The sequence below is a fragment of the Electrophorus electricus genome, chromosome 12 (genome assembly GCF_041902795.1).
Source record: "Electrophorus electricus isolate QZ-2024a chromosome 12, ASM4190279v1, whole genome shotgun sequence".
Lineage (NCBI taxonomy): Eukaryota > Metazoa > Chordata > Actinopteri > Gymnotiformes > Gymnotidae > Electrophorus > Electrophorus electricus.
The window spans coordinates 14,427,175-14,715,532 of record NC_137508.1 but is presented as its reverse complement, the minus strand read 5'-3'; the positions used below and the strand labels follow the sequence as shown (position 1 = coordinate 14,715,532).

General features: G+C 38.4%; 17 protein-coding genes across 23 annotated transcripts in view; 7 read left to right on the top strand and 10 right to left on the bottom strand.

The window, feature by feature from the left end:
• Nucleotides 1–1,541, bottom strand: part of dnaaf10 (dynein axonemal assembly factor 10) — a 3,821-nt gene extending 2,280 nt beyond the window's left edge. The window contains exons 1-4 of the mRNA XM_027023393.3: nt 1,241–1,541; nt 404–504; nt 172–302; nt 1–87 (exon numbers count right to left, since the gene is read on the bottom strand). The exon at nt 1–87 is cut by the window's left edge and continues 15 nt beyond it. Of these exons, the coding sequence (XP_026879194.1) occupies nt 1–87; nt 172–302; nt 404–504; nt 1,241–1,426 (505 nt within the window). The 5' untranslated portion in view covers nt 1,427–1,541. The remainder of the gene's footprint in view (nt 88–171; nt 303–403; nt 505–1,240) is intronic.
• Nucleotides 1,542–1,739: 198 nt separating this feature from the next.
• Nucleotides 1,740–3,889, top strand: pno1 (partner of NOB1 homolog). Its single transcript, XM_027023191.3, has 7 exons — nt 1,740–2,030; nt 2,507–2,656; nt 2,770–2,853; nt 2,976–3,036; nt 3,120–3,237; nt 3,412–3,482; nt 3,580–3,889. The coding sequence occupies exons 1-7, from the start codon at nt 1,833–1,835 to the stop codon at nt 3,645–3,647; spliced, it is 750 nt and encodes a 249-aa protein (XP_026878992.1). The 5' UTR covers nt 1,740–1,832; the 3' UTR covers nt 3,648–3,889.
• A 19-nt stretch (nt 3,890–3,908) lies between these two features.
• Nucleotides 3,909–19,381, bottom strand: ppp3r1a (protein phosphatase 3, regulatory subunit B, alpha a). The gene is made up of 6 exons (XM_027023200.3): nt 19,112–19,381; nt 11,440–11,479; nt 6,269–6,445; nt 5,852–5,911; nt 5,558–5,742; nt 3,909–5,480 (listed from the first exon to the last, which is right to left on the bottom strand). Exons 1-6 carry the CDS (start codon nt 19,112–19,114, stop codon nt 5,433–5,435), a joined length of 513 nt encoding a protein of 170 aa, XP_026879001.1. The 5' UTR covers nt 19,115–19,381; the 3' UTR covers nt 3,909–5,432.
• Nucleotides 19,382–21,367: 1,986 nt separating this feature from the next.
• cnrip1b (cannabinoid receptor interacting protein 1b) lies at nt 21,368–22,498 on the bottom strand. Its single transcript, XM_035531621.1, is given in 6 exon segments — nt 21,368–21,532; nt 21,607–21,750; nt 21,752–21,767; nt 21,902–21,967; nt 21,969–22,069; nt 22,493–22,498. Coding segments are annotated over 6 exon segments (498 nt in total).
• On the top strand, nt 22,385–26,519 carry plek (pleckstrin). The gene is made up of 9 exons (XM_027023848.3): nt 22,385–22,538; nt 23,355–23,510; nt 23,613–23,794; nt 24,698–24,789; nt 25,131–25,315; nt 25,469–25,573; nt 25,796–25,879; nt 25,980–26,052; nt 26,246–26,519. The coding sequence occupies exons 1-9, from the start codon at nt 22,497–22,499 to the stop codon at nt 26,383–26,385; spliced, it is 1,059 nt and encodes a 352-aa protein (XP_026879649.2). The 5' UTR covers nt 22,385–22,496; the 3' UTR covers nt 26,386–26,519.
• Nucleotides 26,520–80,612: 54,093 nt separating this feature from the next.
• prokr1b (prokineticin receptor 1b) lies at nt 80,613–83,604 on the bottom strand. Its single transcript, XM_027023860.3, has 2 exons — nt 82,967–83,604; nt 80,613–81,681 (listed from the first exon to the last, which is right to left on the bottom strand). Exons 1-2 carry the CDS (start codon nt 83,425–83,427, stop codon nt 80,985–80,987), a joined length of 1,158 nt encoding a protein of 385 aa, XP_026879661.2. The 5' UTR covers nt 83,428–83,604; the 3' UTR covers nt 80,613–80,984.
• An 11,977-nt stretch (nt 83,605–95,581) lies between these two features.
• Nucleotides 95,582–101,389, top strand: bfsp1 (beaded filament structural protein 1). Its single transcript, XM_035531620.2, is given in 12 exon segments — nt 95,582–95,891; nt 96,144–96,197; nt 96,605–96,702; nt 97,377–97,469; nt 98,105–98,220; nt 98,717–98,899; nt 99,478–99,572; nt 100,209–100,441; nt 100,443–100,509; nt 100,512–100,603; nt 100,605–100,716; nt 100,839–101,389. Coding segments are annotated over 12 exon segments (1,758 nt in total). The 3' UTR covers nt 101,144–101,389.
• Nucleotides 101,390–102,332: 943 nt separating this feature from the next.
• On the bottom strand, nt 102,333–139,585 carry pcsk2 (proprotein convertase subtilisin/kexin type 2). Of its 2 annotated transcripts, XM_027023742.3 has the most exons (12): nt 139,151–139,581; nt 137,075–137,179; nt 131,037–131,150; nt 130,663–130,771; nt 130,459–130,496; nt 119,908–119,984; nt 117,580–117,668; nt 114,514–114,689; nt 112,807–113,022; nt 110,336–110,436; nt 108,587–108,814; nt 102,333–103,409 (listed from the first exon to the last, which is right to left on the bottom strand). In XM_027023742.3, the coding sequence occupies exons 1-12, from the start codon at nt 139,331–139,333 to the stop codon at nt 102,920–102,922; spliced, it is 1,926 nt and encodes a 641-aa protein (XP_026879543.2). In that variant the 5' UTR covers nt 139,334–139,581; the 3' UTR covers nt 102,333–102,919. The 2 variants fall into 2 exon arrangements, with proteins under 2 accessions (XP_026879543.2, XP_081580966.1); XM_081724840.1 differs by lacking the exon at nt 108,587–108,814 and having other exon boundaries at nt 139,151–139,585.
• A 15,474-nt stretch (nt 139,586–155,059) lies between these two features.
• LOC113585554 (otoraplin) lies at nt 155,060–156,322 on the bottom strand. Its single transcript, XM_027023114.3, has 4 exons — nt 156,199–156,322; nt 155,918–156,057; nt 155,416–155,526; nt 155,060–155,302 (listed from the first exon to the last, which is right to left on the bottom strand). The coding sequence occupies exons 1-4, from the start codon at nt 156,320–156,322 to the stop codon at nt 155,279–155,281; spliced, it is 399 nt and encodes a 132-aa protein (XP_026878915.2). The 3' UTR covers nt 155,060–155,278.
• Nucleotides 156,323–158,880: 2,558 nt separating this feature from the next.
• gtpbp2a (GTP binding protein 2a) lies at nt 158,881–169,623 on the top strand. Of its 3 annotated transcripts, none has more exons than XM_035531784.2 (12): nt 158,881–159,289; nt 160,403–160,429; nt 161,067–161,251; nt 161,379–161,487; nt 161,628–161,825; nt 162,415–162,589; nt 165,310–165,529; nt 165,801–165,936; nt 166,299–166,357; nt 166,447–166,618; nt 166,708–166,872; nt 166,977–169,623. In XM_035531784.2, the coding sequence occupies exons 1-12, from the start codon at nt 159,095–159,097 to the stop codon at nt 167,004–167,006; spliced, it is 1,671 nt and encodes a 556-aa protein (XP_035387677.2). In that variant the 5' UTR covers nt 158,881–159,094; the 3' UTR covers nt 167,007–169,623. The 3 variants fall into 3 exon arrangements, with proteins under 3 accessions (XP_035387677.2, XP_035387676.2, XP_035387678.2); XM_035531783.2 differs by having other exon boundaries at nt 166,973–169,621; XM_035531785.2 differs by lacking the exon at nt 158,881–159,289 and adding an exon at nt 159,304–159,610 and having other exon boundaries at nt 166,973–169,621.
• A 1,576-nt stretch (nt 169,624–171,199) lies between these two features.
• polh (polymerase (DNA directed), eta) lies at nt 171,200–175,572 on the bottom strand. Its single transcript, XM_027022728.3, has 10 exons — nt 175,023–175,572; nt 174,794–174,928; nt 174,462–174,694; nt 174,157–174,335; nt 173,935–174,038; nt 173,734–173,853; nt 173,281–173,404; nt 173,108–173,173; nt 172,842–173,014; nt 171,200–172,563 (listed from the first exon to the last, which is right to left on the bottom strand). The coding sequence occupies exons 1-10, from the start codon at nt 175,157–175,159 to the stop codon at nt 171,699–171,701; spliced, it is 2,136 nt and encodes a 711-aa protein (XP_026878529.3). The 5' UTR covers nt 175,160–175,572; the 3' UTR covers nt 171,200–171,698.
• A 1,522-nt stretch (nt 175,573–177,094) lies between these two features.
• gsta.1 (glutathione S-transferase, alpha tandem duplicate 1) lies at nt 177,095–180,235 on the top strand. Its single transcript, XM_027023589.3, has 6 exons — nt 177,095–177,283; nt 177,372–177,423; nt 177,576–177,708; nt 177,892–178,033; nt 178,175–178,300; nt 179,478–180,235. The coding sequence occupies exons 1-6, from the start codon at nt 177,197–177,199 to the stop codon at nt 179,607–179,609; spliced, it is 672 nt and encodes a 223-aa protein (XP_026879390.2). The 5' UTR covers nt 177,095–177,196; the 3' UTR covers nt 179,610–180,235.
• On the bottom strand, nt 179,888–181,715 carry tmem14a (transmembrane protein 14A). Its single transcript, XM_027023600.3, has 5 exons — nt 181,529–181,715; nt 181,289–181,370; nt 181,067–181,168; nt 180,848–180,935; nt 179,888–180,516 (listed from the first exon to the last, which is right to left on the bottom strand). The coding sequence occupies exons 2-5, from the start codon at nt 181,362–181,364 to the stop codon at nt 180,483–180,485; spliced, it is 300 nt and encodes a 99-aa protein (XP_026879401.1). The 5' UTR covers nt 181,365–181,370; nt 181,529–181,715; the 3' UTR covers nt 179,888–180,482.
• Nucleotides 181,716–184,936: 3,221 nt separating this feature from the next.
• Nucleotides 184,937–195,645, bottom strand: agpat5 (1-acylglycerol-3-phosphate O-acyltransferase 5 (lysophosphatidic acid acyltransferase, epsilon)). The gene is made up of 8 exons (XM_027023499.3): nt 194,681–195,645; nt 193,062–193,131; nt 192,818–192,933; nt 192,632–192,721; nt 192,016–192,106; nt 190,181–190,342; nt 188,539–188,662; nt 184,937–188,305 (listed from the first exon to the last, which is right to left on the bottom strand). The coding sequence occupies exons 1-8, from the start codon at nt 194,897–194,899 to the stop codon at nt 188,080–188,082; spliced, it is 1,098 nt and encodes a 365-aa protein (XP_026879300.2). The 5' UTR covers nt 194,900–195,645; the 3' UTR covers nt 184,937–188,079.
• A 466-nt stretch (nt 195,646–196,111) lies between these two features.
• mcph1 (microcephalin 1) lies at nt 196,112–228,713 on the bottom strand. Of its 3 annotated transcripts, XM_081725228.1 has the most exons (15): nt 228,560–228,693; nt 227,778–227,854; nt 227,436–227,527; nt 227,233–227,351; nt 226,277–226,364; nt 225,397–225,499; nt 225,178–225,309; nt 224,932–225,018; nt 223,841–224,827; nt 223,286–223,380; nt 219,530–219,567; nt 219,164–219,326; nt 218,443–218,520; nt 200,417–200,654; nt 196,112–196,335 (listed from the first exon to the last, which is right to left on the bottom strand). In XM_081725228.1, the coding sequence occupies exons 2-15, from the start codon at nt 227,812–227,814 to the stop codon at nt 196,283–196,285; spliced, it is 2,310 nt and encodes a 769-aa protein (XP_081581354.1). In that variant the 5' UTR covers nt 227,815–227,854; nt 228,560–228,693; the 3' UTR covers nt 196,112–196,282. The 3 variants fall into 3 exon arrangements, with proteins under 3 accessions (XP_081581354.1, XP_026879682.2, XP_026879675.2); XM_027023881.3 differs by having other exon boundaries at nt 225,178–225,499; nt 228,688–228,713; XM_027023874.3 differs by having other exon boundaries at nt 225,178–225,499.
• angpt2a (angiopoietin 2a) lies at nt 205,527–217,493 on the top strand. The gene is made up of 9 exons (XM_027023892.3): nt 205,527–206,136; nt 209,642–209,797; nt 210,788–210,909; nt 211,214–211,446; nt 211,781–211,908; nt 212,305–212,406; nt 212,609–212,775; nt 213,734–213,864; nt 214,514–217,493. The coding sequence occupies exons 1-9, from the start codon at nt 205,882–205,884 to the stop codon at nt 214,672–214,674; spliced, it is 1,455 nt and encodes a 484-aa protein (XP_026879693.2). The 5' UTR covers nt 205,527–205,881; the 3' UTR covers nt 214,675–217,493.
• A 50,669-nt stretch (nt 228,714–279,382) lies between the features above and the next one.
• The window catches only part of csmd1b (CUB and Sushi multiple domains 1b), a 265,284-nt gene continuing 256,308 nt past the window's right edge, over nt 279,383–288,358 (top strand). For both annotated transcript variants that reach the window (XM_027023454.3, XM_081724720.1), the window contains exon 1: nt 279,383–279,639. In XM_027023454.3, the coding sequence (XP_026879255.2) occupies nt 279,573–279,639 (67 nt within the window). In that variant the 5' untranslated portion in view covers nt 279,383–279,572. The remainder of the gene's footprint in view (nt 279,640–288,358) is intronic.

Sequence of the window (288,358 nt, the reverse complement as noted above, 5' to 3'; positions counted from 1 at the left end):
AGCAGTCTCTCTTTGTTTCCCCTTCAACTGGCTCCATGTTGGCCACAGGCATGTCTTTTTGCCTTGGGTCCCACACTTTAACTGTACCTACAGAGGCAGAACCAAACAAGATAAATAGGTCCTCATATGATAACAAGCATAACCATTTGTAGTGCAGGTCAGCGAACTTACCATCTCGACTTCCAGTGACGATTTCTGGAGCACCATCTCCAATGCCTAACCCTCCAACTCCATCGATGCTATTTACTATTTCCTTGTGGGCTTTCACTGAGTATACTGGAACCTCTGGTGTTTCTAGATTCCTAGACAATTCACACATTGATCTACATGTTACACCAAACCTTGCTGCAAGGCTACATAAGGTATATTAAGTATTAATGCGGTGGGTAGTTTTCATTCGTACCACACATGAAGGTTGCCATCAAAGTCACCTGTCGCCAAATGCCTCTGTTGCAGAGATGTAGCTCCAAATGTTCCACATTTTATTGGCTTGGGTTTCTCTATCTGAAATTTAGGAATTGGTACGCATAAAAATACAGTCATGTCTGTTTACAATGTTACACAAAGGTTTGCAAACATATGTATGTAAACAAAAAAGTGACTGCTGCTTTTCAGAGGTCTGCACAGGGTAAAATAAGGAAATAAGATCCTTTCCTTACATTATGATCAGCACAGCTAGATACACCCATCACTCACATTATTAAAACATTTTTATTAGAAAAAAACATGAAAGTATAGAGAACTCATCTAATGCCATAAGTGGCTTGTGTTAGCCATCCTCCTACATTAACAGTGGTCAGTTTCTGGCCACATAACTACTGCCTTCTGTTTTTTGGGTGACAGGACATTCTCAACCTAGCAGTAACAACTGTAAAAGCTTCAGTAACACCACTGTCCGTTACATTTGTGTGAGTGCATCACGCCACCATCATGTCAGTCACTGCTATGTTGTGATTGGTCCCTTATACAAAAGTGTTAGTGTAAATTACGGCATGTTAGAATTAGAATGTTAGACTCTTATTCATAGAGCGTGAATAATTATTTTAGAATGTAGAACTTGAATAAACTTTTTTTTCTTCAGCAATATAGTCGTTGTTACTGTTTACTGTTGCTATGACAACGATGTATCAAGAGTTTTCTAGAAATCAGCTAGCTAGCTATGACAGCTAGAAGCAATATTAGTTGCCTAGCTAAATGCAACCAGAAGAAATGTTATTTAATGACAAAGTTAGCTAGTTACCTCTTTCACGAGCTGAACATCTCCATGCTGGACTTCATATATCTGCATAACACCAGTTCCTCTTGCAAAGTTGCCCAGACAAACAAACTTTGCACTGCAAGGAATCCATTTGCTGTCAAAAACGGTGTAGTTCAAACTTCTCTGGATATGAGCGATAATCTGTGGTTTTTCAAGAGGTGTTGACATGTCAACAAAAACAGCAGATTATCAAGACAAACGAAAGAAAATTCTAACAAGTTCTGAATACCAAATTTTCAGACAACCTCACTTCATATGGATTCAGTTGATTAATTCAGGATGGTGGTTTGAGGACCCTCTATGCGTGTATGGCTGTTCAAAATATCGCCTGATCACTCGTCCACATTCGGGCTTTATTAACGACACGTTAGCTTAATTAAGACTGTGTTTTTGATCAATATAAGTACATTTTCAAATACATTACGATAGTAATAGTTGGATGTTTTGAATAGATGCAGCAGTTTCTGGCAGTAGTTAGACAAAGCTGAGGTCCTTTTTATATAGTCGAGGACACCGCGTGTTTAAGATAAACAGACGGATGAATTTTGTACATTTTTGTTAGTTTAACATCACAATGGAAGCTTCCAGTAACGTAACCCCTGAGGTCATTACAATTGTGGACAGTGAAGTCAGCACGGATACTTTCGAAAAAGTGAAATCAAAGAAAACTCAGAAACGTAAACATGACATGGGTGAAGTGGAAATGGAATCTGAAGACACGGTGGCACCGAAGAGACCACAATTTCCACCAGTATCTGGTGACAGACTAAAGGTAGCTAAATAAAAATCAAATAAATCACAAAATCATATCGTGAACATTTCTATTTAAATCCTGCATAAAATATCGAGCTAAATAAACGATAGCATAAGATAACTTGCATTACTTTCTACGCATGTTCTTTTCAACTGATATAAAAAGCATATTCCTGTCCGAGCGTGGTGTCCTTTAGGGCATTATTGTGAAGATTTGGCTACACGTACTTTGTATTGCAGTATTATATATTGCAGTATGAGCTCAACAAGCTCTAGTCAGACTGCAAAAAATGCAGTCCTTCCTATGCATGATAACACAGCCTAATTCCCCCAGAAGATGTAATGTGCTGTATGTGTAATTAATTTCCTCATATTGACGACTACATCATACCACTCTGCTATGAAGTATTTTTAGTTTTATAAGGAAGGTTTCTGTAAGCCAATACAGAATATGTTCAATATGTCAATATGGAACTTTGTTGGCTTGTTTTTAAGGGGGGTGCTGATGAAATGAGAAAAATACCAGTTCCTTCACACCGATACACACCCTTGAAAGAAAACTGGCTCAGAATTTTCACCCCCATTGTTGAGAACCTGCAACTTCAAGTCAGATTTAATCTCAAAACAAGAAATGTGGAGATTAAAGTAAGAATGAAGCTTTATTTTCAAAATGAATCTTAAATATGTAAAGCTTTTTACATGAGATATCCCTTTATGAATAAACATGTGTATGTTCTAAAAAACTTTCTCTTTTACAGACATGTAAGGAAACACAAGATATTGGTGCCCTCACAAAAGCAGCAGATTTTGTAAAGGCCTTTGTTTTAGGATTTCAAGTTGAGGTGGGTGTGGCTATTACATTTTTTAGTTACATTTAATTAAGCTATAAAGCTGTGCATTGTGCAGGAAACTGTTGATGTGATTATTCTTTATATATGCACTAAATGCATAAAACAATCCATAGGATGCACTTGCACTAATCAGATTGGATGAACTGTTTCTGGAAACCTTTGATATCACAGACGGTAAGTTTAAAGCCAGTATTTCAGAAGTGATAACTACAGTTTATTGGTAAGCATCTCATGTCTTATGCATTTTTTTGGAACAGTTAAACCTCTTAAGGGAGATCACCTGTCTAGAGCTATTGGTAGAATAGCAGGCAAAGGAGGAAAAACTAAATTTACCATTGAAAATGTCACAAAAACCAGGATTGTCCTTGCAGACACGTGAGTCCAAACAAAAGTTCAAATTTCAACTCATAAGGTGCTTTTTGTTAAGAATGCAACTTAGCAGTGTAACCGTAGCTTATCACTGCAGTTGTAAATATAAATACCAATAGTAAACTTTGATATAATTGCATACAGTAAGGTTATAATTTGTCTCAAATTTCTGTTTTGTAGGAAAGTACACATATTGGGATCCTTTCAAAATATCAAAATGGCACGGACTGCTATATGCAACCTCATCTTAGGTAAGCAAATTGCAGGGCAAGCTCCTAGTCGGGGGTGTCTGTGCATGGGCAAATGATTGGCAGGGACTAGGATTGATGTTTCCTTTCACCTCCACAGGGAGTCCGCCATCAAAGGTCTATGGGAACATTCGGGCAGTTGCCAGCCGAGCAGCTGAGAGATTCTAAAATGGAGATTCGAATGGGATCTATGGACACACTGATCTTTGACCTGATAGAAGATTATTGCAGACCCAGAAATATGATAAATCAGACTCACAAGAGCAATAACCTTTAATGTTGAAGAAAGATCTTTACTTTGCTGTGTGGAGCTGCCTAGCGATCAGAAGACTCTTCATTTGACAGATCACCAATTGCTATAAATATCGCAAATAAATAAACATATAATAAAAACCTGTCCCACCAAAAAAGAGGCAAACTCTATAAGAATTATTATATTTTAATGATTTATTTATGTTTATACAGTATCAAGTCCATGTATTCCCACAGTAGGTAATATGATGCAACATGCAGAGTTGACCTCCCCTAACCTAAAATGAAAGTTTGGAGATAGAGATATATATCTAAGATGAATTGAAATTAATTTGACCTAAAGGATAAGCCATTTCTTTAAATGAAAACAAACAAAAACAAATATTTTAATTGCCTGATTAAGCTGTAAGTCTGGTCACTGTGACTCCACTATTCTAATAAAATTATATATAAATTTTCTAAAATATCTTTTCTAAAATTTGGTGACATCCATGGTGTGCAGATATTTCATATATCACAACCTAACTAAACAGTAGGAGTTCTGAAAATTGTTAAGCATGCAGATACGATGTGCATGCAAGCACTGAAGAAGCTTCTAGGGTTCCAAGACACGAGTGTTGCAGCCTAAGAAAAGGTATAGGTGCATAGGATGGGTAAAGAGGCAAACCCCATTTCCAGCCAAACCTTACTCTTTTAATGACAAAACCATAATAGTGACATTAATAAGCACTCTATTTGGGTGTGAGGTTTAAACTACAGTACATGGTATATCCAGATGGCATGCTGAGATCAAATTTTAGTGTGTGGTGTTTGATGATGTAATCCTGAGATCGCATAATACATATAGATTCTTTTTAAAATGACAATAATGCTGCTTGTATTTAAACATCAAATTTGATTCAGTAGATCCTTTCAGTGCTTCATAATATGCCCACTGCCCATAGAGAAACTGAAACGTATTTAAAAGAAAATGTTGATTTTCATAGGGAATTTCCTTGCAGAAGCAGATACATTTAAGTAAACCTATAAATACAATTATTTTCTTGGCATCTATTTCTAGTGAGTTACCCTCCAATAATATAAACATATATAAATAAACATTTTTTTTCACAGTTAATACAAAAATGGTATTATGAAACATGATTAAATGCAAGAATGATAGAAGAATCTTGTATCACAAAATGGAAAAAAAAGAAAAAAATATGTCTGCTTGAAAATAAAACCGTACACAATCCAACCAAATAAATATGCTAGGCAGTATTTCTGATTTCTCAGTTCTAATGTTCTGCTTGGCACATCATATCCTACTTCAGTACTGTATTGAGATTTTAAATATTTCCCACCTTTGAATCCTCATTCTCAGAAAACCATATACATACTCATTTAAACAAAATAACAATAAATATTTGTTAAAATAATCGCTACAAAACAAACATATGAACAAGCCAACCCATTCCACTTCTCTGGATACAGATGCTCTTAGCTGTTCTTCAGTCAGTAAAGTGCTACACCAGGTTATTGACAGGATCAGAGTTCAATAACACATACGTTCAATTCATCAGGCTCGTGTTAGCAAAAAAGTAGCTTCACAGAGTAAATACTTCTGTTGAAATATTGAGAGCATTTGCTGGATATCTTGAGGAGATCATCAGAGATGGAAAGGAAAGCATGTGTTGTATGTGGTGGGGGCTGGCTAGATACTCACACATCCACCACCATCTTTTTGTGTATGTCAAGCCCACCAACAACCTGAAGAGAAAGATTTGAACTTAAAGCCTTGCCAACCAATAGTTTGTTGGAAATCTTAAACCTGGCAGCATACTTACAGCACAGAACTCTTCAAAAGATATTCTTCCATCACCATCCTTGTCAGCATTGATGATTGTCTTGTCTACAATCTGTTGCAGCTGTGTGTCTTTCAAGTTGTTCCCCACCATCATCTTTAACACTTGGAACAGCTCCCCATTGGAAATGTAGCCGTCCTTGTCCATATCATAGATCCTAAATGCGACTAGATATATTTAGAAACATGTTTAGCTTCAACCAGTGGATTACAGTACACTTTGATGCAAGTTGATTCAGATAGTGCTAGTCACAAGACAGCCTGTTATTAGACTCACATCGGAGCTTCTGTTCCTTATCTCCCTTTACACTGAACTGTGAGACACCCTCTATAAACTCTAAAAACAAAACATGGTTAGATCTTCAGATATGGAATCAACAATAGACATTCCTAGGGGTAGAATTTGGTTTAGCATTGTTTGCAAAGAGTGTACCTTTACCCATAAATTAACTTTTTAGAATTACATAAAACTGCTAAATTGATGGCAAACATCTGCAAAATAAGTTACTTATAAACTACACACACACACACACACACACACACACACACACACACACTACTGCAGAGATGGCTTTGTTCAAAGCATTGTTTGAAAAGCATTAATGGAATATTTATATGCATTATTCTTCAGTGCAATAATTTATTTTGTACATTATCAAAATTACTTAATTAACATGTAGGGGATAATCCTCACCTTTAAAATCCACCTCTCCGTTGCCATCTGTGTCAAATATATCGATAACTCTCTGCACCAGTGGATTCTGCTGCAGCTCAGGCAAAGACATAAACTCCTCAACGCTCAGGGATCCAGAGTTATCTAGGTCGAGTTTCTTAAATCTCTTACCAAGCCTCTTAATTTCATCCGCATCGACTAGAGAAGAATGTGCATAGAAAGAAAAAATAGGAAAAGGGAACAGTAAGCAAACAATGCAACAATCTAACCACCTCCCAACTATATGCACCTAACTCCTGGAGTGATCTCAAATGGCCAGAGCTGTTGCAGGTAAACACCTTAATGGAGTCCTCTGGAGAGACTCTGCAATCCAATGAAGCTCTGATGGTAAATGGTAGCAACAAGTAGCAACTTACATCCTGTAGTCTGGTCCTTTCCTTGAAATGGCAATGTGTTTGCTGATCCAGATAGAGCCTTACTCTTTACAGTACACTTCCAAGCCATACTGATCCTGACCTGAGACCCTGTGCTATTTCACAATATTGCCGCTAAGATACTGCTAACACAACGCATTGCTAACTATAAGCTCATCCACACATAATCCTTTGAAAGATATATCCATTAAGCTGAAGAGATGGTAACTGCAGCATATGTGGGTATAGCAAAATAGGTGAAAGGTGGGGGAAGAGTTGCTGGTTAAAAAATGATAGCAAAGTAGCCAAGTAAGTGTACTGAGACCCCATGAGCAGGTCTTGTTCCGCTTCAAGCAAACTCTGGTCAGTTTATTTGAACTATAAACACTGTATAAACAAAGGTACCAAACAGGTTGTGATGGAGAGGAATTCCTACCATGGTTTTTGACTCCTTTCTATTTTACCAGCTCTTTGTGAGTTTTCAACTGGTATAAATGCTACCAGATATACACAATCACATGTCTATTAGTTAAATCCACCTGGATTTAACAAAGCAAATAGGTAAGCGCTTCCCATTGGATAATTACTGCATGGGTGATTATGTTTCAGCTGGCAACAAGTTATTTAACCCTAACTGATGCAGTGAGTAACTTCTCATTTGTTAACCATATCGAAAGACACATCCTGTAGTCATGGAAAAGATGTTAATCTTTTTCAGAAGGGTCAAATTATTGGCATGCATTAAGCAGAGAAAACATTTAAGGAGATTGCTGAAACTACTAAAATCGGGTTAAGAACTGTCCAACACATTATTAAAAAGTGGCAGGACAGTGGGGATACATCATCTTCGAGGAAGGAATGTGGTTGGAAAAAAAAATCTGGAATGATCGTGATTGGCGATCACTTAAACGTGTGGTGAAATCAAATCAACAAAACAACAGTAGAACTCAGGGATATGTTTAATAGTGAAAGTAAGAGCATTTCCACATGCACAATGCGAAGGGAACTCAAGGGATTGGGACTAAACAGCTGTGTAGCCTTAAGAAAACCATTTTTCAGTGAAGCTACCTGGCAAAAATGGCTTCAATTTGCTAGGGAGCATAAAGATTGGACTCTGGAGTAATGTAAGAAGAAGGTGGTGGTCTGAGTCCAGATTTACCCTGTTCCAGAGTAATGGGTGCATCAGGGTAAGAGGAGAGGTGGCTGAAGTGATGCACCCATCAGGCCTAGTGCCTACCGTACAAGCCTGTGGGGGCAGTGCTATGATCTGGGGTTGCTGCAGTTGGTCAGGTCTAAGTTCAGCAATGTTATGTGCCCAAAGAATGAGGTCAGCTAACTACCTGAATATACTGAACGACCAGGTTATTCCATCAATGGATTGTTTCTTCCCTGATGGCATGGGCATATTTCAAGATGACAATGCCAGGATTCATCAAGCTCAAACTGTGAAAGAGTGGTTCAGGGAGCATGAGACATCATTTTCACACATGGATTGGCCACCACAGAGTCCAGAGCTGAACCCCATTGAGAACCTTTGAGACGTGCTGGAGAAGATTTTGCGCAGTGGTCCAAGTCTCCCATCATCAATACAAGATCTTGGGGAAACATTAATGTAGCTCTGGACAGAAATAAATGCTGTGACATTGCAGAAGCTTGTGGAAACAATGCCACAGCGAATGCGTGCCATAATCAAAGCTAAAGGCGGTCCAATGAAATATTAGAGTATGTGACCTTTTTTTTGGCCAGGCAGTGTATATACACATCATAACATCTGTCCATTCAAGATCCTATTCACATGACGTTTGTTAACAACTTGTCAGTGTGAGTGAACCAGGACTACATGCAACAATGGATCAAAATAACCAAACTACAATTCTCAACACATGTTTAGATAATATTGATCTATTGGTTGCGTGTGTGTGTGTGTGCACAATTTTGAAGCCGTATATTGTTGGGGTGATAACTGAACTGTTTTGGGTATGACATAGCCCCACCTAGAGAGAGCAGGGGAAGAATATAAAAACAAAACACTAGCCACAACTGACACACACTATTACTGCCCTAGCAAGACATTACTCCACAGGCAGACTCTGCAGCTGCCTCTGAAGAAAAAGCACAAATCCATGGAAAGGTGAAAGCTTCGTGATACCATTTTGAAAGTGGTTGACAGGCTTAATAGTTTCTTCCTGTTATGAGTGCACTACATATCTTTTCACCTAAGATAATAACACCAAATTTGTACAGTCTACACAAGTATTCCATTTATTGCAACATACACACTTTTGTATGTAGAATGGATTCACACCCTTGTCCATTAGGCAGAAATATAAATAGCTGCAAGTTTTATCATGGTGTTCAGTGCATTACTGGATTGTACATTAGAACTTTCCCTTGGGTATATCATGCATTAAATTTGTCAGTTCAGTACTCCTGTAAAAAGCAAATTGCAGGTTATAGATCAATGATAATTACAGTCTATAACACCAATTATAGCACCAAGAAAAATCACTCTTAGTATATCCATTTTATTAGTTTAATGCTGTGTATTAAGATAGAGCATATAGTGCATGATAATGCTTAATGCTAGTGATACCCACAAATCCTAAATGGGAGAGAAATTGAAACTATTGGTTCTCAAAAATGGCTTGTAATGGCAGAAGATTAAAAAAAAGTCAAGAGATCTCTTGACAAGTCAAGAGATCCGAAATGTTTCAGTCTGGATTTCATGCCTCTGCGCAACATAAGCATATTCCAGAGGGAGCAACTTACCCTTGCCACTAGTTATTGAACAAAATTAAAGCCATTACTAAAATGATCTTGCCTGAAGATCTGGTGCCAGTGTCATGACTCTGATGTGTGATGTGTAGCAGCTTGAGCAACTGTATTTTTAACTTAGGTGGTCATGAGAAAGCCCCTTCCTTGTTGCCCTGACCCATCGCCTGCAGGGAAACCCTTAGCAACAAGGGACTCCAGCAAGCAGGTTATTTTGAGCCACCAAAGCCAGTCTGGTTTCAGGTGCTCCTCTGTGTGTATAGGTCAACTTATGCAGTTTATAACGCATAGGCATATGGGTTTCTGTTAGAGATCCATAATACATATTTTTAATGTATTAAATAATATATTACAGAAACAGGGATTGTCACTTTTCAGTGAAGCATTTACAATTAAATATAAGTGTAAAACCACAATTAGCAACATGATTGGAGACACTATGTCATCTAGTAATGCTGTATATCTTCAACATATTTTCTGGCTACTCATTTACATCTAGAGTGCAGCTGACTTTGCACATAGCAGCAGTGCATTTTAGCTAAGGAGTTGCGAGTTGCAAATGCCAAAGTAGTATATGCTGCATCTTGCTGCTACAAAATTTCAACAAAGACATTCTAGGAAATCAGTACATTTCTAAAAGTGCTCAACATGTATAGTCTTCATAGCTCATATACACGAGTGGAGTTTATTCTAGTGACCCATGTATGGGGTATGCTGGACGTCTAGGTCAAGACACATGCAAAATAATTTTTTCCTGGGATTAAAGTCGTGTGCTGGAAAACTTTCAGATAGACAGGTCTGTGCTTTGTGTGCACATGTGTGCTCACATTTGTATGTGTGTCACTGAGTGGTTGTCTGCTGTTGATGGGCTGAACAGCTGAACTGAGGAAATGTGTATGTGTGAGACAGACAGACAGAGAGAGAGAGAGAGACAGAAACAGAGACAGAGAGAGAATGTAGATATATCTCACAAGCTACCAAATTACCATGCCTGCTGCAAGTCAGGGTTATACACCTGTGTGACTCTGGTGTTTCCAGAGCCATTACCATACTTTACAGAACACTTTAACCTCCCACAGAGACAGCTGTATCTGATTATACATGGGACATGTTGTTTCAGTTTCATTTCAGGAAAGAGGTAAACTAAAAAAAAATTATGTAGAAAATGTGTCGTGAAAGCTGAGGCAGGCCCCTTAAGTAACACAGCCTCATGGATCATTAAGGACTGCACTGGAGGCCCTAACAACATTGCAGGCTCACAGCACTTAAAAACCTTCGTGTAGAACCCCCCCACACGTCTCACCCCATCCTTACTCATTTTTTTTTGTTTTCTGTCTTTCAGCTCTTCATTCTAATCTGCTTGTCTTGCACATGTCTATGAAGGCTAGGACACAGAGGGTCGACAAGCCAATTAAAATGGCATATCAAGACTAAAAATAAAGTGGCTCCATCTGCAGTGCTAGGAATGACCTTCACATTAAAGGAAGGAATATTTAGCCATGACACTGTGTGGAACCCCTCTTGGTTTCTCCCACTATCTCTGTGTCTGTTCAAACTCCATAACTCAACACTTCAAACTATCCTCATCATGAGGGATAAAGACACAGCTAAATAAGTATTAATGAATGTACTATAAATAAGTCTTGGACAATGTTAACAGATTATTTACAACTAATTTATAAATGATTTGAATGAAATACATATGGCTACATGTAAGAGGCAATGTGGTAAACATCTGAAAAAGATCAACAATTCAAATCTACACATACTCAACACCACACAAATTATGTAAGAATTAGGCTTACACCATCAAAAGTGCTGCATCAGAACACATAATACTGTTGCATCATTAAATATTCACTGTAAAGTCTACATTGCCAGTTTTGTGATTTTGAATATAATTTTTTAAATGGAGAAAATAGCCTGTGGCAAAGAGCCTAACAAAACTTAATCATATTCATGAGCCCAGTGTAGAAAAAGCTGAGTGGCATTGTAGCTAATACTTACAGTGTGAGCACATCTCCAGGGGATAACTTGCTTCATTTCCCTACAGAAGAGAAAAATATGAGTTACATAACACAAGGACAGTCAAAATTAGACAACTGTAACCAATTACATATTACATTTCTTCCATTAGGCTAAAGGCCTGACAGTCTGGAGTCAGGAAAGTGAGCTAAATGATAGTGTCCCACATTGCATGCATCAAAAAATATTATGATAAATGCTGAATATTTCACAATATTGGGAAAAAAAACAAACATATTTTTGTGCACAAAATTAACACTAATGAAATGTAATCAGGTATAAATAGGGATTCTTAAGTACTGGTCTAATTAGTCACGTGATAACTTTATAGCAAAAATCTCCCACTGGAGCCACTTGGAAGTTGATGTGCCTGTATTAGTGTGCCATAACTATCTTTGCAACTTGGCCCACAAGCTTTGGTAACGATGATGTGGCTATGTACCCTGTGGGCAGATCTGTGATGTTCAACTGACAGCTTCTTTACATATCACAGAGAAATAAAAGGCATAGATTAAAATGATGACTCATGGAGGGTGCATTAGCTCATGTATAACTCATTTATATCAATGCAGCAAGTTAATTAGAAGATGCTGAAGTTCTCGCATCAGAACAAGGCTTTAATGAGCTAAAATCTACCATTGACATCTGAGATGGACAAGTCACAAAATGCACAAAACATACTCTAGTAAAGTCAGTACAATCATAAGTCAGGGACAAAATACATACAAAATGGAGAAACACATTTGTAAGATCTGCAGAAAAAAAAAAAAGCTGAAGCACCTTAAATTCCCCTTTAGATTTAAGACTTGAGAAATGCCTTCCTTAGTGTGAAACACAGACTTTTCCTCTCACTAATAAACCTGTCACCATGAAAATTCCTTAGATTATGTACCTCACATTACATGGTGATCCAAAATTCTTCCCCTTCATAGCACATAAAATAAAATGTTGTGGTGCACAACAAAAACCACACCACCTCTCTGCTTTATGATTTACAGTGTTCAGTTCAGTTCAGGGGCTCAAAGCTTCATGCTCAACATGGTACCAAAAATAAACACTGATCTAATCTGTTACAGAGTCTTTTCCCCTAACACAATACCTCATGCTAAAAATTTTAATCAAATTAAACACAACAAATAAAACAAATAATTGCATATATACAAAAAAGGGGTTAAGGGTAATGGTTTAAGGTAATGGCTTTTTGATGTCAAACATTTTAGGGTGTGGCTTGGGCCATACTTTTGAGACAGTGAATATATAATTGCATTCTACATCTTAGCTCTGCTGGATCTGTGTGGAGTGGGTTCAAAGGAACATACCATCCTCTCTGTAATGTGGGGGAGGAGCAGCTGCTGATTGCAGAGTAGCATACCCTGATCACCTGTACTGTTCTTTTATCTAATGCTGCAGTCACCACTGCCCACTCTGGAGCCAGAGTTGGAGCTCTCTCAGCCTGGGAAATTTACCCTGATCGACGCCTACTGTCTAAAGGCCGCACCTGCAAGGAACATGCAGCCCACTGATCTGCTTACAGAGCAACATTTCTCATCAGTATATGGAAAAGCATTATATGTCTGTATGGATTTAAAAAAAAATCTTCAGATACTGCAACTTAGCAGTACAGCATCAATAGATTGCACAATATAACACTAGTAATCTTCCAGAGCCTGGTTTTCATCTGCTGTCTGAGCAGCTATACCAGGAAATACGAATACGAAATGCATTCAGATCCATGATTGGACATGAATTCATCCAGTCCCTTAAAGTCCCATTGAAAATATATTTGCCCCTTCTCCTAAACTGTAACTGAGTTTTTGACCAGTGTTGCGACACTGACAAGGAATCTGTTGCTGTTCTACCCTTCCAAGTAAATTATAAACACTCTGAAACAAAACAGGGCTTAATATCTCTTTCCTGTGTATAGGTGATGAGCCTGTATATGCTCAAATAGAACGTATAAAGAAGCACAAACATGCTTGTATAAGCCAAATATGAAGATGTTATGTTAGGAATATATGAACAATGCTGCCTTTTTCTCATTATAGTAAGAAACAATAGCATCACAAAAGCAATTCCACCAGATAGTCAGGCATTTGCTTGCACTGGTGGTCACTTTCATAGGATCTGTCTGAGTTTACGATGCATGCAGTTCAGCAAAGTGTACTAAGTAGATGGATGGGGTGACCAAGGATACAAAGCTTACTTCATAGGTCTGGTGCACCAAGCAGCTCCAGCAGCCAAAACCTTTTACACATTCCTTTTGTCCTTTATGACATCTAAAAGCTGAACAAGCATAAAATGTTATTTCTAATTACATTTTCTATATATGTATTGCTGTGTTGTGTGCTGGCATGTAATTGCCCATTTATATCTTCTTTGAATGCACTTTCAGCCATACCCTGGATTTACTTTTTGGCTTTAAGGTCTGTGGAGAAACCAAAGGCGGTTTTCACTGGCATGGAATGTAAAGTAAATCGATTCTAAACATTGCATTTTTGATGCAATATAATCTGCAGGTATAATCTGCAGTCTCATCCAGACACAAACATAATTTTGACAAGTGTCAAGAATGTATTTTTATATCTTTGTACTACATTATGAATAAAACAGTATTCAGCTGGAATCTGCAAAAGTAATTTATAAGAGTTTAAGGGAAGAACACGCAAGAGACAGGGAAAAGATTTAACCACCCATTGGATGTGTGAGACAGGAATCTTTTGAAGAAGACAGGAATCTTTTGAGGAAGATTCCAGAGTTACTGTAGGGCACGGTAGGTAAAGATCACTTAATCTTTTTGCTTTTTAAAGAGACCCTTATCTTAGGAGCATAGGTGTTTAATGGCATTGCACAACATATAAAAATTTGCTCTATACAGGTTAATAAAGTAATACCCATATGAAAGCTAAAATGGAAAAACTTGAATAGAATATCAGAATATAATACCCAAATGAAAGTGTTGGAATGAAGCATCAGTGAACTATTCTTGGATGTATACTAAGTACTGGATTCTTCATTCAGTCAAATAGACTTAACAAAATATGCTTGGAACAATAAATACTTTAGCAAAATGATCAGTGATATTGAATAAAAAAAAACAAACAAAAAAACTAAATATATGTCTGGAAAAAAATTATAAGGTGTAACAGATATTCCAGAGCTGGATTATTATCCTACTATTAGCCTGTCTAGGATGTTGTGTTGAACATTCCCTTCACAGTGGTGTCTCCTGCATTCTATATATTTTTTTTTATTATGCCAAGTGGTATGCTTTAAAATTTAAAAATGGTACAATTCCAAACACTTAATACATTAATACCCTAAATGTAGCAAGCTCAGAAGGAAAGAGGAGAAGCCTCCTGTGCTCTGGTCTTCACCTCTTCTGCACTACTTCTCCCTTTGACTTTCTCCATTTCATTTTCACCTCATACTATGATGAATATAGGGTAGCCTATTATTCAGAAGTGATAACAAAAGTTGTTCAATTATGTACAATGAATACAAAAAAGACTGAAGCACCTGTTGTAAATACAGTGAAAATACATAAAATAGGCATTGGGCAAGTGTGCCAAATAGAACACCAGAACTACCCCAGTATCAATCTTACAGTATGTTTATCCTGTTTGGTGTAAGATTAACATAAGGTGATAAGCTGTGGGTTAGAGCACTAAATGTCAGCTAATAAGACTAATGTGTATGTGACTTCCCCATCAGCTCTGTTTCATGTGTGTGCAAAGATTGTCACAACATTTTATGTGCAGCCCTACAATATATTGTTTTCAAGAATACACAAAATGCTTTTATGTAATTTCCTGATTTGTGCAGATTGCATGGTGCGCTGAAGCAAACAGCTGGGAGGTACATGTAAATGAGGCAGTTCAAAGTGAGGTGTTGCTAATTTCATGAATACTTAGCCTAAGACTTAATAGGTGAGAAACACATCTATTTTCAGTACAAACCCAGAGGAATATGATATTTTCATGATGCCATAAGACACAGATGTAAGTGAAAAAATAAGACAAGGATGAATTGTTTCTTTTACTGCACACTCAGTTTTTATTACTAATTTCTGGTGTACAGTTTGTATTCAGATATTATTCAGACAGTATATTATTAGTATTGTGGTTCCATATATTTGCGTATATGCTTTTACCTTTGGGACAAATGCATCTGTTTTTTGTGTTCAGCTTTTATATTTCGGGTTTACCTACTGTGCTTAGTGAAGCATGTTCAAAGATCTGAGACAAGTAATATGATTAGTTGAGGGGATAGTAAACACTATGCCCACTTATTTATATTCAACTTCACCCAGTCTTTCTATGCACAGAACTTCCGAATGTACCTGCAGGAAAATAGTGAATGTCTTTTGGACATGGAATTATGTCTTATGTATATATAGTAGTGCATTTATGTATATATAGTAGTGCAATTATGTATATATAGTAGTGCAAATTAAGTGGCATGACCTCATGATCTGTATATAAAAGGACCACAGTAACATAGTAACTTTGACCATGCATTACCATTTCCTCCTGTATGCTCATACTGCTTGATATGGCAATATTTATACAACAGCAATAATATGCCTTATTACTTTAAAGTATGACAAAACACAAATCTGGCAGGTCAACAGCACATGGTGCAGACATAGATTATTGGTGGCTTTTCTTAAATAAAGCTGTGAAAATAATTTCATATTTTCTCATTCACTACACACCTCCCCAATACAGCTGTTTGTTTTTTTTGTTGCAAAATTCACAACACTTCCATTGTCCAGAAAAAGACACGAGTTGCCTGCTTGTGCACACAGAACAGTTTTATTATAAACTCCTGAAACCTCGAAGTGACCCATTAGAGTACAGACCTAGTTCATGCTCTGGTAGTAAATGGTCCTGTAATGAGTATGGCGTTTTAGGTGTAATTTCATGTGCTCATTGGTTACCATACCACAAAGTAGGTTTTAAAGGTTTAAATGAAAAGGCTTAACACTACAATCAGTACATTGTGAGTAGGGTTGTTATGGTGTATGATTTTGCATCCAGCGACTTGGCAAATATGTACGTTGGAGCTTGTAACCCTCTGTCTCTGGATGCCCCTAATGTCAATTATGCCATTGTCTTTGCTGGCACACAAAATTCATCAACCACAGCAAAATTGGGCCTAACATTTTGTAGAATTTTGTCAATTTTGTAGAATTTTCTCTGAATTATGCGCGGCCGATATGACACCCCTGTAGTATGAACGGTTCGCAATGTGATTTTTTTATTTGTGCTAGCTGTCACAAACCCAACGATACTTTCAAATACACTTGAAATTTCTGGAAAAGGATCTGGTCACATCTCGTAGTGTGAGTACCTCTGCAACAAGTAGCCTAATAAGAACAGCAATGACAGAGAAACCTCTTGCAGAACGAATTGTGCCAATGGTTCTGTATACAGAAATTCAGATTATATGCTTCTTATACTTATTACAAACTGCCTAAAGGAATAGCCAGAAATTAAAGTTTTAAAACTGTGAATCTTATTTCTGTAAATACAATTTGGGAAAACGTTTGTGAAAGAAAAAAAATCATTTTTGGACTTTTGGGGCATTACAACCTTTTTGCCTCAGCATATGAGGTTCCCTTGGTTTCACTTTCAACATTAATTACCAACAGTTCATTGATGTGAATAAATAGGCTTAGCTTGGTAGAAAAGATTAGCTTTAGAACAGAATAGTGTTATACACCTCTATAAAAACTCTCAATAATTTTATGAACATGCCTGTTCTCTGCACATAGGTTTTTGTCCATGAGTGAGAATGAATGTATTTAGCTTTAAACCAAGCTTTCTGCTCTCACAAAATGTATAAGTATTCCTGTTATCGTTAGCCTGTGTCAAGTGAAACATGGGTTTCAAAACTTCTAATCAGATCGGAGCAATTGATTTGGTTTGCTTGCACTTTTCAAACGTTGTATTGTGTTTTGTTGCACTGTTTATCTCCAACTCTATTTGGAAGGACAGACAGGTCCTGTCAGGTCCTTCCTCCACAATTTCCTTTTATTATTCTTTTTTCTTGTTTCTGTTCAAACTAGACCCTAAACATCCCCTATAGCCAGTTTTCAGGCTCCATCTTCACAGTTCTCATTTGTATTTTTGTGAAAAAGTGGCATTTGTGGAGTTCGTCAGTGATCTTCTCAGTTAAAAGATCGTGTAGTGCATGAGCCTCATTTGCTTGCGCAGTGTTCATGTCAATAAAACGTCATGTAATGTGTAAAACCCATCATGTAAAACCATTTAGCTGAGTTATCCAATCCATAACACCCGACTGTGGCGTTATTCTAAGACTCGTAGGTTGCATGAGCAATTTTACAATGGTCATTATTCACTTATGACTTCTATTATTTCTTTTACTTTAATTGCAGTCTTATTGTAAATGTAACCTTGATCAACTTGCATGTAATTTGGCAAATGTATCCATACACACTAGTTAGTGTTTTAATGTGCCATCTACTAATGCTGTACCACTAAGTGCAACATAGAGTGATTACGAGAAATAACATCTTTCAGTTCTGTACCAGCACAGACTGTTAAAACTGGCCCATATACTGAGATGCTAAGGGGAATATTGTCTGCCAAAATGGAGTACAGTAATTTTGCAGGTTATATGTTCCTTAGAAGATTAGATTTATATGTGTAGACATGCTATTGAGTGCTTACATGCTGAAATTTTCATTTTCTTAAATTTAGACTTTGACAATAATTTATGTTCGCTTAAAGTCGTCTACTGTTGTTATTGTTTTTCTTTTGTTGGATTATTTGGTTTTCCTGACTGAAAACCCATTTTCTCTTGTTTATCATGTCACCATCTTTGAGCCAGTATCAAATGACACAACTTCTGGGCCTTAGACCTAACTTGAACTTTAAACGAAACGGGGGGGGGGGAAAAAATCATAGTTTTTCTGACTCCTCCCACAGGCACGTTCAGATGCTGCCTTTCCTGTATGCAAAATGCTTGACTGAAGGGTAAACTAGAATTAACTTACTTAGAATTAACAATTATGTCGTTTTTTTTAAACAATATACATAAAGAAACACGATTTTATGTATACTATTAATCTCAAATACCTCAATCATAGACAGAAATGTGCGATTTATAAATGTACTGTACAATGTAGGCCTACATATCTCCGTTAATAACCCAACTGCTACGAATCTTAATACATTCGCCTGATACACAGCTACTGTACACTGTTGCAAATTAAAATTTGTTTACTTCCTGCGGTCGTTGACAAAAAGCTATACAAAAGTAACATCGTCAGTGTAGTATTTCACATTCCACATTCCCTGTTTCGACTTTTATATCTCACATAATTTATCGGAGTCTAAGAACTAGTTTTAAAGCGATCCATGACTTTGCCAAAAATAGCCAGGTTGTTATCTGGGCCACATATTGTAGACTGGCAACGCTAAAAAAAAATTAGCAAGGAAACAAAACCCCAGTTTAACCAGTAAGGCTACAATTTGGTTTCTGGTTTGTTAATCAGTGCTTCTTGGTTACACAGGATACAGCCACATTCGATATCAAGCACACTCGATAATTGTTTTAAATTAAAGTTTTAAATTAAAATTTTAAATTTGCCATCTTTAGAAGCTAGAAACAAAAACCACATTCTTACCATTTTGTTGCCTGTGCGACAGAATTCCGCTTCAAAACTGGCAGAAATCAATGACTGCAAAAATAAATGTTAACCTTTTCTTCTTCAAGCAAAGAAGGATAGTTAAATACTATATTTCTGTTTGAATAAGATACTACGGAAAAACCTATTTGCTGCTTGTTTCTTTGGGTTTTACTGCAGCAAGGGTACACCCGCAAGGAGGGGTTAGCGAAGCAAAGAAGACCCACTAGTGCAAGAAAGACTACGGCGTGAGGGAGGGCCTCCATTACAGTACATCCGGGCACCTGTGTGAGAAGGACTCAACCCATACTTGTGGAATATTTCATTAAACCTGGAGGATATTATATTTAACGGTCTCTGTTTTGTAGTCACAAATGCATAGAGTAAAAGAAATAAGTATTTTGTATCTTGCTACATACAATAAATTCATGTAAAGACAACGAATTGCCAGCCATGACGCATTTATAATTTAATGACTTAAATTGTTCATAATTATTCATGTAATTCATAATTACATTTTATATGCTTTATTTTATACCCCATCGCTGATTTTCACCCTTTCGAGGCTTCATAATCTCTGATGCTTTAGCGCCACCTGAAGGAGAACACAGTTTATATTAAACCAGAAGGCGGACTTAATACAAAATAATTAATGAAGGCCTAAAAAGGTCACTTTCTGAAAGAGTTTAATAACAGATTAGTTAGTTCTGGACTATGGTGTTCTCAATTAAGTTAAAACATATTACATTGAATTTATGGTGGGCTATAATTGAGTTATGGTGGGCTATGGTTGATAAAATGGATCCAGAAGTTCAAGGCTCTGGGACTGAATATGCAAATACAGACAAAACTGGCTGAGTACAGGCAGTGATGGAAATACTTCACTGAGCATGAGAATATAGTGTTAAAGAAAATAGTTTGGTTATCTCTTCAACATCAGATGCAGAATCAAAGAAGAATAATCCCTGGATATCAACATGTAATTAACTCAATGCAAATGAACACACATCTAAAAGAATTAGACATTATATGTTATGCTTCATGCAGGTATTATAGAAGAACAACAAAAAAACAACAACTGTGCAGCAACTTGGCAGGAGAAGAAGGAGAACATACAAGCACATCTGCATAGGGTATATGAGTATACATATCACTTTGGTTTCATGTTTCTCTTATTTTTCTTTTAAATGTAAATTTATGTCCCATCATTTGTGTCTGTGACCATGAATGTGACTTTTTCCAATTATGCAAAAATATATTCTTCTTCGTTAGCTTTTTGCAAGTGGAAAGTAATCTGGACAAACGAGATAAGTTGCAAAGTACTTTGCCTTCTATGGCCACAGAAACATTGATGACCATTTTTGCACTTTTAGCCATCAGAAAGAAGCTCACACTCCATGAAAGCCTGGCCAGTGAATTTCATAACCATAAGCTGAAATGTCAAACAGAGGGCCATAAAATGAAAATGAAGATCAAATCATACAAGAATATTAAGGAGAGGCATATTAGACTAAGTATAGGGCTCTTTTAATCCATAACTCAAAAATTGAGTTAGAGTTAGTCTGCATTAAAGAAACAAATAAGTCTATGACTATGCTTAATTTCTGTCCAGGGAACTGCCCCTATATGTCATAGAATTATACCACTCTAGTAATGGCAATGATCAAATATAAATAAGACGCATGAATAAGTTGTTGTATCACAATATACACAATGTTTATTAGGTTGACTTTACAAAATTACACAATTTACACACAAAAAAGTCTGAACGTAATCAGCAGGAAAACACTAACTATAACCAGTAAAATGTATCAATACTATTTTACTGTTATAGCGTTTGCGCTATAAAAAACTGTGTATACACAAATTTTAAAGTACACATTGTTACAATGTTCATCAGGAAAATGTGACTAATGTGTTTAAAATGACCACCACAGTAACTCTCACCTGGAGATCAAGACAGTACAAGTACAAATGGACAAACATGAAATTAAAAAATTATAAATTACCTCGACTAACATGAATTTCTGTTTTGTTTTTTGGATTAATTATCACACCAACAAGAACCTCAGTCAGTCAAACCATATCATCTCTCAAGAATGGGCAATGCTACATTTTTTTTAACTGACAAGTCCTAATATACATATGTACACTTTGCTATGGATATTTCCTGTGTCCAGATAATGTGCTCTCTAACAGAGTTACAGGTATCTAATTTCTAATTCCACATTTCATCATATGACTGTAGGTTGCTTCTCACAAAAACAGTTCTTTATTGATGGACATCAAACTACAAGTTTCATTGGGTTTACACTCATACTCAATGCTGCAGAAGCTGTTTCCTCACTGGCAGTGGTCTCTCTTGTTGCAATTGTAGAATTTTACCTGCCACACATTCTCAAATAGGCCAGCCTGATTGAACTGTTAAGGGGGGTGAAAGCCATGTCCAGTGGGATTCTTAGTTTGGTTACCATGTAAATCCCTTTATATGAAACACTACACCTGCTTATCTGTATGCTGACTTGGACAGGTTGCCTCTCCTCTCTTTTGGTGTGAGCTACTCCTTCAGTCTCATATGCTCCTGAATATATTACTGATGTGGGGTCTTTGGACTGCTGGTCCAAGGGAAAAGTTATCCCCACCAACAGTCATGGATCTAAAGGTATTTATATGAATTCCTTAACAATAACAACCATCAAAATATGCACTATTGCTAAAACCATAGCTGTAACCATGACCATGATGAAAACAAGAGGAAAGTGGGGAAGGACAAGCTTTCCATTTAAATACATAGCCTCAGTGGCGCCAGGTTTAATGACCACGTCAATTCTATACTTAATTTCGGTCAATAATTCTTCTGCTCTGGTCAAATGTCGTTCCATCCGTTTAGAACAATACGGATCAATTGTGTGTAGTTGTTTTCAAGGAAATTCCAATTTTAATCAGTTGCGGGACGTTCTGTGCATTTGGTGGAGTAGGGAAGGGCTATTAGACTTCATTCCAGTTGTGCAATAAGTTTAACTGTAAAAAGTGACTTGACATGTCTAATCTCTGAGACTGTTTTAACCACAGACTGAAATTTGTCCACTACACACTGAATTTGAATGCATGCAGAGAGTCATATCTCAGTGAAACTAGGTTCTATATTATTTAGCAATGCTTAATTTTCATGACTGATATGTTTGAAGACTTTCCATTATGAATGTGCCACATTTGTTATCTGATAATTGACCATGGAAATGTGTGAATCATAATTGTAGAGTAACTTCCCTTTTGTACAAGGGTTATCATGCAAGCAGTGAACACAAAAGCTACTGCCTGTGGCTGTGGTCCTCACACTCTCTAGACAGCGCAGTGAATAAACAGCTAAGAACTGCTGACACCCATGGAGCCCAAGACCATTAGAGAGGGGTACCTAGTCAAAAAGGTAAGATTCTGTAAAATACTAAAAATTTAAATTGAAATGTGAAATGAGATCTGATATGTGCTGTGTGGTATTACATGGGTTATAGTAATCTCTCTTTATTTTGACCCCATGTTGAATGACGAGGATGATGGAACAATGCGAGACTCTAAACTGAGACATGTATTATTTCAAATCGAACATACTGGATTTTCACATTTTTTTATCTTCCTGATTTCTTTGTCTAGTTGGATAGGAGCCCAGTGAAAATGTAACTTTTTCTTTTGAGAGATGCCTACATTTAGGCAGCATGAGTGTTTGGTTAGAACAATGCTTCCCCCTTGCCTCTGTTGCTCATAATTTGTGTGGTAACTTCCTTCACAACCACAGCTAAGATAAAAATATTTCTGGTGGTGTAAGTATTTGTGCTGGTGTATGAGTAGTGTCTCAGCAGTCAGATGAGCAACATGGTGCACAAAGGTCTTGAAGGACTAATATTTCACTGTTAGAATGAATCTTTTTCATGGCATTTGTGACAAGTTGTTATTTTAGAAAAAATAAAAAAATACAACACATTTATTTGAAAAAGGGCTATTATTGTTGTAACTTTCATTCAGATTATTCTAGATATGTTTAAGTGAAAATTTAAATAAACAAGACATCAGAGAGTAAAGACATTTTTCCTCATAATTACCTAGATAAATATTTAAGCTATATTCAGTTATTTTTCTATACCAGCATCATATACTTTGTGTATAGTACATATGATTTATAATGCTTTATATCATGACAATACTTGTATGTTTTATTTTAAACTAGAGGCTTTATTGTTTTCTTCAGGGTACTGTACTAAATTCATGGAAGGTGGTATGGGTGGTATTAGCAGATGATGGAATAGAGTTTTACAAGAAGAAGACAGACAGCAGTCCAAAGGGGATGATTCCATTAAAAGGAGCCATACTGACCAACCCCTGCCAGGACTTCAGCAAAAGAATGGTGATGTGTGCGACAAACGTTCTCCTCTAGTATAAAGCTTTTTCTTTTTTTCTTATTATTTTTCTTACTTTTCTCCAATTGTGCTCTTGATTTTTTAATCAGTTTGTGTTCAAGCTGAGCATAGCAAAGAATCAGGACCATTTCTTCCAAGCCACTCACCTGGAGGAAAGAGAACTCTGGATAAAAGACATCAAAAGAGCCATAAAGTGTTTGCAGGGAGGCAAGAAGTTTGCAAGGAAATCTACCCGGAGGTCTATTCGATTGCCTGAAACCATTAACCTAAGGTATAATCTTATGACTGCAAAAATATAAGGAAATGAGACTGCATTTAAACAGTGCCCTCCAATATATTTGGGTCAGTAAAATTGCTTCATACTCAATGTGTTTTAGTTAAGATAACAAGAGTTTATATTCTATTTTATATTGTACTATTTTATAATAGTACAAGTTCCTACAATTTAATCCTGGATATATGTTCATATTTTAAAGTAAAATAACATTTTGTGTCACCATTTATCACATCCTCTTCCCATGTATGGCCCTAGTTTGTATGTTTATTTTCTTTGTCTTTTCTATATTACTGTTTTGCTTGCCTGACCATTTGACTATTTTCAGTTCCTTTTTGTCTTTGCATTTTGGATTTGTTTGCTGGTGATATAGCAGTCGTGGTTTAGAAGCTTTACACTTGCATCGCTTTGTGTGCTTCAGCCTCTCACCGAGGTCAAACAACAGAATTATAAAAGTTACAAAGTGTAAAACTGTGAACAGCAGCATGAAGTTCACAAGCCTAAGCTAGACTAAAAAGTTACTACAAAGCTACAAAAATTAATGGCTCAGAAACCAAGGTTTTTTTGAGCAGATTTCAATAAAGGTCTACATCCTGATTACTGGTGAATGTAAAAAAAAAGACTGCTAAAAAGGGACTGGGGTCAAAAACCCAAGAAAATGAAGAAATTAAAGTGGCTTTGAAAAAAAATCAAAATCATTGTTGCTGAATGCAAGGCACCCTAAATGCTTTTTAAACTATTACTAAACTCCTAAAATTTAACAGGTTTAACAAAAACAAGGATAACTAAATGGTCACACATTAAAGTAACACCTAAAAAGTAACATGTTTACCTTTTCATAAATGACCATTATTCATGCCGAATTATTGGACACCTGCAATGCTATGTGTTCTTTTTAAGTGAGCTGTACTTTCTGATGAAAGACCAAGATGCAGGAATTAAAGAGATGAAGCTGGAAAAGGATAAGAAGGTCTTCAACCACTGCTTCACTGGTATGATATGTTAGATAAAATCATCAGGGAAGATCCAAGGTGTGGTCTGTACATTCTTTCTAATGTGTGTGCTATTCTTAGTAAAGGAAAGACTTTACTGACACTAATACTTAAGCAACTTCCAGTGCACTCCACTGGACATCAGTGGAGAAATCATCAAAGTCAAATTTACACCATGCTTCTTTTATACTGTTCTGTCAGCATGACTTGATTCACATACTGACTGCTTGTATCAGCACACTTCTAAATTGTATTTATGATTTGATACACTGCTACAGATTTTGCACTGCTTTTTTGCCATGCCTGTGAATGACCCCTGCTGTGTGCCGGTGTCTGGACAGGGAACAATGTGATCGACTGGCTGGTGTCTCAGGGGAAGGTGAGGAATCGGACAGAGGGCCTGATGGTGGCCGCAGGACTCCTGAATGAGGGATTCCTGCAGCCAGCCGGGGAGCTGTCGCAAGCTGGCGCAGAGAACAGCTCAGACCTGACACTCCTGGACCAGCCTGATGCATTTTACTACTTTGTGAGTGGACTGACCTGGAACCAGAGTGCATACAGAGCTGTTGACCGCTGTAAACATTTGGAGTTTATGGAACTCTTTTGTATGAGTTGTTGTAAAGGAGGCTAAGAAGTGGGCTTTGAGAGCTTGTATAGAGACTGTGTGTCCCCTCTGCAGGCTGATAGTGGCTTCTACTGTGAAGGCTACTCCAGTGATGATGATGTCATTGTGAAGGAAGAGTTCAGAGGGGCCAAAGTCAAACAAGGCTGCCTCCTTAAACAGGTCTTGGTTTGACTTTTACTTTTACTCTGCCAGAAATGCAAGGGGTAGTAAAAGTTGTAGTTATTCACATTTATGCAAAATCGATATGCATACACTGGAGGTTTTTGATCAAGGAGGAAGTGTGACTATTTCCTGGTTGAAATTACTCCCTCTTGGGACTGGTGAAGTGTGACTAAACAGATATTGATGGCTAATTTGTTTAACTAAAAAAAAAAAAAATAGGGTCACCTTCGAAAAAACTGGAAGGTGAGAAATTTTATCCTAAGGGATGATCCTGCATACCTCCACTACTACGACCCCACAAAGGTGAGAAAGGTTCTTAAATCAAAGAGCAGGCTTAAGAATTATTCTATTCCTTGTATGCCTCCCTCACTCCTTCACTCACACTCTCTCTGTCTGTCTTAAGGGTGAGGAGGACCCTCTTGGTTCAATTCACTTGCATGGATCAGTAGTGACTGCAGTGGATTATGTGCCAGATGGTAAGATACCATTTTTCTTTAGTCATTAATCAGTGGTAAAACACATAGGTTTTTAATTATTTAAAAGTTCCATAATGTAATGCTAACAACTATGTCATTGATTCAAAGCAGCCATGCAAATTTAGAAGCTTCCATGAATCACCAAAAGCAATTAATTTATTTTTTTTTAAAATTATGTTATCAACTACCACAGCTAAACGACATGACGTGGAAGGAAATCTTTTTGAGATCATCACTTCAGATGAGATACACTACTACCTGCAGGCCGCTACAGCTGAAGAATGCAATGAATGGATCAAAGCGATCCAAGCAGTAGCAAAGTCTGGGAAATAAGTGTAAAAACCTCTGAATGTGGCATGAACTATCCTAACAAAGAAAATAATAATTGTTTTGAGGACTCATGTAACACAGAATCAGATTTTAATAATATACACATAAAAACATAATATTAAATACAGTTAAATGGAGTGAAAGAGGAGCAGTGTATAAGATATTTGTGTCTCTTAACCACAGTAACATTTATGACACATTGTTAAAACATACAATAGGCCTCTTAAGCCTCTAAGAGTGGAAAAACGTTGAAATCTTCTCAGTCCTGCAATTTCCTCTTTCTGTTGTTACACACATCACTTCCTGTCAGTCTTCCTGCCACTCTGTGGTTATGCATTAATCTGTTGCCAGAATATGTCTCTTTGGTCAGTGCCTGATGATAAGACTGCTAGATATGTATATCATTTTTTGCCTTACCTTATCAAATTCCAAAAAATGGGACTATTATATGAAATTCTAAAACGGTAGTGGACAAACCAAAGAACAAGTGTTCACTTTTTTATTTGAATTGATAAGCATTTGACTATTCAGTTTCTATTTTTCACGGTTTATCATCACTTCTCCCTTTGTGACTAAATACATACTGACAGTATTGATGTATACACTATATCAAAATCTGAAGCCATATTATCACTTGCTGGAAAAGCTGCTTAAATTAGTTACATGAAAATTGGTTCAAAGACATATTTCAGATAAAAAAACATCTTGGTGGAAATGAACAGGAGATGTATGTTTGCCTACTTTAACTAGGCATGTTTATTTATTTAGCACTTTTTAAGCACAGTGGCCATTCAGGATACTTAAAGAGCCTCAAGTTATAATAAGTTAACTAATTAGATAAGAATACATATTGGAAAGCCAACAACACTGAAAGAGGACTAATTGAGGGATTTTTACCTAAGAATTTTGTTTAAAAGAAAAGTTCTTAATGAAAATCCTAACTCATTTGTAGGGTACAAACCTTGAGCATTTAGCAGATAGGAAATTATTACCTCACTGTGTTACACAACTATTAATGTGGACTTAAAAGACTATCATCACAATGTCAATTTCCTTTTAAAATTGGCTTTTCTACCAGAACAAGCATAATCAATTCTATTAAAATAGTAGCCTTGTTTGTATGTAAACCTATTAGGCTAAACCAAGTATTTGGCACAAAATCACTAAAATGATTTAAAATTACACCAAAAAAGTATTTTTTTAAATAGTTTTTTATTACTTTTATTATGCATCAGCAGCCCATCCTCTGTTTCAGTGTAATATGTGTTTTCATGCTTACATCCTCAAAATTGTTAGTGTATATTTCCTCATGGTCTACATTAGTCCTAAAGAAGGTAGATTCTCTGGGATTCATTTTTCTTTCACCATGCCTTCAGATGTCTTCCGTCTGATTTTATCTTTTGAGTCAATATAATGGTTGCTAGGCCCTGAGAAAGACTCACCTTGACTCACCTCACCTGAGACTCACCTTGGGTTGAGTCATTTTCTCATTTAACTTTTGCATCATTACTCACATGCTCTCACTTTTTCTGGTAAAGAACCGGAACAGGATGCACCGAGGGGCACTTTTGTATTAATAACTGATGCACTTTCTCCTGGTCCTTTCTTTCAGGTAGTTCAAATTTCTTCATAACTATGACTGGCCAAATGTGATTGTTATATGTGTGGTAATGTTATTAGTGCTCATTCACTATCACATTAGTTCCTCCTTCACATACTTTTTTTTTTTTTATCTGAACAGTGTCATGAAATTATTGTGAATTTACATGACTAATACCATGGTGTCATTATAAGGAAGTCACTTTACTACTGCAATGTTCCCAACACAAGGGGGCAATATTTGTCAGATTTTGCATTTGTGCAGCACAATGAACTGGGGGGATGGAAGGTTTAGTTAATGCTCCCAGCAAATATGCTTGGCTAGTCATGTTTTGAGTACTGTAATATGATTAACCTGTTTTTAATATCGCAATGTTTTGATAAACTCTACAAAAGATCATGCTGTAGTAGATCATTAGAGCATCTTAAAATCATTTGCAAATAATTGTTTTACTCTCATTAGTTATTATAGAATTATTATAGTTATTATAGAAAATTAATTATGGTGTAGTAACTGGATGTTAAAACAACTTTGAAGCATACAGTGTTGTCAGTGCTGTAGAAACTAAGAAATCTAATTTTAAGCTAGTTTCATTTCACAATTAATTTTGTACAGTTCATGAGTTAGGATCATCCCTGCTAACATCAGTAGATATGAAATATATTGCATGGTAAGAAATTTCATATATTGGTGAGCACTTTATTTTGGTTCATAAGGTAAATCTGGTTTGTAACTCAGTAAAATAGCATGGCAGAATTAAGGGGGGATGTTATTGAGTGAGACATGATCAAATGTCTTTGAATCATGAACTTAAACCAGCCTCATGTAGAACAATTTTGAAGTTCATCAGCCTTTAGTGGGACTTCTCCCACTGGTAAAGAGCCATGAACAGCTTTACTTGGCACTTAATCCAAACTTAATGTCGAATATATTATTTCGGTTTGTCATGGCATATTCATTACTACAATTTTCCCCCAATATTCCATTACAAATTTTTTTGTCCAGTTGATCCTACCCACAGAGAGTTGTAACATCTAGAAATTAAACTTTAGAGGCAAGCAGAATTTACAAGAACAGTGCAATGGCCAAGTATACCTGCTGACAACTATACCTGACTTTACCTGCTATGAATATCCTGTTGACTTCCCAAAATATTTCTTAACTGCTAACAATACATTTTGAAATTCATGCACTGACTTTAGTAAACACTCCATGCAGACCATAATATACAACTGTCTGATTCTACTTTTTGTGTCATTAGAAATATTTCCGCTTGTGAGCTTTTGTTACAATGTCCAGGAAACAGGTTATTTGACTCTTTTACTAAAATTAAGGTTGCCATTTCTGGCTGTGCAATTTCACTGAATAATGACTCCATTATTGTACAGCATTTTACCCAGTGATGCATTTTGTTCAAAGGTACTTCAGCAGCAAAATAAAGAAAAAAAAGTCTGCCCAGGAGGGGAGGACATCTTGTTAATTTAAAAAGACCTCCCTGCAGTTTTCCAGTTCTTGCATCCAGCAAATAATCATCTCATCATCTCTTTCTAGTTTAATCAAGGTTCCAGTGATTATGCCATTTTAAAATGGATAAGCTTGAAATTGCACAGTCACAGTAATGCACTATTTTATCAGGCTCTGATGCAAAAAGCACCCAGGTCACAGTGGCTTCATGGGTTTTGAACTTATCGAGTTTTGTCAATTAATTTTTCAAGTCTGACTCTTGCCTCAGCCTATGTTCTAATGAGGTGATGAAACATGTCCACTGGTTTTCCAGATTCAGTGTTCATTTTGCTTGTACAGCTAGTAGAAGCAGCACTTAATTTTCATGTTCAGATGACTGCACAATTTGAGTCTGATTAATGCAAAGCATATAAATGTATGCTGATGTTTAGCCTCTTATAGTGCAAATGAACAAAGCTGGGCTTTACTGCAAAGTGCATAGTCTAACAGTACATTAACAGTACATTACCTTTCCTGTTTCACCTGGAGTTGATAAACAATGTAATGACACCACTGGCAAAGGTTTAAACATGGCTTAGAATAAATCATTTTAAATTTTAAACACAGTATTTCTCATTCAATGAAAACAATATTTTGATCGCCATAATGGAAAGAGGTAGCAAGACAGCTTATTGTTTCACAGACATTCAAAATCCTATCCTAACTGCATTAAAGAAGTGAAAGGGACGCTTGATATATCATCATTTTTCATCTTCATCTGACAGGGGGATCAAATCAAAAACCTTTTAATGATGTCATAGTTCCCCCTTGTAGCGTCACAAACCCCAATAAAATGTCTGCCATGTGCTGCTGTTTTTGTTCAGTTTGGGCCTTGTCGTGTATATTGGTTTTCCTTGCCCTCGATTTAGCCCAGCTGTGTCTTGTCTCTGGTTATTGTTGATGTTAATGTGTAATTGTGTGTGTGTGTGTGTGTGTGTTTGTGTGTATCACGACCTGTTTGTGTTATTGCCTTCGCATTTAACCTCATGTTGGTTTGTTTCACTCATGTGCTGTTAATTAATGTACTCTGGATATGTCTCATTAATTTCTGACATGTCAACATCAGGCCATTTCATGGATTATGATAAAAGACTGGCCCGTAATAAACGTCGCTCATTTCACTGTGTCCTGCCTATCGTTCAGTGTTCAAAATGACTGGGAACAAATACAGTTTTGATAAACTTGAAGGTAGGCAGATTTCAGCTGTCTTTTTGTGAAGTGATGGCAATCATATCATTCTGAACTCATGCACTGTTGTTGAACATAATTTTAAGCATTTTTCTCTTCCAGATGTGCATGGTCAATAAATTCCACCTGAAAATACAATTAAATACAATTGAAAACCAAAACTGAAAATTAAAAAAAATATCAGTATGATAGCATTTATCCAGTTTCATGTCAATTTAAAGGGGAATATGAAATTACAAACTAATCCGCCTACCAAGAGCCCCCAAAAAGATACCTTCAAAAGTGAAATCATTTCCTTGGTGTAGGATATAATTATTACCTCACTATAAAGAATTAGGACATTATCATTCGCACAGAACCAATATGTACAATTTTCAAAATGATCTAAATGTATTGAAAATAATACAAGATATGAAAGTATGTCCAAGACCAACACAGAGTTCCAGCACAAATACTACAAGTTTGTAATTATGTACTGAAAAAGCAATTAAAAAACTAATTTCTTTTTCACTGAGAATTTCATATATGGTGGGAAAATTATTCAGAGAAATTGTTGTATACCATGTCTTGCAATAAATAAAATAAATATAAATACATAAATTAATTAAATTAAATGATCATTTCTGTAAGATCACAAAAACACAACATCGATATTCTTTTTCCTTCATAGTATCTAGATGTGAAACACAATACAAACGTATAAATATACTATAAATTATGGTTCAGTCAAATTACTGTACAGTTCCAAAACAGAAAACTGCACAAAAACTGATTAATAGTGTTAGTTACTAGTCAGAGCCTATCTAAAGTATGAATACTGCTTCTTTGAGATTCTGCATCATATATACTGTCATTTCTTTTTCATGTTCTCTGATCATTTCAGTAGCTACAAATATTTTTCTTTCTCCTGTGGTATAACTTTAAAGTAAAACAAAACTTTTCAGCCCCTAACATTTGAACCGAGGATCTCTAAGAATCATCTTGGTATTCCTTTTTGTATATTTGTGTGCAAGTGCATGTTGAATGAGTAACATAAACTCGCACCATCACATAACGAACACATACTGCAGCTGTTGTATCTGGAGAATACAGATGCAAGCCTTTATGACCTTGAGGCTTCAAATGTTCATGTACTGCTAGTTCAGTTGTGCAGTGAAATCTAGCACTCATTTCTGCAATATGAGCACCAGTACTGTAATTATGGCCTCAGATCTGCATTTAAAAAAAGCAAATAGTCAAACGTCAGTCTGGAGAAGAAAACACATCTAGCCATAATTGAAATTTATTAGGGAAAACAAAATGTTCCCAAATTCTGCCACACCTATACATTCACTGTTTATGGTCTGGAATATATAGAAATCAGATTTTGTGGCAGTGATGAGACGGTTTATGTAGTTGTTCCAAACACGAGCTACTGGGAATTTTTGAAGTCTCCTACATCTCTATCAGTATGATGTAAGGATTGCAATGACTTGAGATCAGATCATTGCAATAGTGAGGAATTACATTATCTTACCATTGTCTTAACTGGCTGAGTATGAGACTAGGCAATAGGCCCCTAGTACATAAGCATTAGTCCAGTGGAGTTACAGTTTGAACTTGAATTTAATAACTTTAATTACGTCTGTCATGCATCTAAGCATAGTGAGGCATGTAGTTACTGTTTTTTCCCCCCCAGATTGATAATAGGGTGGTCCTATAAAAGCTGACAACTGAACATATGTGAAAAGCACAGGAAAAATACCTATCAAATGTAACTTGAACATTTTCCTTTCTGGCAACTCTCAAAATGCTTTTTCTACAAGGTTTTAGACATTTGGCTCTTCAGACTTCGAGCCAGTCAACATATTCTAAAGGTCATATTCAAAATGTCTCTGCACAAGTTTGATGGACCACTGGCTTTAACTAGGTCTTTTATTCCCATTGGAAAACTTCTATTTACTATCCTCATTTTATCTCAGAATATACAGCATACAGAGCATTGGGACTGGTGTAGAATTCCCAACTGGTTACCGAGTACTACAGAGAAGGAAAGGTTAAAATATGCCAGCAGAGAGGGAAGCACAAAGCTCATTTTAGGCTTGTTATCAAACAGGCAACATGCACTTATGCCAGCTGTGAGAAAGACTGCACATGTGAGCCAAAGATCAAACACTGAAGATGCAGGAATTGAGCCCTCTTATCTCATGGATGTGTTCCCATTTTACAATACGGGTAAGTCAGGTTTGAACTATGGACTGAGAGGAAATGCAAATTAACAAAACAGAGAGACTCATAGGTTCCAAAACATGCTAAATGCAATTGTAATTCTGCAAGATGTGCCAGACATGTATGGATCAGCCAAATAGCGTTTTTATTGGCTGAGGGACAATCCAAGAATGTAATCAAAAACTAGGCCAAGACAAAGAACACCATAAGATTACTAGAGCAAAGAAACATCCAAAGAGAAGCCAAAACAGTCCAAAAACAAAGCCAGAAAGAGCAGTCTAGAAGGCTACCAAATACAAAAGGGAAATAATAATAAAAAAACCAGTCAGGTAATCACAAAACTGGTAAATACACACACAAACAAAAAACCACAGTAACACTGCTCAAACAGCTAAAACACAGGCCTTAAATAGAGATGAGAAGGAGAAAACAGGTGTTCCAATTCAGTATTCCAGGGATGATGACCTCCCCTGGGAATTCTGGAGAATGTAGTGAGGAACCCTTGTGTTAGCTTCATTGGCTAGGAATACTGAGACAGGGGGCTGTGTAACCATTTTCATTCATTTATTTTTTTTTTCAATCAAATGTTTTGTGGAACTTTCACACACAACAACTTTCAGTCAAATATGATGATTAACATTATGTAATGAAAGTATGTTATTAGCTGCCTGTTGGTAAAGCATTTATCAGAATGTTAGATCAATTCACAAAATAGCTACACATCGACAGGATAGCTTCACCTAATGTTATTTTTAATTCTCACATATCAGCTAATTTATTTATTTATGTCAGGTGTAGGCCTTCCTGTCAATGCCCCATTTTCTTTTTTTTTTTTTTTTTGATCCCTTCTGTCAGCTGTCTGTTTGAAAAGAGTAGCAGTATCAGTGCTAATTATGATAAGGGTGCTTCTGAACTTGAGTTAGCTACCTAATTTTATTTAGCCTTCATCCGGTTATTTTAAAAATAAACATGATATACCTATAATGATCTTACTAGTAGTTATTGAATATAGATAATAGTGTCTTTTATCCCTGTGGTGCTCTAAAATCTGTGCATGGCATGTGAAAAATGATGGGCCAGTGTCTAGGAATGCTTTGCATGGGACCTGTTTGTTGTAGCAGGGAAGATGGAGGCTGCACAACTCACCCAGGTAGCCCATGGTGAGGGTTGTTTCTGGTAAAGGAACAGTGTTTGCAGGGAGCCATTTTCTGCTCATATCAATACCGTGTTGAAGTTCTTTTCATGGCTCTTGGTTGTGATGTGTTCTTTTTTTCATACACCACCAGCATGTAAGTGTTGTGAGCAGGCATCCTTTCCCCAGTGCTCGTCTCACGTTGTCTCCTCGGTCCCATGGCTCGATATGGGCACCTTGTAAACTGAGGCCGTTCTGCATGCAGCGTTATCATTCCTATTCAGTCAGCGCCTACGCAGTGTGGTTCAAGCTGTAGTGCGGACTTGTTGCTGTAGTCTGTCTTGCGTGGAAGCACAAATAGAAGCTTCTAGCACTAAATCTTTGGAATTACTAGGGTGGGCAATACAATAAAAGGTCAGAAGAATAGGTGGCAAGTCAGAAATAGCAAGTAAAGATTCCCTACGAACTATAGAAAAGAACAATTAACCTGATATTCGAGAGCAACATATGTAGTTTATTCCATTCCAAAGTTTAAATAGCATACAATGCAAATGAAACTGAATAAACCTAAACAATCTGAATTTAATCCTGAATAACATTTTAGTCAGTCAATTCACACAAAACTAACAAACAACCAGCCGTTGTGAGTACAACTTGGATTTTTTTTTTTTAAGAGTGATATCATAAACAAACAAACGTTAGTAAGAAATCTGCTTGAAATGCACGTTACTTTAAGTTAACTAGCCGTAGTAGTGTTTGGCCTTCGTAGGTAAGATAGGTTAGGCATTAGCCAGCCAGCCAGCTAGCTAGCTGACTGCAGGTTCAATTAACTTATCCATATTTGTAAATGATGTAGAAGATCAGGCCTTAATAATTTAGGTTTAATGCCAATGTTTATGTAATATATAAACGCACGCAATGAGAAATATACGACATCGTTCACCAATAAGCAGTCCGATCTTACAGTAGCTAATGTTGCTTAATTTCCACGTAGCATTAGCTAACGTATTTAGCTAGCATTATCTAGCTTCCCTGCTCAGGTGTGAGTTCAGGTTAGCCTTAACATTGTAATTGTTAGCGTGAGCCGAGAATAATTTTATGTTTAGGTGTGGTACTACAAAAATAAGAAGTTTAAAAATGACAAATCATGTAAAACCTTCTCAGGGACTAATTGACACCTGCCTCCTAATAGGCTGCCGCACAAGCCCCAAAGCCCTCTTCACTGGCAAGAGGAACGCCGCATTCCACGGATATGAGCACGTTTTGTTTCTATGGTATTTAAGTATACTGCAATCTTAGTAATTTTATAGATATTTGACTGACGAAAATATAGAATTTATATTGCATGGTTTAGTAATTGTTATGCAAATGTAGCTTGGATACATAGCTGCTGAAATTTACAGGTTAATATATATTTTATACACAACACACTTTATTTAAGGGTTTCGTGGAGGAGAACAGTTTCAAAAGGGAAAGTCACCCCAGGCTGGGTAAAGAAGAAATGGGGGAAAAATCTAAAGCAAAAATACGGAAAAAAAAGGTAAGATTGAATTGTACTGGCCCTGTTAATCTACCGCACTGGAGGGTTTAGTTCCAAGCCTAATCTACCATACAAGAACCTTCACAGTGTATCTCTCTCTCCCACATACACACTTCCTCAGCTCAGCTGTTCAGCCTATCAACAGCAGACAATCATTTAGTGACATACACATGTGAACATGTGTGCACACAAAGCACAGACCTGTCTATCAGAAAGTTAGACTCAAACATGCAGATGGATGAGTTGCATATGCACAGTAATGACTGTGTGACCCTTCCCTCTTTTGCACTCTCTCTCTCTCTCTCTCTCTCTCTCTCTCTCTCTCTCTCTCTCTCTCTCTCTCTCTCTCTCTCTCACACACTTCACATTAAATCAAAGATTTGTGTGTGAAAATGTGAGTCTAGTTGCAGTGTTACAGAAGGAGATGTATATATTTTTCCAGATGCAAGCTGTGTGATTGGCAAATGTTTCAACAAATAGAAGATGTGTAGATGAAAATGTAGACACCTCACTTGCCTTATGTTACCCACTTAGTCATCTACAGCCATGCGTACAGCAAAAGATCTCTTGTGTGTTATAATCCTATAAAGTGTAGCACATGCAGGTGATGCTGTTTGGTGAAACTTGTAGTAAAAGATATTGTATTTAGTGAGTAATTTAATTGTCAATACTTTTGGATGTCATGGAAAGGAAGAGGTTTATATTAGCTGAGATTTATGTGGAGTTGTGGATTCAGTGATATCTTCACTCAAGACCAAAGATATGAACTCCATCATGTTTTCATTTAAGGCATTTAGCTGACACTTTTATTCAAAGCAGTTTACAGTTATGACTGAGAACAACTTGAGCAATTGAGGGCTAAGTGCCTGGCTTAGGGGCCCAACAGTGACAACTTGGAGGTGGTGGGGCTTGGTTTGAACCAACAATCTTCCAATTACAAGTGAAGTACCTTAACCATTGAGCTACCACTGCCCAACTTTCAGATGAAATTGTCAGGTTATGGAGAATGTATGTAACAGAGTGATCAGTACATTAAGACAAGTCCAGAGTGTCCCTTATGAAAGTCACCATAGTACCAAGACATGAGCTGTCAGCAGCTGCTGTTGCTGTCCATACAAATGACAGAGTAAAAAGGGAGTTGGAACTAGAAAACAGCCAGGAATTCTTTTGGACAGTCTCAAGGGTTGTCCTAGGATATGTGAACAGTGCCAGGTCTCGCGCACTTGTGACAAACCGCATTCAACACATCAGGGAAATTACCAGTCCAAATCAGTGAGGATACATTACTTCTAAGCAAAATCCTGCCGACCATGTGTTGAGGGGTCTCAAGGTGAAAGATATTATTGCTTCCAGCTGGTTTACTGGTCCAGACTTTGTCTGGTGTGATGAGCTTCCAAGTGGACATATTAAGGTGGGAGACATTGCAGTTGAAGACTCAGAAATTCTTAAGGTCTTCACATACATGACCTTGACAACAGAAGATTCATTCACTTCCTAAAATCATTTTGTGATTCATCTACTTCATAATTCTCACAGTGTGCGACAGCATGGATGTACAAAATAAATTCCTGTAATCAAAGGAATGCCTTGTGTTTGACTTTAACTGGAGGCGAGATAAAGGAAACTACAATAAGTGATAGAAGGGTTCAGTTAACAGCAGTGCAATATTTCCACAAATGGATGTCTTCTTTCTGCATTTGAAGATGGCAGTGATGTTAGGACAGCCAGTGGAGGTTCAGTTCACTATTAAGGAGACTTGGAGGATGGTGTTTCAAGCTGAGCCGTACTTGTGTTTTGAAGTGTGAGGTACGGATCAGGCTCTTACCGTCATCATGTAGGGATGAACTAATCCATTGTTGGCTTTGTAGTCAAGTCTCAAATTTGATGCGAGCAGCTACCTGAAGCCAGTCAAGGGAACACAGCAGTGTGGCTCATGTGTGCTGGGTAGCATGTGTGGCATCTGGAACCCAGCCCCAACTACGCTACTCTCAATTGAGGGATGTAGGCAACCTATTGATTGAATGTAGTCACAAAGAAAGAGATTAAACACCAACATTGAATCCTTCCCCCCACAAGGCATGTTCAATTAAATGAATATCAGATGACAGAAGTCTTTAGTCATCAATTTAATAAACGCTGAACTGCAAGTAACAGCTCACCTGTGATTTATTTTCCAAATCTCAAATCTTTATAATGTTAGTACAATCACCAACCGTTCCCAATCATACAAGGGATACCCACTGGGGCCTTAAACTAAGCACTCCAATCGTAGTGACCCCACCAAACCAATAACAAATAGATGAGATCCACAACAGTTCAAAAGAAAACACAGCAAAAACACTTATACACAGAACTTTGACATAGTTGGCTTCACCATCATCAGCAATGGATAATGCAAAACTACACGGTAAAAGATGAAGTATAGTCTCAGTTTAATAGCAGGTTTTGGAGAGACAAAACCCCCCAGAAAATTACAACCCCCTTCCCCCATAAAACAAACCCAAAATCAAAATAAAGTTACAAAACCATACTACAAAACAAAAATTGTATTACAAAACGGTGGCTACAAATCTGCCATACACCCCTGGCAAAACGAGAAGGAACCACTATGCCACTATAACACATTACATACCTGTATGGCTATCTGCCCATTTTAGAAACAGTCATTTACCATCTGGATACTCTCCCAGAATTACAGGATCACCATTACAGTCAGGAAGGCTGTAAATAAATAGAACATAATCATTACTCAATCTATTTAAATAAGCATAAAAAAATTACAAAATATATTTTAAAAAAAACTTACTCAATAAGCTCTGCCATTTGTCACCTCAACAGCAATAAAATTCCAAGGGAACACCAACCAGGTTAAAATTTAAAAGAAATACTGAGCCTTTCTCCTACCTAACACTACGATAAAATAGCGTATGTGAGCACTTACCTCTGATTTTGGTCGCCTTAATGGTAGAAATATGGGTTAAAACAAAAAGCAAACCTTCCACGATGAAGTGTACCTCCACTTCCACACAGGCAGGTCAGAAACAAACAAAACGGAATCTAAAACAAACGCAGCACCCGATTTTAATTTCAATCAGACTTCATCCTCTTTTCTAGCAAGCTGATTCATTTAAAAGGCCCACAAGAACGCCAAACTCACCACGTTCTCCCATGAATGCATACGCCAGGTGAATTTAAAGCAACAGACACAACATTTTCTACCCTAGAAGCTACCAGCAATGCTGGATCCTAATGCCTCATGATACATCTGCAGTTCTACAGTTCCTTTTAAATCATACCAGTTACACATGTTTATTGCTGGGGTTAGCTGCATAGACAGGCCCATGTTGAAACAGAGAATAAAGCTCCTTATTGGTACAATGAGAGAGACTCTGGATTACACTTACATTATTATGGGCATACAAGCATTGGCCAGTGTATCAATTCATTAAAAGTTATTTAAGGTTTTTATCTTTGCACTCATCATGGCACTGACTGTACTGATGGTATACTACTACACCAGGGGGCACTAGCATAGCATGCTGGTTTCCATTTTATATTCTTTGTTTTCAGGTTTATATATTTAGCTTTTTGTTCTGTATATTCATGGTTCATTCAATATTCTCAGAATTTTGTGTTGTATTCTACCTTTGTTCAATGTTCAAATTTTCCATACTTATTTTCTGAATGGCTCCCCATACGGCAAACCAAACAAGAAATATTGAATGGATATATATGGAATGATCCTTGCATATTGTTCATTCATTGTATATGGAATGAGCATCAAGAATATTCATATTTCATGTTCTGTTCTTCCAACTCGATATTGTTGACAATTAGATATGTGTAACATACACTGCTTGGCCAAAAAAAGGTCACACACTCTAATGTTTCGTTGGACTGCCTTTAGCTTTGATTATGGCACGCATTTGCTGTGGCATCATTTCCACGAGCTTCTGCAATGTCACAACATTTATTTCTGTCCAGAGTTGCATTATTTTTTCCCCCAGGATCTTGTATTGATGATGGGAGATTTGGACCACTGCGCAAAGTCTTCTCCAGCACATCCCAAAGATTCTCAATGGGGTTCAGGTCTGGACTCTGTGGTGGCCAATCCATGTGTGAAAATGATGTCTCATGCTCCCTGAACCACACGTTCACAATTTGAGCCCGATGAATCCTGGCATTGTCATCTTGGAATATGCCCGTGCCATCAGGGAAGAAAAAAATCCATTCAGGTATATTCAGGTGACTAGCTGACCTCATTCTTTGGGCACATAACGTTGCTGAACCTAGACCTGACCAACTGCAGCAACCCCAGATCATAGCACTGCCCCATAGGCTTGTACAGTAGGCACTAGGCCTGATGGGTGCATCACTTCAGCCATCTCTCTTATCCTGATGCGCCCATCACTCTGGAACAGGGTAAATCTGCACTCATCAAACCATATGACCTTCTTCCATTGCTCCAGAGTCCAATCTTTATGCTCCCTAGCAAATTAAAGCCGTTTTTGCCGGTTAACCTCACTGACAAGTGGTTTTCTTAAGGCTACTCAGCTGTTTAGTCCCAATCCCTTGAGTTCCCTTCACATTGTGTGTGTGGAAATGCTCCGTTGTTTTTCTACGATTTGATTTCACCACATGTTTAAGTGATCGCCGATCACGATCATTCAAGATTTTTTTCCGACCACATTCCTTCCTCGAAGATGATGTTTCCCCACTCTCCTTCCACTTTTTAATAATGCGTTAGACAGTTTTTATCCCGATTTTAGTAGTTTGAGCAGTCTCCTTAGATGTTTTTTCTGCTTGATGTATGCCAATAATTTGACCCTTCTGAAACAGATTAACATCTTTTCCACAACCACAGGATGTCTCTTTCGACAAGGTTGTTTAACAAATGAGAAGCTACTCACTGCATCAGTTAGGGTTAAATAACTTGTTGCCAGCTGAAACATAATCACCCATGCAGTAATTCTCCAATGGGAGGCTCTTACCTATTTGCTTAGTTAAATCCAGGTGGTGACCTTTTTGTTGGCCAGGCAGTGTAGATTTCTCTTTTACTACATCCTGTTCCTTAAGTTGTCAGATAGCTTTTTTGTGGTCTTTTCACAAATATTTTTCACAAATATTAAGCAAGACATAATACTTCACATGAACAAAATTATTTAGTGCTGCCGTGAGTGCCATTTTCATCATAACATGATCATAATCTTCATTCCAAAATATCCAAATCAATAGGCTTTTGTCCAGCAAAGAAATTTGTGTAGTTCTGTGAAATATTGCTAAATGCCAGAAGCCATACCCTGGAAGATCAAAGAGGCTAACTCATTCACACTAATCTGTTTGTACCCCAAACAAAATAAATACAATAAGGCACCTGACAACAATTTTTTTCTGTTTGACAAAAAGAGCTTAATTCTCTATTATACAGCTTTGTGCTACTGTCCATATTTGACATTTTTCTACGTTATATATTTTGGAAGATGAAGAAAAAGCATACAAATAGGCCCAGAAAACACCTTCATGGATGGTTCTTTAGTTTTTTATGACAGTAATGCACAAAGGTATTACTTCATTGTTTCTGCATTAATTGGTCATGTTACTAGAAATTAGAGGTGAGCTAATAAATTTTGCAGCAATACAGTCAGTAATTGAAGAGAACTTTCACCTAGAAGGTAGGGTCATGTTGGTCAGCACCTGGGCAACCTCCCACACATGCATGCACTAATCACTAATCTGCACCTACCAGTCAACATTCCTCAATCACTTCCCCGATCTCACTCACTTTTTAGTTCACTGTGTGTACCTGTTTGTTTTCTTTTCACTTTTATTTCTTCTGGTCCCCATCTTCAGTGTTTTGCATTAGTGGCTGTCATTGAATTTAATGATAAAATTGTCTTATGAATGAGAATGCAAACTTATTTCTTCAGGAAGTCTCCCTAGCGGAAAGTTTACAAACGCACATCATCTGTCATATGATGGTTATCTCCCTCCTTATAACACTTTCATATGAGACATGATATTTGCGGCCAATGAAGAACCCCTTTCTCAAATGGAAAATCACTTATTGATCATGTAGGGTCCCAGATTCCCTAAGAGTGCTTCGATAGGCCAAGATGTACTGACCATGAGCTGTACATGCATTAGCCAAATATTTAGATAAGACCCTTGGTGTGAGTTGAACTCCAAATGGTCTTAACACCACAGATTTCACTCTTACAAAATTAAGGAATAACATTTAACCGAATATAGAGCCCACAACTGTAAAAACAACAATAATAATAAAATAAGCAAACAAAACAATAAAAATAAAAAATCTACACTGACACAAGAGACTGCAATGCTGACCCAAAGTGCTTCTTGCTGGCTTCTCGGTGGGTATCTAATGATCTATGGTGCCTTTTTGTTCTGTTTAGTATCATAGAACAAGCTGATATCTCTTACTATTTAGGAATTTGTGTAGATTATGCTGTCCAGTCTGATTCATTAAACTCCTCTGCAAGACTATGGATGAATAAAGTGTTATGTCTGCCTGTGTGTCTGTCTTCCCTGTGTTCCAGGTTCTGCCTCTGCCTCTCCGGTATTCCCCATCCTGATCCACACCAGGTTTTTGGTGAGCAGAGCACCATATAAAAGGAAGAGAAAGCGACAAAGGGCTTGGCTTAGGATTTGTTGGAGAAGAGATTGTTGTCGATAGTGTTGCTTTTTGATCTTGTTTGTTTTGCTTTGTGTGCATGACTTTGGATTTGCCCCTTGATTTATGGTTTGCTTTGCCCCTTGTTTTTGGATTTATCTTTGTTTCTAACAGTTTAGTCAGAATAGGCATTGTATGTTTCTTTTTGTTAGCTTAGTCAAATGCCTTTTTGTTTCTAGTGTGGTTTTGTTTGTTGTGTTGGCCTTGGTCACTCCTGATGCGATTGTACCAGTTTCTTGTATTTAAACACCAAAACGTGTAAATACACTTGATCTTTGCTCTCAACTTTGTCTGGTTATTCATTCAATTACTCATTTCTACTGCTCTAACACTCAAACCCTATGTTACGGCCTCCCAGCCTAGACAGGGTTGTAACAAAAGAAATATATAATATGATAACATATAAAAGGTCTGATAATTACCTCCATTATCAGTCTCCACATTATCTAAACACATTATCAAGTCAGATTTGCACTGCTTTAAAGCAATTGCACTGCAATTATTCTAAATTGGCACACATGAACTGTGATTCAGATTTCTTTTTCTGTGGTAAACTACATTAAGCTCATGCAAACCATGTACTAAAGCATTTGGATAATTTTTCATAGTTTCAACCCCCCCTGTTAAGTGGCAGAGCCAGTTTCCCCACAATTCTCTGAGATCAAAACTAATGTATCAGTTGTGACGGCCCAAGTGCTGCAGGGCAAGGAGCAGGGTGCACAGACTCCCTCGACGTAGATAGACATTTATTGACACACCAGAGGAATGAGAAACCATGGCACTCACATAAAACAAGCAGGGTGAACATGATCAATGTCACCAGGATTAGTGACTCACATTGTGCCACTCTCATACAAGGGTTTAAATACACACAAATGAAACCAAGAATTGGGTGCAGGTGTGAAGCAACATAGAGGCATGCTTACAAATAAGACAAGTCACAATAAACAGTCAACAGTGAACTCCCACTACAAGTGGTGTGCACATGATCAGTGGGAAGGGGAGCGTTCCGTGACATCAAACTCCCCTCTGGGAAAGTGTCTGCAGAGTGCAGAAGAAGCAGGAGGCATGTTTCCTCTTTGCAAAAAGACACAGCCAAAAACCACAGTTAACCTGGCTCAGATTACATGCAGTAAAATATGATCATTCAGGTACAAAAATTAATAGACTGTTTGGATGGGCAGCAATACCAACAATTTAATTTGTCCTATAGGGATTGCACCATTAAGAGAAGCCACCTGAGATCATAAAGTATGGAACCTTTATGAAACAGCAACCTCACTGCACAAATATGCTCCAAATTGTCATGGAATGCTCGCCTCCTGCGAGGCATGTAGTTTGGCCAGCCACGTGCAGTGGGAGGACCTTCGTTTGTGGCCACGCCTGCACACACCTACACCTTGTTTGTCTATGTGTATTTAAACCCACGTCAGGGTGTGCAGCGTTGTTGATCATTGTTGACATAACGTGATAATGTGGTGTGTTATTGTCAATGTTACTGTTAAACGTTATCTTCATTATTATTAGATGTATACGTGTTAATCGTCCGTTTTTGATGTTAACCATTTCTTGTTTGTATTAATCGTGTGTGAATCTTGTGAGTGCCGTTAGTGTTCTATGTTAAATGTTAATAAATGTACGTCCCAGACGTTGGAGTCTGTGCGTCCTGCCCCTCGCCCTGCGGCACACGGGCCACCCCATGTTACAGAATGACCAACCACCACAGGACACCAGCTCCTGCGGCTAAGAGCAGACTTCCTAGTGGGAGGTGCATGGGCACCCCCTGCACTGCCGGCTGGATCCCAGGAGATTGGGGAGAGGACCGCGACTGGTGTCCGGGTTCACTCCGGAGGTGGAGGGGAACAACCCCAGGAATTTCTTGGGGGGGGGGGCCTATAGCTATGGAGCCTGGGCCTAGGAGGACCAATGTGCCCCACAACCAGAAAGAGGGTGGTTGTGTGGGGCAGCAGGTTCAATGTTGTTCTGTGTGAGTGCCCTGTTAAATGTTATTAAATGTCTCACAAAGTTGAGGGAGTCTGTGCATCCTGCTCTACGCCCTTTGGCACTCGGGCTGCACGTTACACAAATGGCCTCACGTTTGGTGGTTTACAAGATTGGGAGGTAATCTAGGCTTTTTGTTCATGAATCGTAAAGCATTTTGCATTTTCAATTAGCTGGGCAGAAGGTATAACAATAGTTTATATAATTTTTATCATAAATTCTGCCTTGTCATTTCTCATCATGTTACGTGATGCCTTTTTTATGTGCTGTTTTATAGATATAGATTCTAGAGAACTGTGAGGATCTTTTTGCCATTGACATTTTCAAATTCAATATTAAAATCCACTGAGAATAGTATTTCTTTACTGCAAAGGAACTTTTTTTTTGTTGAATGGTGCTTCAAACTCTGTAAACCCAACTGTAGTGGTCACCAGGAGAAAAGTAGTGACAATGAGATTATCACACCATATATGGGACTGCAAATGATATAGACAACTAATGTAGTACACAACATTTTGGATCCCGGGTAGAGTGGGTTATGCTATATATCTTTGAGGTTGATTGGTATGCATTTAAGGGTTAAGAGAAAAATAAATAAATAAATATAAAATGAGAAAATAAGCAAATAATGTCTAGTCTGGTTTTCTAGAGCTCCTAGTCTTGTCTCAATGGTGTGCATGGGTCCAAAACCTATCTCACATGAGAACATCCATCAAGGGCAGCAGAGAAGTAGTTGGCTAGGGTGGAGGTTTGGTGGGCTACAGCAGGGGATATCAGGGGGTGGTGGGAGTAGCCATGGCAGCTGAGACGGGTTGAAGCTCAGTAACTTCATGACATCAGGAGTATGTGTACCTTTGCAGAAAGAGAGACTAGATTATTAGGCATGTCCAGGTATGACGGTGTGTATATTAGTGAACTATAATGTGCAAAGATGTACTCCAGCAGATCTAGCTATGGCAGCACAACTAAAAGAATGGAGCCAGAAGGAAGCACAGGCATGAGGGCACCCTGGAACATCAGCACTCCACTGCTCTCAGTCAACAAACTTGAGTGACAAAAGAGAGGTGAAGTGACAGTATCATAACATCCCATTTACCAAAAATCTCAATGCCCATGGACCCCAAGATTTAAGATGGGAAGTAGTTAGTAAAGTGCCGGACTGTACAGATAAGTTTTTAGACTAACCTTAAATATTGAGACTGTGTCTGAGTCTCAAACATTTACAGGAAGGTTATTCCATAGTCTGGTAGCTTTATAGGAGAAGGCTTTGCTCCCTGTAGTAGATTTTCTTATTCTTGGTACTAGTAAAGAGCCTGCACCTTTTGATCTAAGCAGATGTGTTGGATCATAACGCAGCAGGAGTTCTCTACTGTGGGCATTCAGTGCTTTGTAGGTCATTAGAAGTATTTTATAATCAATACAAAATTTTACTGGCAGCCAGTGTAAAGTAGCTAAAATAGGACTGATGTGATCAAATTTTCTGGTTCTAGTAAAAACTCTGGCTGCTGCATTTTGAACTAGTTGGAGCTTGTTTAGGCACTTAATGGTACAGCCAGATAGTAAGGCATTACAGTAGTCCAATCTTGAAGTAATAAATGCATAGATATGCATCATATGAAGAGGGCATGTTCCTAATCTGTGAAATGTTCCTAAGGTGGAAAGGTGGAGCTTCGAATGAAAGACTGGGATCCCTAATAATGCCAAAATCTTGAACTGATAGAGATGTGATTTGGAGGTTCATTGAATAATTAGAAAGTGAGGACTTAGCTGTGTCTGGGCCTAATAGAAGCACCTGTGTTTTGTCAGGATTAAGTGAGCGAGAGTTCCTCAACATCCAGTGTCTGACATCCTTTATGTATTCGTCTATAATTGTAAGATGATATATGTCCTCTGATTTGGCTGAGACATATAGTTGAGTATCATCAGCATATCAGTGGAAACTAGCAGTGTTTATGTATAATGTCACCTAGAGGTAGCATATATATAAAGAAAAAAACAAATGCCCTAGAACAGATCCTTGTGGCACACCATAGCTAACCTTGTTTTATGCTGAGAAATTTCTATTTATGTTAACAAAGTGGTAGCAACCAGATAGATAAAATATAATCCAGGAAAGGGCTGTTGTCCTAATCCCAACAACATTTTCAAGTATATCTAGTAAAATGTTGTGATCTAGAGTGTCAAATGCTGCACTCATATTAACTACTTATTAACTACTTTAATTAGTGCTGTATCCATACTATGATTAGGTCTAAACCCTGACTGAAAGACTTCGTGTATCTGGTTCTGATTCAGATATGAGATTTTTCTAGGATCTTTGAAATAAATGGAAGGTTTGAGATCAGCCCGTATTTGGACATCTGATATGGGTCGGGATTAGATTTTTGGATAAATGGCCTGATTACTGCTAATTTGAATGATTTAGGAATGTAGCCAAGGTTCAACGAGGAGTTTATTAAATTTTGTTAAGGTTCAATTACTTCAGGTAGGATTTCCTTAAAAAAGTGTGTGGGTAATGAATCTAGTAAGCAAGTGGAGGATTTTGAGATCCTTTTTTGTCCTTTTTGGCTTTGTTGTTCTGATCTCTAAGTAGCTGCTTGATGTCACATTAATACTCAATGTTATCTCTAATGTGCTTAATTTTCTCATAAAATAATTCATGAAATCATTACTACTATGTGATGTAATCTAAGCTTTGGTGTCAGTTTTATTCTTAGTTAAATGTGCAATTGTACTAAATAGAAATCTGGGATTATTTTTTGGTATTTTTTATTAGGGTCAAAAGATAAGATGTTCGAGTGATAATTGCCTTTCTATACATGAGAAGGTTCTCCTTCCATGCAAGCTGGAAGACTAGAAGCTTAGTGTGACACCATTTATGTTCTATTTCTCGAATTTTGTTTTAAATTGTGAATGTAGTTATTATACCAAAATACTATTTTTTTTTGTCTGTAATTTTTTATTCTTAAGTGGAGAAAGCTCATTGAGTGTGCAGTGGAATACTGATTCTAAGCATTCAGTTATTTGATCAAGTTCCATGGGGTTTGAGGGTACCCTAGTACCCTATATGATAAATCGCTTAGCGACCAGCAGACCTTTAGTTTAGCCTCTCTGTCTGCTGCCTGGCCTTCTCTCTGGATTGTCATAGATTAACTAGGTCTGTCATGAGATTATGTGTTATGTTACCTCCCTAGTAGAATTGAGTTCGAATGTGTTCCAATTATCTATAAACCCCAGATTGTTTTGTGAGCACCACTTGGACATCCAGCAGTTCAGCAAAGATAACCAGTATGTTATATCACCGCACTGTATTGGGATGGGACCAAAGCATACTACAGCATTGGTCATCACCTTCGCTAATTGACACACCTATTAAATATTATTCTTAGTAATCTCTTACTGACGAAGGTGTATATCGTTAGCTCCTATGTGAATAATTATCTTAGAGGACCTGTGCTTGCCTAAAACTTTAAGATTACCTGCAATGTCTGGCACACTGGCCCCTGGTATACAGCTATTTACTGGTGCTGGTGTCCCTAAAGGCCTAGCTAATTTCACACATCACAAAATAGAGTCCCCTATAACCAGAGCTCGTTCAACAGGCTTTGCAATCTGTGCTTTGCTGAGTGGGGCAAACCTGTTGGACACACGAATTGGGGATAGTGTAGTACTACCGTGGGCAAGTCGAAGCGCGGCTATTTGTCCTTTTTGTCACTTCTGGGTGAGAGTATGCTTGGTGCATTTGTTGCTGCCACTTCTCGCCAGATCTTTTACTTTTTGTTGCTGTGTTTTCTTTCACGGATCATAATTTGGATTACATTTTTGGTTTATGTTCTGTGTATGTGTGTAGCTTGACCTTACCTGCCTTCCTGCTGTGAACTTTCTCCCCACTAACCTTCACTTTGGCTGCTTCTTTATTGGGTGAGTTTTTAATTGCTCTTTAAAGTTGTTGGCTGCCAGCACTTGGATATGTTTGGTTTCTATGTGCATCCTTGCTGGATGCAAGGCTGGCTGTTGATTGGTATAGGAGGATGGCTAACATAGCATGATAAATAGGTCCAAGTCAGACTGGCTTTTTCTACAAATGCGAACTGGTTCTCTGTCAATAAAGATCTGCCATGATGTTTTCTGGATGTACGCAGCGTCTTTCTTCGATTTTTTGCTTTGGAGTGTTTGTGGCTGGCCTACCTGCCTGTCACTACTGGGCTATGGTGTTCTGGTACACACCATTACAACTCCGCAGACTCTGTTCCTGTTATCGTCTTCCACCTACATGCTATGTCAGTCACTTAGTATTGCTCGCCACCCCCATTATATTCATCGATCCTACAAACCTCAGTTCTCTACTTACCACTCATCTGCTATTCCTGTTTAGTGGACAAATAGATGACACCAGCTAACACCTTCCCCCCCTTCTGCGCCTGGAGCATTCACTTTCATGTTCTTTGCCCTCTGCCTTGCACCATTTCCCAGCCCTCTTCTGAAAACTTGGGAAGGACTAATAAGCTTAACTTTGCATTGCTGAACTGTTACTCCCTCATGGATGAAGCCTCTATATGCCATGATCTCATTGTTCAAAACAAATTTGATTTTTTTTTTTTTTACTGAGCAGTAACTTGAGGACTACTTGCATCACAATTTACTAAAACCCAGTGGCCATAATTATTTGGCTAAGTCCAAAACCCAGGGAAAAGGTGGTGGTCTGGCCACTGTCTATAACAACAATCTTAATGTTTCTGCCTGTACCTTTCATGAGGTATCCTCATTTGAATATTTGGTGTTGAAGCTAACTGTTTCCTTACCATTACTGTTTTTGTTAATCTACTAACCACCCAGAACATCATCAGACTTTCTGTCAGAATTCAGTGAATTTCTCACTCTGGCCAGTGCAATGTGTTCAGTGATGGTTGTGCTAGAGGACTTTAATATCCATGTGGACACTGATTGTTCAATTTCAGTTGAGTTCCTATCTGTGCTTGACTATTTTTCTCTGACTCAACATGTTGATTTTCCTACCCACTCTCATAGTTACACATTAGATTTAATCTGCTCCTCTGGTTTAGATATTACCTCTGTTACTGGATAGCTAGTTGGTATCTCTGATCATAAACTTATTGAAGCCACTGCAAGCATCTCAGTCACTCGGCCATGCACTAAATTTCCCATCTCTTTCCATAATATCAAAGCTGTTGACCTTCTCATTTTCTCTGCTTATCTCCACTCCTCTCCACTGATGTTGGTTTCAAAACTGTCCTATACTGATGATATTCTCTCTATATATAATGTGTCCATCTCTGAGCTACTTGAACAGTAGCACCTCTCAAGTCCAGGCAGGTTCCCTCTGGACATTCTTCTCCATGGTTTACCCCTGAGTTAAATGCCTTGAAAAGCAAAGGTCTGTGCCTTGAGCACCTCTATAAGAGAACCGGTCTCAGTGTTCATAAAGTAGCCTATTCCGACCATATGCTCAATTATAGGTCACCTCTAAATACTGCTCGTTCACACTTTATTTCTTCTGTTATCAACGGTACCGGATATAAACCCAAAACACTCTTTTCCACTATTAATAAGCTCCTTCATCCTCCATCTTCTTCTCCATCTGGTACTGTTGAACAATGTGAAAGTTTTCTTAGATTCTTTAATGTAAAAATAAGCAAAATTAACCATTAATTAACCCTACATCCAATTATGGGGACACCCTTCTCACCCCTGCTGCTGAACAATTTTCTGCTTTCTCTCTCACCCAACCTTCCCTAATTTGTGAATTTATAACAAAATCTAGTTCCCCAGGGATCAGTCCTTGGCCCTCTCCTGTTCATTATCTATATGCTACCCCTTGGTCAGATTATCTGCAGGCATGTTCTTCATTTCCACTGTTATGCAGATGATTTCTATTAACACGAATGCTAACACTACCCTACCACCTCCTGTTTCACGTTCTTGTATCCAAGATCTCAAGCAATGGATGAGCATACATTTTTTAAAACTAAACTCTGATAAAACAGAATTTTTTACTTATTGGCCTGAAGTCCAATTTTAAATTAAATCTGGACGGTGTCTTGATCAGTTTCTCATCCATGGTTAGGAACCTTGTTGTACTTTTTGACTGGTCAAAAATGGGTAAGTCACTGATCAGAAATGCCTTTTTTAACCTCCATAATATTGCTAGGCTTAGGCCCATGCTTTCCACACACGACACTGTGATCCTGGGTCACACCTTCATCACCTCCTGTCTTGACTACTGTAACTCTCTCTTCATTGGCATCCCTAACAAAATCGTTCACTTCCATATGTCCAAAACTCAGCCACTAGAATATTAGAAAATCAGCCCACATCACCACTAGTCTACATCAGATACCCTGAGCACATTCAGTTTAAAATCCTCCTCCTTACATTCAAAGCTCTGCATGGTCTTGCACCTAGCTGGACTCCTACACCTTTACTGCCCCACTCGTACACTTCGGTTCAATGACGCAGGTCTCCATCCCCAAGTTTAGATTGGTCTCTGTAGGAGGCAGATCCTTTAGTGTCTTGGCACCAAAATTATGGAACACTTTACCTCAATCTCTCCATCCCTGCTCTTCACTTTCCTCTTTCAAATCTCATCTTAAAACATACCTCTTTTCTCAATATTTTTCATAAATTCTCTTCATATTTGTATTTGTTAATTAATGTGTTGATTGTGTCAATTATTGTCTTTTTTAGACATTGTAAAGCAACCTTGAGTCTGTGAAAGGCGCTATGTAAATAAAACGTATTATTATTATTTTGCTGCAAAATCACCCATTCACCTTGCTGCAAGAGCTGTAGTGCCAGAGTTGAGGACTTGCTAACCTCCCCTAAGGCATCAGGATCTTGTACTTCTAGTTCCTTGGTAGGTCTAACACTTTCTAAGGTCTGGATGCACACTTCTAGTGCTAGAATCTTCTCCATCAGACTAGCAATTAATCTACACTTCTCACAGATAAAACCATCGCTAACAACGGATGAAAAATAACTAAACATGTTGCACTCAGCGCACTGAAGGAGAACGAAAGAGGCCATGGTGGAAAAACAAATTGTTCACGTTACTTTTGTTTTTGGTAATTCTTTGGATGTAGTTTGTGGTGATAAAGTAGTTTTTGATGTCTGATGGAAGTTGCCGGTTTCCAGGTAGAAGGAAGGAAAGGAAAAAATTGATAAACAGCTAGAGAGTAGTAAGTGCTACTATGCCAAAACAGTGGAGTTGGCACAAAACAGTTCAAAAACAGGAAGCAGCGTCACCATACATCCTTGCTGTTGGCCAAACCCATAACAGAACTGACTTTCTATATCATCATCGACAAACAGCTCATCTTCTGCTAAGCCACCAGCTCAGGTGCTTTTGATAAACTGTTTAAATCTCTCTACTTGTCTTAAGATGGATACCTGGTCTAGCTCTACACTTTTGTGTGGACAAACAGCTCCAACAATAGACAAAAGACTAAAGTAATGAGACTACTTCGACTAAATTTACAAAAGGTTTGAGTTTAAATGTTGAAATTTGTTAGACTGTAAATCTAGACTGCCATTCTTTGATAACCCATTTAATAATTGGTCACAGTTTCTATTCTAGCACCAGGTTTAAATTGGTTTGTGCACAAGATTGTTTTCAACATATTTGGGTTTCAAAAAACATTGTGTTCATGAGAGGAATTTTTGTCAAAATGGTGATGAAGCAAAATCATTTCAAGCTAATGTTTACAGTGTCTGAGATACTACAGAGGTTGATGGAACAAGTGTCAGAGTGCCAGAGTCATCTTTACAACAGATCCTGTAAGACCTACATTAAAAGAAAGTTGAGAATTTTGAAAACCCTTTTGTTAACTTTAATGCTGAACCTAAGCATGAAATATTTACATTTGATACAAGGTGAAACAGGTACTTATGATCAAGTTCCAGTGAAAGACATTTTTCTTTACATTCCAGTTTTGGAAATACTAAAATTCATGTGCTACAATTGTGATATTTGTAAACTGAGGAACCTTATATATCAAAAATAGACAGACTTTTTGTGAATGAAGTTAAGACACTTCCATTGTTCTCGAAACAGATTTCTTTACAAATACAGATGTGCTATGATGACTGCTAATCCTCTGGGTTCAATACACAGTGTTCACAAAATAAGTGCTGTATTTTGTTCTGCCACTATAGTTTAACTCTGGTGTTCTCATGTCTGCTCCTACCCTTGTAATAACATCAAAACACTGGAAAGTCATGGCCTTACATTTGAAGACTGCAAGGGACTCTGCTGTCTGGATAGCAAGTGGTAGTTCATTCCATTATCTTGATGCCAGGACAGAAAATAGTCTCGATGCTTGTCGTCCATGAGACCTGAAGCAAGGTATTTCAAGCCGAGCCATACTTGAGATTTAAAGTACTCGAGGTATGGATCGGACTTTGACCATTGACCTCATGTATGAAGGGGCTGGTCCATTTTTGGCTTTGTAGGCAAGCATCAAGGATTTAAATCTGATGCGTGCAGCTACAGGGAGCCAATGAGGGGAGCATAGCTGTGGAGTAACATGTGTGAACTTCGGAAGATTGAAGACCAGTCATGCTGCTGCATTCTGGACAAGTTGTAGCAGTTTGATGGCTCTTAGAGGAAGACCAGCAAGTAATGAGTTGCAGTAGTCTAGCTTTGAGATCACAAGAGACTGCACAAGCATCTGGGTAGCTTCCTGCAAGAGAAAGGGTCAAATCCTTTGTATGTTACAAAGGAGGAATCTGCAAGACTGGGTTAGATTAGAAACATGAGTTGAGATTGACAACTGGTTGTCCAAAGTTAGGCCCAGGCTACGGGTAGCTTCAGATGGTGATACCAGGGAGTTCTCAAAGCAAACACTGAGCTCATGGTAAGGGTTGGGAGTACCTGGGATGAACAGAAGCTCGGTTTTACTGGGGTTGAGCTTCAAGTGGTGGGCTGTAATTCATGATGCGATGTCAGTCAAGCATGCTGAGATACATCTGCAGACCTGCGTGTCAGAGGGTGGAAAAGAAAGAAATAATTGAGTGTCATCAGCATAGCAGTGGTAGGAGAAACCATGAGAAGATATTACATCACCAAGAGAATGAGTATATAAAGAGAAGAGAAGGGGGCCTAATACTGAGCCTTGTGGAACACTAGTGGAGAGTCTGCATGGTTTGGATTTGGATCCTCTCCATGTCACCTGATAGGACCATCCCTCCAGATAGGACTGAAACCATCTCCAAGCAGAGCCAGTCACACCAAGCCTGGAGAGAACAGAGAGAAGAATGTTGTGGTTCACTGTGTAAAAGGCTGCTGAAAGGTCTAGAAGAATCAAAACAGATGACAGTTTGGCAGCTTTAGCAGCATGAAGTTTCTCAGTCACTGCTATGGTGGCCGTTTCTGTAGAATGTGCCAGTTTGTAGCCAGACTGATTGGGATCATGCAGCTGGCTCTGGATGAGAAAAAGATTGATTGATAAGTAGATTACCATTTTGGTTACTCTCATAGGTTGCGCAACACAATTTTAATTTACTTTTTACTATTTACTTTTTGTTTCTCTACTCTTTTCTTTATTAGCTACCTGTATCCACCAGCAATGGTTTGTGTAAAATTTAGCTTGTTTACATTGTTTGGCTTGTAATTATAATGACTCTAGTGAACTAGACACTCCTGGTCATTAATGGAATCTTAGTTAATTATTGTTTGAGTCTTGGTTTCTTCCTCATGCTCTAGGAGTTGTTCCTTGCCACTGTTGCCCTTGGCTTGCTCACTGGGGGCTTGCACTTGAACATTTATAAAGCTGCTTTGTGACAACATCTGTTGTAAAAAGTGCGATATATATGATAACGGGTGGCATGACATACACATGCTTCTTGTTAGCCTTCATTACCCTGTGTATATATACTCTGTGTTTTCTGTCCTAGTTGGCTGGTCATTGTTACTCCATGCCTCGCATGTGATCAAGTCATAATTGATTCTGGAGCAGAGGGTATTTTCATACATGCCCATCTGATTCCAGAACTGGACATTCCCCTTAAACCTCTACCCAAAATCCTCCACCTGGCTGCCCTTGATAAAACCCCAATAGAGGCTGGGTCCATAAACCTCTGTACCAAAACCCATCAGACTCTCCACCGATGAGAACTTGTATTGTCCTCTGTTCTCAGTTTTTCCCCTGTTATTTTTGGCCTGTCATGGTTAGAACAGCATGACCCTAGTATTTCATGGTCCAAAAAAGAGATCATTCACTGGTCTCCATGCTGTTACTATAACTGTTTGGAATTTTCCACTGTCAACCCGTGTTCCACCACCATAGAAAGCCTGTCGGGCAATCAGCTCTGTTCCATTCCAAGTGAGTATTAGGATCTTGCTGCAGTAAAGGGAGAGCCACTTTACTACCTCCTCACTGTAAACATGATTGTGCCATCAAACTGTTAGAAGGAGCCAATTTACCTAAAGCATGCATATACCCACTCACCCAGCAGGAGGAGAAAGCCATGGAAGCCTACACTGAGGAGGCCCTGAGACAGGGATTAATCCAGCCTTCCACTTCCCCTATGACATCAGGTTTCTTCTTCATAAAGGACAGAGGTCTCTGCCTGTGCAACCTAATCCTAATCCAAAGAAGTATACTTACCTTTTACCACTCATGCTGGTAGCACTTGAACAGCTAAGAGATGCCAAATATTTCTCTAAGTTAGATCTTACAGTGCTTACAATCTGGTTTATATAAAAAGAGGGGATGAAGACCGCCTTTATTGCCACTAGGGTTCACTATGAGGGTTCACAATGTTATGCTTTATAGCATCAGTGTAGCACCTTCCATTTCTTCAAGCTTTTATTAATGATCTTCATGAGTTCATTGGGAAATATGTCATAGCCTATATCGATGACATCTTACTATACTCTAGATTTTAATATCCATGTTCAACATGTTCGTTCGGTACTCAAGAAAATCCTGAACAACATCATATACGTTAAAGGGGAGAAATGTGAATTCCATCTCACATCTACGACATTTCTAGGATACATAATTAGCCATAGTGGGATCACCATGGACGATCAAAAGATAGAAGCTATTCTTAATTGGCCTGTACCTACTTCAATCAAGAAACTTTAAGCTTTGCAAATCTCTCTTTTTTTAATGCTCCTCTTCCAGCCCTCCTAAGAGGAGCCACAACAAAAAATCGTTGGAATCAAGATGCAGAACAAGCATTCTACCCACTAAAAGTGATTTTTACCCTTGCTCCTCTTAAGCATACAAATCCCTCCCATTTGTTGTGGAGTTTGATGCTTTGCACATAGGTGTAGGATCTGTTTTGCCTCAAAGAAACGACAATTCCAAATGATATCCTGTGGTGTATTTTTCCCATAATCTGTCCCTGGCCGAAAGAAACTATGGTATAGGAGAAGGCAAGCTGTTAGCCATAAAACTGGCTTTGGAGAAATGAAAACACAGGTTGGAAGGGGCCAACCATCCCTTGGTGATGGTTATTACTGAACATAGGAATCTAGAGTATATGCGCTCTGCCAAATGATTAAACGCTCGACAAGCCCACTGGTCACTATTCTTTTCTAGATTCCAATTTAAGATCCTGTAGAACCCAGGTTCCCACAATACAAAAGCGTATGCCCTGTCCTGCATTCACCTGGGTGAGTCAGAGAAGGATCATAACTCTCAGGAAACCATCCTCCCTACATGTGTGCATATAGCGTCTGTAAGATGGGAGATTGCTGCGGAGATTGAACAAGCACTAAAAGGAACAGAAATACTGGCTGAATGTCCCGAGGGGAGACTGTATGTACCAGTATCATGCCGAGATCAGTTATTAACCTGGGCTCATTCTTCTCTCACTATAGGTCATCCCAGTGAAACTCCAAGATAGTCGTTATTGGTGGGAATCCCTAACAAGCGACATGCACAGGTTCGTCACCTCATGCTCAGTATACAGTCAAAGTAAGTAAAACTCCCACCATCCTTGCAGATAAAACTTATGCTGCTCCTTATACCTGAAAGGTCTTGGTTAAACCTAGCTGTGGATTTCATTACTGACCTACCCTGCTCTAATGGCAATACAACAAGTCTAACTGTGGTAGACCAGTTTTTATGTGGGGTGAGAGTCACTGCATTCTCTGGATTACCTACTGCCTTCCAAACCGCAAAGCATATATTCAATATTTGATTTAGTGTGCTAATTTATTAAGGATTGTGTAAAAGTTTGTAACTTGAAGTTCATAATGTATTACTGTAAAAAAAAAAAAAAAGTAATCTTGCATAATACTCTGTCCAATGACTGCAGCTGCTGTAGTCGTGAGTGCAAAAATGCTTGTGTCAGGAATGGCCACCCGCCTGGCGTCCCTGTTTCCAAGGTTTCCCTGTCGCGTCTCTGTTTTCCTTTACTTTTTAGTTGTTCCGTTCCTTGGTTTCGTTTTCTCTGCCTCCTAGTCTGTTTTTCTACGCCTGTTATTACTTTCACCTGTGTCTGGTTAAGAGTTAATTAGTTCATACATTTAAACCCAGTCTGATGCACTATGTCCCTGCTGTTCACTTAATGTATGTGTGTTTTTGAAAGTCTTCGTGGTTCTTAGTCCGAGTTCTTCCTAGCGTCTTTGTTATAGCTTGCCTCCCCTGTTTGCCTTCGTTTTTTTTTGTTTTTTGTTTTGGTTTGTGCTTCATAGCCTTCGTTTATCCTAGCCCTTGTTTTATCATGTATTCTACGACTCTTCGTATCAGTAAAATGACCCTGGACTGCTTTGACAACTCTGAATTTGGATTTGCCCCTAATAAATCTCGCTCTTCTCCGCACATGCGTCCGCCTCTTTACCGCTCAACGTTACATCTTGTCGACTTCAAAGTTAGATGAAAACAAATGATGTGTATGAACCAATCTGGATTGTTAAAGATTTTTAGCTATATTACTGGGGTAATATACATGCATTAGTAACAGTTGTTTTCTTCTTCTTTAATATTCATCTTGGAGAGTGGTGTTCTGTTACAAATTCTGCCCAGCCAAATGAGATTGCCACACCCGGATTCTACCACTCCAGGGAATCTCCCCGACTAATGAGATCACCCTGTCCTGAGATTCTGCCTACTGTTCTGACCCTGGACATGAAAGATGACTCTCTGCCTTGTGATCTCCCTATTACTCATGCCACCCCTGCCTATTTATTTGCTATCCCTGCTTAAATAGTCTGAACCATATAGAAAATAAAGACTTCTGTATTTGGATTCCTACTTACATCTGTCCTAGTATTCCTTACAGTTGTTAAATAATGTTGCAATGTACATGTAAATACTATATTTTTAAACTAAATGTACATAGTAATATGTTTGTATTTTCTGCTGATTTTGCCATTACCTATATTCAGCCATAACTGTGTTGCCAAAATAAGAGCTAACAGTATCATTCTTATCAACAGCATTCTGTGCAGTGTCTGATTACTGTCATCTGATTGGTACTAAATTGTTACTGCTCCATATGCATGTTTTATTTGTCTGTGATGAATAGTACATTTCAATTTTGTGATGCAGTTTAAATCACAACTATGATCTAATTTGCAACACATTAATCATTTGGTCTGAAGGTGTAATGAAATGTTTTATTTAAGACAGTGGAAACTGAGAAGACAGCACATTATTATTCAACCACATGAATGACAGCTTTGACTACAAAATAATCAAAATCTTACTCTAAAATAAGTAAGTAAAAAAATCACTGTAAAATAATAAAATAGGTTAAAAAAGAGAAAAAGGGGTAAAAGGCTGCAAATACATTCTCCTTTCTTAAAATGTTCCTACTTGTACTGCTGAAATGAACAGATTTTTAATGTATTCCCAAAGCCTTCACATGCTTCTGCTGAACAGCAGTCAAGCTGTCATTCAGCATGGCCTCTGCATTCTCAAATTGTGGTTGCATGCAGCATCACATAGGTGCCCATTAGTTTGTATCCACAGGTGGAGAAGAGGATGAGGCTGATTATCAGGAGGAAAAGGGGGCAGACACATTCCTTTAAGAAGCTGGTCCTGGGTTCCTTGTGGCTTCAATCTTTCTTTCGGCAAGAGCTAAGGCTCCTAAAAGACCATGGTTTCTCATTTCCTTAAGTCTCTCTCTCATCAAGGAATAGAGGAAGGCTGTGAGCCTTACTAGTTTATACAGAATTATGTGCTGTTAAGTTGTCTGTCACTTTTTATCTCTCTTTCTTTTTCTTTCCTCTTCTGGCTTTGTCTTGATGCATGAGTTATGTCTGAGCATATGATTTGAGTAATTACACTGGGGAGCAGCTATATAATAGGGTTGTCTAGGTGTGCCTGTACGTATCACCACACCACACCTTATGTATGTAGGCAGGTACCACCCTTTGTACTTCATTAAATATGTAGTTAATAAAGTTCTACCTAGGTTAGTATTAGGACTAATTTTGTTAAGTTCTTTTTTAGTACCTTCTTTGCCCCTTTAATGTCTCCCCATGTAGGTAAGGCTTGTACTATCTTTCTTAAACTGTAAGTCATTAAACTATTTGCTTTGCCTCATATTTGGATTGTCCTTGTTCCTCAACAGAGGGTATCAAAAATCTTGTGTAGCTGCATTGTGGTATTTTTACTCTTTACCATTTGTACCCATTATACATTGGGCAGGATTGTAACGCTGTATAGACAAGCACATTTGACATTAGCAGCTTAATATTACGCATCCTACATTTTGAAAGATGAAAGTTGTGTAGCACAGGATGAATCACAATCACAAGCTGACTTTAGAGTGCCAGTCTCTTCGACACTGGTCACACAAGTAGTTGCCAACAGTTGGGACAGAGACTGCTTGATAACCAGCTCAATATTTCCAATACTACTGTCCTGTTTGCAGGTATCATAGAATCACAGATATGGTTGTCCAACTGGTCTGGAACTTTGTGAGAGCTTGCTATAGAGCACATCCTTGGGGCTGTGGTCAGCATTCATTCACCTGATGTGATGGTGATGGCAGGCAGGGAGTTAATGTCCTAGGCTAGGACCTGGGTCTTCTTCAAGATGATGGTCAATCCAAAGTACTTGCAAGCTTTTGAGAGTCAGTTACTGATATATTGCTGTTGAACCTCTTTGTGACATATGTAAATGGAAGCTCTCAAATTAGGGTGTTGTTCCTAGGTCTTCCTAAATTCAAGACTGTTTACTCAATACACACTAAATATAAATAAAGTTGCAGACTCTGGAATTAATTGAAGAGAAGAGCTGGTCCTGTCTTTATTCTGAGCTCAATGTTACAAATGAGGCATTGTCCGGAGAATGTCCAACAGTCTCAGGTGGGCACACCTTTTATACATTTTCTTCATAACCATTTTTATTTTTCATAAAAACTTGACCAGGTTCCACTATTGTTCTCCAAACCATACATTATTCAATGAATGCAAATTCATATTCAATACTTACACCAACCACTTTTTGGTATCATTAGGTTCATCTTGAACTACTTCTATTTTTTTTTTTTTTAAAGGTGATCATATTCTATATCACCGGCTGCCCATATTGTTTCTTCCAGTGCTAGGCCGGGATGTCCCATCCTTGAACCCAGTCTCCCCCTTAGACTGAGGCCTGTCAAAGAGGCCTCCTGAGGGTTTACACTGAAGCCTACAGAGGCCTTTCCTGCATGAAACCAGTTTATTCTGGACCATCCCTATTTTTCTGCTTACAATATCATTTTATTACTTCAAGGGCTTTGCATATCTCTTGGACTTGGCATGGAGGCGAGCAAGACTGAAAATCTGCCCTTCTGTGAATGTAAACTGATGCGGTGCAAGCTTTAATGGTATTTTGATGGAGTATGGAGAAGATTTGTGAAGAGCATCTAAGACAAAACCTTATTTCACTCCACTAATCATGGGAAAGTCTTCTAATGTGGCACCATTGAAGCAGATTGTGCTGTGCATATATTCATGAAAACATGTGATGGTACTTAGCCGCTTATGGGGACATACTGTCTTGTGAAGTACACTGAACAGCCTCCTCCTGCCAGCTTTGGTCAAGTTAATGAATGCAATATAGGCTGGCTGCTTGCAACACTTTTCCCAGAACTGACATATTGAGATGGTCATGTCCACTATAGATCTTCTGGCTTTGAAGTAGCATTGTGATGATGAACAGTGGAGCCAAGAGTCTGAAGATTCTGTAGGAAAACTTGGGTGAATGCTTTGCCCATAATGCAGAAAAGGAAGATGAAATGACAGTGTTTGCAATTACTATGGTCACACTTGTTCTTGTACAGAGTGACTAAATTGGCATCTTGGATGTATTGATAGATGTAGCATTTCTCCCAGTACAGGAAAATAAATTTGTACAGCTCTTGCAGCCATGAAGGTTTCCTGCTCTTAGGCACGTTGACATCACCACTTCCCACAAGCTAGTCAGTCTATAGCTTTGCTGAGCCATGTGGAGCCATCTGATATGTGATTATCAGATTTGGAAGTGTGTGAGATGGAAAGCACCAAGTATATTGAATTGCCCAAGGTGTTCACTCACAGCAACACACCTGTTTACACAGAGAATATAACACCCAAACAATAAGACATCCAGACGTGGCCTTATATCAGTGTACACTTACCAGAATTAGAAGCAGATGTAGGCCTACTTATTGGAGCAAATTGTTAAAGAGCCATGGCATGTCATCAACAGTGAAATGGGAGGCCATTATGCAGTGAAGACTGCCATTGGCTGGATTGTGAATTGGCCCATAAGGAAGGAACTGAATGACATGGGAAACAAAGTATCTCATTGTTTAGTGTGCAGGATCTCCATGATGGAATTTGAGAAGTTATTGGTTCAACAATGCAATGCTGATTTTCTAGAGCGCAACTATGACTACAAAGAAGAGAGGCCTCAAGAAGAGAAGCAGTTCACGCAATCTGTGCAAAAATAAAGGTTTTTGAGAATGAACATTACAGCATTGCATTGCTACTCAAGAATGAGAAGCTTCAAATGAATAATAACTGCTGTGTGGCAGAACATCCCATAGCTAGTTTGCTCAGAAAGTTCAAGAAACATCCTGGGTTCTTTGAAGATTGCAAGGGCTTCATGGACACTATTATTAACAAAAGCTATGCTGTCCAAGTTCCAGCACAACATGATGACAACAGGGTGTTTACATACCACACCACGGGGTATATCACCCAAAAAAGGAAAGTGGTCTTTGACTGTATGACCACATTTCAGGTCTGGTCTCTGAACAGTGAATTATTACAAGGGCCTGACTTTTTCAACACATTAGTTGGTATTCTTTTATGATTTCAAGAGGATCCAATAGCCATGATGACAGACAATAAGTCAATGTTCTGTAAGGTAAAGGGGCCAGTAGATGATGCAGATCTCCTCCAATTTGAACAAGCCCATGGATAATATTAGAATGACAGTACACCTCTTTGGGGCCACTTCATATGTGTCACCTTATATGTACTGAGAAAAATGGCTGAGGATCACAAGTCTGTTGCATCACCAGAAGCTGTCCAGAATATCCTGAACAACTTCTATGTAGACAATTCTTTGAAGAGTGTACCTACAGAAAATGATGATCTTCATACTTTGCTTGCCAGTGGAGGTTTCACTTTAACAAAGTGGATGAGTCATAGCAAGAAGGTATTAATGTCTATTTCAGAAGTACAAAGAGCCAGTGAGGTGAGAGACCTGGATCTAAGTCATGATACCCTACTGGTTGAGAGGGCCCTAGCTGTACAGTGGGATACAGAAAGATACTTTCAACTATAGCATAAAGCTGCAAGACAAGCCAGTGACCAGAAGAGGTATTTTATCCATCATCAACTCTAGCTTTCACCCCTTTGGCTTCTTGGCATCAATCATCTTGTCTGCTAAACTCCTGTTGAGAGATCTATGTAAGGAGCTATGTGGTTGTGATGAGAATGTTGGTGAAAGGCATGCAGATGATTGGAAAGGATATGGAATATGTTACTGCTCTGACTTTCATGTGAGCAAGTGTTTGAAACCTTCAAGGAAATGTTACAATTATAGCACTGATCCAAAAAGCCCCCAAGCTCTCTCAAATATGCTGGAACAGCAGAAACCCTGCAGATCTATTAAATCAAGACCTGATGGCTACAAAGTTGGTTATCAATGTTATCAGTGAAAAATAGATCAATGGACCAAACTTCTTACTGAACAATGAAGAAGATTGCCTGAAACAACCTGTGCAAACAAAAGAGCCTTCAAGATGATATGGAGATGAAGAGCACAGTTATAGTCAACATGATCAAGGTTGAAGATAAGGCACAAGCAAAGAACAAACTTGTCATCGTTCAAACTTGTTATCTCTCCAATTGGCATAAACATAAATGGTCAGTGGTGTGGATTCTAAAACTAAGGAAATGCTTGCAACAACTAAAGGAAGAAAGAAAGGATGTATGAAAAATAATCAACCAAACTGAAAAGGACCCAGAAAGGCAAAAGTCAAAGTTAGAACACCATATGAAAACATTCAGAGCAGCAGCAGAAAAGAGATCACTTACCTTGGATGATCTGATCACTTCAGCCAAATTTAATGAATTTCAGCCAAAGAGAAGAGTTCAGGGAAGACATAAAAGATCTGCAGGGCAAACAAGTTAGTTGCAACAGTCAGTTGCTCAAACAAGGTCCAATTCTTCAAGATAGCATTTTGAGAGTTGGTGAAAGACTTTGTAAGTCAGCTATGCCAGAGAATGTCAAACATCCAGCAATTCTTTCTAAGCATAGTAAAGTTGCCACACTAATCTTGAGAGACACAAAAGAAACAAGACACTGTGGATGCTGTTATGTATTGGCACAGCTCAGATGCAAGTACTGGATTCTATAAGCTAGTTCTGCAATCAGAAAGCTAATTAGCAAATGCACAGTGTGTCACAGGATCAGTGGGAAGGCTGAAGAGCAAACCAGCATTGATTATTTCAGGCTATTTGTTCTAAGGCAGGGCCAGAGTACAGCCAAATGGTATGGCATGTTATTCACTTGCCTCACACTTAGAGCCGTGCACATTGAGGTTGCAGACAGTCTTGACATGGACTCCCGCATCAGTGCAATTCACTGTTTTATATGTAGTAGAGGTCAAGTCACCATCATGCGCTCTGACAACAGCACAAACTTTGTAGGCACTGAAAAGGTGTTGAAACAAATGATCGAACATCTAGATAATGACAAGATTGAAAGAGCTTTGCAAATAAAGGGAATAAAGTGGATATTTAAGAGTCCAGCTGCTTCCCACCAGGGCAGGGTTTGGGATAGACAAGTTTGAACAGTAAGAAAAATCCTCACATCCCTAATGAAGGAGCAGAATATGAATGATGATTGCTCGCAGACAATAATGTGTGAGATTGAGAGCTTAATCAAAGGCAGACTGCTCAAAAGTGTCTCGGATGATGTGAATGCCTTGGGGTCTCTGATGCCCAATCATTTATTACTGCTGAAGTCTCAGATCACCATGTCTCCAGGCATCTTCAGGAAGGAAAACACGTATACAAGAAGGCAAAGGAAGCAAGTCCAATAACTTGTGGACTTATTCTGGAGACGATGGATGCATGAGTATCTTATAGCTTCTACAAGAATGCCAAAAATGGTCTAGGTCAAGAGTAAATTTGATAGTTGGAGATGTGGTACTAAAAGTAGACAGTTCTTCACTATGCAATTCCTAGCTCATCGGGACAGTAGTTGAAATGCTACCAAACTCCAGTGGAGTAGTGCGGAAAGTGATGATTAAAACCAAGACCAGCATTCTTGAAAGGCCTGTAAACAAAACTGTGCTTGTTGGAAGAAGCAGTGTCAGAATAGAGGACTGTGTGTAACTTAAAAAAAGAAAGAGTTGCCAGTACAGGTTTCTTTCTCCACCCTTGTCTCTTGCAGGGTTTTTCCTCGTTAAAAATGAGGTGGCACAAACCTGATCATCTGCACACTTGCATATGTACTGTTTCTCTAACTGGATCAAGCCATGACCTTTTACAAGCAACATACTTTAGTAGATCTAATAAATATATAATTAATGAAAATGTTAAAGCATTTTAACATGTTCAACATTAAACAATATAAAAGGAATGTGTTAATTTTCAGTTTTCACAAAACGCAGCAAAGTTGTTTAAACTCAAATCAAGCTATTGTTTTTATTTGCAGTTCACCAGAGGGGCTCTCTTTACCACATCACTAATATGAATTATTATTTTTATGGGTGAAACTTTGCTTTGAAAAGTATTAGGGACATGTAGACTGAGTGCTGCATTCAATTCAGCTGCCCATCAAATTCAAGTTCCCTTTAAGAAAGTCTTCAGGTATGCGTGTTCACTGAAAATAAATCAGTGCTGGGACTGAAAGGCTTCATTAAAGGTTTTATTGCCTGTGTTTGACAACCATGCCTTACATGTTACCACAGAATCTGCATATATTGTTTGTGTCCATGGCTCCAGATAATTTAATATGCTTCTGTTGTCTTGGATAAAATTGCTGCCTAGCAACAGCAGTAATAGAGAGGGGGCTCACTATCTCTGTCACCCTCATATGACTGTCTGTGTGTTCAGCCACACAGCAGATATATAGCCATGACATTCAAATTGTGTTGGCAAATGTGTCTGCATTCACTTTGTTACACCTCTCAGAGTTACGGCTTGAACGTTCTTCGACTTTTCACCTTTTCCTGTAATAAGGAGGTAATGCTGAAGTGAACGCTTAAATATGCCCAAGTTGGTGCATTAGACACATGTTAAGTTCACTTGTGTTGTGCAATCATCATATCCATAAGGCACATGTCAATAATAGCCTTGCAGCTATGAGAACTGCTCAAACTATAAATGATATACTATATTCAGCTTTATTAATTATCATCTTCTGGCACAATGTTATTCTATGATATTCTAAATGGGATGATGACAGACAAGACTATCATGTTCCAAAGTATATCATTGAAGTTAGTGCTTCACTTTTGGCTCATTTTCTGGTGATAATTTTCATAAAAGTGAATCTCTCTTATCTGAGAGTGTCACACTCTTAGATCTCAGCTTCAAAGATTCAGTCCCAGTTGTGGCGTTTGCACTAACCATGGAACGCACCCCCCCCTCCCACGAGTCATGTGGTATGGCCTGCCACGTGCAAGGGGATTCACCATAGTTTGTAGCCACACACCTGTGCAGGGGTTGATATTAAGTGACTGTCTGTCTATTTAAACCACCACCTGTGTGTTCCTCGTCATTGGTCATTGTTACTATTACTGTCATTGTTACCGTTACTGTCATCGTTAGTGTTATTGTGTGTGTGTAGCCATTGTTAGTGTGATATGTCGCTGTTCCTGTCAACACTGTTCGTTGTTATGAGTGAGTGCCGCAAGTGTCATCAATGTTCTATGTCATTAAACGTCTCACTAAATTGAAGGAGTCTGTGCGTACTGTTCTGCGCCCTGCGGCACTCGGGCCAACGTTGCAACGGCTAATTACAACAGCTAATTACAACAGCTAATTACAACAGCTAATTTAACTTATATTCTGATTTTAAAGTCCAGAAATGTGATAGTCTAAATGATATGAAATCGCCTTGCATTTTCATCTCACTTCTGTATTACTTTGCCTCTGAAACAAGGTTCTTCCTGCAAAATCCCCCAAATTTGTGTTCTATATTTTATTCTCTTTCTAGAAGAAAAGATATTATGTTATTTCATATAATTTCTTTTGGCACATTTAGGCAAATTTACCATCTAGCCATGATTTGCTTGTGCCCCAATTATTCCGTTGTTTTCAAGTCACACATGATGTCTTTTCTCACTTACTGAATTTCCCTTCTCACCCTCTAAATCTGCCTGGGAACAAAAAGGACAGTTGTGATTACAGAGGATTAGTGGAGTAAGGCAGTTGATATATGTAACCTCTTGCACTCACTAGACCCTATGAACAGATTCAGAGTTATGTCCAGATTATATAGAGAGCTTTGCAGCAGCACTGAAATTGGGTTGGCAGCAGCAAAATATGTGGGCTACATACTCATTTTAAAGTGACAAGTTAACTTGAACCCCCAGGAAAGAGTATTTTCATACAACCCATCTTTTTTTCTGTAAGGTGGGACAGTAAGAGCTAAGGTAATGTTGGTGTACTCTTGCAATGGCAGTTAAACTCAGAGTGGGTAACCATGATTTTGGGCAAATTAGATAATAGTACACTGCATCATTGCTTCAGCAACCCTGTTTAAAATCTGGATCCAGGTGTAGAATTTGAGGATAATACTTGAATGCAAAGTTTGCATTTAAACTTGGTATGGTCTGGTAAGGGCAGTTAGGTTACCTATGTACATTACCTATTACAATACTTATCTAGGATGGTATGTTGGTTTACTGTGTAAAGGCAGTCGTTAACACTATCTAGTTAGGGTAGTTAAGCAATCGGGGAACTCAATTCATCTTTATATAAAAGTTTATCTCCCATTCTCAATGCCCAGAACTCCAGCCTAAGTTTTCAAAACTAAAATGATGATTTCCTCTGGATTTTCCATTACCACCAGAATAAGGGTCTTTAGCCCCCTTTCTGAAGCATCCAGACCTTTGAAAGCTAGTCATAGTGGAAGTAGAAACTTCTAAACTAGTAGTAGAGGCCAAATTATCCCAGCATCCATTAGGATTGCTTATGCATACTTTCCTAGGAAACTATTTGGAGACCAATTACTGTATAGGCAACACAAATTTGATCAAAATTGCTCTTATTGGTATATTTACCTTGAAACACATGCTACAGTGAAACATTGGATTATGTGTACCTTTTGTGGACATTTGCAGATTATTTAGATTTTTATGTGACTACCCTGTAGCTATGATTGTTGCTTTTATTTGTTTGCACCCATTCAGAAGTGTTGAACAAATGAGGAGCGGAGAAAATATAGGAAGGATTTGAAGGGGAATATATCCTACTTGAAGAAATTGCATTCACCTACTGGATAACAAATGAAGCAATATGGATTCCATGTGTACTAAGAATGAGGAATCTAAATTGCTTTGAGCAACAGTGCAAATACACACAGTACAACTGCCCACCGCCAATACACACACAATACACAATAAATTGTCATTTGGACCCTAGATTGATTGTTTTGTCTGAGGAATATTTGGTTCTTTAACATTGATAAAACCTTAATGGAAAGACTTTTATAGAGCATGTTTTATGTTTTTCAGTGATTTGTTTTATAACTTAGAATGTGAAACATAAGCACAACCATTTTCAACCAAGATATAGTAAGATTATTGGAGTACAGCAGAGAAGTGTAGTGGAGCTTTGTGACAGAATGGCTGCAAATAAATCCCAGAATATCCTCTTAAACTGCCAGCATCCATTGCACTTTGATTCTCCTCTCCATCTAGCACTCGCTATAGAATGCCCTTAATGAAGACAAATATGTATTCATTCATCCCATCAGTTATCAGACTACTGAACAGAAAGCAGAGTTGTGTTTTATGCATGTTGTCTTATACTGTTTTTTTAATGTATATTGTCTTTTTGTCTTGTAATATTGTTCTTTTATATTGTTGTTGAAAGTGGTTTCAAAAACATGGTGTGTTGCAAATAAATTGCCCCATTGAGGACCTTAGTAATAAACTAAATTAAATGAAATGCTGCTTGTCGGGCTCAACTGGATGCTTCCTCACCATGTTCAAAGCTTTTGGTTTGCTACTTCTCACCCGAAGACCTGTCTCGCCTATTCACCATAATTGTGACACTGTATAGGGGAACTAATTCAACCTTCATCACAGGAATAACTGAATCAGGAATCATGTGGAGTTTCAATGACCAGGGCCTGGCCCTCATCCTCATATTAACCTGCCATTTCTGGGCCAAAGCATTGATGGCTCCAGGACAGAATACAAGGCTAAGGGTAGGTCCTAACCACTATGACACTTGCTTTATTTGTTATTGATTTCCCTTGCCATGGTGATATTTTGGCTTTACCCTGAGAGGAGTGTCACAACACACAGCTCTTCTGCATTTGGAAGAAGATGACAGTTCTAAACTGCTCCAACACATGCTTCAGTAATTTGATGTCGTTTACATTGATGACATACCAGTCTACTGGGCAAGTCTGCATGTAACCTCATTACTGATGAGGGTATTTGACCATTGATTCTTGAAGATAGAGAAGTGCCTTTTCATCCATCTGCCACTAGAATACTGCAGGGACATCTGTCATTAGTCCATCCCCAGCAGTGCATCCCCAGTGCTCTACCTCCCCTGAATGCTAACACCTTCTGCTGTTGCTTGTTCCGCATACATTAGACATTTATTTATGTTCCCATATCTAGCAGTTTGTTACACATTCAACAAATTTGACATAATGTTTCTCATGTTTCTTGGTTTATTCTACTTACTTTGTCTATTTACACTGTACTATATTCTTTGTTTGTTTAATAAATTGCTTATTCTTCAAGAAACAACTTCCAACCCCTCCAGTGTGTCATTCTGTGTGGCATTAAATCTTGTAGAGGAGTTGAATGTAAATCCAGCTGATCTGGTAGTTCCTGTGGTAGCTCAATGGTTAAGGTGTTTGACTTATAGTGAAAGGTTGCTGGTTCAAACTATGCTACTGTTGGGCCCCTAAGCAAGGCCCTTAACCCTCAGTTGCTCAAGTTGTACTCAATCATAATTGTAAGTTGCTTTGGATAAGAAGTGTCAAGTAAATGTACAGCCTAGAACATTGTAGTAAATAGTTGCCAAGCCTTATGCTCATGCAAATTGACAGGTGAAGTGTATATTGTATTCTGGTGGCAGGCTTCTTTTAAACCACTGATAGTTTTGTTCATAATAACTGACCTGGATGTGAACAATCTAATTATTCAGCAATCCAAACATGTATTTTTACATGTATGATCTAACCACTTTTTAGTTTTTTAGGTTTGTGTTTAATCCTAATTACAAAAGCAAGTATAATTTATGTTATAATAATATTATACAAAATAGTGCTGGGAATTCAGTTCCTTTGTTCTTTTTGTTGTTGTTTTTCTCTGGTGAGCCTACTGTGCAGCTTCCATTTTAAATGTGATAGTGAGAAATGGAAGGGGTCTGGTTTCCCCTGGGGAACATCTACTGTTAAGTAAAGGATTGGTAAGAAGCCTTCTGCTGTTCTTGAGGATGCAGCAGATGGAAACAGTCTGATTTGTTGTGTTAAAAGCAAAGGTAACAGACCAGAAGACAATATTTGCAATGACTCAAGAGGTTAACAGAACATCGCACTCCCCCCCCCCCCCCATAATTCCACCATAGATAAATTCCACCAGAACTCATAAAACCACTTTTGAAAACAAAAGCATAGGTGCATGGAATCAATACTTAGGTGAATGGGAATGAGGCAGGTATGATGTGTGTGTGTGTATCAGTGGGCATGTCCCTCAGGCTGGATGCCTGGCATGCCGTGACACTTTAGTTTTCATATCATAGTATGGGTCAGTTAACTGTGACAAAGAAAACATTAAAAGTTAAAATTTTCAGAATACTGAATTTTTACAGTTTCAATTTTACTCAAAGCACCACAGAATCTGAGACATAAGTTTCAGATTCTGCACTCAAACAAACTGTTTTCTGTATTTGGTATGTGATTACACATACCCTTGGTTTAAAATCATGTGATTATGTACATTGAACCTGCAATACATATGCATATTAGAGGCCAGTCTGCAGTCTGTGAGGTCTTTGAAAAATAAACTATGCATAGTAATTTGTCTGGAGAGGATTTCCGGTGCATCCAGCTTGCAGTGGACCTACGCATACATGGTTAAAGGTTGCTGTATGCTGTCATCTTATAATTAGTATGCATTCCTAACCTTTCAGATCCACAGTTTCATGCTAATTTATCAAACTACCTCATTCTTCCTCAAATGTGTCCCTCTCATTATACATTCTACAGATTGACTTACTTGAGAATTCCTAAAAAATGGGATTAGATTTTATTATAGGATCCTTTAAAAAACTTTGAATATATTTACAATACCCATTCCTGTCACATTTAAACTGCTCAGTGTTAAAGCCCTGTCACAAACATTTGTGTGTGACCAGAATACCTTTGAAAAGGCCAAATAGTGCAGCCTTAAGCCTGGCTTGCAGTGTATTTGCACAGGTGTGAAAGTAACAGGGGAAGCATTCTTTAGTAACTTGAGGCACTAGAGCAATGGGTAAATCTATCAGAATATACACACACCTAGTGACTCTGCCTATTAATTTCAGCATTTTCACAGTATCTAAAGCACAGGATCAGATTTTATAGAAGACTTAAAGCACAGAAATTGCTGCACAAATATTAACTAGCTGTGACGAGGCAGGCAAAGTCAGACGCTAACGAATAAGAGGTTTTATTAAAATCTATTAAAAGGATAATCACAATCATGAAGATTAACAGTCCAGGTCATAAACCAGAAGACATATAAAAACAGTGGAGTCAAATCCAAAGGGCCAGGCAAAAAACAGTGGAGAGAAATACAAAAACCAGATCCAATACACAATAGAGCAAACAAGGAAAAAATGCTCAGTAGGCACAGTGAAAACTGGTGGCAATATTTGCAAAGATGAGATGGACTAGGCAGGTATAAATATACTTGGTATAGAGAAACAGGTGAGACTAATAATCTGGTGATGATGATCTTGTAAACTATCTGTGATTAGATAGCTTGTTTTGTGGTTGACAAAGAGCATGTAGGGCATTGTAGTGTACTTGAGACACAGGCAACATGACACTAGCCCCCAATTTCTATAATATGTACACATTAATAGCGAGCAGTGGTAGCTCTGTGGTTAAAGTACTTGACTTGTAATCAAGTTGCCACTGTTTTCTGCTTTTCTTTGTTAAATTATTAAGTTAACTTTTTACTTGTTCCACCACATTTTCTATCTACATACAAAGCTCTAATTAAAATCATATGTGTCTTGTGTACATAAGTTATCTGTAGGCTCAATACTACTACCACAACTACTAATAGCAATAATCCCCTCATTGCTCAGTGTCACAGAACATTCCCCTTCCCACTGATGACGTGGTACAGCCTGCCACCCACCCTTGTTAGCACACACCTGCACCCGGTTCTTTTTTTCGTTTGTGCATGTATTTAAACCCCTGTTGGTGTACACTTCTTGGTCGGTCATTATTCGTGTTCATGTCAGATGTTTCTTGTATTGTAATATGTGAATGCCATTTTGTTTATCTTTTGTATTGTGTGTAATAAATGTGTGTCTGTGTTGAAAGAGGTCTGTGCATCCTGCTCCTTGCCCTGCGGCACACGGGCCGTCACACTCAGTAGCAGATATAACCAGCATATTTCTTTTGATAGATCTAAGAGCTCTGTGGGATCATGCCCAACAATTAGTTCACTAAGGTACAATGTTGGAAGACCAAGAGGGCATTGGAAGGTCATTAAAAGTCTCTTAAAATGTTAAATAAATCAATGACACAGGTAGCTACTGTAGCTGTCTGAGAACTCTTTGTTGGACCAGAAAAATAAGCACTGCAATAGTCCAGAAAATATGACAGAAAAGCATGTATAGGTTTTCAATTGGTTGTTCAGAGGATGTCATGGACCTTGGATATAGTTCTCCAGTGGTGGAAAGGCATATTGGAAATATTATTTGTAAGGTTTTTAAACATGTCGAAGGTAAAACCTTTCGACAATTTCTTTTTAGTCTTTATAGATAGGGACTCCAAATGCACAAGGATAAATTATATTATTAAGGGACTAACAATGCACATAATATCACTTGTGGGTAAACCAAGTTAATATCCCTCACCAACTTAAACATATGCTGCTTTATACACTTTGACATTCCTGGATAGGTCCCTCTCATTTATTTGTCACAGCCATGCTAAACAATTGGACAAATGGTACTTAAACATCAAACATTATATATTCATTATTTAGAACTCTAAAATCCTAAAACATAAAAGTAATCCCACTAAAACATATCAAAATATGTATTTATTTTTAAAAATATGCATGTTGTTTAGTAATGGTTCTTAGGAAAATTCTTATTTGACCTGTAGCATGTTATTTATATAGATGTATATTTGTTATAATCCAAATGGGTAGTCTATCATAAATGTTTAGATTAACATTAGCGGAGGCAGTGTGTCTCCATTTCCATTCCTTTCCCAGTAATCTCTTTTTTAATTTCAACATGGTGCTTGAGTTTTTCAATGGGGCTTTAAAATGTTTTAATATAGTTTTAATGGGGCAAAAGTATTAATGTGTTGATTTAGTATCAAGGTGATATGTTCAATTAGGCTGTCACAGGAGTCAATGAGAAGAGGAAGAGAGAGTGGATAGGTCTGAGAAATTGCCCACCAATATCTCAGTACAATAGCATTTGATAAGGACTTTATAATTCTTATTGCAGATGTGCACAAAAAGGTACTAATCATAAATTTTAACATCTAAAATGTTAACATAAAATGTAGACACTGACATCTGAATGGGATCTAAGGCATGGTCATGCTTACGTGTAGAGTTCGCAGGATATGGTGTAAGACTGAAGGAGTTCAATAAAAACATTTAGCAATAGAATCTAATGGCATATCAAGGTGAATTTTGAAGCAATTAATAAAGTAAATAGTCAGAATCTGTTAAAATCATAGACACTAGTGCACCAAATTACATAATAAATAAAACATTGACGTTGACTGGGCGTGCAACTTTTGAGGGCAGATGTATTGTTAATAAGCCAGGTTAACCACTTTAATTTTTAATTAACCATCCAATTACACAAGATTTGTTATTTAACTATCTCACATTAAATAAATGAGCTTTTATTTGGGTGGATGTTGTTTAGATTTCAGATTTTTGCTAAGTTTAAGCACAAATAAGTCAAGCTTGTTTGAACTGTTTTTCTCTCTTATGGCCATGTCATCAGCTACTGCTTACAACCAACATATAAAACTGTTCCCTTCTAGTACTCTGCAACTCTGCTAAGAAGTGAGCATGGACTCTCTTTTCATTCCTTTTTTCATCCAACCTGTGGAGCTGGATGTGTCAAAACTGGCATATATCATGGCTTCCAGATCTGTGTATTTTCTCTTTCTGAATACAGTGAAGGAGGGATTGTGCTGGGCTTCTCTTATTTGACAAAATTTGATTGGTGGAGTGCTTACAATATAATCCACATAAAAGGGGGCGGGGGGGGGGGGGGGTCATGTTATCACGACTAGCAGACACTGTCTGGCTACCATACCCTCATTCGTTTGCAATGTCCTGTTCCCCTCATTAGAGAATGGACTCTTTGTTAAAACTCGAAAAATGGAAACTATGTGTTCTCCTTCTCTTTTTATTTTCAGAGCTACAACAATGCAAAAATGGATCCAAAGAAGTTCAATGCAGTCATCAACTCTCACATACCTTCTCAGACTTGCAGATGTTTTTGTTTTTGCTGCTTAATTCTAAATTTTAGTTTAATCACACTTAACCTCCCTGTTGAGAAATCAATCAATGCCAATCTTTGCTGTTGAAAGCCTGGTTTATGGGTGCGTGAATATGACAGGGCATCAGGCATCTTCTCACAATGCCATAGCAACCCTGAGGAGTTGTTTAAACTGCATTAATGTTAATTGTGAAAATGTACTCCCTGTGAAAGAAATCATGATGTAGGAAACTACAAAACTCCTGTCTATTATAAATATGTCATGGAATTGCATCATTGGCTCGAGGGTGTTGGGTATCTATTTCTCATTCTCACTCATCATTCTACCTTGTATATGTTAAGGTGGCCAAGAGGCTAAACTCCCATCAGGCCAGATATGGCTTATCCTTTACTTAGTTCCAATGCTACAAATATACCAAGGCCAGTGCCCTTTTTTGACAATTTGAACATGTCCATGAAACACCCAAAGAGGAAGCTGTCTGCTTCCATCGAATCTCCCTCATTACACTCTTTAAGTAAATTTCAGCTAGTTCAGAATGCCTAAACTCTGGAATTAGTTAAAAAAGAGTCAACTTCTTATAATAGTGATGAGTTTAATAAGTAGTCAAGATGGGAGAAAGGGTTTTTCGCGCTTCTAGCCACACTTCTTTCCTAATTTTAGTGCCACTTACCACTAGCTCCATCCCAGTTGGATGTAGCTCATTCCTGGACTCATTAAACAACTTATGTATACTCCTTGTTCCCATGCAATTATTGCAAGGTCTCTCACAAGACACATTGAGTTTCTGAACCTTGCTAGACTGGATTGCTTCTCGTGTGTATCTGTAGTGATTTTGAGTGGTTTCTTGTTTGCGAACATCCCATTAGTAGCCTGCTTGCACATATGTGACTTTGCCTGCCTGGCTCTGGTTTTGGATCCTCCTTTGGATATGCATATTAATAAATGCATCCTATGTCATTCTCACACATTCTCAGAATAAATCCACATTCAAATGTTGAAGAAAGATGTTAAATTGATTTTATAAATATTGTCCAATTAACATTAGTGACATTTTAAAATGACCAGTGGGAATGGCATTTAAAGGCAGGCATATATTTGCTAATGTAGTATGTAAAAGTCTTGATGTCTTGTGTGAGCAGAAAATAATTCACATTAGTGCTACCTATTCTTCTTCTTCTTATTATTATTATTATCATTTATATATCACCTTTCTCAGACTCAAGGACACTTTACAGACAGATATCAGTTTTTACAAACCAGTCAATTTGTACACAGCATACTCTCTACTGGAAACCAATATGATTTAAATAGACCCAAACCTACAGTGTTTACCAATATAGGTAAGTAAACCTGTATGTGAAGCATGGTGAATATGTCAAGAAGCTTTTTTCTGCATCTTATAATCAATGGAGAGAGAAGGGAGACAAGAAAGTGCAGTGAAAAGAATCTCAGTCTCTGATCATCTGTGGTAATAATTCAGAGTTTTCCACTACACAGGATCCCAAAACAGAACATATACCCTATCCTTAATGCTATCATCAATAATCCTACACCAGGTAAATACTATATAGTCAAAGTAAAAGGCACACTGTAAAGTGTAACTATGTTAAACAATTCTCGTATCAAATTCTTGTATCAAAAATTGTGGGAACGTAGTTTAGAACAGTACACTGTATGCCTAAGTGTATTGTGGGAACATGTCCAAAATGATATGCTGCCATGTGCAGAAATGTTGTGTTTGAGTAGCTAGTGCAAAATAAGGCGGCAACCTAAATTGCAACAGGTGAAAAGTCCATCTGAAAATGTAAATTTAAACTTCAAAGAATTATCTTGTCAATTTCAACAAAATTATTTGGTCTTTAAACCATCACTTAAAGCTATTATTCAAAGTTCCATTAAATTGACAATGATCGACAAAGATGTGTTAACCAGTCGCTTGTGAATTGTCATTCTTTTCCAGGACAGAGAACATACACCATGCATGTGGTATGCTGCGAACCTCCATCTAGGCTTGGAGGCCGCATCAAAGCATGTGTGCCTTTAACTGTAAAGTAGTGAATTATGCCAAGGAATGAAAACCAGAGAAGACAACAGAAGAGTGTTAGCCAGTGTAATAGTGTATACTACATATACAAATATACAACCATATACTTTATATACAATATAAATATGCAGTATTCACATTAGCAGCCAAAACCACACAGAGAAATCAAGCACGAGGTCATAAGGAAAAACAAGGTCATACACAAATATCAAAGCCAAAATATAAATCCAAATCTCACAAGAACAATCAGACTCCAAACACAACAAATCTCAGCTTTGTGTGTGCGTCTGTGTCTGTCTCTCTCTCTCTCTCTCGCTCGCTCTCTCTCTCTCTCTCTCTCTCTCTCTCTCTCCTAGGAGGGACTATTAAATAGGCAGACCAGCTGGTATGATGACCTGACGATGAGTGGAATGGCGTCTTAAAAGGGGAAATCAGGGCAGTGAGCCTGGAACTTACACAGATCCAAAATACAACACAGCAAAAACACAACACATTTTTCTGTAATAGGTAGGCCACTTGGTAAAGTTCCTGCTTTCAGGACTCAGTACTAAAAGATGTCATAGAGAGAATGCTGAATGAATGCAACCCGTAGGCCAAATATAAAGGAGCTTGATGGTGATAATCAGTTTTTATGAAATGTGCACAATGATTATGAATAATTTAAGTAGCTAGTTAAGTAATGCAGTAGTTTCCAGTGATTAGTAGTCAGAATATGATTAAGCAGTCAGAATGGAATAGGCTCATACACAAACATCTAGGGAGGAAGTGTCTCAGACAAAAAAAGGGTTATCCCCATGCCACTGTGAGTAATCTTGTGTCCAAATCAAAACTGTTGTTTTTTAAAGCAAAAAGCAATTATAGTAAAACTAGTTTCTTTGTTTACTTTTTTTTTTCTATCAGTACAAGAAGATTCTCATTTGGTCATCTATCATTATATAGAAAATAAATGTTCTTTTTTTTTTTTACATATTTCTAACTACTGCTGCTCATTTTAAATAACACTCAATTTGCTTTGTCACATAAGCAAACTAAGGCAGGCTTGTGCAAATACAATTTGGGCCTTTGCCAGTCATTAACCTCCTGCAGAAGCCTGACATCTTTTATCCTTTCTTTATAAGGTATTATTTACTCCGGTGTGTAAAGTGTAACAAGCAATATTAAGATAGTATTATTCATATATAATAGACTACAGGCAAGACTGGCTTATACTAACTTCACAATAGTATGTGCTCCACACCTGGTAAAGTAGGTTGAGAAAGGTACTACAAAAAACAAAGCTTGGGGATCCGATTGCCAGGGAGCTGACTTACTGTCAGATAATTATCTGTAGGTTGAATTGGGTAAGAATGCCTGGCAAATATATTGACAGTATTGAAATATTTCAAAATCTTTCATATTGTATTTTATGATGTTATGTTATGTTATGTTACATCTACAATTAGGAAGTAGGTATGCAGATTTTGCCATAAAAATGGAAAGTAGGTGCAAAGTTTGTTGTCCAGCTGGCATTATTTAAGCACTGTTTTGAAAAACAAATATAAAGAATGTTGCTCCGACACTACCAGAAAGATCAGGAAAGTCAAACATGTTGTTATATATATATATATATATATATATATATATATATATATATATATATATATATATATATATATAACTCAGAACTAGAGTTTGGGCCCCCATAACAGTGCCTGGGTGAATGTTTTAAGGAATTGCTTTACCATGTGCTAAGTGTGATTATCAAGACACAGAAAACTGGAGCATAACCCCAAGTTGCAAGCCTAATAATTAATCGTTCAAGCAATGTGCTTTTGTTCTTGGCCAAAATAAGGAAATTTTCCAGTCAGCTTCCACTTCTCATGTTATCAACTGAATTATTGCACCACACCATTCTTACTATTTTCATCTGGTTTCAAATTAAGAATGATGAAAATTATAACTGTTGTAGTCTCAAGGTGCAAAACATTTTAGAAGTATAGAGTTTCTTTCAAACTAGCCATGGATTTCTGGTTATCAGCTCAATGAGAATTTTGTGGGTTAAGGTAGGTTTAATCATGCAAGAAAAGATGTTAATCACATGGAAGAAAATGTATCAAAGTCAGGATTCAGGGCCTTATACTTTTTGGGTGCTAAGCAGCTTGCATCCAGAGAATTCTACTTGCTTAGGGTTAAGGAAATACCAGATGCTTGTATGTATTTAATCTAGTGAAAGACACAAAGATCAATGTGGTTACAGCCTTAATAGACAGCTGGATTAAGAATAAGAAAACTGTAAATGTTAATGTTTCAGGATTCTGGATCCAAGTAGAATATAAAAAAATGTGGATACCTTGTAATATAAGAGTTTTATCCAGAACATTTATCATGTGTGCTACATGAAATGTAGCCATTTTAAAACGTTTGTACCCACCAAACCTGTTTGGCGGCCTGACAATAGCATATGAGTGCTTACTCTTCTGGTATTGCGGAAGAATGTCTGAGAACCCAGGATCTCTGTTTGAATTAGTGGGTGAACAGAGAAAGGCCACCCTAGAAGACAGATGAGAGCAATAAACACCATCCGCGATAATAGCAAATTATTTGCTCACACAGCTGCCACAGATGAGATTAGTATAATGAGCTAAAAATTACATTAGCCAACAAACACTAAATGAGCATCTCTAAATTAATAGAAACAGCAGACCTTCTGCCAGTCACTGTCCCTGTAACTGAAGGTAAAATATGTTATAAAATTAAGAGACCAAATCAAGGTAAATGCACTGAATATAATGTTCCATCATGAGGTATGTATAAGTTTCTTTCTTTTTTTAATACATGATAAATAATCAAATAATGAGTATCTAATTGAAGTGTTGTAAGCTTTGTTTTATTTCTTATGCCCTCATTGTCCTCATTGACCCTTTGTGTATGCTGGCTGCAAGATGTGATGTCAAGGGCTAGTATCTTTAATGCCATTGATGAGCTGTGGTTAGACAACAAAGACATTTATTAAAAAAATGACAAAATAACTCAAAAGGAAAACAACACTATGTTCCTGACTATCACAACAAACAGCAAAACTAAGTGTCATGGTGATTTCACACAACAAAGCACGTATAGCATGGGGTCAAACACAGACAACCAACAACAAAAAACAAGGGTTTAAGTATGTGTGTGAGTTAATTGTTTGTCTCGTTTGTAACCACACCTATGTTGTTTAGCACACACCTGCACCTGGTTTAGTCTTGTTATGTTGTCTGTATTTAAAGCGCTGTAGGTGTGTCCTTAGTTGTCTAGCCTCTGTTCACATTACCTTTGTTTGTGCATTGGTTCACAGTGTCAACGTTGCTGTTCGCTGTTTACATTATGTGTGAATGCTACCATTGTATGTTCATGTATGTTCACTGTCAAGGGAGTCTGTGTGTCCTGCACCACGCCCTGCATTGCTTGGGACGTTACAGAATGATCCACTGCCACAGGATGCCGGCTCCTTCAACGGAAAACGGACTTCCTACGGGAATGTGCTTAGGTACATCCCAAGCTTCTGCCTGGATTCCCGGATGTTGGAAGAGGACCCTGACTAGTGTCTGTGGTCACCCCGGAGGAGAAGGGGAATGCCTCCTGGAATTTTGTAGGCCTGTGGCTACCGAGCCAGGACCACCGAGAGCCGAGGGGCTACTCAGGGACCACAGTTTAAGTGGTCTGGTGGAGCCAGCTAGCTCTCTGGCTAACGTGGATACAGCCTGTTTTCTCCCTCTCCCTCAGACAGACCAGGAGTACTGGAGGGGTCCGCCCAAAGCCCTAGAGGTCAGCCATTTCCCCTTATAACACATTGTGATCGGTATCAATAGTTTTGCATTGTAAGGAGTATGAGGGTTTATGTGGGATGAATCCTTGCATCATATCACATAAGACACTTAAAAGAATAACTCACTCTGAGCTTTCAATGAACTTCCATGGTTAAAACATAAAGATTGTTACTTTATATTTGTATGTTGATAAATATACATATCTTATATAACAAAGTACACTGTACTTAGAAAAAGTAATCATTTATATCATCTTTATATCATTTGCATTACATCAACTGATTAGACTAGACTAATGAGATTTTGCTACAATTGGGCATCCTGAGGGACTTTGGTCTCAGAAGTGAAAGTAAGCAGACGGTATGAGAACAAGAACAATTCAAATTATTAGTAAACCTGACATGTGAGAACAGGTTTCTATTGAATTCTACCTTGTACATCCAAAATGTACATACAATATGTTTTCATTTACATTGTATCAAACGAATAAATCACAAGGTAAAATCAGTAAACTTAAAATTTGCCTCTTGTAATGAAATCAAATAATTTTACTGCATAATGCAGTCAGTTAGCTACTGATGATAGAAAGTACATAGCAGTAAATCAAAGGCTTGTTTAGCCTTGTGAAAGTCAATTGTCATGGGATACTCCCCCCCCCCATGAGTCATGTGGTATGGCCTGCCACATGGGGGGGGGGGGGGGGGTTCACCTTATTGTAACCACACCCTTTGTAATTGTACGCACCTGCACGGGGTTTAATGTCTTGTGTTTTTTGTCTGTTTAAATCTCGGATAGTGTGTGTGTACTGTGTTGGTCATTGTTAGTCTGCTAACAAAAAACTCATATGTGATCATCGTTCAATGTTATTTTACTCTGTGTTTCGTGAAGAGTATGAGTCATGTCTTTCGTTAATGTCATGTATGAGTGCCACTGTTATTGTTTGTGTCTTATTTTAATAAATGTGTCACTTCATCGAGGGAGTCTGTGCATCCTGCTCCACGCCCATTGCCACTCGGGCCAGCAGAAATGTTACATCAATAAGTGATTCGTTGAATAACATACATCACTCATGCTCTAAGGTGGCACAAAAGGTTTTTCTCAAGAATTAATTTATTTGGTTTAATTGCTTGCACAAGAAGACAAGATACAGTAAAATAACTAGAGAATTGTAATTCTACTGGAGATAAATCAAATCCACTTCTCGTGTTCTTCAAGAAATACAAAGTTCATCAGTTCTTGGTATAGTGACATCCTCACTGCATATTTAATAATGATGCCATAAGGAACCATTCTGAGGCAGTTGTTCACATGCACCCCAAAACAGTATCAAAAAGAAAAAGAAAAAAAAATCTGACTGGGAGGATTTATAAACATATTGAAAACATAAATATTGCACATTTTTTATCACTAAAAATAGTGTACAGTTTAAAATGCACAAGATTACCACTAGATAAACATTGCCTTTGCCATATGTCTTGAGGTCCACTTTAATCATTTAATGAGTGGCATAAAATGGTTGTGAATTTTCAAGGTATTTTTTTTCTTCACCTCAGCTGTATACAGTCAATCTCCATAGTCATGGGCATGGATAGTGTCCCCACCTCTATCTCATCCGTTGTCTTCTTTGAGGTGTAGGTGGACCTCCAGCGGAGCAGCGCAACCCTCCTTAAATACTTCACTGTGTTGTTCTTCACACTGACAAAGCAGAAGGTGTTGATCATGCTGTTGCTCATGGCGATGCATTCGATGATGTAGAAAGCCACCAGTGAGTTCTTCTCCCTGGAGATAAGGGTCGGGTGGAAATCGCGGAGGATGGTGTATCCATAGTATGGTGCCCAGCACAGAATGTATGCTGTGAGGATTCCGACGAGCACCATGACTGTTTTCCGGCGACAGCGAAAGCGCTTCCGGATCTGTTCTGTCTGGAAGCCGGGGACGCTTTTGAACCAGAGCTCCCTGGAGATGCGAACGTAGCATAGGGTCATGGCAAGGACCGGGCCGAGGAACTCCACAGCAAAGATGAAGAGGTAGTAGGAACGGTAGTAGAGCTGTTGGTCCACTGTCCAGATTTGAGCACAGAAGGTTTTGCTGTGATTGGCCCCATGAGGGACTTTGGTTGCAGAAGTAAAGTAGGCAGAAGGTATGGATATGAGAACAGGAACAATCCACACACCAGTGATTAGACAGTAGGCAGTTTGATGTTTCATCCTGGGCCTTAAGGGGTAAACTATTGCCATATACCTAGAAAGGAGAGAAGTTCACAAGTTTCACAGTTAACATTTGAAAATATCTCCCTGCACTCCATTTTAGAGTGGAACTCTGTATTCAATTGTACTTAATGATGCATCATAATATCAGATTAGACTCTTTAAACTGAGTCCTTAAATTTAATTTAAAATTCTATTTCCTACTGTGCAGTGTGCAATTGTGGATGGCCCTGTGCTGTCTATGTTTTCATGTGCAATTATGGCTGACTATGTGTGGTCTATAACCTTCATTAGTGTTGAATGGTCTGCTATGAAGTTCAAATGGCCTCTGTTTTGTTATGATGATATGGTACCTATACTGTAATCAGTTTAAGAAGCAGGGGAAACTTCAAAGACTGATTGATTAGAAAACAACACATGTTTACATGGTAAGCATTTTCAGTGCAATACAGCATAGGATAGGAAGTAATTTTGTAACCTCTAAAAAGCTGACCTTTCCTTCAGGATTTCTGTTCCACTGTCTCATGTTATTCTGTGGCCCATAAACTGATAAACTCTACTGCTAATGTGTGGGATCTTCCAGTATACTTTGACATATTTACTTTAAAGTGTAATATTATTATATTATTACTCATACTAGGTAAGGCCTATTACAAGCAATATAATCTACAGGAATTTCTTGGCAAACAAACAAGCTATTTTTTATATATATTGACAAAATTTGAAAGCTACTTGTTGCATGCTAAATGGTGCTCTAAAAAACATGTCTGTTTTGAAATTGTAAGTGCCTTGCAAAGTCAATCTCAGAGAATGGGTAGCAAAACAATTTAATATACATTGCTATTTTGCTATTTTAATATGCTGCTGTATAGCTCCATCTCCCCGCATAAAATTAGATTTTTTTAGTGCTTTCATTTTCATTCTTTCATGGACAGTATGGCTAAATGGTTTTTACCATCAGTGAAATGCTTTGCATGCATTGTCACAAAGAAAGATATGAAAGCTCACTCACTGTGAGCTTTCATACTCACTGGTGTTTTGTCAGGACATTATTGATAACACATAATAGTGGTTTTAGCATCACAGCTTGACTCTTGTGTTCTTAGCATTCAGTGTTCACATCTAGGTATTTATTTGGTGAAGAACTAGCTGTGAATGCTGGGGAAATGTCCAGGGGAAATGTCACATGTGGTTAGGTGTCAATTAGGCAACAGGTATTTTTCATTTTAAATGCATTATGGTGAGTCATGGCCCAGGGCTGACTTTCTCAACACAAACATCTTCCACCAGAGGGGATATGGATATCTGATTTGACCAACCTGTCCACAGCGATGGCCAATAAGGCATTGGTGGACACATACAGAGACACAGTTCGGAGGTAGTTAATGCAGGCACAAAGCACTTTACCGTGGTCCCAAGACAGCTGTTTCACCACATAATAATCCACCAAGAAAGGGCAGCACACAACAGCCACGATGAAGTCTGAGATGGCCAGGTTTGCAATCAGGAGGTTGGTGAGATTCCGTAGCTTCTTGTAGCGGGCTAGGGTGGCTATGAACAGGAAGTTGCCAATGCCACACACTAGCATGATACAGACGAGCACCACCCCGATAACGATAGTAGCCACAAAATAGGCCAGTCCCTGTGTGGTGTCGGGCAACTCCTCGGCTGGCACCCCATAGTCCATGTCATAGAGGTCTATGAAGGGTTCATGGTCATCTGTGGCTAATTGACTTTGAGGGTCCATAAAGCCTGATGCCAAGCGTGTGATATTTTCCATGACAAAGATACCTATTGAAGATATATGACACAATTTTTAAAATTCTTAATTCTAATTATTAATTTTCTTAATCTTTTGACTCAAATCTTTATTATGTAGGTGAATCATTTCACATTAGGTATCAGAGGTAGTGGTCCCAATGCAGCCCAGTATGGAAAAGCCCAGTGGTCTTTTCATGACAGGTTCCATATTCTTGTAGACCAACTAAAGGAAACTTAATACCTGTAATAGTAAATGCATGAGTGAATATAACAGTTTTGACAGTTTTAAAAATGACAAGCAAACTATAGTAATGGAATGGGAATTTAGGGCATAAAGTAAATATACAGACTAGCATTAAACATAAATTACCACAATCCCTTTTTCATTATATGTTTTACTAATGATTTTTCTTTCTAGAACTCTTTGCTTTTACTATTTCACTTACTGCATGGTTTAAAATTAAGTCTGACATTAAAAACAAAGTAGTGTATTTGATGAGGTTGACTAAATTAGGTTACATTGAGTGGCAGACATCAGTTTCAGCGTGCTGTCTAAGGCAGTCACAGTACCAGTACAGCTATTGTAAAGTGCTGTAAATCTTCATCTGTCAAAATGTATTTTATTGTATTATTTTATATTACTGTTAATAAAATTTTGAACATTTTTCACCACTACGATATAATTGTGTTAGACAATTATTTTTTAGCATCTCTAAATTGTTGAATATAGCTACATCTATTATTAATAATTGTTGGCTGATATGATGAATTTCAAGGACTTTATCATACTGAATGAATGACCCTGGAACAGCTCTGATGAACTGATCTTATTGTAGTCATCTGCCTTTTGCTTAAGAGCAAGGTCATTTAATATCTATTGGAAATTAATATCAAATTATTGAGTCATTGCTGTGATAATATATGTTCTTGGCCTTTGATACAGCATTGGATAAATATGTGATCATTAGTGCTGGATAATAAATAACATCTAATGTCAAAAGACATTGATAACTAAATCTATACACTGACTTAATTTATTTTCCCCATAAGGTCAGTCTACTGTCGAAGTCGACAATAAAAGTGAAGTCGAGGGCCAGCAACGTCACAGGATGCCTATCAACTTCTGGCTCTATATATTTTTTGTTTATCTCTTTTAGCTATGCTTGCCTCAGTCTCTCTTCACATACATTAAGTATGCATGAAGTATGTGTGCTCAAAACATACCTAACAGTCTGCTTTGTCTGTTTCCAGTGTACTCCCTAAAAACAGTCTCCAAACTATTGCTCTAGTGCAGCCTGATATGACACCAGTCTGAGATCCAGCTGTGGGACCATGCTGCTGATTTTATATCTCTTTGGAAACAGGCTTGTTTAATCACTCTTAACTGTTCCCTGTTCTACCGAACAGCTTGCTGTGACAATTGCCAGCCTACAGTTACTTCATCTAATGCTCCATCTCCTGAGTTTTTATATGGCAATCTGTCTGACATACCTCATGAACTTCCTAACCTTGTGGAACATAAACAGCCTCATATACGGTCAGTGCATGAATTCCAATCCTGATTCTTAGTCTGTATCTGCCTTGTACTCATATTGTACATGTTCTCTTGTTTCCAACATCCTGTATATGTCCAATAGTCTTGACTCCTCTGAAGGTTTTCTCTTCCTACCATATCTGAGAGGCATTCCCTGGCAATATAACCCTCAATCTGCCCAACAGGGATCTAGACATTCTGGACAAGACCTTTTTTGACAATGTCTACTGTTAAAAGACCAACACAAATAAAATGTGGCATGCAATAAAGCCATATAAATTATATATAATTATTTTTAAATATAGATACTTATTTTTGCTTATATTACTTCAGAGGCTGAATCAATACAAAAATAAAATTAAAATACACTGTACCAGTACCGGGTGAATTTTGTTCATGTTTAACTGATCCAGCCTGTCGTTCAAAACTGTTTATATGTCCGTATGAGATGAGGAGTTATTTGCTTTATTTTTTTGCTTTCTAATACTCCCCCCCAATCCCCTTACCCCCATCTCAATAACAAGGTAACACTTTAAGTATATAAACAACTTCAGTATGTGAAATCTACGTCATGATTTAAAGTTTGATAAATAACCTTCAGCGTAGAGCCTTTCGGTTAACCACACACCCGCTGAGCATGCAAAGCATTACAGAATCGCAATGACCATCTCAAACGCTTTTCAAAATGATAAAGGAATAATAAAGCAATTATGAATGTACTATTAAAGGAAGACTTACCATAATAATGAAGACCAAATTTTGCAGTATAAGAAGAGGGAGACGGGAACATATATTACTCAAAGTTTGTTTCCAAAGGACTGTTACTCTTTTATTTTTCAGCGTTATTCAGGCTTTAAGGATGGATTTCAGCACCAAATTGTTTTGTAATGTTGTGCCTAAACACTACAGACGAGTACAGTCGAGTTCCACACGAATACAGGTTTGTTATTTTCTGCGGAGAATAACTTCCTTGTGCCTAGGCTGTATCTGTGAAAGGAAAACGCTACGAATCCGCGTTTAACGTGAGACGGTAGAAGATAAGGCTCCTCTCTCCCCCCGCTCTTCTGGCGAACTATAACAGAATATTATTTGTTGGCGAATTGAGCCAAGCGCTCTTACCCACCACCTTCTTTCTTTCTTTCTTTCTTTCTTTCTTTCTTTGGAGGAGTAGAATAGTGCGATATTTAATTATATTATTTTCCTTGGTTTTATACATGTACATGTATAAAATCTTTTCTTGTTGCAAACTATGCAGAAATCTCTTTAGTTAATTTAAATATTTTATTATCTGGTTGGCTACATAATGTTTTTATATATTCTCCGCGTCTTGTAACTGACAAAACAGGATAAGTCCATACACATTTTTATTTAAAGCGTCAATAAATACAGGTAAGTGTAATCACTGAGAGCATGCACATCTTACATAAATTGTGCCACCGAAGCATGCATTATTTTGCTGAGAAATGATATGTATAGGTAGCGAAGGAATCGAGTTCCTTCAGACAAAAGAGGGAATCAAACATCTGGGTGAATTTCATTAAATGAAAACGAAATATTAAAGAGTAAACCTTAGAAATAGGACACATGCATTTGATTCAGATTTTTTTTTTAAGTACTTTGAGCCCAGAGCAAAAGGTGTTTGCCAAGACCTTACATAATACCCATACGATCACATTAAAACTTCACCAACATCCATGCTCATTTATTATATAATCTGCTGCTATTTTCAGATTGTATTGATTTTTTTCCAACAGTTTTTTTTTTTCAGACACTAACATCAGTGAATCCCTTAAAGGACCGATAGGCACTGAAAGGACATGATCCTTATAGACAAACCCTCAAGTTACCAGTGAAAACTTTATATACTAAGGCCTTACAATTGTTTAAAGTCTACCTACATGATGATGAAACTGTATTAACTAGAGGGGTACCCATGTCCATTTTATGCATGCACTCAATCTTTCCCTGTCATTCAGGACAGTGTTTTTGTCTGGAGGGACAGGTTGCCTGAGGGAGTTGTTCAGCATGTTACTTTTGCCGCAGGCTCTTTTTCACTTGTGTTTAGCTGAGTCCATACTGCTCTACCTAGTGCATGCAAGGTATCAAATGAGTGACATGTCATAATATGAATACATTTTTTTCTTGTACCAAAAATGTATTTGTAGATTAATGGATAGAATATAGAAGAATAAGGACATCAGATGCATTTCTTATCCAGTGATATTCTCTATTCATATGTATTGTATACAGTTTATTCAAAGTTATTCTCTCCCTCATAGAGATTAATTTTTCATTTAATGTACTTGGTTATAAGCCCCCCACCTCACCATTAACACTATTACCATCACTACCACCATGGCCAACGTTACCACAATGGCCACCTTTACCTCTACCACCAGCATTACCAAGGCCACCATTGCCACCATATTCACCACCACCACCACCATCATGGCCACCATTATCACCACCACCACCATGACCACCATTATCACCACCACCACCACCATGTCCACCACCAAATGCATTTTAAATCTTATGAATATATACTCTTCAAAGCACATCTATTCTGAGAATAAATCAAGGGTGTTCAACCTTCCTTTCATCTTTTTGTTGTGGTAAATAAGGGAACATTTTAAAGTATTATATAAAAATGATGCTAGATGGTGTTAAATCAACTCTCACTGTGAGGAAACAATGGCTTCATCAAGTTTCTATTTTTGCCTGTTCCTGGAATGCAGTTGTACAATAACCATATGCATTACACAAACATGTTGCCCTATCTATTTACTCCTAGATTAGAGTGCTGTAATGCCTCATTATCTGGATATTCCAGTAGGTGTATAAAAAGTTTCAATTAACCTAGAATGCAACTGCCAAAGACCAGCTTGTTTAGTCATGTCATTGGTTAATAGGTTTTATTAACCTATTATTAACTATCTATTGAATTATGGTAAACTGAGATGCTGGTGCTGTCACTTTACCATTCTTATCTGATGATTCACATTTACTGACAGTGAATTGGGCAGGTGCTGTCATTATCACATATACAACATATTAATTACTGTGTGCACTAAACATAATCTGTTATGACTCTTCCTGATTCCAGATGTGATTGCAGTGCATGAACATGATGTACTATCCCTGATATAGTCCTTCCCACCCTCAGGACTTTGCTGACATGATGCCTGTTCATAATCCTGATGTGCTACCCTTGAGTGTCTGTCATTATTTACAGTAACTGCCTTGCAACTTGTGTGAATTCTTATCCTGTTTTTGTGTTTAAACCTGTCCCATGAGTTTGCTATTTACAGTGTATTTATATTTAACACTTGTATAACAGCTGTAAATATTTATCATTGTCAGGGTATCTTGATATGATTGCAACTTATGATTGAAAGTTAAGGGAGTATTTGCAAGGCTCAACCCAGGGCTGGGCCATCTGCAAGGCCTACTTCAGCCACCTGAGGGAGCTACAGGCAAGCTCCAGTTTAATCAGTGGTAAATAGTCACATCTGTCCTCCTGAATACTTAAGAGCAGCTGACACCCTGGTGGTCTGTATTTGGTAAATGTTTGGGGGGAAACAAAATCAACTGTTTCAGGTAGAGACCTCAAAAGCTGTCTCTTGGAGTCTCTTTTCTCTCTTGCTCCTCAAGCTTCTTCACGGCTTTGAGTTGCACCTCAAGATCCCTCAGGCCTGCTCAGGTTTCCTCCATCCCCTGCCAGAGTTTACCCATCCATTCCTTGGGGACTCCTCTGGCTTTTCTTTTAGCCCTCAACCTTCTTGCTTAGAAAATACAATTTTTTGAGCAGATTTAGTTTACTTTTGCTCTCCATTTTTGAGCATGTCAGACTACTTTCCCCTTGCAGCCCTGCTTCTTTCTGGTGAGGATTCTTTTGTCACCTCTGTGGTGTGCTGCTAATTTGCTGCCTTGGGGACTTGACAGTGGTGGTTGAAATGCTGTCTTGGGTCTCTTGATTTTCTCACTGGGGAAGCCTGTTTTTGGTTTTCTCATTGGGGAAGCCTGTTTTTGGTGTTTGTGCTGCATATTCTCTTCTGTCATTTTCACAGCCAGCTTTGCAAAACAATTCACCTCATATTAATTACATGAGTAATTAAGTAAATAAGTAATTCAATATAAGTAATTCAAGCAGGGCAATACTGATTTCCACAGTTGATACTTTTTTTTAAATCTTGGCTGCTGTATAGTGATGTCCTTGCCTGATTTTAACATTGTTTGCCTTCATGTAGAGGGTGAAGAACAAGTATATTAGGGAATGAATTATTATTGAATGAGGATAACCAATATATAATAATGTTATTGATTAATATGCACACATAAACAATGGTTAAAGTTAACTTTTTCCATTTTACAATTTATTCTTATATGCAGTTGCATATGTTTATTTCAGTATGTACTTATGCTTCAATCATATACCTTATACAGCATACCAAGTTAAAGGCTTGAGCCTGCTGTAATGTGCACTGAGGTTAACTTGAGAACCTGTGTCAAAAGGCAGGAGAATGTCAGTTGGCATTAATGTACAGGGTCTAAACACAGTTTGGATGCATTTAGATGGGCAATGCCAGTGAACACAGAGTAAGTAAAAGTGGAGAGAAGAACAGAAGATTGCCATGTCTGCTTAAACAAGCCAGCAATTGCTTCCTCATAATGAGTGGGACAGCTTATAATAATCCTTGTGCAGCAACTCTAAACAGCAAGAGGAGCTGCACACATAACCAAACACATCAGTATTGAATTAATCCCTTGAAGTCCAAGTACCTTCTAATTTCCCACTATTTTACCTACAAGTAGTGAGAGAAAAATGGGTTTTAATATTAATACCTAAATTCTAATCTTGGTGGTTTAAAGATTATGAATAACAAGGTTTGCTGTGGAGTGAGCATGTGGTTTAGTGTGTGTGTGTGTGTGTGTGTGTGTGTGTGTGTGTGTGTGTGTGTGTGTGTGCTCCATTCCAGATCCAGTTCCACATTCCAGTGCAAAGTTTGCAGCAAATCATGAGAAAAGACTCTGCCAACCCCAAGGAGGAATAAAAGGAAGAAGAAGAAGCTAGAGAGCAGAAGGCAGTGATATTTGTTTGAGATGTTTGTTTAATAGTGTGTGATAATTTGGGAATACTCTGTCATTGGCTGACATGTTTATGAGTGATCCCTCCGTCCTTAAGCCTGCTATCTCAGCATCCAACAATGACAATGTGTGTGCTGCTATTGATAAGCCTGTTCTGTCTAGTCCTATTTCGACAGAGTTTATAGATTGAGCTGTGCTGATGTCTGCACAAAGGGCAAACCAATACCTTATGTACTGTTTTGAGTTGTCTGAAGGGAAAAGAGGCACCCCCACTCAGCAACAGTGCTACTCCATTCAAGATGGTGTATTAATGAGGATCTGGTGTCCATCTACTGTAACTGAGCGGTAGGAGGCTGTCCACCAAATAGTTGTTCCGCTGCCATTTAGGTCTCATGTTTTGTATTTGCCTCATGAACATCCACTTTTTTGACATCTAGGAGTTAGGAAAACTGTACAGCGCATTTTGTCACATTTCTTTTGGCCCTCTGTGAATAGTGACGTAGTTCATTACTGTCGTTCTTGTCACACTTGTCAAATGGTTGGAAAACCTAACCAAGTGATCCCTTCTGCTCCACTTTGCCCTATACCAGTTGTCGTTGAGCCTATCGAGAGATTGTTAGTAGATTGTGTTGGTCCCTTGCCCAAGACCTGCACCGGAAATAGCTATTTCCTTACACTTATGTGTGCTGCTACCAGGTTCCCTGAGGCCATTCCCCTGCGTTCCTTTGAATCTAAGGCTATAATAAAAGCGTTAATTAAGTTCTGCACCACATTATGTTTACCTAAATGCATACAGACAGACCAAGGTTCTAATTTCATGTCAACCCTGTTTGCACAAGTAGTTAGCTAATTGAAGATTCAGCATCAGGTGTCTAGCGCCTACCATCCAGAGTCCCAAGGAGCCCTACAAAGGTTCCACCAGACCTTCACAAATATGTTAAAAACATACTGTCATGATTTTGATAAAAATTTGGATGAGAGAGTGCCCTTGTTGTTGTTTGCCATTCGGGATGCAGTGCAGGAAACTACTGGCTTTAGTCCAAACACCCTGCTTTTTGGTTGATCAGTGCAAGGTCCCCTGAAGATACTGTACAAACAGTGGCTGTCTGTTCCTCCCTCGGTTTTGAGTTCACATGCAAGTGACTTTGTCAATAAAGTTTGAAAGAGGTTGTGCGCCATTCGTGATTTGGCTAGCAAAAACCTATGTTCAGCCCAAGCAGCTATGAAATCTCGGTTTGATCAGAAAACAATCTCATGTTCTTTTGGAATAGGAGATCGTGTGCTGGCCCTTTTCCCCATTTCAGGTTCTCTTAATACACAATTTTCTGGCCCCTATGTTGTGAAATCAAAGATATCTCCCACTAATTATGTATTAGCTACCCCAGACCATCGACGTAAATCACATCTATGTCATATAAACCTGTTAAAGCCTTATGTAGACCACCAGCACTCACCTAAATCAGATCACTTTGCTACTGTACAAACCCCTTCTCCTGTGTCTGTTCCAGTAGTTACCACCACAGTGACCAGTGAATATTTACCTGAGCAAGATGACCTGAATCTTGGCCGGAATTGCTTACCTTGTGCCCGTCTCCCCAATTCCCTTGCATTGCAAGCCCTTCTGCAAAAGTTGTCTGGCAGCTCAGGCTGACTTAACTGCACTTATAGATAAATTCCCCTCTTTGTTTTCTGATATCCCCACTCATACTTCTGTGCTGCAACATGATATAGAGGTAGGATCCCGTCCACACATCAGACAACACCCATACCACCTAAACCCCCATAAACGCTCTATAATGTAAAAAGAAACATAATATTTTTTAGAAAATGGTCTTACTGTCCCTAATTGTAGTCCGTGGTGTTCTCCATGTCTGCTCATACCAAAACCTGATGGTACTTTTCATCTCTGTACAGATTATCATATTAACATAATTATCATTATCATAATTTTCTTACCATCCCAGACTAATTTCCAATGCATAGAATGGAAGATTGCCTCAATTGTATTGGGTCAGTTGTTTTTGTCAGTAAACATGACCTATTGAAAGGTTACTGGCAGGTGCCACTCACCCCTTGTGCATCAGAAATATCTGCTTTTGCCACACTCGATGTATTTCTCCAATTTACGGTCATGCATTTTGGTCTCTGAAATGCTCCATCCACCTTTCAGTGGCTAAGGACTTTGGTACTGGGTGATGTGACTAACTGTGAAGCTTACTTGGATGATGTGGTAGTTTATACTCACACCTGGGATCATAATATGCAGGTACTAGAGACTTTTTAAGAAATTGCAAGAAGTTTCTCTTGTTCTAAATCTGGAAACGTGTTAGTTTGGTAAAGGTGAGATCACCTATCTTGGAAAAGTTGTTGAACATAGTACGGTGCACCCTCTAAATGTCAAAGTGCAAGCCATATGTTCCTTTACTCCTCCCCTAATGAAAAGGCAACATAGACATTTTATGTGTGACAGGCTACTACCACTGCATCTGTAAGAACTTTTCTGATGATGTCACCCCTTACAAATTTGCTCTGTAAAAATGCTCCCTTTCTGTGGTCACAAGCCTGTCAAGCAGCCTTTGGATCTGTAAAGTCTCTATTAATTAGTACATCCATTCTTGCCGCCCCTGATTTCAGTCAACCATTTAAGTTGGAGGTTGATGCTAGTGGGATTGGTGCTGGTGCGGTCCTCCTACAAGAGGATTGCAGTGGGATTGATCACCCCCTTTGTTATTTTTCACATAAGTTTAACAAGCACCAGATAGCATACAGTGCAGTAGAGAAAGAGGCCCTTGCAGTTTTGTTTGCTTTACAACAGTCTAAGTGTACCTCAGTGGCAGTATGTATCCTGTTACTGTTTACACTGATCACAACCCTCTAGTGTTCCTCCAGCACATGGCTAACGCAGTGTTGGATCAGTGTTGGATGTGCTGGGCTGTAATTGTTCAGGCTTTTAATTTAAACATGGTGCATGAGAAGGGCATAGACAATGTGGTGGCTATTGCTCTGTCTAGGTGCTAATTGGATGTTTTTGTTTTGTGAATTCTAGATCTTAGAGGTTCACTCTTACGAGGGGATTGCATCCTGTATTTATTTGGTGCGTGTCCCACTCCTGATCCAGTTCCAAAATTCAGTACAGTTTCATGTTTGCAGCAAATCATGAGACAAGATGCTCGCCCTGAGGCAGCAGAGAGAGGAAGGCAGTGATATTTGTTTGAGACATTTGTTTAATAATGTGTGATAACTGACCTACTGTATGACCTTGCTTTCAGTTTTGACTTTGCTCTTGTCCTTGCCTTAATGGTTAGTTTTGCCATTGTATATTTGTATATATTCAATTTTGTTCCTTTTGTTGTGTGTTCACTGGTAAGTAGGGAGTGACTGCCATTTTGTGTGGCATATGGGTTTGATCTGTGTTTTCCACTTAGTTAGTAAGTGTAGTTGTGTGTATATTTTATGTTGTCTGTGTAGGCTGAGTGAGTGTCTATTTGTTTCTAGTGTGGATTTGTTTGTTAATTTGGCGTGGGTCACTCCTGACGTTATAGTCCAGTGTCACACTGTCTCTTGTATATATCACACTGTCTGTTGAACAATACACTGGCTGTCATTGAACTACTTTAGTATGTTGCAATCTGATTTCATTTCCACTACACACTTGCTTAGCCATTTTCCTCACATTTCCTGTTACGGCCTGGAGCCTAGACGAGGTCGTAACAATTGTTGATAAAGAGTGGTGGCCAAAATTTAATGTTTTACAATTGGCAGCTATATATTTCAGACAGTTGAATTGCTTATGCTGACACACATTGTAAGAACTGTAAAATATTTTAAAATATTTAATATTTACACCTATGTTAACCATGGTTTTTCACCCTCTCCTGATGCCTTTCTATGATCTCTGCATCCAACAAAACCATGCTGCTGGATTACTTCAGAGACTCAATAGCTATGGTTTTACCCCAGAGTAACAGTGCATTAAAAGTAGTTAAGTGATTCTGTTACAGGGGAGAGGGCAAACACACAGCAGGTGGGCTGTGAGCATTAGCATGATAGAAAGTAAGAAATTAGGCAGATAACATTAAACGATATAAAACACTAAATGTACTATTATCTATTTTAGACATTCAGAATTCATGGAGAATAATACTTGATATGGGGAAATGATGAGTAGAAGAGAGGGGGAGAAAGAGAATGTACAAATAACATGAACCAGTTTTTAATGCATTGTTGTGTCCTGTAGCTTGATGTGAATGGTGAATACAAGATAACAATGTGAACAGCACATACAGAGACTGAGAGAGCTCATAATTCTCATGCTTTTTGTATCTGAGAATGCTGACCTACAACAAACTAGTATGTTTGACATTTACCTTTTGGCAAATATCAATTCTATGTTAACCTTAAAAAAAAAAAAAAGCACCAAAAATAACCTCCTCCCATACTGCACACAAGCCAAAGATTCTCAACACACGCCCTTGCCTGTCTCCTCTATGGTCCACTGCACTGAAAGAGATCAAAGATGTTCCTTCCCAAGCACAAGGTCTGCTCTACAAGGGAGAAGCACCATCAGCTACAAGGTTTTGGGGCGAGGCACTGAAGGATGCCCCAGCCTGATGATGATGCACAGTGACATAGAGTAGCCTGCTACTCCCTGCCTAGGGCACATCTGCAGCCTCCAAGCCCCAGTCATGATAATTCACTCACACAATGCCTTTCAGCTGAGTTCAAGCTACGGGCTCCCAAGCCATCCAGAAAAATAAGATCACATTGGAAAAATGGCTAGAAAGGTCTAGAAAGAGTCTTGTACCATCTTTATCCAAGATTTCTTTCGTTCAATGTGCTTAGTCTGAGTGACCTTTAGTGAGCAGGCATCGCGCTGCATAGTTCAGGACTTAATGTTTTCTGCTTGAATTAGATCAAAACCAGGAAGGCACCATTTCCTAACTGAAGGGAGGGCATAAACCCCTTGTGTTGATCTCGCTCTGATTTCTAAGAGGAGACATCTTTAGTGACCAATAACTGACAAGAGACTCACATGGGTATAGTGTTATAAATCTCCCCTCTGTTGTAAATCAGTCATTTGCATTATGGAGCTTGTTTTGCTTATCTGATACAACGCACCTTTTTAAAAAATTCATTCATATTTTATGAATAAGTTATATCTTTTTTTCTTCTTAGGAGTTCAGTTTTGTAGCTATCTTGACCATCGCTGTAACTTTCTCTGTGCGTTTTAATGTGTCCAAACATCACTGAAAGCGAAAAAGTAAACTGGGAATCTTGTAAATATTTCTCTCAGAAACGATGCAAAGGGGGAAAAGTAAAGTATTTTCCCTTCTTGAACTGATCTACCACGTGAACTTAGCAAACTACGCTACTGGAATGATCCAAACGCAATGCAGCGAAAAACGAAAGCTTTAAAACCATTAGGTTTATCACAGCGGTCCATATCAGGCAGCGTTCACTATAGTATTAGGTATCACAGGATATAAGCACCAGTTTTCCAACCCTAAATGTGTTGTAGGGACGAGCAACTGAAAAGACTAGGATGCTCAGCATGTTCAAGACAAGGTATCTGCGAGAGGTGCGCAAAAAGCGCTCTGATGTCTTCGAGGATCCTAGCAACAAGGATCAAGAGACGTCTTCCGCCGGATCTAAGACCGACTGTGTAAACCTACAGTAACTGAATAGTCGCGTTGCATGTTACATTAACAGGACCTGCGTGCTGGGGCAGCGGAACGCCGTGTTCCGCGAGCAGCTTGAGACGCTGCAGCGCATGGAGCAAGCAGCCGGGCTCGAGGAGGCCTTCAACGAACATATCAGCGTCAAAAGACAGCGCATGCAGACATTCTCAATAATACTTGAGGGTGCCTCAATAATGCTTGTTAACATTATCCTGCAAGAAAGGACAGGACCAACTATTATCTTTAATTTTGAAGTCTGTATCTTCATTTTATATTTGAATGTTTAACTTTACAACTAGTTGACTGGGGATTTACGAACGGCATGATGAAAACCATACTGGACATTATTGAAAAGCCAAAACAGCCACAAGATGCAAAAATTATCTGTCGTTATTAAAGATAAAACCTTTAAATCTCTGTTTCCCACAAGTACAGAAATGAATGGCAGGACTAAGAGCAAACTTCATGGACTTCTGGAGCAACTCAATAATGTATTAAAGTGTCAAAATGTTCTTTGAGCTGAGAGTTTTTCATTTGCCATTCCATATGTAGCCCTTTAATTTCCCACTGGAAATTGAACTCAGTCTGCATCCAGAAACATGAAGTAATAATGGAACCGTAATATAGCACAGCTAATAAGAAGCTGAATTAGCTAGGACCCTCATAAGGATGTCTGGGTGATTACAGTCAACTTCAAGATATGCGTTACTCATTACTTGGAGAAAAGCAACAATTTTTTTTTTCCAGGGTTGCGCCTCTTACTGTCAGCCGACACACACATAGACGCCCACACGCATGCACGCATACACACATGCCCCTCCACTCTTAAAAGCAAAGTATTCTTCCTTCAAAAGTGTGCATTTGATCTCTTCACATGTATTTTCTGCATAAACTGCAAGAGGCAGATTCAATGCTTCTGAGGAACCTGGAGCATCAGATCGAGTCCCAGTTCCTGCAGGATGACATCAACTCCACAATAGACATACATAAAAAGGTATGGGGCTATAAGACTGGCTAATGATATGTCAAGGATGGAGACAAACTATTACGCATCCTTTTGGGCTCAGCTTCTGATCAGTCTGAACTAAGTGTATATAGAATAAGAAACTACACTAAATGTCAGAAACTCTGATGTGTCTTGCATTCACTTGCATTCAATTGTATGCATTCACTATATCAGTATATGCTGAATTAATACTATCATGCTCACCATACATTTATGCTATAATCAAAACCCACTGTAACATGATAGGTTGTTTAAAGAGCTGGCTGTAATATCTGCTGTGACCCTACTGAACTGAAAGGTCACCATGAAGTGAACTGTCCTTTTATAATCTTAAACAGCCATGCTGCTTAGTAACTATTTAGTTAAAAAAACAACAAAACAAAAAAAACCCCACATCAGAGCAACCCTAATCCAGAAATGCCCATTGCAGTCTATCATGTGAATATGTACTGTGTATGTGTATACTGTGTTTGTGAATATATGAATATATGTCTAAATTATCTTGACAACAAAGGTAGCATTCTAGCCAGCATTGCATGCATGTTTACATTTTCAAATTGTTTTATTAATGTGCAAATTCAAATTGTACCATGTTTAAAACAATAATAACCCAACTGCATAACCGCCCTTCTGTCCTTCATAGACTGTTGCTGTGATAAAAGACCTACTTTAACATCCTTCACCAGATCAACTATAAGTCTGTTCTGATGCCAATTTTGTCAATGGGGGTTTCAGAAATAGGGTGCTGAGGTGGTGTAAAAATGCTGGGTTAGAGCAGGGGTTCAGCTGTGTATGTGTGGGTGGTAGTGGTTGGTGCTGAAGGATGTTACTGTCTGGCAACATAGGGAGAGAACAGACGTGGTCAGCATGATCAGTGCATTCAATGTAGTGGCTATGATTAGTGTCACCCTGCAGTGACACTCGTCACCAGTTTTGATCTAGTGCCAAAAATGTAACCGTACTGCTTATGTTCAGTGTCCAATGTATTTGACCTTTGGAGCTTCGTTCTGCAGTTATGAAGAAAGACAGAGAACGAGAAAGAGAGATAGAAATAGGCATTTGTTATTTAGTGTTCTGTGAAGACTTCTGAAATAAACATAAAATGCACTTTATCATAGGAAATACTAATTCGGTTAGATTTATCAGATTTTCATAACTGTTCTAGTCACTGCGTTATATGTTAAATCTCATGCTACCAAAGGAAACAAAACTGCGCAACTTAACCACATAATCATGGTTATTGTTATGATAAAATGTACTATAATAATTAGTTCAGCATTCCTGTAATCTATACAGGCTCTAAGCTTCTTTTATGTGCTAAAAATCTTTTTAATAGGGTGGTTATGTTATTTTTATTTTCGGGTTACTCTCTGTATCTCTTTTCAAGTAGGAACAGGAGAGGCTCATAGCTCAGAGGCAAGTTCCTGCTCTGCAGGGCCAGCTAGACGAGTACAAGAACGCTCTCTGCCAGTTGCAGGCGCAAAAGCAGAGGCTGTGAACGGAGGTAAATCACCATGGAAACGACTAAACTTGAGGGTGCCCCTCTCAGAAACTCATCCATTGGGAGGGATCAATTGAAATAATTTAGAAGAGCAACCTGCCTTATTAATATTCATATGGTGGCATCCAGGTGAACCTAAAGTGTAAGCAATGTATATATTAAAGTATTTATGTATTTATTCAAGCAAAAATTGTCTTAATTTAGGAAGACTGTTATAATCTCCCAACAGCAAAAGTGAGCTAAGTATAGGACTACAGGACAGTGAATGTGCAGTTTGTTAGTCTTTTATATACATATACAGTTTATTAATTATGCAATGCACTAATGCATTAATTTTTTTTTTCCACCAAAAACTGCACAAAAGTGCAAGCCACATAAATAAATTGATGGTAAACTGACATTTGAACATGCTCACACAAAGAAATAAATTACACGTGTTTGTGCGAATATATAACCTCATACCTCATTTGGAAAACTACGCCACTTTCACCATCGTCATAGATCAGTGCTGGAGCAAACTATCAACACGCAGGAGAATTACGAAGATGAAATCCAGCTCAACAATGTGTAGGTCCAGGCCCTCAGGTTGGAGATCGAGGAGGCCGAGCAGCTGGCTATGTACCAGACCTCCTTGGAGAATGTGCTGGAGCAATACAAGAGGACTTTCGAAAATGAAGACAGCAGGTGAGTTAGGAACCCTTAACTAGCATAGTCCATTCTCAGTCATGCCTTGCCCTGTTATTGGAGTTTGCTGATGGTACATGTATGTCTACATGCATGACTCTTTTATGCTATTGGATATAGTCAGTAGCAACTGTTAAGCTGAATGTGCATTTAAACCAGTGGAAAATAGCATTGCTTGATTACATGTACCAGCCACAGGATGGCAGTAGAATCTCAGTACCCAAATTAGATGTTGTTTTTATGGCTGTCCCAGGAACCCAACTAAAGTATTGTTTCTATATTTTTTTCAGTGGGTGAAACCAATGTGTTTTATATACAGAAAGTTCATGCCATGTTTGTAGCTCTGGAATTCAGCATGAAATTTAAAATAATGAATGTATTTATTCATAAGTAGTATAGGATTATTTGCATGTTACTACAACATTCTTGGATTCTACACAACATGAACTCTACAGTAATTCTAGTACTCATGAGCATAACCACTTGTACCCTACTGAAACCCACTCTGGAACACCTATCACTGATGTTCAGTGTGCACTCCCTTGTTGTGATTTCATGCCTCTCACTCTCTTTCACAGATTGAATTCGGCTATAATTGGAACTCCCATTAGTCTGTTCGCTACCAATTACAGATACACTCACAGTCCCACCGTGACCACCAGGCAAGGAAAAGGTGAGGAAAGGGGGGTTGGGGGGGCAGTAGATGGCTCTCTCTTTTGTGTTCTGGGAGAGAGCTGCAACTCTGTAACTGTGTAGCTATCCAAGATCAGAGCGCAGCTGCTGATAGTGATGATGCATGATACTGACCTTTTCCAATGAGCGAGTGTGAATTGTGTGACTAATTACTGTGATTGTAAAGCAACAGTGGTTTTAAGTGGGTAAAAAGAAGGATTCAGTGTGCTTTTGCCATCGTGCATGTTTTATGATCACATGCTAAACTGATCATGATTTTAGCCTTTAAACATCAAATTTGATAAATCTTAGTTATAACAGCATTTCTGGATAAATAAGGTCTGTAATGAATCAGATAATTTTGTTGAGTGTGATGTGAACAAATGGGTGAATAGATGTCTTGAGAGACTTGACAAATCATGGACATTTCTGTTGAGCCTTTAGCATTACTTGGAGATTTTATATTTTTATAAGAGTTCTGGGATTGTTCCCTTAGTATAAACCTCTGATATTTTTGATTACTGATTGTGACTATCACAATCATTTTTTATTTGTTTTTTTTGTTTGTTTGTTTTTTTGCTTTGTTTGCTTTAGTCTGTTCTGTTATGGTTATTGTTGTCAACTGTTTCATTCTCAGATATCACCCAAACCATCCAGGACATTGCAAACATCAAGCCTCTCCAGAAGAATCTGACCAAGAAATTGAGCAAAAAGAAGGAGCTCAACTCCAAAGAAATGACAGACAGTGGACAGGAGGAGCATAGAGCAGGCGAGTGCATCCAGGAGGTTAGAAGAGGAGTAGAAGAGGCAGAAGGGGAGGTGAAGCGGGAGGAGTGTGCTCCTCTTTGGAAGGGTATGGATGGCGAGGATTGTGCCTGACGGTGCTCAGATTAGCAAGGCCTTGGACACACTGTGCAACATCATCTGTGACTGCATCCGATGGTGCCCATAGAGCCCATTGCAGATTTCTATACCCAGGGCCGCTTCATCCTGGTGACGGGTGAATCTAATTACCAGGACCCTTGCTTCTTGCATGTCCACACCCTCCGCTGGCCGTGTCATGGTCACCATATGCCATGACATGTTTCCCCCATATAAGCCTCATGACCATCAACCTCCCTCCACTGCTCCCAGCCCCTCACAGGGTGGGGGGGGGGGGGGGGGTTAACAGACCACCACAGAGCTGAAGACCCAGGAACCACACCAATGCCAAAGCCTGACCCCAAACTATGTCCTAGCTCATAGGGAGGCTCCTACCCCACCCTAGACCCCTGTCCAGCTCCAGAGCCCAGCCAGCCTTCTGACGACAAACACAGTGAAAAGAGCACAGAGGATGGTGAGCTGCAATGGGAGCTTCTACCCATACCCTTGCCAGACTCCATCCACCCAAACTCCATGAGCTAAAAGAAGATGGAGGTCATAGAGGTGATGGAGAAGCTTTCACTGGACAATAAAGTGAAAGGCTATGTGGAAACAGCTGTGGTGATCAAGACCATGATTGTGAAGACTAGAAAAAAAGCATGGAAACCAGGACACATAGGATTCTCCTGGTCAATGCCCAAAAAACAATAAACCAAGAAAAACAAACAAATAACCCCTACACATTCAACATCCCATGCCTACCTTTTCATCTCCAGCTCTGCCATGTTATACTCCGTGCTGCTTTACCTGCCTGTGCCAACATTTCTGATATTTACTGTTTGGAAACTGGGGAGTATCCAAAAAAAAGAAGAGATTTTTCACCTGACAAATTAAGTTAAAATAAGTGAGTGCTGCTTTCTAATTCAAATGTTGCCACTGCCCTCAAAAGTATATTCTTAACATGCCCCAACCTTTAGTAAGCGAGTTCAATTAGTAGTGAGTTCAAGAGTTCATTAGTAGTGAGTTCAAGAGACTCAGTCATTATATTAGTTCAATTGGCAACTTGGTAATTGCTAAGTACACTGTCCTGCTGTGTATTAACTGATTTATGAATAAAAATCAAGCATCCCAAAATACTTTTCTGTGGTTTGATTTTCACAATTTGCACAAGCTCTTGGAGCACATGCCTATGGATCTTTAGGTAATACACTCAAAAACCTTTTTTTTCTATATATAACAGTGCTAAGGGACTTGTGTGTAAAGTGTAGTGTAGTTTACCAAACCCAAGCACAAAACCAGAGGATTTATATTTTTGTTTATCAAATTGCATTTCTGCAGTCTCTCTCTCTCTCTCTCTCTCTCTCTCTCTCTCTTTCCCCCTCCCCACCACCTAGTGAAGGTGCTCCTCTATGTGCACCAGCTGGAGATGACCTCCATTTTTCATGAAGGTGACCTGGTGAAGTACACATGTCCCCCCTGCATAATCTACTCTCCCATGCACAGAATGAGAGAGAATGAGAATCTGTGTTTTTTGTTTTTAGTCTCCCTCACTTAGAAAGTAGTCTTCCTTACTTCCAAATATAGAACATAATTACTAGGGAAGCATCTGCAAACATTGTTACAGCCCAGAGTGTTTTTAGATATAAAGACAAGATGAAAGGAAATTCCAGCTCTAAAAATGTACAAACAAGTTTGAAATATTAACTCCCGTACATTGATGCTGAAATAATGTTAATATGAGTTACATAACCTCTTTAGTCATGATGAAAAGAACTGAGCTATTAATAATAGACTCACTTAGCACAATTAATTCTCATACGTTACTGAAAAATAGTCTGTCACAAGGATCCTATAGAGCCTGTGACCCTTCTGAGGCAAAACATCTTCATCATCACTCAAGTGCTTTAACAAACAGCAGAACAGATTTATTTAGATATACTGAAGGTTATGAAATATGTTGCTGTCAGCCACAAGCTGCGATCACGCGTTCCATCTCCTCATTAGATATAAACGTCTCTTCCTCACAAAAATATAACAGAAAGGAATGTCACTGCTTAAACGTTAGGTATAATGACATGGAAAATAATTTACAGTCACAAACTGTACAACTGTTGTCTTTGTAAAGGAGTGAACAGTAAGGTAAGCAAGAACGTAATGTAATATTGATCTATTCTGTGTATTTACAGTTTTTGTTAATTGTAAAAAAAAAAAAAAAAAAAGGAAAAATGAAAAATGCAAAAAGCATAACCTAATACTTTGCATGTAGAACGAATCATTTTTGGGAATATACCTTTTTATTATCATGGAGCTACATGAAGCATTCATTCAGTCTGGGACCACAGGAGAAAAAAAAACAACCTAAAAAGAGCAGTGAAAGAAGGAGCACAAAGGAGACACACTGAGATTGTGAGACAGAGTGAAGGACAGAAAGAAAGCGAGAGAGCAGTCAAGTGTCATGCAGGTTATCGGGGGTGGGGGTGGGCGGGGCTAGTTGCCTTTCCTCATCAGGCTCTTCAGGCTCCTCTCCACGGCCTCGTCCAGTTCTTCCTCCAGCTCCTCCTTTTTGGACATGGCCAGTTTGGACTGGTAGTCCCTCACCACCTGGTCTATGTAAGGGGCACTTTGGGTGCCGTGCAGCATGACGGTCCACTCCTTGAGCACGCCGCTCTGTGGGGCCTCGCCGCGAAAGCCCATCTCCAGCAGCCATGTGCCACGGGGGTCCTCGCCCCAGGTGTGTGTGGTCATGAAGGGCCACTTGTCAAAGCCCACCTTGGCATCACTGTCGCGTGGCCGGAGGCTAAGAAGGATGGATTTTGTGCCCATGGGCGACGTCATGTTGATGGAGAGGTCGCCACGGCGGCTGGCATTCACCGTCACCACAGCCTGGACATGCTCTAGGTAGCGCACAAAGTTGTCCTTGCCCTGGCAGGCGTCAGTGGAGATGACAAGTGACAGCTTTTCGCTCGATTGGATCTTACTGTCAGAGGCAGGTGGGAGAGAGACAGAATGAGACAGTGATAGCACACTGTTATATACAACCAACATTTCACTACCCTCTTTTATCATAAACAATTGACAGTTATATGTTGTAGACATAAATGATCAAGTATACACAAAAAACATTGTGCAATATAGATAAGCAATGAGGCATTTGGTTAACAGGTTTTAGCAGAAAATAACTTGACATCCTCAAACTCGGTATAGGACTAAAATCCCTTGGTTATCCATTCCATTAAAAGTGTTCATTCCCATTTAAAAATTTCAATTTTAAATGCAATAATGAATGTTTTAAAAGGAATGTTTGAATGCAGTTTATTTATAATTGCCTTTGTATTTAAAACAATGTTATAAATATATATTTAATTATTTAAAAAATAACAAGGTAACAAACTGCGTTTAAATAGTGGCAGTTACACATACTTTACCTCATATGCTAAAACTTTTTTTTTTTCCCAGTTCCAGCTCAATTTTAAACATTGATATAATGTATGATACAGTGATGCGGGTAATCATGCTGTTTCAGCATAAATCAGACTGAATTTGGCCCAAAGGGATTGCAGACTGTTATGAGTTGATGATTTTTCCAAGTAGAGTTCAGGCTGAAATACATTTTAGCAGCTACTGAAAAGCACAGAGAAATTCCCCAGGAAGCCCGTGGGCAGGCTCCCAGTACTTTGGCAGACCTTCTGAAAAATGTTTGACAACAGGATGCTTTTCCTAATTACCTCATGCTTATGAGAACAATAAATTATCCTGCTGAGATATAAAAAAAAACTATGAGGAAGATTTGGTGGTAATAAAAACAGCCTGGTTTAGTTAGCTAACATGAAATCAAATTTAAAAGTACCAACTGGCAACTCTGAATAATGCAATAACATTAGGACAAGTAGCATTAACATACCTATATCTAATGAATTAATATATATTACTATATAGTATAGACTACCAAGACCTAGCGAAGTACCTGAAAGGCTGCTGGAAGATGTGAATGGAGCCCTAAAGACCATCACTGAAACCAACAAGCTGATATTTGCCACAACAACAGTGATACTTGAGATGCTTGGCCACGAGATGAAAACCATTATCAAGGAGCAGCATACTCCATTGAGAAGGAGATTGGAGGCCAAGAAAAAGGCCAAACTGAGAGCCAGATATTGGAAATGCAGAAAGGCACCACAAGGCACCTGAAGGTACCTGAGAAGTACAACAAGCTGTCCATACCTAAGGCCTTGGAGACTGCCTGCTTGAAAAGATATACACAAGAAGTAGAAGCCAAGACAATATGCAGGATGTTCTCCCATGAGCCATCCAAAGTGTACTTCCAGTGGTAGGGTAGTGGCATGAGAACAAAGCCAGAGACTGAACATATGGCATATGGGAGAAGGAGGCATCACACAAGAACAATGCCCAGTGGTTAGAAAAAATGAGAACTGAAAACAGCATTCTCCCTGAACAGGATCCATTAACCAACACATTAGAAGACACACTTGAGACAAAGGGTCTCAAGCATGAAGAACTGGAGAGCTCCAGGCCCTGACATGGTCCATGCCTACTGGCTGAAGAAGCTGACTGCTCTTCATTAGCTACCTGAATTGACAAATCCATACAGCTACTGGACAAATCCATCTAGTAACCTGCAGAAATGCTAAGATAAGTGGCTCAATACTTGAGCGGTGCACAGAAGGCCATTGACAAGAAGCACCAAGCTGATGGATAAAACACTTGAGACCAGAAAGACCAGAATCAGACAGACCAGCCTGTGCACTGCCTGGAATGAATACAAGAAAGCCTACGATTTAATGCCCCATATCTGGATCCTGGAATGTTTGAGGCTTTATAACATCAACAGGACTTGAAGAGCCTTCATAAAGAACTCTTTGGGTCTGTGGAAGACAACCCTATAGGCCAGCTTCAAGCCAACAGCACAAGTCACCATCAAGCGTGGGATTTACCAAGCCCTGTCCCCACTGCTGTTCTGCACAGTCCTATGAGTGGCTATAGATAACAGCTACAGAATGGCGCAACAGTCAGCAACCTCCTGTAAATGGATGACATCAATGCCAGAAGTGAATGAGACATTGACTCACTAATCCATGTTGTATGGTCAAATGTATTTTTTTACAATTACTAAAATGTCAAACACAGTGATTTTATGTCCTAAAATGAACAGTTGTGTATGCCTAACCAGATAAACAAACTAACCCATGAGCTGCTACTGTAACATTGGCCCGAGTGCCGCAGGGCAGAGAGCAGGACGAACAGACTCCCTTGACGCTGTGGAACATTTACTGACATGAAACACAAATGACAATGGGGGTACTCACACAAAAGAATAACAGTGAACGTGAACACACATAAACGTTTTTTAAATAACGTGAACATTAACACAGACTACATAAACATCGACAATGGCTAATGCTAACATACACCGACACTAACAATGACCAACAATGATGCATGCACTGACGGGGGGTTTAAATAGACAGACAAACACTCAAGGTTAAACCCCGTGCAGGTGCATGCCATCACGAAGGGTGTGGCTACATACAAGGGTGAACCCCCCCTGCATACAGCAGGCCATACCACGTGATTTGTGGGGGGGGGGAACGTCCCATGACAGCCACTCTGTGAAGGCCCTACCTTGCTTTTTTTTTTTCCTGGACCAGCAAGTTTAATAAGAACAGACTATAAAAAACCCACCAAAACAAAACTCTATTATATATACCACCTCCCCCCCTTCAATAATACAGCACCCTGGTGCCAAGCAAATTGCTATGCCCAGATGAAGGGATCTTGTCGCCATAGAAAGAGGCAGGCTTTGTTGTTGAGCTCACACAAAGGGTGCAGTTCAGCTGACAGGCTGTTTTGTGCCAGCAGGATGATAAGGGAGGAGGGCTGGAGTGAGTGGCTATAAAGTGGCCATAATGGCATTATCAGACGCAGGTCTCCCAGCCTGCTCCATTACTCGCTCCCAGATTAGCCACGCACATGCGCATGGACATGCGGATGTGCAGGTACGTGATTTAGGAGTGTTTCCTGGGAGACTAATTCCTAGAAACAGAGAAAAATAAGAATGACATAGATGGGCCAGTTCATGTAGGCATCGGGCCATGTGGCGGTGGGATACAGTGGGGTTTGCTTAGCATTTCTGAAGGTGTGAGGGAGCACTTTATGAAACAGCATGATTCAAAAGTGTAGCTTATTAAACATGGAATGTAGGTATACCTTTTCTAAAAATACTATTTGTCAGAAGCATGTAAAATAAACATGTTTGTAGAAACCATAGCAGTAGACAGTCACAAAAAAAGTAAGTGTATGTGTGTGTGTGTGTGTGTGTGTGTGTGTGTGTGTGTCCACTTTGATTGACATAACAAAAATGTTAAACACATCATTGGTTCTGCAGTCCATAATATAAAAAAGCCAAACTACAGTTCCCCTTGTCTCTGTCCTGTCATCCTTAGCTCTCTTATGTTTATCTGCCCCATTGCAGAACCAGACTCTGTCTCTGCTCCCAAAATAAAGCATCACTCATAAGACATGCACACATTGGGGTGAGGGCATTTGTGCAGTTAGAGGAGGCTGAGCAGGACCATGGTGTACCAAATTCAGCTGTCTGCTAAGAAAGGCCTCCAGTGCAGCAGGTGCACTTATATGATTGGACACCTGGATTTAATTAGGGGCCTCCCTCCATGGAACACAGGTGGGATCAAACAGCAGTGGGAAGCCTTGGATCAGAGTAGCCTGAAAGGAAAACCGCGCCCAGGGCCCAGCCTGAGCCTCTCCAAATGGCCTGGCAGGTCGTAACGTCTCAAACTCCCTCGCCACTGCAGAGGCTGTGATAGCACACAGTGGGGTTGTTTTCCTGATGTAGTAGTTAAAGCACAAGCTGGATTATTAATAGACTGGCGACTGGAGGAGTTTTCGTGCTGCTGGTCTGATTGTAATTATTGCTCTGGAACAAAAGGTGCTGCAGTGTGGGGCTGGATAAACCATGTGGAAGAACACATTGTGACTGCAGTGTGGTGGGTCTGAGCAAGGAGCTGATATAAAAAGAACAGGGATACATTAGGATACGTTACCATACAGAAACATGTTTTCTTCTACCATATGACTGCACTCTGCATACACCCCCTTAAACAAGCCTACATATTCCAACCACACAAAACACCTTGACATGTTGTTGCTTTTCTTGCATACACACACACACACACACATTTTTTCCCTCTATCATTTTCTCACACATAAACCCAATGTAAATAAGGAAGACTTGTTTTCACATAATGACATGCAGCATCCTCATCCCCACCACATCAATTAGCTAAAGCTTCATTTCTCCAGCCATGGCCCATTGCAAAGACACACATCATAGTGTTGGCGGACTAGGAGGGATTCATTATCAGGGACTGACAGGAGCCTTATCGCACAGTGAGTGCCCCATGTGCTCGCGTTCATTAGAATTCACCAGCATCTTTCTTTTCTCTTCTGCTTAAATGCTTTTCTCACTGGTTGCCGGATAGGACTCCTATGGAATCTCTGTTAGGTAAGATATGAGAGCTGGCACTTTGTCGATGGGGGTTTGACAATGATGCACACAGATTCACAAACATAAATACAGCTTGAGCACATACATATGTGCGCGCGCACACACACACATACACACACACACACACACACACACACACACAATCCCTCCTTGGCACTCCAGCTCAGAATAATTGAGGTTGTTGCCATAGCATGCTATGCCCAGCAGTGAGCGGGAGAGGTCTAATTATAGCAGACGTGAGAATAAGGTGCACAGGTGCTTGGAGGGGGACGTGGATGAGAGGGACTCCCAGGGTCTGTGAAGGGATAAAGGGTGGGGGAGGAACTGACACATGAAATATTCTGTCATTTGGAGTTCAGCGGGGGATCAGAGCTGAGTGCTGTCAGACTGGAGCAGTCCCTCCACACAACATCCACTCTGCGCTGACACATGTGGCATGCAAAATGAATCCCTGCTGTACCCCAGCCAGCGTGCGATCTTGGCTACTGCCCCTTGCGCAAGGTATAAATATTATGGATTACAGTAAAGCTAAATTATGGTGCCTATAAATGCAGACTGTTCCAAATGTCAGACTCCCTAGTCCCTGGCTCCCATGCGCAGGTGGCACTTACTGTGCCTCCTGCACGGAGCCAGCCACGCAGTGAAATCGCTCCGGCACTGTCCTCCAGTCACGGGCCAGCTTGACCATGCCGCCAGCATCCAGGACGCCGTAGCCGAACAGGTGGTTGAACTCCAGGCCCACACCATTCCTCCTCCACTGGTGTACCTCGTCGTGCAACTTGTTCCTCTTGGAAGTTAGAACGGTCAGGTGCTGCATGTCCCGCCACGTCAGGTTTGGACTACGCGAACACAGATAAAAAAATATACCCATAGAAATAAAAAGAAATATACCCTCAGCTCGCAATAGAAAATCCTCCCAGTTCTTTCTGACTTGGAACCACTCTGAATTATCAAATGATCAAATTATGGGAATATAAGAAGTGTATCTTGCTTGTAAAACATTACTGTATTTAGTCATGGCTTAGATGAAGATCACATAACATTTTATGAGCCATTTATGTAGAAATGCACATAATTCTAAAGATTTGAAAAGTAGTTTCTCAGAACTGTAGTTACTAACCATCTCCGTTTTATGAAACAAGTTCACAGCAAGAAAAAAAGTAATATCTTCACAGGTAAGTTAAAGAGCACATTAGTATAGAAGAAAGGCAAACATTTTCCTTTTCCTTTAGAGTACTAGTGCAAAAACTGGCTATTTAGCCTGATGTGTTGTTCTTCAGAACCTACAGCTGTGCTTCTTTTGGCAGAATTTGGATTGCATACTCCAAAGAGGCTCCACTGTGTTTCTTTCAGTGTCACTCAGGCTTGTATCACTATGATGGCTTGAGTGTGTTTGGGTAGGGGACAAAACACCTGAATCCCACAATCACTATTTACCTTTGGCCGGAGAGAGTGAACTGCTTCACTGTCTGCTACATCATTATTCAATGGGGAGCAAACAGCAACGTTTTGCAGAGTCAAGGTTGTGTCAACATTCATTAACACCAGTCCCAACATGTTAATGCCCTCCTTAAATGGTCAGAGCAAAGTGAAAAGGTATGTGAAGGAAATAGATGTTCCTTCTTTTTAAATACCACAAAATGCAAAAATTGATAATGAAATGTGTAATATATTTTTGATTATGGGATTCTCATTAACGGCTCTTTTATGAAGTCTTTGAACTAGTTAAATGTACCAATAAGAAATGGATAAATTAATAATGTCATGGTTTTTACAAACTAATTCATTTTACCAAAAGGAGCTAATTAATAATGTAAACTTTTATTTGTAAATAATATCTGAATGCTTCATGAAGAGCTGTCTCTCCCAGGCAATGCATCTGTAGCAGGTTTTCAATTAGCAAAATGAAGGATAGCCAATCTGGCAATACAAAGCCCAAGGTCCACATGTGTAATAAGACTTAAGCACTAGATGCAGGCCAAACTTGATCTTTGTTCGCTGGCATGCAGACCCCAATTTGCTGAGTGCTGGCTTTAACTATAAACACTCTATATCATTCGCTTTCATACAGCAAGCCAACAGTTGGGTGAGTCACTGACTTGAGAGCATATCAGTAATAAATTTACCACCCATGGGTGTTTGGAAAATATTCATCTCAAATAAGAAGCATGAACAGGACACAAGACACAGCCAACGTTTGAGCGATAGGCGTTTTTATGGCGCCCATTCATCAGGTAATCTACAACAGGTCAGGCCACGTGTATGTAACCTATGAGTGATTGAGAGTGAAATGATTGGTCCATGGCTTTTGTGTGGGTCATGCGGCTAAGCTGAGATGCATGATGGGAATTTGAACGTACTTAGCTTCCAATGCCAAGGCGAACACCCCGGCTGCCTCAGGGGCAGCGGCTGATGTGCCAGAGTGACGCAGCGTGCAGTTTCCATACAGGTCTGTAGTGGCCTGGCGAGAGAGAGAAAGAGAGAGAGGAGAGACAGAGAGAGAGAGAGAGAGAGAGAGAGAGAGAGAGAGAGAGAGAGAGAGAGAGAGAGAGAGAGAAATCTGTTCCCATGTTTATACCATTAAATCGCCACGTTACAGCAAGTGCAGCTTTGAAAATATTGGGTATCTTGCACTAGTGCCAATAAACCTTTGAACTGAACAGACACAAACGAATAGGGAGAAATAGGGAGAGGGATAGCTGAAAAAACACCAACCTTTGCATATACACACACACTCATACACAAACTCTCAAAGGAAAATGGTGACTTGGCACATTTAACTGTATCTAGGGGGAATGGCATTTAGGAACAAATTGAAAATGAACAAAAACCTGGATTTCCAAGATCTATTACAAACCATTCTTGAAACCAAAAAAAGGTAAAAGGCAAAGTGTCTTAAAATCTCTCTGTTTAACAGAGTCTAAGGTTTACTTATTGCTCAAAAATGTAACAACAATTTGAGACGATCTAGAGTTTCCCTATGTTCTAAAATCTACATGTCCTGTTACTCAGCCCTTGCCTTTGAATCTAAACTGATTCTGAAATCACTGATCAATTAAAAAGTGTAATTACACTTGAATCCTCGGTAAAGAAGTTACATTGATCTAAGATACGAGAAGAAAAGAGATAAAACAGGTGCAGCTATTTTTAAATAATGCAGCCTTACATGTTTCTTAGACTTTTCAAACTTAGGAGGCTTTTTCAATCAATCAATCAATCAAAGTTTATTTATATAGCTATTTTTACAACAGCTGTTGTCACAAAGCAGCTTTACATATGTCTGGGTCCAAACCCCCAGAGAGCAAGCCTGAAGCAACAGTGGTAAGGACATTCTCCTTGAGGCTGACATGAAGAAACCTTAAGAGGAACCAAGACTCAAAAAGGGGAACCTGTCCTCTAGTTGACACTGGACAACATTGGAAACCAAACAGAACCAAAGCTCTGACACCTTCAAGGCAAAAAACAATCAAAAGAATCTAATTCCTGTTGCACTGTGAGCCTGGTTTAATACTAGTTAACATGTAAGATCAATACCAAATCTCTGAATGATGCATCCCTTCAAAATGCATACATCAGCAGTCTGCATGAAATGTTTCTCCCACTCCATCCCTAGCACAACATAATCTCTGACACAAATACAATAAAGTGATATAATTATTCATAGCTGATTCATTGACAGTATTTACACAAAGATTCAATGGATAGATGATTATTTATTAGGTCATTAGATTATTAGATATTATATAAATATTAGATTATTTGCTCATATAGGAGAGTGTGTGACAGTCCGCAGGGAACAAGTGTGGATTATTCAGTCTGTTGAGAGAGCTGAATGCACACCTCAGGCACCAGCAACATCCATTCAACAGCTCCAGACTGATGCTAATACCTACCACCCACCCCTCATCTTTGTCTATCTTTTTCCTTTCATCTCCATTTGACAAGATCCTCAGTCCCATGGTAGAAGTGCCCCTTGTCTCAGTTTTAAGTCCCACGCTAAAAATTTCCATTTATGCCTTTGACTTACATTTTGTAGGTATTGTTCACATGCAACAATAAGAAGACAATTAGCTTTCTTTATCATTGCATCATCATCAGGCTGCTTGATGTCCAAAGTATATGACTAGATAAAGCACATGTTATTGTGCAAGAGAGTTTGTTGTACTTCTTTTCAAAATCCCAGAAGAAAGGATAAACATGTAAAATCTCAGGTTATTATTATTAAAAACCTGATTTTTTTTGTGTGTCACCACTTCCTTTCCACAAACTGTATCTGTATCTTGAAGGGAATGCAAGCACATTTCTTCCAAGACGTGCTGAGATTACCACCATACAGCTAGCTACCATACAATCAAAAACATGCTTACAGGAAAGTCCAGAGACTTCAGTTCTGTCTACATGTCCTGGCAAATGCCCAGTGTGAGCCACCAAGATAGCTCCAGGAAAGAGGAACTGAACCATACTTCCCAGTCAGAGAGAGCAGATTCATGTGTGGTCTTGGACTCCCAGGCATCAGTAATTAATCCCGGCCAACTCTTTGCTACAGGACACAACTGTCTTAGGCAGTTTTGCAACCTGGGAGCACCTGTGAAGTCCCAATTTCAAGCCTCTGTCCCCAAGACTCCCTCAAGAAGCAAGCTTAAACAAAAGTACTGCTACGTTTGACATTCATAAATAATAATGGTGTAACTTAATTATTTGCTTATGCTATGTTTGCTTTACAAGCCAAAACCTTTACCATCACACATGGAAACCAAATGTTTCTAAACAACACAACTGCAAAAAGGTACATTTCAGGTCCATGAAATCTGCATACAGACACACTACTCACCACGCCCGCCTCAGGGTTCCTCTTACGGCCGTTGCTGAAAGTGGAAGCCAGTGTGGAGGAGCAGCTCTCATCATAAAGGGCTGTGCGCCCATCATTGATCGCCGAGTTGATGGAGATGGTCCACATGCTAGAGGCATAGCCATCACAGTTGCAGTCATCATAGCTACCACCATCCCCTGAGGCCCACACATAGATGCTTCCTTTCCCTGCTCGGCCCTGTAGGCAGCCAGCCCAACCCAATCAAACACAGGCAAGCACAAGCCTTTGATTAATACTTGCACGACATGGGGCATTTTTACAGTAGGAAGAGCTATAAGCACACTGTGTAAAACCTTCACTGATATGGGCAGGTAAGGAGGCAATCCATATTAAGGGTCATTTTCTTTTTTTTCCTTTTTTTTTTTTACTTCTTCATAAACACACAATGCACATTTCATGTCACAAAATGTATTTGATTATGTTGTAATGGTATTGTACTTGTTCCTTGATTATCTTTTTTAAAAATACATTTACTTTACTGTCACTTTTGTACTGTGTTCTGTTTACAAAGAGTGCTGCTAAGAGAAAACCCCAGAGGTGTGGGAGGACCACAGTCTTGGATGTTTAAGGGACACTTTGGGGTTTAAGACAGGCATTGCATTAATTTCCATGCTTCTGCTACCAGAATGCCATATTTATGACTCCCACACATGCACAATTATTTATTCTTCCTCCACTAAAACCTTACAATTCAAACGTTAGTCATTTAGTCATTTAGAACTAATCAGTTAGATGGTTTGCCTGAGAAACTAATTTAAGAAGCAATTAAATATTATTTAATAGTTTTTAATGGCAAAAAAATTTACATTAAATTAATAAATACTAGTGCTCAATGTGCCATGATAGAAGGAATCAAATGAAGATATTGTGTGAAATCTAAGCCATTTAAGCCTTGAACAGATTTTTGAACAGCACAACCATGACTAGGACAGAGAGACTTAGCTACCCCTAGGAGAGACACATGGAGAAGGTGGATCTGATTCACCTGCTGTCATGCCTGTCTCAGCTGCAAATTATGGGGTGAAATATCCTGAGATTACCTTATGATGTCTTACCAAGCCAAGTGCTGCTCAGGATAAATGCTGAGAAGTAGCACTCTCACTACCATTTCCTTCAATTACCTGTTGCAATTTGCACAGACCCAAACCACGGAATGACTAGAGATGTGAAACTAAGTGATGTTTAAAGGCAAACTGAGTAGACTTCACCCACCCATGTAACAAGTGTTACAGGACTCCTCAGAAGGCTTGGCTAATCAATAAGAAACATCTAAGTGAATTTCGCTCCACATCAATAGGAAGCGCTTCTGAGCACATGGGAAAAAGCTTACATAAGCCACCATTACCACTGAGTGAGTGGAATATGGCTTGATTAGGATTGTTTGTTTTGCTCTCTTGTAGGAAGAAGAGTAAGAGCAATAGCACCTACTCAGCAACACTTCTTGAGTACATTAAAACTTGAGGGCATCCCTCAAAAGTGATTTATTTATCAAGTTAATTTGAGGCCATCATTGTGAGCCTTGTTAGTCATGTCTGTGGACTACTAAGGGACAGCTTGTTATTTACATAAGTGCTTTTTTCTTTCTCATGAATTTGTATTTCATGTAGTTCAAAATCACTGGGCCCCTTAGAGCTGCACCTGGAGAATAACTACATTTCCCATGAGTACCTTGTTGACACCGTCTGCCATAGCCTGCAGGGTGAGTTCGCGGGGCCCATCCACTGTCTTGCCGTCATCGGTGGGACCCCAGCTGGCACTGTAGATGTCAATGATCTGTGGCATGTGGCTGATGGAGGAGGCTTCAATGATGTCTGTCATGAAAGGCTGGTCCAGCATACGAATGCCTGCACCAAGGCAGAGCCAGATTACTATTCCCATCTCTATTTGCTTTTTTTCTCCAAGACCTGAGAGTTCCCACTCAGCTGAACTTGCTGTAGTCCCTCTCAATATGGCTTTTTTCAGTCATGCTGTATTTCTGAAGTATTTGTAAGTGCTGTGGTCCTACAACAGATCTAGGTTATCCTAAAGTCTGAATTATATGGACAGGACCAATACTGAAAAATTAGCTAGAGACATCTTTCATGGTTGGGTGTGCATCAACCAGATTTTCCTCAAATTCTATCTTTTCCCTTGTTCTACTAAGCATCTGGCATTCCTTCTTTATCAACACAAAAAATGGGCACCTAATTATTGGATAAACATCACCTTTACTGATAACACACAGTTCTTCTCAGTAACTGTCTCTCTTTTTCTAAAATGTGCCCATCTACAGCCCATCTCAGCAACCACTAAATTTCCCCCTTGTAGCAGATGCTACAATACCAGTCATCTCCTCTACCATTAACTGTTAAACCCTTAACTGGCACTATCTCATCAAATCATGGTAGGGGGACTCTGGAACTGTAAACCTACTCTACAGCCCCTCCCAGCTTCATGTTCCATGGTTTCCCTGTCTTGTGTATTTTAGTTCCATTCCGTAGTTTCATTTTCTCCACCCCTCATTTGATTTTCCACACTTGCCCCTTGTTTCTAGCCTTATTAAGTTCATGTATTTTAAACCCTGTAGTGTGCCCTGTGTTTTGGCTGTTCATTGTTTATTTGGTTGGTTCATTTAATGAATATTTGAATGGTTATATGTAAGCCCGTCTGTGTTTTGAAGTCTCTGTTTATGTTAGCCTGTTTGATTCTAGCCGTTTTGTTTTTCCGTATGTTACTTCCTAGTTTCTGTGATAACCTGCTTCCCCTGTTTGCCTTCGTGTGTTTTTGGTTTGTTATTCCTAGCCTTCAGTTTTTTCCTAGCTCCTGTGTATACTATCCTCACCCTTTTTTTGTGTACCATGTATCCTAGTACACTACATATTGGCTCTATGACCCTGGACTACTCCAACGACTATGACTCTGGATTTGCCCTTAATAAATCTCGCTCTTCTCCACACATGCGTCCACCTCCTTACCGCTCACCATTACAGTTACCCCACTAATGTTTACACTATTGTCATGTCATCTTTCTGGTCCTCAAGAAAACTTCATAGAAAAAACTTTGCATTCTATGTCTTTTGCCATCAGAAGAGACCCAGGTTTTTCTTCTTACTGTTTTCTTACTGTTGGACTTCAAACCACCACTCTCTCTCAGGGCTGTTACTGAGAAGTTTCATGCCCATAGACATAGCTCAGCCTACTAAAGACTTTGAAACTATCGACTACATTATTCTCCTGTCCATCCTTAATAACCTTTTGATCACTAGTTCAGCATGGCACTGGCTTACATTCTTTCTGAACTCATTGCACTGCCTTTCTGGAGGGATGTTCATGTCAGATGGCACAGAGAGGATCTGCCCCATGCATACCTTCCACTCATACAGGGCATTTTCCTATGATAGTTATGCTGATGACACACACTTCTCATTCCCTCCCACTTACATTTTGATTCATTTTTCCTCATGCCTGGCAGACATGTCATCATAGATGGAAGCTTATCACCTAAGGTTGAATCTTGGAAAAACCAATGTATTACATATCAATGACAGGTGGGCTTCTCTTGTACAACCATCCTGAGGATTCAGCCATTTATCTTAAGGAAGGTCATTCTATTTTGTTCAGTATCTGATCATATTGAGTCAGGTCTTGACATTAGATCCTTGCAACTGGTTCAGAATATACAGTAGTTACATGGCTTGTATTCTATCCCATGTAGAATATCTTACAGCACTACACTTCTGTGTTCCCTGCACTGGCTTCCTATAGTGATTTAAATTCCCAATGCTTGCATACAAAGTCAAAAGTGGACCAGACTCTACTTTTTCAAAGCCATTTGTCAGATACCACAGTGTACCTTACTCCTTTCAAACCACACAGATGGTTATTGTACTAAAGGCCCCCTTCTTCCAAGAGCACTTAAATGAACACTAATCCTGCACACAATTACAAAAACCTCCTGTAGTTGTATTCTCTATATATTTATTCATTTATAATGATTCTTGTCTCTGAAAGTGCTTTGGTGTGAGGGTATCCTTAGACTAAGTTTTTGCAGAAGCATTATGATGAAGTTTACTAATGAGAGAGCAAAGTACTTCTGTATATCACTCAAGAAAAAAGCATCTGCTAAATTCTGTAAATGTGCATGCAAAAATAAAGAATACAGTTCAAAAGCTTGTCTGCAGATTTGCTGCTTTAACCATCAATCACAGTGTAACACATCCTGTTCTATTGTAAGAAAGGTTAACTGTATTGACTAGGTAACAGTTAATCTCATTTCCATTTGCACCATTTGGAATAGAAAATGTCAAGTTGCTGCACTTATGAAATCATTCAGTGTCTGGTCACCTGCTTTCCTGCTATATTAAATGGTGCTGCTGAAATGATACACACAAAAATAGGTTATTTTAAGGATTTATAATGACGTGCGCACAAACACACACACACACACACACACACACACACACACACACACACACACACACACACATATATATATAAAAACCTAATGTTAACTCTTAGCAGGCTAGTGGCCATGAACCAAGCAAATGTTTTCAAGTGCTTTATATTGGACAACAAAATTCTATTCCTTTGGGAGTCACTTAGTTCTGTTTTGCAAATAGCTGATGTGCAAGTAAAATGCTGCCTAGTGCACCAAACAGGTGTAGGAAGTCAGTCTTTGTACCTGTTCTATATATAAATAAATGCATTATAAACATGATCAAAATGAAGAGCTTTATGTTAAATAAACACTATTACCTGCCACCTTGGAGTTGTAGGCCACACCTACTCCACAGATGTTGTTGTGGGCGACTGCTGACACCTCCCCAGCACACCTGGTACCATGACTAAAAATGCATTCAGAAAAAAAGGCAGAGGTATTACACAGGTAATACAAAGGCAGAGGCAATACACAGGTTTATAGGTTTATAATTTCCCTATGAAGAAGTTACATTTCGTAGTGGGCAACACCTCAAAAGATTAAAATGCTAGATAGCTAGCACCATCAGGTCCCCCAGACACAGCAGTTTGATGTCCACTTTGAACACCACTGGTATACCAAGAAGAATTTGTAGAGGACTTGGGAAACATAATTCAAAAATAAGTCTCTCTGGAAAAAAAAAATTGCAGTGGTATGTCATCATAATTTTCCAAGTAAATATGAGCTAATAAGAATGCAACATTCAAAGACGATACTTTATACTAGCATTACCATACTTTTGTATTCTAATTCATAATGGGTTCACAGAACATCTAATAAAAGTTCTTACACTGAAGAAATTACATGAAATGGTGTTATGCTGCTGCAAGCCAATTAGCTGTCCAGCTATATTTACCTTGCACCTTCAACTTTCTAGATGTCTGATAATTTCATTTGCCTCATAATTTCACAATGCTGAGCAGGTAGATGTAGATAGAAACATAGCTTAGCCACCAGGTTATAAAGACTAACTTGTATTTTCTCTACCCTAACCCAAAATTATATTTTAATGTCAATTATAATGTAACAGTTATCTTTATGAGAACTGGGACTAAGAAACATTGTTTATTCAACTCTATTGAGAAGGCACTATGCAAGTAATGTTCAGCCAGCTCTTTGCTTAAAATCTCCATGATGGTGTTATGGAATTTTTTCACTTTGGAAAGCCAATTTCCACCCCAATTGTCAAGATGTGTCAAGATATTTATATATCTTTAACCTGGCTTTTGCTAAATTGTCATCACTATATGGAATACACAAATTAAATGGAATTTGTGTGCTACTATTTAATGTCAACTAATGGACATTAGTTGGAAGCAGTATATGCACACTTCATATGTAGACCATCTTTTTTCAGGGTGTGAAGAAGGCCACTTTTCTGTCCTGCAGACTGCAATGATTTAAGGCAAATAAAAAGCCTCGCCCAAACACAATCACTGTTTGATGTCAGACATTAATAACTCCTATTACTGTGTAGGCAATGTATCATGAATAATCTAAAGTTAGTGAGGGCCCATTGTCTGCTGTCATTTTGCTAATGGAGCTTTATGGTGTTAGGTATGACACAAGCAAAGAACAAAGAAGAGACAGGTTTGGGATAGAAGATTCCATTTAATGCTGATTTTGGTTCAGCTTCTTCTTCTTGAATACTGAACGCAGCCATCAGAAAACTGCATAATGTTTCCAAAATCAGCACAAGGTGAACCTTTAATCCTGGAAGAATTTCAGCATGACAGACAGTGAGTGACTCCCATCATTTTCTTACAGCCAGAGCTGCTCTATTTATAAATGACCATCTGATTAGCTTGCAAGTCTGTGGCACTAATGATATTACTATTGCCATCACACACAGCTCTTCTCTCACACTCACATATATACATATGAAGAATGGAAAAATAAGCTGTTTCTTATTTGACTGGTTGCCTGTCTTAGGTAGTGCAAAGGTAGTGGTGATAGTAGGTGTAATAAGTTACCAGTGTTCGTTAGATCGTGTCTCTGAGCTAAAGAACGAGGCTTACCACTATGCAGTGCTTCCGTCTCTGCCGGGCACCTCTCACCTGCCATCTACCACTACCCACATGCCCCCACACCCATGCAAAAGCATCAGAAAATAATTTCTGCTCTAAATACCAGATGATTAAAAAAAAATGTAATTAAAAAAAGAATTATACTACAGAATCTAAACCAAGTAGGGAAAACACATACTATTTCCCTTTGGAAATTTGTTGATTTGTATATTCTGTAGTGAATATTCTGTACAATGCCCCTCAGTAACTAAATGTTCTATATTTTCTCTGGACCTGCCTCCACTGAGTTTGGTGAAAGACACAGAATAAGCTTAGGGTTCTTTGAGGAGTCAGCATGGGACAGATCCTCTGTATTAATGCAGCCAGATTGAGATCCCAGGGAACAAGATGACTTAATGGGGTTATATGTAAGGAAAATCAATGTAGAGAAGCAAATAGTCCTTTAGTCCACCACCACCTCCAGGAAACATGGTCATGGTTCAACACCCTTATCCTCCCTCCACTCCCACAATCCCCTTCATCCTTTACACTGCCTTGAGTCACATACACAGCCAAACACACTGACAGACCACCGATTACCTGTTAAACCAGTCATCTGTGTAGCGGGGGTACGGGTATGGGTCATTGCTGCTGAAGTCATAGCTGGCCTCTGCATTCTGCAAAAAAAAGTTTTTTAACTTTTTTTATTGGTAGTCAGACATTATGGAAATAGAAGTGAGAGCACTCACTTCTTTGTCAGCAATAATAGTAGATATAGAGAGAGAATTTTGAGGTGAAATTTTTATTAGCAATCGGGTATGGATAAGAAACCTCTTTTGGTCATTTGGGGCTTTCGATGCTATTTTCAGACATACCTTTAAATCAACCCTTTAGGCAGAAGCAGTTGCTAGTTTCTCTGAACTCATTTTAGACTTGATGAGAAAATGCACTGTGGCACTTACTTCTCCATCTTACTTCTCTCAGAACCTATTTACACCTGCACTAAAATGCATGCCTGACTGAATTCTGCCTATAATTAGACATGAATGGGCACTCATGATTGGATATGCCAAGCCGTCCTCCTTGCTAGCTAGAAAAGCTGTAACAAATGTGTCTAATTTTAACACTCCAGAATTGGATCATTATATCAGCTCATATTTGCAAGCTCTGCTTTATCCTATCTCCTGTAGTTTGTTGTAGCTTGTTTGTTTGGAGGTTTGACTTGTTTGTTTGTTTATTTGTTTATTTGTTTGTTTGTTTGACTTTGTTGGACTTTTGAATTTGTGTATGTTTCGTTATGGTTGTTTCTTCGTACTCCATGCCTTTGTGTTTATCCTAGCCTTCGTGTTTCCATTGCCTTAGTTATAGCCTGCTTTCCCGTGTGCCTTCATGTGTTTGTTTTGTTTAATCATGTTTCTCCGTACTCTCCGTATGGGCTCTATGACCCTGGACCATATAAACGACTCTGATTTTGGATTTGCTCATAATAAATCTCGCTCCTCTCAGCATATGCATCCGCCTCCTTACCGCTCAACATTACAGAATGAACAGTGCAACAAGGACGCAGCGAAAGAGTGAGACTCTGAGAGGTGGTTTTGCTGGGGCGAAACTTTGGCTGTTTCTACGCAGTCCGAGTTTGTTACGTCTCAGCGCCACCAAACCAGAGACAGCAAATCCCCTGGCACTGCAGGTACACAGGCATCTCATCGTTTCTGAAGCAGGATCCTGTTTATTTTGATGATGACAAGATCCCAGGGAAGCGCCAAGAGTCTACCCACCTTGACCAACGTTGCAGGGGGGAGCGGCCTGCAGTGCAAGACGTGAGTAGGCAGAGTGAATACACAGACTGTCCATGGCTAGGTATTCCCTGTGCATGAAAGCACAACTTTGGGAGCCTTGGGAGCCACCGAGAGGGTTCTGTGTCTGTGTGTTCCTCCAGGGTCACCCCACCAGTGTCTGTGGCTATGCCGCAAGCCACCCGGTATGAGCTTGTTCCCGGCGTGAGAGACACTGCCCATCCTGGTCCTGTTCCCGGTGTGAGAGACGCTGCCCGTCTTGGTCCTGTTCCTGGCGTGAGAGACGCCGCCCGTCCTGGTCCTGTTCCCGGCGTGAGAGACGCTGCCCGTCCTGGTCCTGTTCCCGGCGTGAGAGACGCCGCCCGTCCTGGTCCTGTTCCCGGCGTGAGGGACGCCGCCCGTCCTGGTCCTGTTCCCGGCGTAAGAGACACCCTGCCCGTCCTGATCCGGTTCCTGTTCCTGATGTGAGAGTCGCCGCCTGCCCTGTTCCTGTGGCTAAGCCCCTGGACCCGTCATTGACCGCCTCAGCTGTGCCCTCAGAATTCTGGGACCAGCTGTGGGCCGAGGTGGCTGCATTGCTGGACTTCCAGCCAGTCCCGGCCTCCGGCATGGAAGACGTCACCCAGCCAGTCCCTCCTTCTGGCATGGAAGACGTCACCCGTCCTGATCCTGGTCCTGTTCCCAGCATGGGAGATGCCGCCTTTCTTGATCCTGAGCCTGTTCCCGGCTTGAGAGACGCCGTTTGTGCTGAGCCTGTTCTGGTACCCGGCATAGTGGATGCCGCCAGTTCCGTTCCTGTTCTCGGCATAGTGGATGCTGCCCGTCCTGTTACCAGGTCTGTTCCCATAGCCACACCCCCGGACCCACTGCAGCTGCCGCACCCCTGGACCCACCACCGCCGCTGATGGCCGCTGCCCAGCCCCTGGACCTGCCGTCGCTGATCGTCAAAGCCGCGCCCCTGGACCCAGCAGTCCCTGTCCCTGGAGTGGGAGAAACCACTCCACAAGTCCCCGTGCCTCATGCCAGGCCTGTCCCCCTGGTCGCTCCTCGAAGCTCTCCTGTGGCTCCTACTGCCCCATTGTTTTTGCCTTCTCTGTTGCCTGGTTTTGTTTTGGTTCCTGTTGTGTTGTCTGTCCCTGTGCCTGTTTCTGTGCCCATTCCGGTTCCTGTGTCTCCCTTTGTTTTTGTCCCTGTGCCCGTCCATGTGTCCATTCTGGTGCCTGTGTCCATTTTTGTTCCTGTCCCTTTGTCCCTGGCCTGGTCTGTTTTGCGTGCTTGTAATCCTCGTCCTCCCTCCCGGCACTTTTTTCATCCTCAGTCTGGTTCTGTTGGTTCTGCTTCCACATCTGTTCCTGCTTCTTTGCCTGTCACTCCTGTTGCCCCAGTTTCTGTGTCTGTTTCTGTGTCTGCTCCTGTCTCTACTCCTGTGTCTACTCCTGGTTCTTCTCCTGTTCAGTCTTCTCCTGTTGCCACCGGTTTCTGTGTCTGCTGTCGTTCCGGTGCCTGCTCCTCGTCTTGTCCTGTGTTCGGTTCCTGTTTCTGGCCTGTCTGCTCCTGAGTCTCGTCTGGGTCCTGTCCCTGCTCCACGTCTTGCCTGTTTCCTGTTGGTGTCTCATCCTAGTCTTGTTTTGGTTTTGATGATTCTTGTTTTTGCGCACCCCGGTGTTGCACGCTTTGGGGGCGGTACTGTCACAATTAGTCCCTCCATGTTCCATGTTTTCCATGTCTTGTGTTTTGTTCCATTCCATAGTTTAGTTTTGTCCTCACATTGATTGTTGACACCTGTCCCTCGTTTCTAGTTTTGTGAATTTCATGTATTTAAACCCTGTTGATTGCCTTGGTCGTTGCTGTTCATTGTTTGTTTGGAGGTTTGACTTGTTTGTTTGACTGGTTGACTTTGTTGGACTTATTGAATTTGTGTATGATTCGTTATGGTTGTTTCTTCATACTCCATGCCTTTGTGTTTATCCTAGCCTTCATGTTTCCCTTCCCTTAGTTATAGCCTGCTTTCCCGTGTGCCTTCATGTGTTTGTTTTGTTTAATCATGTTTCTCCGTACTCTCCGTGTCGGCTCTATGACCCTGGGCCGTATAAACGACTCTGATTTTGGATTTGCCCATAATAAATCTCGCTCCTCTCAGCACATGCATCTGCCTTCTTACCACTCAGCGTTACACCTTATATATCAACATAAAATGCATCTCCTGTCTGTAGTTGATAAGTAGTCAGTGGGCTAGAAGATGGGCTACTTTATCAAAAAAATGTCTCAGTATGCTATGTAGCCATCTGAGGAACTGCTTTCATTATGTTTTCATAGTCAGTAGTCAGTAATTATATATCTGGGGCATCCACCAAACAAAAATTTAAGTGACCTTCCAGCTTCAGAGGTATCACCTAAAAGCTCCCAACTCTGTCACTGATGGCATGGCAAAGAAGAAAGCAGATGGTCTGTGGTCTTTTTATTGTGTACACTTCCAACTAGCCAGGTTTCCTCAGTAACTGCTGTCAAGGAGCTGACTGCTTGCATACTGAGTTGCCTCCAGCTCCAAGCCTGCTGTTCAGAAGTAGAACACTGGAAAGTCTCCGCCTTTGCCACAAGTTTCATCAAGGTCTCTTATTTTCAGAGTGTGCAAAGGTTGGCACATAGTTTTGTAACAGGCCCTGTTCAACTAGAGCAGTTTGACTCCATACAGAAACTCTACAGGGAGTTTGCTAAGGAGCTAACTGTGAATCAATGCCCATGACTTTGCCGCTAGCTATGTTGGACTGTGAGTTAGCATGTATGTCAAGGTAGTGCCCCTCATACCTAAAAAGTAATCCATGGTGCTAAATGAACCCAACTTGTGATTTCCCAAGTTCTTCTTCAGTGATATCACCATTTTTACAGCTTAATAGTTTTTACTTTTTCACCCAGATTTAGTGGTTAATTCCCACCCATCAGCTAACTAACTTTCCCGTGTCAACAACTGAACCCTAAAAGGTTCAGGCAAGTGCATGCACACGGGCATCCATGACTACCAGCACATAGATGGCCATGATTGCTGTGATTGACAGGAGCAGCCTGTGCTTGGAGTAATACTGTTCTTCCCACACAGACAGAAGGACCAATTTTGCTCCCTTGAACTCCCAGCCACAGATGGCTGTGGCATCATCAAGATTCCAACTGGCAAACTCTCAATTATAAGGCAAACACTTTTTTCTGGTGCAGCACTTGGGAACAACAGCTTCCATTCTGGGTAAGTACTAAACATTCAATGAAATCTTACAAGCGGCCTTGGGTCCCTTTCATGACAAAATGCATCAGAATGACCAATTACACAGATGACTGAATATTCTGCACAAACATATAGTAAGCAGGTTATGGAATCAATCCCAGCTCCATCTCCTCACTCTGAATCACTAAAAAATCCATATCAGGAAGTGTGATGCTTTGTAAACCTCCATGAGCAGGAATATGTCAAGCAAAGTGGCTCTTACTGATGTGTGTGCAGTGCTGCGCAGCAGCTTACTGGATGGTGAATATGCCAGGCATACATCACAAGCCTCTGTGGTTGAAATGGACTAACTGTTACAGTCAGGTGGAGAAGTGACTTGGGCTCTATCTGGGAAAGTTCCTATGTATTCAAATTCCAACAAACCCTCCAGTGTTGGCTCTTTTTCTTAATGCCATAATAGGAAGCATACATGAAGCTTTGTTTGCTTGCTCACTGATGCCAAATCTCTTTTATGTTCTAGTATGTTTTTCCAGTCAGCCATAATTTGGCATACCCTAATCAAGGTCAGTTCTTATTTCCTACCCTAACCTTGCCATTTCTTATTGTTCCCTGTAGATGGTAAAATCATAGTTTGTAAGAGTGTTGAATTCTTAAGGTTCCTCTGAACCTCTCTCAGGGAACTGTCTTCACATAAGTGGTCTCTTAAGTGAGATTAAATGGGCTCTGTAAATATTTTTGGAATTTAATAGCCTTGCTTTACCTTTCATAATCAAACAGGGTTTAAATATACCTGAAAAATGTTAGCTAATTTATTAACTGCAGCACTCTATTGGGATGTCAGACATATTGCTATTTGTCCTGGACTGGATATTTTGGCACCTTTTTCTGTACTCACACATTGTATGAAGGAAATCAAGTATGGAATCAATGTGAAAAATGTAACAGTAAAGGTACAGTACCACTTTTTGTTTTCATCAGAAACTGTAAAAGAGCAGACAGATATAACCAAAATGGGATTGCCCATATTATTTCACGTGGTTCAGTTCAACAGACCACAGAATCTGTTTGACTGAACTGTTGCATTATGACTTGAACTAAATGGAACAGTTGTGGACACCTGTGGTTTAGACTGCTGCAAAGGCATTTTCAAGCCTGATGGCATTTATAGATGTGCAGTGTATACCAACAAATGAACTGCAGTGATAATAATTTACTGAAATAACATTGTCCTTGAAAAATTAATCTAGGTATCTAAAACCTTGGCCCTCTGAAAGAATTAGTTAGACACAGCATAGGTGTAGTGGCTTATGTTGGCATGTTATGAAGATGTATATGATGAAATAAGGATGAATAAGTCAAATAAACATTTTGGGAAAGATTCTTTGCTATCTGTTGCAAAACAATCAGTGTTTCAAAATATTTGATAGAGAATCTAATACTCATAAGTCTGCTGAGCCAGAGACACAGCTTTCATAGGATATATTTCTCAAGAGCATGGAATACTGTGGAATGCTCATGGTTTGTTACCATTGCTAATGATTTTCTAGCAATTTGTCAATTCAAAGGCATTCTCTTCTCAGTACTATTGCACTGACATATCTGAAAACCAAACATGGCCACTAACACCCGAATTATGTGCAGTATTTAATTTCATTTCAGAATTGAAATGCCACGTGATAAAGAAATGATATGGTAAAACACACTGGTTATCAGTATGACAATATGGCAAATGCAATCACCAAATGGTCTTCTCTGGAGAAGAGCCAATCAAGGCATGTTTAACCTCAAAAGACAGGCAGAACCTTTCCTCTGTCTCTTTCTTTTGCTCTTTAAACACACATCAACTCCAGCAACCTGTACAGCATGACGGTCACTTCTGCACTGGAGTGGAGTGGGGTGGGGTGAGTTTGGGTTGGGAGGGTGGGGGTAGGGGATTGGTACTTCTCTCACTTGTCGATCCTAAATCCCCAGTCAACTAGTTGTAAAGTTAAACATTCAAATATAAAATGAAGATACAGACTTCAGAATTAGTTAAAGAGAATAGCTGGTCCATCTTTTATTGCAAGTTAACGTGAACAAGCATTATTGAGGCACCCTCCAGAGAATGTCTAACAATCAAACAAAGAACCCACATTTTTATACATTGGTCAGAAGTGATTATGTATTCACCCCACCATTGTACATACTAGTGTTTGCATTCCCCACCATTACATCCAAACCATGCATTAGTCAACATATGCAAACTGATATTCAACATCCACACCAGTTGGAACCTGTTACCACCACATTCCAAGAGAAGACTTCTCTTAACCTTGTCCTAAAGAAGATTGTTTTTCTGTACCATCCTGGTGGAGAGGTCATATATCTTACCCTGAGGTCCAGCAAAGCCTACCCAGGATCCTTTGCTGGGTAGGGCCTCTACAGAGGCCCTGCATGCAAATCATTCTGAAAGGACAAAGACTCTCTATACTCTTTTATGTTTTACATAATTAATATGTCTAATGCAATGTTAGGGCTCTTTTGCCTGTTAACACTCTTTTATTACCTCACACCCCACAGGTGTTTGCCTAGCACATTGTCCAAAGACTCTATTACCCAGACAGTGGGAAGAGACCAACATTTATTAGGTTGCAAGATCATTCACAGAAGTCATCGACAGCTCCAGAATGATGAGGATGCTGGCTGGCATTTACCATGTTGAGTCAGTGAGGAACAAAGGGCAGCCTCTCACCCCATGCTTTTGCACAAGGTAATGACATGTTTGGAGCTAGTAACTCAGTGTATGGAATGGCTTTGAGAGGTATTGATACAAACAGCCAGTCTGATCACTATAGCAGTGCAAGGTAGGCAAAGATTAGTGTGAGAGATTCCAGAGATATAAACTGAGCAGAGTCTGTGCTCTCTACACTTTTTACATATCACTGCTGTGTGAAATTTTCAAGCGATTTCTATAGCACTAGATAGTTCGTTTATTTATTTGTAGATAGATTACTAGATAGATGAAATGCATGTTGTGACACATAACTTTCCAGTTTGAATTAAGCAACCTTCAACTATATGTAGCTTACTGAACGAGTGTACAGACCAACTTTCATTTTTGTATTTTGGAAAGGTGCCTTAAACACTTGTAATGAAGGCTGAAGGCAGCCACCCTACCTGGGACTCCAACCCAGGTTTGACAGGAGGTAAACATGAGCTCTGACCACTGGACCAAGAGAGCCAGCTCTCTGGCAGCCAGAACACCCATATAACCTTCCTAAGAGAAGATCTCCGTCACACCAAGCTCCCTTTTAGAGAGTGATGGTCTCTGTCACAATGCCTTCACCTCTGAGGTGTGTCCCCTGTGTGTGACATTGTCCCTCCACATACAACTGCCATTTCCATCAGGGCCACACCCATGCCTCTCATCAGGGGTCCTCACACTGGGCTACACCATCCCATCACAGCAGGGGTGGGTTTATCTACCTAGGGCACACTCCCAATGATGTCACTGCCATCCCACTTCTGATGCCATGTGTAACGAAGGCAAAAGGCAGCCATCATACCCAGGACTCAAACCACAGGAGGTAAACGTGAGTTCTGACCACTAGACCAAAGAGCCAGTTCCCTGGCTTAGCAACCAGAGCACCCATTTAACCTTCCTAAGTTGATAGTCTTCGTCACTACATTGCAATAGCTACAAGCAATATCCCCTTTCCATCTGTGTGCATGAAAGAACTGCATTTGCATTTGTTTAGTATATATTGCATTTGTTTAGTATATACTGCAAACAAACTGCACTAGGGTTTAAATAGGGTGTATGTTTTATGATGGATAACATGAGGCAAAATATTATCCTTATACTCATAGTACATCAAATAAACAAAAACCATCTGACCAATATTTATAAAATAAAGCATTATCAGTAAATTCAACCCAAAATGGCCAAAGTTATTATCCTCAGTTATCCTCAGACTTTAAAATTACATTTCTGAAAATCTTGTGCAAATACTGTATTAACTCCATATAAATAGACAACAAGCAGGGACAATAACAGACAAAAATGTTTAAATGGCACAAGTTGATTACAGGAGCTGTGAAGTAATGGGTGCCTGACTGCAGCATTACCCTTATGTCAGGGGACAGACTAGTGATTACCAAAGGAAAAAAGAGAATAGCACATTCTTTCAACAATACCCATGATACCAGACCATACGCACATCTACCTAAAGAGGAAGTATTTAGCATGATGTGATGGGAATTTCCTGCCCTGTGCTCTGGAGGAGGAACATGATTATAGAAAATGTCACCAGAGTGAGACGTTCCTGAGCTCCAGTCTGCTCCAGAAAAATAAATCATTTCAGTAATAAAAGAAATGAAAGATGCTTTAGCAGGGTAGGGCCACGTGCTGGGCGCCTCCTGACACAACCCCTCATCACAACTGTCGGGATGTGTCTATTTTTCTGTTTTCATCTTCTCTCTTTGGCTTTCTGGGCAGTTAGATTACCCAATTACCTCACCACAAAGCCATAGAGCAAATCGACTATATTTCTGTCAGTTCCGTAAGTCTAATGTAAATAACTACTTGGCTAAATCTGACAGCAAAACTCTAGGAAATATCTATAGCTTGAACTTGTTATTCAAATGCATTTACAAGATCTGATCTGAAAAAGATGCAAAAGATCTGAAAATATCTGCACACTGAAAAACATACATAAGCCTCAAAAGACATGTATAGCAGCAGCCTGTGCTTGCTTCTGTTCTCTGTTTTCTATCTAACAGAGAGAAAGAGAGAGCAAGGACTCTGGCAAACCTCCATTTGGCTGCTGCCTATGAGTGCAGTTATCAAGCAATGAATTAAATGCAGTCCCCTGTCACAAAACATCCTTCAAACGATTACAGCAAATTCCCTCTTCAACAAACATTAGCCTGTACGAGTGAATTTATCACAGATCTTTTTTTGGCAATCACAAATCATCTTCCACCAATACAAATATGGGGGAGGGGAAGCATAAAGTACTTTTTGGCTCACAAGCACTGTACAACCAGGATAATGCGTATGCTGCTCAGACGCCTGCATGTATTCTGATAATTCAGTGATGATGGAGAACTGGGGCTCTGGGTAGAATTGGTGCTAAATAAAACAGTAGCAGTGAGGAATGGAGAGGAGGGAACAGGGATGGGGGAGGGGGTGAGGAGGATGCAGTAAAATGACTGCTTCAGCCTGGCTCTGCAGGAGTCATCATCCCAATGGAGCATGCGCTGGCATCACCCACCACCGCAGATAAGCAAAGGTTATTATTGGGTTAAGACTCGTCTGTTTTCAAAAGCACAGCATGACCTGCAGCACCCAGATCGAGGCTTTCCTGCTCTCTGGATACCACTAACTCTGTGGTGCTGTTTTTGTCGTGTGTGGCTGCTGAAGTGTCCACTTCCTTTAAGAAAGCATCTTCAATGGAGAAACAGAATGCGAGGCTGAAGGAGGCCAAGATGTTTAGTCTGGCTCTGATTTGCTCTGTGCAGGGCGCTGAGTTCTGAAATCTCTAAGGAGTGAGATTTGTGATGGCAGAATGGTGGCATTCTTAATTGCCAAGGTGCAGTCTGCTCCCATCTCACCAGGCAGACAAAGTCCTCCATTAGATTAAGATCTGATTACATGCATGACCCAGATGTGTCATCAGTGGTTAGAAAAGGAAGGCTTTCAACTATCTATTACAGTCAGATTATCCAGAGTATGTATCTTAAATGTGCAATAAGGAATAAGGAGTGCAATAAACTGGGAGTATGATTAACACAAATGTCTGGCTGAAGCTCCCTAAATGTCAGTAAATAAATTTAGATGTAACCCTGTAGTGTTTATGCTGTCAGAAATTCCCGTTCTAAAAGAAAAAGAATTACAACAAAATTGCAGCCCATTGACAAAAATAAAGAAAGGTAATACAGCCTCTATTGTAAGAATTCACACTGTGCTTCTAACTCTTCTCCCTAGAATGAAATGCTTGATTTGATAGATAGTAGATGAAAAGCAAAATAATTAATTGTTTTATCTTCACGAAACAAGTGGCAACTATCTTAAACCTATACAAGTCCACTAATCCATCCACATTAGAAAATAAAATTTGAATTAAAAAAAATATATAATACTTTAAAAAGCATACTTACATAATTTGAAGCAAGGTCTGGGTGTAGATAGTCAATGCCTGCCAAAAATACCAAAATGTTTTGGTATTATTTTATCTGCAACTACAACAAATATATCTAAATAACAACAGCTGTAAAACAGATAAAATTAGTAACTATATTTTGCTTAGTTAAGTGTTAATTGCTGTTGATGGGAGTGGTAATGAACTTTTACAGTTTACACACCATCATCCATTATGGCGATGGTCACTCCTTTCCCAGTGTAGCCCATCTTCCAAGCCTCAGCCACATTTAGGTCCAGCCCGGGAGTGCCATCTGCCTGCCCTGTATTTATCTAATCAGTGACACAGTATGAGCATCGTGTGCTTAAACATTCTGAGCATGTGGATATTAGGAAATTAAACAAAACCATGACAGCGAAACAGGTCAAGATAAAAGTCATCAATGTAACACTCTGTCGAAACCCTGCTGGGAAAAACTTAAAAATGACAAGTTCAGTAAAAGGGGATGCACCCTTTATGTTTGGAGTCATCCTGTATAGAGTGCCACAGTGTTGAAGGTCAGGCAAAATTAAGACAATGTAAACAGCAGTTACTTACAAGATACCACTGCTTAGTGAAGAGTGGGTCATTCATACTGATGTCAATGCCATTGATGTCACGGTAGCCTCTCTTCTGACGAGCAAAGCCCTCCTGAACAATCACATTTTTCACCTAAAACATAACATTCAAATTCTTTAAGAAGAGGTGAAATTTTTTTATCATGATAATGTTTTTAACACTTCCTTGAATTGTTATTTTATCATGGGTTATAACATAAGTATGAAACCTTTTCAAAAGAAAAATATGTTTAATACATGAAGAAATACAATAGTTTATGTGTTTGATCATTCATAAAAGCTCTTTTTAGGTGTGAATGATATATTTATCATCCCACTAATTCTATCTCCTAGTCTGGGCCCCATACCTCAACAGAAGCTAAAACCCACAGAAGGCAGATGCCTGTTCATCAGGCAGTATGTGCTGTGATAAGGCCTTGGAAACAAAGAATGCCTGAATTATCCTCCCAGATTTGCATGTTCTCTCGCTTTCAACAGACAGATCAAAGGCAGGTCTGGTGTAATTTAAGAAGTGCTTTGAAAGCTCTTTCATGGTGACTAGGGATATCATTTCAAACAGCACAAAGGCTTTAATGAATTTTAACAAGTGTTCTGTTTAATACAAATTTAACTTATTAAATTCTTTAGCTTGTGATCTTAAGCAGTGTAAGAGAACACATATTATGGAGTATATTTACAGCCTTCACCCTGCCTAATTAGTTACACATTAGTTGAAAACTGGGGGCAGTAGTACTTGACTTGTAATTGGAAGGTTGCTGGTTCACCACTGTTGGGCCCCTGAGCAAGGCTCTTAATCCTCAATTGCTCAAATTGTACTCATAATTGTAAGTCGCTTTGGATAAAGTTGTCCGCTAAATGCCATAAATGTAAGTTATCATAAGATATACGTTGAGAAAGGACTGGAAGCTGAATATGGACAGATGTTTGTGAAATGTGAAAGAAGGTATGAGGGGCAAATGTACCATTGTTTGTTTGAACAATACAGTTTGTTTGAACAAGCAACCATGAGCAGAAGCTGTCACAACGAACCATTAAAACTGTGATGTTAAGTGAATTTGTTCACTTGCAATAAAATTAATACTGCTTTGTTAATTTTAAAATGCAAATTTTTATTATCCCCACCCGTGAAATCTGCAGATAAGTGTCCACAGCCAGCAGTGTGTGTGACATGGTTGAGTTTGAACTTAGAATGAAAATTAGTAGAAGTAGATACTTGTTGAATACTGGTGGCTAAATTACATTTTAAAAACTGCCTCCCTTTTTCAGTCTAGTATAGAAAAGGTTTAAAGAAGCTGGAATGAAACAAGACAGGACAAATGGGCCTAGAGTGTTTCCTTAATTGGTTTAGAAATGAGGACATCCAGCTGCACCCCCTGTTCTGAAATATGAAATAAAAAAGAAAATTGTGTAATGGATTTCACAGTCCCTGAAACTCACAATCACTCTCAATAATCTGAAATGACAAATACAACTACATAATTTAACATTTGTCATTAACTGGAAACAAAGTAGGTAACTAAAAATAATTACTTGAACTATTTCAAGCACACAAAACTAGACAATCATGTTTTAAAACATCTTAGCATATAAAAAGTGTTGACTTACAAGCATCTATCTATAGAATTTGTTTCCAAACTAACATCATTCTACCTGTTTCCATATTTTGTTTCTTTTTCACAGTGCAGAATCAACTGCTACTGTTTTTTTCAAGGTTTTCTTAGGTTTTTCTTAAATATGCACATAAATTTTTCTTACACTGCCTGCATGTAAACCTTATGTCCAGCCCAGAGTTCTCTTACCAAACTCAACAAAGAAAAATACCTTCCCGTACTCATTACCTGTTGCAAAGTCAATATAGCACAGCTGTGACATTTTGAGGTCAATACTATTCTTGTTTAATAATGGCGAGAACCAGGAACAAGACAGGTACAAGTTTTGCTTTTTGGTTTTAATTGGCTCAATAAGATCAAGGTTTTGTGATCTTTAATTCCCCAATTGTATGTACTGTAATGTTTTGATCATACAGTGCCAATTCACTGAAATCCAAGGAGGAGGCTATTTGGCAGGTCCAGCAAACTGCATCTCAATTTTTTGTTCTAAAAGTGTTACAGTAGTATTACAAAGAATGGATATTTTACTTTTCTTTTTCCTATACTTTTTTCTACTTTCAAAAGGACGTCCCATCAAGCAATGCCATAAACTATTTTTCAAACACGTTAAAATGTAATTATGAGTTGGGTGAGTTTAGGTATTGATAAAAATATAACACGTCCCTTTAGGACATACATAAACATGAAATCCAATCAATATGTTTCTAAAGAAATAATTCAAAATTATTCAAAACATTTCAAAGAATGAAATGTTACAATGTAATTGTAACTGAACAACTCTATAAAATATCTAAATTGAAATTAAACCAGGCATGCTACCCCTAAAAACATGTTTCTTGGTTTCCTCTGTGCAGAATTCACAACTCTCATTTCTCAGCCTCAGATAAGCTTTAATAGTATGCCAGTAAGTAATTTATATTCTAATACTGGATGAGAATGGATTCCCATCTTTGGAAATTACGATGGATAGATTTATAGGTTAAGTAGTAGATTGTTCTGTATCATGCTCATGCAGAGACTGCGTTACACTGAACAGTGATCCAAATATTCTAATATTCTAATTCACCAGTTTGTCTAGATATATGTGCTTCTCTGATAACTTTATGACTGATCTGTGTCTCCATGGAAGCAGTCAGTACCAGTATCTACCATCTTCACTACACTGTGTACAGCTCTGTGTTGACATGTCTTTCTCCACAAGCAACAAAGGCATACATACATTGATGATCTTGTTCACCAGTGTGTAGGCCTGTGGTTGAAGCACAAACACAGTCCAGATCTGTGATCCACATACCTTATGTCATAACCAGATACACCAGCTAATTCAGCTGATAAAATGAACTTATGTGCCTTTTTAAGAACAAAAAAGAAATAAAGACAGTGCATGATCCTGGTCTTGTGTGAGTTCAGTATCTGTACAAATCCATGAAACATAATCTAACTCACTAATAAGATGAGATAACTGGTTAGGGTAAATTGGTTAAAAGAACACACATTGCTAATAAGTTCCACAAGTTAACATTCATTAATATTGTTAATACGTTGCTCCCATCATGATGGAATCTGTAGCCATTTATAGGCACTAGTACTGAAGCAGAGTATTTCTAGGTAAATTAACCAGAAAGATCCAGATTGCTCTCATTGGAAGACTCACTAGAAATCAATCTGAATTGGAAATCTGCTCTCTCTTTAAAATTAAGCAGGGAATGAATCCAGCTTGGTGTTACAGCATGTTGTAGCAATATTAGGAAACCATCTATTTTGCAAAATGTGAAAAAGAAATCATAGCACAGGAAGGAAACCCACAATTCAGGGATGGACTTTTTTTTATTTTTGAGAAAGATCCAAGGCATTTAAAAATGATAGAAAGTTAAAAGATCAAATAGCAAAAATCTAGTCACTTTGATCATGAAGCTTCCTTGAACACATCTTAAAACATTTCGAAAACACACAAATGCTCAATGATTTCAGTTAAACATGTGATTTTTTGTTATCTGGCTGTGCACCTCTGCCACTGTTGTATTAGCTATAGGGCTTCACCCACATCAGCCACATCTCATATCACCTATCAATTCAATCACTGCCGCTCCTCAAAACGGCATCCCAGGACCTTTTGCACGTAGACATTGTACTTCTTGACCTCATATTCAAATCTTCATTACAATTTAGCCAGCTCACACTGTCTCACCAAAGACCCACCAATCTCTTAGATGTCACCATCCATTCTGTGTTTTAGGATTTCTAATAGTTGAATGAAAAAGGTCATGCTTAACCACCTCCAGTGATAATGCTGTTACTCAGCAGCCTGGAAGGACAGGGAAGTAGAGGAAGACGAGTATGAAGAGCAGAGTGAACACTGACTCTGACTCAGAGAGAACAGCTAACAGCCCAGACATGGAGCCTGAGCTAAAGTACAAAAGTGGGATCAATAGGATACACTCTATGACAACAAAGATCCTCTGCATCTTTTGCATTGATTTTGAAAGGCTAACCAGCACAAGACTAAATAGTACTTGTTTAACATGCACTGATGCTTGCAACTGCAGGAATACTAATAAATGTAATAGTAATTTTACATTACAATTCAGCTGTAAAAAAGCATTATTACATTCATTTATATTACTAATGGCCCATGAGACATAATTTGTCTAACATAATTTGGAATGGTTTTACGGTGGTGCAAAGTAATTATACATATTAGCAATGCATTTGTGTTAGCATTTCTGTGTTCGTGAAGAAAGCCCAGACAGAGTGGTTAAGCTCCTGAGTAGTTCTGTATGCCCTCTCCCTTCCCTGCCTCCTCAGCTATTCAGACTAGATCAGACAGAATCTAGCTTCTTCTATTTCATGTCTCCATTTAAATTTTTTGTGCAGAAAAATATGTGCCCCAAGGCCATCACTTCAGATGCTTATGATCAGCCTGAAGCAGTAATATATGAATAATTGATTCTAACTAAAACCCCAAGTGTAAATGATTTAAAAACTGGGTTGTGTTTTTTAAGTGTTCAGCAACTCACACAGTTACTCAGAGTTTGTTATAATACAACAATGTAGAGCTTACAGCTTAACTCTGAAGCTCTTTCTCTTCTCAGCAGATCTACCAGATGTTACAAACATGCATTCTCTATACTCATGTCTTAGGAACTGCATTCCTGGAAATGCGCCCTCTCAAACTTAACCCATCATATACAAATGATCGGTGTCGTTCATCAATCCTTTCCAAATGTGTAAAAATTTGTTTATAAATGCAGCATTTTGAGAAATTCATCTGGAATTCTCATCTGCATAAACAGCTGCATAAACACCATATTCTTACTTATTTACATGTGTATGATAATGAATTCCAATCTAATCTAAAGGCTATATGAGCACCTGAAGCAGCAATTTGCATAAATATATGCCAATAAATTACTATATGAGGTAACAATGGAAGTAGTAGAATTCCTGATTCCCATGGTGTCAGAGGAAACAGGAAAAGTAAATAAATAGTTTCAGAAAATCAGACTTTGTTTGCAGATGCAAAAAGGCTATTCTGTGTGTCAAATCTATACTTCCTGACATAGCGTTACAAAAACCTTACATGATGGCAAAACCATTATCTTTTCATTTCTGCTCACATACATATTTTTTTCAGGTTACTTCTACGTTATCAAATATCCTTAAATGAAAGTCCATTAACCTTTGCCAACTAGTATGAGAAATCGCTAAAGATGTGTTGTCTCTAAATAGACAGACAGTTTAAGATGTGTATTTGCTTTTCATATTTGCTATCTGTACTGTGTGTTTATACTACATATAAATTTCATACATAGCATCTCATCAGTATCACTGTAAACACAGAAACACTAGATTTAGCAGCTGTATATGTCTCTATTGATTTGCACAATGAAAACATAGTTTTAAATTTTCTGTTAGCAAGTTGCTAAAACGTCTGCGTATTCTGAAATTTTAATAAAGGAGCTCTACTGTTTTTCTCCCAGACTTCATAAATGAGGCCCAGTGTGTATCAATATGTTGGCAATAACCAAAACATTAATGTGTATTACCATAATAATATGTTTGGTCTTTCACAACATTTCTCATAGTGAATATTAAAGCAACATAAATTTTGAAATGGTATTTAGACTCTGCTGTGGCATTACCAAGGGCTTATTCATGTCCTTGTAATTATTATTGTTGATAACTCTCAATAAGACATTACTAAATATATTCATGTCCATATTCTGTATATTAAAACCTCATTGTGTTTGTGCAGCATGCAGTATGATGGGCAATATTATTATTGAGACATTAAATAATTTGTTATCTAATTTTACGTCGCATCACCCATCCCTATTAACGATTGTTGCCCAAGGACTGGAATCGGGCCGGTTTCTATGGGAACCACACACAGAGCTGGTAGGCTTACCCGTTGGTCCTTCTCCAGACGTTGGTGGCGACGAAGGCTGCGTTTCCTCCTGGTCTTAGGAGCGTCCCGTGGGTAGAAATGATAAAGCCTTTCGCCAAAAGGGAGCTCGAGGAAAAGACAAAGAGCATATAAGGTTATGAAATAAAAACCCACAGCAGGTCCAGAGGCATGGTTGCCCCACTATGAGCAGAAGCACAGTGAACGTGGTGTTCTGGTCATATTTGATGAAAGGTTTAGCCAGGTTCACTGGATTGACCATGATATCAGATCTCTGTCTCATCCATGTGAATTAGCATTCTTATGGAGTTTAATTGCTGTACATCTATGTAATTAAAGGTAGTGCACTGTTAAAAATCAGTGCCACTATCCATGCATATTATGATTAAGATAAGAAAGACAGACAAGGAGTAAGACTATGAGAGTAAACTATAACAACTGAGTCTAAATACATGAGCCCTAAACAAAATGTTAGTTCAAGACATCTGAACTTCAGGCTTACACTGTGCATTAGTGAGATTCCATGTGGTAAGGGAAAATCACAAAGTGCATGAAATGCATTACTGAACAAATGGACAAAAAAAGAGCATTATTATATAGATTCTGTGAGATATGGTATCTCCTAACCTTATGAGACATCATGTAATTTTGAATCTGGCTTCATCATACCATAAGTCTTTGGGGGATGAAGAACTAGACAGTATGCACTTGCATGTGCAGACAAATTTGAGAAATGTTCCAAACTGAAGCTGTAGGCTACAAGAGGGCGAAATTTCAAATGCACGACCACAAATCAAGTCCTGCGTTCCATATCATTGAGTGGCGTAACACCCCAATGCGTACCCACAGCTCATACTTTGACATTTGACATCTGTCAGGATTATCAATTACTTTGTTCACTAATAAATGGCTCTTTATGGCAACCAAATAAGTGCTGTGATGTCAAACGAGGGAAATGTGGTCCATGAGTGGATTAGATACTTTAACATTAATGCTGTGTGAAAGGTTGGAAGTTTTTTATAATCCAAGCTTGAATATTACATTCAAAACATGTACAACAGACACAGGGAATACCACATATCAAAAATATTTCGTGTCCATGTGTTTGTGAATTTTACTGGTTATTACTAAAGGTACTGCTTCCATCTAAAATAGCTCTAATCTAACTTTGTTATAAACAAATGAACTAGATCACACATACTACTAGATAGTAAACAAAGATTGCAATGTCACTGATTTTACAGCACTCCTGCTACAAATCTATAAACCTTGAACTTGTATTTGACATTGTTTATAGAGTAGTATGGCAAAGCTGAAAGAAATTTATGAGTTGAATAAAGTAAAATAATTATACACAAATGTCTTTCCACTACTGTGATCTTATACAACACATTCCTGATCCTTTAAAACACTTCAGTCATCCAAGCAAATCCAGCAATTCTCACAGATTTATTTTATTGTCAAAAATAGGTATTGTGTTTTTTTTCATGACAAACAGATAATACATAAAAATAAACAAGCAAATGAGCAAGATTTCAATTATTAAGTTAATCTCTGACAGAATGTAAGAAGTCCGCTAGAGTCTGGTCTTTAGACTATAATTATTATTAACTGCAGTCCAGAAGTATTTGCTTCATTAAAGTACACTATATTTAATACATATTTAGATATGTTGAATTTATATGATTTTAGATAGTAATTAACGGACAATTAATTATCTCTTAGTTCTTAAACTTTTACTGCCCATATGATAAGGCCCTATTTCATCAGAGAATAAGATGAGTAAAACGTTCCCAGTTAGCCTACTCTGGATCCGTTACTAAACTTGCGCCCTTCTCATTTACAGAAATTTACACCAAAATTGACGAATATTTTGTGTGCTCTAAATGTAGTATGTACTCATTCTCAACGACAAAACTACATGCTTTTGTAATGGGAACGAGATATTTTCCATAAGATACGGGGTTTTAGTGGTCTTTAAGTTTAATTCCAGAGCTCATCTTCTGATTTCAGCAGTTTAAACTGTTTAAAACATTAAACGCAGAAATAGTCGATTTTCATGAGGGTATCGAATCTTACCTTCCTGGCACTTCCGAAGGCATACTCTACCGTAAGTTGATGGACTTCTTCATCCCCACCCTCATGTAATTGGACCAAAAGATGGTTTGTAAAAATTCCCTCCTCAGCGTCTCCAGTGATAAGGAGCAACGCACTAAATAGTATCAGAACGGCCGCTGTCCCATATTTAAAGGTTCCAAGCATCGTGCGTCTGTTGTGTCGCTGTGCTACCCAGAGTGAATTCAGAAAAACAAGGTGTTCCCAGTAAGAGATGACTTTATTAAGGCTCGGCAGGATTCATCTCCTCGTCGGGGTATGAGGCGGAGTGAGTTGTAACGTCCGTCGGACAACCGTCGTTTGCTGTACAAATCGAATGTTTGTGCATGGGACCGAATCTGCATTTTCAGCTAACCTTTCATCTATAATTCATCAGCATAAACGTGTGGGTCTTCTTCATGTGACGTTCCACGGAATGATGCCCAATAAGCTACAGAGGGTGTGGCTGTGGACTGCCTCCCCCTCTATCTTCTTGGGAGTATAAGAAGCCTTCTCGCGCCTGGATGCAGGCAAGGCGACATACTTTCAGCACCCTGGAGAATTCCTTCATCCGGCGCGACTGATAGTTAACAAAAAAAGAGGCCCCATACTGTACGTAACAACGAAAAAAAATTGCATTAAGGGACTAATTAGTCTACTTCTTTTTTTTTTTTAGGTTTAATTTTAGGTTTGATCGCGCACCTGTTTACACACAGTAGTGTAAAAGTATAAGTGGCTTCTTCGTAGCCTTTTTTAAATATTATAATAATATGGCTATTTTTATTTCACTTTTAACACCCTCTAAGAAGGCTACGTTTTAATCACGCGTGAAAGGGGACAATGAAGGTGCACAGCATAGACATGCCCCCACAAACTGCGAACTGTGGCTCGCATTAACTTGTCAGAAACAATATGTCGGAAAATAAATACTTTGTATAAGCAGATGAGATAAATCAGGTGTGGTAACTATGTGTTAGTCTTGATTAATTAGTACAATCGATTGATTATCTTCGAATTCAATAAGATAAAGAGCAGTATTACAAATTTTGGTTCTTCAGGAGATGTTACTTAGTAATTTTATCGTGCAATGCTTTATCCGTGCAATGTTTTAACTGGAACTGGAGATGCAAGCAAACTTCCTTTGGATAGGTAAGGTCTTCAGTGGAAAATGTGTTTTTTAGAGCTGACATCTAGCATATTCAAGTAAGATGGGTTCAACAGACAAAGCTGTCTGTGGAAGCAAGTGTTATGTTAATGTGGGAAAACTCTTAAATTGTATTAATAAGTCTGGAATAATTTCAAATACTACAGTGTATTTGTATTTGTCACCTGGAAACAAGTGAAATTGCTAAAGTCGTCCTTGGTGTAGATTGTATACAACTGTAATAGTACAAACATGATGTCAGCTGGCATGCAATGACATAAGGGACTAAATCAGAGATCCCCACTATTAATACCAGTAGCATTCCTTTATTCCATTTAGTCGTAGAGGCCACTGTATTCAGAACTTTTTTTATGCATGGTTTGTTTGTATCCATGACAATATCCCATCAGACTGAAGTGTAACAGAGAGTACAATTTCTAAACCCCTCAGACCTTCTCACAGGCTTTCGTGAACTGTGGCTTTGTGGATCTTACATTTGAAGGAGCTGGGATGGTGGCAAATATTGTGCTCCTTCAGATGTCTTTGTTTTCTATTGGCTGTGCTCTTTCTACTACAGGCTCTTTAACAGTGTCTTGGTTTCAACTAGTCTGCTATCATCGCCGATATCAATGCTGCCCTTTAGGACCCATGGCATGCCTTTCTTTTCAGCCCAGTCAGACAAGCTGTGGGGGCAGAATGGGGGCAGATAGAAGATGTCCGAACACTAAAGAAATTATCAAATGTCAGTACAGCGTGTCACTAGAAGAGGTCAACCCTTTGCACCGGTCCCCCATCTCACATTCTGACTGCAGTCTGCAGAGGAGGAATCAATCTGCTTGCAACCAGATTTATCTGCTGCGGGTGTTTAGGGAAACATCAAGATGGAAAGGAAATCGTTTTAATGCATAGAGCAGAATACACAGAATACACACAGAATACATTTTTGTATATTCCTGGGAGCAGGATGGCATAGAGATGGCTGGCTACTTGCTGTGCACCTTTCACAGGTTTTTATAGAGGACAGAGGAGCCCATCAGTGTTCCACACCATCAGACACAAATGCCAGACCTGCACTGACCTTTCTGGCTATCAGATACTCTGAGCCTGACTGTACTGGCTTTTTGAAGATAAAATGATATTGATCCTTTTGTTCTGGCTGCCTGTGACTAGTTATCACTGGGCTCCCATTGCTATTTTGCATATTCTTCCATGCAAACTAATTTGGAGCTGTGGTGCATCTGAAAATGTCTCATCTCACATCAGACTTACAGCACTATCACCATACAGTCACTAAAATCTTCTGATACCACACTCTCTCTGTTGCCTGGGAAACAAGTAGAGCATGCAGTATATAGGCTAGTGTTATTAGTGAATGCAGAAGGTACATATTTCTCTTCAACTGAGTCAAGCAGACAAGCTGGGACACATTTCTCATGCCCAGGCTTGAGTACCTAGAATGGTTGATGTGCTAAGAAGACAGGACAACATCTCAGTATCCATACACCAGTGGGTAATCGGTGCAACCACATCTGTAATGATTGCAAGCTGCCATGTACTGCAGGACCTAAGGCGGCCAAGCACCTCCGCCTGTCCATCTGTCTCTCGCTATCCCTCTATCCCTTTTACTGCAAGTGCAGTCTATGGAAATTATAGGAGGAAGGGGGAACCCAAACTAATAACACAGACATTCCCCAGAGGTTCCACCAGAACACAAATACCACTCAATGGCCTTTGAAGCGATTCAACATCTTGTATGCATGGTGCCCTCTGACACTTAGCATTCTATTTGATTACACAGCCCTCAATGCATTCAAGAACATCCAGCTCAGTGACATCACCAGCTTCTGCGTAAGGGAACATATTTCTTCCAAAGAGTCCGTGGAGCAAGTCAAAGGCAGGCCAAGAGGGAGCGGGAGACACCCATTTACACTCTGCTCATGGTTGCAGGAGGCGTCCGATGATCTGTCCTGCAGCCAAGCTCAAACCAAGGTAGATTTAATTGAATCCATCAGTCTCGCTCTCCTCTCATCAGAAACTAAATTGTCCTGCCACCGTGTCAGTGCTATTTATATTTCCACCGCTTGGTCAGTAATCGGATGACAGACGAGACCCATGCCTCACCAACCCTATGATTTGTTGTGTTTTTCCATAACCATTGAAGTACTAGTCACAATCATCACTTTTAAGGGCAAATCCATATCTTGAGTAACAGGGGTTTAAGCAAAAATATACATATTTTCTAGTGATAGTAAAAATATTTCCCAGTGCATAGTCATTTAAGCCATCTATATTTCTTTTTGGTGTCCCTAATGCAGTAATGATACAATTTAATAATAGATCAGTGGTTAATAATGAATATGAGCTTATTTTTACTTAATTCATTTTAGGTTTTTAAATATTTGCAAAACATGTTTATGTATAATTTATCCCATCAAAGATAGACCTCTCTAACCATATTCCTGCGCATCACCAGACTACAGTTTGTTTCTAACCTAAATGCAACATCTTGCTGATCTGGTTCTTTAAGTTAAACAGTAAACTGAATAAAAAATTAGGGTTTTTATTCACCACTTAAGATTTATAAAAACTAAAGGCCTAGTCTGCTTCATATGTAATCTACACTGTTAATGAGCTTCTGTTTACAATATACAGCAGTACAACCATACATTGCAGCCTGCTCTCTGGTGTGTGTGTGTGTGTGTGTGTGTGTGTGTGTGAGAGAGAGAGAGAGAGAGAGAGAGCTTTTAATTCTTCCCATGCATGCCAAGTGTTTTTTGAATAACTGAAGAATAGGTAAGCAACACTGAGAAGGGGGAGGCCATGCATAATCAGACTAATCCCTCCCTCTTACTTTATTGTTTATTTTAAACTGAGCACTTAGTGCACCATAATGAATGAGCCGTCAATATAAATCTACAGCTGAAAGTGAAGAAAGAGTATGATTCACCACCAGTTGAAGATGCTTCACAGGAGACAAATAGAAGAGGAAGAATAAATGGTGATCCAAACCAAAGCAAATTACCTTGATAAATCTAGTTATGAACTCAGTCGTATGCCCCTGGCAACTGGATTTAAAAAATGGGCCTCTTTGTTTCTCTGAGGCAACTTAATTCCAACTTGGCAGTGAAAAATCATATTGAAATACAGTGAGTATATGCTTCGTTAAGGATACCTATGTTATAGCCATATGTAACAGGATGTGATACCACACAACAGCTCTGAGCTGTAATGCTCATATTCTGAGATTAAAGGTATATCAGGAATTAGCCTATTGACTATTCTGCTTGGTATACAAGTGCATAAAAAGAAATCAACACCACACCTTGTGCATAACTAGGCAGTGGGTTCCTAGAGTAAGACCAGCAGTTAATCAATGCACAAAGATCTTGATTGCCCTCATCAGGGTAGCACAGTAGCAAACCACATCCAAGCTGTGGTTTTTGGTCAAGGTAATCTCAAAAGGTCATGTGGAGTCCATATCTTATGAAGCATAAAAAGCTAAACAGCTGCTTTCCTTCCTCCACATTTGCCATATTTACCCTGAGTGCATGAAATCTACCATGCAGGGACAATGAGTCACTGTGAATTTGTTTCCAATCTTTAAGATTATTTTCTTGGTGGTTGTTTTTAGTGTTGCATAAAGGTAGACAAGACTTCTATATAGGTGCCAGGATAGGCAACCAATCAGACTGATGGTCCTCATTTCTACAGCAAAACTGTACTACATCTTGGTAGGATTACTACGTTCAGTGTGGATGAATAAGGGAAACCCACTCCCTGCCACCACCCACACAAACAGCACTGTCAATCACCCCGTAATCACCACAATCCACTACATTTTAAGAATGTTGCTGCTTTTAAAACATTTTTACTATGTTGATGACCTTTGCTACATGTATGAAACTGTGTATTAAAATACATGACTAATTGCACCCTGTATTGATTCAGTAAGGCGTTCGGCATTTTACTTTTCAATACAGGAAGGTCCTGTATTTTAAGGGACAGGTGGCAACTCTACATCTTCGTGTGATGGGTAAATTCAGCACAGCTGTGTCTTGGGATCATCAAAACTATGGTACACTGGGTAATAGAGATCATGCCCAACCAAATATTTTAGCCTGTACTGATTCATGTTTTGTGGAGAACTCAAAATATGCCAAAAACTTAAAATTGGAAGGGGCAATAATGCAAAACCTTTCAAAATATGGAAAGTGATGTGCTGATTACATGTATTGTAAACTTCTTTTAGATGTGTGATGTGGTGGTAATGTTACCACAATAATTGAAATGCAGAAGCAGACACAATATTCTTTATGAACCTTCTGAACTGAGCAAACTGAACTGAAAATTCACTTATGGTTTTCCAGGATACAAAATTGGGCAAGTAGCTTGAAAACAGCTCTCATGCTATTATGAACAAATAGATAGAGAAGGCCATAAAGAAAAAAAACTGATCAGCATAGTTCCTACTTAGCTAATCCATTCAACATTTCAACACAGTATTCATGTGCGCTGTCAAAACATGGATGGTCATGCAAAAAATATTGTGCTGCTAATTTGCTTGCTTAGGCCTTGGGAAGTTTCAGAGCTTCTTAAGAGAAAATCCAGCTGCTTCCACCAGAAGACTCTAGCTGTGTTGTTAGTGGACCTGCCAGCAGGACAAGGAACCAAAGATAGCTCAGTTACCAAAAATAGCTCAGTTACCACAGGATCAAGCTTTGGAAATGGCCATCCCATTACTTTGCCACAGCCTCATAAAAAAGCTGTGAGGTGAACAAAAGTGTTCAGTGACCAAGATGTTGAGTTTTCCAGAATATCTTATTTGTGTTTTTGTTTTAAAGAAAAAAAGCACATAATAAATTGATTTTAATCAGCTTCATCCCCAGCTTAAACAGCTAGCTGCCAGTCACTGAGAGAATGTTCATTATGTTGCTACGACACTTATTATTATGAACTTAGCTTTGTTTATGTAAATCTACTGTTAAAGATCATTGTTGCCACATATAATTTGCATAGGTAACTGCTCAGATTCAAACACACTCTTATAGACATACTTTTGCAAAGCACACACACACTATGCTTATTTTTATTTTATTTTAATCTTATTTTCTTATCTTATCTTATGTTTACTTTATTGCCCTGTCCACTGTACTTATTGTAATGTTTCTGTTGCACTGGAATTTTTGTCAAAATGTCCATGGCCCTATATTGTCTATTCACTTGTATTGTATGGTTCTGAAAGCACAGATCCTGCCTTTTATGTCACATCTTGGAGGCCTTGGAGGCCTTGGAGGACCATTATTTTATTACATTAAATAAATGTATATAGATGGGACTATAAGTTTGACCCAACTTGATGTGACTTGACTTGATTTCTGCAAATTGATAGTTGCAGAAAAATTGTGGTTTAACTGGTTTATTATGTTCTGAAATGTTATACATGGTCAATTTTTATCAAGGTTTGTCTAGGGCTTTTATTTGAGAAGCGTTTTCCGGCTTTATTTTTTACTAGAGCATTTATTACTGTACCTTTTTCCTCTGTCTTTCTCTCTTCTCACTTGCCACAGGACATTGACGAGAATTCACTGAAGAGGCCCGCTGGTGTTCACACTACAGCATCATGGGTGAACATCCTCCCACCTCCATCTGCTCTATACTCGGGCCTCAGACACACGTCAGGGCAACCTTTTCCAACAGAATGATGAGATGCTAACCCAGAGGCATTACCAATACTGTCAAGTCTGCACTGACACCACTGAACGAGTGCTGTGAGATGTGAAAACACAGTCATTGTTAACACAGTCCTGCTGGAACTTCTTTTTTCAGCAGAGTGTAAGGGTGGCCATTACTAACCATCATCATGACAATTACCCTTTACATTTGGAAAAGGAATCCAGGTTCCAGAGGGACAAAAACACACAATACTGCTGACTGCTCACCAATTAGCTGGAATAGCACACACGTTAAATCTGCAGTCCAGCTTGTGTTCAGCCCTGATGTTTTTTTTCCATCTTGAAATCGCATTAGCAATAATGGTAATGATACCACTGTGTACTCTGTGCTTAGAGGTCACCACAGAAGCAACACCTGACCTCGGAGAAAAACACACTCCATTAAGAAAAGCAAACAGATTTTTGGGGGGTTTCTCTACAGAGTAGCTAATGTGTAAGCAGAATACACTGATACCCTTGCACTGGTTGTTTGATCACTCTCTGCTGATGGGTCTCGCTCTGAAACAATGGCCAAAAGAATAAATCTGAAAAGACAAATGGAAAATGTATTAACAAGTAATGTGATGTCATAAAAGGTTGTGAAGCCACAATAAGAGCTTGAAATGAGAAGTTTTAAAAAGCCTGCCATTTTAATTCTAGACTTCTATTAAGATTGCTCCAATTACGTTTGCTCATTGTTCCTAATACAGATCTATGAACCAAAATAGTAAAGTTTTTTTTATTTCATCCATTGCTAGTGTTCATTAAAATTAAAAATACATTATAGATAATCATCAATATAATCAATAATAACAAATACAAAGACAAAGAGGATGACACTTGTATATAAAAGTTCAGTTGTGCATCACTGGGTTAAATCATATACCCAATAAATGGAAGTAGGACTGTCAAAACCAGGAGATGACGCACACTCAGACCCCATGTCTTAGCTAGCAACAGTAATACTGAGGCCATCTGACGTAAGGGCTTCTTAACAGGGAAGTGTGAGGATGCGCAAATGAACTCGGCCACATTAAAGGTCTTCTACCCCGACCAGCTGCTGACACACATGCTGAGCCATGGGGAATGCGGCCCATAGCTCATCACCAGGAGGATTCCCTGCTGGCTTCTGTGGCTTTAAACGTTCACTCTCCCGCAAGGACAAGAATCTCTGTAAAATGCATGCAGCCTATGGAGAAAAAAAAACAAAAAACAATTTGCAGTGGTTATAGTCCAAGTAGAAAAGGGAGAATGGGAGAAAAGAAGGTAAGAGGCTGGATAATCTCATTTCTACTGATCCGCATGATGTTTGCTCCCACCAGGGCCGATGAAAAGAGAGGATGGTTCAATAACGTCCTTAGACCATTTCCTTAATCAAACATGCTTCCTAATAAATAAAGTCCTGACAAATTAAGTTTCAAGGCACTTAAAAATAAACCAGCATTAGACACAACCTGGGCTATAAAAGCGGATGGTGAAAAGTGCTTAGATTTCCTGATTTAAAATGACTCTTCTCCTAAAAGTGGGCACACACATGTCTCAATCAATGAAAAGACCATTAAACTTAACAAACCTACCTAATCTATAAACTGCCTCTTGACTCTGAAAATAAATAACAAAATAACCTGGGCCACAGACAGGCACTGTTTCCTCATGCATATCTTTGTGACAGTTAATTCTATTTGTGTTTGTGTGTATGTGTGTGTGTATACACCACCAAATGTGGGATCATGTAGCATCCCTGTAAATTGTAACTGCATGACTCACAATACAATATTTTGACCATCCATCACACAAGAGCCAGTTGTAGAAGGTTGCTCATTCGTCATGTACAATTCGTCATGAGTTCCCTGACTGCACTCACTCAGTTTTTCCACTGGATCCTTTTCCTCTAACTGTGTCTTTTCAACTAGGTGCAAAAAAATTCAATATTAGCCACAACCAGTCAAATCCTGCCCTGGCACTTAATTGCTTCACTTAGTCCTGTTCCTCTTGCTGTGGGTAATTGGTTGTCATGACAAACCCTCCATTCAGCGAAAACTGAGCAAAATTAAAAAAAAAACACCACAATAGAACAGAGCTGCAGAGGACCAGTCTCCCCCTCTCAGAGATGCGCCAGCCACAAACTGGCTTTCTGCAGTGAAATCTGGTGTGATCTCTCAATCCCTGAGGAAATGCAGCCGCGGCTGTCACCTAACAGATATTTCTCACTTCTGCATAGCAGGTCTAGGCTGGGCGCACCAGGGAGACTGGCTCTTCACAACAAATAAAACACAACCTGCTCATTTCACAGTGTTTTCACAGTTTTCCTATCATGTCATCCATACGTATATATAAGATAATTATGATTCAAACCTCTAAATTATTTTGATCTGCATTCTGTGAAAAATATGTCTTCATAAAAATTGCATTTTTTTTAATCTATGAGCTATACTAAGAAATAAATTGCTCCAGAGAGACATAAATGTACACGCACGCACATGCACACATCTGGTAACATCTAGGCATCATCTATGAAAAGCGCCATGCTGTTAAATGCTCCAGCGGGAATGGCTCTGTGACCTTGCTCTACATGACCATGTCATCATTACCACAGCAGGCTGTGGGTTTTCAGAGCAGTGGGGGCCATTACTGGGCAGGGGCATCATTTAGAGCTCAGTGCTCTGTACAGACCGGACCTCTGCTAGCGCTCAACAGCCCAACAGCGTCAGAAGAGTGCATAACGCGGACTAAAAACTGGGCTTACAGACTCCCATTAGTAAACTGGGGGGATTTGGCTGAGCAGAGCAAACGTTCCCAGAGATCACACTTCAGAATGTAATCTGATCTAAACCTGAATCTCGCCTTTTTCTTGATTTTTAAATAATATTATTTTGCATGTTAGCAAAACTGACCTTTTTTTTTTTTTAAATGTGAGCTTCTGAACTATAATAATCATAAAATAATATGAAATCTGATTCATAATAAACTCGAATGAATCACCAGCAGTTTCCTTTTAGGACAAACAATCATACAGTGTACACACTGGAACGAAAGAAGTTACTCAATCCTATAATGTACAATAGTAATGACTGCAAGAAAACATGCCTGGGTAAAAAGGGCTTTTCATGGCATTAAGTGGCACATAATTCTATGAAACATTCCAAGAATGACTCATCTTAATGCTTCCTTCTTCAAACTCTGGGATGTTACTTTTACAGACTTGCAGCTAATGGTGTATTTATGATTAATTCCCTAAAAGGTAGTAAAGAAAGAAAGAAAGAAAGACAGAAAAATACAAAAGTACAAGAGCAGGACACCAGAAATATAGTCCTCAAAGAGAGGCTGGCCATTTTAAAGCTACAAAAAAAGGACACGGAATTACTAAATTCTATCATCCAGTGCTAAGGCACAAGACTAATTCATTCAAATGTGAGACTGAGAATAATAATAAATATATAGCATAAGAAACATCTTGGCTTAATTAACTTGTTTATTTGGAAACAAGTTAATCTCTGTGCATTTTGACACATTGGGCAAAGTGAACTCATGAAAGGTACGGTAATTCAGGAACCAGCAGGTGTGTAATTAGCTCTGAGTTTTTCTGTATTCCTTATAACTCACCTCTCTTCTTGTGACCTTTTCAGTCTGCAGACTCTTTAATCACTATTTTAGGCAAATGGTGAAGAGAATGACACGTGGAAACATGCAAAGAGTTTTTTTCTTGGGCTAACCTGGTTCTTAGATATGCATACTACTGTTTACTTAAAAACATTTTACGCAGCAAAGCTCAGATAGCTTAAGAGAATAAGAATATTAAAAAAGCTTTGTTTCTTTTGTCATATAATAAATAATAATATTTAGGTTTGATGGGTATAATAAGCATAATGACACTTCATTGTCACACTTCAGTAGGTCTCCACATAAGCAAGTGGCTTTAGTGGCATGTTAATGCCTCTGATCTTGACATAAGACGTCACCTCCAGAAATAAGCAAAATTAAGCAGTGAGATCAGTCAGGTTTTCCTTGATGTGAGGCACATTGGTCTCTTGTGCTATATATGTCTTGTAACAAGAAGTTTCTTTGGCACTGAAAGCACAGCACCACAAAGACAAAAGCTTTAAGCATTACTGTAAGTGTCGCAGACAGTAGGAGACATTGGCCTTATCATTAATTTTGCCCTTTAACACGAGTCACAGGAGAGCAAGACAGTGCCCTTTTTCCAATGCGTACATTGAACAGAGAAGGCCAATCAGTGAGCTTCTGACAGCACGCGTGTGCGGAATGTGGAGTGCAGGTGGTGGTGGTGATTGGGGGGTAGTGATTTACCTTGAAAGAACAACATGCTCCTGTGGAAAGACCACGCTTACAGATGCCATCTTAATGCTGCCATCTTACTGGTGCCGTCTTCTGGCATCTCTCATAGCACCTTCCACAAAAGCACAAAAGCATCTTGTCATGTCTCCATTTGTCCATGGTGCCTGCAAAAAATGCACAAGCTGTGTGAGAGGATCTTGAAGCCACAGAAATGAGAAAGCGCTATTGCACACTTACCACCTCCTGTAAAAAGGAATGGCCTTGCCTTGACGGCCACTGTGTTTTGTATTGACTGTTTTGGAAGTGTGGACCCTCTATTATCTGTTTCTGCCCCATTTCATTCAAGAGAGAAAAGCAAAGCCCGTATTGCAATTAGACCTCGGTGCCCACTTCCTGTGACATTATAGTAACTATAGTGATGACCATAAAACAAAGGGAGAGGTAGGGTTTAATCAGATGTGATGCAAATGACCTGAACATTCAGTGAACACCGACTTCCTCTTTTTCTCTCTATCTTGCACCACCAATACATACACCTGCACTTTTTTTACTTTCTCTCCCTCTGGGTCCTCCAGGACACACACACACACACACACACACACACACACACACACACACACAGACACTTTGCACACATGAAAGCACAATCACATTAACACATAATGGGAAAATATACACTACTAACCATTCACTTTAAGATGCTCTTGACTACCAAAACAGGTTTAATTTGCATTTCACCCCATGATTTAAATTTACACAACAGTTTAAATTATACTTAAATTAAATTGGCTATTAAATGCCTTAAAGTATTGCAGTTATCAAAAATACTTGTTTGGAACTTATCCTTGGTTGGAACTTAGACAAGGAATTCTGCCACTATTTATGAGAGTCTGAGTCTTATATAGGTATTTGATGGATACAGAAATGCATGTGCATGTAGCTAAACAAACAAACAAACAAAATCTACTGATATTTCTGAGGCAAAGCTGGGCTGAAGAATGGCATTGTTTAAGACCCAGAGCAAGAAGACTTGAGCATTATCACACAACTCTTCAACTCTATAATGCTCTATGGTTTGAAAGGTGCATTTGTAACCATTTTGCCACTTCATTTAATATGTAAGAGTACATTTAAAAGTGCCTGTACAATTAACTACAATGTATTAGTGTGCATAGAAATGATTTTAATAAGTAAATCTGTTTCCTTTTCCAAGCATAGTCACAAAAGTGCACATAATGTAATACCATGGTCTAAATAGACATTGGTAAAGGAAGTGTTTAACATTATATTTAAATGGAGGATGCTTGGCTTACAAGGCTTGTGTATAGACACAAATTTATACACCTAAAAGAGGGATAATGATACAAAATATAAATAAATTCCTGAAACAATCTCTCTGGCTGCTGAAGTTAAGACATGTATGTCTCTTCCATGCTCCTATGGCAAGCGGGGAGAGGAGAGGAGACTGCATTACATGCCCCACCTCAGCCCTACTGATGAATGCAGGTGGGAGCCAGTTAAGGCTGCGCTCTATCAGGTTAATGACCACTCTCTGCTTGATGAGCCCCAAAATGGAGCCTATCCCCTCTGGGCCTAGAGTAGTTCTTAAGGGCACCACGCTTTAAAGAAACTCAATCCTTTCCTCCACCAATAGTTTCATTTTTATGAGTTGTATTTTTGTCATTATAAGGCCTCTTTCTGTGCATTATTTATGTTTACATGTATTTGCACTAGTGCTTTATAAGATTTCTGCAATATATCATATGAGACGTGGTTTTTAACATGTTTTGGCAGGGTATAATAAAGATCATAAAATTCAGAATGGCAGGGACTTTGGTGAATGACATTGTTCTGAAATGTGATGGATTCAGATGCTTTCTGATTTGGTTTGAATTGATTTTCTTTGCGGTTCTCTCGGCTGGGAACTCCAAAGACCACAAGGGCACAGCTGCACCATGTGGGCACCCAGACACATGCATGTGTGCTCACACACATACACACACACGCACGCACACAGTAGTCTAGCCATCTCTCTCCACTGCACACAACAGACCCCTGTGGTATCCATGGCAACCCTCCAATGCTGACACTGTCTAACTGAAGATCGACTCTGGGCCCAGGGAGTATGCTATGAAAGGATATTGGACAAATAATGTCTGATACGTGAACGCACTGCACTCAAAGACATCATGAAGCAGCTCCCAATTCAGAAATACAGCATCGAAGCACACTTATAAACATGTAGCAAAAAAAGTCTTAAAATACTACTCAGAAATATCACCAATACTAACAAGCAGTCCACCCTTACAGGGCCTATTTTGCACAAAAATAAAATAGATATTTTCTCACATACAAAAAGGTGGGAGTAATGCGGCACAGTTTTGTTACATGAGACAGCGCCATGAACAGAGATGTGTCCGTCTAATGCTCCACTGCTTCAGATTTAGTCACTAGACAAAATGTAGGCTTTATGTAAGACCCCTGCTACAAACGAGATACACTACTCCCCTCCAGAGGCCATCACCCATAACCCAGAGCTGTTATATAAGTTCCTGGCAGCAGACTGATGATATAGTGGGTTTCTTCCCTTTACCCCACAGGCTTATGCTCACTGGCTCCTGCTAACAGGGTTGTGCTATTGAGATGTGGTGTAACATTTCAGGAAATGAGGTATTCATGTAAAAAGGCTTTGAATAGTCTGTGTCTTTTGATAGTGCTTTTTTAATAGTGGTTTTTAATAAAGTAAAGCATATTTGCATGTAATAATAGACCAATATCAGTGTAAAAGTGGAAAGTTTGGAATAATGGTGGAACATTGGTTTTTGTGACATACATTCATATTTTTTATTATTCTTGCTGGTTTGCTAGATAAAAAATATGAGTTCTGACATCAAAAGAATAGTGCTAGACAAGAAACATAGATATGATCTCACCAATGACATCACAATTTAAATGATACAGTTTAGGATATTCGAAATGTTTCATTTATCAAAATGAAGGGAGCAGATAATGTTCTAATGTGCTTCTGTTGAGGGGGTCTAAAAATGAAACAGGAAGTGCCAAGTCACACTTAAATACCCTAGAGGGTTTGTTTGTGTGTGTGTGTGTGTGTGTGTGTGTGTGTGTGTGTGTGTGTGTTCACTCGTGTGCATGTAATATTATAATGTGATTTAATAATAACTTATTGATGTATAAATCATAGTCTTCACTCCTACATGTGTGTAATTTTGAATCTTTCTATAACCATATAGGTCATAAAAAGCTACAAGAAAAAAAAGGTTAACTTGTGAAATTGTTTCAGTACAGTAGTTTCACACTGCAACAACGGAACATATAATTATTCTATTACAATGCAGTTATTCACTTCGATAGCTTCGGTCACTTGGCACATAGCATTCAGGTGAACTAATTTTTTCTGCAACTCCAGTGCATCTTCCTTGACCTTCAGAAGCCATTTTGCATTCTTCCAAGGTCATTGTGAGCATTTGCCCTTGCTGGCAGATGGAGCAATAACATACTTCCCCAACAGCTCCTCTCCACAGGACATCTCCTCCTGCCAGAGCACAGCCTTAATACAGTCCAGCACCTCCTCCCTCTCACTACCCTGTATGCTACTCTGCAAGCTTTCATATACTGATGAAACATAATCAGTGTATCGGTCCCGTCCAAATTACAAAGATAAAGTGGGTGGGGGGACCTTCCAGGCAAATTAGATATTTATGTTGAACCTTTTCACGATGCTCTCATACAGGCCTAATGTAATATTTTTGGCATTAGTAGAACATGGAAGTAAAGGTCACATGCATTCTGCGGCAGTGTGTTTGGCTCGGTGTCATGTCCTCCCTTTAGTCCTATTGACGTTATATATTCCGTGCACAAAAAATTCTAAATAAGGTTACAGTTCCTTCTACTGCAGTAAGTAATTGACGGCTTGACACTGGAAAACAAAAGCTCTATTCATGATCGCAAATTGAATTTAGTAATATCCACTAATGTCACTGCAGAAGCAAACACACACACACACACACACACACACACACACACACACACACACAGAAAGAGAGAGAGAATGCTCTTCAGGGTAATTACCTTCAATTTTATGCTATTCAGCTCTGTCAAACAGCCACAGCACAAAATACATCCCCAGAGAAATGAATCAATGCATAAATAGTGTTGCCCTCTGGTGCTTCCAGCTAATGTAGGTTATGGGGTTAGCATTAAAACATACTTTAAGCATATTCTGAACAGTTTTCTTTGCTAAGATACCTTACCTGATTTCTTTCCAGAAATTTCAATACAAGCTTTTCTAAGACACAATGAAACAAAAGTCATCAATCATCACACTGACAACTTCAAAACATCTGGACACTGCACAGAATACTTTTTTATTATTATTTACTCAGTTATTTAATTATCTTTTTTTTTTTTTTAAAGATAATTTTATTAAAAAGGCACCATGGGGCAGTGGTAGCTGAGATGTTAAGGTACTTAACTAGTAATCAGAATGTGTTGCCACTGTTGGGCCCCTTCAGTTACTTGAGTTGTATTCCGTCATAATTGTAAATTGCTTTAGATAAAAGTGTCAGTTAAATGTCATAAATGTAAATGTTAAATGGAATTGTATGTGACTACTTACACTGTTATACACTAGGCCTTGACATCTTGTCTTAAGATAAGGAATGAATATTTCAAGACACACCATCAGAATAAATGATTTCAGAATGATAGCATAATGTTTAAAAATGTAAAAATAAAGTAGTATATATAAAAGATAGTAAATAGTAAATGCTCGAGCTGAGTATTTCATAATATATACATACAACAGGTTTATTCAGCAAAAGAGCCATTATTTAAATGTAAGAGAATACTGTCAGCAACTATTTTGCTGACGGTATTCATATACCATATAAACCAAAGCAGGATCCAGCATTCAGTCCTTGAAATATAACTGCACTTTCCTCTTCAAGCACAGAAGAAGTCCATGTCCTTTACTCCCATGCAGAGTAAAAAGATAAGCACAGAACAATAAAACATGCCACTTTTTAAACTATGCATTTGTTCTGTGATGCCTATGGTGAATTGAGGAAAAGAAAACTCACAGCTGTGGGCATCTCAATGGTTTTCTTTTCAAAAATGTGTGTCTCATTTACATGGTTACTTGGAAAGTAGCCAATGATACCCATTTGATCTACATAGTGGTCACCATACACCTGCAAAAGAGAACTGTTATAGTACCTGAATTTTTTGAATACTGTTAAAAAAATAGAACAATGGGCGCATCTTCTACTTCAATACAGTGCAAATAATATTTTATGCAAAATGTTAAACCCAAATGTCTTGAGTATCTGAGTATGTCTTGACCAAAAAGACAAATGTTAGTTACAAACAAGTTTAAAAAGTTAGTTACAAAAGCAAGCTTTTTTCTTAGAGCCATACAAAACCTATTTTAAAAACTATTTTAACTGTTTAAGTTTTTCCCAGTTCTTCTTTTATATTATAAGGAAATTTAAGTATAAATGTATCAAATTATAACATGAGGCATAAAGAGAAATAAATCACAGAGCACAACCGAAATGCAAATTTTCAATGCAAGTTACTCACACTTCCCAACCAAAAGAGTCCAGTGCCCTCTACTGGCTTAAATTTGGAATAAACATAAATCATCTTGCCTTTCTTTAGGTTAATGAATCTGCAGTCAGAAGCAATGTAGTCCTCAAGAACTTTGGCCACTGATATAACATCTATAAAATATACACAGCATGAAGGTGTAAAGGTGTGCAAAGCATCACAGATTTTTACAGAAGCTAATCTTTAAATAAGGCATTTTTTTCATATGTAACATGAAAAGAAATCCTGGCAAAATATTGTCATAATAAACTCACATGAGCAGTATCTATCTGCACACATTTTTCTGTTGGCCAGTTTCTCCATGTGAATGGCATCTGTTGTCTGGTGCAGGCAACCGAAAGAAACAATAAGCAAAACCCTGTAGCCCAACTTACCCATTTTTCAGTGCGATACAGTATGAAATGACTACTTACTGCAACATTCCCCACTGAGCCTTCCATACAGAGACTGCAGAATAAACATTCAACAGGCAGCCAATAAGGTTGGAGCTTTGAAAATCCACATTCCAAACTTTAGGAATGGCAGCACTCTGTTTGCTGAGCTAATATTTTTCATTTCCTCTCCTCTGTATAATGCTCTCTTGTTAATATTAAATTATGATGTGTTTTTGGGCAAGCCAGTCACTGTGAACCTGCAATGTATGACAACTGTGATCCATCCTAAACTACACTGGGTTTGTGGTCATTTAGCAATTTTAAGATTTCGTCATTTTTTCATTTTATATATATATATATATATATATATATATATATATATATAAATCTGAGATAAAAGTTTAAAATAAATGATACCACTTACTCTAAAGCACAGGATATCAAGAACATATGTTCAAAATAAAGATTTAGGATACTTCATTATTTACAGATTAAACTTTGGTATTTTTAGCAAACACTCTGCTTAAGTATCTGTCAAGCCTTGTGAGTTTGTACTGATTTACAATCAATGTTATTTTTTCTAACATGCTAATTTTACCTCATGTTATTATATTACCTCATATTATACTGCAAATACAGTGGACTGCAAATGTATGGGCACGCATAATTAAATATGAAGAAGAACACTTATAAAAACAGATAATGATAGAGATTAAGCAATCATATATGAGAATACCTTCTTTTTCTTTCTGTTTTCCTTTTTTATTTTAAAGTTTTGTTGTATATTAATTCTGAAAGAATCATAAGCATAAAATGATTTGCATCCTTCAAAATATATTTAAAAGCTTAATAGCTTTGTTAATATTTTTATTTATTTATATTAATTTAGTTACGTTTTGTCTTAAGGAACTAATTTGCATGCTTTAATTTTGTCTTTTTTTCCTGTGGAATAACAATTATGAAAAAATGCCCAGGAAATAATTTGGTCATCTACCCGCATGGAGATAGTTTTAAAAATCATAGAACTGGTACAAAAGATCTCACCTAAAAATGCCAAAAACCAAAGCAAGAATTTAACTGGATCAGAATTGATTAGTTGATTCACCAGGAACAGGGCACAAGGACATCTTAAGCATAGTGGCAACAAACAAACAAACTAACAAACAAATAAATAAATAAAGTGAAAGAACCAGAGGTTTGCAAGAAGCTATTGACAATGCACTTTTGACTGGTGTGCTTTCAGACAAAACATTTAGCCAAAAGAAACCCCATCAATAAGACTGATGTTGTGGGACATGCCTGAAAAGAGCACTAAACCTACTTGAAAATATGGTGGATGAATGTTGTTGCTGCTCTGGGGTCCTTCTGAAGCTAAATAGCATCATAACACTTTTAAAAAATAAAAAAAGAAATGACACATTCAAAAAATGACAAGAGCCACAGTGGTATTATGTGTATAGACATTTAATTTGGCAAAACGGTTTACCAAAACAGCATAAAAGGTACTAGCACGTTTTGGACAAAACCCTGGTTGCATCTACAAGATCTTCTCAGAAGGTGGACCTTTCATCATGACAGTGACCAAAGCCACATTTCAAATTGAATCAAAGAAAGGATTAACTTGTAAGAAAAAAAAGCTCCCTGCCTTCAACCCTATTGAAAACTTGTGTCATGAATTGAAAAAGGCCTTAAATAAGCAACCACCTAGAAGAACTAAAGAAAAAATGTTTTGTTTGCATATGTTTTATAAGCAATGGAATACAACACAGAATTTCACATTTGTGTATCTACCACACTAGCAAACCAAGCATCAAATAATACTCTCAATGTTATACTCAAATACTCAAAATGTTAGATATCAGGTAAGCCCAAGTGTATTAAAGTGTTTAATTTTAAAAGGGCTACATAAGAAAAAAATAAAAAATAAAAAATAATATATATATATAAACACAAGACTGGGATATTGCTTGGATAAGTGCACTTCAAATGATAACTTTTATTTAGGTTTTATGTTACTTTGTGCATTCTTGACAAAAGGCCAGAAGTATGGTATACACTATTCGATTTTATTTAATCTTTTGGAAATTGTGTATTTGTATTTGTATTGTATTGTATTGTGTACATGTATTTAGCCCCCTAATGTATCATGTGAACATTGAAACTGACAAATTAGGCACACCAAAGGTGTTTTGTTCAGTAACCTTCAAATGGTAGCCTACAACAAACAAATTTATCCCATGTGTATTTTGTTCTGTAATACACTGGGCAATATTTGGGACAAAACATGATTTTAAATAAATGAATAATAAAAATATGAATCATAAAATTGAGGAAGTTGTAAACCACTTCTTAAACTAAATAGTTACTCAACAATTTTATTTACAATTTAAGGCAAACAAAATATGCTAGAACTAGTCCAGTTCAAGTGATTCATGTGACATTGCAGTGTAGTTGCAACATATGAAACCATAAATATTCAACATATCTGTTTAACGTGGTAGGTTTTGCAACCCTTCATGAATATTAAGTTAATGACGTAACTACTTCCGCAAACTTGAAAACGAAGCCGAGTTGTTTTCATTTTTAAGCAAGGTGATGTGTCCGATCGGCTGGTGCTCTTTATTATAGTCCATCCTATCTGTTATTTATTTATAGTGTAGGTGTGTAAACTACATGAGTGTGAATGAATCCGTTAAAACAAGTAAAAAAAAGTATAACGTTAGTTATTAGTCAGGACAGCAAACTAACTTGCCATTTTTCAGGGTCCTGAACAATAATGGATACGCGGGTGTCAGAGCTCTTTGGGACAGGTTCCGCTTTTAAATCAAGCGCTCAAGCAGTGGGGTCAGGTGCAAGTAAAAGTACTGTAGTGACTTCAAAAAAAGCTTTCACGAAGAATGGCAAAAAGTCAAAGAGTCGTTCAGCCCGATTCCCCAAACCGAGCAATAACCCTCCATATCTACCCCCGGAGGTAAATTTAATTCATTCTTCATACTCGTACTGGCAAGCGTTAGCTGTTGTTATTCTAGGTATAACCGCAGCACCCTTCAAAGCTATAGCTAATGAAAACTAGCCAGTTAGCTAAATCTTTCTGTACTAGCGTTAGCTGTCTATGGCTAGTTAACCTAGCTAACTAAGTAAGCTATCTCCAGGTGTCTGTCTCGCTAGCTAGCTGGGGTTGCTGGCTAATTTTAGATATCAGTTGTAACTTAGCTACCTGGTTAACTTGCGTTTACGTTACAAAATTGGTTCCTTTGTAGCTAGTCATTTGCTAATGCTGGTAAACATGCTGGTAAGTCAAATGTTCTTCTTGCATTAATGATTTCATGACTAGCTGGGTTAGCTAGATTCGTATTTAAAACTGGACACGTATACAGTTCCCTTGGAACTTAGATTTCATTTTTGAGAATGAAAGGTCAACAAGTCATGTCATTTCAAAAAGTCGCTAGCTACCAATAAATCATAACCAACATTCCGTGAATTCCGTGATGCATCCAATATTGAGTACTGAGGCTTAATAAGTATCTTAGTAGCTCTGCAGCTTGCTAGATAGTTTATGTAAATATCATTACTGTAACAGCTGTGTTTGTAAATACCCCAGCCCCCGCCGCCGCACGCGCTTAATGGTCGATTCGTAGCTAACATTTTCCCTGGTTGTATTATGCATGAGTCTCAGACTATGTACGAAGTAAGATGTTTTTATGGCATCCATTAAAAAACAAACAGAAAAGAAAAACGCAACAAAATATGTTGCTCGCTGTAATAAGCAGTGAATAAAGTCATACTTAATAGGTATTGTCAGTGTATTTCAATTGAACCCGAATTAAACATAAATCATTATTTAATACGGTGTCTGAACTAACTGTCTAGACTTTTTTGTAGTTGCTTTTCATTGAGCATGTTAAGTGAGCCTATGTAGCTCATGTTTTTTCTCTTCAGCAGTTAAGGTCTATGTATTGTTGGTGAAAGTTTGTTGATAGTTTTAGTTAGAGGCAGTTACATACTTTGCAACACTGAAAACCAAACCGCAGTTATTGTGTCAGCACTATTCAGATATGGCTCTTTATTGTTTTCGTGGTTTCAGGTTGAAGAGGGAAATATAGAGTATAAGGTAAGCTTTTAGCAGTCTTAACATGTCTTTTCATGAGTGCCCATCATCCATCCTGCTAAAAATGTAAAGCTGTTCTCAAATATGGGTGCAGTTTAAGTGCTCTTATCCCAAAAACCTACAACAAATTTACTATGACTGTTTTATTGTTTTGGTGCAAATAAACAAATTGCCAACTTTGCCTATACTAATGTGCATTCAACCTTGCGTTAAAATTAAACTCCAGATTAAAGTTGTTGGCTATAAGATTGAAACCTGCTGTATTGTAACTGATAAATTCCTGGAAATGACAGCTCCTGACCTGACCATAGCTATAAAGTATAACAGTGGCATTACATTGTCATAAAAACAGAACTCCTAACAGACTTGTTTGTAATATGATGCCTCAGTGGATTAATCAGCTCTGTTTTTAGCACACAGCTGCTGTCCCTTTACATATAATGCAAAACACATTCTATCCATTACCTGTGCATTAAACTACACGTGTCCACAACACTCTACCCTGTAAAACACAGCCTGAGTGAACTCTGAGCTTTACTCTCAGCTGAGCATAGTCTCATATCCAAACTTCAGACCTGTGTAAAAAAGAACAAGTGTGTGTATTTTTATGGTATTGAACTCCAGTTTGGTTTTGGCCTAGCTCAAGCTGGTGAACCCCACACAGTATCGCTTTGAGCACTTAGCCACACAGATGAAATGGAGGCTGCAGGAGGGCAGAGGAGAGGCCGTGTACCAGATAGGGGTGGAAGACAACGGGCTTCTGGTTGGCTTGACTGAGGCAGAGATGAGAGCCTCACTCAGGACCCTCCACAGGATGGCTGAGAAGTATGGCTTATTTACAACTTTTATATATATATATATATATATATATATATATATATATATATATATATATATATATATATATATATATATATATATATATTGTCCACTCTCTGTGGTGGTTCCTTAGGGTGGGTGCAGACATTACAGTTCTCAGAGAGAGGGAGGTGGATTATGACTCTGAAGAACCACGTAAAATCACAGAGGTGCTTGTCAGGAAAGTACCGGATGACCAGCAGGTGAGTGTTTCCATTGTCTGTTTTACAAGAAACCTTTGTATTTGTGGCTTCATGCCCATGTCAGAGTGAGCTGTGTTTCTGTAGCGTTGGCTCTGACCAGACAAGCGCACACTGATGTCTTTGTCTGGCTGTGTCCGTAGTTTCTGGACCTGCGGGTGGCTGTGTTGGGGAACGTGGACTCGGGGAAGTCCACCTTGCTCGGTGTGCTCACACAAGGCGAGCTGGACAACGGCAGGGGCAGAGCACGGCTCAACCTTTTCCGTCATCTCCATGAGATCCAGACAGGAAGAACCTCCAGTATCAGTTTCGAAATCCTGGGATTCAACAGCAAGGGAGAGGTGAGAGTGAACTCTCCACAGCTGTCCTGGTTTTCCCCTAATAAAAGCAGCCATGTTGCAGAATGTCAGTGTTAATGTTTACTCAACGTCAATGGTACAAATAGTGTTACAGTTCCTGTCTACATAAAATGGGGTGCTGCCACACATCATACTTCTTCACATTGTGACTTTAAACAAAAGTGTTCTTTTAAAATCGTCTCATTCTAAAATGATTATTTTATACAACTGTCGTAATTATTCAACAGTAGTAACAATAGCCTAGCAATCATTGAAAATGTTTGTCAGGCTCACTCTAATACAAAGGGAAAATAATCACTAACATTTGGTGAAATGCCCAAATTTCTTTTACATTGACAGAAATGAGTGAGTCCTCCTAGGGGCTCCTCTCATCATAAGCTACACTCACTGGTTGAATGCAGAACTGGCTAACTCTTTTATTTCAAAACCAGGAAGTGTCTTTTTTTTTTTTTTGGTTGAATTAAGCATGGCTTGCCATCATCCCACAAGAGGACTTTATTTAGGTAAATCTCACTGTTATTTATAGCCTTTGTGATTTTGATAGCAGTGACTGTCTCATACCCACCCACAGGTGGTGAATTACAGTGATTCCCGGACAGCAGAAGAGATCTGTGAGAGTGCCTCGAAAATGATCACCTTTATCGACCTGGCCGGCCACCATAAATACCTGAAGACTACCATTTTTGGCCTCACAAGCTATTGTCCTGATTTTGCTATGCTGGTAGTCAGTGCGAACACAGGCATTGGTAAGTCCATGTCTCACCATGATTTCCCCAGGTCTGATGTTTGTTTAGAGGATAGCAGAGCAGATGCAGGATTTATGACCCAACTACAGCTAAATCTGTGTTAATGTGACTCCGTCAAGAACAGGCTCTGAAAGTGTTGGATTGTGTTCATCCTTTTATTGTGCAGTAAGATAAGTTTTCATGGGGCTTCTCATGCCCATATAGCTTATGTAATAAGAGATATCACATGTTCCTCTTGTCCCCAATCCCCTAAAATACTACAGCTGACTGGTGAGAGTCAGAGACTGGGGGCCTGGGCAGTGGTGTGAAGTGGAGAGGTGGGAGTAATGTTCAGTAACCTGAGCCTTGCCATTGCTAGTGGTGACTTGAAAGATAAGACAGAACTGCAAATGAATGGAGCTTGGTGGATTGTTCTGAGTCGTCAGATTTGAACAGTCGTCACATCTGTTTGACCTCTCACATTCTCACATTAAGCTATAAAAGGTCATTTAATGGTAAAATTGACTGGTAACCAGTTTACAAATGTTAACATGCAGGTTTATTTAATCACATTGCTTTAAAAGACAAATTAAAACACCTTATTCCCCTTTCCCACTGCCTTTTGCCCAACGAATGTTCCACCAACTGTCAAATGCAGTCTGAAAATCATTGTCTGCTTAAAATGAAATTTAAGCAGATATCTGTGACTTCAAAACATCTGTCCATTAAATACTACATTTTATAAATAATATATTTTACTCTGTGAAAATGCTAATACAGTTATTCTCTTGATCTATTTTGTAGTTATTCTTGTGTAAGGCAAAAACACCCCAGTACTTAAACTCAGGATGCTAAGGCTCCGTTTTATGGCAGGCAGTCTGTCGGTAATAGGAGAGGTTATTTAGGTAAGTGGGTTTGGTGCCGGCTCTGTATCCAAGAGTCTTAAGGAGCACCAACAAGGCACTTGCAACCTGATACGCTGTCTCATGCATTCTGCAACCACGGACTTGGCCGTCACTATGCAGTGTCTGAGGAAGGAGCTGCTGTGCCGCTCCCTCATGGACACAACCCTGAAAACCACAGACGCAGCCAGGCACTCATGAATCATTAACATGAATGTGCGGGCATGTGGCACACGCAAACCGCTTTTGTCCTTGTCATGAAGGTTAGAGGTGACCTGCTGTGTTTGTTTTTTCGAGCCATCTATGCGGAAACCAACTGATTGACTTTGGATGGGAGGAGCTAATTCTAAAGAATGTAAGCCATAAGAGGGCTCGGTGCTTGCTGTGCATATATGCATTGCCATCAAAGGGTCAAGTTGTTGCCTTCTGGCAAGAGTGTTCCACCAGGCTAGGGCTGCAAAAATATGGACCAATATCACAGGTATATAACACTGGTATATAACACAATAACGCTGCTATGTATTGCTAGTGCATTATATCTTGCACTGTTTGTACTTTTGATCATAACAAAACAATTTGTACTTTTGATCATATGAATGTCTTTATTCATTAGCAGATCCACCATGCTAATGAATCACATTCTTCACTTATTCATATAACACTTAACAATACTCATTCACATTCATCAAACTATCTGCTGGAACATTTGAAGCTGGTCAAGATGCACACTACACAAAAGAATATTTTATGGTATGTTAGAGGTCTCATTATTCATACTGAGGATTCCTGCAGTATTGGTAATGCAAAGGACAGCATATGGTGCAGTACTGCACACACTCATACATGGGTTAAGACAACTATGGGACACCTGCCCTGTTGAGTTCTGAACTTTAAACACTTAGGAACTGGAGTTTTAGGTTATTCTGTTTCTTTTTAATGATTAAATGCTGTGTGTTACAATACATGACATACTGATGCTGGTTTGTGATGTCAACATTTGTGGCTCAGTGTCCCAGGCACTTGTTAAAAGGAAGTATACAGGCGACTGCCCTGAAATTCCATTTAGCTTTATCTCTTCAAATTGAACAGGCAGAAATCGTTTCTAAATACAATTCTGAAATAAGTTAATTGTTACTAAACTATGAGTGTACACCTCTTGAGCATTCTGTCTGTATGGACTATACCCTACATTCTAGAAACAATGCTAGTCTGGAAGCTGTGTTCAGCCTAGAAGTGTGCGCAGGTAATTCTATGCTAAATTAAGCCTTTCAAATATTTTAAATTGCTCTTTATTTTTTTAATCATGTCCTGCTACTTGCACGGCATAGCCATGTGTTCATGAGTTGTGGGAAAGGAGAATCATGCACTGGCAGAAGAGGAAAATTCACTCTGGTCGCAGATATTAGTACAGATGGCCAAATGTTTTGAAGTGATTCAGAAATTTTAAAGCCAAGTTATAAAAGTTTCAGAATTACTGAAGATATGGATATTTTAACAGCTTAATTTTTTTAAATTAACTCCTCTGTATCCATACAACTGTGTCATGGACAGATGTCTATATAACTGTCCTATCATCATACACTAATGCCGTCAAAGTTAGTGACTTGCCCCACTGACCTCTGAATATTTCACTGACTCATAATGTGTAAGGTAAAGTAACAATTATCCAGACAAACCCAAGACAACAGAAATTGTTACATTTTTTACCCCTCATTCACCATGATTTATTCTTGTTTGCAATCTCTGAGTTTGCAGAGATGCACATTGAGATCTTTACATGTTCCCACCCATAGCCGTTTGGAGTCTAATTTCATGGTCTGGTTGTCTTGTCCTTTTCAGTGGGCACCACACGGGAGCACCTGGGTCTGGCCATGGCCCTCAAAGTGCCCATCTTCATCATGGTCAGCAAGGTGGACCTGTGCACCAAAGCTACGGTGGAGCGCACCATGCGGCAGCTGGAGCGCATCCTCAAGCAGCCCGGCTGCAATAAAGTCCCTCTGGTGGTGGCTAGCACAGACGATGCCGTCACTGCTGCCCAGCAGTTCACCCAGTCACCCAGGTACCTTCCAGCTTTAAGAACTACCGCAAAGCCCCACACCAACAATAGCCCCAGGTTAGCTGTGTGGCCACTAGAGGTATACTGGGAATGGGGCTTGGAATAACTTAACCATTGTCTGCACTGGCTGTTTTTAAATCTTGCTAACATGAACCCAGTTTATTTTTTTAAAGGATAAGGAAGGTAATTTAAGTTTACTGTGTATGTTCCTTACTGTTCTTCATCCTGTGTCTCATCTTTAAACATCCTTCCCCTTGTTTGTTGGTCTGTTTAGCGTCACGCCAATCTTCACATTTTCCAGCGTATCAGGGGAGAACCTGGAGCTGCTGAAGGTGTTCCTGAACATCCTGCCTCCCCTCAGTAACAGCAAAGAGCAGGAGGAGCTCATGCAGCAACTCACTGAGTTCCAGGTTCATAATGGACATAGATCTGCAAAGCATAATTCTGTTACAGTCTTGTTTCTTTTTTTGGTTTCGCATTATTTTAAGGAATGCATTGCCCAAAAACTGATAGAGTTGCTTGCTGATAATAAATTAAAAGTTAATGGATGTTATGGAAGTAAATGGAATGGATGCAAATACAATTTGGTAACTGATCTCTATTTTCTGTTGACCTTGTTGATATTTTTGGGTGAAGTGTTACTGAAGCTGTTGTATTGCTAGTGCACAATGCCCTTATGTCATAGATAAAAATTATTAAGAATATGAATGATTTTGTACTATGTGCCAGACCCTTGTGAGATAAACACAATGGTCATTCAATGATCCTTTAGGTTGATGAGATTTACACAGTGCCTGATGTTGGGACAGTGGTCGGTGGAACTCTTTATAGGTAAAACGTTCACAACCATGTTGACTCATAAAAAATGTGCCAAGATTTTTAAAATTAGTTTCCAAATTCCCCTTGCTACTTGTGTGCAGTGGTATCTGCAGAGAGGGGGACCCGCTAGTGGTGGGGCCCACAGATGATGGCCTGTTCCGGGAACTGACCGTATGCAGCATCCAGAGGAATCGCTCTGCATGCAGGGTGCTCCGGGCAGGGCAGGCAGCCACACTGGCCCTGGGCGAATTTGACCGCTCATTACTACGAAAGGTTTGTGCTTATGTGTATGGTGTGGTCTGCCTGGGGATGTATTGCTGAAAGAGGCTCAAGAGTGTTCTGTGATGGACCTTGTCCTGCAGGGTATGGTGATGGTGAGCCCAGAGATGAACCCCACTATCTGCTGGCTGTTTGAGGCTGAGATTGTCCTGCTCTTCCATGCCAAGACATTTCACAAGGGCTTCCAGGTGACCGTACATGTGGGGAATGTGAGACAGACTGCCACAGTGGAGGCTCTGCAGGGAAAGGTGAGTCTTCAGTTGGGCTGAGCTGTCCATACATGTCATTTAGATGCATGATGGAGGAACTCAGAAAGCACAGTTTTAGCTCCTGGTCTCTTTCTCCCAGGAAGAGCTGCGCACGGGTGAAAAAGCAGTGGTAAGATTCAAGTTCATCAAGCATCCAGAGTACCTCAAAGTAGGTGCTAAGCTGCTCTTCAGACATGGAGTTACCAAAGGCATCGGTCAAGTCACCAAACTTCAGCCCTTGTCACAGTACGAACACCACACCTAGAGCCAGAGTCTGCCTCTCTTCTAGCTCAGAGGACATAGGCACAGCCAAATGCAGCAACCCTACTATCACCACCAAATTCCTTACTTGTAACACTCCCAATCACAAACCCATAATGTTCCTCACTTTCTTTTTCTCTCTCCTTCACAAAATCTTTCTTCCACTAACCTTAAAACCTTTTAAAGGACAGTTTTAATTTGAAACAGCAGTCTGGTTTACAGGCTTTTTATTTTGAAGTGTAGCAGTAGACTCTGGAGTTGAGATACTGTTTACAAATGCTCTGGTCATCATGTTGAGGTCTGTTGTGAGGTTGGGGGAGGAGGGGGGGTTAAAATGTTATTTTTGGTGTCCTTCTAAATATGGTTGAACATGTCTATCCTTATAGATCAATAAAGGAGAAGTTCATCCATCAGTTAATGTAGCTAACATCAGTAACTAGCAGTGAGTAAAAGCTAAACAGTGAGTAAACGCTAAAGATGTCAACTGCCATAATTCTTTCCATTGGTAGTCCCATATGCAGGCATTGGCTAAACTCCTGATTCAGGATTCTGACTCTGACTCTCTAACTCCTGATTAGCTGCTTCCACAAAGAGTTTACACCCATTTGCTGCAAAGCAAAACACAAGACGTATGAGTGATGTTCTGAATATGTTCAGTCAATATGTAGTTAAAGGTGCTTAATAGAAGACACACTCACCAAGATGAGTTGGCTGTCTTGGGTGGCCATCTTGGGTGGCCAACTTTCACCAGTATATACATAAAACAGAAGAAATTGTCCATCCAGCTGTCCATTTTTTCATTGATTAATGTGTTTTGATTAATGTGTTTACAAGCCAAAAAAATGTTTAAGTGCAGGTGAATGGTGTTTAAGTATGTTCATGGCAGCTACGGTGGTGACAGAGTTACCATCTTATAAACCAGCTCTGTCAGACTAAATGCCAGAACCGTTAATGTAAGCCCCAAACCTATCAATTGCTATATAAATATATAGATGATTAAATGTTTTCTCAGATTTTGTAAAGAGTCACTTTAATGTTGTGGCAGTCTCAGGTTTTATGGAGTTGAATTTTTGGGCTCTGTGAAATGCCATGAAGGTAGCAGAATTGAGATATTGCCTTACCATTATGTGGTTCTATGTCTCTCTCTATTGCTGGATATCAGTTACTTTTGACAAGATCACTGGCTTAACCTGTTTATAGTAATGCTTATAAATCATCATATAACTAGATAAATGTTTCTTGCCTCAAGTGCTTTGGTTGCTCAGGAAATCTCTCATGCTCCAAGAATGTATACCACATCCCCCTTTGCCCTAGAACAGAAGAATTTGTTGTTGACTTGCACAGCTTTGAAGGGTGAAAATCTGGGTCTCGCTTTAAGGTGTATGCCTCCACTGTTCTTTGACTGATTATGCAAAGTGGATTTTAGGCCACAAAGAAGCCTTTTCTGTTTCATGTTTTCCTTAGCTGATGTCAGCGGTAAAGTGAGGGCTTACTGTTGCAGCTCTTTCAGAACTTGATTTGGTGCTACATCTTTGATATAAGGAGGACAAATGGGGTCAACACATTTGTTTCTTAAACCCTAAGACTTTGTCTCTCATAGGAGCTGTGGTGGGAGCCAGTTTATGCATGTCTACTTCTTTACTCACCACCAAATTAGAACATGTTAAGCGATGTTCACCTTTAGTTCTTACTATGATGTTGTTCTGTGTGTTTTATGTGCAATTTTAGAGGAAATAGAAACAAATGTATTTAACCCAAAAAAAAACCATTTAAAGTAGAAATGTATAATAGGAAATGTAGATTTATCACAAACAATGTTTTTGCTTTACAAATTTGTAGTGGTTTCCAATTTTATTCAGACACCTATTTTTGATTTGCATCTCATTTATATAAATATGTGTCACTTTTCTGGCTTCAAATGCTGGAAGGGTTTTTCCAAATTATTTTAAAATATTTTAGGATTTTAGCTTTATTTTTAGTGAATTTGTGTATAAATCAGTTTGTATAATGTGGTGTAAATAAAATCTTTATTATGGTTTATTCCCTTAATGCAGTTGTATTAATTTGTTGTAAAACCTAAACCCTAGAAATACCTGGGCGTTGACTTGTCTGCATGGCAAACAGGAAAAAAGTTAAATGATGAAATTGTTGTTAAATGATGTTAAAGTTAAATGATGTAAGAGGTTGCAATTGCATTAAAAATGTCAAGACTTCTCCCTGTTCTTTTCCAATGACAATGCACAGTCGCTGTTGTTACTACTGTAGTGTCCATTGTTGGCCAAAGCAGGATGGGCCCCCTTTGAGTCTTGGTTCCTTTCAAGGTTTCTTCCTCGTGCTCTAGGGAGTTTTTCCTTGCCACTGGCTTGTTCACTGGTGGCTTTGACTCGGACATATGTAAAGCTACTTTGTGACAACAGCTGTTGTAGAAAGCACTATATAAATAAATTTGACTTGGCTTCTGTCTGACATAATTGCAAAAAATAATCTCAGTCTCAATATACAAATAAACTGTGAGCACACCAGATCATGTCTGAAGACAAATAAGCAACATATATTTTTTTACCCACTCACAATTTCTCCCATTTTTGTCTCTGGGAACAGGACAGGATTTTATTTGTCCAGTTTTTCATAAAGGTCATAAAGGAGATAGGTCAACAAATGCATTTTAAACCCTTTAAAGGTCGCAGAATGAATAGCAAGTAGTTGCTAAGTGTTTAATAAAAGTCAGAATGGGTCATTTTTTTTACCCACAAGCCAACAGGAGGGTTAATGACTGACTATTTCTGTGTGAGATTAGCCATAATGCCTCAACACAGCAGTAAGCCAGAGAGGAAATATCCCCCACACTTTTCTTAGCATGCAATGGCTCTGCCCTTGTGGGCTTACTGAGAAGTGAAAGCAAAATGGAAATGCACTGTCAAGTACATTCTGCCAAGAAATAAACACAGTAAGTCAGGAAATGTAATTATAAACACATTTGAATTTTGCCATATTAGAGAGTGAAAAAGAATATGGTGAATGTCATTTCAAATAGAATTTTAACATTATTGTATAATCACATGGAAAATATCCATGAGGTCAGTACTAGTGTATGAAATGACATGAAAATGGCATTATTTAATAATAAAAATTGTCACATGAATATATAAAAAAGATTTTTGAAAGGACATTTAAATTCAAATATACTGTGGCATCTGTCACTGGAATGGAGCCAGTAGTGATAGTGAAAATTAGCTAACCAAGGACTTCCAGAATACTGTGTGCCTCTCTGTATACTGTGTTTAGTTAAAGAAACAATAAGTTATTTTCTTAACGCATCTTTTTCACATTATTAAACATACCGACATTAGCCATTATAACCATTATACTGACAGGTAGTGGCCTGAATGTTTCAGAGATTCTGACTTTAAACTTGGCTGCTTCCATGTGGGGGACCCCGTTAATAAATTGGATAATTTGAAGACTACAAAAACATTTTGATTCCTCATCTCATGTGAGTTGCACTTTACAGAAAATACTATAAATATTCATAACTATTGCTATTTTTGGTGGTAAAAATTACTTTGCTCCTTTAAGTTAAATATTTTGTTCTGAATAGATTGTGTGCATTTCCTTTTTTTTTTAAAACTGCCATATGTAGTTTAGTTACCCTCCCCCTATTTTCCCCCAATTAGTCCAGTTCCTTTTTACTTGTTTGTTTTGAGTCTAAAGGCTTTGCTTGTAATAAAAAAAGCTATTTTATGCAGAAAATGACTTTCTCTGGTTGTGCTTCTGTGCCATTGCTAGAATATGTATAGATTGCCGTTTTACTTATTTTATTTTCATTTTGTTTGCTTACACATCCTGACCTCCATACTTTAGGCATTTTATTCATCTAACAGTGACTTCTGTGCCATGTGAGCATGTTTTCAAAAGCTGGTGACAAAGCAGAGCAAATTGCTTTCTAAATAATCATGTTTAGACCTAAACCTATTATCTGCATTTTTGTATTTTAAAACTTACACCCACATATTGGAACAAGTCATATCAACTTATAAACTGCATAAACCACGCAAAACTGCAGGACTTTGATTCTTTATATATTTTATTAGATGCATGAACCCAATTTTCTTACAAAAAACCAAGTACATTGGTACCAAGTACACAAATAAATCAATTTTATTGTTGCATCCTGTTTAATCTGTGGTCTCTCCCTGACATGACTAAAATAAATGTTATTATTTTTTTAAATCCGATGTCATAGTAGAATGTTACTGCTTTAAAAGCCTTGTTTTGCCTATCTTACCAGTAATAATATAATACCCTATCAGTGACGCAAAAATAGAGCACAAATGAATAATTATTATTAAAATCATTTTCTAGCTTGGAATATCTTGGGAGTTTTGCACATCAAAGAAAAAAAAAATCTGTCAGCTAAATAGCCTGACACTATGCCTGTTTAAGAATATTCAAACTCTTGCCTATTTAGAAGAACCAGTAAAAACACTACACAATGTGGCAATTTTAAAAAATTATCTGATATGGTACATGCTACATAATAAAGTTAGATCATTTGGATTAAAATATTAAGTCTTCTTGAAGAAGGCATCCAGAGTGGCAGTGCTCTCCATTGCTCTGGCTTTCTTTGCCTGCGGTCCAACCTGGGCTTTGGACCTGCCCTTTCCACGTGAAGACTGGGGGGTCCCAGCCCTGAGAGGGCCAGTGTTGGAGAATGAAGATGAGAATGAGGAGAAGGAGTTCTGCAGGTCAAGGGCAAAGTGATAGTCCATATGTTCCGGCATTTCCCACATTAACACTTTCTGTCCACACCGCTCACAGGTGCAATGGTCATCTCCAGCATGCTCAGAATCTGAGTGTTCCAGATGACCAATGTGTGTGAAGAGCTCTGTATTAAGTTTCTCACCTTCAGTAAATGAAGGGGATGATGCACCTGTAGAGTTCGGCAGTGTCCTCTCAACCTGATGTAAGCCTGAGTCTACAGGCCATTCTTTTACCCGAGCTGCCTGTTCACTGCTTGGGACCCCGTTTGGAACTGACTGTTTCTTCTCCCAAATCTTCTTTTTGAAAAAAGAAGAAATTGCAGTGCTAGGCCGTGCTGCAGCTATCGGAGGAGATGGACCAGCAGTAGACTGAGAAGAGATGCTCTGAGATGTGGGCACCAAAGGATGACTAGAAGATACGAAGTCATTAAGTTCTTCTTCCCTCACATTTTCCTCTGCCTCTCTTTTTTTCTTTTCAGCAGCTTTTTGGAAAAGGGTCTGGATTGGCCCTGGTTTCTTGGATGTCAATTCTGCTTTGGAAGGCAGCTGAGAGGAGGCCTGAAGAGACTGTGTGAATGCCACATCACTGCTAAGGAAACTGACAATTCCTCCTGATGGGGCTTCACTGAACTTGCTGACAGACAATTGAAGACAGGTAAGCGCAGGACACCTATGAAGCCAAATAATTAAGATAATTAAGCTGCATAGTTTAGTTGACCTGAATAGGTTTGTTGACCTTGGCCAAATCATCTTGTGCAGAACACAGTTTTACAATAAGTAGACACTGCCATAAATCAAACTACAATCAATAACTGCCATCTTGGCGCTCAATGATTGAAGACTCTCAATTATACCACTTGCTGTTATCATATATTATTGAGAGCATGAACATTTCCAAGTGCAGATTTCTTTTAAAAGGTAATTAGGGACAACTTGAAAATCACTCACCATGCCTCCTGGTGGCTGCCTGCAATATTAAGGCTCTTGATGATGGCAAAGCTGTCGTTGGTGATTTTGGAGGCCTCATAGCGTACTAAAGCACAGCAGCGGGAAAAACTGCTCGGTCTTTTATCCCCGGCCTGACGGACACCTACGGTCAGGAGCTTTGCCACTCGACCATTCTACAGTTAGGAACAAAGATTTCCTCATAACAGGAGATAGTAGAGAGACAACGGCTATTACAGTGAAACACTTAACCAGTAACGTTCTCTTACCATCTCTCGATCCTTATTCAGCCTCTCCTCTAGCTCAAGGGCAAGCTGGTGGAGCCAGTGCTGAACCTAATTGAAGAGAGGTGGGAAAATGAAAAAAAGAATAAGAGTTCATGAGACTAGAGAGAGCACCGCATGATAAACAATTGTACCTGTGCATGACATGAAGCAATTACCTTGCTTTTTGTATCCAGTGCTGTCTTTCCTGAGAAGTTCTTGCTACAGCCAATGGATTTGGGAAGCTGCCTTGGCTTTACTGGCTCAAACTCGATCCCTCGGCACAAGTCATACAGCCACTGTCTGAAGAAGGGGGAAACAACTGATTTAAAAACCTCCACAAGGGAATTCAGAGTTGTCATTTGATTCAACACATGAAGATTATCAATCATCTGATGAGCTAAAGATGTGTTGACAGAGAACACTAAACTGCAGTGCCATGGCTCTACATAATCTGACAACACAGTGTCACATTGCTAAGTTGTTCTCTTAAGTTTTATTTTTAGATACCAGTATCTTACAGTAAGTACAAATTAACAACTATTATTTGAATTATTTTAAAGAATTACTTTAATGATCAAGTACTGCTTTGTAAACAAGCTATTAAAGCATTTCCTACCCTTACATCTTACCCAGTCTTTTCTCCAAAGTGCTCCTCCAGCTGGGCCCGTGTGAACTTTGTGAGCTCTCCCATATTCTCCACCCCTAGAGTTTCCGTAATGGAGGCTCCCAGCTTTCCTCCCAGGTTTCGTCTGAAAGATAACCCCATAGATGGCTCCATTACACTCTGTAACTGCATTCAACCACCTGGGCATATATGGGAAGATGCTTACATTTTACTGATGGGAAGAGTCCTAAAGAGTTCAGGTATTGATGCCAGAGGCAGGATCGTCTGGCGATTAGGTTTGTTGAGGCCACATGCAAGTTTCGCCAATACCTGCAATAAAAGCTGTTTCCTTTAAAACTACAGGCAAAAAGGAATTTGGAGTGATTAACAGAATGGAAAGGTAAGGCCTTCTGAGTGCATGCTTGCATCCAGCAGGTGGAGCAGTTACCTTGTTATGAGAAATGCCAGCAGAACAGTGGAAACCTGTGTGCTCCTTCACAGCGGCCCTCATTTCCTCCACAATGAGTGCTCCCATGGTCAAACAGAGCTCTGCATAGCCTGCACATCCAATCTCCGGGCAGGGCAAGGAGTCCAACCACTGCTGCAGACCCTGAGACCTCCGTTCCTCTGTGTGTACATACAGATAAAGAAAGTATCATTGAACTCTCAGTAATTGCAATTTGCTTTGGATTCAGGAGAATTTAGTCCACAGTGAGTACAGTCATTATTGTTTACATGACATAGTGAATACACCTTTATCCGCTACCACATCTTCAGTTTGAGCCAGTTCTGTAGTGTTCAGAAGGGGAAAGCCTTGGACATAGGTGGTTTTCAGAAAGTGAGGTTCAATTCGTGCTGTTGTCAGATCTTTCAATTTCTTCTCTACACTGGCAGTAAGGTCCATGTAGGCTTCATCGATACTGGCTCTCTCAACGACTGCAAAGCGGGACATTACCTCAATCACCTCCACACTGGCTTCCCTGTAACTGTCCACAAAAAGACAACTTTGAGCATGGTGATAAGACATAACATGCTGAAGAATTCAAACTCGTGTTTTATTAGGCTGAGAAACCTTTTGTTCTTACCGAGTAAGATCAGCCTTCCCATGAGACTCTCTGACTCTTGCCACTTGAAGGTCTGGGCATATTTTTTTGGCGTCGTCTGCCCACATATTTCTTGTGACACCGTGGGCCCTGGCCTCGTAACTGACGGCTATGATACTGATAAAAAATAAATAAAAACAACAACAACTCAATGTACTATCCTGAGTCATGGTGAAATAATAAAAAGTGTGACATGTGGCGATCGTCTCACCCTCCTCCTTTCCAGGTCTTGTATTGAGCAACAACGCATGGTTTGTTCTTCAACTCAGGGTTAATTCGTTGTTCCACCTGCACGTAAAAGCAGTCCATATCCACCAAAGCTACAACTCTCTCCTTCCCGAAATCCATTATGCAGATCAGTCAGGAATTAAAGGCTGAATATACAGCAGCAAGCAGTTCGTTAACGCTAGATTGCTAGCTAACTCTGAAACCATACGAATTCTTCACCTACATCTCTGCGCTTGCATTGTCAGTTGGAAAAGAAAATGTGTTCAAAAGTTAGCTAGGTTAGCTATCTAGATAGGTTAGCATGCTACGCAGCGTTATCTAGATTTCACTGTTAGGGGAGAACAAAAAAGTACAGACATTCACTTTCCTGGCGCCATGTTTGTAACTAATATAGCTAGCGACGTAGTACAATACAAACTATTTAATTCAATAAAATAGCTGAACTATTTTAATGTGGCTAGCTAGATCATTTTCTAAAAACCCGCCTAATTTCTAGTTCCTCCATGGGTTCAGACAAGAAAAGAGAACGTGCAAACCTACGCCATCTGCTGGTGGTTGAGGTTCAATTTTAGTTCACGATTCATTTCGTCATATAGAAATTTTTGAAGATTAAAATCTCGCTCTCTCTCAAACACACACAAACCAGTTCAAACACATATCACAGAAGGGCATTTCCTTTTCGTAAATTGCGTAAATTCTGTTATATATATATAAATGCTGTAGGTTTGGATGATTGCGACGCGAATGTCAATGTTTTAGTTCAATTGGATTTTAATAATCTAAAATCATTAACATTTTAAAATTTAATAATGTGACTAGAGGTTCATATGCGATTTCCCTTTGAATGCAAAGACCGAAACGAAATCATTAGCTACATTCATATTTGCAAGCATGCATCGTGCATTTGAACATTTTTCAAACTTGCAATACAGTTCCATAAAGGTTTGGTGGTTTAAAAACTAAGGCAGACTGCCACGTGCAGCGCCACATTTGGATGTGTTTGAAGTCTTGGAGCTTGACTTCCCTACGTTTCTCCTACAAATGGGCCTTGAGCTTGTTTGGAGGTTCTAGCAGGGGAGTGCAGCTACTTCTATACCAACGATGCTCGTCCGCCGGGGAGCCTGTCCTCTTCCACCGAGCGCGGAGCTTCGGGAGGGACACACATGGACCGGTGAGGGAGGAAGGGGACACCCGCCTAGCCAGCCAGATCAGCCGAATCAACCCTAGCGATCAATGGGGTGACAGATGTCGCAGCCAGATCGCCCTCACATCCGACAACTAAGTGTATCGCGGTAATATATATACGAAAGTATGATCCACAGCTTCTTACTTATGGTATGACCAAAATCCTTCTTGCGTGTTTTATGACACAAATACGTATATCGGCTAATAAAAGGCCTTCTACTTTATAAAACATAATAATGTTGTTTAAATATTGTAAAAATACTCAAAGCTGAAAATTTCCCAAAATGCTCTGCGGCTATGCAAATATACATTACTGCTATTGGTCAAGGAAACCTACAGTAGTAAAGCGTATAGGCGTGCCTAAAATTACGTGTGAACAATGCAGCAGGTTTGATGCATAACAACCAACCATTCAAACTTCGCACGATTTAGGCTAACTTTCGTACAGCCCCGGGGCAATATTGTGTAAGAAATATGAAATGTGGCTATCGGGCTTTCAAAACAAGTGCTTTTTATACGATTGTGATGCTTCCTTTCAGGCCAGAATGATTAGAATATACGTCATTTGTAACATTATATTCAATTATATTATATTATAATTCTTTATATTATCCTTCTACAAGTAGAAAACGGCAGAAAGAAAAAACTCCTGTTGCACGTTCTGTCGTGGTTCACTTTGTAGAACACGGATCTTTGACAGCTATGCGAGGGAATGGATAAAATGACACTACAACAATAGTATATATTAGTTCTGCGTATAAAAACAACGAATATGCCATTGCATAAGTCGGTTATGGAAATCAAGTTCCAAATCACTTCATATTCATTACGCGAAACCTGTCATTGGTTGAACATTTTAATAAGGCGTTAAATGTTTCTATAACTATTGCAGGCAGGATTACATTCAGACCAAGTCGCTACTCGTCGTTTAAAGCTTTTTTTAAAGGGGTCAAAGCGTTTATTCCTTTAAAAATGTCAGATAAGGTTGTGCTCTATTACTTCAATGGGCGAGGGAAAATGGAGTCGATACGGTGGCTTTTAGCGGTTGCTGGCGTCCAGGTTTGTAACATGCTTAATGTAGTTCCTTAGAAGTTAAACGAAGACTTGTTATTGGTAAAGTTAATAAACTTTATGATTGCATTCACAGTTTGAAGAAGTCTATTTAACAACCAATGAGCAGTTCCAGAAATTGGTGAATGGTAGGTTAGTAGTCTACTTTTTAAATCGTCCTCATATTTTATGTATCCTGTCTAGTAAAGTAAACGTATTCGTAAGTGAAATTTCTAAAGTATTACGCAATGAACAAAATCAAGCCAACATTCAAATGTCTAACGTTTTACCTGACCTCCAGATGGAGCTCTCATGTTTCATCAGGTTCCATTGGTTGAAATGGATGGTATGAAGCTTGTACAGACAAAGGCAATCTTGAATTACATAGCAGGGAAATACAACCTCTATGGAAATGGTCTTAAAGAGCGGGTTATGTGAGTATGAACACATACATTTACAAATAATAATAATTAATTTAAAACGTATAAGTGAATAAAAAATAATGGATTAAAATGTTTTAAAAAATTAACAAATTTAGCTGTTTTCATTGAGGGAATCTCAAACGTTCCATAAGAAACATGTAGTAGTGCAATGTTGATTTCTTTTTTTATTTTAAGGATTGATATTTATGCTGAGGGTGCTAGGGACATCATGGAGATGATCATGGTGTTGCCCTTTACACCCCCTGAGAAAAAGCAAAGTCAGCTGGATAAGATACAACTCAAAGTCAAAGACCGCAGCCTTCCAACTTATGAAAAGGTTCGGAAATAAAAGGACCTTTGCACATCACGGCTAGTTAAACATTAGCTTGATTTTGTATTTATCTCCTCTATATAAATTATATAATATTATATCAGTGGCTGTTTGAATGTTTTTATATATGTGGTGTGGCCCTTTTAGGCTCTCTCCAATTCACAGTTCCTTGTGGGTAACCAACTGAGCTGTGCAGATGTTCATCTCTTTGAGGCCACTCTGATGCTGGAAGAGTTATTCCCTGCAATACTTTCCACCTTCCCCAAAATCCAGGTGAGCTGCATGCAGAACACTTGTGAACCTTTCACATAGCAGTTTTTGCACTCTGTTGGCACTGAAATCAAACTGAATTCTGAGATTTACAAAGGCAATTGTCTGTAAAACACACAAATATCTCAAAGGGTTGTTGGATGTCTTTATTGTTGAGGGCTCTACAGTATTATTTATAATGGAACTATCCCATTTTTATTAGGAGCAACAGTACATCTGCTAATTCATGTTTTTATCCAATCAGCGACTCATGTGGCAGCACAGTGCATAAAATCAAGTAGACGGGTCAAGAGCTTCATTGAATTTTTACATCATCAAAATGGTGAAAAAAAATTAAGTGATTTTGACCATGGTATATTTATTGGTGCTAGATTGGCTGGTCTAATTATTACTGAAACTGCTGGTCTCTTGAGATTTTCTTTAGTTTCTAGAATTTAAACAATGGTGTGAAAAACAAAACATTCAGTGATCAGGAGCTTTGTGGGAGAAAATATCTTCATGAAAAACCACAGACTGCTTTGAGCTGACAAAGGTTACAATAGCTCATAGCATACATCAAACCTTAAAGGGGGAAGCGCTACAACTGCTACTAAAAGTGCTACAAATTGATGTAGGAGACTACTGGTGTAGTCCACTCTTGTGAGCCAAGTACAGGAATGTGGGACTACAGTGGGCACAAGCATTTATAATCTATGGACCCAACCTGCCTTGTGTCAACAGTTCAGGCTACTGGTGTTGGAGAAGTGGTTTTCTCAGCAAACACTTGGACACCCTATTAACATTGTTTATACTTTTAATGCCACAGGCTATCTGAGTATTGTTGCTGTATATATGCATCTTTTTATGGCTATAATTTTAGCCATCTTTTAACAGCTACATCCAGCATGATAATGTGCCATATCACAAAGCACAAATCTTTCTAAAATTGGTTTCATGACCACAGCAATAATTTCAGTATATTTCAGTGACCTCTACAGATCTGAATCAAATAGAGCACCTTTGGCATGTGGTAGAATAGGAATTGTGCAGCCTGAATGTTACAATGTGCAACACTGTGTGGAACCACTAAGTGTGGTTGTTCTGAGAACAAAAGGATTATGGTATTATGGTGTTTCAAATACAGTTGCCAAAGGGAGTATACTAACATCACCTTTATGAATACCTCCTCTATTTCTTTCAGGCATTCCAAAACAGGATGAAAGCCATTCCTGCGATCAACAAATTCTTGCAGCCAGGCAGTCAAAGAAAGTCTCCGCCTGATGAAGTGTATGTAAAAACTGTGATGGATGTATTGAGCCACCTTTTCAAGTAGGAAATTACTGACCTGACAAGACTTAAATACTTTGGCCTTATGTTGAAGTATACCTGCACAATGAATAATATATTACAATATTTTCAATAGTCTGTCCTTTTTAATTGGCATATCTGATCTAAGGCCTAGAAATCGGAGCTCAAGGGATCAAAATCAAAGATTCCTACAGTTCCAACATACAGCTAGTTATAAAAGGAACTATACAATATTACTCAGTCTTCTGTGTGGCTGTCAACACAGAACTTTTTGTTCTAAATTCCACAAAATTACAGGCTAAATCACAGTTTAAAGCAATTTAATTAATTTGTCAGTCATACATGAAGACTGATTATAATACCTAAAGCATTTTGATTACATTAGGACAAATTAATACAACAATATTTGAAACTTTTTATATTGTTCAATTAAGTAGATGGATGGGCTATAATTAATGTTTAATGTATGTCTTTTAAGATAACAAGCCATCTTAATATGTTTCTCAGCAGTTCTCTTCAATTGTTACATTGTTAACCTGGATAACGAATGAGTGATGCATAATTAATGTGCCTATACGGTGACTGACAGCCATTGTCTATGCATGTATTTTTATCAATAAAAGTGGAAACTGGTTTGTATATTAATTTTAACTTGGAAGAGAAACAAAAGTGTATGACACTTATGCTTTCTACTGAATAATTACTTTTTCTGGCTTCATGATATTAGTAAAATGACAAAGTATGAAACAATATTTTTTTGGAATGTAATAAACGATTACAGTTAGCACAACATAAGTCAAGGGCTGATACAACACATTTGTAGTCAAATATTTTCATATTAACATTTTCAAAAAGAGTTCAGTCACCAAGTAACCAGAGTTCCATTTCATGGCAATTTTCAGAGGATCAGCAGTCGCACAACCATGAGGAGGCTGAAATCAGAATACAGAGTGACCTTTGCTACACTGTCATTAGATAAAATAATGTGGGTTAGAAGTCAGCAGTAAAAATGTTATGTTTCTCTCTAAATATAATGGAAAACTCTGGAGGGAAAAGTATCCAAAACGTTAGCAACATTAAATGTTGATGTAGTACTGTTAAATCAGTCCGTGACAGCCTATGAGAATTCCTTACACTTACAACATTCCTGCACCTTATGATTTACATGAGCTCTATTTTTCTTTTCATTTAATTTACACCTCCTTTACATTAATTCATACTGTATACATATGCAAAAATGAAAATACACTCATTAATTCTCACCTTAATCCAGTCATAAATCCTGCTGGCATTAATTTTCCAGAGTTCTTAAATCTCATTCCCATCACAAATGCCAGAGCAGAAGCAGCAGCTAGAGGAGGAAAAAAGCTGTTACAGCAACGTTGCTAAAAAATATTGTCATAAATAAACAGATAACTTTACAACTATTTTTCATAAACCTGTAAGAAATTACAAGTGACAGGCATCGGTTTCAATACTCACCAAAAGAAATCCATATGTCGCTAGGGTCATTAGTTATCCTATATGCTCCATAAGCAGATATGGTTCCAAAAAATAGTCCCGCAATTAATGACATTGAGCTTCCTATGACATTGAATAACATTTGAACATTAGCTAGCTAGCTAGGTTTAAAATAATTCAGAACATTACGAGATTCGTCACAGACTGCAACAACTTTATTGGCCATCTTAGGAAGTTTCCTACCTTTCTTCTTATAACCCACAAACCCTCCGAATGCTATAGTCGCTGCATAGGCAAACCCCAGCCAGTCAACAGTCATATTGTCCTACAAACAGAAAATGATGGTTACATTTAAAAACAAACTTAGCTGACAGTGATATCCAAGAACCTGAAAGGTACTAAAAAGCACGGTGTCTACAGCTCATTAGCCTAGCTAGCTAGCTGTTAATAGCGAGACACCTAGAAAATGGCTAGCTACCTTACCTAGCTAGTAAAGATAGTATTTTGAACAGGAAAGTAAATCGTTGTCTTTAGTACTTGTCTTGAAACAACCAAAAATTAAACAAAAGAGGGAATAGTTGAATTTGCACAATCGAAACGTTTTTATCAACGATTGCTGTGGTAGTACAAAGAACAAGCAATTTTGTTACGTCACGAGGAAGTAGAAGTGTATCAGTAACTACGGGGTCCAAGCACCCAAACAGCTGTTTTGGGATTTCACTGCTCTATGATACCAAAAATAATTAAATATAATACCCTCATAATCAGTGTTTAGATAGGGAAACACTAAGTGAACGGGGAAACACTGGAGCAAAGGGGCTATAATATTTTTATGGTTTCTATACGTGGTCCCCTGGCAGAAGTGTTCATCAATGAGATTATGGATTATGAATGTACACAATTATCCAAGCATAAGTTTTTTGGGGTTTTTTGAGGGTTTTAAAAAAACACCAAAAATACAAACTTTTATGATATGACTACTTCCATTTGGCAACTGTTTTATATACTGTATATATTTAAGTGTCACATACAGGTGGTAAGGAGTGACTGCCTTTTTGTTTTGGGGTGTGGATTTTCCCTCTGTTTTTGTGTTAGGGAAAAAATGGCAGATCTTTGTGTGTTTCTTTATTATTTTGCCTGAGTCACTCCTGAAGCTTATGGGAAAAGTTGGGGAAAGTGTCTGTAATTATTGTATAATACACCATAATACACAAAGACGCCTTGATATTTTGCTATCTTTCTTTTTTTGTATGTCTTGTAATGGAATTATAGCCTAGATGGTGTTGTAAGACTTAATAAAAGGAATTTGTTTTGTTTGCTGCTCAAGCACAAATAACAAACACCCACAAATCTAACACATTGTATATTAAAAAAAAAACATTACAATGTTACTATGAAACAAATCAGTAAAAAAAGACATTATTGTTAAAACTGTAAGGTGGAAGTCAAGTCAAATGTATTTATACAGCGTTTTTCACAACAGATGTTGTCACAAAGCAGCTTTACACATGTCTGAGTCCAAACCCCCAGTGAGCAAGCCAAGGACAAAAGTGGCAAAGAAAAACTCCTTAGAGCATAAGGAAGAAACCTTGAGAGGAACCAAGACTCAAAGGGGGGGCCAATCCTCCTCTGGCCGACAACAGACACTACAATGAATGCCTATTCCGGTTTTCTTGAAGTCCTAATCTGGTTTCTATGGTGTGGGTGTGTCCCACACAAAAACCCATCTCTCATGAGAATTTCTGTCATGAGCAACAGAGAAATAGTTGGCTTGGGTGGAGGTGTGCTAGGCTACAGCAGGGAGGCATGTCAACTGAGACAGGTTGAGGCTCAGTAACAACATGACATCAGGAGTAGGTGTACCTCTGCAGAATGAGAGAATAGATTATTAGGCATGTCCAGGCAAGAAGGTATATAAACTAGGGAAGTATAATGTGCAAGTATGGACTCTGGACTCAAGACTGTGTCTGAGTCTTGAACATTTACAGGAAGAGTATTCCATAGTATGGGAACTTTATAGGAAAAGGCTCTGCCAACTGCGGTAGATTTTCTTATTCTTGGCACTAGTAAAGAGCCTGGACCTATTTATCTAAACAGATGTGGTGGGTTGTAATGTACTAGGAGTTTGCTAAGGTACTTTGGGGCAAGTCAATTCAGTGCTTTGTATGTCATTAGAAGTATTTTATAATGAATATGAAATTTTGCAATGCAACAGTCTGATAGCAGAAGGGTAGGTGCTGTCACAGAACCAAGATGTTCTACATAAATTACTCTGTAACCTTTTACCAGAAGGGAGGTTTAAAAATGTACTGTGCAGGGTGTGAAATATCTTCATAAATTTTCAGTGCCACCTTTCCTAATCTACTGATGTACATAGAGGCAACAGATGGACGTTTACATCCAATGATTTTAGAAAAAGTATGCACCACCTTCTCTAGCCATTCTCTCTCCTATGCTGTTGTACTGCCATATTAGAAAAATATCAAAAAGGTCAACACACTTTCTACAACAGCTTTGTAAAAATATAGCATGCAGTCTCTAGACACATCGTTTCCTGAGCTGTCTTACAAAGAAAAGCCTTTAATGAGCTTTACCCAGCAAAGTAGCAGTGTTGTCCTCCCACCTAAATGTCTTATGGATAATTATCTCTAGGAGTCAATCCTCTCCTGACCATTAATGGCCAAAGGTGGTGGGTACACGTTCCTTTTTCTAAAGTCAACCACCAGTTAAATTTAGATTAATTATATACTGTTTCATCTTCATCAGAGTCCTAAGAATGAATCATCTGCAAATTTGCACAATTTGACTGAATTAGGATTAGATATACAGTTGCTGGTATATAGAGAGTATAGCAAGGGAGACAGAAAACAGGCTTTGGGGGAACCACTATTAAGAACTCAAAGTGTGGAAATCACACTAGTTATTTTAACCACCTGCCTGCTGTTTGACAAAAATTTGAGAATTCAGTAGTGCACAGTTCTTTTAAGATTGTCAAAGAGCCTTTCTAGGTAGTCTTGTATTAAATGCTGAGCTGTAATCTAAAAACAAAATTTGTGCACATGTACTAGGTGTCTCAGGTTTTGCAAAACACAGCATCAACAGACCTATAGACCCAATGTGCAAACTGGAATGTCTGTCCCATTATTAGAAAGATGACAACAGAGGGGTCTTGGCTTCAAGCTAAATGTAATAAAGAACTGCTTACAGTATACGTGCATTCAGCCAATGTTTTCTTAGACTTGTATAAAAAAAAAAAAAAAAGGTTAGGCAATACATGCTGAATTGCAAGTCAACTTGGAACATGTACAAACACATTTGATCCAGTTTGAAAAAGCAAGTAGGTTTTTTTTTATTTGTCTTAGATGAAGGGTGTGTGCAAATTGCACATAATGCACTTGGATTAAATTTATTAAAAAGGACAAAATCTAAATGAAATTAATACATAAAAACATTAACAAAAACATGACCAGTAGCATGCTAGAGTGACCTAAGTTGGTAAAAAATAAATACCAATTGTCTGTCAGCTTCCAATCAAACTACAAATTCAGAAAAAATGAAATAGCCTTGGAAACACAGGTATGGCTAAACATGATCATTTTTTTTTTGTGGTATGTAAATACAAATGTGAATTTTGTTTTGTTAATGATCACTCAGTTTATTGCTCAGCTTTAAATGTTTCACAGATCTGGTGCTTATGATCAGACTGTGATTTCTGAACATTAGTGTAGTAAGAACAAAAGTTGGCACAATGATCGAAATTCTTTCTTGGCTTCATGGAAAATTGAATTCTACAGTAGAAAGAGTATAAAATAACATTCTTTGGCTGCCTAATTTTTTTACTTTCAACAGTATGCAGAAATTAAATGAAAAAATTAAAAAATACTAGAAAAATATATATATATATTTTTTATTGTTAAAAGCAAAAGACAAAAACAGTATATTCTTATGTCACAGCCTTAACCTGACTGATATTCTGATATGTTAAAGAATTGACACTAATATATGGCTCTTTGAGTAATGCAACAGAGGTGAAACATATGCAGCAAGAAATTCAGTGAGGTTCTCTGCCACAGTGTCACAGTTCACAGCTGATGTAAATGAGAAAAGATAAAATGAAAGAGGGACAGTTGTTAGTACTGCACAGGCCTCCATCTTCAATAACTTCATAAATTCAAGCTGAACAAAAAACGACTTACTGCAATGCTTGCAAATTCCCAAAATGACAGAGACAAACACATTCTCAATTTAATATACTCCGATAATAAAGTGTGTGCCCTGCAAAAAATATTTTCTGTCACATTGCCAACTTTAAAACAACCAAAAAGAAGCATATTTTAGTTTTAGCAAGACACACTAACCTAAATATTAGAATGGTATTTTCTATTCAGTATAATTATTAGATGAATCACCTCAACACCATACTTTCTTCTTACCATAATCTAAATTACTCACTGCATTGTTTACTTTAAGAATCTTTCTAAAAACAATTCTAAATTATTCTGCAGTCATTATAAACACTGACTTTACACATACTAGGAACAAAGGAACCACATCCATGACTGATTATGACTGATACTTCAATGAAAAAGAACAGACATTAGTACCATTTTACAAAAGTATTAGTGTTAAATATTTCAAATTTGTATTTACCCATCACATTATTTAGATCATGTCATTTGCTGTCATCATGTTCTAACAACTGAAAATATGCTACTACTTAAACAATCCAAGTATTATGGAACATATGTGAAGTTGTATTATCAGTCCACCAATAAATTCAGCAAGGCAGCTATCCATGTATAAACAGATGTAATTTGAAATAGGCACTTTTTGATTTAGACCTAGACCTGAAATGTTATGCCAACAACACAGCGTACAAGTGGGATAGAGGAGGGGGCATCCACAATGAAATATCAGAACAGTTGTTATCAAACATAACCCACAGTGTTAATCTCAATTATGTGCCATGTAAAGTACTTTTTCTAATGTGAGGACAATGATAATTAGAAACAACAGAATGTACACATTTAATAACCAAAATCTGCATAATCTAAACATTTCTTTAGAAAATTATCCCAAAAAATTTCAACTTTAAACTAAATGAGAGCCCTTTTGAACATTTTATTAGCTGCTACAATATGCATGCCATTTCAAAAAAAATTTATTTGAAAAATCACCAGTTTTTAGAATCTCATTTCCAAAAAGAAAACATGAAAGGAACATTTTGCCACACAAGAGGGAAAAATACCCACTTTGCATTCATATTAAACATACACAACTTATTACGATACATATTCCATAATTTGTGGACATACATAAGGAGGTAGAGTTCATTTTTTTTAAATTATATAGAGTAATATTTCAGTTTCATTTAACCAATATTTTGTGACACTTAAGTACTGAAGATCAATTTAATAAAACAGCAATCTTGAATGGTTATGACAAAAATAAACACTGGGGAAAAAATCAGTTAAGTACAAATAGTCTTGTTGTATTACACACATTTGAATCCAAATGACAACTTTTAGGTTTTTCAAAGCAAATATGCATTAAAAAAAAAAAAAAAATCAAAGCATTCTATTGTATATTCAGTGCAACAAAAGGATCAAAGTTTCATATAGCTACAATGATAGACTTGGAAACACTTTCACTGGGATAGAGAAATATATATATATAGGGCAATTTTTATACAACAAATTTCTTGATGTATACCATAACATGGCCAAAGTCAGACAGAAAGCTTTAGTTTCAAAGGCTTTAAGTCAGCTTGCATCAATACTCCTTGCCAGTGATAGCATTGTGGTTATATTTTTGGAACTTACTCCTCTTCTTGTGTGACTAAAGTCTTATTCCCATCAGAATTTTCTTCATACACAATTGCAGACAATGTACATGACAATCTAGAAAGATATGCATTAGCAAGAAACTATCATTTTAATGTAGAAACCTAAATGTTATGGCTTAATTAATTTCTTAAAATTTCTAGGATATGGGTGTTAGGTATAGAAAACTCTATTAGCGGCTTCCCAACTGACTTTGACTTCCATGAAATAAACTGGTAAAAACATTCCCAGAGCTGCCCAGTAGGGGTAGTCTATGTGAAGTTTAGGGCTACATTCTGCCGATTCAGTGAGGCTGACTGGTCTGTCCTTTTTAAACTAAAGGCACACTAATTGATCAAATAGCATTAAAGTACAGCTTTTTTTGTATGAATACATCATTTACATTTTCGGGTTTGAGCTTTTCAAAAAAGACATATGCAAATATATACTGTGACATTAGTCAAAAGGCAAAATATTTGCATAATGAAATACGCACAAAAACATTCTGAATAAGTATAATGCAAATACTTGTTGATTTTGTGAACAAAAGCCTATAATTGAACAGCTACAGAGGTAATTGGATTAATGTGTTAAAGGCATATTACAGTGAAAAGCTTCTGCTACACTCTACCTAATAAAAATGTTTGCCATATTTAAGTGACAATATATTGCTCTCAAGTTATCATGTATGAACTAAACACTCTTTGCAGCCTCCAAGTTTGGCAATATTTTGTGAGACATTTATCAGTTGTGCGAAAGGTAAAACAATAAGCCCCACAGTAATCACTAACACCACAATAGCAAATCTGAATACAAAATGGCAAAATCAAATTTTCAAAATTTCATGCCCTACTATAAATAAGTCAACTCCCTTTTGAATATTACCTTCTCCTCCTGTTTTCTTTTTTTTCACTTTATAGAGTAACAAAAGATAAGACCCATGTATTGCATATCACATTAGTGTAAAGCCAAACAAAAATGGAGACAAGACACATAAGGGATGAAGAGAGATGTGCTTTTTCTCCATATAATCACCTTAAAGATTAAAAGTATAAACATATTAAGAGCCACTTATTTGGCAAAATTAATGGGAAAAAAACCCCAGCCCAAATTGTATACCACAGATGACTGAAAGCATAAGCATCTAACCAGTAAACTATATGTCTCTCCACACTGGTGTGAGTTGGCAGGATGTTGGTGGCTTCTTTTATCTTATGCACTTATATGGACCCACAACCAGCCCAACAGAGTGCCGTACAGCCAGGTTTTGGCATAGAGTTTTCTTCCTGGCTCAGTTAACAACATTGGCAAAGTGAGGCCGCTTAACACCAGCAGTGAAGGTAGTGTCTTTGTGAGACTGAGCAGTGACCTTTGACCTTCTCCTGGGAACCTGCACTTTTTGTCAGGCTCATCAGACTCATAGAAAGAGGTCAGCAGCCTAGAGAAAAGGGTTAAAGGCTTTTTAAGGAACCGTATTATTTAGAAGGGCCCTGCCACTAGAATGAAATATGACACAGAATTCTAAGTAAATATTAAACCAGAATTTATTATAGCTATTCTAAAATGAGCAAATTATTGGAGTCAGCAATACTGCACCAGCAATTGGTGCAGCTTTCAGATTAATGTAAGCAGTGAGGGTGGGCACAGGGCATACACAGGCACACTACTCACTTATCCTTGATCTCGAATCTCTCATGAAGCCACCTGCGGAAAAATGCAGGCTCTGTTGGAATTTCCCGCAGGTCTACACGTTCAAAGTAGATGTGCACTCTGGGGCATTCCTTACAAAGGAACTCTGCCAATGAGAAAGTTATGGAACATCTGCCATAAATGCAGCGACCAAAAATGTGTTTTAAACTAAGATAATAAATACATTTTATAAGAAAACAACCAGTAATCAGGGAAAATGGAATAATGTTTGAATTCTTTTGCTCCATGATGTCCAAACATCTAATTGCCGCTACAAAAGAAATCAGGACTGGATGAATAGGGCTCCAATGTGTAATGTCAAAGGTCAGCAATAGCAAATTCTAATAAAACCTCTATCAAATTCTAAACGTTTATGAACGAAGACGAATTATAAAAGCAATAGCAAGGTGCTTCATACTAACCTAATAAAAGAAAACCTAGATTAGATGTAGAAAAGGAGTGGGGGAAAAATATAAAATTGTGAGATTAAAGTGCAAAGGTTTAGAAATAAAGTGTTTTTATATTTGTACTTTGTATATATGTGGTTCGCATTATGATAGTGCCCTTAGTTTGCTTGCTTAACATGGACATTTACTTAGTGCACTCAACTGGACAAATTCTTCTAACATTTTACAAGACTCTATTAGATTTCTATTATATTGTATGAATCACTTGGTTCAGAGGAACATGGCCTAGCTATGATTTGAAACCTTAAAAACTGGTGAAGACTTGTGTTCATACAGTAGTTCAAAAAAGGCTATTTCCATCACTCCAGCATGTTGATGGTGGTCAAAATCTAGTCAGAATATAAGATTATATACAATATATTTATATCGTAATAGATCTGAAAAGTAACAAATTTAATTTTGGAAAGGCAAAAATCATTTAGTTATTGGTAATGACCCAAAATATCAATTATACCTGCATGGTGAAAATTCATGGCAAACTTCTAAAGTGAGTAATACACTTCAAATTTGCACAGATGTTGTAGACAAATCATGGAATGTGACTCACCCCTATGCAATGACGGAAGCAATACAATAAAGTGTGAAGAATGTAGTCATAACATCAATACAACTACTTAGATGCTATTGCTGTTTATTCCTGTGAAAAACAGGATGTTTTCACATTGTTTTTTGCATGACAAGTGGTGGCTTTAATGTTTTTGGGAACACCAAAGCACTGGAAAATAGCACGTCATAACACTCTCTGTTTACAGGAAGTGACAGGAAATCCACATTTATGTATTCTAGTAACTCAGTTGTTATCAGAATTGACAAACAGCAATGCATTCCTCTCAGGCAACCTGATATTTTAAGAAGAAGAATGAAATCAAAATAGAAAGGAGAAAAAAATTTGATATTTATGAAAGATTTTGAGATTGGTGTGCTGCAAGCCCCATCAAGTATAATTTAAATAATCGTGGATGCAGGTGGATAAACACACTAACCTATATGTTAACCTTTGTAATAGATAATAATAAGGCTCCAAAAGAGCTTTGTCCAACTGAACCACCACTGTTACCTGTAAGCATAACAGTATTAGCAGGTCTATTTCTGACAAAGACGTACAGTGATAATGTGTTGAATGTATTATAAATGCATGATGAATTGCATCGCTCTACCTGGCATTGAAGGGGCAGTGCATCTTTGGCCATCTGCAGTCAGTGTGCCCTCATAAGCTACTGTGATGTCGTAAACTGCATCCAGATGCTCTTTCATACATTCTATGGCTACATGTGCTGCTTTCATTCTTGGTGTCAGAATGTTATTCAGTACAGCAAGACCTGCAATAAACCAAACAGATTTTATATAAATCTATATATCTATATCTATATATCTATATATATATATATATATATATATATATATAGATCTATCTATCTATCTATCTATCTATCTATATATATATATATATATATATATATATATATATATATATATATATCTATCTATCTATCTATCTATCTATCTATCTATCTATCTATCTATCTATCTATATATATAAAAATATATATCTGCTAAGTACATAGCAATATCTGGTGCTATACAAAATGGAATGATGGGAATGCACACATTTGCACATATATATAAAATGGGAAGCATCTAAAAGAATAATGATTTGCAGTAGGGCACCAAAGACTGGGTGCACTACCAAAAATAATCTGGTGGTTGGATAGTTTTTCAGCAGGTGGGGGAACAATTTGGCCTTGTGTTGCTTTATTAAGCTCATCTGACAATAGCTGGATAATGTTTCTTTGAACTGAAATTCTTTAAAGCTAAAGCACCAACAGCAGTGGCAATATCACATAGATCGATGCTTATTAACCCAGTCCATGGGTTTCACCAGACAGACCACAGTTTTGCTTTATCCCAGGTGTGTCAAAGTCCAGCCCTGAAGGGCCAGAATCCTGAGATGTTTGGTGACTGCTCTGCTCAGACACATCTATAAAACCAGGCAGTTGACTGGTGAGTTGAATCAGGTGCACTTTAAGCATGTTAAACACCAACAGTGAATTGTGGCCAGTGTTATTAGTATAATATTAGTTCGTGTGGTAGTCTGCTGGGCTCTGGCCCTCCAGGACTGGATTTTGACACTCCTGCTTTATTCCCCTCCTAATACACACAACTCAAGCCATTAAGAACACTAAACACCTGGTAGAGGTGTACTGGGAACTGGGTTGGAGCAAATAATCCATCTAGTGGGACCCAAGGACTGTGCTGTGAAAGACTGGCATAAAAGGCTACACTGACCCACTACCAGATTTTAGACATTAGAGCAATTATCAGCATGTGTTAGAAGCATAGATTTGACTATTTGAGTTAAATGTATGGCATCATAAAATAAAATGAAAAAAATGAAGCATATGATGTGTTAACAGGTTATTTGTACAATTCACTTTCATACAGATTTCTCAACAGCTCAAATAATTTGTCAACTCAATAAAATTAGCTTGTTAGTTTTTTGATAGGCTCAGACTTTAAGACCTTACTGCATGTTAAATTGCTTGATGTCATCAATGACACAAAACAGCAATAATATATGTTTGTACATTAAGTCAATTTCTGATTTAGAAAACTGCACAATTTGTTACACCATTTCATTTTAAGGTAATGGTTCATTGATGCAATCACAGCTGGAAATTGCCCAAACGCCACAGGATTTTAAGCCAAGGACATTTCTATTTGGCTGTCATATCCTGTTGTGACAGACACACCATAATTCTCTCAACCCTAAAACTACGGAACCCAACTCTGGCTCTGTCCAAATCAACATTATAAAGCTTTGTTTAAAATATAATTAAGTAAGTTTTCTTCACTAACCTTTAAAATCTAACCATCGCTGTGCAATATGAGTATACTATACAATATCTTCAGCACTGCTAGACTATTTTATAATTATTACTGTAGACTATTATTATATTTTATTATTTTCAGCAAGGCTAGGGGAAATGATTACCTTCTTTAGCAGCAAAGGCCTGACTGCTACTGATTACTTCCTTTATTTCAGGGTTATAACGGGTTCCCTCTGGGAAAATCACAAGATACATCTGGAGAGAAAAAGTAGAACACAGCCTAAAGTATTTACTAACATTAGAGTATTTATGTGTCTGCTGCAAACATGGGATATGACAATTTTAGGTAGGCATAAATCAAAGCCTTTAAGGAATCAAAGGCATAACTTGGAAATGTCAAATATCAAAACCACAGAAAAATTCCGTGGATTAAAAAGATGGAGGTGAAGGGTTTTGCTCTTGCAGAAGGCGTGAAAGAAGTGTCTTATGAGCCAGCTGGAAGGCTTAGAGAGTGTCATGGGAAAAAGTCATTTGGCAATAAATCTCCTTTTTTATACAGACAGTTAAATGTTCATAGGAAGCATTTTAAATGTTTTAAAAAGGGCTATGCCTTTTTACCATTAATCTAAAATGCCAATTGCCAATATGAATCATTTGGTGTGAGCTTAATGAGTTCTAGATGGTTTCTTTCAACATAAACAAATTAATGTACACAAGAACAGTGTTTAGCCTAATGTGTTTGCTCTTGATATGAAATACTGTACATTATAGCATACATACAGGTGTTCCTAAATCAGTCTGGGACTGGAGTTTTCTCCTCATTGCCTTTTCATCGAATTTGGAGCTCCGCTTGACATATACACCACCGTGCTTTAAAGAAACAAATCACATTCCATACAAGAGACCATTAAATTAATAATAGAATATTAAACACACTAATAAGTCTAATTAACACAAATACACTACCTGAGAGAAATACCAGCCATACAATGGAAGCCATTTCAGACCATCTTTTAAGACATATCGTACGTGTCCAAGTGCATTTTGACGAATGGCTAGCATGTCAGCAATGATCCAATCCGCTACATCAAGGGAAATACATGCAATATGATTTAAAAGGATTGGTGCTCTAACAGGGGTACAAAAAGACTATGTAAATACTTCTGATGAATCATACAAATGTGGGCTATGGGAGGACACCAAAACTTACCTGTAGACTGATGGTTGGAAAGATAGACCACACTCTCTTTGTTCTTTGGTATGTCCCCATAAATTACAATCTAAACAATGAATAAGAATACTTGAGGATCAATAAAGTGAGTAATGAATGAAGAATAATTCAGAATCAATACGATTGGCCTTTGAAAGAAAACTAAAAACAAATAATGGTATTAGCATTAGGAAGCATATAATTTTGTTTCTCTTAATATTATCCTTTAAAAAATGTTTTAAAAAATCGAATGAGTAGGCTTAACTAATAATCACATTCACTGTAAGAAAAAAGTAAGCACAATTAAATTACAAAAAGCTCAATACATTTCAGTTTATTGAATAAGTTTTGCTTTTTGGATCACAATGATTTTAGGGACTTCTGTAAATTGTTATTATTAGACTATCACACAAGCATCTGTGTGCATAAATGACTACGAATAATGACATTATATATAGTCTCAATAACAGAGAATTCATGGCCCTCCATCAGTGCAGATAAATATTTCTCAATCCCGGTCTGCACAATCACTCCAAACTGTGTAGGGAAGTATTCCAGGACTAGGATTTGGAAATATTAATTTAGGTCTTCAATGGATAACTTGTCCTGGATGCAAGACAGATATTTACTGTTTTGTTGGAAAAGAAGCCTAGCCTGCTGAAAAAATACTGTCTGCCCTTACTACACAGTTCTTCCTCTGCTCCACTACACCTTCCTCAACTCATGAATAATGGCATTTTGTTTGTTCTAAATCAGTCATTATAACAATGTTTTGTACTTGCTTGAATCATTATAGTTCTCACCAAAATGTGATATTTGGATATTTTAGTTTAAATCATACTAATGTGGGTTAGCATATAAAAGTTCATAAAAACTACAGTTAAAAAATAAAGACAGAACAGACATTGTTGGAACGACCGCAAGCCTAATAGTAAAAAGAAATTATTTTAATCTTAAAAACAATATTTTAATAAATCAATAAACCAAAAGCCTAAAAATATCTCAAATATATTCTGGCACTACATTAACATAACCTTGCATTGCCTTATAAAAAAGGTGTTAATACTGGCTTTTATTGATACAACCAAAGCACCATATCTCCATCACAGTCCTTATCTAAAAAATTCAACTTTTCACCCATACAGCACAATTACAAGACACACCTTTTTTTTTTTTTTTTTTTTTTTAAAGATGTGTAGGTGTTACATACTGATTGATCTTGCTTTGCAGGTCAGTCAGGATGATTTAGATTACAGGTAAGCAGTTACATCTTGCAACATAGAGTATTGCTTGAAGTGTTATAACTTAGCCTAGAAGGAATAGACTACAGTTTTGCCAAATGTTTTTAAAATGGTCTTGTAAGAATGTCACAGATGATTTATATCTATGGGGTTGATATTAACATGTCATTGTATATAAATTAGGGCTAAACCTAATCTAGCCTAATACCTAAAAAGATATGTCCTAACTTTTAGTTCTGATAAATGGTACAAAAGGAAAAAATGATCAGCAACCGCAATCTTGCAAAAAACAAAAAACAATCCACAAACACACACAACTGTGCACGAGTTTTAACCATTACTGTTTCTAAGCGTTAAGGATAAAGTCAGTAGACTCACCTCAACACCAGTGTAATTTTCAAAGAAGAATAGGACCATGCTCTGATAGACTGTGTATATTTGGTCGTCCACTTTGTGGTACAGTCTGGCTGGTAGGACTGTGGACAGTAAACGCCAGGCGCCCCATGACAGGAGGTAAGCCGGGGCAGTGCCTATCATAACCGCGGCTGGGAACCAGTAACGCATCGAATAGGAATGCACCACCAAAGACAGCAGCATCTTGTATGGCACAAATAAATCCCTGCTTGCATTCAACTCAACTGACAAATCGGAGTAGAAAATCGATTTCCAGACTGATGGGTTCACTAGCAAGCTAGAAATAACGTTACAGACTGTGACTGACAGGCATTAATTTTGCTACTATCTGACTTCCGGGCTATCGTTAGCTTATCAGCAAGGATGTGACGGGTCTAGACCTTTACATACACAAAAACTAAACGATTTCTCTGAATTAGCTAAGTAGTCTCTTCTAGAAATCTAATTCGGTTTAACTATAATTTCCCTGGCAGAACAAAACACTTCCTGACCAGTTACTTTCACTAACCTAGCTAACATGCGACTTGAAGACGTAAAGTCTATAAACAAACGTGATTTATTGTTATAAGTACCATCAGAGCCAAAACACATCACGAACAATAACTTTACTTCACAGAAGCTTTAAAAGTGTTTCGTGTGACCTATTCTCAACAGTGCGAAATACAGGCTGCAGTCAAAAGTGAGGCTAAATGCTAACTTAGTAAAAGAGCTCTCGCAACCCTTCGCAAGTTTACCTACGTGTTAGGTAGCCGATTCAAATGAGCAAATGACTAATTAAAGCTAATGTATATAATAAATCTTGGGGTATCAGTGCGTCACAAATCAGCAACATAAGTTTGTTACAAAACTAGCTAGTCGTCCACACACCAAAGTCACGCCACATTCGCATTATGGACCCCATGTTGCAAGAAGTGACATCAGCAACGTACTAGTATTGCACGCGCTCATTGGTTGCAATACAAGTCCTAACGTGGCGGTTGCTAAGACGGAGGACAACACCTCTTTCCAACTCTAGGAGTAACACGCGCACGTGTTCCAGGAGTATAGCACGCGCACGACAAAAATACCAAGTGAGTATTTGTGCAAGATTTCAGTCAAGGTGTTTTGTTGCAAACCCTCAGGTTTTCATCTATCCTGCCCCTAACTGAAGTGCTAGGGCTTCAGTACAACCGTGATGTTGAAACGTAAAGAGAAAGTCCGCGCTCTGTATAATAGGAAAATGTGCATTAAAACGTGTATTAAATAACTAATACCGTACCATGACTGTACGTATCAAGGGGGTGGCCCGTGGCCTTTGCTCAGAAGTCATATAGAAATCATATACAATATATTTCTGATTAATTTAAGTCAGACCCTGTGCTCTATGCCAATAAATATGATTACTGGCATACATACCAGTTTAGCGTTTTATTTTTATTTACAAAACTTTTACAAAACTCAAGAAATGTTAACACAAAAACAGGGTTATCAAAACAAACACCAGCAATAAGCTGAATACATACTCTACTGAGTTAAAAAATTAACAAATTTCCATATGATTCACAGGAATCCATTACATCTGCTTTTTCAGTCCAAAATATACTTGTCATGTGGGAGAAGCACAAGATGTGTCACACAATCTGGAAAATAACCAGAAATTACAGCTTTGTTAGAAGGATATTACCATACACTGTACCTTACACCATCATACAGCCACAAATCAGAAAAGGTTGGGACAATGTTAAAATCATAAGTGAACACAGTACTTTGTAAATTCTGTTTTACTTGTATTACACTGAAAACAATATAAAGCACATTGTTTTACTAAGGAGGGGGGTGCTTATCTTCTTAAAACAATTACAGCAGAGACCCATCCGTGATTCTGAAGTATAAAATTTAGAGTAAAAGTTGAAAAAGCACTTATTAATCCATGAGTGATCCACCTGTTATACACCCGATTCATCAATTATTTCTGCTATAGACTGATTTGCTGTCTTTTGGCGTAATTGATGTGAAGATCCTCCCAGTCTTTTTGGAATGTTCATATATTTAATACTGAATTTTATTAATCACATTTTCAGCCTGTTTAATAGATAAGAGATTATATTCTGTTTGCATAAGTCACTGTTTATACAAATCTTGATATGGAGACTCTGCCATTACCCTGTCTAGCCTGAAAATATCATCTGTTAGTTTCTCAAGGTTTCTCAAAAATCTGTTTGATTTTTTTCCTAATGAAGGAGGAGTAGGAAATTATCTGTCCTTATAAATATGCCTTCATTGATTCCCAAATAGTTGAGGGGGATATTCCCAGGGTGGTATTATATTCCAGAAACAGAAATATTTCCTATGAAATAATAAAACATTCATAAGAAAATAAGTTGTTTAAATAGTTTGTTTAGTTGTTTAGAATGGTGCGTGGTTGGAATGTATAAAGTCATTGTTAATGGGGCATGATCAGATATCACAATGGCATAATACTTACAATCAAGAGTATAAGGTTTTTATTAAAAAAAAAAAAAAGTAATCTATACGAGAGTATGTTTTATCAACACCTGAGAAAAAAAGAATAGTTGTTCGATATAGGTTTATGAAACCACCAAACCTCAGGCCCACCATATGTGCCAAGAAAAAGTTTGACTGAATTAGTTGCTTTAGAAGGGGCAAAATGGGCAGATGAGCTTTGATCCAAAGATGAAAGCACACAGTTCATGTCCCCCCCCCCCCCAAAAACATGATGTGTATCCATATTGGGTAAGTCAGGAAAAGAGATTTGTAAAAAAAAAGAAAAAAAAGAACTGCCATCCAAGTTTGGTGCATAGACATTAACACGAATGCCTAGGGTATTATACAGTCTGCCTGTTACTATAACATATCTGCCTGCTACATCGGCCTCCACACTTAACACATAACAAAAGGAACCAGTTTGTTAATTATTGCTGATCCCCTTGATTGAGTTAAAAGTGGAGTGGTATAACTGACCCACCCATCCATCTCTCAATCTGAAGTGATAAGGTGGGCCCAGATGCATCACCTGTAGAAAGGCAATTCGTACCCCAAGCTGTTTCAAGTGGGATAGAACTCTACTACTTCTGACAGGATGGTTTAAAGATTTTACATTCCAGCTCACAAATTTTAACTGGCAACCTGCACGTCTGTGATTTGGATGTACATTATTCATATAAGGTCACTGAATAAATGCCATGTCATTAGCTCACTGTGGCACAAAGAAACAGAAGTCTTGACATTAGGTGTAGTTTGTTTCCAACATAACAAGGTGACGTATAAACACTACATAGCAATATCCACACATTAAAGTGCTTGTTAAGAAGAGATAGTTCCAACAGGTTGTTCTGCTGTTTACACAGAATAAAAAATACAAATAAAAAGAATGCATGAGAACAAAACATGCATAGTGACAACACTGTGGCACAAAACAAATCAAGACATTGGAATATTGCTCCATAACATCTTTCTCGAGCTTAAGCTCTACCTGAAGAGGTCAACTCAAAAGTGCAATCTTTCACTTATCCATCTATAAAGTAGCATATTCCAGTATCACCATTTAGGCTCAGAGACAGATCAAACTTACTGTACCAGTTCAGTCTAAATGACATTGGACTTCACATAACCCATTGTTTCCAATGGATCCTGAAACTCTTCTTCAGACCCACTGTACGTGATGCAAAGTCTAGCTGGATAGAAGATGCTGAAACAAACATCATTGGATCCAGAAGCAGATTCCTGACTTCAGTATATGTGGATCGGGCACACACCATGCTGGAAGGATAATCCAGATATATGGAGATCCTCTCCCAACCATATTGCAGGGGGCCAGCTTCTCTAGCTCTGCATAAGATCTCCACGCAGTCCTGATAATAGTGTAGCTCAGCCACGTGACATGAGGTCTGCCACCTGGCAGCCTTTGCTGAAGGCTGCAATGCAACAGATATAAAATAACATCCCTCTTCATATGCAGGACTTCTTTAAACAACTTTGAAATGTAGACAGGAGAACTCAAGCCCGGCCTCTCTGCAACATTTAATATGTGAATTTTCACTCTCCTCATTCGCCCTTCCATATCAAGACATTTTTCTTGCAGTTGGGCTACTTCTAGCCTGAGCAGGCATAAGGTCGTTTGCCATTTCATAACCTCATCTGAGGTTGTGGAAAGGCCGTGCTCCAAATCGCTAATGGATTTTTTTCATAGCTTCCTCATCTGTATGAAGCAGAGTAATAGCAATAACTTCCTCCTTCACAACCCATCTCTCTTCCTTAATACCGTCAAATTCAACAGTTAATTACCTTAATAACAGTTAAGCTTAACAGTTATATCTTCTTTCAAAGTTGAGAGAATCTCGGCCTTCACATCTGCCAGCTCTGAGGCCATTGAGTGACTCCTACCAGTAGTGCTAAGCCTGTTAGCAATGTTCTTGCCTGTGTATGTGTACTGATGCAAATTTTTGGCCATTTACCCAAGAATAATACAAAAGTTCCAGAGGTACATGTTACACGTTCATACAATCATCCAGTGCCTCTTTTTTCCTGAATAGTGCCAAAAAACTTTGATTAAAAATATCATCATAGCTCCTGACTTTCCAACCTACTCCATCACCTGCTCAACAGCACCTCCCCAAGTTTACATTTACGGCACTTAGTAGATGCTTTTATCCAGACTGACTGACAAAACGGCTTTATCATCTACTCATATAATGCATCCTGGACAGTACATTAGTGTAAAAGACACCATTGTACTAAGATACTGCTAGATAAAGGAGTTATTGTTGATACCTAGAATTTTTTTTTTAATGAGTACAAGTACAATACTGATCAACAGTTTTACTTCGGCCAAAGTTACGGACACAACCCAATATAACGACTTTTGTACTCGTTGCTGGTAACAGTCTGGATGGTCCTCTTCTTCGTTGGTCTGGAGCACAGTGCATCCATTTCTTCCAAAAACGACTTGAAATATCGATTCTTCTGACCACATTACACATTTCTACTGTGGGAAGGTCCATCTTAGATGCCACCGAGGTTAGAGACGTCGATGGCACTTCTGGACACGGTTAACATAAGATTCCTTTTGGCTCAGTAAAAGTTGTAAATGGCACTTGAGGATGTAACTACATATCATAGTGTTTGCTAAAGTAATCCTGAGCCTATGTGGTTATATCAGTGACATGTGAAGGATCAGAGATCATGGTTATTCAGCTTAGACTTGTGCTCTTTCCCTTTTTTCACTGAAATTCTTCTAGATTTTTGAAATCTTCTGATCACATTATGCACTGCAGGAATAATCCAATCCCTTCCCATCTTTCTTTGAGAAACATTGCTTTCAAACAATGCATGTGAAGGCTTAGGCCTTTCCTGGATGATTATTTTGTCCCACATCATGATTAGTCACCTGTTTCAAATCACATCATTAAATATTTTACGTCATTATTATCTGTACAGCTGACCCTGTCCCAACTTTTTTTGGACTATGATACAGGCCTAAACGGAAGGAATGGATTCACATTTCCAAATGAAAAAAAGATGACCAGATAAAACATAAAATATTTTGTGTACATAATGTCTGCAACGAAATACAAAGTCAAAGTATATTTAGAGGTCACCGCTTTCTTATTTTATTTGCATTCACCATACCTTCCCAACTTTTGCTGATTTGTACATGTTCCTTTGGCTTCTGTAAAAATCCACGTTAATCCATATCCTTACCTAAAATCCACTGTTCTGACAGACACTTGGTCCCCTCAGGCTTCTTGCCCTTGTATTCCCCAATGCAGAGGCCAGCTTGCCGGATAGTCCGGCACACCGTCCCCCCGCAGAGCTGGATGAGCTCCCCTAGACTGTGGCAGGGCGGCTTGGACAGCAGCGACACAAACATGATTGGCTGATTCTGGAACAGGTCTTGCTGGTGCTCCCCAGCTGACAGATGCTGTTGCAGTCGGCATATCTGTAAGGAACACAGCAAAGTCTTTGTTATACCATATAAATACTAGGTTTTTAAGTATAGGTTTTGCTGCCTTGACACAAATGCCCCAAATATTCTGCTGAAGTACGCTTGTAGAGTTAGAGTACACTGTAGAGTACACTGTGTGCACAATTATTAGGCAAGTTGTAATTTTGAGGATAAATTTTATTATTGAACAACTACAGTTCTCTCGGTCAATCCAAAATGTTAATAAACCTCAAACCTGAATATTTAATAAAGTAAAAAGTAAGGTTTTGACATTATTAGAAGAATATCTATGTGTGCATAATTATTGACCTATTAATTAACTATTAGTGTGCAAAATTATTTTGCAAGTAAATGAAAAACAGAAATTTTCCCATCACACTTGTTCATTTCAAGTTAAAGTGAGAATAACAAACAACTCAAAATTTACAAATAAACAAAAACATTTTTTTTTTAAAGTGACCAATATACAGTAGCTACCCTTCTTTTCAATAACTGTCATAAGCCTTCCATTCATGGAGTCTGTAAATTTCTTAATCTGTTGACGATCAACTTTATGTGCAGCAGCAACCACAGCCTTGGAGACACTGTTCAGAAAGCTGCACTGTTTTTCTTCACTGTAAATCTTCTGTTTAAGAAGGGCCCACAAGTTCTCAATAGGGTTTGGATCATGTGAGGAATTGGGCCATGTCATTATTCTTTCATCTTTAAGGCCTTTACTGGCTAGCCACGCAGTGGAGTACTTCAATGCATGCGATGGAGCATTGTCCTGCATAAAAATCTGTTCTTCTTGAAAGATGCAGACTTTTTCCTGTACCACTGTTTCAAGAGAATGTTTTCAAAAAACTGGCAGTAGGTTTGGGAGTTGATTTTGAGTCCATCTTCAACCCGAAAAGGTCCACCTAGCTCATCTTTAATAAAACCAGCCCATAGCAGCACCCCACTTGCACCTTGCTGGCACACGCGTCGAAGTGGAGCTCTGTGCTTGTCCAGCCATGGATTGCTTGTCGATCCATCTCGTCTGTCAGCAGTTCATAAAACCTCTGAAAAATCTGTCTTCAGATATTTTTTTGGCCCAGTCTTGACGTTTCACCTTCTGTGTCTTGATCAGTGGTGGTTGGGTTTCAGGTCTTCCTTACCTTGGCCATGTCACTCAGTACTGAACATCTTGTACTTCTGGGCACTCCAGGTAGGTTTCAGTTCTGGAATGTGACAGCGCTGGAGGATAATGGGTTCCTGGTCGCTTCAAATTTGATTCTTCTCTTAATTTGCGTCTTTTTTTCTCAACGTGTTTCTTGTGACCCTGTTGACTATTTGCAACAAAACGCATGATGGTTCTGTGATCACGCCCCAATATCTTAGCAATGTTAAGAGTGCTGCATCCCTCTGAAAGACCTTTTACAATTTTTGACTTTTCAAAGTCAGTTACATCTCTTTTTTGGCCTATTTTGCCTGAGGAAAAGAAGCAGCCTAATAATTATGCACACCTTGATATAGGGTGTTCATCTCCTTAGGACACACTCTCCCTCATTACACAAATACATATCATCCGATATGCTTAAATCCAATAAGCACTGAAGTTTATACAGCTTGGAGTTGGAAAATATGCATAAAAATTATGATATGGACAACATACTCTCTTGCCTAATAATTGTGTACACAGTGTATACCTCGGGCATTTTTTTTTTTCCCTCAGTATTTCAAAACTATACACGGAAACCAAGCAAAATGCAGGAAATTTCTGAACAAATGCACTTTAACTCTTGCCATTCAGTGTTTAAGGCCTAAATCCAGCATTAGTAAATACAAGCTGAGCAATAAGCTTAATCCTTTGAAAGCAGCCCACTGCTGCCTGAATGAAAATTCCAATCACTTACAGAGCACGGTTTGCACAACAAACACTTAAGCACACCTGCTAAACACTTGCAGATATTATGATGAGGTATGTTGCTATTACACATTATAAAGAGCTTAGTGAAATCTGTCACTACTGCTGCTGTCTGAGTAGTAACAGGACCATACTAGATGCATGGTAATAATACTCAAGATGTACCTGCCAATATGCTTTATATGACTGCAAAATCTTCCTCCAGAATTCAAATCTGAAGGCTTCAGACAAACTAACAAAGGTCATCTTTTAAACACTAACCAGTTAACAAATTTTAACATCAAAACAAAAAGTACAATGTACACTGAATCCATTCCGCATATATGCCAATCCTTTAAAATCAGATAAAGCAAACAGTGGATTATGGGACCTCCATTGTGCTAGGTATATAGAGGTTTTGAGACACTGGCTGCCACAGCTCTCAGTTTGCAGCCAAAAGGCGGAACACATCAAAGATCACATGTGACGTGCTGTCTGTGCCTTGTTTCAGCTCTTCGTTCTCTGATCCGTGCAGGCTGCTCTGAATGGTGCTAGTGTACAGGCATTTCGAATTGGCATGGTTGACACATTCACGCTGCTATGGAGGGATCTTGGAGGGGAGAGGCCCCCATATGCCCCACGACCATCACGGGTCAGCGGCAAGGCTGAAAGGGACAATCTGCTCTGGTTAACAAATATGCCTGGTGCAGGGCTCCATGCACAGCAACAGTAAAAACTAAGGCTGTTTATTGTGGCTTTTAAACTGTTCTGCTTATAGTAGATAAGGTACATAAAATTACTATGACTGGATTAGCATTTCAAAAACATTAGCAATGAATGATAACTTCTGTCTTTAGAAATAACATTAAAAAAAACAAAAACAAAAAACCCCCCTCAAACTTGTACTTATTTCAATGACCTTACAATCCATATTCAGCATATTCATTCCCACACCACCCTCCATACTTGATACAGCTTGATAACTGGAAAAAAAACAAAAAACAAAAAACATATTGACTATAAACCTAGAAATACTGAAGCATTAGGTGATTGCATGTTTCTTTTTTTGGAAGAATTTGCAGGCAATCTTGAAATGGCTCAGAAGACATTTGTAAATCAATTCAGAAATTTAATTCTGAAGACAAAAGCTACTGGAATTAACAAGCCTGTTTGTTGTCACAGATTTAGCATATCAGTGGTCTCCTGCTAAATCACAGGAAAAAAATAGATTCCTGAACCGGGCAATGACAAATCTCCTGATCCAAATTAAAGAGACAGCACTTTGAATGTTTTAAACTCTGTTTAAGAAAAAGAAGGACATTGTGTCATTTCCTTCCTCGCATAGCTTCCTTTCAACATGAAACGAGCAAAGCAAACAGCAGCCTCCCACGTACAACACAGGAGGAGGAAGGTGATTCAGACCGAGCACCTGAACTACGGCATGTGCGCCTCTCCTTTGATACTGGCATCTTCCTCTCTGTTCATCAGCCACTTTCAGCACACTTCCAGGACGTCGTTTCCTCAGTACTTCCATCTGTCTTCAGAACAGTCCCTTTTTAGGGTTTTGTTCTAAGAGCATTATTTACCCGTGTTACAGTAGAAGGTTTGAATGCAGAATTTTTGCTTTTGCCAAGGGGCAATTTCAAGGGCTCTTATGGACTGTGTGTGTTAAAGAACAGGTTAAATACTGGACATGACCATCCCACAATTGCTGTAAAAGCACAATGTTCACACCGGAGGGCAAAATAACTTCTCCACAAAAGCCATGACGTAGATCAAATGGAAAGTGTTGATGCTGGTCACAGAAAAATGTCCTCTCAGGTGTTAATGGAAGTGACGCCTAAAGCCACAGGAGCACTATGGTGATGTCTGTTCTGAAAAGACCCCCCAAGGGGTTAAGAACAAAACATCCTCTGAGCGGAATTATTTCCTCCCCATGACACCTGCGTTCCTCATCCGTCATGTCAGCTTTATAGGCTATGTGCTATGATTGTTAGCAAGGAGATTTTCTGATGGTCCACTGCTCCCTAGGTTGCCATGCCTATGCAATCCAAGAGTGTTTAAAAATTTATGACAAACGTAAAAACTTGTGATTTCAAAGGAGTGATGTTAAAGTAACTTTTAAACTGAACAGATTAGAATTCATTTTAGGCTTGCTACGATAATGTAAGTCCCTCTTTTTTACATTACTATCTTCCTGTAGAGTTCTCAGCAATATTTTTATGTGCATTTAAGTCCACCTCTGAAGTGAAAAGCATTTCAGTAAATCTTTTTTTTTTTAACTCAAAAATATATTTTTACCTAAATTGTACTAAACAGATTTAAGTCAAATATTCTTAACTGGCAACTTTACTCCATACCAACTGCATAAGTACGTTTAAAAGAAGTATCTGTAAATATGTGAATCAAGGACTGAGAAAAGAAAAAAACATTACTGGGAAAAATGCAAGTATGACCATAACAACCATTTTGTGAACTTATGATGAAATATTTTTAACTAATGCATTACTAGAGATAAGGAATCATATTAAGATAACATGAGAAATGCTTAATAAATGACTTCTGAATGAAAGCCAGATAGCTGTCTGCCATTATAAACAACTGCATTTGGGCTTTTCTTTTATAACATGTTCCTGAAACAGTACACTATCACAGGAAATAGAATCCAGTGAATTTTGAAAGCAATCAAGAAATCAAAATTATGTGAGGAATAACTGAAACATCTCGATTACACCACTATCCTGCTAATGATAACATGGAATCTGTGGTTCCATAGAAAAGGTGTGGGTGCGGTGGGGAAGGTGGTCTCATCGTAGCCAGTGCTGAAGCTGAGCTGCTTGAGCAAGACAGCTGCATCCTGAGGAGCTTTTTTTGCTTGGCAGTCTCAAAGAAAAACACAAAATACTGCCATTGTTGTCCTCTCATCTCCCATGGGCCTGATCCCAGTGTTTGGGCATTCTCTGGAGTTGTGAAGGAGCATCCAGCAGGAAGTGTTTAATTAGTGCCACTGCTCCTGTCTGGCTAAAAAGCTTCTCAGGCTGCTCTGCTCAGCAAGGAGGGTCGGTCCAGGGGAGGGGCCTCGGCCCCGTTCCCGTGGCCACAGGAACACGGCAGCTCAGACGATCCCAGAGTGATGAAGGGGAGAGTGGGCGACCTGCTGAGTGACGCTCTACTACTACACGCTGACATTTGTCTCCACCTCCTGCTTTTGACGGCATTATAAATGAAACCTAAGCTCAGCGAAGAGAGAATCTTGGACAGGGAGATCCATGCGGGCACAGTACAAAAGAGATCAGCATTTAAACTTCTGAAACTCTAACACAAGAGGTGAAAAACAAATCTTTGTTTAGAAGAAAAATGCTGAACGCTGGGATAATCTATTTGAGCATCTGTTTCACCATGGGAGGAGGGTATTCAACAGGCAAGAAGCAGTATCAGATTCAGAATGGGCCGTGTAGCTACACTTTTCTCCTCCCAGAGCAGGAGGGCTGTCCATCTAGCAGCTACACCAACCTGGCACAGAGGGATGATCCAGCTGAATATGAACAGTCGGTCCAGAGACTGGAGCAACTAGAGAGCATAATGGAGAACAACACACAGTGGCTGCTGAAGGTAAAGTCTCATTCATCACAGAATATTCAGACTTGTTTAGTTTCACTGTGCGACATGACATTCTGTAGAGGAGGAGGAGACAGGGCGGCAGTTTGCACCTGCTATGCGACTAATAAGAAGGTTATAACAGAAGTGTTTACTGGATTTCTTAAAATTGTGCTATTTACATCAGAGTTCACTGTGGTGGATTAATAATGGGAAGGTATGCATTTTCATGACTGAAAGGCATTTCTTTCCATGGCGTGTCTGACATCCTGGAAGATGAGGATGGCTGTTCAACATTTCATTATGAACTAGTATATTATGGAACTCTATGAAGAAAAAATGAACATGCTTAGAGGAGATATAGTTTTTTTTATACTGAAGCTAAGCACTCAAGCATAAACCATCTGTTTAACTGAATCAGGGTAGTAAAGGACAGGACTTGCAGTTCAGCATCCAAAGACAGGTATACTAGGTCATATGTAAACAGAACATACGTGTGAATTCATGAAATTGAAAAATGTAATGAATGAACAGACAACACACCAAGGATTTTAAAATCCCATTGGACCTCACCCCCATACTAGTTGGGGGGGGGGGGGGGGGTAACATAACAGAAGTTTCAGAACTATTCAAACTGCTGTATGTTCTCTATGAAAATGCCATATTTTAAAATAAAAGACTGGAGCAAGAAAGATTTCACTATAGCAGATATGGTTATACTTCTCAGGAATAGTGACAAAATCCTACAGAATACTTACAGAATTTACAGAAAATTCCACTTTGTGTATGCATTTGCATGAACTCATTCGCAAAACTGAGGAATGAGACTTTCAATTCGACCCAACTTATGAAGCAAGCCTATAGATTCCTCAGTGACAAAGACCACTTGGCCTGCAAATAAAGCTTGTACAATGCAAACAAGATGTCACAGAACTCTAGCCATCAGTTAACTGTATACCTACAGATAGGTTCCTCCTTAATTTTAATCTGACCAATTTTTGATTTCAGGTGCACATACAGAAGCTCAAAATGGTACATGTTAAATTGCTTCAGTATAATAGATGACACTCTGCTGAATAACACTCTCGTGAAGTACAGAGAATAAAAATAAAATAAACTGAATCTGTTGCAGTTCAGTGTGTGAAATTGCTTTTGTTAAAGCTGTTAAACAAACAGTCAAGTGTGTTATCACCAAGGGGAAAAAACCCGACTTGTGCTTGTCAAAATGTACTTGAAAGCTGACACAATAACATGAAAATACTTCGAAAACTAAGATGCCTAACAAACTAAAATCTTTATGCACCTTGAAAATAGTGACAAAAATACCATCATAAATACCATTATGCAAGGTTTATTAGGGGGAAAAAACAATGTGGGGAATGGAGGAAAAACAATGTATATAAATTTTATAGCATCATTTCCTTTAGGTTGCAAGGTTGACAGTTTACTGACATTATCTGTAAACTCAGAGGAAAGGCACTTCCTCTAAGTAGTGCTTTCGAGATCTGTAAGTCAAGGTCACAGGAAAGCATTGGCCCTCATCTGGCTGTAAAGTTATGCCACAGAATCTCACTCTTGGCATTTTTGATTCATTAGAGACTCTATATTGCGCTGCGGTGATGGTAAAATGTGTCACTCTGTGGTCACACTTTCATGTAAACAGAGCGTTTCCTAATGGAACTCCTGCTGGCATAAATGGCACAAACACCTGATTAGATCATTCACAGTCAATGGAATGTCCTGCTTGCAGTTCCAAGGGCACAGCCTCCATGTGCGTTTGTGTTCCACAAAACAAGCAAGATGGAACTACAGAAAGGAAGACAAACCAAAATAGCACTGATTGCCAAAGTCGTTGCATTTGCCATTACTTTACAAGGAAGAATTAAATATTCCCAAACTGCAATAGGAGATAACCTGCCTTCTGGAATGCTTTAATTCAAATAATGCAAACACTGGGGAGAAGGCGCACAACAAGGCCACTCTGATGTTTCCCCCACTGTCACGTTACAGAAATGTTTTCATTGAGGATGCAACTTGTCACTCGTCATGTCCATCCTGTTTGTTTGAGCGTAGAACTGCCTCTCAGGAAGAGCGTGAGGGCCCAATGAACACCATTCGTGCTCCATCCCGCTGTGATGCACACAGGCTCGCAGCAGCTTGGAATTATATTTTGATTAATTTGCTTTTGCCCTCAGGAAATTCTTACATAAGATGCTTTTGAATAATCATGTAGGTCTATTAAAAAGGGAAAGAGACAAAAAGCTTTAAATGCTAATGTCCAGATTCACATTCAATGAATAAATTACAACTTTAAAAGGGACTTAAAAAGCTGGTAATAGGCAAATTTATATCAACACCATACAAAGCACCAGCAGAAATTAAACATTCTCAGTAGGTTCCATAAAGAATCCTGGTTTCTATGGCAGACAAAAAATGAGATCATTTAGCATGGACTGTTATGGTAACATGTTAGGTAGTAATCTATTTCCATCCTGAAGTTTTGATCACACAAAAATTGTCCAGCAAGGCTTTGAATATTTATGGTTAACCACAACCTAACTATCCGAGACACTTAAATATCACCACCACCTGTGTGCATAGTGACAGTTTATGAAGATCATGCAAAGCCTCAGTAAACTAAAAGTAATTTAATGTCCATCAGCCAAGAAGGAAAAAATATGCCTGCCAAAAGCATGTGTTTCTGTAAAGCTGAGAAGATCGAGCACATTGAAAGTCAAGACACATTTGGCATTAAGAGTCTATTTGAAAAGGGTTATGACCTTTTTAGTACAAGATCCAATTACTGCTTCTCAATGAGCTCTGACAGTTAATATGCTCTGCAGCATATTAAAACTCTTTGAACCAGAACAAACTTGCCGCTATCTTCAATGAGCACCACTGTGATTTAGCCCAAATTGCTAACAAAAAAAAGGACTTGCTTATATTCTAAGCAGCTCTCCTTTTATCATGGCAATACAACATATGACAGTATTCAGCCATGAGTGCTTAAAAGAAGAAACAGAAATCATGTTGTAGAAATGCTCTGTTTTCTATGAGAGTCTTGTAGGGGGAAATATGTCTGTAAAATTTATGGGGGGAAATTTGGTGATATAACATTTCTATTCAAAAGCCTGTGTGCTTTATTAAGGGCAATTATTGTAGCTGCTAAAAATGCACTATAGTCATCAACAGTGATAGTAATCCACAGTGATTGGAGTTAGATGTTCCTGCCAGATGTCTTAAAGATAGCGACTGCATTTCCTATACATATTCTTGATTCTTTAAGCAGCCTCTCTGGGGACCAAGCTCCATCTGCAAAACTGTAGTTCTATGACTGAATACAATAGCGATACATATTAGGAAGAACAAAGACAGAAAAAAAAACTCTGCAATGTATCACCACACCGGATTAGGTTAAGATTGTGGCCCAGCCAAAGCATATAAGAGATCCTGTTTTAGTGCGCCCACGGCTGGCCTCCTGTGTCTCAGCCTGAGCCTCTGCGTCTGATCCCTTCCACAGCTGGAGAGCTACATCCAGGAGAGCCTGAGACAAGACATGGCCCAGTTTCAGCATGAGGCTGTGCACAACCACACGGCGACCATGATCGAGATCGGCGCCAACCTCCTGACTCAGACGGCAGAGCAGACACGCAAGCTCACCAGCGTTGAGGCCCAGGTGGGTGTTCTACTGGCACCTTCATAATGTGTAATGGTCAACAGACTTAAATGCTGACTTTGAAAACCTGGTCAAAAACTGCACAACAGTGAAGACCTATGTATTTGCTTGATAAATGCTCTTGTGTATTTATCCTGTCATGGTCATAAACCCAGTCAGCCTCATAGACAAATGGCCTGTGGACAATACACTGATTAGAAATTTTTGCTGACAATGTGTAGGCATACAGATCTCTTTTCAGCCAGATTGGCTCCACCTTCCCCTACCACTTTTCTTTCTTTTATGGAAATTTGACTGATTTTTTTCCCCCATTCATCAAAGGCTACGATGGACTGCACTCTGACATACAAAGTAATATGTGAACAGTCCCCTACTTACAATTAAGCGGTGGGGCTTGAACCAGCAACCTTCCGATTACAAGTCAACTACCTTAACCACTGACCTGCCACTGCCCTACCACACATCACAGCTCATGGAGCCAACAATACCACCTGTTATGTAACTGTTCATGATGGGGTCATCAGTAACGAGTGAAAGCCTAAATTGTTATATCATCACTGGTAAACATTGGTATGTGATAGCAACTATAAACCTTTCAAGTGTTTTACAATGAACTGTGGAACTGGTTCTAGGGCAGACAATTCTTGGGGGGGGGGGGGGGGGGTTAGTGCAACTGCCAAAATGCATTATATATAATACACTATTTTTCTAACCAAGATAGGCAGACACTTTATGTACTGATACCTCAACTGGAAGAACACCTTCAAGACAGAGTCATACTGAGTGAGGTCTTTACTGAGTGAATATGAATGGTCGTGAAAACAAAAATAAATCCTTAAAGATCTCATGGCCTTAATTACATAAGCTTTCAGGAGTTCAGGCCCTGCCAAATACTTCACTTAATAGCTCATCTCTTCAAGGCTGTTACAATTAATACTTGAGCTTATCTAAAGTACTTTCTGTGGGAAACACTGTCTTTTTTATCTTTAGGTTATAAACCAAACAACTCGGCTTGAACTTCAGCTTCTTGAGAATTCAATCTCGACAAATAAACTGGAAAAAGAGATGCTGTTGCAAACAAATGAAATAAACAAACTGAATGAAAAAAACAGGTGAGAAGTGTTCTTGACCTATGGGAATGTGACACAAAACATTTTTACACATTCTTTCAAATACTTTTTAAATTTTGCCACACATATTGTATGACAAAATATTATCCTTTCCTCAAATTTTGTATTCTGAGATCTTCATAACATCTTGGCATTTGTGACTCTTAAGCAGAAGTTGCACCAAGAGATCGCCACAAATTGTGGCCCATGTTACACAGTACACACAACTAGCACCATGAGCCATAAGGTTTAACAGAAGCCGTACTCTGCAGATTTCTTAGCTTGGTCCTCTCTTACCCACCCACAGCTTCCTGGAGAAGCGTGTGGAGGAGATGGAGGGCCAGAGGCAGGAAGAGCTGAAGACCCTACAGCAGGAGAAGGAGCAGCTGAAGCAGCTGGTGGAGAAGCAGACCACCATCATCAAGCAATTGGAGCAACAGCTGCAGCAGGCCTCCTCCGCCAACTCAGCCATGCAGGTCCAACAACAGGAGCTGGTGGAGACTGTCAACAACCTGATCCACACCATCTCCGTCCCCACACGTGAGTGACTGTGCCAGCACAACAACCACTCAACACATGCGGGAATGGGGAAAGAGATCTCAGGAACAGTGTTATACCCGTCCATGAGCCTGTTCAAAAATGCTTAGAAAGTTCTTCAAGCGGTCTAGCTGGCTTAATCACCTTCAAAGAAAGATAAAGATTTTCATATTTTTACTCTCATGCCATAAGTAAAAACGTTATGGATCAATTAAATACAGCTTAAGAGATCTGGCTCAAATGAACACTCACGAGCACTGACACAATTTCCCTCAACCTAAATATGAGGATGTGTGAATCAAAAACAAAAGTATTGACTGATACTCTCTATATCTAGCTGGTCAATCAGCAATGATGCAAGATACCCCGTCACAGTACAAAGACTGCAGTGCCGTCTTCAAGTCGGGAAACAAAGAAAGTGGAGTCTACACACTTACTATACCTGAAACAAAAGAGCAAATCAAGGTATTAAACATTTAAAAGTATAAATTGTTGAACATCAGTTGAAAAATACAAAACCTAATTTAACTTAATTCAGAGTTATGTCTGACACTGGATAAGTGTCAACAAGCAGATGTTAAAAGTCGAGTGACTTTGGGGGAATTTCTTTAACTACACTCTAAGAAAGCCAGTCTCTCTTGCTAAAGTTAGCTTTGTACATGCTTCTGTTGAGAGACCCAAGATACTTCTCATGGAAAGTAATTTACGTCTGGCAATTTAAGAGCCTTTTAACAGACATCTTGCTGTTCTAAGAAAGTAAAAGAACAAAGTTTGCTGACTGTGAAAGAAATGCATGCCACAAAGTTTGACACACTCAAATGTTTTCACACTACATGCTACTGACAGTCCTTCTATTTCTAGGCTTACTGTGACATGGACACAGAGGGAGGTGGGTGGACAGTACTGCAGAAGCGATTCAATGGCCTTGTTGACTTTCATCGTACATGGAAAGAGTACAAAACGGTGAGCTTTCGAACAGTGAAGTGACTTAATAGAAAAGGAAAACTACTGACCTCATCCTACACTGCTTAAGGCATGCAGTCAAGGAGGGCATCATTTTCACTGATGCTTAAGTTAATGGTTAAAACTAAGCTACGCTGTGACAAAACTTATTTCAATCTTATTTAAATCAAATCAATGTAAAACATCTGATTTTCCTTCAAAGGGCTTTGGAGATGTATCAGGAGAATACTGGCTAGGAAATGAATACATCTCAAAGTTGACCAATGAGCAGCAAAATGTCCTCCGGATTGAGCTTACAGATTGGGAGGGAAATTCAGGCATCTCTCAGTACGAGCAATTTTCCCTTAGCAACGAACAGCAGAACTACAGGTGAGAAACGGACCTTGACCAAACCTGGCAAATGTTTAGAAGCAAACTTGAAATTCATGGTCCGTTCAGTTGGAAACTGCATTCACTTCCTTTGATTGTCATGATAAATGGCAGAGGAGCGAGAGTATATACACAATTGCACTTTTATAAACATGTTGCTCATAGCCCGCTTCGTTCCGTCCCATAAGGCCATGAAATCTCATGAGAGGTGGCACGCACTTGTACATGTTCCAAAGTAAATATTTTGCCATCTGGAAACAGTTATGGCCTATGAGATACAAAAACAGGACAACAGCCCAGAGCTGTCTATACTATTATTGCTCAAAAAGAAAGCCAACTACCCTGGCCCTTGCTGTTTGACCCCATGACAAAACTAAGCTAAAGGCAACACCACCTAACTTTTAATCCTTTGACAATAATGGAAAGGCAGATATACTGGACAACAGCAAGGATTTCCTGTAGCCTGTTTTAAAGCTCAAAACAGACGGAACTGAGGAGAGAGAGCTGGAGAAAGAAGAGAGAGAGAGAAAGAAATAAGAAAGAAAGAAAGAAAGAACAAAAGAAAGAAAGAAATTTGGGCATGAGAGAGAGAGAGAGAGGAGAGAAAGAGAAAGAACAGGAGTGTCATGGTTATTCAAAGACTGTAGGCTGATTTCATGCATAACCTGACTTTACTGCGAAAAGGAAATGAGGTTTTTATTCAATAATGGAAACCCAAAAATGGGGATGATGGGCTTTTTAAAAACATTATACTGGATCATCCACAGATAAAGCTGCAGAGCAGAGCATCTCTTTTCTTCTTTGTCTTCCAGCATGTTTTTCCATTAGCAAGCCAGTGTGAAGGAATTGATAGCTTAATCTGTTCTTACTGACTGCACCCCCCTCACCCTGCTTTTCTTTAACAGTAATTATGGACTTCCTTCTGACATTGTGTATTTCTGCATCTCCAATTACACAGGATACACCTTAAAGGCTACAGTGGAACAGCAGGCAAAATCAGTAGCCTTGCCCAGCCAGGAAGTGATTTTAGCACAAAGGATGCAGACAATGACAAATGTGTTTGCAAGTGCTCACAACTAACCTCAGGAGGTAAGATCAGGTTGACTTCAAATGCCTCTATCCTTCGGCCTATCTAAACACTGTCCTGGTGGCGCTCACAAATGCCCCCTGTATATCTAAACTGACTTCTCAAGATCGGTCCTTCAAGCTCCCTTTTCTGAACTTTGGCACTTTTCCAAAACAATGCGCAGAAGTTGAAAGGCGCCTTGCATTTTTTGTGTCTGGGTCACAACTCAAGCAAAATTAGCTGGGACCTAATCACTGATCAGCTCTTTTGGGAATTTGGCCCCTTGTGAAAGCTGAAAATGACCAGTGTGGGAAATGTAGACACACAGAGCTTTGAGTAGAGGTTCTCCCCTCTTTCACTTGGCTTTTCCCTGGCTGCAATTGTGACTGCTGGGCACTCATAGCCCAGTGCTATCTCAGCTCTCCTGGCAGGGGCTCTGCAGATGACTGGGCCTCTGGAGGCAGGGTTGGATGTGTCTTACAGGAATGTTTGTGATGACTGGGTGTTACATGTTTAAAGTTACATCCTAGGCAGATATGCAAGACAGAGAGGATTTTATACTACCTTTAAGCTAACCACATTACAACCCAGACATCCTTCCAAGTCTGACAGAATAACCTAGGAATGTCCAGTACATATCTGTTTGAACACTTGTTTGTTTGACATCCACAGGCTGGTGGTTTGATGCCTGCGGCCCTTCCAATCTCAACGGAATATACTATCAGCAAGGGCAGAATACCAATCGCTTCAATGGTATTAAATGGTACTACTGGAAAGGCTCGGGATACTCACTAAAGGCAACTACTATGATGATAAGACCAGTAGACTTCTGAGCAACAAATGGGGAATCAGTGAAGCAATGAGGCTCCAATATTTAAATCCCAATACAGGATCTTGTATATGGAGGGGAAAGTGCTTGACATTTATACACATTTTCAGGCAAAACAGCACTGCTTTTATCAAAGAAAGCACTTAAAAGAAACTTACAGACTTAATGGCTAGTTAAAACCTGTAAGAACATGTGTTAAACTTCTAGGATGCAATACAAGCTACTAGGCAAGTGTTGTTAAAGGAAGCTCCACAGACATATAGTGCACAATGTGCTGCCTTACTGGCAGCATAACCATTTTTTGTCATGCAAACAGCTTAATGCAGAAAAAAGAATATTTTAGAGCATTTATATTTAAGAGCATACTGTCAATATCACTGAGTTACTTACAATGATGAGGTTTGATACTGACAATGCAACTATGGTACAAAAGTAAAGAAAAATGATGATGGGTTCTTAACATCAGCCTGGATGTGGGTGTTCTATTTGTTCTATTAACAAAGCAAAGCGCAAAAAAACCCAACCAACCAACCAAACAAACAAAAACAAACAAAAAGCTAAATTAAGAAGCTCTTTTGCTTACAGAGGTTGAATGATTTGCATTTTTAGTTCTTTTATTTTTTAAATCCTGATAAACATCCTGATACATGATCACAAACTATTAGAATGTTTAAAGTAATTTTTGGCTGTGATATGATTTTCCCATTAGAAAAAAGCTAGCATCATCTTAGACAAAATTTAGGGAATACAACAGTGTTATACTATTTAAATGAACTATTTACAACTGGCAAAGTCAATCTTGTAGAAAACATCTGTGATAAATCTTCTGTCAAAAAACAAAATAGCAAGTACCTGCATGTAACCAACTATGGTCCAGTTAATTAATTTGCATGATTTCATTACAGAAATGTTCCTGGAGCAATTTAAAGGCATAAAGTGCGCATGAGGTGATATTTTTAAAAAATGGGTAAGCACTGGTTTAAACGAAATATCCTAGTGTAAATTGAAATAACATTAGCAGTCACCTTTTAGCACTAATAAAGTAATCAAACAAAAACAAAACTTTACAACTTTTGCTTGCTCCATATGATGTACTTGTAGTCTCACATACATCTGAGATTTGGCATTAGGACAGATGCTTGGTAATGTTTAGGTTGTTAAAGTATATTTTTCAGGTTAATTAAAGCATACTTATATTTGTTTGAACTTACTACTGACCTATTACAAAACAAACTTGCTGTTAATCCTGTGTACACTAAAAGTGAGCCAAACAGCTTTTCTTCAGACGATCTGTGGCAGAAGTCTAAATGAGTAAATTCAGCTAGGGCACCAAAGGGTTGGCTAGATCTAAACCAATCACATGTCACACCAATCACACTAGTGCCTCAAGACATCCAACCTTTTGGATTCACACAAATAATTTCTTCTGAATTATATGCAGCTTGTCACCATTAATGATGATGTTTAACTTTCAATTTAACTGAAACATTCTGCTACTTTTTGGCATGGCTTTGCATCACATTTACATCTTCAGCATTATTATTTTATGTTGTCATCTGTTACATACAGCAGAAATTCGTTAGGTTGCATTATAATTGTTAACTATGAAGCACAGTTGGCATTTGTTAAAAAAAATAAATTATTTTGCTCGTAGTATAAATCTAGAGTACAAGTGATGTCCAATGTAGGCTAAAGGTTTTATAGTTTCATTTAACAACTCTGGGCTAAGACATTTGTGTGAGGAGTTAAGGAATATTTATTTGTTTGTATTACACATGGTTAAAGTTGTGTATTTAAAGGTTTATGTAATTTTATTTGATGTCAAAAATGCATTAAAAAGAGAAAAAAAAAATCACATTGATGTTTTTGCCCATTATCTTAATTTTAGTAAAGCAAATCACAATAAGCACTTTACAGTACAGTTCACAGGTAACTGCACAGTGACAGTTTTTGATGTTTTGGCTATGTCCAAGAGATTAAAGTGCAAATTTTTTAACACAAGAGTATGGACAACTATATTAAGCAAATCATATAACCCCTTTTATACAGTGTCCCTGTTTTAAAGGACCATGAATAGAACACTGACAACTTGGTTATTTCTTAGCCAGCTAAGACAGTCAAATTTGGAGTGGATTGTGGTATTTCCATCTGGAATCTGTTGCCAAGTTGATTTGTCCCTCAACATGAGGGAAGATGCCAAGTGAACTTATTTTCATTGATGATGATTTGCTACTGCTGTCAGCAGTCACAAGACTGATGAACACCCCCAGAAACAAGAATTTAAAATGCTTGCATTAGAGGCTGACAGCAGTCAGCAGGACATCAAGCAAAGATATCAAACATAGATTGCATTGATTGTGTGTAGAGACTGTTATTAGTTTTCAACAAATCACTTTTTAAGGTTGTTATTGTTATGTTAATAAATGGTTAAGTCAATAGTGCAGGCTTAAATACTTTCAAATATGTTAGAGGGTTGGAATACAAAAGCAACCAAACACTAAAACAACCAAATACACCAAAACACTCAAATGTTGCTGGGGTGCTGTTGTACAATGCAAAAATAACAAACAAACAAAAAAATCTACCACTTTCCCAATACATATGAGCAGTACTGTACATTTCTAATTGTGGTTTAAGGCAAATCCATCACTTACAGCAACAGTACGACAGACTCTTGAAGCAACCATGGATGACTGCATAGCACACAGAAACACTACATTATGCAGAATGCACCAGACCAGATACACATGTCTTTCCTACAATAGCCCATTTCAGTGCAGGCAAAACACACAGGAACCTCACAGTAGCTATTTTCTAGCCTTTTACTTTCCTCCAAGCAGGATGTCTGCATTTTAGCCAAGTATCCTTTGAAACACTTCAATCCTTTATTCACACTGCCTCATTAAAATAATTCTGTATAAGACCTTTCAAACTGTCAGGTAAAAAATATGTGTTCTGTGGCCTCTTTCAATTCCAATTCGCTAATTTGAAAGATATTTCAAAACTGCAGCTGAAACATGAATAAAATGTTTAGTGGCCTCTTTCAATTCCAATTTTCTAATTTTGCCAATCTGAAAGGCCCCTTGAACACCATATCTCAAATACGAATAATGACCTCAAAAGAACACAAGCTTAAGAGACAAAGAGCCTAGAGATTAATGGTCCACAGATAAAAGGCAACACACAGCGTCCTTGTCCACTTTAAGCATTTGACACGGATGTAACAGGGATAATTAAAAGGCATGAACTGATTTTACAGCAGTCACTCCAATGTTAATTGTACCACCATTCTCATTTCACAATGGCTCCTCAATTGCTTTTATGTGCAACAACTTAACGCACAGTGCAAACACCATTACTTTCAGCTAACATATAAAGCAAGACATTTTTCAATTACATATGCAGTACTAACTTAATGTTCAGCTATGAATTCAGTCTCAGTAATTTAGCTACTTTCACCATTTAAAGTAGATTTCAGAGCCCAAACATGTATGAGAATTCATCATCATGTCAAGACTTAAGATTCAAGAGCTCTGTCACATGTGAATTTGTAGCTGGTACAAAAATACAGTGAAATATAAGGCAGTCAGATGTTACATTATCAACATATTTAATGCTATTTAATATAACTACTTCATTTTCTTACAGAAATTGATTTTCATGTTGAGTTGTTTTAAAAATGTAATGTGCATATGATGTGGAAGTAAATCAATACTTCTTTGCACAGATTTTAAACAGCATTGCATTAGCGAGCTCAGATGTAAATGCTTACCGGTGCAGCAGGAAAGTGATCAGATAGTTCATACGGCTCTTCTGGAATCCATTGCCTGTGTTCTAGACACCACAAAATCTATGAGAAAATGATTTTATTAGTGTAACTAATATCTGAATACCTCATATTTAACATGTTCCTTCAATTTTGTAGAAATCATAAATCAAAAATTTATTTTTTATATAAAAATTTTATTTTATTTTTACAAAGGTTTTGTAAAATTAACTAAAATGAACTGAGGTGTTCATTATTATTTTATTTTTTTTACTTGCTTTTATATGGGAAATTTAAAGAACTAAAGAGACACCAAGGAGTCTCCTGATGTATATAGGGATGCAAAATATATCAATTAAAGTATCACAATATTGGCCAATGCAATTTATGCAAATGCGTCTTCTACCAAAATCTAAAATTTTAACACAGAATTGTGTTATGAGCATCCTGAATAATCTCAGTTAATCCAGATTATTGTTATCTGGCTATTTTGATGCATCACAGCATTCATATGACCCAAATAAGCACAGTTTTGGTTAACGTAATAAAGGCTGAACTTTAACTGCAACACTGGTGCATTTCAGTCAGTGTGTAGCAATAAAATTAAAAAATAGAATTTGCATGTATACTGTGGAACACTAAACCTATATGGGTTGTCTATGTATAATGGCAGAGCAAGCAGCTATGACAGACATGCTGGATCAAGCTGGGTTATGCTGTCCCATACCCATTCAAAGGAGAGAATCCAGCATCCTCGCGCAATGCCCAGCAGGATGTTGAGGGTGCGGCGTGGGCTACCCGACACAACATGTGTGGTGCTCTCGCACACGGTGTCCACCACAGTGAAGCCACCCAGGCTGTTGACCACTTGACGCACCATTTGCTGCTTCCTACAAAATACCATCAACTTTTCTCAGGAAAAGGTCTGCAAGTTCCAAAGCATGCTAGAGTAAGTGTTATAGAATAATGCCATATAATAAATAGCATATACAGTCAATCACATGAAAAGGATAAATGGAACAAGGATATGATGTCAAGAATGTGATTACATATAGCACATATGTTTGGATGATAGACAGCCAAAGAGACTTACTCAGTAGGCATGCTAGTCATTACTAATGTTCTGTTTTTCTGAAAAGGAAAAAGAAATGGCAAAATTAGGAAGGTGAACTTCATAACATGAAAAATCGAACAATTCCGCTGTGTAGTAAACATACAAGCATATGATTTGATGAAGGATGTATTGATGAGCAACATGGCAAATGACACGGTGGACCATGTGCTCGCATGAGAACCACATGCCGGATATATCCTCATTTTTGGTGAGCGGGGAGGAAACGCCATGTCCAAGGCCGTGAAGAGGGGAAAAGCAGTCGGAGTGTTGTTTGAGCACAGCAACGTCGTCCCTCCACTTCATCCGTCCCCTGTACCCTGGCCCCAGGACGACAGGTCCTCAGCACAAGCACATGAGCACCAATCAAGTGAGTATGCACGCACACGGCACTTCCTCTCTGCTCCCACCACAGGAAGTTGGGGGTTCAGGTCCATCAGCACACAGAGAAGCCAAAACAGCTCCACAGTACATAACATGTTTAGATAGGCTTATTGACAGCAGTGACCATGTGCAGCCAGGTGTGAACCCACACCCTCCCCATTATATCTGTGCAAACCAGCCAGAGCTGACGGCCATGGCCTTTCTCAAACCAGACACCAACACTTAAAAAAACAAACAACAAAAAACAAACAAACAAACAAACAAAAAACAGGTGAATGATTGAGGTGCTACATTTTGAGCTTTAATCTGTTAGCTGGTTGTGTGAGAGTACATACTCCCCTTGCATATGTGAATCAAGATGAGTCAGTGAATCACATCTTTATAAAATTTCTACATTAAACAGTATCTGGACAGGATGCAAATTATAGATGTTCACCCAAGTTGTTTTAAAGTTATTGTTTTAAAACTTGGGGGGGAGGGGGGGGGGGGCATTGAAGGCAAGGTTTTGAAAATGAAACACCATCATCTACCAATCCCCAAAACCTACACCAGACTGTTTGGTCCATTTATCAATCATCAGATACGATGAGTTCCTGAATGTTGGTATATTGTTCAGACTTGATCCACTACTTTCAGTGTTATGACTTTACCTTCTGAGCCAGAGTAAATATGATTACGATCATTCATCAAAAAATGTTGACCCCTTCACCACAGACGAAAAAATGCTTTCTCTATTTTCCCCCAGTGAACCCACAAGCACTTCATAGATGCTGCTTCTGGGATGGCTGCTTCAACTAGCCATGCAGTTTCCTTTGAAAGGATCTCTCATTTTACCCTCAACCAGAAACTACCCCACCTCAGTGTCTGGTGTTCAGCATGAAAAGGCAACACCAGCCTCACAGAGTGTGGGTGGAAGTGTGGAGTAAGCAGCAAACAATGAGTCTGTTTGTCTTAAAGATGGACATCAGTAATATTTTTCAGCCCAAAGATCTATTGTCCCAAGACACGCTTTCATTGCTTGGCACCTGTCAGTGACTTATCCCATTTGTCTTATTGCATTTGTACTATCTGCATGTACTCTCTCACTGAAAAACGTCACCACGGACTCATGCCATAGCAATGCCTTCATTCAGGAAGTAGGTCACTGGACTTCAGGAGGATTTACCCTGCTTCCTGTCAGTCTTCTGAGAAGCACACGTGGAGTCAAAATGAAAGATAACCCAGTACTGAATGCCCTAAAAGCAAAAATATTTTGTCATTTGTGGATTAATCTTCTTTTCATATATAAAATCAATACAGCTAAAATGCAAAAATTGCTTCCAAAGCAGATGCAGTCTGAAAATCCACAAGATCATCTATTCACTGAAATACATGTATGAAAGCATTGTTGTTTGAACAAAGCAAGAATCATTCAAAATGTTCAGTCCAGTCCTTTGACTGCTCTGGAAATGGTACTCAACAGCAATGTAGGCCATGCACAGGGGCATAAACTCAAGTACTGATGTGAACTGTTTCAAAGGGTTGTTTCCAATACGCCCAGCACAAATGAAGGAAATTCTTCAGGGTATGACACACTGAGCTTGCTGGGCAGTTCATGCACTCTGATATGATTGAGGCCTCTATTCACACAGAGAAAGGCTGCTCAGGCTCTATGTAGGCGCCCCTGTCTTGCTGAGCAGGCAGTGACAAATCATTACAGCACTTTGGAGACCACAGAGCAGACTGCCCCATGTTGAGATTTAATCTCTGTTGTGTTCTCTCATTTAATTGAATCTTTTAGGTTTCATATGTTAAGCACAAGTTTTGACAGCATGTATCACACCATGCTGTCACAGCTGTGACAGCTGTTATCTAGCCAGCTTATGTGTCACAGAATCATCCCTGAGATCATAGGGCTAACTGTCAGGATGTACCAAGCACACCTGCACTGGCTGTTGCATGCCAAGAACCAAATAACTGTCTAAAACATTAACCATAAAGCCATCCACTGTATATTCTTTGAGGCTGCTTAGTGGCACTGTAAAACAGGTTTTGATTACATTTGCAAGTTCATAGGGATGTGATCCTGGTCATTAAAGAGATAACCAATTGCATTCTCATGAAAGGTTAACTCTGGGTCACTGCCAAAAAGACAGCAAATATAAAAACCTTGGTAAAGAAATTCAGACTGTGCACTGGGAGGCAGTTAGGTAGGTAGCGGTCACCTACACTGTAATTAAACATCTAAGAATTAACCAGTTCTAATATTCAAAGATGAAAACCTATTTTGCTTGTGACACACTGTCATTAGAAAGTGTTTGTATGCTCCAAGACAAGATGTTTCATCCTAGAAAGAACCCAATTCAACCCACAGATTACTTATCAGACCTGACATCATGGTCCAGTGTGAGGTGACCCAGTTGTCCTCTTTGATCTTCACTGATACAAGAATACCTGCTATTGTATACTAATCTCTTGCACACTGGAGGTGAGGTGGAGATGTTATATGACGACAAATGCTCATCTCTCAAAACTGTCACACAATGGCATGCTCTCAAACTGTCAAGCTACGTGCCGGTTTATGAGAGGACTGAATGCGCTTTGTTACACAAGTCACATGGAAGTGAAATCAAACAAAGATGGCAAACAGATGAAAGCCCTCTACACCACTCTGTGAACTGAGGGAGTTCCGTCAAGGCTGAAGGAACGCAAAAGGAGGAATTGGCCAGGTGCAGTGTCACAGATGCGAAGACACAGGCACGTACAGGAAGCTGAGAAGACAACAAACGAGTCAAGCAAATAGCAACTGCTTCAAAGCCAATTATTATGCTCCATTACTGAACCATGCAACACTACTTCATACAGAGGAACAGAGGGGAAAAACGCTCTCAAGTTAGAACTCTAGGGCAGAAACAATATTCGAGTTCAGTTTACATCTCCAATAAGGTGTCAACGGAACAAGTTGAAATGGCAAAATAATAATGTGTGATAGTGGGTTGCAAAAGATATATTTCTGGGTGCTGGTCACAAAACTCATGCTATAACAGGAGGCAAGAAAGTATACACACAGTACACTACTCTGATTTCACGTTTAAAACTGCAACAGAGCTTTGCCAGGATAAAACCTCCCTCCAAATACCTCATTTAAATCAGGTATGTTAAACTATTTTATTTATTTATTCTCTTCAACATGCATAAATGAATTAATAGATCTGAATGGTAGTATCATCATTTCTGGACAATATATGACAGTGCAAGTTTCAGCAAATCAAACACCCCCCTCCAACAAAAACAAGCAAACAACCCCCCCCCCCCCAAAAAAAACAAAAAAAACAAAACAACCTGCAACTAAAGAAGGAAGCTCAATTGAATTACCTTCATGTATTTGTCCGTTTTCATAGTCCCATGTTTGCTACACATTTCAGAACATCTGTCAATGAGCCCATCTGAAGCGTTTTTACTGTCTTTGCCTACAAATGAAAATATGCAAAATGAAAAAAAAAGAAAGGAAAAAAGTTCAGCCTAGAATGGCCCAGCACAGGTGCATCTATGTGGCAACCCTTAAAACACTGTTCAAAGCTTTACATAAGCCTTACATGATGTACATAAGACACCAGATGATGAAAATTTTTATTAGTGACTTTTCATTCAGATAAACAGAGTATTTTGTCCTTGTGATCATATGCATTAATCAAACTACAACCATGAAACATTTTCACATTAAGCCACAACCCTTCTTAAACAGTGTTGTTTCTTGCTCTTATGGTGTTTTTAGTTGAAAATGCTAAGGATGACTTCACTGGCCTGACCTCAAATTCATAAACAGATTCAATTTTCTGAAAGCTCATTTCTCTTAACCTCTGAGTAGATACAGGCTGTTGCTGACACTGACCACTTGTGTCCTTTTAAGCAGTGTTTAGGAGAGCTTACTTTCTAAGGACGTTGAGGAGTTTGGCTTTATTCTCCTCTTCTGTCTCTTTGCAGCTGGCTCCTGCTTCGTTTTCTCTGAGTCACACACCTCAGGTATTGTAGACATGCACACTGGGCTAGACACACCAGACTCTGGGACCAGTGACGATAGCCTTGCTAGCCCTGGTGCATCAGAGATGTCCCTGCTACCGAAAACCTTTTGTTTTCCACCTCTAGTGCAGATATCCTGAGGGTGGCTCTTTCGTCTACTTGGGTTTTTGGGTGTCAGGTCAAAGGAGGGCAGAGGCATTGCTTCAGAAGACGAGTTCACCAAGACGACCTTGCACCTTGGTGCGCTGTTGGCTGAAGTGAAGTAGTCCTCAAACACACCATCATCGTCATTATCATAGCTATGAGTGTCAGAACGGATACTGCTGTGAGGTATAGCAGCTGGCCTTCTTTTATAAAACTCTGACTTTGTAGTAGCAAGGTCATTACTCTGAGCCAAGTGTTCATATTTTGAAAAGGAAGGGTCAACAGAGGAAAGTCTTCTGGAGTCAACGAGATTACTGTTGTCCTTTGCATCTTTTAGGTGTAGTGGAATTTGCCTTTCTCTTGAATCCATACTGCCTAGTGGTGACATGCTTCTGTTTTTTTTGCTATTGATTGATGATTTTTGATAATCAATTGCAACCTCTTCAGTTTTCCATAAAGGATGCGAAATACATTTTTTTGAGGATGTTTTACTAATGTAACAATCTAAAGAGGATTGCTTAGTCATGCTTGAACATGATCTCCTTTGTCTTTCACCTTGTGGTGATGCCAGCACTTCCATAGGCTCTTTACCACCTTTAACAGTTGTCAAACCCTCAGCTGAGACACAGGGCCCCTTCTCAATTTGCCCATGGGATTTCATCTTGTCTGATGGATGTTCATAATACCCTTTATCTCCTTCACTTTTGGAACAGGGGTGGCTGTCTGACAAACTGCAGGAAGGCTCTTCTTCCTCTGTAAAATAAAGAAGTAATTCTGATGAACTATAATTATATTATTATATAGCTATATAATTATATTAACTTTGTTTCAATGCCACCCCCCTACAACCCACTGACCCAGTAATAATTTGGATAAGCTTGTCGGAGTCTCCACTAGAGAAGGTCCTACAGAGTCCTCCATTCCTGAGTCCTGGATTTGTGAAGCTGAAAAGAACAAACAAATGTATTTTGGCTATTGTGAAGCAACAGTGTTACTCTGGACATTCTCTAAATATAAGAAAATAGGCTGCCAATCTCTCACTAACAGGTAAACCAAGTCCCTAGGTATCCAAAAGAGGCTTGAGAAGATGTGCGTGGACGTACCAGTTGGGGAAAGATTCTCACGTTGTGCTCGCATTTCCTTTAGCCGCTGAGCCATGGTGTCAGCCCTCCTAGAGGAGGGACTATACACTATTCCATTCTCTTCATCAATAATGAACGGAGAAGTATCTGAAACTGTGCACATAGATATTACATGTGAAGGCCTACTGAGAACAAAGAAGAAAGCCACTGAGAAAAACAAAACAAAACATTGTTTCGTGCCTATGGGGGACGAGCGGACCAGGCCTTCCATCATTTTGTCCAGCTTTCTCTTCAGTCGCTTCGGGGTACTCAAAGGAATATCCCTTGGCTGCATGCAACGGTGCTATAAAAATTGAGAGCCAATAATGAGATTAAGAAAATCCCAACGTGCGTTAACAAGTTTCAAGTAACTAAGATGAATAGATAACTTGCTCTCTGAGTAGGAGACCATTAGGGTTGCACCTAACAATTATTTTTTTAAATCAATTAATCTAATTATTTATTTTTTGGTTAGTCAGCTAATCAAAGACTAATATATCGGTTATTCTAAAGATTATTAATTGAGAAATAAAGAAATCAACAACTTATTTCCCCCCCCCTCAAAAAATAAAAAACTTGTCTCTAATATTTCTATAATGTCCTAAAAACAAATCAAGAAACAAAATGTGACAAGGGCAAGCAGGATAAAAGCGTGACTCATGGTTTTCAAACAAAATCATTTAAAGAAAGTAAAAAGATGTTGAGCCAAAGTAATATAAACAACAAACCAAAGTTGAATCAAAGTAATACAAAACAAAGACAAAGCAGTCCATAATACTTAAGCATGTAGACATAAGAAAAAACAGCAGATGAACATTCACAAGAGTACTTTCTAATACTCACATCCAGCGAAACACTTATAAACTCTAGAAACAACCAGCGACCAAAAGAAAAAACAAAAGAAGTATACACACACTAATGACTACGGAAATCAGACACAGGTGATGATGTTAACAAGCAATATTGCAAGTCATAGCAATACATCAAAGCACATTATGCAAATTGACACATTTACATAAGTGATTATGTTGGTTATGATGACAAGTCAGCCCAGCACTAGAGACTAGCCCAGACATTTTACCGTTCTTTTTTTAATGAGATTGAGCTTCGATTCCTCATTTTGAGCAGGGTAAAGGCTCTCGTCGGCATGCTCTGCATTTTCTTTGCACCTGCATAAAACAGCAGTGTAACGCCTAAATTTCACCAAGTGTAATGTTGAGTGGCAGAGACATCTAATGGCCAAAGTGAGAAACATACGATTAATATCTAATTCAGGATTATTGACTGAATTTCATTTAAAACTTTACAAAGATTAGACAAAGGATTAGGCTAAGTGAACTTAAATACTCTTGGAATTTCGGTAATACAGACTCGGGGGGGGGAGTCTATATATCCAAAATCACTTCACAAAGGTGTGAGAACCATCCTCTTCAATCACGGAATTTTTACTCGTTACAGGGTTTAGCTCCTGACTTATGTAACTAGCCCTTTCACCATAAACATTTTAGCAACAGTCATACATTCTGTTGTTCTGTTATAATTGTTGAAAATAAGTACAGGTATTTGAGGCCATGAGGGAATTAGGTAAAGATAGATATAAACATACATAAAACTTAACTGATCCTGGGGGGGTACACTGCAACATTGCAGAATTGTGAATAAAGCAGCTAGATGGGAGTCAGCTAACTATGCCAAGAGTGATTTCATTTGCTATTCTTTTATAAGAACTATTCCACCATGTACCAAATTCTAAATTTGAAGATGTTACTATAAAGCAAGGCTCTGCACACCTACTCATTGTTTAAGCATTCCAACACTACTTGTTGTACACTGCATTGACTAGTTGATGTTTTACCTGCACCTCAAGAGAGTGGGGGAATAAAGAATCTAATGAAATGAAGAGTTAACTCTAAATTTGACTTTGGTATCATGTTCAATTCTGTAAGATTCAATGTAAATTTTATTTTCAACTAATTGAACTCTCCCATGTTTATAAAGGAAATTTTTATTTACAGTGATTTTCTGTGTAAGTTTTACCTGGCAACCCAGTGGACAGAAACAGTCTTCACTCCCAGTTTCTTTGCTTTATTCCATGTGGACTGGTGGCCATTTTTGAACACTACATGGGTGATTCGTTTGTTAAATGTTTTATGTACCTGTAAAACAAACCCATATTCCTACTCACTTAAAATAGATGTACTACCTTCAAAAATGTGCCAAGTTTAAATAAGTGCTCTCACCTGAGCGCCCATATCCCGAAGCTGCTGAATAAAGGGATCAGAATAATTCTCTGTCTTACTTGCAGACCACACATCAACGTATGCCACAACATCTGTACAACGAAAGAGAAAACAACAAAGCAATCAAAAAATAATGAATGTAAGAATCAACAGTCTCTCAATTATCATACTACAGAAGTAACCAAAGACAGGACTTTGAATTCTTGAATTTGAAAATTTGAATTTAAAAATGTAATTGATCAAAATTTGAAAAACATATGCGTATATTTATGAATATGTGCACGCATAACATTACAGAAAAAGCTTCTTCCCTAAACAACCACCAAGTATATAAATAAGTACCTTTGAGGACTGCTGGAGAAATTGAGTTTGTTGTCATTGTTGAAGAAAGAAGACTCTGGGAGTTGCCTTCTTTGACCCTGCAACACGGCAGCAAGATGCATAGCTATGTGTACCTTGAACAGCTTACATTCCTTAGTTTACTAAATCTAAAATACTGCCAGATACATTTAACAAGTTCCAAAATCTAGTTAAGCACATATTAGTCAGATAGGATAGCTACGTCTAATGTATATTTTAAAACGATTATTTCATAGGATATAGCTATATAGCTGGTTATATAAGACAACCAGCCGCTAACTACGCAAAGAATTGTTTCAAGGCTTTTTGATTATCATGTAGCTACCTACCAAATTAACAGGACATGTTGCCAGTAAAGTGGCATATTATGTAGTTTAAGTAGCTAGGTTAACAGATTTCACGCTGCTATGTTCATATTCGATCATTTATCCGAGCTCGTTAGCTAGCTAATCTGTTAGCTGAGTAATAAAGCTCCACTTACTGTAGCTACCTAACGTTACCATGACAGCTACGTTAGCTAGCTATCACCAGTGTTTAATCATAAAGATTATCGGATCGATTAGGACTTCAGCACGACAGGATCTAGTTATATAAAAAGTAAAAAACATGCGAGATTCCAAATGTGGGATAAATCGATTTATAGGAACAAAAACTCTCACAACCTAACTTAGCTAGCGTTATGCTGTCTAGCTAAGTTAGCTAGCGTTAACAATGACTGATGTGGGTTTACTTCTTGCCACCACTAAAGTATCCAATGAGCTCACCTTGCTTCCTAGCTTGCTAACTTGCATATAGATAGCTCACCACTACCTATACCAGAAAAATGAACATGTTGCCAAGAAATTGTACACCTCTAGAAGTCATTATCGCCGTTTTCCACGAATTTGCTTACAGTATATTTTCGCGGTAGTGTTTGCATTTCTTCTTCGCGAGGGTTTCTCAAGTTACAAAGCGTATCACTGCCACCTACTGGAGATCGCACATGTTTGGCGAGGGGCACGATATATTGGCTTGGCCCTTTGAGGCACAGAAAATGAAAAACACGGCCTTTGTATTCCGTTACATATGGACTGCATCGGCAGGCAAGTTTGATATTATTAGGTAACTATTGTTACTAATTATAAACTAAATATTTAGCTGGTGGATATTCTTGGTTGCAGTGGTTAGAGCAGGTCGGATGATGACAACTAGCTTAATTGTGTTTAAAGGAGCAGTTGGTAGGATTTAGGGGCATATTTTAGCAGAAACAGAATATGGTTAGTATACAAAGTAAGCAGTAAGTACAAATTGTTGTGGTTTTTCATCTTAGAATAATGCCTTCATCTACATGTGTTCTCTTCCAGCAGTGGCCGCCATATTTCTACAGTAGCAAAGAACGGACAAACCAAACATTTTCCATCCACATTTTTACGAAATTTGAAAATGCCAAAAAACAAACCTGAATGGAAAAACCCAAAATTCAAAAACATCCAACTCAACATCTTGAACTTTGGTGTTAGCTGGGCAGTCAATACACCTAGAAGAGGAGACCAATACACTGACTGTAGTGTAATATGTCACAACGTTTGTGAGTCATTTTCATCCTGCCCTAAGGACAGAATGATTGATGATCTACAGTGGTTTAAGGCTTGCGTTAGTAAGATACTACCTCCATGTCACCCAGGGGTCACAGTTTGTAAACTTACCAGGCTTGGTAACGCTCTGCCAAAGGCTGAGGAGTCCAGACCAGAGTAGTTCTCTCAAGTCCTGATGAATGCAAATCACTTCTATGATTTGTCTTCAAGCTGAAGGATTCAGATGTCAGTGGGCGGTAATAGGACTTACCTCTCGCTGACAGGTTAAAACACACAGAGGCACTCAAGGATCTGAGGGCACGTCGTGTGGCAGGTGAACAAGGTCTTACCCTTGTGGGTTTTTGGGTGGTGAGTGGACAGTTTACTACCAACTTGTCACAGCCAATATCGGTGGTGCACGACCAAAGTATCATGGTAGACGCCTACTTAAAGTAGTTCTCATGAAAATATGTAGTATAGGCAGTAAGATGCACAAACTAGGTCAGCTGGCTCACATCCCGCATTCACGATAGTGAGGTGAGCTTACCTAACTATTCTTTGTCTAGAGCTGACAGACCAGTCCCACGTCATGGAGGAGGAGTAGCCATCTACGTTAAATTGGACGTTGACATGGTTAGGGTCATTACGTATGTGTGTGTGCTTCAAGCATTGGCCTTGACTGCTATTGTTCAATCCAACAGTATCAGCATTGTAGTCTTATACAGAAGTCCAGATAGCCTGGACACTGCGGTCGTCAATTTTTTTTGAGGTCACAGGCATCGAATAGGTGTTTGAGTCTAGGGGACATTAATTCTCCTAAGATATGCTGGAGGGCTCTGACAACTTCCCCAGGGTCTAGCACCTTTGCGAATAGGCTCCTCGAGTTCACACTCGAAAGCCCATTCAGGTAGTTAGTAGACAAACCAACTAAGTTTATGAGTGAGCAATCTCCATCTATTTTAGATCTTGTGTTTGCTAAATCAGTAGACTTTAACAGTGATATGTACTATGGGCTATCGCTAGGATCCAGCGAGCATGCGGTTTTGCTGTTTAGATGCAACCTGATGAGACTAAGGACTGATGGTTGGACACAGCGACCAAATATATGGAAGGCTGAATTCCCAGCCATGAGGGATAAGGCTAGAGAGGCACCCTGCCCCATCACCGATTGTGACACCGCAGACACTGCATGGGACAAATTTGTACGGTTCCTGAGCGATGTATCTTCACCTTACATACTGCTACGGTCTGCTAGGGAAGCAACTGCCAAGCCATGGATCGGTTGCGTAGAGAGTAAGCGTCTACGTAGGCATGCCAAACAGTGGAAGTGCTATGTGAGGGCCCCAAACAATATCACCTGGGAAGGCTACAGGAGTGTGAGGTCGATGTGTAAAAGGCTCTTGTGAGCCTCTCTGTTACAATATGAAAGCAAGCTATCTGGGTCAGCTGTGGCGAACCCCAAGCGATTTTTCTCGTACATCAAAGCACGTGGGGGCAGAATAGACTCTATTCTGGTTCTCTTGGGTGATGATGATACCCCAATGACTACCAACTTAGAAAAGGCTTGTGTGCTGGGGAAACAATATGCCACTACTTTCGCATCAGAATTGCCACTGCCATTAGATATTGTGACCGCCTTCACACCAGCAGATCACTCACTTTGTAGTGTGGAGTTTTTAGATGGTAGGGTGCTCAAGGCTCTACAGGAACTGAATCCATTGAAAGCATTAGGGCCAGATGGATTCCATCCTAAACTCCTGAAGGAACTGGCATATGAACTGTACGTTCCTCTGGCGGCAGAGCATCGGAAATCGTTCAATTCCGCTGCCTTACCTAAGGTCTGGTGGAAAGCTGTGATCTGCCCAGTTTTCAAAAAAGGTGAGAGAAGCCAACCGGTGAACTATAGGCCGGTTAGCTTGACCAGTATTATTGTTAAGATAATGGAGAGGATCGTCCGTGAGCAGCTGGAAGATTACCTAATTAGGCCGTCATTTCAGTAATGACCCGCCTTTCCCCTGCCCACTTAACTATTTTTCTTTATTATGTCACGGTACGGGTGCCAGCGGGGACAGCTGTCACTGGTCGCGTGGGCCTTATTGGTTGGGATGTGGTTGACTTGTGCGTACTTCCTTGGTTCCTAGGTACTGGATAGCGGCACTCTGCCAATCCCAACGACGCGCAACTGGAGGAACAATCACGGAACAGGAGGAACAATCTGGTCCCCATCTGAATCCAAATATCGCAAAAATATTTTTACGATAGGTAAAAAAGTCAGAATATCACTACAGCCAAAATGCTAAAAAGAGTGATGGAACGGTATTTCGAATAAACGATATATAAAGCCTTAGACTAAGCCGTAGACTAAGCCGTTAAATGTCTTCGCATAACCATAGTGGATGGAAACGATTTGCATTATTTTCTGCCGAAAGTTCGTATATGCGCATAATATTTGCGAAACCTTTGGATGGAAACCCGGCTAGTGGCTGTAGAGTTCCTTTCGCGTTTTTACGTTATGGCGTGGTGTTTGTTACATGTAGAAACGAAATCAAGACAGTGGAAAAACGCGAAAGGCTATTTTCAGCAGCAACGTGCACAATAAGTCGGAGAACGAGAGTACAGTCTCCATTACATTGTTTTCAAGATGTTTGACCTGTACTGCAAAACGATACATTGGTCTTGCATTAAAAAACAAACAAACGCTGAATTCGTGTCAGAATACAATCCCATCTTGAAATGTAGTCAAGACACAACTACATTGGTTTCTGTTTCAAATATGACACATTGAGATGCAATGCACACAAGGGATTGTGTTTAAAGAGTGGCATGCGGAAAACGCAAAGTGAAAAGTAAAATAAAAATAAAAAGGGTACCGACTGGTAAATTGAGAAAAAACATTTATAAATCCATGAGCTCTGATTGCTGAATTGAGACATCAGTTTACTAATCAGTCGATATTGACTGTTAAAACGAGGGGATGGCTTTCCCACTTATCCATTTATGTCTTTTTAGGGACCCATGGCGGGCCCCGTAGTAAAATATCCATTGTACTCATTTAAGTTTGCTCGATCTCTGAACAGAAAAAAACTACAGATTTTTTAAATGAATGAAATGCCGAATGCGTTTCAAAACCGAATGCAAAACACGTTGAAATGAACTCACAACTATATTGCACACCGTGTGCTCATTTGAACGCACCAAAACACAATACATCATGGCCGGCGATGTGGCGAGCATTAAGCTCTCCCAAACCCGCGTCTTTGCTTATTTCTAATTTGCCCTTTGAATCATATAAAATTGCAGGGGGCGTATCACATAGTTCAACTGAACAGAGATGTCGTAACCTTCACTGTAGACCGAAGGAGACGCTATTATGGTAATTTAAACAGATCGGCGAGTTTAAAGTCGTATCCACGCGGTAATGTTGGTGATTTATTACTTGACATTTCTTTAACATTTCTAACTAAATCTGATTTTACTATAGTTGCTTACCTTATAAACCTATTTTATTACCAATTATCCATCAACTAGTCACAGTTAATCTCCGTTAGTTTGGCCTGTTACTATAAGCTAAATGTCTTTTCCAGTATATATTTTTGTACATTTTACATTTAACTAATAAACGTATATCGATTAAAAAAATGTATAATTATCGTTTTCTGATTTTACAAAAATCACCTGTTAGCGCCGCCACATCATGTTAGACCCCTTTTTATGTTACCTGTGCTCTTTCAAGCCGAAGCAACTAAGTCCTTGGCTGCCAGTTTTAAAAGCTTTATCAAACTGCATGTTTGGCCACACACCCCTTTTTAAGTCTTAAATGTATGCATTTGAAGACACGATTTTCTTTTTGTTTCTTTAACTCATATTTCGAGTTAATATATCTGTATCATTAGCTCTGCTGCCATCATTTACCAACAGGGCAGCTATAAGCTGTTTCTCTGAGCCATTAGGTGATCCTGCACGCACGCACGCACACAGTTGGCTTGAAACCCCGGCAAAGAACGGGGCGAAGTCTCAAACAAGGAAGGACTGCTTGTATGACCTTGTTTTTTCCCCCATTTTTGGACTTTGTCTTTGGCTTCGCCGCTCCTGCTTTGGTAGCTGTGTATATATACATATATATAGATTGTGTAAAGAGTGTGAATATTGTTGTTTGGTACTCTGGTGGTAGGGAGTGACTGCTATTTTTGTTGGGTTTGGGTTTTGTCTCTGTGTCAGGGAGTTGGGAATGTCTGTTGTAAGTTTCTTGTGTTTAGGATTAGTTAGTGTGTAGTTTTATTTAATTAGCACCAGTAAGATTTTTTATTTTATTAATTTTTTTGTAAATGATAATCTCTACAATACACTGGAAAAAAACAAAAAAACAAACTTCCACTTGTGAATCAGTTTTTGTTGCTGCTCTTTTTTTTTTTTTTTTTTTTTTTACAACTTGCATTCTGTTAGCCGTTCACATCTTTCTTTTACCTTGTTACAGCCTCACAGCCTAGACGGGGATGTAACGGGCTTGGGGTCACTGGTGTAATGTAAGCATGCTCTACAATTGATGCTCTGCACTCCTTTTGTGCTAGCTAAAAAGCAACAGCGCTGGCAGTAGAACTCGGGGTGTTGAAAAGCGGTAACCAAGGGCCTTCTTTTACATGCAGCCATGAGGAACAATGTGCAAAATAGAAGATAAGATGGAAACAAAAAGCAAACTGGACAGGTGCAGGCAATCAAGGAACTGGGAAGGGATTTGAAATGGGAAAAGTGCTCTGTGTGTTGGGAATGGGAGGGACAGTAGGCACATGGGGTTTGTTGGGATGGTTACCTGGTACACCATCCCTGTTATTCTGGTATGCTTGGGAATGATGGACACCTTTAGATTGGATACCAAGCACCAGTAAAAAAAAATGTTGGCCTTCTAATACAGAGCAAACCTATACTCCTGCATATCCAACATTTTTCTTTATTCATTTGTGCGTGTGTATGTGTATACTTGTTTATGGACTGGCACTGGTACTCCAGAGTTCACTTGGCAGTATAGGAACTGAGGGGCCTGGGGACATATATATATTACATACTTGAAAAGATTACCAGATTCACTGTTGTGTGTAATCTTTTCTTTTAGTAATAATTATAGTTGATCTAAACTAACAAACCTTTTTAATGTTACTCATTTTATTAGCAAAAACTTTAATCAGCTGTAGGCTGATCTTGATAACATTGTGTTTTTTCTTTTGTCCAAATACCAAAGATAAATTCTAGTTTTGGCTCATAAATGTAAAATTACAATTTTTAGATATTAATTAATAGATATTTTTCAACATCAACACAGAGGAAAAAGGCTATTTGTGTTGGTAGATATGCCCATGGCCATGTTCTAGCTAAAGCGATCAAACAACAAATTGCATTTAGATAACTAAACTACCTGTCCAAAAAAAACAGGCAACTTTGGCATCCCTCTTCAGTGATTTTTCATGTGGCCGCATCAATGTTTACCCTTGTTTGCTGCCATCACCTGTCCCACTTTCGTTTTGCTTCTTTGTTTTTGCTTCTTCGATGATGAGGATTCATCCTTCCTTGCTTTTTCTTGTGCTAAGTCATATATACGAACCTCCATTTATCAGTATTTGGGTTCTCAAACTAAGCAACACAAAATGGTTAGCCAAGATTGACTGCAGATTTTTTTTTCTTTTTTCTACATATTCCAACTGCTGTAGCACCATCAAATTCAAGCTGCTGTAAAAATGTGAAAAACCCTCTCTAGAACCAGTGTTTGGTTTGTCCATTCTGGGCTATTGTAGAAACATGGCAGCCTCTGCTGGAAGAGGACCCGCTCTCCATGAATGGCTTATTCAAAGCTAATGAAAACAGGATTCATGGTTACCGGTAATTATACACTGATGTAAACATGGTTTTGTATGGTATATTCCATTATTATGCTAATAGAACCCAATAAATCTTACACAAAGCTCCTTTTAATATTGTTTTACCAAGTGCAAACATCATTTCTTTCTTTTAAATATCTGTATTGGCAATTTCTTTATTCAGTATCCCCCCAATTTTCAGCCTCCATGTGGATACAAATAGAACATGTATAAAAAATCTGTCATGTAATCTTTCTCTGTAGGTTACCCTAATACATTGAATAATAACATGGTAGAATGTACCAATTAGCTGTTCTCTCCTTATTAACCGTAGTGTTGGACTTCAGACTTTATATGTATACATTTGAAACTCGCACTCGGAAGATTCATCAGAAATAGGTCAGCACTATTGCAAACAATGCTCTGAGCTAGCCTCAACTGCTGCACAAAAAGTCTCTACCATAAATAAAACTCCAAAATTTTCTATGCAAAACATAAAACAAAAATAAATATACAATGGCCAGTGGGGAAAAATATGCACCAGAGCTAACATGTGCTCGCTATCTACATATATATATATATATATATATATACTGCCATTAGTTAGCTACCCTCTGCATAATATGTTCAAACATAAACTGATATCGGCTTATCATATTATAGTGTCTTTAACATTTGTTAACCTGAGTATAGACATGAGGAGGTGGGGTGACGTGGTTTAATGTTTCTGTGCTCTATACAGTTATGACACGAATTCCCAAGTGTTGTGATAGAAAGTGACTTTGAGTTCCATGGCCCCCAGAGCCTGATGTTCCTGGCCAAAGGCTTGCACTTGGGTCTTGTCCAGATGATGTTGCAGACAGGTGATTTTCTTGCCTAGACAATGACCGCTTTGCATTTCATCCTTTGTATTGTGACTGGGATAATTATTAGTGTCAGTTCAGGTGGTGCAGAGTGAAACATTGACAAATCTGCAGGTTTGGTGGACTTCTGGGTAGGTCATCTGATTCCTTCCTCTTTGGGACATGTTGTCTATTGGGTCCTGTTCCAGTAATGTTTTGATGCTGCCCAATCATTGTTCACCATAGCCCCAACCTTTACCAGGCAGTCAACTGTGTCCACCACTCCAAGATGGGTTGACAGCCTTGGGTTAAGTGCTCAGAGTTTAAACTTGCATCGTTCCCCTGAGCCGGTCCTTGATTTTAGATAAATGTTTAGTTGGCAGGAATGTATCCAAGAATGCACTGAACCCAGGTGAAGATGGTTTTCTTGGCTACCATCCACCAGGTCTTAGCCAGCCTATTAACAAATTCCAGCATCCACATGAATTCCATGTTCATCATACTCCTCAGGGTCAGAAAATTCTCACATCAGCCTTCCAACTGAATTGAACTTGGGCCATCTTTTGCTTTTGCTCCATTGTTTCCTTTTCCCTGAAGCAGCTCTCTTAGATACCTGGACAATATTCTACAGGCATTCTACACTTTCTGTGAGTATCTCCACTAGCTCAGGCAGCTCTGTAGGCAAAACACATTCCCCTTGCTTCTCCTCCTTCTGGCCATCTTGTCTTTCCTGAAGTTTCATGAGAAGGGACTGAAGTGACATTTAAAAGTCACATGCTTTCCAAACATTCTCTGGAGATTAAGTATTTTGCTGCTGAACAAGAGCAGCTGCTTAGAGGACATATTGAATACATATGTTATTTAAAGTGGCTAAATTGAAAATTGTAGTCACCCAACTAGAAAGTGAAATTCATAGTCAGGAATGGGGCTTGCAAGACTGCAGCTGTGCTGTTCTAATGCACAGTATGTATGTGATACACAGATACAGTAAATGATAATGTGATGCACAATAAGAAACTTGTAGGGTGGTGACTCGGTGGTTGTGATGCTTGTCTTGTGATTGGGAGCTTGCTGGTTCAAGCCCTGCCCCACCTGAGCTGGGATGCTGCTGTTGGTCCCCTGAGCAAGGCCCTTTTCCCTTGGTTGCTTCTATCTAGGTTTGGGCGGCCTGGCAGTATCCTAGCCTGTTGATGGAGTGGCAGTCTGCAGTGGTATTCTGTACCTCTGTTCTGCTGTGTGTTGGTTGTATGGTGATGCACAGTGTCTTGCAGTGATGTGATAATACAAAATAAGGTGGCGCCCATGCCAGCTCCACTTTATAGGAACTGATCTGCAACCTAGGTTTTGTCCTAAAACTTATGCCAGGCGTACAGGCCATAGCAGATAAGGTCAGGGAATGCTTGACCCATGATGGCACAAGTCAACCTAAATGTGACACATTTCTGAGTGAGATGGGAAAACGTATGGGCAGGTAATAATTTTATCAATTTGGCATTTGACTGGATTGTGAAAAGGGTCAGATCTGAATGCTAGCCTGCACTCCATCATGGAGGATAATTAATCCATGTTTACACTCTTTACCATTACACTTTGCTAGATGGTCAGTAGTTAGTAATTTTGACTTATCATCCTACAAATAAAATGGTAGCTGTAGCACTGCAGAATCCTCCAGGACGATACAGAGGCTGCATCCCTTTTTAAGGAACCTCCACTATTCTCCTAGAAGTGAGACAAAAACATCAGGCATGCTTGACAAGAGTGAGATAAATGTTAGTTGATCATTCAGATAATGGTTGTGGTACTGTAGCCTGCAACCACTCTAGATGTACTAAATGTACATTTACTAACACAGCCACTATAGTAACTGGCACAAAATTGTCATCACCCAGTCCTCCTCATGCATCAATGAGGGAGTTGTATTACTACTGTATTACTTGTAAGAGATGTAATTAGCTTTATACTTGAGAAACCAAGAGATGTCTTGCTGATTGATTTGTTGAACACCTTCAGACCATCAGAATTATGGATTTGTAATTTCCAGTGGCACAGCATTTTAATACTAATGAACACTGCATTAATGGCATATCTGTTTGCATTGCCAGTTGTTGCTATGGCAGCAATGAAATTAGGAAACAAAGAAAAATAACTCATCTACACTCTTTAGAACCTCATGGCATGAATGTTTTCATATATAAACTGGCTCCTCCTAGTACTAATTCAGAAGCACTTTGCTTGCACAGCTGATGAAGGACCTCAATCTGAAACTTTCTGTTCTCTGGAAATTGCGTGCATGTGTGTGTGTGTGTGTGTGTGTGTGTGTGTGTGTGTATACGCACACAAACATTGGATATTCTGTGGAAGAGCTGTAGTCTAACAATCCCCAAAGTCTCAGTGGCTGATTTTTTCTGCATCCTTCTTGATGGGATAAGAGGATACTGATGTGCAGGGACATGTGTTGTGCCAGAGACTCAAAGGTGGAATGTTGTATATGCCAACTATCAGCCTGCTTGCCTTCTATGAAAAGTGTAAGATATTGTGAAGTTAACTAAGTAGGAAAAGAGGGATTTATACATTCACTGACTGGGGTAAGAGTGTGTGGAAAGGTGGGTTAAAGGACTAGAGGGATAAAGCAGGCAAAATGTGATGACATTCTCAGTGATTATGACATCATATTCTAAGTGGGACAGAATGGCTATGCCTAAAAAGTTGCCAGTATTGTTTATTGCAGCCTCTATTGCCTGCAGAGAAACAGACAGTGATTTGTGGATGATATTGCTACCAGATAGACCATAAAGTGTAGTGTAGTGTAAAGAAGGGCTAAATTATTGTTACAGACACAATGGCCCCAGTGACTACTAAAGAATTGCACTCCTGGCCTCCGTGGATCACAGAGACTAAAGGCCTAAGGTCTGTAACTTCAGCTTGGTGGCTGGAGTTTACACACTTTCATGTTCCATGTACATCCTCCTCACCAGCATTAGGGGCCAAAGGTTGAAGCAGAAGAAAAAGGTTCATAGAAAGTGGAAACAGCCCTGAGAGGACACTGAAGAGCCCCATGGCGATATTGCTTACACTTATAAAAAGTATAATTATCTTGATTTTTACCTGGCTTTTGGCTTTATTGTTACTTTTTTATACTTTTGAGCCATGTGAAAAGTGGGAAGGGGAGTGTTCCTTGACAAAAACATAGTTACATAACATGAAAAGTGCTGTATGATACCTGTGACATCAGAAGAACAGCTGATTGAACCTTTACATCTGTTGCACTTTACTTCTCATTTAGTGGGCATTAGTAGGAAATTATTGGTAACCAGTATGAAGAGCGTGAACTGAGAACATGAGATCTAGAAAGCATCAACATGTAGTATTAACTATTGGTGTTACTGGACGTGGCAGTCCATGACCTAAAGTCTCTCGCTCAAGCTCAGCTTTTGATGCACATCAGTCTGACCATTCAAAGAGCTCTGAGCCAAATGCTGCAGGCTTGTACATTACCATATATAGCAGTCAAAACTCCTAAACTGCAGATACCCAGAGAAAATAAATAAGCTTCAAAATTCATATGACCCTTACTGTCTTTTATATCCTTAGATACCCCCTTATTTTGTCGAGTAATTCTCCTCTGTATATTTAAGAATGCTTTTTCTATTTTATCTCTAATCTTCCTACCCTTGAGTAAGCTAAGATATTCATTAACCACACCAACAGAGGGAAATATTTTGTTCTCATAATTATGGTTCTTGACTGGATCATTTATACTTCACAATGTATTAAAATGTATTCAGCAATAAGTCAAGGGTCAATAAAGAACAGAGAATGATAAATCAGGAGGAACTGGACTTTGTGAATCTAATTTCTTCCTCAAAATCGAAAAAACATACCATCCAGCAGTCTATTTTTAGCAGGGAAAAAAAGAAACTCCAGGTCTAATTCTAACCCTGCAACATGCCTACCTTCCTCCTTTACTCAGGCAAGTGATCTCGAGACATCCACAAAATATTCTGACAAAACTCACCTTTCAGGATCGAATTAGCTTGTTCAACCAGTGGTTTATTGTAGCTCAATCAAATCAAACAGGAGTGGATTGTGCTGATTGAACATGATATTGGCCCAAATGGAGTTAAACAAAATCAAGGTCAAAAGTCCAAAGGACTCACTCTTAGCCTGTTTAGCAATACAGGTGGAGACAAGTTTGCTAAATTGTTATTCGCTTATCTTACAAATAAGGGGCACATTTTCTGATAACGATTAATATATAAACAACTTTAAGAACACCAGTTTTGTTAATGTTTCTCAAAAGTCTTCTTAATCTCCCAACTACAAATAAAATCTAAGTAGCCTAGTTCTTTGTTGACTGCACGTTCCCCAGTCAAAATCCGAACCCCCAATTCACATTCGTAGTTTTGTAGTATAATAACAAGACAATCACTAGGAAAGTAATTATTCTAAAAACTAATAAGTATTTCAATGACTGTTATAAAAAGATATTAAAAACATTACATTTGTAAAACTTACCTATTGCATATCAAGGCTATATATAGTACAGAAGCATGGCAAAACACAGCCCAAATTCACCCAAATGCTCAAAATCACCAAAACAATAATACTCTTTTCCAAAGCTACAGATATGGTGTAGGAGATAAAAATATTTTTTTTTCCAGTGACTGTTGTATTTCATTATTTTTCTTTCAAGTGTTGGGCATAAATAAAGTTTAGTGAAAGTAAAACTTGCACCTCAATAAATGCCATATTATGTTTCTAACAAAAACCTAACACCAAACACAGGTCACTTATCCCAAATCTTTCCTTTTTTTTTTTTTGTAAATTTAGGCAAAAACATTGCTTATAATTTGTCTTCATGCGTCCAAAACAGCTTGGTAAAGTCTTCTCCTCCCTCCTGGTAACTCAAGACAGGAGTGAGTAAATAGTACCTCTTGTCCTGCGACACACTCCAGAATTGGTCAGGTGAAGGAGTCATGAGTACTCCCAAGCCCCTTGGCCACAATTTGCATACAGTGACCTTGGCAGTTGCATATGACTTGCACATTCAGTGCAGAAAAGCTTTTACAGAAGATAGTGTTATCACTCAAGAGGCCGGGATGTAGTTAGGGCTTAAGTGTGCCATCCAGTGCACCAACAATTCCAGAAATGTTTCCAGTTGCATGAAAAGCCATTTTGATTTTATGCAATGCATCTCTTGTGCATGGAAATGCTGTATATGTTGGTGCATGGAACAGTAGTGCTTTAGTGACAGCATACACACAATTGGACTACAGGACTATTGTCAGCATTGTCACTGATATTATGTAAAAATCCCCGTAATGTAAAATGCCAATTCATATGCCACTAACTAATGAACTGGTAACTTGCAGTGTAACAAAATATACCTGTTGGTGAAATCATTGGAGTAAAAAGGACCAACACTACCAAAATGCATCCAACTTTTATTTATGGGAATCAGAATATTGACTCATGCATCAGATGTAACATAATTCCTGGCCAGAGAATTATGACGGCCTGAGTGCTGCAGGGCAGGAATAGGATGCAGAAGCGTCACTCGACGTAGACAGACATTTATTTATTTGAGACAGAAACAAGAAACGTTATGGCACTAACAAAACAAACCGGTTAACAATCGTGATATGAACAGCGAACGAAAAACAGGTACAAAAACAAAAGCACGAGCAGTAGCATGAATAACGAACAAGATTAGTGAACAACGAAAAAGCATATGCGCAATGGCTGTCAACTGACGATGCGAACACAGGGGTTTAAATACATAAATGACGTGTAACAAGGTGTAGGTGTATGATAACAAAGGGGGCATGGTTACAAATAAGGGGGTTGTCACGGAGAGAACACTCAACATGGAGAATTCCACCACCACGTGGCGGGCCGTACCACGTGATATGAAGGGGCGTGTACTGTTGCAACAGTAAGGGAAATCCACTATAGTGTACTATAGTCTATTCCTTGCAGGACAGCTACGTCATAATCCAGCTTCATAAAGTGAAGCTTTAAAACAAATTATGTTTAATGTTTTCCAGTAATTATGTTCAGAAAAATATGTTCAGTATAGTTTATAAACTGGATTTAAGGTAGAGAGTAAATATCGTAGAATTGTGGATTGAGACATTTATTGACCTAAATGCTGTACAGATGTCTGAAATGGTCATATAAGTTTGACGTTTTCGGCATGAAGGAAGCGAGAGGCGAAGTTGCACCAAAGTGCTCTTTATTATCCATCGTTCCAAAGCGTTGGAAGCACCAAAGAAATGCTCCCAAATGTAGTGTGAACGTAGTTCTCAGACGTGGCTGGCGTCTTAGGTCCGCTAATGTGCAGCCTCGTCGCTTGGTTTCTGCGGGTTTAAATAGGCAGAGTCTGAGTAACGCACAGGTGAACACAATTAGTATTCTGGTGATCTTGAGCGGGGCAGGTAAGGGGTGTGAACCCTAGCAGCAGTGGGCGTGTCGTTCCTGCTAGCCGGCCGCCCAACTGTGATAATAAGAAATGTGCTCTGCATGTATTAAAAATGCATTACTGTGCTGGCTACTTTCAGCATTTGAACTACATGTAAAGAGTTAAGTATGTTAGTAGATAAACCATTAGAGCACTATGAAAAAATATTTTATCTGAATATTTCATTATGAAATTATGATTATGGTTTCGAAGCCGGCATTTTAATTTTAGACAATAAATTAAGAAAAATGTTAGGCTATTTAGAGCAGAGATAAAGTTTAGTTTATTGTGTGTAAGTAGCTGAGAACATTATCAAAATTCAATATATTTAAGGGAGTAGTGATTGTTTGATGTCACCTCAAATCCAGAGGTACTCTTTGGTAGAATCAAAACCACCACTGAAGAAGTGCTCAAAATGAAAGTATGGAATACAATACCTATCAATTTCAACTGGCAAAACAACAACAACAACAAAAAATGCTTTAAACTTAATTAGCTCATAAGGTTAAACCTTCAAAATTCTGACAATGAATAAACAATTAGGCCACATTTAGCCTACTCACACTGAATTGGAACTATTGCACATTGTTTATTGTACAATATTAGACATTTCTGTTCATTTGTATTTTGTATTCGCTGTATTATTAATAAAACATGCACTTTGATTCAACCTGGCCAGCTATTCATTACAGAAGACTTTGCCAACACCTGGATCGAGCAGGTTTATAAGACTTTCCAGGCAGGAGCAGCAAATCTGAGAATTTGTACAGCTTTCTCAGTGCAGATTGCTGTCCCTGAGAGTTGTGATGGTTCACCCGAGGGCTGTAACAAATTTCTGATGCAATGCACACTATACAACAACTACCACACTCATCAATTTATGTCATAGAGTGACAAAATTAATTTTGTCATATCCTTTCTGGCCAAAAGTGGACATCTGATAGAAATGTGTCTGAGACTAGGTTTCTAAACCATTTCAAGGCAGTTTTCAAACATCCTTGAACGAGGTGGGTTCCTTTTTATGTGAACTTAAGAAAGGCAGGCACTCCACTGCTCCTTATGATTTGGACTTTCATATTCTTTCTGCTGGCAGCGATTCGAATGAGCTACTGACTACTTTTAGAAGAGGGCTTCTGGAGGATTTATAAGATGAACTCGTTTGTAGGATTGGTGCACAAACACTTCACCAGTTCATTCAGATCTTGAGCTCCTTGGATAGTCTGATATGGGAGAAAAGATGGCTAGAAAGAACCCTGGCTTCCCATTCAAGAACCAGAACCCATACAACTGGGTAGAACCTACGTATCTACTGAAGAAATGCAGCGCAGCTTAAGGGAGCGTCTTTGCCTTTCGTCAAGCTGGTCACATGCACTCTTCCTGCTAGGGCTGTTGGGGATTCTTGATCCAGTTATCTACAGGAAGCTGGGGAAAATTTAAATGACAGTTTATTGTTTCATTACCTCAGTTGAAGGCTGATCAAAAAAGCTGTCTATTGCCAGCAACTATCTCGATCTATCCCAGGTTTTTTGTGAGAATAAGGCTACCCAGGATCTAAATCTAGAGCCCTAGAATATTGGTGGACTCTTCTGACATGGGGATTGGAGCTGTCTTGTCCCAGTGTTCAGGTAACCTGCCTAAGTTACGTCTTTGTGCATTCTTCTATGGAAAGATCAACATGAAAGAGAAGAATTATGATGTAGGAAACAAAGAAATCAGTTATATGAATCAGTTCAGTTCTATGAAATCAGTCTTTGAGGATCAGTGGTTGGAGGGAGCCAGACACCACTTCATGGTATTTACAGATCACAGAAATGTAGAGTATTTAGCAAGTCAGCAAATAGACTAAACACTAGACAAGCCACCACAACTGCACACAGAAAAGAACACAGTTCTTACATCTTCCTGCATTGTGTCCCCTGACCAGTGGGATATCATGAGTGAGATTCAGGTAACTGAGGAAAACTGAACCCTCTTCTCTTGAATGTCCTCCAAGCTCTATATCCCAGCTCCTCTTAATTATAATGCACTTGATGACACACGTTACAAAGTGTATTGATTCATTAAAGAGGTATTGTTTACTGACCAAAACTTGTGAAATTAGAGTGGTTCTCCTCAGCACTTATTAGGTTAAACAGATCTATAATTCTTCCCTGATATATCTGTTTTTTGGCATACTGAAAGCTAAATATTTCATGATTAATTTTAGAACTACCTCAAAAGGCCTTAGCTAACTATCCAGCAGCAAGCAAATTTGAGACTAGCTCATGCCAGTATACTGTCAGTGATAGATATGTGCAATTATTGATATTCATTTCTATTTTTATAGTTATAAAATAATTATTATTGATCATGACGATGATGATTATGATAGTAATGATGACTTAACAACTAATAAATTGACTTTGCTGAATGGTTAAAAAAAATATTCCTAAATATGCATACAGTAATCTCACAGGTATGCCACTCCTGAAATTCATGAATAATGAACCTATCACTAAAATTTTAAGGAAACACGATACTAGAGTTTCAATGTGTAAGCACTATATAAATGTCACATGGGAACTCTGAGCATTCATGATTTACAACAGTCTTCAGCTGAAAAGGGTTTTATCACAGATCATAAAAGAGCGCAATATAGAAAGACAGAGCAGCAAAGAACACAAAAGACAAGATGTATAGGGGTAAATAGAGGACTTTAAAATGAAATGAGAGCCATTCTGATTAATACTTGAAACAACTGTGGAATGAGTATGTGGAAGAAATGATAGAAGATGCCACCAAATCTGAGCTGCTTCACTGTAGCAGGAATAAATGGAATCTCCAGGACTGATAATAGGTGAGCCAGCTGTGAAGGTCAAAGTTTAACCTGCAAGACATTTGAGTCATAGAAACTATGACTGAATGTTTTTGCATTGGGACTATGCAGAGTTCAGAGAAGAGGAAGAAGTGGTTGGTATGCTCACCACAAAATAACAAATCCAAATTGTCCACAAATAATGTCCTATGGTTTATTAAGTCAGTACCATTTTGGTGTTTTAGAGAACCTTAAAAGATGTACTTCTTGCAGGGGTGCTGTGATTTATAATTTGCTATTATGCAGCCATGTATACACTTTGTGCACAATTATTTTGACCATATCAAAATTGCATATGGTATTGATATGCATTTTTGTGCAATATTTTCCAACTGCAAGCTATAAAAAAAACCTGAATACTAATTTGATTTAAGCATATCAGGTGATGTCTTTTTGTGTAATGAGGGAGTGTGTGGCCTAAGAAGATAACACTATACATCAAGGAATGTAAAATTATTAGGCAGCTTCATTTCCTCAAGAAAAATGGGCCAAAGAACCATCAAATATTTTGTTGCAAATAGTCAACAGGGTCGCAAGACACGTGTTGAGAAAAAAGGATGCAAATTTAACTGCCAAATATTTGAGAAGAATAAAATGTGAAGCGACCAGAAACCCATTATTATTGCTGTCATATTCCAGAACTGCAACCTACCTGGAGTGCCCAGAAGTACAAGGTGTTCAGTACCTAGAGACATGGCCAGGGTAAGGATGGCTGAAACCTGGCCATCACTGAACAAGGTACATATGGTGAAATGCTAAGAGTGGGCCAAGAAATATCTGAAGACAGATATTTATGGACTGATGAGATGAGAGTGACTCTTGATGGACCAGATGGATGGGCCCATGGCTTGATCAGTAATGGGCATAGAGTTCTACTTCGACTCAGATGGCAGCAAGGTGGAGGCAGGGTGCTGCTATGGGTTTGTTTTATTAAATAAAGAGCACTCAACGTTTCACTATGTTGTGCCTTGTTCAGTGGTGGTTTTATTAAAGAACAAGTAACCTGTCTTGAAGCAGTGATACAGGAAAAGTCTGCATCTTTCAAGAAGACCATGATATTTATGCAGGACAATGCTCCATTGCATGCAGGCCTTAAAGATGAAAGAATAATGACATAGCCCCCTTCCTCACTTGACCTAAACCCTTGAGAACTTGTCGGCCCTTTTTAAATGGGAGATTTACGGTTAAGCAAAACAGTACAGCTCTCTGAACAGTGTCTGGGAGGCTGTGGTTGCTGCTGCACAAAACGTTGATCTGATAGACTCCATGAATGGAAGGCTTATGACTGTTATTGAAAAAAACAGTGGCTATATTGCTCACTGATTTTTTTTTAAATATCAGAAATGTTTATTTGTAAATTTTGAGTTGTTTGTTTGTTATTCTCACTTAAACAAGTGAGATGGGAAAATTTCTGTTTTTCATTTAGTTGCATAATTATTCTGCTCACAATAATTGCCCAATAATTAAGCACCCATAAATATTTTCCTAGAAAGCTAAAACCTCACTTTTACTTTCTTAAATATTTAGGTTTGAGGCTTATTAACATTTTGGATTGACCGAGAGAACTGTAGCTGTTCAATGATAAAATGAATCCTCAAAAATACAACTTGCCTAATAATTGTGCACACAGTGTAGTAGCAATCTTGTCCCCACTATATTCTCCATTCCTCATCCAACTAAGGAATGGTTCTCAGTGTGACAATGGAAGGTATCCAACCATAACTCTTGTGAAAAAGTAACCTCTGTGTGTTTACTCCAGGACATGGAAAAGTCCCGTAATTTCAGTAAAAGCTTGAAATGGATGTGTCACGCTTTTCCCCTGTTGCAAATTTACATGGAGTGGACTATCGTGATTGAATAATTTTAGAAATGTATATTTTAATTTCTTATATGCATTTACAGAAAGCATGTTGTGTATTCCTGTGCCAAGACAAACAATGAAGTAAACCATTGGCATTAAGTCTGTCAAGATGTATTATTGAAATATTGTGTGAATTATTTCCTATAAGGCTTTGCAGATTATTATGTTCCTTTGCAGATCATTATAATTAATGATAACAATTTCAACAGTTTTCAGATGTTGCAAGCAATTTGGAAAGCAATGAAGACAGCTGTAATAAAATAACTAAAACTGGAACACTAGAAGTCAAAGTTTGTTGTTGATTTCTAATAAGCTTGTTGCTATGTGTTATACTTATAGCATTCCAAATGCTTATATGGTGTTGATAAACCCAAACTGATTATTGTGACCACTGCTGTAAAGCATTGAGACATCCACAGTATAAGTCTGTTTTAATATTTATAGCTATGAACTTTTACCACAGGCCTTCAGCAACATGAACATATATATATATATATATATATATATATATATATATATATATATATATATATATATATATATATATATATATATAGAGAGAGAGAGAGAGAGAGAGATAGATAGAGAGAGACATCTCACAGAAAGTATAAGTATTAGTTAACCATCTATAGCCAAGTGTCTAACCACAATTCTACATTTACTCCATTTTACATTTACTTTTACTATTATATCCATATTATATTCATCTACTTATATTTTTACATCCCTAAATATGACCACGGAGCAGAAGAACTTTAATAAGTTAACCAATTGGATAATAGACAGTATACAGCAAACCAGCAAGATTTCCAGCATGGGACAAGGGGTGCCCTCTTCAATGGTGCATGACAAAATGTATTAAAAAAAAGTGGCTTGCTATATCTTTTTCGGGTCTGACCATTTTGATATGAAACATATGGGTATCATGCTATAAGAACATTTAAAGTGAATTTAAGGAAATACTCAAAAAGAGAGAAAATAAAGATTAAGGTTTGGTAATGATTTTATATTGATATTTATTTTGACCACATAGAGGCCCAATTGTTTAGGTAAGCAATTTAACTTATATACACCATAACTAGTCAATATCAAAAACCTCATATAGGTAGGTATAACAGATGGCACAGAAAGTTAGCTAACTAGTTCCATGTCTTGCTACTGGCAGAATACTTACCCCACTAGTGGTTCCATTCATTTCAGAAAAAAAAAATAGTACCTTACTTCCCCTTGCCACTTGGACAAAAATCCAAAGCAAATCAGCCTTAAACAATGCTGTGTCTTAAACACATACCTTCAAACATTATTTATGTGGTGTGAAAGGAATTAAAAGTACCTTAAAGTAGCCTAGGTCATACATCATTTGAAGATGTTTAATTTGAAGAGAAATTATGTTTATTATGTGAATATTCTAATATATGTTTCTATGTCATGCCTAAATCAGACTGTAATTTTACAGTAGTTAATAAAGATTATGTCCCATACAAAAAAAAAGTATTTCTTATATTTTTGCGTGTTGAATCCAATAATGTTTTTAGAATTTTTCTATCACATTTTTTGTTGTTTTGTTTTGTTTTGTTTCAATATACTAGCACATCATTGTATATAGTAAAGAAAAACAGGGCTAAGGAAAATAGAGCCACTCTATGCTGGCAGAATATTACTTAACACTAAAGATATTCCTGAGGGATGTTCTTGAGGCCAAATATAGGTGGAAATCATACACCTGTACATTTTAAAAGTACGTTTGTGCATATTTTAAGGCTAATAACAGCCTTATTTATGAAAACATAATATATTTTTAATCGAAATACTCTTTCATTTAAAAACCATGCCTGATAGAAAAATTCTAAAAACATTCAAATCCAGCATAAATTTTAGTTTCTAAAATTTTACATTTTTATATGTTATTAGATGAGATCCAATCAAGTTGCTTCTTGAGTAGTCTTTTTACTAGATACTGTTTACTTTACTGTTTACTGTTTATTTTAAATGGCTACTTTTACTTGAGAAATTATTATTTGAAAGTAACAATATTTTTACTTAATTTCAGTTTTTGGCTACTCTGCACACCTCTGCCCACAAACCACAGTTTTTACAATTACCCCATTGCATGACACCTATGTCTAGATATTATTGGGGTATAATTTCTAGGTTGTGGGTTCTTGTTTTCTTGTATTCGTGTATTATTGTGCCCTCTGGTGACTGCATTGTTCAGTAGGTTGTTCTAAATTGCAAAAGCCCCTTTAGAGTAGGTAGTTCTGGATAAGCCTTTCATGAATTAAATAAACAGAAACGTTTAGTGCCAGGTATTATGCTTCACCAGTAGAGGTCTCAATTGCACTAAATTGTAAAAGTCCCCTCAGCTGCATTAGAGACAGATTGTTGATTCTTACCTTATTTACAGTGATATCAGATGATATTCTGAGTTATGTCTGTATTTGCATATTACTTTATGCACATATAGATGTAAAAGATAACTATTATCATTATTCTTTACACTGGTCATTCAGTGTAAAATTCAGGCCAATCTCAAAAGTGAGGTATGCCGCTTTAAATATCCAGCCAATTATGTTGACAGGGATTAAAATGGAATGAAACCTATTTTGTGAAAAACTGGCTCTGAGATAGTGGAGCCTTGCTTTGTTTAACTGTGTTATTAGATTAGAACTCCCCTTTGATGCCTAGGACCTGCATGTTCTGCATTCAGGAGGTACCAATTCCCATCAAACGGAGAGGGTAGAACAAGAAAACAATATTAATATTGAATTAATCATTCAGGCTCAGACTCGATTTCTGCAGCATGCTGTTACATGAAGGGAATAAAATACGAAAGGAGAGGTGTTCACACTGAGTTCATGATACTTTGATTATTGATGCCTTTGATTACAGTGTGAGGCAAGAAGTCTCAAAGAGCTGGCAGATGCTTTCCTGCCCACGCCCATGTACTGGCATCTACCTATAATCCAATTAAGTCTGGAGAGAGGTGGGCTTCAGTTATGCAAGAGCAGATGTATGGAGGCCCAGCTGTTCAGAGCTGCTCTGACACGATGGCATGGCACAGTCTCTGATGAAAACACAGTAGTGGGATCAACTGTCTGCTTATTTCTTCTTTTTCTCTTTCTCTTCACAACAGTTTTAGTGGCAAAAAAAAGCCTGATGTATGACTGAACAGTGAACAAAGCAGCTCCAGATAACTCTCACCATCTGCCCAAAGCTGTCCTGCACAGCTGGGCACCCCCTCTGTATTTGTGGCCGAGCTACTTTGCCTTTGTTTGCAAGCATGAGGAGCAGCCTAGCATTTCAAAATTCCCCAGCTCAGGCTGTAGTTGAGTAGTAAAGCTGGAGAGAGATAGAAATGGATCTCAGAATACTGTGTGAAAATGTAAGCAATGGAAAAGGTCAGGTTGAGTGTTGAAATTCACTGTGAGCCACAAGCTTTTTAGCAGAGGAAAGACCAGTGTGGGTGCTTCCTGGTTAATTCTGAAATACAGTTTCAAACTCTCTGATGCATACTGTGGTTACTCGCCAGAGAAGTACATGCAGGATAGTACTACTGCCGTGCCCCCGACTCCCCTAGCACACACACTTGCACACAGAGACTCTGGTCAGACTCTGTCTGCAGTCTCTCCACAGCTGTCTAGAATTATTTCCCTGAATATGCATGACAATTAATTATTGATATGCTGGACCACTGACTGTCCAAGCATCTGACTTAATGAGAGATGAGGAAGGAGCAAACACTTCATACTTTAGATCATCATATGTCAAGGCAGTTCAGTTCACTTCTAACCACATAGGATTGTTTTTAATGTTTTAAGGAAAAATAATTCTTAATTTTTATCTTAATTTTTATCATAATATAATGAGAGGTACAGTTTATGTTTTGTTGTCTTTTCTAGATTGCATATGCACAAATTCTATATATTGAAACTCTCCATTGTATAGATTAGGATAGTGATGTAACAAACTAATTTCAGTGTGAAATATCTTAAATAAACATATATTAAATAAAGAAAATGAAAAATACTAATCAAAGTAATTACAAGCAGATATATTTAATCTATCTTAATGTGTGTCACTGAAAATTTTATAGTTAGCTATTAGGTGGGTTATATGCCAAAGTTCTCAGAACTGCAGGGTAAATATTTTACTACATGCTAGTTCAGGTTTTGGATACTTTATGAAATATAGGACTCAAAAAGAATTGTGTCTGAGAGCAGTTTAATGAATTATGAGACAACACATAGTCTGGTATACACATAGTCTGGTTCTTTCCTGAGCATATCAGAGCATTGTCCAAGCTTAAAAAATCCTGCACACATTCTTTTGTCTTAGATTTTTCATCTTCCACTATTAAAGGTGATACACACTCCTGATAACAACTATTGCCTTATTTGCATCTACAATGTACTGTAGGTCAATGTCTGTCTTGAGAGTATATTAGAAGGAAACATTTTCTAACAAATAATGTAAGTAAATACACACACACACACACACACACACACACATATATATTCTCACAGTAAAAAAACAAAAAACATGAACACTAACTAAATCTCCGAAATGCTGAACAAGACCAAGTTAAAAGTTTCAAAGTTAATTTTAGTCTGATGCAGGTACTCCAGCTCTCTAAATTCCCAAAGATTCAAAATTTCTTCCATCTTATCTTGACCAGCAACAGGGTTCACTTACCACTGACCAATTGAAAGTGACCACATACTATCAGCATCTCACACCACTGGACAATCGGTATTATGGCCACAGAAAGTCACGTGGTAGGATGTTGATGTTACAGTTCTGAATTTGTGGTGGGGCAGGGCCAAAGTGAATACTGTGACTGTATCGTGCTTATCCCTGTGAGAGACCACAAATGTACATAACAATGGGGACAGATGAGAAGAAGAATTCATATGACCAGAGTTTGGCCAACACAGGTGAAAAAATCCCTATGTCAGTAACAATTCAGCAAGGAAGAAACAGTAAAAACTGCAAAGAGGTTTTAAATATTTGCAGTGGATATGAACCATTATCTTCCAAACTCGGTATTACTGGTAATAATATAACAAGGTTATTAGTAAAAAAGTTAACACTGGAGATTCAGTTTCATAAAATAATAGTTTTGCAATAACACATGTTTTAGGTACTATGGCCTCTTAGGTTGCCACAAAGTAAGCTATCTTATTACCTTATTCATCATGCAGATATTCATAACTTATAAATCCCATATGACAGTGTTACACACTGACATATAAGAACTCACTCATACATAGCCTATAGACTAGAGTTGAATTCTCTGTGGCTGTGAAGATACCGCACAAAATAGATTTGTAAAGAGTGGCTCTCTTAAAGTAACCACTAGGGAACCTTACAGAACTGGGCATCAAGGCTTTGTGACTTACAGTACCTTAAGTAACTTAAGTATTGTTTAAGTACAATTCAGATAAATAGTATTGCTTTGAATATTGTTTGCACAATGCATAGCACTAAAAGATGCTCTGTATAGTGTGACCTGTAACTCCTTTGTAGTCAGGCTAATATCTATTTGAATCTGGACTTGCTCAAATTACAGCATTATTTAGCATAAACAATTTGTAATCATCAATGACTAAAGCACAAAATTCCAGTGCACATCAAGTATGCCATAAACTCCTATATTTATTCACCTGTTGTATTTGCCAGATCTCCACAAGGTCTTAATTAAGTACAATCTCATTTGTAGAGGCAAAAAACAGATTGACCAATGTATTTTAATACACACCCACATTTGTGTTTCAAGTTTCAAGTTTCAAGTTTGGTTTATTTGTCATGTATATAGTCATACACAGCATAACTCGCAGTGAAATGGTTTGAGAGTGCTCTCAAAACAGGGGTACATAAGGAAATATGTATGTATGTATGTATGTATGTATGTATGTATGTATCTATCTATCTATCTATCTATCTCTATATATATATATATATATATATATATATATATATATATATATATATATATATACATACACAAAAATATATATAACAATGTATGTACAATATATGTATCATATTTATATATACACAATGTATATATGGATATGTGGATATATGTGTATGTACACAATGTACAGTTCCAGCTTACAAATTTACAGATTTACAGTCACATGGTGGTGGTTTATCAGTTTCCCTGATTCAGGGCCAAAATGGCCTGTGGGAAGAAGCTCCTCTTCAGTCTCTCTGTCTTGGTCTTCAGGGAGCAAAAGCACTTCCCTGACCTCAACAGAGAGAAGAGCCTATTTTTTGGGTGGGTGGGGTCCTTTACAATTCTGGCCTTGGTCTGGCACTGCTTGTAATAAATGGTCTGCAGGTCAGGAAGTTCCATATGAGTGATGCGCTCTGTTGAATGCACCACCCTTTGGAGTGCTTGTCTGTCCTGCTTGGTGCTGTTCCCAAACCAGACTGTGATGTTCCTCGTGAGGATGCTCTCGATAGTGCAGGTGTAGAAGTTCCGCAGTACCTTGGAGGGCAGTCTGAAGTCTCTTAGGCATCTGAGGTGGTAAAGACGCTGACGAGCCTTCTTTGCCAGGGAGTTGGTGTGGCGGGACCAGGACAGGTCCTGTGAGATGTGAACTCCAAGGTACCTGAAACTATCTACTCTCTTCACCATGGTTCCACTGATCCTCACAGGTTGGTAGTGCTGCTCCTGCTTCTTGCTGCAATCCACAATCAGCTCCTTTGTCTTGCTGACGTTTAGGAGGAGATTATGGCCCATCACGACGGTATCGTCAGCAAACTTGAAAATGATGTTGGAGCTGGAAGTGGCTGTGCAGTTGTAGGTGTACAGTGAGTAGAGCAGGGGGCTTAGGACACAACCCTGATGAGCTCCAGTGCTGAGGGTGAGGGTGGATGAAATACAGTTGCCCACCCGTACTGATTGTGGTCTGTCTGTTAGGAAGTTGGAGATCCAGTCGCACAGGGATGTATGCAGTCCTAGATCCTCCAACTTAGTAGTGAGTAGGGAGGGGATGATAGTGTTAAATGCTGAACTGTAGTTGACAAACAGCATTTTAACATAATTACCCCTCCCTTTGTCCAGGTGTCCCTTTGTGTGCTGTAGGGAGTGCTTTTTGAGTGTGAGATAAACAGTACTCATTAACATGGTAAATTCAGCACTGAGGAAGTAATAAAACATAAGCCACTGCTTGTGTTGCCTTGTTCATAGCCTATCTTGCTCAATACAATGGGACTGATAAGTGTTATGTATGCAGTTGAGATACATCTAATTACATTCAGAAAAGGACATTTTGAAGGTTACTTATTTTTGGAAAATACATTTTCTGATGAAGTGTATGGGCAGGTGAGCAGTCAAAGACAATGACTATATATTCCCCAAAAGCTGGTCCTGATTATTTTGGAGGGATTTTAACAATTTTGGGTTGATTGGTTTTAGTAGAAATGCTTCAACTGCCAAATCTGATTTACTGAATTGCAAATCCTTGGGAAAATCCAACTTTCAAATTATTGTTTAAAGAATTTAAAAAAATTAAATGTTAAACACTTATTCCTAAAACAAATTGCAATTATACTTACATTCTGGAGTTATTGTGATTAAAATATAACTGGCCTATATTAACATTCCTATGTAAGTGTTAGAACTTCTAAAGAGGTCATCCATGATTTCTTATTTCACTGGGAGTATAAATAAGATCTGAAATGCAGGCTAAACACCATTAGTTATCCAATACCCTCAATCAAAAAAAAAAAAAAGAAAAGAAAAAAAGAAATGAAAAAAGGTTGTTGACCTTCATTAATAAGACAATGTATACAGAAAATGCAAGTGCAAATGTCCATCTTCACTATTATGGCAATAAATATGGTAATAAAAAGATTTATTACTTGCCTAGAAGGGGATGCAAGATTATTTTGCCCCCACAAAAAGGAGGAGGAAAGGTTGAATACTTCCTCTAATGCCCAGTTGGAAGAAGCAACATCCTGGTGTCAGCAACATTCTACAAGAACAGTTATCTTTGCTTTCCTCCCCCATGCCAGATTAATTGGAAAGCTTGGCAGAAGACAGCCTCTGCTGTCATCAAACCACAGCTGTAAGTGCCTGTAAGAGTCCACTACACATAACTGGAAATACTTCTGTGGTGACAAAAAAATAAACTTTTTTGGCAATAAACAGGTGGTTTTGTTCTATAGTCAAGGCCATGTAGCAAAAAGTTACATTTTCAATGTGAATTATGAGGATGATCTGTGATGTATTTCTTCCAAAAGACCCTGTGGGTCTTGTTAGGATATGTGGCAACATAGATGCGATCAAATATCAGGAGATTATATATTAATGTGGCTGGCTCTGTCAGGTCCCTAAAACTCATTGTTCAATCTTCCAGCAGGATAATGGTCCAAGGCTTACATTCAAATCCACACAAAAACAGGTTTCTAATGACAGAGTCATTTCAGTGGTCATCTCAGTCCCCTGATCTAAGCCCCACTGAAGTGGGTACATAACTGAGAATCCAGGAAGGATCTGAAAAGATTCGCCATGGCAGAATGATCTAAAATCCTCATTCGGCATTAAAAGAGAGGGCTGTGCTTTTATCTTGTGAAATGGCAGATGCCTAAAATATTAAAATATTAAACCAATATTTGTGACATAGTTTGAGATTTTTACCCTTTGAATAAGAAATCTTCTTTGACTAATTTTACCTCAGTGAAAAGTAAAAATTCTCTCATTTTCAGTAAAAGAACATGCTTAACATTTAAGGTGGAAAAAAGTTTGCCCTGTCTTTGTTGTTCAGTTTTACAAAAGATGCCAACATTTAGCACCAAAATGTTTTTTTTTTCCAAATATGCAGAATTAAAGTGTAATTCCACTATACATTTTGTGTAAGCCTTAACGATCATCAAACTTGTATCAGACAGTATAGACTTGTATCCCTAAACAAAAAGAAAAATAAAAGTACAACATAACTTTCCTAACTCCCTAACAACAAAACAACAAATGGCACCCGCCCTACAGAAAAATACATAAATAAATAAATAAAATACACACACTTCTAGGCACCTTAGTGCACAAACAACAATTCGTGTGATACCATTACTTCTTATGATACTCTAGATAAAGCCTAAGCATAACTTCTCAAGGCTTCTTCCAAAGCCCTACTGAAAGAACTTGCTACAGAGTATTCATTACGATCTCATAAAACTCTATTGAAGAACCTACTACAAAGTATTTCGTACAATCTCACAAGGTCCTATTGAAGAACGTACTACAAGACCTGTATCTACTGTGACTGCATGGAGTCTACCACTCAAGACACCACGGGACAAGAGCACATTCTCAAGATATGTATTTAACCAGTGGTTCATGAGACCATTGAAAAATCATCTCTCCATTGTAATTTACCAGTCACATGACAAACCAGTCACTCTTTACTGCTCTTGCTGCAGCACCATCTCCTGGATGACCTGCAAAACAAAATTAAGCAAAGAGACACAGAACAAATCCATAATAGTGGTGGCTGTAACACTGTGTTATTGACAAGTAATCTTTCATCACATGGAATCCAAATGCATAATTCCACCATATATTGCAGTTCAGAAAAACATGAGACACTTTTCCAATTTAGTGAATGTTTATTGAATTTAAATGGTGGCGAGCCTATCACAACTATAGCATCCTACCACATGCTTCAAATGTGAAGCAAATACATTTAGATATCTCCTGTGCACTAAATCTTGTTTAAGTCAATGTCTTGTCAGGAGATTTTTAAAGATGATTTTGGTAAACATTTTCTATAACCTGCCTAAAGAATGAAGCTCTAATAGTTAAAGCATTTTTAAAATAAAGTTAAAGCATCTTAAAGCATTTTTGAGGACATGACCTATAGATCTATCATAAATACATTACAAAACAACTTCTTTGTGTAGACAAATTGCACAGTGAGAACTTATTACTTAATAGCCATAAATACGGAGCCTTCCCCTTCTCAAGGTTATTGGTAAATAAAAACAAGGTAATTAAATTTAACCTAATTTCTGCTCGTCTCTCCCCCAGTTTGAGAGCAGGATAATCATGTTTGACCTAGCACATCTTAGATCTCATAATGCAATCTTCTCTCATGTTTATTATAAAGCTCTCCTGAGGGCTTCCAAAAAAAAAAAAAAACCACAAAAACAACAGCAAAATAATCCTAGTGGAGTTAAACTGGCAGAAACGATATTTCTGACCTCAAAACACCAACGACATGGAAATCACAGGCTGATTTTGGTCTTTTGCCTGTTCTTTGCTTGGCTTGGCAAGTATAAGCAGGCAACACATCTCCCCAGCTGAAGTCCACTGTCAGGAGCATCATCTTTAGGCTATGCCAGCCTGCTCAGGTTCTTATTTCCCCAAGGACTTGGACTGCATCAGGGACACTGGTCTGTAGTATGTGAGCACGCAGAGATCAATACAGAGACATGTTTATCCGCCATTTCACTGCAGGGAAATTCTGCAGGGCCTGTGATTATCTTGTGTTTCAGTGTTGGTCTGAAAGGTGACTGAAGAGAATTATTTGTTATTCCTTTTCTTAAAAGGTCTTTATGAACATAGCTGTAGATGTATAAATAAATATTTGATAAATAAAAAGGAGTAATATAAGATTAATAACATTATATTGGTTATGATGTATAAAAAGATAATGGGACATCTAAATAGAGGATACATTCCTCTTGACTGGTTCAAAAAGTGCATTGTTTTCATGTAAAAGAGAATATATTGGATTGCATTGAAATCTGAGTACAATGAACTCATTGTCATGTTCAAGAAATTATGCTCAACTGGTATTAAGGGGCCCAAAGTATGCCAAGAAAATAAGCCACACACCATTACACCACAGCAGCCTGAATCATTGAGGCAGTATGGATTCATGCTTTCCTGTTGTTTACACCAAATTCAGAATCATGACTCATCAGACCAGGCAAAGTTTTCCAATCTTCTATTGTCTAATTTTGGCGAGCCCATGCAAACTGTAGCCTCAGTTGCCTGTTCTTAGCTGACAGGAGCAGCACCCGGGGTATTCTTCTGCTGCTGTAGCCCTGCTTCAAGGTTTGACATCTTGTGTGTTCAGAGATGTTCTTCTGCATACCTCAGTTGTAACAAATGGTTGTTTGAATTACTGTTGCCTTTCTATCAGGTTGAGCGTGTCTGCCCATCCTCCCCTGACTTCTGGCATCAACAAAGCATTTTCATTGCCGCTCACTGGAAATTTTCACTTTTTCAGTCTGTTCTCTGTAAATCCTAAACATAGTTGTGCATGAAAATCCTGAAAGCAGGTCAGCACTTTCTGAACTACTCAAACCAGCCCAACAAACACCAACATCCATGTCACATTCAATATCACTCGAATCACTTTTCTTCTCCATTCTGATACTGACCATGTCTACACACCTATATGCATTGAGTTGCTGCCATGTGATTGGCTGATTAGATATTTGCATTAACAAGCAGTTGTACAGATGTACGTAATAAAGTGTCCAGTGACTTTTTGGAATTGAATCTTATGATAAATAAGCCCAATCTCGAGAACTGCTTATTCTGTCCTAGATAGCTGAAGTGTATGCAGTAGTATAATGTTCTATTTTTCCAGAAATAAGGCTTCCAAATCTCTGATTAAGGATGTGGAAATCTAGTTTAAATTCTATATTCTATGACCTCCCATAAAGTGCTTGAGTTTTGCGATTGGGAAGGCAATGGATGATGTATAACTTTATCCTGGGGTTCATGAATCAATTTTTTTAACTGTCTGTATTAGGCCAATATCATTGAAGTGTATGGAAACATCAAGGGAATAATGGAATAGTGCACCATAAAGTGCACTGGGCTCTGGAAAATGAGCTCATTTGCCTTGGCCATGCACCCATTGACTCCTGCAGGACAGTTGTCGATATTGTTGGATCCAGCAACATTTTTAACAACTGGCATCATGACATCATGGGAGGAAAATATGCTCTTCTAATGTGCTACTTTAAGACAGAATTCTTTACCCACCTTGTAGGTGAGACTTGTATAACAACAGTTTCCAAACTGCAACTGCCATAATTCCAGTTGGTGACTCCAGTTTTATTAGGACAGGGTCACAGTGGTGGTACTTCAATTCTGTGGTTATTTTTGAGTTTTAAGGCATTTAACTGATGCTTTTATCCAAAGCGGCTTACGATTATGACTAAACACAGCTTGAGGAAATGAGGGTTAAGGGCCTTGCTCAAGGGCCCAATAATGGCAACCTGGTGGTGGAGCTTGAACTGGCAACATTTCAATTACTAGTCAAGTACCTTAGCTACTGATCTGGAGAACTTGAGTTCTAGTTATGGGTTATTTATGAACTATTCTGACAAACATGCCATTGCTGTTCTTCTTTGCCAAAATAGCTGATCCATGATTTTCAAGACACATTCAATCAAAGAAAAGGGTTTTGTGACTGAATTCCCTGAAGTTGAAATTCGAGTTAAACCCTGTTATATTACCTCTAATTGGCATTCAGTTTAAGGTGACTCACTTGTGTAACTGCCTTTGTAATTGGATTTAGTTCCTTTACAATTTCAAAGCACTTTTTATTTGACATTTCTGTTTTATTCCCAACCTCCTGTAGTACACATTTTTTTTTCCTTTTCTTCTTGGTTTTTCTTTCTAACGATATAGACATGATTGACCACTATTCTCACAAATAGAAATATGGCTGTAAATGCATATACTTCCTCTTATGATAGGGAAGATGCGAGTTCTGATTCTGATCCATGAGAATCTTTTTGCCCTGCTTCTGTCTTTGTGTTTTTTTTAAACACATCTTAAATAAAGCTATTTAGTAATTGTAGCATCTTATAATACAAGGCAAAACAATAGTCACATGAAGACAGACAATACAATATAAACAATTGCAGAATTGCTAAAAAGGCACCATGAAATTTTAAAGGCTGATATTTGGAATGAAAAAGTTGCAGAACCTCCTTTGATCTTTTCAAAGGTAGAAGGGTTGACAGGCTAGTAGAGTGTGTTTCCAGGGAAAAGAGGCTATTTTCAAGGAAAGCCTAAGGGCATGAAAAGAAAGTAAGAGTCTGAAAATAGTATATGGGATTTCATACAGCGCTTTTGTTAATGGATCATTGCCAAAATTCTGGATAGAACAAACAGAATGGAAACCAAATCATGCACTACACACATTTCCTTCAAGCTGTGTATAATGCTGTTATAGGTTAGTGGGGGAATACTAAACACTGTAATGTTTAATTAAAAGATTTCATCAACTAGAAGTGCATACATAAAATGAAAGCTTATAGTACTATCCAGACATGTAAAGCATTAGCACTTTGTTATCAACATTTTTGAGCTAATGTGCTTTTTATATCTAGAAATGATCTTGTGCAAAAAATTCTCTCAACTATTGCTCAGTAGTTTTAATTATAATTACAAAGTGTGTTCAAAGGTGTGCCTTCAATCAATAGTAATTCCACAGCCTACAAAGTGTGAAGTAGCTTGAGAAAATGTCTTTGTGTAGGGTGAAATCTGTGCCTTTGATTACTGATATATAGGTGGGAGGACAAAATTACCACAGTAGAAGCAACAGGCACATTAGAGGTTTTCCTTTCAGATTTTGTCTATTACTTTTATCATAGACATTTTAACATTTATTCAGTGTATAGGCCATTTATTCAGTGTATAGGTAGATATGATGAAATAAGGATTTAGCTCTATATTTTTGGTTATGGTAGTAACCACTATCCATTATCAATAGAAACTAGCTACAGAAGATATTGCCTTTCATAGATCTTCCTCCAGTTCTTTGCTTTTTTCTTTTGAAGTCAGCGCTTGTTTGCTTAGATGGACTCAATGTTTTTGAGAGTTATTTCCTGCTCTCAGATATAGGATGCAGATATGGGCTTGTTGGTAATTTCTCACCCTGGCCAGCTCTCCCAGTCTGAAGTTCAAGACTGACTGCATGATCAAAGATGCATCATTCTATCCAAAGCTTCAATGAAACTGAGAAAAATATGTGTCCTATGTAACTCGCTGAGCATATCCTGCCATTCGCACATGAATTAATCTAGACAATCCAACAAAAATGTTCAATTCTTTCTTCTTAAACACATAAAATACTCCTTATTGCCTCTCACATGATTTAATCTTCATTTATACTGCCATAATTTATGCAAAACAGAATATGTAGAACATTAGGTCCTGTCAAATCTAATACAGCATAAGATCATAACTTGACTCTATCTTCTTATGTTGCTGAAGAAAAACAGCCAACACATGAACATATATCATAAGACAATTCTGTCTTCTGTGCTTTCAGCTCAAACCACGACAACCACCCCCCACCCCCCATATCGACTGTGAAACCAGAAGCAGGGCTGATTAAACAGCTCTCTTGACTCTCTTCCTGACTCTCTCCTCAAAGCCATGAGCTAAATTAAAAACTGTTTGCCCAGGCTTTGTGGTTAATCCTACAAAATTTATGCAGTAAGTAACTATGCAGTAAGACTGTAATATCACTAGGGTTTTCATGCTGCAAAAACTGCAGCATGTGTGGTATAGCTATGTAAAAGGAAATATCTGTGATACAGAAAAGTTCATCAGAATTTTGACTTGATCTTGGAACTGAGGGTCATTACTGTCTGGTGTGTTGATATTCTCTCTTTGTTCAGCTGTGAAGGTTGTATCACAGGTTAAATAGAAGTTTTATTGACTCAAGCACTTCCCTGTCCCAAAAGGATATAAATGCTTCTTCTGTGCTACACACTTCCATTATTTTCTCTTTAATGAAAATTCAAGGAGGTCACATGTTTAATTGTAGCACAAAATACTATAACCACATTTATCTAATTAACTCCAGTCTATAATTTTCTATTGCAACAGATGAGAAAATGAATGTTGAATAGTTGGTTACTAAACAGAACAAGTAATGTGAAATGTGTGATCACTCATGGTCCCTTCTGTGCTTCAAACATTTAGCCAGAAAGAATTGCTGTCGTTTGACATTGTATAAGAATTAAATAGATTTTTTGTACATGTCTCAAATGTATTCCATAGCCAGAGGTTACTTCTGGGAGAGATCTGCCAATTAGTTGTGTCAGTATAAATAAATTGCCTAACACAATGAATATCAAATTAAAAATGCAAATTAACACAGAATGTCTACTGCATATTAATTGTTGTAACAATGGCTTAAAGGTTGTAATAATGCACAGCGTTTTAACTGTTCTTTGTATGTTATCATAATCAAGAAAACATTTTCCTGTTCACCTAAAGGTGTCTGGCTAATCTACACATATCTGAAGAACATAATCTACACGTATCTGAAGAACATAACCTGTCAGGACAGAGTCCATTTAAGAGATTCATGTCTTGTGTACCTAGCTAACCATAGAACAGGCATTACAAATGCTTTGATTCCCAGAGCAAAGCTCCTCAGAACTTCCACCTAAGGCTTCTGCTAGCACTGTGCATGAACCATACATTCCAGATAATCTCCCAGACTGATTGGAGTGCAGTGGATTGTGCTTGCTGTCTTGTATTCTAATTTCACCTCACCTCCCTTACCCTTCCCTTACCATAATTGCGTAGATCTTTACCTGCTGGTGGGATAGTCACCCAAGGTGTCTGTGTGATAAAATGAGATCTCATCCTGTATGAACTCCATAAATAGTGCACCACTCAAGGGTGAGATCAGAGGGCATGCTATGGTGAATGTTATTATTTCCTCCTGTCCTGCAGCTGTTGCGTTTAGCTTGGCTGGCTATAGCGATTAAAGGAGTGCTTTATATCTTCTCTTGACTGAACGTGGAAAGGAACTGAGTGTTTTAACACTTGTTTATGCTAACTCCATGTAACACTAGAGTTTCTTTTCAAGAGGACAGAAAATAATATTTCATACAGGCTCAGAACTAATGGTTTTCATTTAATGTAACCCTGACAGGTACAATATATTTACTTCATTGTCCTGCTCCTTCAGAGTCACTTTCTCATTATCATTTAGGCTTATTAAGTGTGTATCAGTGTTCACTGTCCACGTTATTATCATCCTATTAATGCTGTTCTAATGTCATGAATGGTACCAGACCAGGTAACATTTTTTCAAACTCGTTCACTGTGCTGTACATTCTGACATACAGTACACTCTAGTATTCCTAGAAACTCCAATCAGTCTGACTATTCTTTTCTGACCTCTCTCATCAACAAGAAGCTTCTGTCTGCTCCTGCACCCACTGGATGTTTTTTGTTTTTCACACCATTCTCTTGTGTTTGAAAATCCTAGGAGATTAGCAGTTTCTGAAATATGCCAACTAGCCAATCCAGCTGCAACAGCCTTACCATGGTCAAACTGACTTGAATTTCATTTTTTCCTATTTTGATGTTTGATGTGAACAACTGAAGCTCTTAACCCATGTTTGCATCGCACTGCTAGCACATAATTGGCTGGTTTGATAACTATATGAGCAGGTGTCAGGATTCAAGATTTCAAGATTCTGGTACAAAAGAACAGTGACATGTAATGTGGCTGGTCCTGTGGTGGGTAGATATGTATAACAAATTTGTAAGTACTAATTTTTAAAAAGGAACTGAATAACTATAAAAATGAGATGAAACACTATAAATACATATTATAGGCAAGAACAATGTGAAGATAGAGAATGGAGATAGGGGGGAATATTAAATAAGGGATGTTATATATAGTGCAAATGAAGTTAAAGTGACCAGGAGGTGAGAAGTCTGAGTCTATAGCTGACTTTAAATTAACTTAATGCATATTTTGCAAGCAATAAAATAAAATTTGATTTTTAAAAAGATTTCTATTTATTTCGAATAGAATTTATGAAAAATCACTTTCACAAAGTTTTGCTTTATTGAATATAAAGGTGGTATTTGACATTGCATTCAGACTTCAAATTGTATACACACTTGTTTGTTTGGCATCTTTTAATTTTCTGAAGTGATTATTATTGTCTAGTTCCTTATGATTCTTCTTAGAAAACCGAATAATAATGGACAATTTCTTATATGTTTTAGTTTATCTTGGTCAGTTTCATAATATTATTCAGCGTTTTAATGTTTTAATGTGCCTTGGGCCATATTTATGAAAATTGCCAAATTAGAAAGTTCTCATCATCTCCTCAGACTAGCTGCACTGTTTTGCCATTCTGCCTGTTTTTTTGGATGTGTTTGGCTGTTGTAGAAAACTCAAATGGTGAAAATCCTGTCTCAAGACACTAAATGTATGTTCAACTTCATTTCAATATCATTTTTCCTGTTTCCACCATATTTTTTGTTTATTTTGAAACTCTTAAAGTACTGATAAATTATTCCCTAAAATTGATCAGAAAAAAACTTTATTTGCAAGATATTACCAGTAACTTCCATAATATCACCTACAGTGACAAACATTTCAAAGCTTAGTACATTATTCCTCAAATGGAAATATCTATGGCACAGCTGGATGCTTAATGTTCTCCTTCTACCATGTTGAAGCTTCTGCAATAATGTAGTGGCTTCTTCTGTATCAGAAAAGATGTGTCCACATGAATTTGCTGTAGGAAGTGACTGGACATTGTTTATGATTAAAGGAAACCTTAATAATAAACAATTGGCTGAATTTACCAATTCTAGAAACTGCAAATAAATAATTACTATTTGCAAAATCATGTGGCAAAACTGTTTCTCTCACAGAGTGATCAGCTTGTTATATATACCTCATGGCACTGAACAAAAATAATATGTAAAATGCTGTCAATGAAAATTAACCTTGGTTGTCCAAGACACCAACTGACCTAAATTACAAAGGTACTTGGTTAGCCACATCTCATGGCTACACAGATTTTGGCACTATTGCGCCAAAGTGAATACTAATACCAAGAAGGATACACTGTGTAACTGGTCAGTAGAATTGAAATGCTTAAAGTGTTCCTGTCCTGATTACCCCTACATTCTATATGTATCTTTGTTTTCCCATGTGATTCAGATCAGTAGGTAAAGATCTAATGATCAAAGCTTTCTCAGACTGAAACAGATGTGTTTATGTAAGGAAATCATGAAAAGGACAGACCTCATAGTCCCTATAGGACTGGAAAATACACGCGCATGCACACACACACACACACACACACACACACACACACACACACACACACACACACACACACACACACAACATACTCCTATTATTGTTATAAAACATTCTTTCTTTTTCTTATTAAACTTTTTAAAAACTTGTTAAATAAGGAAGAGAATTTTGATTAATCATGCTAAAATATTACATAGACATGTAAATATGATAGTGGCCCCCAATCTTTTGCCGGTTGCCTCCTTTAAACAGCGGTTGCATTGTACATGGCCTTTTGTTTATATTTTTGTGTTCTCTTTCAGGTTGCACACACTCAGGTGGTGTGTGTTGTGCTTCATTCCCCTTACCACCTTGGGGCTGTTATGTTATTATGTTCTACCCTTTATAAGTCTTTTGTGTTTCTTTGACAGATTGTTGGTCATTCATAATACTGTTATGCTGGCTTTCTTTAAAACTGGTTAGTGCACATTTATGTTTTGTTTTCATTCCTCTCATTAAACTCTACACATTTTTTCCTGCATGTTCTATGCCCATTATAGTACAAACACCTTAACATATCATTTAGGTTGTTTATCTGCTGTAAAACTGAACATGACAAAACAAAAAGATAAAAAATTAAAAGCTAAACAAAAACAATGTATAACATTTGAACACATTAACCTTTTAGACAATTTTGCCTCGCAAGTGGTTGCTGAAGATTTGATATAGATTACAAAAAATTATATTTATGTACTCAATAAATGTTTTGTTGACACAATCATAAAATGTCCACGATTTCTCCTGTGCTGTAAATAATGGGTGAGCTCTCTTCTATATAATAACTGTTCCTTGTTCATGGACATGAGGATTCTGTTTAATATATTCTAATATGGGCAAGTGAACTCTGAGCAGCTGGATTAGTGAGCAATTGTTGCAATCTGAGGTTTGAGACAGCTATGCATGAGTTGATAGGTCAGAGAGATTACCTCTCAACAACCTGACAATTAACTCTTGCCAAATGACAAAACAAAGCAGTCAAGCAGTTTGGCCTAGGTTTGATCAGTTTATCAAATGGCATTGTTTAAAAAAGCTCTTGCTCTCTGGACAATTTTCTCTCCATGCAGTAAAAAAGGATCAGAATGAGGGTAATAATGAACAACCTGAGTGTCTTAAAGATATAATCTATTAGCTAAAGAGATGAAGGTGCTTCGGTTGGGCAGGCTTGAATTGAAATTGATTTGTTGAGAGTAGCCAATTTCACATGTTTTTTTTTTTTTGTTTTTTTTTGTCTGCAGATTAATTAGTGCTATGTTGGAACCAAGTGAACTGATGTGCATATGGTGGTCAATTCTGTTATTCATTATTTTCTGCATTTGCAAAATGGCATGGTGTATTTTGAGTAGCCGGTAAATTTGATGAAGTTATGCATCATTTGTTTTAGCAGTTAAAAGAGTTTGTTTTTCCAAAAATACTAGTGCCCCATTCAATAAGTAACATTTTGGGAAGAGATGCAAAGGCTGTACAATGTAATATTAGTGGGAGTTTATTATGAGACATATTTTGAAAGATGAAGATTAAAATTCCATTACATCTATAAGATACTCAACATGATTACATATAATATGTCATGAGGATACTACAAATGTTGTTCACAACATTATTCCAGGAGTGCAGCTGTAGACATTTTCTTTCCAGATTAAAAGATACTCTTTGAAGCAAAAAAAAAAAAAAAAAAAGTCTTTAAAGTTTATCTCTGAAAAGGGGGAGGGGTTTCTACTTTTAATTTAAATCCACAGTAAAGATTATCTGATTATTTCAGTCTTAAAGCCTTAAACATCAGCTAATGCAATCAAGAATGTCCCAGCTGTGAACCTAATTTCGTATATAAAACTCAGTAGATTCTCTACAGAGTAGGGGCTAAATTCATAAAACCTACATTAAGACATAAAAGAACAATATGTAATATATTTACTGTACTAAATCAGAAAATGACTGTGACATGTCATCAGAGATTAAGGAAGCATGCAAAACTAAAATACAGACTTCTCCGACAACAGTAATACAACCAGAATGTTCTCCTTTCTCATTTCCATTCCGGAGTGGAAGGTCTGTTTCCACCCACTACCCACCTTGTGGCCAGATATGAAACAATTTGGGTGGCAAACAAACTGGATTAACAGAGTTAATGTTAGATTTTACCTGACATAAAATTCTTTGGCATCCCACAAAAGCTCCAGGACCAGATATTTTGTAAATATTGGCATTGCGAGTGAAAGATGGAGCCCAGAAGGACTTTAAGATGGATGTTGATTTGACTTATTTTCTCCTGAACAGGTAAGTATTGAGCGTCAGATAAGGTTCCCTAATCTGAACTCATTTGTCATGGCCATTAATGAGGATGGGCATTTTAAAGTCATTTCAGCATTCGTGCTATGTGGCCCATGTCTAGCTGGGTTATCAAGGCAGCGAGTATTTGAGATACAGCCCGTGAAGTAATTAGTGGTGGTTAACGCCGTCATGCTAATATATGATAATGTTAACTGCTATCCGTCACCTCACCTGTTTACTAACTGGAGGATAACAATGGTATAAGATGGAACCCGCACCTTTAACTCTAAATTGACTCAATTTATGAATGTGATTACTCTATACATTGAACAATTTCTCGTATCCAAATCGAATACGGTAACTCATACTCATCTCTAGCTAGCCACTATCTTCAGTTGTCAATAGACGCGGTAGAATTTCGGTTATGTTAGATTGTTATCTTAAGTAGATATTTTAGTGAAATGATTTAGGGTTACATTTTTGTGTGTAAATAGGTCGGTTAATTGCTTCACTTGACACCAGTGAAGGCACTTTATAACAGATCTGCATCGGACTTCAACAAGGAAGAGGAGTGGTTTACTACTTTGAATTAACTGATTAATTGAGCAGTATGTTAAAGGGGCCTGGAAAACGATAACTCCAAGTCCAGATTGTATTTTCCGAGCAGTGGGCTTTTGTTTTGGGGATAATGGTCTTAGCTTTGTCTTTGAGCCATGCATCTATCTAACACTGACAGTTATAAAAAGCCACATGAGCTGGTATACAACTTATAAAACAATAAAAACATTGTAAAATTATACATTAGCTCATCAGCTTGTAGTGTATGGATTACTCTTGTTTGACATTATCAAAGTTTAATGTTGCACTTATTATTTGTTCATTTGTGTAGGTTCAGTGTCCTCAACCTGGCAACCAGTATGAGCTTCGAGTCAGGGGAGGAGGGCACGGAGGCAGACAGCTCTCTCTCCAATATTTTTAATTTGGACTGTAGTGCCCATTTTAATCGCTTGATGTCAAAATTACATATTGGTCTTATAATGTGATGTTAAAAGTAAATAGGGCATCAGTAACATTTCCTCATTTATAATTGTTGATTGTTGGCATATTTTTCAGTTTTGTATTATGTGGTGTTACTGCATTTTGTCCTCATTTGCATATGACTTTAGCAATTCATAATAGAACACTTCTCCACAAAAATACTACTAGAATCTGTCTGACCATAAATGCCCCTTTAAGAAGTCGATGTTGATTGGATCATCTTTTGGTCTCACATGTTCATCAACACAATTCTGCACACGCACCCATTTGGCTAATTGACAAATTTATTTAAAAGACACAGTAGTGGTCTCTTTGGAGTGAGCATGATGCTAAACTTTGCAACTGCAATTGTAGGAGTTCACAAAGAGGAAGGTGATGCACATTTCACACAACACAGTGCTGTTACTATGAAGTTTATGAACCTGTCCCTAAAGCTTCTAGATCACTATCACCCAACTAGATGAAAGATACATTTGTCTAAAAGTATGTTGTCATCATGCATGTAGACAAGAAATATCCATAAACAAACATTAGCAGTAGAATGGGTTGTACTGAAGAGATCAGTGACTTTAAATGTGGCACTGTCACAGGATGCCACCTTTACCACAAGTCAGTTCTTGAAATTTATTTCCTACTATATTTGTCCCAGTCAAATGTAAGTGCTATTATTGTGAAATAGAAGTGTCTAGGTAAAAGCAACATCATAATTTCCAATGCAGTGGATCATGTAAACTCAGAGTGGGGCCAATGAGTGCTGAAGCACATATCACAAAAAAAAAAAATCCTGTCTCCAGTTGCATCACTCACTACAGTTCAGAAGTCTATGGAAGCTATATCGGCACAAAGAACTATGTGCCGCTAACTTTATTAATGGGATTCCATGGCTGAGCAGTTGCATATAAGGCTAAAATTGCTAAGCGAAATGTCAGGTGTCATCAGTGTTGGTGTAAAGCATGCAACCACTGGACTCTGAAGCAGTTGAAACATGTTCCCTGTGGTGATAAATCATGCTTCACTGTGTGGCAGTCTGATAGATGAATCTGGGTCTGGCAGATGCCAGGGGAATGCCAACTACTGGAATGCATATTGTTTTTCTGGGTTTGGGCTAGCTCTCTTAGACCCAGAGAAGGGTAATGTTAATGCTACAGCACACAAATAAAATTTTGGCAATATGCTTTCAACTTGTGGCATTTTCATCAATATTAGTGCCCAACGTCAACAGTTCTCTTTTGACTGTGTGAACAGGAACACATTCTTATTGATGCACTCTAAAATCTTGTGAGAAGCCTTCCTTAAACAGTGGAACTTGTTATCGCCACAAGGTGTGTATGGAATGATTCCATTTTATTTTGTAATAGAATGTCCGATATGCCTATATAGGTGCCCACATACTTTTGGCCATATAGTGTTGTATGTAACTAAAGGTACTGAAAACTCCCTTGAAGTTTTTTTTTTTCAGAAAGAACTGGCCCAGGCCAAATTAGGATGTGCAAAGAAAGTTGGATTTACAATAAATGAAAAACAATCATGAATTCTGAACCAATACCAATCATAAATTGTAATATTTATTTTCATTTAATTATTTTGGTGAACATTCCAGTGCATATGAGTAATCAAGGGCAAAGAAATAAGAATAAGACAAACCTTTTTATTGATACTTTTTAGATGACAATACAGCTTTGATGTGTGTTTGCTTTTGCTTTAAAATTTATTCATGTTCTGTAAAGCAGAATCTCATCATCGCACACAATATATTTTAGATGCTTTTTAAAGTTGTACGTACAAGCAACTGAGTGATGCATTCTTAACTTCTTTTGTGTCTGAGCTATTATGTTAAACATTTCAGAGGCTAGCAGTTTCCATTGTCACAATCACTGGTTTATACCATTTCCAGGTAGGGTAATGCTTTTAACAAGAGTGCTTGTCTCATCTTCTGCCAGTCACACAACAGGCTGTTTATCAGTAAAGGTGCACTGGGGCAAGTTTCCCAGAAGCATCAAAGATGCAGGATGTTTTAAATTATATGCTAGACATCTCGCACTGCTCTGAATGGGACAACACTTTTGAAAAGCCAAGCCTAGTGTGTAGAAGATATTTTGAAGTCCACTCTTTTTCAGCCAAATGAATTCCAGTGAGATGGTCTACCTTTTCATTATAATGTATTCCTTACATGCCTCCTCAGTGCAGGCATAAGCAGCTTTCATCATTTCTTTCATTGTTTGGACATCAACTGAGCGCACTGAGGACTTGAGATTAATTAGTGAACAACAGTGCTTTCCAACAGACAATAACACATTGCAATAGATTTAGAATAACAAATGAGAGAAGTCTAAATGTTCTATAAGAAATGCCCATCAGTGATGCAAGTAAGAGAGATAACAGCTAAACATACACACCCAGGCTGATCTCACTTTCAAAGTCATTTGACTGACCCCAGGAGTAATAATTAGTTTAGTGCATAGGTTAATTCAAAGTTTAAGTGCTGCTATACCTTCATTTACTGTCAGTCTGGTGAAACTAGAAAGAAAGGCCTATATAACAAACAGGCAACATTCAATAAACCAATACCAAATAGGTTACCAATAGCATTTGAATTTAAACATTACGAACGGATCAGGTTTCATGTTGCCATCTGCCTCGATTTTGGTCGCAGTAGAATTTAGCTTGAAGTCTAAGGGACTGCGAATCTGACACAAAGCGCACCTTCAGCTTGTATATACTGATGCTAAAAATGTCTGACAAAAATATGAGTTTGGAATGAGAATGATCTGGTTCAGACACCAGTCAATCTTATAGCCTGTGTCTCTACCATCTAAGCTTCTAGACCTGATGTAATATTTAGTACCATGGTAAAGTCTTTTTCTATTCATTTATTAAGACAAGAATATATTTATTGTGGTTGTTTATTAGTTTTTCACAGTGATGCAGAGGAAGAGCTCACTTCTGTTCCTTGAGCTGTCACATGAACACTGGTCTGAGAACGTTTTTTTTTTTTTTTTTGCTAAGAGTTAATGCTTGATTTTAGAGTTACGTTTGTCCAATGACATCCACAGGGCATAATTTCAAATATGCAGTATCAAATATAAGGCTATCGCTAATGCACCAATGTAACCGTTGGGCTACTCATTCAGTTTTATTATGATAACGGATAAAGAACAGTAGGCCCATATATTTTATAACTGACCTGGAAAACCTTTACGATCGAATGTTGTAGGCTGTTAATTTTGCTTGGAATAGTCAACCTGCTTCTGGGACAAAATTTCAGATACCTAGTCTTAAAATAAATTGACATTCACATGTAAACATTCCTACCTGAGACATATTTGTGTACATTAAGGTGAAATGTCACACTTGGGCAATTTTAAAGATCTCGTACCTTGTATGCTGTTCTAAGAGATCGAATTAAGAGGCCAAGGAATACAGGTAACGGGCTACCAGCTGTAAAACTAATACATAGCCAGCACATAATCTGTTATTAACAAGTTTAATATATATCAGTCCTCCCTTTCGTATCTCTTAAAGTCCTTTTTATAGTCATTTATAATCTTTTCTACATAATGCTTCTGTAAGACGCGGTGGCCCGAGTGCCGCAGGGCAAGGGGCAGGACGCACAGACTCCAACGTCTGGGACGTACATTTATTAACATTTAACATAGAACACTAACAGCACTCAAAGAATCACACACGATTAATACAAACAGGAAACGGTTAACACGTATGCATCTAACAATAATGAACATAACGTTTAACATCGACATTGACACGTTACATCAACAATGACCAATGACGCTGCACACACCCTGACGTGGGTTTAAATACACAGACAAACGAGGTGCAGGTGTGTGCAGGCGTGACCACAAACGAAGGTCCTCCCACTGCAAGTGGCTGGCCAAACCACTTGCCTCGCGTTCCGTGACAGCTTCTAGGAGTTCAAACATGAAAATACGACCATGTGACTTTACAATATGTAGAGCTCCCATCTTTAAGCAAAACTAATGAAGTTTTTCTTGTCAGGCTCTAATCTAAACACGAAAATGACCAAATTCACTGCAAAAATGCGTTAATATCCAGAAATCTGAAGCAGAATTCCCTTAATGACAACTATGGTTATAGCTACAGCATGTTTATATAGTCTATGTCATGTTTTCACCATTTGCTAATATTAACCTTGAATTTAACAACACTTATGGAGAAGTGCTTGAAAAGTTTGTAAAACAGTAGGCGTATATATATATATATTGCCTACATCCTATTGCAGACTGAACTAAAAGACACAATATTTGCTGTCAGACAAACATAATTTCTTGGTATTTTTTCACAAGGTGCCCTTGATATTGACTTGCACCTCTGGACTTCAATCCATGTTGTTGTATATACCAGACAGCCATAAGTATAATCTTTTATGAACAAAAAAGAAAGTTAACAATGTCCTCTACCTTGAAAAATGTTTCATTACTACAAAACTACACCACTGGTGCTTAATGGTCTGAAATAGCAATAGTCATCTAATTAATCTGCAGTCCTTAAACAAAATGAATGGCACGATAAATCAACTGTATGCAATGAAGACTAATTCAGTGCAATGCTGTGAGATAGCTACCCTCTAGAGCAAAAAGCAAGACAAATGATGAATTTTAAATTTGGAAGCTTAAGATGCCATATTTACAAAAGACCTTCATGGTTAATTGCATTTTCATTTGATTGCTCATTGGGTTGCTGCACAGAATAAAAAAAACCTTCCTGGTTGTAATGCAAATATAGAAAACTTTCAAAATTATATTTGATCACCCCTATGGATTACGCTAGTGGTTTCAGTATGTTAAAAAATCACCCATCATTGTTCGGTAACACGTAGAATTTGAATTTAGATGGATGCAAGTTCTTAGACTGAAGAAAGATATCAGTTCATACAAACATAAAGAACATAAGCAACACTAATAATAATAATAAGAAGAAGAAGAAGACAAAATCACAGTGATGTTGTGTGATGGTGGCAGCACAGAGGGAGCGAGATGCGATGATACAGTAAAATAACCAAGAAATAGCAAAATAAAAATAGCAAAAGCAAAGGTAAGGTAAACTATGAAGGCTTCCACTGGGTCAGGCTCCGACGGAAGCTTAGTAGGACTGGCAATGTGCAGCACTGATGGTAGGAACCTGTGGGCTTAAATAGTGAGGGGAAAAAGGTACAGTTGTGACTTGCTAATATGCTAATATGGACCAAGGCAATTGCTGTGTGTGTATGTGAAAGAGTGAGCGTGTCCCTCCTGCTGGATAGCCGGCGTATCATTACATGTTTTTCATGTTTAGAATCATCAGACATTTTTGCCAATTTTGAAATTCATCATATATATTTCATTGTATCTCAGAATACAATGTTGCTGACTTCCCAGTATAATACCTGCTGATTTCTTTGCTTACACTCTCATAAGCCTCGACATTTCATGGCCTCTAGCTAATAAATCTGGTATGTATCTTTCAGCAGCAGTCTTTTACAGTTTTTGAGTCAAACAATGTTGAACAGACTAAAGACAGTTGATGCAGTAAAACCAGGGATGTAGATACAAGATCTGTAAACACTAGGACAAAATAAACAGAATAAGGCTCAGAACCTAAAATATGAATTCTAGAGTTTTAGTGGGCAAATTGACTCAGGGAAGGTTCACATAAGTGATCGTTAATGAATGTGGGATTAAGCTGGTGGACAGTAGGCCAATGAGGCAGAGCACTGGGATGAGGTGGGAGGCGTGGCTAAGAGAAGTGATAAAGGGCGGGAACCGGGATGGAGATGGTGATAAGTAGCCCAATGAGGGATGTTCTAAATGGAGCATCCTGAAATGTTTCCCTAAAGATCCTATTACTTTTAATTATTGCGCAGTTTTGTTTAATGGTCTGCTTTATCATTGTTGCCCCTGTTATATTATGTAGCAAAACTTGACATGTTTTAATGCTTCATCAACCATATTGAGATTTGCTTTATCATAAGAAGGAGTAAAAAAGTGTTTTTTCCAGTAATCAAATTCTGACCTCATGCTTTTCTAAAAATATAGCTGTAAAGCCTTCCACTGTGGAACTTGAAGATGGTTAAATTAGAAAATTGTGCAGGAGAAAACTGAGTCTCAAATTCACATTAGTGCTATTTATACTGTAATGGAATAAAGCTGCAAAAGCTAATAATGGCTTATCATAATTGTGGCCACAGCATGTAGGTTGTAGTTGGTTTTATGTCTGGACCTTGCTAAATGCAGGTCTTTTAATGGGCAACATTTATATCTTTTCCCAAATGAATAATCATAGAAGTGAAATTAGATACTCCTGCAGTATTGTCCATTGTTTTTTACTAGAAGAAACTCATTTCCCATTGGTGCATGGGACTGTTTTCCTATTTCAGGCATACAGCTCTAAATTCATGTCACACTCTGTCTCCACCATTTGAAATTAAACTTTGAGCACCTTCAGTGCTCAACTAGCATGTCTTTTGTACATTATTTATTATGATATCATCACTCTATTGTACCATACAGTATGCAACTGTAAATAGGCTATCATCATATTGTCAGTGAATTATACAGCACATTGTAGTTGGTGGGATGTTCAATTCCATTGTTTTGTGTCGGTAGCAAAGTAGAGGCACAGAAGACCATGGAAGTGATTCAGACATTCCTTGGCAGGCTCCTTGCCTCACAACATAAATGCACCCTAATCTCACTTCTTAGACCTTGTTGTGGGTGGATGCACTCCAGTTCATTTAGCAAAGGGTACAGCACTGTGATTGTGTCGTTTTTTACCATGCCTTTTGAAGTCTGTTCATAGTGCAGATTTTTTGTTTGTTTTTTGTTGCAACAAAAAATAAATTCTTCTTATCTGGTTGACCACGTCTACATTGTACGTGTCAAAGTGAAGTTCAGCATGCAGTCGAACTGCATGGTCCCTGAGGTGACTGACCATTGTTTAGAGCAGAGAGCATAACCCTGAGGTGAAGAAAAAGAACAAATGAAAGATGGTAATGGATCAGTGAATTGAGCTGAGTGATGTTATGATTTCATTTCAGTAGAACTCAGCTTGAATGAAGACTATGACATTCATTTGTAATTCCAGCACAGTTCATGGCATTTTTGCACTTGTCTGCTGAGGCTTTCTCTTCTCCCTCTGAAATGTGAAGCACAACCCTCCAGCTTGCTGCACTTCCTTCAGCCTCTTTATGCAGCAGACGTTATTGATATATGTCAGTGTTTTTTGTAAAGCACTTCAGAAGCTCAAACAATCTCTTTTAGTGCCAAAGCAGTCTATTCAGGTTAGCCTTTCCTCCTTACTCTCCTTAATAGCCAGGCCTACTCTATCCATTTCAAAACATTCTGTCAGTGACCAGCCATGTTAATGTACTCAAGAATATAGTCAGATCCTCACAGACATGTTTATGTGGTTCCTTTTAAAATTCAGACCACACTGGGGAATAGGGCTTTGATTGAGTACAGGCAATGTGTCTCCACAAAAACATGGATGGAAGGTACTGCACCACAAAGCCATTCTAAATAGAGGCCTTGTGCATTGAATGATCACCCTGCCCACACTCACACATTGTCCCTCACTGAATTCATAAATTGATTATTATAGAAGAATCTGCTTTAAATCATTACATACTGCATTTCTTGTCATACACATAGTTGTCACTTAGATTAGTTTTGCTTTTTGAAAGATACCAGACAAGTATTTAAATTTTCATACATTACCAAAAATGACAATTGATATTGAGTAAGACCTGTTTGTGTTCCACACACTTAACAATCAAGGTAACTCATAATAAAAATGTATTTCACTCTTTGTAATGAAATAAATCACAACACTCTCTGACAGGATGTAAAGAAAATGGTGACTTCTCACTCTAGCATGCAATTGGAGTACAGTTAGTTGCAACACCTGAATTACAATTGTACATTTTATGGTTGTCACTGAATAAATATTCCTGCTTTTTGCACAGTAATGGATTTCAGCAGAAAGCTAAAATTTCTGTATTTCTGATAATTCTATTACTTTTGAGAGCCATAGTACAATCATCAAATGCAGCTAGAGTGTATGCTGGTAAGGTGTTGTGCTTCTTCTTAGTGCAGTTGGGTGGGGGAGGAGGTTGTCTTTAGCAATGCTGATGGATCATGACTCAGCAGATTCAACACATATTAACCAGTATAGCTTGAGTTACATGCATCATTGACAGTTACACTCTCAGTGACATTTTAATCTCTGTGTACTCAGCAACACTGATTGTTTATAATTCCATTAGTTGGTTTGAATTTAGCAATCTGTTTTACATAGTGTATGAATCCAGGAATTAAGTAATAAAACCTGAACATGTATGAGAGAAATTCAATCCAAGTCACTTGGGGCTTTAATACATTAAGGCTAAAAACATGCTATTGGTGAAAAGAAAATTACAACATTTACTTCTTTAGTCTATAGACTTGAATTAGTGAAAACATACTGTTTTACAAATTAATATACAACTATATAAATATCTAAAAAATGTTTAATTACATTATTTTCTAAAGTCCTTTAACGCACCCTTTGTGAAGCTGCTAATAACAAAACTGAAATCAGATCACACTAGTCAAAGCAGAATAACATGCAGACTTTCTGTAATGTGTATATCTTATATAAAAAGTATAAAAAGTAGTATTTTCTTAACATACCCAATCATTTTATTGGCTTTCATGCACTTTCAAAAAATGCATTCACGCCATTGACACAAATCATAATGTTAAAAATCTTCAGTCATTAATGACATTGAGTTGCTAGTTGTCCTGGCTTCAAAGGCAGTATTTCCATTCATTATTCAAAAACTGGAATTAAACATTAATTTGTAATTAACATCGAATTATCAAAAGGATCTAGTCAAATCAGATTTTTGCTTCCAAAAGGTGACAAACATACAAAAAAATAAAAAATAAAAAATCAAGAGCTGACAGCTCAATACTTAAGGTTCTCGGGTAAAATTCGTTTCAGTTCAAAATGTATGTATTGTGTTTTTTTGTTTGTTTTTTACAGCAGGTGCAGTCACAAAACAGCTTTACAGAAATCAGTTTTACAGTGAACCCAGGGCCTAATGAGCAAGCAAATGGCGATGGTTTCAAGTAAAAACTCCCCAAGAGCTAGAAGGAAGAAACCTGGAATGGAACCAAGACTTTGACGGTCGACAACGGATGACAAGGTAACGCAGAATAAATGAAGTTGTATCGAGGGGGTAAACCAATTAGATTTGTGACATAAGAAATTAGTAAAAACTATTTGGCAGAGGTATACAGATTAAATCACTGGAACAGGTGGTGCTTAAATGGTATGCATAAAAGACAAGCGCGCGAAAGAGCCGTTAAAAATTAAGGAACTCGCACACATCCCTGGCCTATTTCAGCACCTTGTTCGCGGACAGCAACGCTATCGCGTTCCATCCGAGAGTTAACAGGAACATTCTTGGCTGTGTTTGAACTATACCCAGCATGATTTCGCATTTATAAAGTTTAAAAACCAATTAACACAATAACCTGTTAGGTAAGTACAGTGAAAGGTAATGGATTAGCTCAGTACGAAATCAGGTGTGTTATGGCAATTTTGCTGCCAGGGCAACGCTAGGATTTGGGCAACATGTGATGTTTGTTAATTCGATGTCAGCTTGGTGGCCAATCAAAGAAAGACATTTAATATCTGAGCATATCTAAGATTACTCGAAATGTTTACATAAACTTTGCCGACTGAGACGATGAGTGTGAAGCAGGTTTTTGTGAGTAGGAGATTTCAGCAGATGGCAGCAAAGTCACATTTTATATTTCGTGAGCGTCAGACATGAGCTCCTGAACTTCACGGACACGCCATCGGATAAGCACGTTTGTGTGTGAGAGAGAGAGAGAGAGAGAGAGAGAGAGAGAGAGAGAGAGAGAGAGAGAGAGAGAGAGAGAGAGAGAGAGAGAGAGAGAGAGAGAGAGAGAGAGAGAGAGAGAGAGAGAGAGAGAGAGAGAGAGAACGCACGTGTCTAGTGCGTCGTTATTCACAGCACTTAAGCAGAAGATCATTGATCATTTCACTGCTAATGTGGCTATATTGTGAATGCTTTTATAGTGTGTTGGGACAACTTTTTTGGATCGAGACCTGAACACAGTGTGATGTGTAATGGAAAAATTGTTTTGTATTACTTACTTACTTAATTATTTACTTACTTACTCACCCACACACACGGTGAGAAGGCTTCACACACACACGACACACACACACACAGTTTTACACACACAAAGAGATTTCACACGTCACATTAATGTTGAGCACAGGCGTCCTTGTCTGCCATAATTTCTCATAATACGACTAACTTGCTGTTGCTGTTTATTTATTTATTTTAATTTACATTTTGTAAAATAAAAACATAAGCATAGTTTTAAAATGCTCGTTATTTGTACATTTTTGACATTAGTTATTTAGAACTGAAAACTAAGCTGTAAATGGTCGCCTTTACTGCCCTGAGCACCGTCTTCAGTCTTCAATCATAATCAGATCATAGCGTGCATTTTTTTTTTTAAATTGTGGACGATTAGAAGGCTTCTCGAATTAAAGTCAGTAGAGTAGCAGTGCACCCCATAAAGGTTGCTATACATTTTCCCCTGTATCATACATGATGGTTGAGTCCAGCGCCTTCCGCTGGATGCGTACTGCCTCATCTCCCCTTTTCTGCTATCTCAAGCCCATTCTGTTTCTACCATTGGACCGAGGGAACCTCGCTTGGTCACAGCTCTACAATCTCTCATCTCTGCAGTGGCGTTTTCTCGGTGATATGAGAGCTAATATAGGCGAATCCCTGCACCACAGGCGTCAGATCTTCTTGCCAAAGCTGGATCTCTATGTATTACTGTGATCGTTGAGAATAAATCAGCTGAAACCCCGGCAGCGTGGAATAACAGCGGACATGACTGCGATGGGGAAATTCAAGCACATCCTGCTCATTTTCGCAGGTCTAATTACCGCAGCTAACGGTAAGTTCTAGGTTATATTTCTAAGCGGGGTTTGGCGCAATAAGGATTCGCCTTCAAGGATATCGTCAGGTGTACAATACATTTGAACAAACGTATAGATCGTTTTTATATTTTTGGGAGGTACTTCAAAAACTTACAACCTTTTATCTTATATTACTTATAAACAAGTCCAATGTAGAATAGCCCACGTCTTAAATTCAAAAGGATATAATTAGCCTAATTACGTGTGTGATATACAGTAGGCTACACACTGTTAATAAATATAGGCTCATACTTAGAAATGCTATAACTTCAGTCCGAATGTCTGACTAATAAACTACGTTTTGGAAGACACCCACATACAAAAAACAAGGCTATTTGAGTTTAATATTATCGATAAATGCAGCGTATCTGAGAGAGAGAGAGAGAGAGAGAGAGAGAGAGAGAGAGAGAGAGAGAGAGAGAGAGAGAGAGAGAGAGAATGTGTACTGTATCTAAAAATAAATCATACATTGATTACAAAAATCGTTTTAACTGTACAAGGGATCAGTATATAAGACCATATGCTGCATGGTAAAAACTTTTGTGGACCAGGCAAAGCCGGGTCAGAAGATAAATGAAGCAGGGCCAAAGTAGGCGTTTGTGCTTCTCTCTAATGCCTCTTTTGACTTATTCGAGTTTATATAATAATACAGTCTCTTTGATGGTCAGTAATGGTCCAGTGATTATCTCCGAATTTGTAAGTCTGGCCTGTTTTGCCTATTTTGATCGAGGCTTGGTGGAGCAACTTCCACTGTAGTCTATGGTTATGCCTACTGTCCAGATATGGACACTGTCAAGCATTGCCTACTTTGTAGTGATGTTGTAATAGCGCGGCTTTGTTTCACAGTGATAAAAAGGAAATTATGTAGGAGGTTGACAAAAGTTAGATTGTTGTATCAATAATTGAACCTAAAAGTTTAGTCCGGGAGCTTTGGAAGTATCCCTCGTTTGTGCAAAGAGCAACCCAAGTCAGTAGATTTGGTTTGAATAATACTGGCGGAATTTCATATTATAAGACTAGAGTTATGCCTGTTAATAAGATTTTATAAATGCAGTCCAACTTTAAAGTACCAAACCCCTTACTGACGCTTTGGAGATTCGTCATAACGCCACAACTTGCAAAGTAACGGTCACATTGGGTTTGATGCGAATTCACATTCGTTTAGGTCCTTGATGAGTCCGAGAAGCAGTGCCATCCGAATATTTCACGTAAATTCGATGGAATACCGTCGCATTTCTCCATTTCTCCAGCAGATGTGCCAAAGTCTGCCCCCGATTGTTTGTTAGAGGGTGGTGGGAAAACGACGACGGAAAGCATTGCTCAGCCAACGCATGCAAAATTATTCGAATAAGATGTCTAACGGCGTACCTCGCATTACCTCACAGCAAGCCTAAATTATTTATTTGCATGAGTACCTTTCACCTCCGCGTCTATACAGTGTTGATTTTTTAAATTAGTTGGACTTAAAAAACTCTAAATTCGACACTGGGAGTCTTGTTGCGTGTGTAGTAGCTAAATTCCAGTTTCCCTATTCCTATTATGTTCGTCGTTTTAAATGACGCCTTTCAAAGGAATTAGTAATGGTCCGGGTATTTCGACCGGTTCCCAAGCTTGTGAATAAATAATTCGTTTTGTCACAGCTATGCCAGTGACAGTGACAATGTCTGCAGCTATTCCTTGTTTGAAGGCATGTGTGGGGAGTTTGAGGAACAGACATTGATTAATCTGTTTCATCAAGCATAATATGGCAAAAAACAAATTAATGTGAAGTTGATTCAATACACTGATTATCAGTTTACCCGTGAAAGACTGGTACAGATAACTTCAGAAGATTAACAAAGAACAGTTTACCTGGGAGACATTTAGAGGTATTGGTTTTAAAATGGGTAAAATAATAGCTTTGAGCATAAAAATGGATTGGCTTAATCATGGTTTAAAATAACCATGACTTAAAACGAAAATACTGTCATAGCTATTTGAGAAAGATGGTAGTCCTAGGACAGTGAGACAGTGTTAGCGTTATGTAATCTAGATGATCTACTAGTATTTTGAGTAGCTCAGAGTGTACACACTAAAACAGACAAAATATTACTCTTACTGGAGAGCAGTTGTGTTTGATGTAAGCTTGCATTAAGCACACTGAAACATACACAGTATACATAGTAATTCAATTTGACAAAATTACACTGGCTTTAAGAAGCATGCTTGATGGTCCAAAGCAGATACACGGTGACAATTAGATGACATTGACATGTTGCCAACTAAAAACATTATGAATCTGTCCAGCCTCAAGTCTTGCATGCAAATGTGACATTCGAGGTCTTGAGGGAAAAGAGATTGCAGAGGCCTGTAAATTAAAACACAAAAGTAGTTGTTGACTCAAACAGCCTAACTGAACAACTGCAATGTCACCTTAGTTATTAATATTTGTTACTGTTTGTTCTGCTCATTATATCTATTATTGTTTAACATTTTAATGTGTATTTTAAAGCTGAAATTGTATCAATACTTCAGCAGATATTCAAAAGTTGATTTATGCTGACTGATAAAAAGGTATACTATGCATTTCTTATCAACAATGCAACATTTATATGAATAAATACACAAACTCTAGACAATCACTCTGGTTTCCAGATGTTGTGAGGCCACGAAAAGGTGGTTTGTCAAATAATTAAAATGCTGTACCTGTAAAAACATGCCATATCACAAAATAGCATTGATTAGGCAGGCAGATGCAAAATGCGGAGCCATAAACATCTATTATTTACTAGACAGATGGCTCAGTATGCTAGATGAACCTTTTATTTAAGTTAGAAGCTGCTCTTTCTCCACCTTGAAATGTCATCATTGTGTGTTAGTGTGTTTTCTTTGTGAGTGTGTATTAGTTTTCTGGAACCAAATGCTGTGTGGTCATCAGTTTGAGCTGTCTGGGTTCTGGTCTGGATGAGATGACCCATTTAAAGCATGAGTATTCATGTTAGGAGCTCTCTCATACATACATAACCGATTAAAGCATTTGCATTTCAAAGCTGCCCCAGTCAGCAGAAATGGTGTTGCTTTTTTTATATATTAATATGATTTTAAGGTTATGGAGATTGCTAGCAGAAAAGAAGAAGGTGTAAATGGCTTGCGATTTGGAAAATATGAATGTCAATTAGGTTTTGGGTTGGCAGTGTTTTAGGAATGGCAATTTTCAACTTCTTTTTGAGCCTTCACTGCTATACTGGCTGATATATTTGACACTGAATTTGGTCAGGCATTTTGTAGGGAGAAAAAAATCACTAATCACAGCATGGGAAGAACAGCAAAAGTGTGAAACATGCACTCATACTTTGTTGAGTCAGGAGGCTTCAAAGATTTTGTTTCTCAAGAAAGGCTCTATGTATGTAAGTCCAGTCATTGTTCCTTTTTCACTGCAAAATTGTCCCTCTTGCCCACCCCGTCATGAATTCTGTCATCTCAGTCGTAAACATACTGCACAGTAGTATAGAGACACATACTGATGTAACTTCAGTGTTATGACATCTAAACACAGTCTCAATATCAAGCCCTCCCAGAAGTGAAAAGCCATCAGGCTGTTCACAAATCATGGCTTAGAAGCCTGCTGCAGTGCTAGCATAAGCTCAGTGACGCAGGTGGGCTTATTGACTGGAAATACGCAACAGCCCTCTGTGGACAAGGAAGAGGTAGACAGGTGGAATTTCCATGTGTTTGCCAGTTCATGACAGCAGTAGCTTGCCCCCTACAATCTCATACTAGTTGTGGGGATCACATGAGATTTTACAATACAATCATTCTGAATTCCAGTCTCAGTCTAATCTCCATCAGATGACTAAAGGTTGACTTGAGGACATCTGAAAAGAACAATTCCTCGCTGCTACCTTTGTTGTCAACATTTTAAGAATGCAGCACTGGGAAGACTGTTCTTAATAGACTCATTGTTTTGGGTTTGGTTTACCTTTACAATAGCCGGTAGTGTCGCTGATCATAGTGGAGGGGGACTTGAGCCAAAATGTTGCACATTGTAGCAGCTAGCACACAGAACCCCGTAGGAGGAAACAACTCCTCCACGCATACTGCAGCTGGTGAATCAGCATGGCCAGTTTAGACATGTTGCTATGGTTTTACTGCTGATCGATGAGAAACACTGTCTGTTGCAAAAGTAATGGCACTGGATGTATGGAAGCACCTGCTTGTGTTTATGTCATCATGCTGTATGATGTGGGTCTGCTCAAATATTTCTGAAATTATTTCAATGTATGCCTTGAAGAAATGTTTTTAAGATAAAATAAAACACAGCAAGCAAAGCAGACTGACTAAATATTAGTAATTCCCTTAAAACATTAAATTTATATATTATGTCCATGTTCTGGATTATCTAATTAAACACCATTAACACTGACTCATTCATGAACCAATTAATATTTCAACCATGTCGGTTCACACCAACCACGACGTTACTGAGTTACCATGTGGCACATTTGACAAGCTATTTTGCCCGTGCATTAATTCATGCAGAAATATGAAACTAACCGAGGGTCTAGTCAAACTATAGGTTGACAGAAAGCAGAAGTGATCTGTGTCTGTCTTGTAATGGCATTGTCCCCAGCACCCACAATGTGAAGTAGGTTGAAGGCTGGAATTTTTCAAATTTTATTTAAAAATGCCTTCAGTCTTAACTGAAACTATAAACTCAGGAATAATATTGAATTACTGAAGCCATAGATTAGCTTCTTATGTCTTAGTCAGTATGCTTTTGGAAAAACTGATGATTTTACAAAGCAGAAGAAACATTTGATAGTGGATTTTTTTATTATTATTATTATTATTATTATTATTATTATTATTATTATTATTATTATTATTATTATTTATAAGCCGGTGAGCAGGAACCACATATATACGGAAAAAAGCACAGTCCAATTTTTTTGTTTTCCTATTTAATTCATCACTTAGCTACAACACAGCTGTGGCCAATCACAGACTAAAGCTCATATTACATCAAAGCACTGCGTGGAAGTAGTCTGGCTTTAGTGCAGACTCACATCCGAGACTCAAAGAATTAATTCATTTGACCAAATTATTCGTTTCCTTCTGATATTCAATCTGAATAGCAAATGGACCAGACAAGACGGACCATGTTCTGGTTTGTCTTCCTGCAAGGAAAGCTTCTTCAAATTACACTGAATAAAAACTGACTTATGAGCATTCATGTTGAAATATTATTTTCCCTTCCTGCTACCCCTGTTGAGTGTGTGACTGTCACGGAACGCTCGCCTCCCGCGAGGCACGTGGTTTGGCCAGCTACGTGCAGTGGGAGGACCTTCGTTAGTGGCCACGCCTGCACACACCTGCGCCTCGTTTCGTCTGTGTATTTAAACCCACTTCAGGGGGCGTACTATCGTTGGTCATTATTGGTGTGGTGTGCAGATGTACCGTCGTAAATGGCTTGATGTAAAGTTCCCTTTATCGTTGTTAAAAGTATTTGTGTTTATCGTCCGTGTTTAAATGTTAACCGTTTCATGTTCGTATTAATCGTGTGTAATTCTTGAGTGCCGTTAGTGTTTTATGTTTATATGTAAATAAATGAACGTCCCAGTCGCTGGAGCCTGCGTCCTACCCCTCGCCCTGCGCCACTCGGGCCACCACGCCTTACGGTGACACATGTGACTTAGCCAGGAGTTTCATCAGACGCACGTATGGGATCAGCTCATTTTAATGTCACTAACTGAAACAAAAGTTTCAGATTACCCCAGACACCACTGGAACAAACTGGGAATATGAGGTCGCAGAAATTATCCTATGAAATTTTGGGTACTGCTACGGCTGCGGTAGCCAGTAGATGCAAATATCACCATTATCATTTGAGTGAAAATTACAGGTAGTGCACGTAATTAATCAGGGTTTAGGAACAGGGTGAACATAATCTTTATAGCAATGCAGTGAGATTGGCACAGTGTCGATAATGTAGTGCCAAGATTTTTCTCTTCAATGCAGATAAGGCATCATACATCAAACAAGGTTGGGAATATACTTTGTGGATACGTGTTGTTTTTGTAGATATCATCTGCTTTGGGAAGGATACAAAAATAGCGGTAACGTTTTGGTTTGGATTTAGTATATAGTTTGATTCTATCAGTATATATACATATATCAACACTGTTCACTTACTCTATCAGTGGTGACTATGCCAATATCTGTTTGTGCGTGGTGTATTGTTTTGTGCTACCTAAATATCTTACTCCTAAAGAGTTTAGAGTCAGTATGGGTTTGATGCTTGCACCACATTCCTCTACATGCCATATTTTTAAACACACACACACACACACACACACACACACACACACACACACACATACAGCTAAAATTCGGTAAATTACAGGGCCATGTAAACAGTTTACTGCTGCTAAATGTGTCAAAGCTGGTTGACATAAGTGCACTCCATTGTCTGCTAGTTCACCACCTCAAATTACCTTCAAGAACAACTACAAATTTTAGTTTACAATTTTATTATTAAAAATGTATTATGTATATTTGGTGTAGTATTTGTCCTTTCTGTAAGTAGTTTAGGTAGCCCAAATGTGTAAGCCATTTTTATTTATGATTTTTAATTCTATAAACCAAATTAAATAACTCAGCTATTTTTTTTGTGTATTTCATGTTAGTTATTACATCTAAAATTCAACCAAATGCCTGTAAAATGTAATACATAGATTAATTTTGGAAGTCGATGCTAAAGTAATTGTTTATACATACATGTTTATAATATATATGCAAAAAATACTGAACCGATACTGTCATAGGAAAAAACTTAACAAAGGCTTGTCAAGTTATTTGGAGACACTGAGAGGGGATTAGGATGTGTAATTATCTCTGAAGACATCACGGGGCATTTCAATTTGCCATGTCTAACATTTGTCAGTCACATGGCTCTGCTGAGTTAGCTGTGGTTCGCTCCCTTTTTCTCTGTCTCTCTCCAAATACACACACACGCACACACACACAGAGCTGGAGTACAAATTCTTCATGTCTGCTCAAGGCTTGGCTGATCAGCTTGAAAAGATCATTTGAGCTCGAAACTGCAGAGCTGTGCAGTCTTGGACAACAGGAAGAAAGACACCACAACACACATCCAGTGTACACATACACTTGGAGTAATTGATGCTGTAGATCTGAAAGCACAGAGACTCAAAAGAAGAGCTTCAGGAGGCACTTACATAACACTTCAACCAAATGCCAGCAAACTGATCAAAATTCTTAAAAGGGCAAAAGTTTGAAAAATAAGCTTTAGGTATCTGACATTTACTTTTTATAGGTGAAAAGTTGCTTTGTCTTTTATTCCAAACTTGTCATAGATGCATTTACTGTCAGACACATCTGCAAAAGATGTCTGAATCGCTGTAACTTTATCTCGTCCTTCCTAAAAACTTGTCAGACCTCTGAAGCTACATGTTTTGCTTTACAGTTGAGGAAAGACAATTCTGTAGATTTATTAAGGGCTTGTATTGCACAAAATGTATTTTGCATAATCTACCTCGACAATTGCGCTGGTAAAGCATGTTTACAAAAAGCAGGCTAATGCAATAGAGGTACTAAATGTAGCATTACACAAATATGTAGTGCTTTTTGAGTCTTGTTAATGCATTTTAAGGCAAAACATTCTACTACATTGGACTGGGAAGTTACTTGTTACATTTATTTATTTTTTTCTTTATAAATAAGACACCAATGTTAGTTTATTATTACTGCATTACATAGAGCAAAAAGCATTAGTTCTATTGCCTAATAGACTGTTTGTAATGGTAGACAGTTTTAATATTTTATACAGCTATTCAGAGATAAGATTAGCAATTATTTGTTATAGCTCTACTGCTGAGAATGACTGTGATTGCTACTGATTTGATTTCTTTTTTGAATTTGTGTAGTTGTACTTAAGCCTGCTGACATTCACCTGCTCATATGTTTGAAACACATTTAAGTGTCTCATGCTTTTACCTTGCTCTTTTCATAAAGGATTTTCCAGATTTTCCAAATATATATATATATATATATATAAACTGATCTATGAAGGCTTGATAGGTTGAAATGAAAGTCCTTATCAGGTCCATAACACAACCTGTTCCCAGTCTTAATCCCATACAGGAGCACACACACACACACACACACACACACACACACACACACATATATATATATATATATATATATATATATATATATATATACACACACACACACACACACACACACACACAGGATGTGTTATCTGATAAGGACTTTCGTTTCAAGCTGTCATGTCTTCATAGATCAGTTGATCATAATATATATATATATATATATATATATATATATATATATATATATATATATATATATATATATATATAGCTCAGATGCATCTCAGGTGAATCTCACTTTACACAGACTCTGGATACAAAACTCATCACATGCAAATGCATCCAATACTCCAGTCATCATTTTATGCATAAAAGTATGACAGTGTGTTTTGTAATAACTTGTATCATTTGCCTGGCATTTGGCTCCCCAAAGTCACAATTCCTGTTTGCTTCAGCCAAGGTGCAATTGAGCATAAAGGGTATGTGTCAGTCATTGGCAGATTTGAAGGCATCCTGCTGAAGTGTACCTACATGTAGGATCTGTAGAAGGCTGCATGATGCATTTTTCTAGTGTGCTCAC

Coding starts and splice junctions, on each gene's coding strand:
- pno1 (XM_027023191.3), top strand. CDS start 1,833: ATGGAAGCTTCCAGTAACGTAACCCCTGAGGTCATTACAATTGTGGAC. Junction 2,657..2,769: donor CAAGAAATGTGGAGATTAAA/GTAAGAATGAAG, acceptor TCTCTTTTACAG/ACATGTAAGGAAACACAAGA. Junction 3,037..3,119: donor AACCTTTGATATCACAGACG/GTAAGTTTAAAG, acceptor TTTTTGGAACAG/TTAAACCTCTTAAGGGAGAT.
- ppp3r1a (XM_027023200.3), bottom strand. Junction 6,446..11,439: donor CCTGGAGATGTGCTCACACT/GTAAGTATTAGC, acceptor ATTCTTCTCTAG/TCGATGCGGATGAAATTAAG. Junction 5,743..5,851: donor TAAGGAACAGAAGCTCCGAT/GTGAGTCTAATA, acceptor AAATATATCTAG/TCGCATTTAGGATCTATGAT.
- plek (XM_027023848.3), top strand. CDS start 22,497: ATGGAGCCCAAGACCATTAGAGAGGGGTACCTAGTCAAAAAG. Junction 23,795..24,697: donor CCTGAAACCATTAACCTAAG/GTATAATCTTAT, acceptor GTTCTTTTTAAG/TGAGCTGTACTTTCTGATGA. Junction 26,053..26,245: donor AGTGGATTATGTGCCAGATG/GTAAGATACCAT, acceptor CAACTACCACAG/CTAAACGACATGACGTGGAA.
- prokr1b (XM_027023860.3), bottom strand. CDS start 83,427: ATGGAAAATATCACACGCTTGGCATCAGGCTTTATGGACCCTCAAAGT. Junction 81,682..82,966: donor TTGGCCATCGCTGTGGACAG/GTTGGTCAAATC, acceptor TCTCCTTTCTAG/GTATATGGCAATAGTTTACC.
- pcsk2 (XM_027023742.3), bottom strand. CDS start 139,333: ATGCTTGGAACCTTTAAATATGGGACAGCGGCCGTTCTGATACTATTT. Junction 113,023..114,513: donor TGGCAGACGGTGTCAACAAG/GTACTCATGGGA, acceptor GGCTGCCTACAG/GGCCGAGCAGGGAAAGGAAG. Junction 103,410..108,586: donor GGCTCCGTGCAGGAGGCACA/GTAAGTGCCACC, acceptor TGCCTCTGACAG/TAAGATCCAATCGAGCGAAA.
- LOC113585554 (XM_027023114.3), bottom strand. CDS start 156,322: ATGGGTAAGTTGGGCTACAGGGTTTTGCTTATTGTTTCTTTCGGTTGC. Junction 155,527..155,917: donor GACTCTTTTGGTTGGGAAGT/GTGAGTAACTTG, acceptor TCTCTTTTGCAG/GTGTATGGTGACCACTATGT. Junction 155,303..155,415: donor CCATTGAGATGCCCACAGCT/GTGAGTTTTCTT, acceptor ATGGGAGTAAAG/GACATGGACTTCTTCTGTGC.
- gtpbp2a (XM_035531783.2), top strand. CDS start 159,095: ATGGATACGCGGGTGTCAGAGCTCTTTGGGACAGGTTCCGCTTTTAAA. Junction 161,252..161,378: donor CTCCACAGGATGGCTGAGAA/GTATGGCTTATT, acceptor GTGGTTCCTTAG/GGTGGGTGCAGACATTACAG. Junction 161,826..162,414: donor GATTCAACAGCAAGGGAGAG/GTGAGAGTGAAC, acceptor ACCCACCCACAG/GTGGTGAATTACAGTGATTC.
- polh (XM_027022728.3), bottom strand. CDS start 175,159: ATGGATTTCGGGAAGGAGAGAGTTGTAGCTTTGGTGGATATGGACTGC. Junction 174,695..174,793: donor GGGAAGGCTGATCTTACTCG/GTAAGAACAAAA, acceptor TTTTGTGGACAG/TTACAGGGAAGCCAGTGTGG. Junction 174,039..174,156: donor CTGGCATTTCTCATAACAAG/GTAACTGCTCCA, acceptor CTTTTATTGCAG/GTATTGGCGAAACTTGCATG.
- gsta.1 (XM_027023589.3), top strand. CDS start 177,197: ATGTCAGATAAGGTTGTGCTCTATTACTTCAATGGGCGAGGGAAAATG. Junction 177,284..177,371: donor TAGCGGTTGCTGGCGTCCAG/GTTTGTAACATG, acceptor TTGCATTCACAG/TTTGAAGAAGTCTATTTAAC. Junction 177,424..177,575: donor GTTCCAGAAATTGGTGAATG/GTAGGTTAGTAG, acceptor CCTGACCTCCAG/ATGGAGCTCTCATGTTTCAT.
- tmem14a (XM_027023600.3), bottom strand. CDS start 181,364: ATGACTGTTGACTGGCTGGGGTTTGCCTATGCAGCGACTATAGCATTC. Junction 181,169..181,288: donor TGTGGGTTATAAGAAGAAAG/GTAGGAAACTTC, acceptor TCAATGTCATAG/GAAGCTCAATGTCATTAATT. Junction 180,517..180,847: donor GGATTTATGACTGGATTAAG/GTGAGAATTAAT, acceptor TTCTGATTTCAG/CCTCCTCATGGTTGTGCGAC.
- agpat5 (XM_027023499.3), bottom strand. CDS start 194,899: ATGCTGCTGTCTTTGGTGGTGCATTCCTATTCGATGCGTTACTGGTTC. Junction 193,132..194,680: donor AAAATTACACTGGTGTTGAG/GTGAGTCTACTG, acceptor TTCATTGTTTAG/ATTGTAATTTATGGGGACAT. Junction 192,934..193,061: donor TTCCAACCATCAGTCTACAG/GTAAGTTTTGGT, acceptor CCCTTGATGTAG/CGGATTGGATCATTGCTGAC.
- angpt2a (XM_027023892.3), top strand. CDS start 205,882: ATGCTGAACGCTGGGATAATCTATTTGAGCATCTGTTTCACCATGGGA. Junction 211,909..212,304: donor AAACAAAAGAGCAAATCAAG/GTATTAAACATT, acceptor TTCTATTTCTAG/GCTTACTGTGACATGGACAC. Junction 212,776..213,733: donor AACGAACAGCAGAACTACAG/GTGAGAAACGGA, acceptor CCAATTACACAG/GATACACCTTAAAGGCTACA.
- mcph1 (XM_027023881.3), bottom strand. CDS start 227,814: ATGACAACAAACTCAATTTCTCCAGCAGTCCTCAAAG. Junction 225,500..226,276: donor ATCTCATTAAAAAAAGAACG/GTAAAATGTCTG, acceptor CAATTTTTATAG/CACCGTTGCATGCAGCCAAG. Junction 218,521..219,163: donor GGATTCTCTCCTTTGAATGG/GTATGGGACAGC, acceptor ATTTTCTCATAG/ATTTTGTGGTGTCTAGAACA.